Here is a 288,358-nt window from a genome sequence, read left to right as displayed (position 1 = left end):
TGGGGCCTTGTAAAGCATATGTAGCTCACACCTTTCTTCACTGTGGGAGCCGAGAGAACTACTTTTCAAGTTGCATATAATTCACACACAGAAAACAATGAAAAGTAAAAAATTTTTCGTTAAATTAGAAAGGTTCATTTTGTTTTTGAAGTTTTGATTCTATTTTCATAATAAAACACTGTGGCTCCAAGAAAAACATTATTTTCTAGTGTGGCAGTCAATGTGTTAAAGTTAGAATCACAGTATTTGTAGGGGGTGGGGAAGGCCCCAAGAAAATATTAATCTAACTCACATGTGTTACAGATTGGATACAAAGCCTTGAGAAGGTAGGTGACTACCATGCCACTATCCTTGTGGAGATCTAGAGCAGGAGTTGGGTCACATTTTTATAAGTAAAATTTTATTAAAAAGTAGCTATGCCCATTCATTTATGTACTGTCTATGGCTGTTTTTGAGCTACTCAGCAGAGGTGAGTAGTTGCAACAAACACCATATGACCTGCGATGTCGAAAATGCTGACTTTCTGGCTCTCTGCAGGAAAGCTTTGCTGACTACAGCTCTGTAGGGTAAACTGAGTACATGGTGGGGATCCAAGGCATGCCAGCAGCCACACGAGCAAGCTCGGGAGTGGATCTTCTCCGCCCTGCCAACTGCCCCCTGAGTAATCCTGAAAGCAGATTCTCCGCCCCTCACCCCGTCCTGCCTGGAGGTGGCTGTAGCCCGGCTGACAGCTTGACTAAGAGACCGTGAACCAGAGACGCCGGGTAATGTGATGCCTAAGTTCCTGGCCTACAGAAACTGTACGATTCCAAATGTTTGTTGTTTTAAGCTGCTATATTTTGGGGAGTGATTTGTTACACAGCAATGGATAACTAATACATTGCATCTCTTTAGCTGGGCTTGCCTTTTCAAGGTGAGTGAAATTCTACCTCCGGGATCAAAGTCCTACTAGGATCCCAAACGGAACCATCACAGCGCGGTGCCAAGCGCTTGCTCAGAGTCTGCCCCTGGCCAGGTGGTCAGGTCTATAGGTGTCTGTCTCTCAGCTTCGTACTCAGTTTTACAACCACAGAGTCTGGGTTAGTGCCTATTATTCATAATGAAAAGTAGGACAATAATAAATATTTACTGAGTGCTTACTATGTGTCAGGCAATTTATGTGCGTTATCTCGTTGAATCCTCACAACTCCAGGAGGCAGGTACTATTTTAAAGCCCACTTAACAGGTGAGGGAGCAAAGGTTAAAGGGGTGAAGGAACTTGCCTCACGTCCTCCCGCTAGCAAGCGGCGGAGCCAAGCTCTGCGCTGGGCCTGCAGCAGAGTCCACGCGCCCCACTGCCTGGGAGCCGAGGCCGGGCCTGCCCTGCCGAGCAGTGGACTCGGCCACACGGCTCTCACTGAGGAAGCTAATGTCCTCACCCCCGCAGTGGTGACGATGATGCCCCTCTCTTATCTCTCAGGTTACCACGAGGACAAGCACAGGTCCTAAAATTGTGATTTTTAGTTTTCCGTAAATATGGAATCAAAATGAAATGACTGATCTTCTGACCAGACACCTCTTAGCTGTGGCAGACCTGAAAGGAGATTAGAAGTCCAGGTAAAGGTAGACAGAGGGGGACCCTGGCCCCGCCTGCCTAGACCCCTTCCCCACGCCCTTCCTCTCTGGCTCTTGGCATCACTGTGGACCTCGCCTCATCTGCAAAATATCCCCAAATAATGGTGGGGGTTGGGATGACAAGGTGTTGGGATAGAGGAGAAATCCTCGATTCCTTCAAAAATACATCCCACTGTCACACTCGTCGAGTGTTTACTGGGACTGTCATCATACTCTCCTCCCTAGAAGCCCGCTTTACAGTTCTGGCAACTCTGACTTCTTAGTCTTGGCCTTTTCCAGAAAGTGTCCCGATGCCTCCAGGCTGAACTAGTTGTCTGGGTTCTGAACTCCCACAGTGCCCTCTTACAACTCTCAGACAAAGAGCTGAAGTTTTCACAGCTGGATCCTCGGTATGTAGAGGACCAGCTAGTGTGGGCCAGGTATTCGATCAACTCTGGTTGAATAAAGGAAAGAATCTTCACTTACTTGTAGGCTGTTCTATGCTAGACTGTTGCTATGGTCTGAATGTTGGTGTCACCCGAAATTCATATGTTGGAACTTAAACCCCGATGTGAAAATATTAAGAGGTGAGGTTTTAAGTCATGAGGGCTCTGCCCCCACTACTGGGATCAGTGCCCTCATAAAAAGATGGGAGGGAGCTGCTCTCACCCTCTGCCACGTGGGACACAGCACCAAGGCACTGTCTGCGCAGCAGACACCAGACCTGCTGCTGGGTCTGGGACATCCCAGCCTCTGGAACTGTTAATATAATAAATTTCTATTATTCATAAATTATCCAGTCTAACTTTTCTGATATGGCAACTTGAACAGATTAAGACAAATATAAATTCCATGGGGAAGCTGCCCAGTGTTAAACCCCAAATCATACACATGGTGGGCACTCAGTAAGCATCTAACTTACTGGCCCTAAACATACGGCCTCCGATTATTAGATCAGGACCATCTGGTCAGATTAAAGGAAGGAGAGTCTGAGGAATGGCTTTAAGGTTAAGAAGATACTTGACTCTACTTGAGGTCCAGCTGGGGCCAAGCCAGAATGGATGTGCATGACCTTCCTGGACATGGTTTCTTGTGACGGAAATTCCAAGGCTTCATGATTCCATAATGTCATGGTTGTGAGTTCATCTTTTAGGAAAAGTATTATCTATCTATTCTGATCAATGACTTTGGATTTAAATTGTATCTTTCTTAGAGCAGTGATTTTTCAAAAGTAAACCAAAAACTAAAGACTCCTATTTCTGTATGGATTACTATTTCATCTTGCTTCCTTAAACATTACTGAAAAATCCAAACAAAAAAATAGCATTGCTTTCCCCCAAGCAACAGCAAAATTCCAAGAAGCCAAAAACTTTATCAGGGTTTCCTTTTAGCAGCATTTATGATGAACTAGGTAAAATGGGCATCCTAAGAAAATAAAGAACCAGGCATATAACAAATATCAAAAGTAGAAAAAAGTTCTGCCTGATAATCACTAGGAAAATGTTCACTGTAAATATTTCCCACTATTATTTGGCAATCCATCTACTTTCCTAAGGGAATCAACTTTGCAGACATGATTTGTCTCCATTAGATGACTATTCAAATCTGAGTCAACAGAACTTGCCCAGGTATTATTTTTGTCCTTTCCACTTAAGCATTCCAACTCCTATAAATGGAAAATATTGGAAAGATCCCTAGTTGTTTTTTTATTCATTTTTTCTTTTAACCAAAAAATATTAGATATCTAGAAGGATCAGGTGAGAAGGAGGGCAGTGAGAAAATTTTGCAGGTCAAAGAATGTTTGCTTATTTGTAAGCTAAAATCAACAGAACAGCCCTACCTTCCGCAGTGTGGAATGTAATGAGGAAGTAATCCAAACCAATTAAAGTAAGTTTAAGTAACTGAGCATATAGAGATATTCGTGACAATTCATAGGTCACAGGGTCTCTATTTCTAGAGAATAGTACAGGGTAGAAAGTAAAACAAAACCAGAAACTGATAAGCTCTTAACCTACTTTTAATTCACTCAACTAAGGAAATATGAGACTGGATTAAATTTTTAATTTTCAATCCGTAATATTTTCTTAGCTGGATATCCTAACATGTAAAGTACATTAACTTACTGTTCTTTGGGGAAAAAATCCCGCTGCTTAAGTCAGAAATAGCTGGAAATGGATTCTACAATATTCATTAGCAAAACATGGTACATGTACACACTGCACAAAATGCATGATGTTTTATAGATGTTTATCCATAACCTGCTTTTGGGTAGTTTGAAGGCTTCTTGACAATATTCACTCTTGCTAGTGGGCAAATATGGAAATTTCAATCCCCGAAGTAGTCAGTGTAGTTTTTAGCTTCTCTTTATTAACAATGAGATGAAAGCTACGCTCCTTATTTCAACAATGTTCAAAATGGTGCCACTGTTTTGGGGAAGGTGTCATTGTTCCTGTGCGCTCTGGCAGGCGCAGTTTGCAGACCAGTCACCTATGTGTAGTGTTGCTGGCAAATGTTTAACAGCTAGTTCTGCAGGGGAAAAGTGCTCATTGCAAATAAACGATGTGCAGCACACAGTTTACAAATAATAAACAAAACTTTTAAAAAATAATAAATTCAATATAGACAATTGATTTTCACATTAACTTGTTTAATGCATTAAACGACTTTTGCTGGACTCTTCTATCCATAGTCAACGTATGGTTTTAACTGATGAATATGTATAGTTTGAATATGAACGTTGGTTGATATGTTTAACCACTTCGGTACGAGCGTCGACTATAGTCGACAGCCTCAGGTGAACGCGCACAGCAGCTGTAGCCGACAGCCGTGATATGACTTTTCTAATTATTAATTTATCAAAATACAATTGTGAATATTTGAAAATAACATAATGAAAACATACATGTATATGATACCTATTTGGATTTACATGACAAGTAAAGCCACCTGTGAAGTAAAACAAGCTGTCGCTGCTTTCCTGCTTCCCGCATCACACGAAAGCAGACGGCCTGGTGGTGCATGCGCAGCGCAGAGCGCTGGGCGGGGGCGCGGCTGGGGCCGCGGCTGGGGGCGGGGCTGGGGGTGCGGCTTGGGGCGCGGCTGGGGGCGGGGCTGGGGGCGCGGCTGTGGGCGGGGCTGCGGGCGCGGCTGTGGGCGCGGCTGGGGGCGGGGCTGGGGGCGGGGCTGTGGGCAGGGCTGGGGGCGCGGCTGTGGGCGGGGCTGTGGGCGGGGCTGGGGGTGCGGCTGTGGGCGGGGCTGGGGGCCCGGCTGGGGGCGGGGCTGGGGGCGCGGCTGGGGGCGCGGCTGTGGGCGCGGCTGTGGGCGCGGCTGTGGGCCCGGCTGTGGGCGGGGCTGGGGGCGCGGCTGTGGGCGCGGCTGTGGGCACGGCTGGGGGCCCGGCTGGGGGCGGGGCTGGGGGCGCGGCTGGGGGCGAGGCTGTGGGCGCGGCGGGGGTGCGGCTGTGGGCGCGGCGGGGGCGCGGCTGGGGGCGGGCTGGGGGCGGGCGGGGGCAGGCTGGGGGCGGGGCTGGGGGTGCGGCTGGGGGCGGGCTGGGGGCGCGGCTGGGGGCGGGGCTGGGGACGGGGCTGGGGGCATGGCTGGGGGCGAGGCTGGGGGCGGGCTGGGGGCAGGCTGGGGGCGAGGCTGGGGGCGGGCTGGGGGCGCGGCTGGGGGCGAGGCTGGGGGCATGGCTGGGGGCGAGGCTGGGGGCGGGCTGGGGGCGGCTGGGGGCGCGGCTGGGGGCGGGCTGGGGGCAGGCTGGGGGCGGGCTGGGGGCGGGGCTGGGGGCGGGCTGGGGGCGGGCTGGGGGCGCGGCTGGGGGCGGGCTGGGGGCGGCTGGGGGCGGGCTGGGGGCGCGGCTGGGGGCGGGCTGGGGGCAGGCTGGGGGCGGGCTGGGGGCGGCTGGGGGCGCGGCTGGGGGCGGGCTGGGGGCGCGGCTGGGGGCGCGGCTGGGGGCGGGCTGGGGGCGGCTGGGGGCAGGCTGGGGGCGCGGCTGGGGGCGAGGCTGGGGCGAGGCTGGGGGCGGGCTGGGGGCGGCTGGGGGCGCGGCTGGGGGCGCGGCTGGGGGCGAGGCTGGGGGCGGCTGGGGGCGGGAGGGCTGGAGGGCTGGGTGCGGCCGGTGAGCGCCGCACCGAAGTGGTTAAGTGAACAAATGTAGAAGAGAGTGAAACAAAGAACGTAGATGTTGGAATTTCACTTATTTGTTAATGACATGAACAAATTCTTTGTGAATCTGATAATAGTTTTTGAATGTTGGAAGAAAAATTTCTTCAAGCGATTTTCTGTGTTATTCTCAGGTAACAGCTATAGACTCAACACACTCTTTAGTGTAATTTGCATTAATTTTCTTCATCACATTCTTAATCATAGACAAGCAATAGAACAATAAATCAGGCCCTGATTTATAGGTGTTGCCAATTTCCATGGTGTAAATGCTCCAGTCATGGTTGACTTCAAGCTAGTAATGTTAAGTCATTGAACACAAAGTTGTAAAGAGATGTATGGTAGCACATCATTATATAGTATTTCTACCACACAAATACAGTGATGTAAATGATCTCGAGAGCATAGATAACAATAAAATATTTAGGCAGTGATGAACTTTGAGTCTTTATTTAGCTTTTTATATACTGTTTTTAATATAATTTGTTTAATTATCCTTTAGTATCATTTGATCTTTAATATTACTAAAATCTCACAAAATTTCTGAAAGTCTGAAATCTCGCAGCCAGTGCTGGCTGGCTCTGGACCAAGCTTTCTGGGTTTTGAGCTTGAAGGGCAAATGTGTCTCCCAGACAAATTTCCCTCAGTCACACATCACTAACTTTCCATTAACGCTGACCCCAAGGCCCAACTTGCCCTGCTGAGTTAATCAGTCTAAAGGGGTGGGTTGTCTGGTAGTTTCCAATAGGGTATTAACATTTGGTAAAAAGCAGGTGGGAGAAAATGACTTTAGCATAGTCATTTGACTTTGAGGCAATACTCAATTTCCTCAACTGTAGAATGGGGAGAATGCAGTTCCTAGGGCTGCTATCAGGGTTAGAGACAATGCATGCAAAGCTCCTGGATTAATGCTTTGAATACAGCAGATGCTCAATAATTAAATGTCTATCATTAAGACGATAACAGAATCATGTGAAAGACTCCATGTCTGGACACATGCGGGTCAGGTGGGAGAGCTATTTCCCTCCTCCAGCGAGAAGCAGCTTTCAAGTGTGACTGACTGGGGAGGGTTTGAGCAAAGCCCAGCTGCAATCAGTTTTCCTGACTATGTGGAAGACTGTTCCCTGGCTCCTGAGGATCGCTATTTTCATCTCTTCTCAGCAAATAACAAAAAAAGCCAAGAAACATCTGTCACTGGAGAACTTTAGCACAGACTCAAAGGCTAAATTCTAACAGTAAAGGTTTTTAGATTGGAACCCTGGGTTGTCTATTAGGTGCTAGAAGTTAGGAAGACTCAGTTGCCTCCTGTGTTCTCTACATAGACGATAGGAAGATCCTATTTAGATGGAAGATAAAATCTTTTAAGGAGTTTTTAGAATATTTATTATTACTTTTGGGATTCAGGCCTTTTTAGATGTTTTATCTCCTTTTGTTTAAAGCAGACATTTAAAGAACAAAACAAAACTATACAAATACAAGAAGGTTTTCATTATTTTTTAGTATCCATTTGGAGTAATAATACCTATCTACAGGTTTGTTGTATTAAATGAACTACTAGATTTAGCCATGGAATGTGTCTAGCTCACTGCCTGGGCCGACCACCTGCAGAAAGCTGTTGTAGTGGCACATTGCATTCTTCCCTCCTTGCAAATCAACTCAAGGCTACAGATCAACTCAAGGCAAATCAACTCAAGGATACAAACCAGGAGGCTACAGATAGACAGTGGATGAAGAGGCCAGCTTCTACTTGTCTTCTAAATGGGCAGGTAGCAGGCTGAATGATTCCATTTTTCCCCTCCAAGAATATAGTATATTCTTCCAAGCTTAAAAAGGACAGCCCACTTGTGATAGTTATTAACCAGATCAAATTTCAAGGAAGTAAGGATCCTAAAGTCCTCACTTGTCCTTTATAAACCCTATTCTTTATTTTGGACTGCAGGGACACTGGGGACTAATTGATAAGCCACCGACAATTACAGCAAACACTGAGAGTTCTCATGCACAGAAAGAATAATAGAGTCAAAAGGAGTCAGCCTAACTTTAAAATATAAGGTATTTATAGAATCAATAGTACACAATCATATGGTTGGGGAGGAAATACAAAGGAATAAATACATATGATTCTTAAAGCTAGAAGTATTAAAAGAATTAATGGCTGTAACTTAAAGTATCTAGATCTAGAATAAATATATTTATGTTACACAGTATTGAAGACAATTCGATATGTGTTTCTGAGGAAATCACATAATTTAGCCTAGAAACATTTTAAGGCATAAGGACTTCAGGTAATATATTATTAAATTTAGCATCACTCAATTCAGAGATTTGAGTACTAGCTGCCATATCATCATGTTTTATAAAAATTTAAACTGGATTTCTGGGTAGAAAACATTCTAAATTGAAAAAAAAGCACAAATTATGATAAACCAAATATTGTTAAGTTGTTGAAGTTAAAATCTCTAACCATGAGCACTGAACAAGATTACCTGAATAGAATTCTTTAAAATAATAATAATAAAATATGTGTGGGTCTGTGTGTATGTGCCAAGCTTAAGCTGGAACGAAGCAGGAATTTTTTCTCTGGTGGCAGAGTTTATACAATGTATAGTACGACTAGAACTGTTCATGAGAACAGTTCCTTAAACTATAGTATTTTTAAATTTGAATGCCTACTGCTATACTCCTATGCGAATTTGGAAGAAATACAAAGTAAATTTATAGGACTAGTCTTTCCACATTAACCCTTGAATCACTGAAACTCCAGACTACAGGGGAAAGATTCTTGCCTACGAGAACACTGCAGTGAATCAATGTGGGCTTCTTCCTCTCTCTGGGTAACAGTAAAAGGAACTGGTTTTTTGGTTTTGGAGGTTTTGTTTGTTTTTTTGTTTGTTTTCCAAGGCATTCCCTACTTCTCCAGATGTTCACTTCATCAGACACACACTGGAGCTGTTCTGTTGGTTCTTCTCTCTTATTTGCCCCAAAGAAAGATTTGCACCCCAAGGCTAGAATCCAAACAAGTTCTTAGAACGTCACACAGTTGTGCAATGGTTAAAAACAGAACCAAAAACCCAGCCCTGGGCCCTCTTGGATGGGGTGTGGCTGCAGGTTTCTGTGTGGCTGCTGCTATTGCACAACAGAACCAAACACTCAGATAGCTCTAACTGCTGCGAGGTGCAAGAGGTGCAGTGATGACATATTAAATACTAGGAGCTGTATTCCTTGCTGAGGATGTGAATGACAACATGAAATCCCTGTAGTCAAAGCTCTTCAGGGTCAAACATTACAGTGCTTTTAAGCTATTAGTATTCAAGCAATACCTGGAATAAAAACAAACCCAGTACTAACTTCCGTCTCCTGGAGTTGGTGCTCAAAATAATTAAATTTGGTGGAAATGGACAAACTCAATTTAGAAAATTCTGAAACAAAGCCAGATGTTGCCATTTATATTTGTACAGTCATGTGTTGCTTAACAACAGAAATACATTCTGAGACTTGCATCGTCAGGTGATTATGTTGTGCAAACATCATAGAGTAAACTCACACAAACCAAATGGTACCGGCCACTACGCCCCTAGCCTAGATGGGACAGCCTACTGCTCCCAGGCTGCAGGCCTGTACAGCATGTCATTGTCCTGAGTACCGTAGGCATCTGTAACACAACGGTAAGTTTCTGTGTGTCTAAACATATCTAAATAGAAAAGACTAGGAGAGGAACCTGTGTGTAGGACACTCACCATCAGCGGAGCTCGCAGCACAGGAAGCGGCTGTGCGAGCCGTGCGGGAGTGCAGAGGGAGGCGCGGGCGGGCGCGCTGCGCACGGCTGCAGCCTCTGCACACGCTGTGACTCAGGCCGCAGAGAGCTCTTAGAAAGATTGTTCTTTCTTCAATAATAAAGTTGGCTTACTGTAACTTTTTTGCTTTATAAACTTTTATATTTTTTGAACTTTTTGATTCTTTTGTATAACACAGCTTAAAACACAAACATACAGCTGTATAAAATTTTTTCCTTATATCTTTATAATTGTTTCTCTATTTTTAATTAAACATTTTGAAAGATTTCTTAAACTTTTTTTGTTAAAAGCTAAGACACAAACACACGTTAGTCTAGGCCTGTACAGGGTCAGGATCACAATATCACGGGTGTCCACCTCCAATCTTGTCCCACGGAAGGTCTCCAGGGGCCATGACTCACAGGGAGCTGTCATCGCCTGTGGGAACAGTGCCTTCTTCTGGATGCCCCGGAGGGACACACCTGGTTTGACAGTTAACTTTTTTTAAAAATAGATTGAAGGAGCACTACTCCAAAATGATATAAAGCATCGTACAGTAAACACACAAACCTATAACATGCCTGTTTATTATAATTGTCTGTGCTGTGCTTTTACACAGCTAGAAGCACAGTAGGTGTGTCCACACCAGCACCATCGCAAACGTGTGAGCAATGCATGTTTTACCCAGTCACTAGGTGATAGGAATTTTTCAGCTTCATGATAATCTTACAAGACCACCGTCATGTGTTTGGCTGTAGACTGAAATGTTACGTAGTGTGTGACTCTGTATTATGATTCATACTTTATGCTTATCTGTCTTCCATGAAACCAGTCCCTGATGCCCAAAAGGTTGGGGACTGCTGGATTACATGATCCAAGCACTTTGGAAAACAATGATTTTGATCAATATTATGTAAACTTGCATATGCTCATGAATCTCCTGGGGCATCTTGTTAAAATGCAGATTCTGACTTGGCAAGTTTAGGGTTGGCACCAAATTCTATCTTTTCAACAAGCTCTCTAGTGATATCCATTCCTTTGGTCCACAGATCCTACTAGAGGAGCAAGGATTTGGATCACGCTTCCTTTGGTCTCCATAGTACCAGGAGCTTATCTAGACCTCGTCATAAGGACCTTCAAGTCTATATAGACTCAAAGCACTTCTTTGTGTGAACAAGTGCAGAATGAATGAAAATTAAAGGATTGTGTTACAATCACTTGATTATGTATATTGCTAACAATAAGTTTAGAGACACTTTGTGTAAAAAAAATTATAGCAGCATAATGGGGTGTCATAATAACTAGAGATTTTATTTTAGTCTGAGCCACTGATATATGTTAAGATTTTTTTACAAAATAAACTCAGCTGAGATTTCCAAATCTTGCTCTGATGAATAAATATTAAAAAGAAAAAATAGCAAACTTCATTTTGCTCCAATATTTTAATTTTAATATTTCTGTTATTATATATTTCAATAAGCCCTATATTTATTTTTCTTAAATGACTTTACCAGTATAGACTAGCATTTTTTTGACTACTGTCCCCATTTTATAATTGTACAGGACAGTGTTTTTCAAATTAAGGATGGTGAGCTATTACTAGATTGTTAACACGATTTAGCAGTGTTTGCATCAACATTGCAAAAAGTGGACTATGATGTATCAGAACATGCTGCTTGTACTACAGCACAGCACAAGTGTTGTATAATACAATACAGTACAAGGTAAGTATAGGGCGGCAAACTGTATTTTCTACAGACACCCAAAATAATTTCTCCCATTCCATGTATTTTTCTTGCAATGTGACCTTGACACTCTGTCCATTGAGTGGTGAGGTCTTTGCCTCTTCCCCACAAACCTGGTTGGAACCTTATACTGCTTCAAACAGTAAAATATGTTTTGAGCTGCTATAACAAAGTACATAGACTTGGGTGGATTATAAACACAGGAATTTATTTTTTATAGTTCTGGAGGTGGAAGTCCGAGATCAGGTTTGGGTTCTGGAAAGGATCCTCGACCAGGTTTCAAACTGCCATCTTCTTCTTGTATCCTCATATAGCAGACAGAGAGTGAGAGAGCTCTCTGGGATCTTTTTTATAAGGGCGTGAATGCCATTCATGAGGACTCTACCCTCATGACTTAATGACCTCTCAAAGATCCTCCCTTGTAATACCATCACATGGAGGGTTAGGATTTCAACCTACAAATTTTAGAAGGACACATATGGTCCCAAACAATGGCAAAAGTGACATAAAGTCTTTTCTGAGGTTAGCTCATAAAGATTCCCTGTACTTCCACCTTCTCCTCTTAGGACATTTGTTCTTGAAACCCAGAAGTCCCAGGAGAGGATGCTGCCACACAGCCCTGGCTGAGCTAACAACTGAGAGCCAGCATCAAACTGCCGGCAATGTGGGTGAGTTTTGAGGCTGGATCCTTCAGTCCCTCTTGAGCGGCCTCAACTAACACCATGTGGTGCAGTGGAGATCATGAGTCCTTCCTGAATTGCAGATTTGTGAGCAATTTTTATTTAGTTTTTTCAAGTTTTTAAAATAACCTTTATTTTTTTAAAAGTTAATATATACAATATAAGAAACTGAAAAACACAAGAAGCAAAGAACAAAGTCATCCACAATCACGAGCAGTTCATAGTTGGACATGTCCTTCTAGATCCTGACACATACACTACATCCAATTTTATGGGATTGAGATAGTATGGTATGCATCATGCTTTTAATACATTATGAATATTTACCAATCAAAAATCCCAAAGCTATGTGAGTATTTTGATAACCAAGAATACACTACACCAACTCAATCTGTTAGGAAACCAAATTTGGGGCTGGTTTAATATGTACCAATAGAAATCAGAACATATAATTTTATACATTTTGTTTCAGGTGTACTTACGTGTGTGTGTGTGTATACTTACAGTGTTTATGTAAAATGTATTTTTTGTGGATCTTAGTCCAAGGTATGAAATTAGGAGGATAACAGAGTGAGATTTCAAAAGTGCCCTTATATCCAGATCCAGTGAATGCTACTTTACTACTAGATATACTCTTAAAATAAATCCTGATATCTTGACTTAGGAAGTGCTGTGGTTTGAATGCTTGGCCTCTCCAAAACTCATGTTGAAATGTAATTGCCATTATAATGGTATTAAGAGGTTGGACCTCTCTTGGTGGGATTGGTACCATTATAAAAGGGTGAGTTTGGCCCCCTCTTGCCCTTCTACCTTCTGAAGACCCTCACCAAATGCTGGCCCTATGATCTTGAACTTCCCAGCCTATAGAAACATAAACCAATAAACTTCTGTTCATTGTAAGTAACCCAGTCTCAAGTGTTCTGTCATAGCAGCATAAAACAAACTAAGACATTCTACTTAATAGGATGACTATTATCTGCTCAGTATATCACTTTTTGGTTACCAGGTTCTCAACTCTGAAGGGTTGCTCAAGGGGCTCCACCATCATTCTCCATCCTTTACCGCCCCTAGATAAAGATCATCACATTTTCTAATCAGTCTCATATAATTTCTGGCCTTACCACTGTACTAAAACTGTTTGCACAAAGTTAATCTGTGATCTCAATCACCAAATCTAGTGACTTGTTCTTAGTCATCAACCCATCAACCCCTGTTATGGACTGTTTGTGTTCCCCCCAAGTTACAGCCCTACCTCTAGTGTGGCTGAATTTGGAGATGGGCTTTTATGGAGGTAATTACAGTTAAATGAGATCCTAAGGATGGGGCTGTGATCTGATGGGATGAGTATCCTCATACAATGAAACACTAGAGAGCTTGTTTTATCCTCATGCATGCACCAACTAAAGGCCATGTGAGGACACAGTGAGAAGGTGCCATCTATGAGCTAGGAAGAGAACCCTCACCAGAAGCCAAACCCTACCAGAACCTTGTCTTGGATTTCCCAGCCTTCAGAGCTGTAAAAAAATAAATTTCTGCTGTTTATGTCACCCAGTCTGTGGTATTCTGTTATGGCAGCCAGAGCTGACTAATACAACCTCTTTGAATTATTTCAGCAATTAAGCAGCTAAGCAGAGCAGGCTTTGGGATTTGACTTAATTTTGAAATCAGGTGCTGGCACTGACCAGCTCATGGTGACCCCAATGAACTTATTTAATCTCTCAGAGTCTATGTGATCTTGGTTGTATTAATAAAATGGAAATGAAATCTATTTCAAAGTTTTGTATTAGAAATTAGTGCTTTTCTGGAGAGGCCGCAACTGCCCTATAGGGGATACCTGGCAATGTGGGAAGGGACTTGCTTTTTTGTTTCTTAATGACAGGACCCTAATGGTGTTTGATGCTTATGTGCTAATCAAACTGTAATGCTTGTACTTGTCCAGAACAAAGAAGAATCCCTTGCTCAAAATACCAGTTGCACACCACTGAGAAAACACTAGAAACAATTATAAAGTGTTTGTCTTGCAGATACAATAGATGGCAATATTTACTTTCCTGATACTGTCAGTGGTTTAAAGAATAGTTTCTTTCACCTGTAGAAATTCATAAGGCATTTTATAAATGAAATACAGTCTTATATTTTAATCATTCATGTCATGATATCTGCCTCTCAGTAGAGTGGCAGGGAAAGAGAGGATTATAAGCTCTATGTCGTCTGCTTTGGTGCCAGGGACAAAGCTGATACTAATAAATGTTTGTGGGGTAAGCCTAAAATGATCATTAAACCAAGAGGCTAAGAAGTGTGAATTAAGGAAAATTTATGTTCACAAGTGAGTTTTTCTGATCAACAATTTTTAAAATATGTTGGAATCCTATAATTTGTCACTAGTTAGAATAAATAATCACAAGTTTTTGTACCTCTGTGTGGATATTGGTAAATGCATCTTTGTATAAACATGTATTGGCAGAACATCAGGTAAAGACAGTGAATTGAGCATATTGATTTTGGCCACACCCTGAATCTTACTAAAACTAGAATATATATATATATATATATATATATATATATATATATATATATATATACATATATATATATATACACACACACACATATATATTTTTTATAGTAGTTCTGGGAGAGGTGATATAACAGAATTCTGGAAGCTAGAAAGCAATTAGTCAGGTGGCCACTAACTCAGTGGACCTGAGAAAGCTGACCCTTGGGTGGCAGTGGCCTCGGTTTCCAGAGAAGGGACCTGCAGCAGCAGGTGCTTCACACAGAGCGGGAGACTGAGACCAACATGGGGGAGTGGATGGAGTATTTTAAGAAGCAGCTGACACATCCATGTCCCTTACTGCACGCACCTGGGTGAATACCCCTCCTCCACCTCAGCGGGACCCCAAGATGTCTCTCTTGTGTTGGCGGCCAACCCAGAGGGTCTCTGAATTGAGGAAAATGCCAGGAAAAATTGAAGGTAGGATACTATTAACATATAAAGATAGCATGATTAAGTACATACACACATAGCACAGTGAAATTCCTCCAGTCTGCTTCCTACCTTCCATCTCCCAAATCCTGGCAATACAGTCCTCACCCTCCCGGCAAGAGTTTGGAATAGCTTTCTTAGTACATCAAACCAACTCATAAGGAAATCCCTAAAGAAAGTGACATTGGAAGTTCCATAACAACTAGACCGTTCCAGTGAGAGTCACCATCTGTGAGGACGAGAGCCTCCCCTAACCAGACCCTGTGCTCCTGGCTCAGAAAATGTTCACAACTTTGGTTTTTAGTCCCAGACTCTTACATGTGAGCAGATGCCAACGATTATCAAATAGCCAAGGAAAACAAGAAACCATCTGGAGGGACCAAACACTATGGAAGAAAAATAAAATTTTAAATATTATTATTGAAAAGCTCTAAGATAAAAGAAATAGAGACCTTGGATCTATATTTGCTTCATAAAGCAGGAAAAAAATGCTGTGAAAAAAGGGCATTCAGGCCGGGCATGGTGGCTCATGCCTGTAACCCTAACACTCTGGGAGGCCGAATGAGCTCAGGCAGATCGTTTGAGCTCAGGAGTTTGAGACCAGCTTGAGCAAGAGCGAGACCCCCATCTCTACTAAAAAAAAATAGAAAGAAATTAGCTGGACAACTAAAATATATATATATATATATATATATATATATATATATATATATATATAAATAAATTAGCCGGGCACAGTGGCACATGCCTGTAATACCAGCTACTTGGGATGCTGAGCAGGAGGATTGCTTGAGCCCAGGAGTTGGAGGTTGCTGTGAGCTAGACTGATGCCATGGTACTCTAGCTTGGGCAACAGGGTGAGACTCTCTGTCTCAAAAAAAAAAAAAAAAAAGGGAATTCAGAGAACAAAAAAGGACCTCTTAGAAATTAAAAATATAACAGCATAAATAAAAACCTCCATCAAAGGAATGGAGGTTAAAATTGAAGAGAATAGAGTGAAATGACAAATTGGTAAGAGGAAAGATAAGAAAAGGAGATAAACAATCCGGGAATTCCAGGAGATCTAGAAAGTGAAATAAAACAAAGGGAAAAACCCACAGGAGAAGAAAACATTCACAAAATAATTCAAGAAAATCCCCAAAACTAGAGGGTAGATTTTCTAGATTTAAAAGTGTAGGGGACTGACATATATTTTCCTAGTTTAATAATTAAATTTAGTGAGTAATGTATGTGCTCTGCCCAGAGCATTTGAAAGTAATGTGGTCCGGACAAGGCCCTTGTGTCAAACATGGTTGCTGCCTAGAGGCATAACAATAGACCTGAGTTTCTGCATTGAGGCAAGAGCTGCCTAGCCCCACAGTAAGTGGAGGCCTGGAGGCCACACAATAAGCACATTGTTTTTTTGATTGCTGCTTAATCCCATGAGATGGCTGGTTAGTCAGTGATGGGTAAGACCCCTCAAGGGAGGGGCGACCTAAGCCATGCACAGCCGCAGGGGATCAGCCTAAGAGGAACTGGAGACAAAAAATGCCCCCGGTGGCGGCCTTGCCCAATCTTGCTAATCTCGGTCTGTGATCTATGCCTGGCGCCTCGAGCAACTGCCTGGAAACCTTGAGTCAGGAGACATCTGTGTCCTTAGGCCATGTGGTCCGGAATTTATGGCTATTGCTGCCATGCCTGGGTGGGCATTTACAAGGAACTAACTTTGATATTTGGGGTATAAAAATAAAACGACTAGTGCATTCTACTCTACAGTCTTGTAACCGTCTTTGTGTGTGTCTGTGTGTCTTTTTGTGTTCTGTGTTCATCCTCTGTCCTGCAATGGGCCACGACAAAAAGACCACTGAGTACTCAGTACAGTGTATTAAGAAAAACCCACACCAAGGGGTATCATTGTGAAATTTCACAGCGTAAGATAGAGAATATTCATTCAGCTTCCAGAGAAGAAAATAAGGCTACATATAAAGGGCCTGGGAATTGTAATGGTGTTATATTAATACTTCTCAATAGCCATACTGTGAACAAGGAGATGATGGAGAAATGTCTGCAAAGTTCTAAAGGAGAAAAAAATTCTGTATGACAACAATTTCCAACACAGACCTCTCTATGCAACCAACCGCTCCATCAATCAAACAGGAAGGTGGAGACATTTTTAGACAGCCAAGTTCTTAAAATTTTTCCCTTCATATACTTTTTCTGAGGAAGCTACTGGAGAATGTAGTCAATGAAAATGAGAGAATAAAGCAAGAAAAAGGAAGACATAAGGTTTAGGAAATAGGAGCTCCCACATAAGAGGGAAATGAAGATGACAAGAGGTACCAGGATAAAGCCAGAGAAGATACACAGTCCAGATCAGCATCTTTGGGAGAGACTTCTTTAGAACCACGACATTGATAGAATCAATAAAAAACCTGTTATGAAACTGACAGACTCACTGGATATCTTGAGAGAATATTTAGACAACTGGTAAATATTTCAGTATTGAATGAAAGGAAAGTACATTTATAAAACAACAGCCGCAGTCAGGCACAGTGGCACGTGCCTGTAGTCCCAGCTACTTGAGAGGCTGAGGTGGGAGGATCACTTGAGCCCCAGAGTTCAAGGTTGCAGTGAGCTGTGATCGCACCTGTAAATAGAGACTGCGCTCCAACCTGGTGACACAGCACAACCCCATCTCACACATACACACACACACACACACACACACACACACACACACACACACACAGAAATCAAACAGACAGAAATAATCAAGTTAAAAGATAATTATTAACTCCAGGGATATTAAGTTGTGAAAAGACAAAAAAACAAATAATTTAGCATATGCCCCATTTTTGAATATCATATATAGCCATAATATTGTGAATAATATAAACTGAATATTTTTCTAATCAAAATTAAGATAGAATTGCATCATGAGGATGGGAATTGGCTGCAAGTGATGTGGACAGAGAGAAGAAAGAGCTGAGTCATTGTCTTCCATAGCCAACGCCCCACACCCAAACTGACGACACCGGAGGTGGCAGTACACACTCGACGCGAAGGTTTCGGAGGTGAACCCCAGGCAGAGCTGAAGGTGGCTTCTCTGGGGAAGGAGAACGGGAAGCAGGGCAGCTGGGGACTGCCCTTTCCTTGCGAAGCCTTGTGACATATGCAGGCTCCTATCAGTATATGACTTTGAGAAAATTATAAAAAATGATTTAAAACGTAACAGGAATACATAGAGCTAAAAAGTAAAGGCTTTATTAAAATAGAATCCCTGTGATTTGGGTAATTAATTTTTGGGGTGTTCCCTTTCCTTTTTTATAAATGGAGAGACTTGGACTAGATAATTCCTGATGTCCCCAGACCTCCATATGTCTGTTCCTTGTATTTCTTCCTGCATGTGTCCGTAGTTTTGAATGCAAACGCACAGAAATCTGAAAACTGGGAGTAGAATTCCCTGATTATTTGGATTACTGAAATATAAAATCCCACCAAATGAAGGCAGCGCAGCTGCCTGCCAGTTTGTAGAGAAACACCTGAGGCTGTATTTCTGTCCTTCTCGGTCCATGTGAGAGGAGATGAGATGCAGGAAGAGACCAAAGTTCCCTGCTGTTTAGACGTTGGCCTGTGATGTACAGTGGTGCTGACCTAAAAGTTAATATTTATCCATCTCACTGAGTTAAGCTCTGCTGAGAACTTGGTGGGAGGACAAAGAAGAAAATACTATAGACGCTGGTGGGAGTTGGTACTGAAGTCAATGTTCACCTTGGTTGCGTGAGCCAAGTCACGCATACGAGTCTCTGGCACACGCCAAGGAGGGACACAATGAGTCCTTAAGGGCACCAACACTAAAGTGGGGGAGGGGCGGCTCTAAATTAAGGAGAAAATTGATGCTTGCCCAGTTCAAGCCTTCCATCACTAACTCTATGATTTTGGGTAAATCACTTAATCTCTCTATGCTTAGGTTTCTTCATCCACAAATTGAGGATAATAACACCTGTTCCATGTGGCTGTTATGGGAATCGTGTGTGCTAACACCTCGGAGCACTAACACCGAGCTGACACAATTCTCTAAAAACAGATGCAAGACCTAATGAGGCTCACAGGGGCCTTGGATTGATTTATGATACTCTTTTTCTACCTTATTTTAGTTCTTTTTTTAAGTTACGTAACCTGGTGTTAAGAATGATAGAAGGTCGAAGAGGAATTTCCTGTGACACATTTGGCCCGCTCAGTCTTAAAAGGCCCAGAACACGGCCGGGCGCTGTGGCTCACGCCTGTAATCCTAGCTCTTGGGAGGCCGAGGCGGGCGGATTGCTCAAGGTCAGGAGTTCAAAACCAGCCTGAGCAAGAGCGAGACCCCGTCTCTACTATAAATAGAAAGAAATTAATTGGCCAACTGATATATATATAAAAAATTAGCCGGGCATGGTGGCGCATGCCTGTAGTCCCAGCTACTCGGGAGGCTGAGGCAGAAGGATCACTCAAGCCCAGGAGTTTGAGGTTGCTGTGAGCTAGGCTGACGCCACGGCACTCACTCTAGCCTGGACAACAAAGTGAGACTCTGTCTCAAAAAAAAAAAAAAAAAAAAAAAAAAAAAAAGGCCCAGAACACACTGCGCACTGACGATGGCAATCCTGTGTGGGGCAATCCCACGTCGCGTCCATTTCACACCTGCCATCACTAATGCGTGGGGCTGGCGTGAAGCTGCCCTTGCTTGCCAGGTTTATTTGGCACTTCGGGTGTGCAAGAAAACTCTGGGCTGGTGCCAAGTCGAGGAGTGCAGCTGTTGGTTTAGGGGCACTTTTTCATTCTTTTTTGTTATCCCGAGTCTCGACAATACCTGAAGGTGCAATACGCAAAGAAGGTGCTCAATAAACGTTTGTTGAATTAAAAACAGAAAATACATTGGTATGCCGCTTCACAAGTTACATAACCATACTTCATCATCACCCATAATTCTCGCATCCAGGAATGTAGCCTTATTTTCCTCATTTTCCCATTTAAATTAAAACTTTTATAGTCAAACCACAATGTTACATGAAATGTTACCATATCATATTATAGTATGTGTAATTTACATTTGAAAAAATTAATAAAGAAGACTATCATCCTAGGAATGGGATAGGTTTGCCTTAAAGCTACCTTGCCCTAAAGCTCCCAAAAAGCTAAGGCAAAAAACCCAAAAATAAAAACAAAGATATAACAATGATTTAAAATAAACATCTGTCCCCTCCCCCCTAAAGAGATCACAGCATACATAAGAATTTAGTGTATGAAAAAATATAGAATTTCTAATACATGGATTTTATTTATTTTAATGTAGTCTCACTTAATATGAGATCTACCCTCTTAACAAATTTTAAATACACAATAAAGTATTGTTAACTAAAGGCACTACTGTTGTACAGCAGATCTTTAGAACTTACTCATCTTGCATAACTGAAACTTTATACCCATTGAACAACAATTCCCCATTTCTCCCTACCCCTGGCCCCTGAAAACCACCATTCTACTCTCTGTTTCCAATAGTTTGACTACCTTAGATACCTCAGATAGGTGGAATCATGCAGTATTTGTTGTTCTGTGATGGGTTTATTTCACTTAGCATAATGTTCTCCAGGTTCATCCATGTTAACACATATAGCAAAATTTCCTTCTTTTTAAATGCTAACTTCATTGTAAAGAAAGTACCATATTTTCTTTATCCGTTTGATGGACATTTAGGTTCTTTACATATCTTGGCTACTGGGAATAATATTGCAATGAAATGGAAGTGCAGAAATCCCTTTGAGATCCTGATTTTAATTCTTTTGGATAAATACCTTGAAGTGGGATTGCTGGATCATATGGTGATTCTATTTTTAATGTTTTAAAGAACCTCCATACTGTTTACCATACAGGCTGCCCCATTTTACATCCCACCAACAGTGTTTGAGGGCTCCGATTCCTCCACACCCTTATCAACTTGTTAGCACTTGTCTCTTGATAATTGCCATCTTAATAGGTAATATATCACTGTAGTTTTGATTTGCATTTCCCTAATTATGATGTTGAGCACATTTTCATATACCTGTTGGCCATTTGTATGTCTTCTTTGGAGAAATGTCTACTCAAGTATTTTGCCTACTTTTTAATTGTGTTTATTTGTTATTGAGTTGCAGACGTTTCTTGTATATTTTAGATATTAACCCATGATCAGATATATGGTTTGTAAATATTTTTCCCCTTCCATTAGTTGTCTTTTCATTTTGTTTACTGTTTCCTTTATTGTGCAGAAGGTTTTTAGTTTGACGTACTCCCACTTGTCAGTTTTTGCTTTTGTTGTTTGTTGTGTCGTATCTAAGAAATCATTGCTAAGCAATGATTCAATGTAGTGAAAATTTTCTCCTGTTTTCTTCCAGAAGTTTTATAGTTTCAGCTATTATATTTAAATGTGTAGTCCATTTTGTTTTTGTGTATGGCGTAAAATAAGGGTCCAATTTCATTCTATTACATATGGGTATCCAGTTTTGTCAACACCATTTTTTGAAAAGACTATTCTTTCCCCATTGGGTGTTTTTGGCACCTTCATCAAAAATCAGTTGACAGCATATGGGTGGATTAATTTCTGGGCTCCTAGTTTTTCCCTTTGGCCTATTTGTCTGTTCTCATGCTAGTACCATACTGTTTTAATTTTTTTTTTTTTTTTTTTTTTTTTTGAGACAGAGTCTCGCTTTGTTGCCCAGGCTAGAGGGAGTGCCGTGGTGTCAGCCTAGCTCACAGCAACCTCAAACTCCTGGGCTCAAGCAATCCTGCTGCCTCAGCCTCCCGAGTAGCTGGGACTACAAGCATATGCCACCATGCCCGGCTAATTTTTTCTAAATATATTAGTTGGCAAATTAATTTTTTTCTATTTATAGTAAAGACGGGGTCTCAGTCTTGCTCAGGCTGGTTTCGAACTCCTGACCTCGAGCAATCCGCCCACCTGGGCCTCCCAGAGTGCTAGGATTACAGGCGAGAGCCACCGCACCTGGCCCGTTGGGAGATTTTTGATTACTGATTTGATCTCCTTACTCATCACTTATCTGTTCATATTTTCTGTTACTTTATAATTCAGTCATGGTAAATGCTGTGGCTTGAATATTTGTGTCCTCCCTGAAAATTCATATGTTAAACCCCAAGGTGATGGTGGTGAGAGGTGGGGCCTTTGGGAAGTGATTAGGTCATGAGGGTTCTGTCCTCACGAGTGGGGTGAGAGCCTGTTTCCCACTTCTGCCACATGAGGACACAGTAGGTGCCATCTATGTAGCAGAGAGCACTCCCCAGACACTGAATTTGCTGACACCTTAGTCTGGGACTTTCAGCCTCCAGTATGGCAAACAATAAATTTCTGTTGTTTATAAATTACCTACTCTAAGGTATTTTGTTATAGCAGCTTAAATAGACTAAAACAGAAAGATGTATGTTTCTAAAAATCCGTCCATTTCTCCTAGGTCTTCAAATTTGTTGACATACAATTGCTCATGGTAGTCTGTTATGATCCTGTGATTTTTGGATATAACACCAAAAGCATAGGCAACAAAAGCAAAAATAGACAAGTAGGACTATATTACACTAAAAAATTTCTGTTGAGCAAAGGAAGCAATCAATAAATTAAAAAGCAACCTATGAAAAGGGAGAAAAATATTTGCAAACCATGTATCTGATCAGCTTAATATCCAAAACATACAAAGAACTGCTACAACTCAATAGCAAAACAAAACAAAACAACAAAACAAAAAATGATTAATAAATGGGTAAAGGACTTCTATAGACATTTATCCAAAGAAGACATACAAATGGCCAACAGGTATATAAAAAGGTGCTCAACATCACTAATCAATAGGAAAATGCAAATCAAAACTGCAGTGAGATTTCACCTCTGATGGCGATCATCAAAAAGACAAGCAATAGCCGGGCGCGGTGGCTCACGCCTGTAATCCTAGCTCTTTGGGAGGCCGAGGCGGGCGGATTGCTCGAGGTCAGGAGTTCGAAACCAGCCTGAGCAAGAGCGAGACCCCGTCTCTAATATAAATAGAAAGAAATTAATTGGCCAACTAATATATATATACAAAAAATTAGCCGGGCATGGTGGTGCATGCCTGTAGTCCCAGCTACTTGGGAGGCTGAGGCAGCAGGATTGCTTGAGCCAGGAGTTTGAGGTTGCTGTGAGCTAGGCTGACGCCACGGCACTCACTCTAGCCTGGGCAACAAAGCGAGACTCTGTCTCAAAAAAAAAAAAAAAAAAAAAAAAAAAAGACAAGCAATAACAAGTGCTGGTAAAGATGGACGGAAGAGGAACCTGTGCACACGGCTGCTGGAGATGTAAATTGGTACAGCCATCATGGAAAACAGTGTGGAGCTTCCTTAAAAAATTAAAAATAGAACTACCGTCTGATCCAGCAACCCCACTTCTGGGTACATATCCAAATGTAATAAAATCATACGTCAAAGAGATTCCAGCACTCCGACGTTTACTGTAGCATTATTCGTAATAGTCAAGATATGAAAACACCTAAGTGTCAAATGGATGCAGAAGTTGTGGTGTGTATATATACACACACATACACACATATATGTATACACACACACTAGAATGTTGTGTGTGTGAATGTGTATATTTAGGCTTAAAACCAAGGAAATCCTGTCATTTGTGACAACATGGATGAGCCTGGAGGACATTACGCTAAATGAAATAAGCCAGACACAGAAAGACAAATATTTCATGATATCACCTACACGTGGGATCCAAAAAAGTCAAACTTAGAGAAACAGAGAGTAGAAAGGTCATTGTCAGGGGCTGGCAGAATGGGGAAGTGGAGAGATGTTGGTCAAAGGGTATGAACTTGCAGTTATATGAACAAGTTCTAGAGATCTAATGTACAGTATGGTGACTATAGTTAATAATACTGCATTTTTTAACCTAATTTTGCTATAGATTTTTTTTTATTTTTTTTATTTTGGCATATTATGGGGGTACAGATTTTAAGGTTTCAATAAATGCCCATTCCCCCCCTCCCTATAGATTTTTTTTTTTTTTTACCATTTTTTGCTAACAGATCTTAAGTGTTCTCATCACACAAAAAACATGGTAACTACATGGGGTGATGGATATTTTAATTATCTTGGTTATAAGAATCATTTTACAATGTAAATTGTATCATTTTATGATGTTTGATAAGTATATCAAAACAACATGTTGTAGACCTTAAATACACTTTTAAGTCTGTCAATGATACCTTAATAAAGTTGGGAAAACAAAGTTGATGTGAACCATAATTAGTGATATCTTAGGGTGGAAGAAATACAATGTATATTGTCTTTAATGACAAATACAAAAAAAGAAAATAGAGGCAGTAAGTACAGTGTTAAAGATAAGACCGGATCCTGAAGAATGCTGCTCAGTGTCAAAAACAAAAAAATCCCCCAAAACAATCACCCCCCCCCCACCCAAGACTACAAAGAAGACTCACACGGAGCAGCGGAGGTAAGGAAAGAGAAGTGTGCTTGGTGGGGAGGCAGGGAACCGTCCGGGGTAGGAGGAGGCCTGCACGTGCCCGTTAGATTCAGCTCGCCGAGGCTGAGGGCAGCTCGCCACAGGCGGTTTTGCTGGGCAGCGGATCGGGAAGCCGGATGCCGCGGATAACCAGTGGGATGGGGGAGCCGGGTGCCGCGGATAACCAGTGGGATGGGGGAGCCGGGTGCCGCGGATAACCAGTGGGATGGGGGAGCCGGGTGCCGCGGATAACCGGCAGGATGGGGAAGCCGGGTGCCGCGGATAACCGGCGGGATGGGGAAGCCGGGTGCCGCGGATAACGAGTGGGATGGGGGAGCTGGATGCCGCGGATAACCGGCAGGATGGGGAAGCCGGATGCCGCGGATAACCAGCAGGATGGGGGAGCCGGATGCCGCGGATAACCAGCAGGATGGGGGAGCCGGATGCCGCGGATAACCAGTGGGATGGGGAAGCCGGATGCCGCGGATAACGAGCGGGATGGGGGAGCCGGGTGCCGCAGATAACCGGCGGGATGGGGGAGCCGGGTGCCGCAGATAACCGGCGGGATGGGGGAGCCGGGTGCCGCGGATAACCAGCAGGATGGGGGAGCCGGATGCCGCGGATAACCAGCAGGATGGGGGAGCCGGATGCCGCGGATAACCAGTGGGATGGGGGAGCCGGGTGCCGCGGAACCAGCGGGATGGGGGAGCCGGATGCCGCGGATAACCTGCAGGATGGGGAAGCCGGATGCCGCGGATAACGAGCGGGATGGGGGAGCCGGATGCCGCAGATAACCGGCGGGATGGGGGAGCCGGGTGCCGCGGATAACGAGCGGGATTGGGAAGCCGGATGCCGCGGATAACCAGCAGTCGTCGGCGGGAAGTGGCAACGCTGGCACAGACAGCCCTGCTTCGGCTCGGGCACCCGCGCCGCGTCCGCCCCCGGCCAGCCCTGGGGAGGTCGCGTCTTTGATCCACACCTGCCGCGCGGCTCAGAGCCGCCCTGTTAGGGCAACCGCAGGAGCAAAGGGAGGCCGGCCCGCCGCACAGGCAGGCGGGCGGCGGCGCGGGACACTGCGAGAAAGGGCGAGGGCAGACGGACGGACAGGCGGGCCAGCCGCCCGGCGCGGGAGGGCGCGGGAGGGCGCGGGAGGGCGCGGGGCGGCGCGGGACACTGCGAGAAAGGGCGAGGGCAGACGGACGGACAGGCGGGCCAGCCGCCCGGCGCGGGAGGGCGCGGGACACTGCGAGAAAGGGCGAGGGCAGACGGACGGACAGGCGGGAGGGCGCGGGGCGCGCGCCAGGCCGGGCAGTGGCACCAGGGGACAGGAGGAGGAGCAGGTGGCACCAGGGGACAGGAGGAGGAGCAGGCTGCGCCTGTGCGTGGCTGTTTCTGCGGCTCCGCTGGGAGCCCGGCGGGCCGGCGGGGGCTCTCGCTGGCAGCGTCCGAATCCAGACGCTCTGTGGACATCAAAAGGCAGGATGCAGGGCGCCCGGTTGCTGATTTGCTTGCCGATGCGGACCCATCGGGCGTGGCGACACTCGGGCCGCCAGCTCTCCGGAGATAAGCTGGAGTTGCCCACAGCGTGCATCGTGTTGTTTCTCTCCCAGATGCATTTGCCAACAGGTATTAACACACAGGATGGGGAATGGCCTTTAGGAAACATGCTGCCTTCGAGCATAAGAAAAACAAGAACTCTCATTGCCCCTTGTTCTGCTATTGTATGTGAAAAAAATATTATGAACGAAATGGATTTGGTTGTTGCTGTTCCAAGAAAATCTGCACCCAGCGGGCCTGGACGTGAAGGACGTGGAGCAGCTCTTTGATCCAGCAATGCGACACCTAGGTATTGGCCCAAAAGAAATACATGCACGTAAAACTTTGTACAGGAGTCTTGATATTAGCTTTATTCATAATAGCCAAGAGCTGGAAATAAAGCAAGTGTCCACCCACAGTATAAATCACTGTGGTACAGTCATACAATGAGATACCACTGAGCAATAAACAAGAATGAACTACCAATACATGCAACAACATGGATGAAACTCAAAAGCATGTCGAGTAAAAAAGCCTTATACAAAAACAAGAGAGAACATACTTACTGTATGATTCATGTATATGAAATTGGAAGCAGGTTAGATTAATTTATGGTGATCAAAAAAAAATATCAGAATAGTGACTCCATGGAGCTGGGGACGAGGACTGATCAGGAAGGGCATGACGGATTCTCCAGGGGTGACGATAATGTTCTTTATATGCCTTGACAGAGACCTGGTTTGCACAATAGTGTGCACTTGTCAAGCCTCACCAAATGCTACACTTGGACTTGCGTATTTCACTGTATGTAAATTATACCAGCAGAGGGTGGGGAGAGGGATAGAAGGGAAAGAAGAAGATAACCATAAATAAAAACTGAACTCAGTGTAATCCATGTTGAAGAGTTTGGGGGTGAAATGAACTGATGTCTAATACAGTTTTAAAAAAGATGGATTGGGCCAGGTGTGGTGGCTCACGCCTGTAATCCTAGCACTCTGGGAGGCCGAGGTGGGAGGATCACTTGAGATTAGGAGTTTGAGACCAACCTGAGCAAGAGTGAGACCCCTGTCTCTACTAAAATAGAAAAAATTAGCCAGGCAACTAAAAATAGAAACAAAAAATTAGCGAGGCATGGTGGCGCATGCCTGTAGTTCCAGCTACTGGGGAGACTGAGGCAGGGGAATCCCAGGAGTTTGAGGTTTCTGTGAGCTAGGCTGATGCCACAGCACTCTAGCTTAGGCAATGGAGTGAGACTCTTTCTCAAAAAAAAAAAAAGATGGATTGATGGACAGAGGGATGGTTAGATAGATTATGTGATCAGGCAAATATGCAAAATGTTAATTATAGATTCTAGACGGTGTTTGTGGTTTGTGTAGAAGTCTTTCAACAACTTGAAAATGTGCATACTGAGAAAAGGAGAGTGGGCGTGTGGGGGGATCTCTTTTTGCCATTTTGAAGTATTTCATTAACCTCTGGGCAAAGAAAAGCTACTTTGAAACAGGCAAAGCATTTCATATAGTTCTTGCCCCTTTTTAATAATGGATCTTAAAATGTCACACATACCATCTTCATCCCAGTAATAACCACCATTGGTCACTCCTACTACAGATGCCACCATTTCTGGACCACTCGGGCTGTGCCAGTCACTGCACTGATTACACGCTGTCCTTGCGTAGAGAAATTAACAGCTTTCGTTATTGTTTAACAAAATGCTCTGGGTTGAGTCGCATCTTCAGGGCTTCCAGGCAGCCAGCAAGTAGAACAAACAGATGTCCAAGAGGAAGACAATGTCTTTGATGGCATTTTAGCAGAACGTATTGTTCAAATGCACTCTACGAAGGTGTGGGACGGTGCGTGTGCACGCGCGTGCGCATGATGCGCTGAAGCGGGAAGAAGGAAAATATATTTTAGAAAAATGATACGCACTAAAAGTCACGAAAAGGAACAGTAACTTTAATCCAATTTCTATACAGAGAGAAACCGTGTTCCTTTCCCTTTTTCTCTTTTTTCAGCTCACGTCTGATACTCTCACCTGGCAAAGGAGAGTGACAGAGGCTGCCTGCGTTTGGCACCTCCAGCTCTTTTGTGTCTTTTCTTTCTCAATAAACCTTTGACAAAGGTGCAGTGTTGGAAGGGTTAGGCTATTCCTTGTTTGGCCTAAGTATTTCTTGCTCAGTAGAACAATTAAACATCTCTTAATGTCAATAAATAAGTGGTTTCAGTTAAGCTTTTTGGAATATATTTCCTTAAAGGCTGCTTGGTGGTGTGTCTAGGATTGGTTTGGTTTTGTGTGAAACTAGGAAGTAAACGGCGTAATTAGCAGGCTGCCTAGTCCTCATGGCTCACGGTGCCCGCAGAGCCACACACGTGAGGAGAGAGCAGGGAAAACATACCTTCACCTAAAAGAAGGACAGAGGCTTTGAACTTAGACTGACAAAATGACAAGGTGCTAAAGCAGCAGAAGCTGGATTGGAACTCGAGAGATGCCCGGAACACTGGCGCAGACGTGGCTGCACTAGAAATGTGTGAGTTCTGGAAATATCTCCTAGGAAATAAAAGCCCATAAGCCTGCCCTGAACAAAGACACGTCAGTCTCTGATGAACTTGACTCTAGGTTGTGCACACAGGCCATAATTCCAGCCTGATTCACGAAACGGTACCTGATTACTGGCCATGTGCGGGGCAATCTGCCGTAACCAGACTAGCTGTAATGACCCCGTGTTGACAAGTTCAGGGTCATCTGCTCAGTTCCTTTTATTTTCATGGATCCCTGTGCTGTTATTAGGACAGGATAGTGGAGTTCTTAAAAGTCAGGTCAAACAAGCTCTTCTTGGAATTAGTTAAGTGACATACAAACTAAGCATCTTTTGCCTGTCATCTTGGAATAAGACAGTGAACATATTTCATTAAATGACTCAACCAGGTCCCCAAAAGCAGTAAACAGGCTCTGAGACTTAGGGATTTAGAAGAACAAAAACATCCTGGGTCCTTTTGTCTTAGTCTTTTTTGTGCTGCTATAACAGAATATCTGAGACTGGGTAATTTATAAAGAACAGATTTATTTCCTCCAGTTCTGGAGGCTGGGAAGTCCAAGGTTGTAGGGCCCACATCTGCAAGGGCCTCCTGTTGCGTCATGCCTTGGGGGGAGGCAGAAGGGCAAGAGAGTGCCCAGGAGGGAGAGATGTGGGGAAGGGGCTGAACTCATCCTTTTATCAGGAACCTCTCCCTTGATAACTAACCCACACCCATGATAACAACATTAATTCATTCATAAGGGCAGAGCCCCCATGACCTGATCACCTTCCAAAAGCACCACCTTGCAGTCTGCTGCACTGGGGATCAAGTTTCTGACACATGGACTTTGGGGGACACGTTCAAACCACAGCACCTTCCTTAACATCAATAGTATCTAATCAGCAAATAAGCAGACAGCTTTCATTGGTGTGTGATTCATTTGAAACTTAATTCCAATAAAGATGATGTGATGACATTTAAAAGCTTGGCTGAAACTAGAAACACAGGAAACCTGACGGTGGCTTTGGGGCTGGTGGAGAATATAGAACATAAAGCAGCATGCAGCGTAATAAAACATTCATTTCTTAGGTCAGTTTATGAGTTGCTGATACAGTACATACCTACTGTTTGATTACCTGACTACTTGTCTTAATCTGTTGGGGCTGCTGTAACAAAATACTGTGAACTGGGCGGCTTTGAACAGAAGAAATGTATTCCTTGCAGGTCTGGATGTTGAGAAGTCTAGAATCGGTGTGCCAGCAGGTTTGGTGTCTGGTAGGGTCTGGCAGGGTCCTGCTCTCTGGTTCATGGACGGTGCCTTCTCACTGTGTCTTCACACGGGGTGTGGGGAGAAGCTGGCTCGCTCTCTGGCATCTCTTAAAATCCAATTCATGAGGGCACCACCTTTATGACCTAATCACCTCCCAAAGGCCTCACCTCCTAATACCATCACGTTGAGAATTAGGATTTCAACATAGGAATTTTAGAGAGACACAAACATTCAGACCATACCATTACTTTACCAGTCAGATGTGCTGGGATGAGTGATGGTCTTACTTTTACATGAGCAGAGTGTTTTGTTTTTGTTTTTAAAGATAGAAAGATCTACCAATGTAATCCCCTCCACCATTCTCCCAGGATAAGAAACAGACAAGTGGAATTGACTTTCTTTCTGAGCAGACAGTGGAGTAAGGATTCCAACTTTAGTTCCCATTCATCTCACAAACTGCTCACCCCCCACCCCACACAAGACCTACAGCCGTAGCTGCTGGAAGCCTGGGCTGCTGGCACAGGGCAGCAAGCAGACTGGTGTTCGTGGGGCTCAGGTGGCTTCTGCTCCAAGGTGGAAGAAAAATCTAGAAGTACTCTCTCTTTTTACTAACAGCCCTATCTTTGAAATCTGAGTATAGGGTTGATCAGGAATACTGTTATTTCCGTTTTTCTTATTCTTGTTGGTATATTGCAGGCTTACTGATAAGAAACCTGAGTAAATAAGAGAAATCTTGCCGTAGCACATATTGGGGCTTGCCACGAAGAGCGCTGAAGATGGAGGCATTTAGGGTGACTCTTCATGACGCAGGGCCTTGCGTGTGCTGTAGGGTGTGGATGGCCCATGGTGGCACCAGGTCTGGAAAAGAACCTCATTCCTCTGTGGCTGTGATGGGCTGAATTTTGTGCCTGCAAAATGCCTATGTTGCAGCCCTAACTCCAGTTCCTTAGAAAGTGGCTGTATTAGGAGATAGGGCCGTTAAAGAAGCAATGAAGGTAAAACAAGGTTGTTCGGGTGGGTCCTAATCCAATCTGTATTCTTATAAAAAGAGGCGATCGGGACACACAGACGACGCCCAGCCCCACGCGTGTTGATCATCACATGAGGCGGCAGTGAGAGGGCAGCTGTCTGCAAGCCAAAGAGAGAGGGCTCAGGAGAAACCAACCTGCTGACACCTGGTCTTGGACTTCTAGCCTCCAGAAGTGTCAGAAAACAAGTCACTGTTGCTTTAGCCCCCCATTCTGTGGTGTTTTATTATGGCAGCCCCAGTATGCTAACACAGAGGCTTCAAGACATGTGAAAAAATGTTGAAATTGTTCCAAATAAAAGAGCCCACTTAGGCTAACTCAGACTTGCCGGATGTATGTTGCCAGGAAGTTAGTAACTGTTACCAGAAAAAGAAAACAATAATCTGGGTTCAAATAATTTGAGGAAAAGATGAATTAGATAGCCAGGTTTCTTTGCTACAGGACTTCTCAGAGCCTTTAATGTGCCAATATACATATTATTAGTACCACGTTTCCCCGAAAATAAGCCCTAGCAGGATTTCTAAGCATTTGTGCAATATAAGCCCTACCCCGAAAATAAGACCGAGCAACAGGTGTGGCTACGCGGCGGATCTGCACAACCCATGCATTTCCTCTTGGAGTGGCAAAGAAGATGAGCAGCCCTTCTCATCTGCTCCATTGTGACAGCTGCTATCCCAGAGGTGACCGGAAAGGTGCGGGCTCCCCGTCAGGCCCCAGACATCCTGCGCGTGCTGCGAGCTGAGGCGTTGAGGGGACAGTCTCCTCAGTGCAGTGAGGAGCGGGACGCTCCGCTTTAGGTATTGTGTGTCCCCAGGGGGGAGAAGGAAAGCTGTGGCTGCCATTTTACTCAGCCCTGTGGGCCTCGCTCACCCCCACAGACACCAGGGGACAGGGGAAAAGCGTCAGCAAGCAGTCTCCTACTGAGCCCGGAGAGATGGTTTCTGCTCCACTGTGCAGATGGACCCTGCACTCCACGCAGGCTGCGTGGATAAGAGCCGCTCCTGTAATGAGAGCGCCTCTGCTGGACATGAGAGATGGGGCCAGTGGTTCTAAAGAAAATAGAGTCGCGAGAAATTCAGGATGGAATTTGGGGTTTGGAGAGTTACGATGATGTTCCAGAAGATGACGACTTAACTATATTTGAATAAATGTAGATTGTTGTACCGAACTTAAAAAAAAAAATAAAACATCCCCTGAAAATAAGCCCTAGGGTGTCTTCTTGAGGAAAAATACATATAAGATCCTGTCTTATTTTCAGGGAAACACGGTATGATTTGTATGAACTGGTGTCATCCTTGACACCTCCTTTCCCCTTACTTTTCATTTCCAATCCATTGCTAATTACTGATGACTTTATCTTCTAAATATTCCTTGAATTAGGTCACTTCTATCTGAACCCCCACTGAAACCTGGACTATATACTAACATTGCCTGACACTTTTATTTTCTAAATATTTTGTGAATTAGTTCACTTCTCTCTACAGAACTGCCATAAAAACCTGTACTAAATTCCTTACATCTCTTGCCTAGTCCACTGCAAAACCTTTCTGGCTGCTTTGCCCACACCTAGCGGTACTCTCAGTCAGCTCCCACGGCAAGACGGACAGTTTTCCTAAGCACGGGTCTGACTATGACAGCTCTCTGTTTCTAAAGATAGTTCAGTAGGTTCCCATTGTCCCTAAAATGAGAAGAAAAAATTCCTACTCATTTCTTCAAGCTTATCTTGAGCCATCTTCTCTCTGGGTTGTAGCTTCACGGGTCTTATTTTAACCAGTCTCACCTTGTTTTGCTCCCACTCGCCACAGGGCCTTTGCCTGTGCCATGCCTCCTTCCTGGCTAACTCCCACTGTCTTCTTCAGAGAAGCTTCCTTTGCTTCCATTACTGGGTCAAATCCTATTATTGATTCATATTGTACTTGTCACTACTAACAATTTACAATTGTGTGATGATTTGATTAATTGCTGGATCTAACTCTTCAAGACTGAAAACTCCCAGGTTTGTAGAGCATTTTTTGTAAAACATTCAGTTATTTTATTAAGATTTGGGGAGGACACATTTGAAACACAATGTGAAAAATTTTTACAAAGAAAGGAAAAGAGTAAGATTAAAGAAGAAAGATTTGGGGTTCTTAGAAACATGTAATTTTTTTTTCTATAATTTAGCATCCTTTGAACTAAATAACCCATCTGAGAAGTTGAACATGGAATGGATATGATATTGGGTCTAAGTTCTGGAGATACAATTAGATGTTTAACTTTTTTTTTAAACTTCTGATTTTGAAAGTTTTCAAACATACAGAAGACTCAAAAAAAGACTAGTACAATGAACAGCCACATACCTTTCATCAGCCTGATTAAACAGGCTGTTTATGTTTTAATTGTGCTCTGGAAAAGCTGCCCTGTTGCCATGGCCTGTTCTGCTTTGCTGTAGATAGTATGATTGTGACTGTACCTTCAAAAGACACAGGGCCAAGCTCGTGGATCATAAATGCCCGTACTTCAGGAAGAAAAGCTAGCGATGCCTATTGGCAAATAATTAACCAAGATATATTTAGGATTTGACCTTAAATAAAGCACTGTGGGGGATAAAGAGACGTTCATGGGTCATACTTTAGGGAAAATTATCGCCATTTGAGAAAATAAGACCCTTTCGCACGAAAGAACAGCCAGTGTTGAGAATAAGTAGCACGAGTTGAGGGAAGGGGCGCAGACGGAACCGGGAGTTAAGACGAGGAGTTGGCTTCTAGTTATGTTTCTTCATAGAGATGGGTTCCTCATGAACAACAGCACATCATGTCATCACTTAATTTCCTTGACAAAAAGACCAATGCAGGAAAATAATTTTATAAGGCAAACTATACATAAGTGTTTACACTGTGAACAAACAGAAGTGTGACAAGTCTGATTCCTTATCGGAGTTATATTTACCATTATTTTAGTTCCTTACTGGAAGGAAAATCTAAAGCCACTGGAAGTATTTGTTCCTTTACGGGCCAACCATTTTTAGTGGACTTAAGCCAAATAATTAATCCATTTTTTTCCTGACAAAGAATAGGCCACTATATTCCCCTGACACCTCAAGTCAGACCCGAACTAAGACCCCGCCTTGGGCAGTGTGGTTCGCAGTGAGCTGGCTCTGGGCCTGGGGCTCTGGGCAGCATTTCCCTCAGAATCCAGTATTTTCGGAGGGCTGCATTCAGGATAGAGAAATCAGAACTAGGTGAGCAATGTGTGAGATCACAACCTGGTATGAATGTTAATAACACGGGAAGAAAAAGACCCATGTGAATGGCGGGGGAGGGGGGAGACCACCAATGGTGGCACAGAGTAAGTGAGGGGTGTTTGGGGCATTATTCAACCCATAGAAGACTGGAAATTGCGTTCAGAAAGTGAGATCTTTAGGTTCAAGGTTCTGTAAAGATGCAGTTCATATATGTACTTGCCGTGAGAACTTGGTTCTCTAAAACCTAAGTTCCAAATCAGATTTTCCAACCTGGAAAGGAGCCAGGGAAGAATATTGCTCTCAGATCACTGGATTACTTGTGTTCTTTAATTTATGCTTCGAATGCATACTTTTCTGGTTTTTTTCCCCAAAGTGTATATATTAATTTTATAATTAGGAAAAAACTCTCCCATAAAACTATTAAAGATCAGAGTTAAAGTCCCTCATTTTTACGCATGGGAAACATGCCGCCATAAGCAAAGAAAATTCTCAAACAAAAGCTATTGGGAGGTCACAGCCTGGAGATTTGGGGGCACATCTGTGATGGGGAATTAACAGATGTCTGTTGACCTCTTGTCTAACAACTTTTCAGCTTAGAAACTCACTGAAATTACTTAGAAGTCTGCCTCTTTATTAATTCATATAATTCATTTACCTTACAATTCACCCATTTAAACTATTTAATATTTTTTGCATTTGAAAGTTGTACAACTATCGTCACAATCAATTTTAGTGCATTCTCATCACTGCCAAAAGAAATACAATACCCGTCAACTTTATTCATCAACTCCCAATCCTCCTGTTCTCCCAGTCCTAGGCCATCACCAACCTACTTTCTGTCTCTATATTTGTCTAATCTGGACCTTTCATATCTATGGAATCATACAATATGTGGCTTTTGTGTCTGGTTTCTTTCACTTAGCACCATGCTCCCACAGTTCATCCATGCTGTAGCATGTGTCAGTACTTTGTTGTTTTTTAAGGCTGTATAATGATCTACTGTATGGATGTATCACATGTTATTTATCCATTCATCAGTCAGTGAACATTTCACTTGTTTCCACTTTTGGTTAGTATGAATAATCCTGTTAGAAACATTTGTGTATAAGTTTTGTGTGGCCATGTGTTTTTATTTTTCTTGGGTATATACCTAGGAGTAGAACTGCTGGGTGATATTATAATTCTATGTTTTTAACCTGCCAGACTGTTTTCCAAAGTGTATGCACCATTTCACATTCCCACCAGAAGCGTAGGAGGGGTGCAATTTCTCCACTTCCTTGTCAACACTTGTTATTTATTGCCCATCTGTTTGATTACAGCTATCCTAGTAGGTGACTATTATGAAGTGGTACACTTCATTATTTTTAACATGTGTTATTAAAACTGTTCCAGAAACCACAGAAGTTAACATACAAAATTCTTCACATGTATTTAGTGATTTGACTCTTTGATTCTAGTCCAACAACAATCCCATCTATATGTGAGCACAATTATTGCCCCCATTTTACAGACAAAGAAATGAAGGCTCATAGAAGTTAGGATGGATGCTCTAGAGCTGAGATTTCAACACAGGGGTTTCTAAAAGCTTGCACTTCTAGTCACAGTGCTATTCCTGTTCTAATGGCTACCATGTGCATGGAAGGTAACTGAACTTTATGAATTTTTTTTTTTTGGACAGAGTCTCGCTCTGTTGCCTGGGCTAGAGTGCCTTGCCTCAGCCTAGCTTACAGCAACTCAAACTCTTGGGCTCAAGGGACCCTCCTGCCTTGCTTCCCAAGTAGGTGGGACTATAGGCATGTGCCACCATGCCCGGCTATTTTTTTCTATTTTTAGTAGAAACGGGGTCTCGCTCTTGCTTAGGCTGGTCTCTGAACTCCTGACCTCAAGGGATCCTCCCACCTCAGCCTCCCACAGTGCTAGGATTACAGGCATGAGCCATCACGCCTGGCCTGAACTTTATGAATTTAAAGCATCTAGTAATGATGATTAGGATGCTGAAGGGATATGGCGTTTGATTATAGCAATGAGCAACGTGTTACCTGTTGAGAGATTAAGGAACAGAGCAGTAATCTTCACGATAACAGAGCAATTTAAAGGAAGACCTGAGATTACCATATCTGCTTTACCACTTTGAGCACATTATTGTCTTTATCATTTCATTTGGAAAATGAGAACATTAATTGTCCTAGGGTTATGATGACAAGCAGAATAAAAATATGTGCTAAATGTATCTGCTTTTTGTTTCTTACACTTACAAGAAAAAGGCCAATTTCTTGTGAACAACTGACTGCATTCTCTCAATGCAGCCAGGCACAATATTTTAATTTTTGTGTTAATTTTCCACCCTTATATAAAATAGTTGCTTTCTTTTCCTCTTTGTACTTGAGGAAAAATTATTTCATAATAATAAAAATTGTTAATATTTTGAACTTTGGCCACAAAACAAGCAATTCTAGAAATTAAAATTCTTCATGTTCTAATTAAATATTATTAGTAAAAATCTCCCACTCACTGGAACACCTTTATAGAGATCTATTCTGTGGCACTATCTTTATAAACATATAAATTCTTATCTAGGATCTAATTTTGAAATTTGTATATGTGACCCAATTAGACAGAAGAGCTCAATGTGAACTGATCTTCTAAATAACTGATTCATAAACATTGCTAAAAGTGGTATGCTTTTATGCATAATTTCCCGAAGAGAAACTAGACAAAGGTTCCTATGACATTAAGACTCTTAAAAGAAACAGGCTAGCTTTAAGTGGGACAGAGTTAATTCAGAAATGAGAAATATCGACTAGAATGCTCATTATTTCTAAAATGTTTGCTTTGAGCAAAGGATCCTTGTCCTCTCAATCTTTAACATGCGCTTGGCTGCCTGTGTTTAGAGGGTTTGTTCTCCACTGTGGTGGGGTAGGGTGTGGCTAAGATAGCAGTTCCAGTTTTACCACTCTTATTGATTTTGTACTGGCTTGAAGTGCTCAGAAGAGAAAAAGGAGCATTGTTTCTATGTGTCATGTAAAGGAGAGGGAAGGAGGAAATGTTAGAAGGATGATTTCTCAACTTTATTTCTTAAAAGGCACTCTTGTCGTTGCATTTCCTCCAAACCCAACCTTCTGTGTCCAGTCTGACTGAAACACATCCTTGTTGGTCTAAGAGTATATGGAAAGATCGAGAAGGATTTTTCCGAACCACGGGTAGGTCAGGCAGGAGTCAGGAGACTCTGTTGATGGACCTTCAATACCTCACAATACTCATATTTGAACTGATGAACCTTGGCATTTTGATCTGCCTGAAAATGTAAAATGAGGTCTTTTATAAGGAAATGAAAAAAATCTAAATTTTTACAAACATGCTAATTTCTGAGTTTCTGATTTTTATAGTCCCATCACTAATACCACTGCATAAAAATCAGTCAGGAAATCTGATGTGATGTGAGAGTGGCCACTCTGAGGGAAGTGGGAACACCGAAGAGGCTAAAGGGTGATTCTGAAGTCACCCAGACCTTCCCTGAGTTCCGCCTCTGTCATGTGGTAAGTTTGTCATCTTGAAAAACTTTCTTAACCTGAGCCCAGCCCTTTCAGTTAATGTATATATACCACCTAGAAGACCCGGCACATACTAGGTGCACAGTAAATGTTAGTTATTCCTGCTCTCCTGACACAAAGAACTTTAGCTCATACTAACATGATATGGCACATCCTAAAACATGTATTCATGTCATCCCCTATTTTATTTGGGTTTCATGTTCATCTACTGAGTTTCTGAGTGCCTACTGTTGCCAGGTTGTGAGCACTGAGGAGTTAAACTAGGCATCTGTGACTGGGGTCTTTGCTCATTTTGTGCTGCTGTAACAGAACACCTGAGACTGGGTTCATTTGTTATTTATTTATTTATTTACTTATTCATTCATTCATTCATTTATTGACAGAGTCTCACTCTTGTTGCTTGGGCTAGAGTGCCGTGGCATCAGCCTAGCAACTCCTGGGCTCAAGTGATCCTCCTGGCTCAGCCTCCTGAGTTGCTGGTAGTACAGGTGTGTGGTACCAAGCCTGACTAATTTTTTCTATTTTTAGTTGCCTGGCTAATTTCTTTCCATGTTTTTTTAGTAGAGACAGGGTCTCACTCTTGCTGAGGCTGGTCTCGAACTCCTGACCTCAAGTGATCCTCCTGCCTCAGTTTCCCAGGGGACTGGGTAATTTTATAAACAACAGAAATTTATTCCTCATAGTTCTGGAGGCTGGGAAGTCCAAAGTCAAGGGGCCTGCATCTTGTGTGTGTGTGTGTGTGTGTGTGTGTGTGTGTGTGTGTGTGTGTGTATGAGAGAGAGAGGGAGGGAGGGAGGGAGAGAGAGAAGGGAAGGGGCCAATTCATCCTTTGATCCTTTTGTCAGGAATCTGCTGACATGATAATGGCATTAATCCATACATGGGTGCAGAGCTCTCATGACCTAATCCCCTCTTAAAGTTCCCACCTCCCAACACTGTTGCATTGGGGATTTGTTTCCAACACATGAACTTTGGGGGACACATTCAAACCATAGTCATGTCCAAGCCACAGTCCTTGCCTTAGAGGCAAGGAGAAGATGATGATGTCACCAGCAGAGACAGTACCAGGAAGAAGAGCACATCAGTGGGTTGGAGGTGGGGCATGACGGATTCCATTTCAGGTGATTTGAGTGTGATGGGAGCCAGGATATGCAAGTGGATCAGCCCTGCAGGCAGCCATTTTCAATGGATGTGCAGCTGTGTAAGCTGGAGGGCGGGGCTGGACACAGCCATTTGGTGCCATGTGCAAGAGAGTTCGGACTGGTGCATATACCCTGACACTGCCAGAGGTTGTTTAAGGAGCCGCAGAGTGGGAAGAACTGTAGGGTGAGCAGCAATTCTACTGCTGTGTATATATCCAAAGGAAGGGAAATCACTGTATTGAAAGGATATCTGCATTCCCATGTTTATTGCAGCATTATTCACAATAGTCAAGATTTGGAATCAACTCAAGTGTCCATAAACAGATGAATAAGGAAATTGTGGCACATACACAAAGTGGAATGTTACATAGCCACAAAATAGAATGGAATCCTGCCATTTGCAACAACATGGATGGAACTGGAGAGCATTATGTTAAACGAAAAAAGCCAAACACACAAAGACAGATCTTGCATGTTCTCACTCATATGTGGGAACTAAATGTTAAAACAATTGATCTCGTGGAGACAGAGGATGGGACAGGTAGCAGGGAGGGGGGAATAAAGTTGAGATGGTTAATGGGTGTAAAAATGTAGTTGCATAGTTAGATAGAATGAACAATATTTGATAGCACAACAAAGTGACTATAATCAACAATAAGTTATTTAAAAACTAAAAGAGTAGAATAGGAATGTTGCTAACACAAAGAAATGATAAATGCCTGACTCGATGGATACCCTAATTATCCTGATGTGATTAATTCACATTGTACACCTGTATCGAAATATCACATGTACTCTATAAAGATATACAATTGTTATATACCCGTAATAATTTTAAAAAGTATTAAAAATTTTTAAAAAGTATAGGGTGAGGAAGGAGGCTAGGGAACACCACTGCTTGGGAGCAGGAGCAGCAGCGAAAGTTCCGGGTGTTCTGTAGGGACTCAAAAGGCATTATTTATGGCTATTTGGCTTTTAAAAATTAATATTTAGTTTATTAATGTAAGTCCAAAAATGTCATTTTTCTCTTGAGATCAACTACAAATCTTATAGTTATTCAAAATTCTCTAACTCTGTCAATCCTTTTAAGAGTGATCTTTCAACTTGGTTAATTAAAGTAACAAACATTTCAATAATGTATTAAACACAAAAAATTATTTAAAATTTTCAACTTAAAAATTCAAAGCCCAAATCACTTAATGACATATAGTTTAAATTAAAAATCACAAGGCTAATCATGTTAATTAGCATATTATCTTAAAAAATGAATGCCTAAAATATTAAAGACTTTTCCCTCAATTTATCTAAAAGTATAAATACTTTGGGTTTTATTCAGTCCATCATATTTATGCTTAATTGTCAGTTTTCCCAGGGTTAAAGCAGTATCTTGTAAGGAAACAATTTTGCCTTCCAAAAAATATTTGGGGTTACTTTCCTATTGCATTTTTGCCAGAGAGTTGGCCTGGATTCAGGATCTAATTTTCCCTATGTATACTTGCTTTAACAGGGACTCAATACCTTACAAACAGTTCAGTTTTCTCACCTATGTCCCCAAGATTCAAATTACTTGTCACCTAATTCTCAACTCTTCGATTCAGCAACCTCCCACCGAATCAATGGATCTGGTCACTGTTTAACCCTGTTCTGAACTCTTTGTACCTGCTTCCCTGTGGACTGACTCACAGACACGTATAGGGCCTGGGATTGGATTCTGTTCATGAAAACCTCAGGGTCAAACTTGACAACAGGTGGTGGAGGAAGAGGGACTGGTCACAGAAGTAGGAGAAGAACCAGGTGTGAGAAATGTAATAGTGTAACAGAAGTCAAAGGAAAAGAGGGTTTCAGAAAGGCAGGCTCCACCAACATCAGTAGTTTGCAGTGTAGCAAGGAGGTTTATAAGGCGAGGGGGTGAAATATGGCCATTAAATTTGGTCAGTGTGGACAAAACAAATAGCCACATATTAGGAGTGAACTACAAGTGAGGAATTGGGAGTTGCAAGTAAAGACAACAATGACTCAAGAAGTCTTTAAGACTTTCTAATTTTAATTTAATTTTTGAGTAAGGGAAACAGAGAGAGAGGAGGTGGCAGACAAAGGACTCAAAGGAAGAGATATTTTTTATTTTTACTTAAAAAAAAGATTTGAGTATGTTTACTGTGAGTTGACTCTCCCCAATCCCCTCCTCCCCCACTTTTGTTGGTTAGAGTTTATAGATCCAGGACAAAGAATTAATTAGTGAAGCAATGTCCCAGGGGATGGGAGATAAAAGTTAAAAAGTCCACAAGAAAAGGCTGACCTTGAACGCGAAAGGTATGCCTTATCCGAGAACGCAGGGAGGGAGGAAAGGACCGACACAGGTGCAGCTAGAGCTGTGGCCGTGGGCGGGGCAGGAGGCTGGGTCGGGCAGGCCCAACTGCCTGGACCTGGCACGGGCAGCCAGCGCCTGGCAGGGACGCATGCGGCTTCCACCAACAGTCAGACTCCGGGCTGCGACGATGGCACACCCGAAATGGCCCAAAGGGAGCCAGGGGAGAGCTTCCCAGTAAGGTAGCAGCTGACACTAATCACAGATCAGAGACGCTAAGAAACCCTACATGCTTTTATTCAAATCTGCTTTCTCGGTGAAAGAAAACGAGACCAGAGGATCAGACAGGCTCAAGTGCAGTTACGAGCATCTCTTAAGCTAGAAAGCAGGTTTCTTGGCCCCCCAGAGTCATGACCTTTTAAAAATTAAATGCATGTAGCCAATATTCTCCACCTCTTTTCCTGGCCAACTTTCTCTCATTTATCTGCTTTCCGCACTCCATTTTCTCTGAAAGGCACTCCCTGCTTTTTCGCTGCCTCCCCATTTAAATGGGATCCCATAAAGCTATTATCCCTTTGATCTTTCCTATGTTGCACCACAATTTAAATTCTATTTTCATGTAAGGATTATTTACTGTTCGTCTTTCCCAGTAGATACCATGAGCTGCATGAGGACAGGACCTCTGCAATCTGCTCAGCAGAGAGCACAAAGCCTCGCCTGTTTGTTCAGGCTCCACAAACACAAAGAGTGCGTGTCCCTACTGTGAAAGCAAAGTGAGCAGCAGCCCAGAGGCTGTCTCCAGACTTTGAGTTCCTATATAATGAACTGCAACATAACAACGTAATACATAAACAAACCAAAACTGAACCTAGGAGTATATGTATATTTTTGTAACAAATAGCTAAGTTTCAGCCAATCACAGGCAGCTGATCAGACCAGGCCTACATAAGGCAGACGCCTGCCGTAACCAATTAAGTTATCTCTGCGCTTTACTTCTGAGTTCAGCTTATGAAAGCTCATTGCTCATGCTGTGGAGGGGAGCTCTCTGAACCTCTTGTGGTTCTGAGTGCTGCTTGATTCATGAATTGTTCTTTGTACAAAAAAAATGTGAAATTTACTTTGTCCAAAATTTTTCTTTTAAAAAATATCCAATGCATGATGTGGGAGTATAGTATTCAGAAATTTTATTTGCAAATTAAAGTTCTCCATTTAGGGGAAAAATACTGTGTGGTTTCAGGAAGGCTGACATTCTTTCTCCATAGTATATGAAAAATATGGGAAATGTCCAATACATATCTGTTGAGTGAATAATAATTTCTGAACTATTGGAATCTTAATTCCTTTAAAGAAAAAAAAAACATTGCCACATAGCCAGTCAAAATAATTTAAAGATATTTTCCAAACATTAAAAAATATATTTAGATAAGCAAATTGATTCTCCAAACAATGTTATTTAGAATAAACATTAAGGTTCATCAAAACTTAGATAATAACTGACTTATAATGGCAATACTGATCATATAAGGTAGCTCTTTGGATAATATATAACTAGAATGCCCAATTTTTAATTCCTAAAGTGTCACACTTTTTAAGTATCTCGGAGATATCTTCTCTTATACCTGACTCTCAGATATAAAATGAACTTACTAATTTTTGGTGTAGAAATTCATGCATTTACAAACATCTAATAAGAAAAGGTATCACCAATGAATTGCCTACAGTCTTTTCACAGGGAAAGTAATTTGCAACACATGCACGAAGACTAGTACTATAGAGTAGGCAAATATTTTTCCATGTCCCACCCAAAGCAAACAAATGAAAATAGAAACTTCAAGAACAATTATAAAATATCTTTGAATTTAAAGGCACAGCACCCTTTCACCCTTTGGCTCCCTCTGTCCTTTCATCAGAAATACACATTTCTTAATCAGTCCCAACTGAGAATTTCTAGCAGGAAAGCATTTCTGTTTGTGAGGTAATTCATGTTTGTTTTTTTTTTACATTTCTTTACTCTCAAAACTTTATGAAGAAAAAAATGGATAGAAAGTACTAGTTTGTTGATTATGTATATTAAGAAACCTAAGTGAGTCTTTTGGTCTAGTCCTTAATTATACCTACGGACACTTACATTCTAACTCTTTCATGGAAATTTTAAATTCCCAAATTAGTTATTTTCCCTAATGTTTATGCATGCAAACTATATCTCCCAAGTGGCACAAAAATTTTTTCCATATCTGTTTGGGAGGGAATATGATCACTGTTCTTGTGGTAAAGCAGATAACTGGTCTATGCCCAGGTATGCATGGGTCCAGTTATGAGGAACATCGATCCTGGAGTTTCAGGTCAGTCTGATTCAAATGGTCTGCCATGTTGTCCATCTACAATGTTCTGCATTTTACTGGAAAATTCAGTAACTATATCTCATATCAAGGATACTATCAGTCTGATAGATTATTGCTCAATCTGGGTATATAGCTAAAAAGAACAATGAGAAACATAACCTCTTCCAGGTACTTCTGAAGGTGCACATACACACAGTCCAGGTCTGGGTTACACACAGACAGTACCAACTCTCTTAACACCCCCTCCAGGACCCTTACACGCGGGTCATCTTCTACTGATGTCTTTGAATTTTCTGACTCTGTTTGGGCTGTGGTTCAGTAACATCCCTTCCTGTTTCACTTGCAATGAAGGTCTATTCACCTATGCATTCTCCCTTTGACTACGACACTCAGCCACTATGTGAGGTTAGTTTTCAAGAAGCTGATTGAGAATCAAATTTCTGTATTTTTCAATAAAACAAGGCAAGCTTATTGAAAGGGAGAATTATAGCTGACTGAGGTGAAAATAATTACAAGAAGTCCCAAAAGTTGCCATATATAGGGATAATGGGAAATTGTAGCTAAATTTAATGTATGGGAAACTGTAACTAAATCAATGAAATTGTAGTTAAATTTAGCTACAATTTCCCATTTTCCCTATGTATGGTGACTTTTGGGACACCCTGTATTAGTACATTAAATTATCTTTTTTTCATTACAGTTATGCATCGCTTAATGACAGGAATATATTCTGAGAAATGCATCATTAGGTGATTTTGTCATTCTGCAAACATTATAGATGGTCCTTTTTGTGAACTGATATAGCCTACTACACACCTAGGTTATATGGTATATCCTATTGTTCCCAGGCTACAAACTTGTACAGCACATCACCGTCCTGAATACTGTAGGCATTTGTAACACAATGGTAAGTACTTGTGTATCGAAACATAGAAAAGACAATTATAACACAATGGTAAGTACTTGTGTATTTAAAACATAGATACACAAGTTACAGTAAAAAGTTACAAAAGTTACAAAAAAAGTTACAGTAAAAATAAGGCATTACAAAATCATGGGACCACTGTCATCGTATATGGTCTGTTGTTGACCAAATGTCTTATGAGGTGCATGACTGTGTATCAAAATACTGTTAATTATAGTTTGCTGATACAATTTAAAAGCATATCATAGTTATGAGACAACTGGTTTTGTTTTTCCCATATTGTAAGATAAAACATATAAAATGCATTATACGGATACCTTAAATACTTAGAGCATTGCAAACCCACACAAGATTATCAACAGGAGAAAGAAAAACTGGTTTGAAAGAGTTTAAACTGAACTTTTTATACAAACATACCTAGGTGTGTGGGTATACAGAGTCTAAAAAACTCAAGCAGATGGTAACTTAAAAATGGAAATGCTTAGGATATGGAATATGTTTAGTTAAAATAAATTAATAAAATACTGGAAACAAGCTCACCAAATTTGCAAAAGGGGAGGCGGAGAGCAGAATAGTTTCTGAAAGACAGTGGCTCATTTAGGTGATGAACGCCAGATGCTAAGTGGAACTGGCAGAGATAAAAGTGTTCTGATTAGCTTCTAGGGAGGAGGAGGAAAGAATCACACCTCAGAGGTGAAGAGCCGGACACAGCCCTTAACAGATGGGGCGACTCCCTCTTCACCTGGGGAGCTGCCTTTGGGAGGAGGTTTATGGTAGTGAGTAGGACTCGGAAGTGCCCATGGGGCTGAGCCCCCAAACACGAGGGGGACAATCTGAAACACTGCTCTGGGCCCACAATCAGGCCAGGGTTGGCTGTGCTTCTGTGACGTAAGAAACAGTCCCTGAAACACATTCTGTGGAAAGGGTCTATGAGAGTCGTAGGATGAGAGTTCCCACATCTGTGGGAAATCAATGAAATTGTCAATGAATTAAAAGCATGCCTTGAACAGCCATGCCATTTCCTGTAGGAAGTTCAGGATATTGGTATATTGTTGCAGTGAGAAGATGTCCACTGACATTCCCTTCAAGCCAAAGTCTAATTCTCCAGTGTAACCTAGAGAATTAATACTAGGTTAATATTAGGCAACTAGTTTATTGTTACTGTGTGTGTGTGTGGTGAGAGAGAGCATGCATGTGCACACAAGCTAGAGAACACTATGTGAGTACAAGCCAAGAGTAAGAATCTTTCTCTTTCCTGAATTTTAGTCTCATCTCTTAAATCTGAAGTCTAACTGAAGTTCGTCAATTGTTTTAATGAGTGCTCTGCAGTGTGTGGGCACAATACTGGACACTGACTCTGAGTTTGAGCACATGATTTACTGAAGGGCAAAGACAAATGTATTTAGTTGGCAGTCCAAGGAAAGCCAAGTTTTTCACAGATACAGTGAGTACTATGGGAGACTTAGCTTGTTGTAGAAAGAATTGTCAGCATAGCCCTGGCTCTAGTCTTGGCTCTGCTATTAATTTTGGGTTGTGTGATTTTGGCTAAACCATTAGTCTCTTTTGACTTCAGCTTCCTCATATGTGAAATGGGGACGTTGAACTAAATGATCTGTAAAGCCCCTTTTGGATTAACATGCTGGGATGTATGTGGTTTGTGTGTTTGGAAGAGAGCAATCATTTTAAGATAGAACAATGAGAAGCATTCACGAGAGAAGCGGCGTGGTTCCCTCTTTTTCTGCAGAGTCTGCTTTCTCTGATTACAGAAGTTAGCATGGGAGTTGCAAACAATCCAGAGTATAGAAATACCAAATGTAGATGGTATCTCCAGGTATCAGTTTAAAATTTATTCTTCCACATATTTTCTGTTAAGTGCTAATTAAAATTATGACTATTTTATTAAAATGAAACACTAGTGCATTTTTATTCAACAAATTTTTAAAAACTTAAGACTATATCCTGAATATCTTCCCATAATGTCACTTCATTAATTAATATATCTCATTTTTCAATCAGTACAGAGTACTGCATTATATCTATAATTTGTGCTTTATTTAACCAATGTATATTAATGACTTATGAAAAAATTTTTTTGATCACAAATAACACCGCAGCACCTTTGTATACCAGGGTCCTAAACTCCAATCTTGACATGTCCTCCTTTATTTCCCATTTCCAATCCATCACTAGATCCTGGTGCTCTCACATAATATGTAAGGAATCTATCTACTTCTCATTAATTGCCTCTATTTTGCTCAAGTGGAGAGGGAACAACCTCTTCTCAGGCAATAGTCCCTTTATTGATCCTCTCTCCCCAAGACCTGCCTTCATGCTTCCTACACTGCAGCCGGAGATGCAAATCTTACTACTTCCCAGTTTAAGACCTTCTCGCCCAGTGGCTCACGCTTGTAATCCTCGCACTCTGGGAGGCCAAGGCAGGATTGCTCAAGGTCAGGAGTTCGAAACCAGCCTGAGCAAGAGCGAGACCCCATCTCTACTAAAAATAGAAAGAAATTAATTGGTCAACTAAAAAATATATACAAAAAATTAGCCAGGCATGGTGGCACATGCCTGTTGTCCCACCTGCCCGGGAAGCTGAGGCAGGAGTATAGCTTGAGCCCAGGAGTTTGAGGTTGCTGTAAGCTAGGCTGATACCACTGCACTCTAGCCCAGGCAAGAGAGTAAGACTCTGTCAAAAAAAAAAAAAAAAAAAAAAAAAAAAGACCTCATTGTTCTCCAGATAAAGACCACTGACTATAATTGGTTGTATTGTCCATAATTTGCTTTCAGATATGTCAGCATAGACAGTTTGGGACTTATGAGTATGCTTTTAATCTGTACCCTAGGATGTTGATTAGTTATTATAATTCCTAGCATGCGCTTCAGAGATGGTTAGTTAGAATTAAGCAGAAGGCAAGGGTGGCTTGCACAGGTATGCTAGTTTCTTTATCCCTAGTTAACACAAAGGACTTTATGAATCAGCAAAATGGATGTAAGAAGTTACTTTTCCTTGGTGAAATCAGTTTTGTATAAGAGCGTGGACTGGCTAGCAACAGTATGGTCAGAGGCATTCCCACTCTGTCATCCACAGGGTAGATTACAGCAATCCAGTAGCCTGTACCCTTCCCAAGGGTTCCCAGTGCTTGTTTATGAAAAATGCTTTGTCCAGTGGCTAGTTCAAAGAATTCTTGCTGCTTAAATTAAGCTGTTAAGTGAGCTCAACCCTTCTTCTAGAAGAGTGTCACATTTGCTTCTAATGAACTTTCCATGAAAGATACAGTTGGAGAAACTAAAAGAATAGAAGGAGGGACTTCACCAAGCTTCCAGAACAGGACGTATGGATGTTTCCATTCCTACTTACTAATCAATGTTGCATTGTGAGACTGAGTCAAACCCGAGACCAAGTGTTGGGGCTGCGAGGAAGGAGACCTTTATCCTCACCTACCTCTAAACCTTGGAGGCTACAACACCCACAAGAGGGCCCTTACATATAGGAAGACCCAGATTAGCTGAGGTCAGTGTGCAGCATGGGGCCTGCAAGGCCCTGCGGGGTCTAGCTACTGCCTACCTCTCCTGATACTCCTGTGCTTGAGACATTCTCGGGACCCCATCCACCTGGGGCCCTGCCCTCCCACCTCTGTGACTCCCTCTGCCAGTGAGGCCTCTCTCATCTTTTGGATCCCAGCTGACATTGTCCTCAGGGAAGCCTTCTGCCCCTCGGCCAGGACAGTGAGCCACAGCCCCACTCCGGCCCCGGCCCAGTCCTCCCTCCCGCACTAGGACGCGGGTGGGGGTGTGTGGTTGTGTGGTGTGCTTCACTCCTGTGAGGCAGTGTCTGGGTCTGTTTCGTTCACCTTTGTAGCCCCACCACCTGGTGCAGTGTTTGACCTCCACAGACACTAGCTCAATAAGAGGGCATTTTGATTTTATTCTACAAATTAATAGAAAAAAAAAAGGGCTTTTTATGGCACTAGGTTCACTAACCAGAATGGGCCCTCCACAGGGAGAACATATCACAGTAATATTTTTTTTTAAGTCCAACTTTTAAACTCACAAAATGAAGGATGAATACATTACATTCTAAAAGCAAAGCTATGGCTGTAGGGGACTGACATGATATTTTCTTAGTTTAAGAATTAAATTTAGTGAGTAACGTACATGTTCTGCCCAGAGCGTTTGAAAGTAATGTGTTCCGGACAGGCTCCCTGTGATAAACAAGGCTGTTGCCTAGAGGCATAACAAAGGACCTGAGCTGCAAGTAAGCAAGAGCTGCCCAGCCCACGGCATTGGGGGTCTGGAGGCCACATGATAAACACATTGTTCCTGTGATTGCTGCTTAAGCCCCATAAGATGGCTGGTTAGTCAATGACTGGTAAGACCCCTCAAGGGAGGGGCGACCTAAGCCAGGCACAGCCACAGGGGTTCAGCCTAAGAGAAATTGGGGGTGAGAAATGCCCCCTGTGGCTACCTTGCCCATCCTTGCTAATCTTGGTCTGGCGCCTAGAGCAACCATTTGGAAACTTTGAGTCAGGGGATATCTGTGTCCCTAAGGCTACGTGTTCTGGAATTTATGGCCATTGCTGCAATGCCTGGGTGGTTACGTATAAGGAACTAACTTTAATTTTTTAAAGTATGAAAATAAAACTGACCTGGTGTTATGACTCGAATCAACCATCTGTATGTGTGTCCGCATTTTTGTGTTCCGCGTCTTTGTTTTGTGTTCTGTGTTCATCCTCCATCCTGTAAATGGGCCACGACACATAGCTCTCTCTTTTAAATATTATACACGCTAATTTAGTCATTTTGAAATTCCTTCACGGAGAGGAAAACCAGAAGGGGTCACCTTCCTCAGTTCCCGTCTCCACATTTAGTCTTCTTAGTCTCCCCACAAACCACATCCCTCCAGCATGACACAGGCCTTGCTGTCTCAGAGGCTCCGCAGTGTCCTCGCCTGCCCGCTTGGCCAACATAAACGTGGAACCACCGTGTTCTCCTGGCCCTGCCTAGGGACAGCACAGCCATACTTAGGAAGCCCGGCCATACTTAGGAAGCCCGGCCATACTTACTTAGGAAGCGCGGCCATACTTACTTAGGGAGCCCGGCCATACTTACTTAGGGAGCCCCGCCATACTTACTTAGGGAGCCCCGCCATACTTACTTAGGGAGCCCCGCCATACTTACTTAGGGAGCCCGGCCATGCTTACTTAGGGAGCCCGGCCATACTTACTTAGGGAGCCCGGCCATACTTACTTAGGAAGCGCGGCCATACTTAGGAAGCGTTCAAAGCTACCCGCACAGACGTGGGAGCAGACACTTGGAAATTCGGGGCGCCCCTGCGCCCTGCCTGGCGGGGCTCTGGCCAGGCGAGGGCGGAGCTGCGGGAGGGCGGGAGCTCGAGGCCGCCTGTCCTCTCCGCCCGTGCCTGGGTGCTGCTCTGGCCTCCACTTCTCACTTTACATTCGAGAAACCGGGAGGCCGCAGAGGCCAGACTCAGATTTACGAACGTCTGCGTTTGCCAAGTGTGGACTCCGCTGGGCATACGGCCGCAGGGGAGTAGCTGGCATCCGGTTTTACAGAGAAGCAGCCGAGAGCCAGGGAGACCAGTGAAGTTGGGAGGTCCCACAACACGTGGCAGAGCAGGATCCTCCACACCTGGCCGAGCCCACGCTCGTCCCAGGCTCCTGGGGACGGCGGGCCTGACTGCAGGGCCAGGCCTTTCCTCCGGGCCGCTCAAGGAGCAGCGCCGGCGCAGCCTGAGCGAGGGAGGCGGCCGGAGCAGCCCTGACGGAGGGACGCGGCCCGGGCAGCCGTGATGGGAGCAGGGATGCGGCCAGGGCAGCCAATATGGGGGAGGCCGCGGCCCACGCAGTCCTGACAGGGGTGGGGGACGCGGCCCGGGGAAGCCCTGACGGGGGAGGGGACGCGGCCCGGGGAAGCCCTGACGGGGGAGGGGACGAGGCCCGGGCAGCCCTGACGGGGGAGGGGACGCGGCCCGGGCAGCCCTGACGGGGGAGGGGATGCGGCCCGGGCAGCCCTGACGGGGGAGGGGACGAGGCCCGGGCAGCCCTGACGGGGGAGGGGATGCGGCCCGGGGAAGCCCTGACGGGGGTGGGGAGGCCACGGCCCACGCAGTCCTGACAGGGGTGGGGGACGCGGCCCAGGGAAGCCCTGACAGGGGAGGGGACACGGCCCGGGGAAGCCCTGACGGGGGAGGGGACGAGGCCCGGGCAGCCCTGACGGGGGAGGGGACGCGGCCCGGGCAGCCCTGACGGGGGAGGGGATGCGGCCCGGGGAAGCCCTGACGGGGGTGGGGGACGCGGCCCGGGCAGCCGTGATTGGGGGGACGCGGCCCGGGCAGCCGTGATTGGGGGGACGCGGCCCGGGCAGCCCTGACGGGGGAGGGGGATGCGGCCCACGCAGCCGTGATGGGGGAGGGAGGCGTGGCCCACGCAGCCGTGATGGGGGAGGGAGGCGTGGCCCACGCAGCCGTGATGGGGGAGGGGACGCGGCCCGTGCAGCCGTGACGGGGGAGGGGGGCACGGCCGGCACGCACGGATAGAGGCGCACCTGCCAACAACAGAGGTGTGGGACCCGAGGCCGAGGCGGGTTCCGCCCGCGGCCTGGTGTGCTGCGCCTGGCCCAGTCCCGCCGTGGTGAATGCCTGTTTCCGTTGGCCTGTTTTGATTTGGGTGTGTCTAGGTGACTCTTAAAAGGGGACTCCCCATTAAGGGTTGCAGTTTCGGTAATGTCACTCTTACCTTTGTTGTTACATAAAAGTAACACTGCTTTTGCCCCGTTTAATCCTCACAAGTAGGCAGGGTGTTACAAAGCCAGCCCTCTGGCTCTCCACACCAGTAAGCTGTGACTTCTCTCCCCGCCTCTGTGTTCAGGCTCAGCCCCCAGCCTGCCCCAGCCTCGCTGCAGCTCCAGGGACCGCCGCCTTCCGCGGCGAGTCTCTGCCGGGCGTTCACGGCCACCCCTCGAACACGTGGCTTCCTTCAGCAAAGCCAAATCCTAGTGATGATCATAAAACTTATCTCGTCAGCTTTAAGACAGAATATGGAAAAATATAAACCAAATCTTGACTGTCCAATTAACTTTGTTTTATGATTCCCTTTAGAAATGACTATATATCAAACGTATTTGGTTACATGCCAGGTAGCTATTTAGCAAACCAGAATTCAAACTCAGGTCGTTGTGACTTTAAAATGTGAGCTCTTTCTACTTCCCCACACTGCTTGTCAGTGGCTGGGAAATGCCACCGCAGGGAAAAGAATTGCCTTGAAGTAGCTTAGTCAAAAAGTGCAGGACTAGGGTGGGGGGAGGTTGGCTTGGGGGAGAGGGTCCCAAACCTAGGGTTATCTCCGACTTGTGTGGCTTTCCTTGAACAGGTCCCTTCCTCTCTCCAGGCCTTGGTTTTCTTATCCATAAAAAGGGATGTCAGGCCGGGCGCGGTGGCTCACGCCTGTAATCCTAGCACTCTGGGAGGCCGAGGCGGGCGGATTTCTCGAGTTCAGGAGTTCGAAACCAGCCTGAGCAAGAGCGAGACCCCGTCTCTACTATAAATAGAAAGAAATTAATTGGCCAACTAATATACATAGAAAAAATTAGCCGGGCATGGTGGCACATGCCTATAGTCCCAGCTACTCGGGAGGCTGAGGCAGGAGGATCGCTTGAGCCCAGGAGATTGAGGTTGCTGTGAGCCAGGCTGACGCCACGGCACTCACTCTAGCCTGGGCAACAAAAGCGAGACTCTGTCTCAAAAAAAAAAAAAAAAAAAAAAGGGATGTCATCTACGAACATTTTTAGTGTCACCTTAGCTGCTTAAGAAATATGCTTGAAAATTGACTAAAAAAATGAAAATCTTTTCATCACGCAGAGTCAAAGGGAAAGGCTACAAAATAGCTCACATCGTTTTAAATATAAAGTGTAGTTTGCTGCCACTGGAATCAATATGTGGATTCCATGAAATAAGAAAACCAAGTGTGAGAGAAAACCAGTTTTTAATGAGACATTTTCAAGTTTCCATGAAATAATTACTTCAAAATCATAAATATAACTTTTCAAGCATCTTTCTAAGTTTTGCTGAGTATATATGAGAACACAAAACAAAATAAAAAAGATGATCAGTTTGATAATCTCCTCCAAATACCAAACAGAAAACCTACAGGGTGCTTTAGTGGACAAATACAGGATTGGGCTTGGGGCCAGCAGACCTGGTTCAAATCTTGCCTGAGTCAAATCTCCAAGTCTCAGTGTCCTTAATTGTGAAAAGGGTCATAATAATCCTATCTGTACATATGTCCCAGGGTAGTTGGGAAGGCCTAATAAACTACATGAAGAACTGTTTCATTATAAATAATTGCCTGCCAAAAATATTTTACCACTATTTACATGGGCATGTAGATTTGGAATTTTAATGTTTGAACCACCTCTTAGCAAAAACTGGAAAACTGCTATATTTCCAAGGAATGGGGGCAGCTGCATTAAAACAAACAAATAAACAAACAAAAACTCAAACAACTACCACCAAGAAGTATCCTTCTGTTTCAGCAGTAAAGAATGCAAAGATAACATCCCAACCTGAAGGTTAGGAAGCACAACTGGGAACTCAGCAGTCCAGAACAGTCTCCACCTTTGCCCTTTCTTCCCTCAGAATCCAAGCTGGCATCATGTCCCATGGGAGGTGCCTTGAAATATCTCCCAGAGTGGCCCTTTCTCCTCCATCCCTACCTCAGTCTCAGCTATCCTCTCCGTGCGCCTAGATGACAGCAGAACATATCTGATAGCCAGGCTCACTGCTGCCCGAGGAACCTTCCTAGGAAGCAGATTTCGTCAGGATCTGCGGTGATTCCACCAGTCTCACACCACTTGCCTCTAATGCAAAAATCAGGCCTCTCCTCTAGACTAGGAATCCCTCAGCTTGCCTCAGAGCTGCGGAGCTGAGTGCAGCCTCAGGCCTTGGTCTTGCTGTTCCCTCTGACTAGGAAGCTCTTCCAGCCTCTGCTGCTGATCTTAATACAGTCTGTTCCCCAAGCTCCCTTTGGTGCAGGGCCTCTCCGACTTCACTGTGATCATGAACCATCGGGGCTCTTGCTAAGATGCAGATTCTGATCCAGTAGACTGGCGGTTGCAGTCAAGACTCTGCATTTCCAACAAGCTAACAACCTTCCAGGTGACCATGACACTGCTGGTCCTTGGACTCCACTTTGAGGAGCAAAGCCAATTGGCTTATTGGACAAAATGCGGGGGAGGAGTAATTTTTTGAGATACATAGACATGGGTTTGAATGCCATCTTTATCAGGGGTTAGCTGTGTGATCTGGGGCAAATAACTCCTGTGTACAGCAGGAATATTACCTATTTTATATAAATGATGTGAGGATCTTTTAAGCTATTAATAGATATCATTCTTTTCAAATGTGTCTTTTCTGTGGCTGCCCTGAACTCATCATCTTCATCCTCTACTAAATTTCTCTGATGATCCAGTCTGCTTGTTTCTCTTTACTCTGAACCCTATTGTTAAATAGCATGTGTGTACTTGCACACACACATAAATGAGAACATATGTTCTTTAAATCCATATGTTGGATTTTATCTCTTTTAGCATATAAATCAAGAAAAAGTATTACTAAAGTTAGATATTTTTCATGCAAAACTCTGAGCTGTGGGTATTGAGTAATAATCCACCCTTCACTGCGGCATGGCGCAGAGGGGCGGGGCTGCACTGCGTTCTGAGCATGGCTGGTGTCAGACAGACCCCAGTGCCAGTGCTGGACCCTCCCTCACCAGCTGCTCTCCCTGCCAGTCCCGATGAACACGTCTGGTTCTCAGTTTCTTCGCCTGTAAAAGAGGAATTCTGCCTTAGCCTCTAGCATTGTGGTGAGAATTGAATTAGATAAGTCATGCAAGGTACAGGGCCCACCCAGCAGAGTGTGAAAATGGCCACAATTCTCCATCCCTCCCTGAATTCCCTGCCATCCTCTAAGGTGACTTGGCAGCCCCTCCCATCAAAAGGTGGAGTCTATTTCTCCACCCCTTACATCTGGGCTGGCCTCTTGACATGATTTTAAAGTAGACTGGAGTACAAGTGAATGAATTGTGTCAGCTTGAGCCTAGGCCTCACGGGGCGTGTTTCCCTTACAGCCACGCTGCGCCGGCACATGCACAAGCGCAGGCCAGCCTGCTGAACGCTGACAGACGTGAGGCTCTGCTGATCCCCGGTGACCCAGCTGACGGTTGGCTAACACGTAGAAGCAGAGGCACCTTAGTGACCACACACACGACGGAGCCTATACGAGACCAAGAGATGTGCCCAGACGAGCCCAGCACAAACTGCTGATTCACAGAATCATAAGGTAAATAAATGGTGATTGTTTCGAGCCATTATGTTTGGGGTGGTTTGTTACACAGCTGCATGTAACTGATACTGTATATATGAGTAATTTCTAAATGAACAGTGCCCTATTATATTTTGGGAAAATATAATATTATGCTTAATAGAAAATGAGTTTTCCATAGTATTAAAATTTGTACTTCTTAGCAGTAGTAGGAAGATGACTGAACCAGAAATTAGGACTCTTAGATTCTGGTCCCAGTAGCTTTTCCGATGGCAGACATATGACCTTGGACAAATCATTTAACCTGTTTGTGACTCAGTTTCCTCATCTGTAAATTAAGGTAGTTAGATCAAGTAACCTCTAGGGTTCTTTGCCAGCTCTAGAAAGGACTGAAAGTACATTTTTCTAAAATGCAGTCAAGTACTTACTTTCTTGCTAACAGATAGTTCTGAACGCAATTTAAGTTTTCTTGTATTTTAGGGTTTAACCAAAGATAACCTTCACTGTATTGTCTTCACGGTCTGGCAGTTGGTTGTGACCACATTTCATAGTTATCTTAAGAGCCATACATTGAACCTACAAGGTGGCTCTACTTGCTGTGGACCAGGAACCCAGGTAGCCAAGGTCATCAGGAATCAGAAGTGAAATGCCATGTAAGTTCTCACAGTTATCTAAGTATGTGGCTCTTAACAATTTGCAGGTGCAAGTAAATTTCTTTTATTCATTTCTAGGTTACAATAAATATTATGGAGGACTGAGGTTGTTAGCAATCTGACCATCAAATAAAAGAGATACTGCTGTTTACAGCAATAAAGAATCAAATCTTTGCATTTGTCCCACTACATGACCAAAATACATATTATATTCAATTACCAAATGTTGGGAAAAAAATTAACACGAGGATCAAATTTCAAAACTCTTGTATGTAGAGATGCACTCTAGAACCAATGATCAAGTGAATTAATAAATTAAAAATGTAACCAAATACTCATTGATTAAAAAGCTATGCAGGTGGCAGCGAGTCAATAACCAAGGTGACTTTTCTTCTTTCAAAGGCATATGCACTTCTCACACACCACTAACACTCCTACGATATAATAGCCCTCTCTGTGACATGCAGTAAGCTATGTTTTTTCCTTTTTTCTTTCTTTCTTCATTTTTGTTCAGTTGTTAAGATCCAAATAGTAATCCATGTTGTGGCCTACTGAAACAAAAAAAAAAAAAAATCCAAAAAGCAAAACAAAACAAAAACAGGCTATTCTACCGTCCACTTCCATTAGTGTTAAACAATCAAAAGTCAGGACATTTTTACTTGCGGAAGAGGTAAGCTACGTCAGAGACTGTGTATATAATATGAGGGCAATAGTTCACCTTAACTTTGCTTTCAGATGTATATATTTAAGTCTACAGAAAGAAGCATTAGGTTGTTGAAAATATGAAATATAATTGCCTCATTCTTTATCCGAAGCTTTTTTCTGTGATGGAAACAAACTTTGGGGGCCCTAGAGGCGTTCAAGTCCACATGAAGAACACTGCAGTGAAATGTGTCCTATTTTTATCTACCTGGAAAAATGTATTTTGAAATGATGTTAGAGATTCAAGTCATCTAATAGTTTCTTACAGTTAAAATCTGTAATACCACTGCTTCCCTAAATATCTTTGAATTGATTGATTTTCCTCGCTATTCTCATGTGGACTTTTGCAGCAGCTGCTTTTGGTCTTGTTTGAATCTTCCCTGTTTCATTCTTCTGATTGCAGCCTGAGTGAACTTTCTAAAATACAGATCTGCTCTGCTTAAAATCCTTCAGTGGCTTCTCCCAATACTGTAAGATCCCTCAAGACAAGGACTGTGTCCTCAGAACCTCACCAACTATCTGGTGTTTCTGGGTCTACACACATGATATCTCCAAGGCAGGTCAGGGTTTCCTTTAACTGTGGAGAACCACAGTGCCCAGAATAAGACAGAGTTCCCTGCTTGTGATAAAACTTGAGACAATGATATTGTGTGTTAATAATATTTTCTGCAACTCAGGAGCATCTTTTCTAAGATGCCTGACAACTCTCTGAGTCAGTGTTTTGAGTTCTTTTAATTATCTGCTGCAGGACACATTGGTGTTTTAAGGATGTTTTAGGATAGGATCGTTGGATGATCTATAGTCCTTCTGAAGATTCCAACCTTGGTGGGACCATGATATTCTCAAGTGAAAAGAGTGCAAGTAGATGAATAATTTCAGTTTATTCTCTTAAATAACATTCAGAGAATAACTAGTAGGAAAGACTACAACTGGGGTGGCAGGATGGCTCAGTGGTTAAGAGCAGACACTCTAGAAAGGCTACAACTGGGTGACCATCTGACCTGCAAATGGGTAAAGACTCTAAGTTTGCCCTCCCCTAGGACAGGCCTACCAACTCTTCCCAACTCTTCTAGATACCTAGAAAGTCTCTCTGTAACCAGATAATCAGTCTAATGACCAACACATTTTTTGAAAAGAAAAAAAACCAAGCAGGAGGTAGGTATTATTAAACCAAGATCCCCAAAGAGCCCAAGATTCAGGGTTATTAGAGAAATTGTATAACTAGGGGAATGTGAAACAGTCTAGAGAGAGGAAACCCAGCTACCGGGAGGTTGGTATTCAAGTGTTGGGAAACTGGAGTTTCCCAACAACTTCCCAGCTTCCAAGAAGAATAGCCAGTGGGCTTCTGGGTACCAAGGGCAGGGTGGTTCCAGAAGGAAAGAGGGCTGTACCTGCACTCTGCCCTTGGGATGCCACTGGTTCTGCCCAGAGCTTAGCTAGGTTGAGTTTCCAGGTTTAGAGAGGCTCTAGGTGGGAAGTCAAGGGAATCATTCCATGTTTAGGATAATGGAACATGTTTAACTGATGTGCAAAATTTTGTTTAGTTTTAAATTCTAGATATGCAAAAAAGCTCTTTGAAACATAGATAAGATTAGTCCTATTTATCTTTGGATATCATTCAATATCTAAATCTTTAGAACCAATGAGGACCAGACCATGGGGCCAAGTGCCATGAAAAAGGCACCTGTCACATTCCCACTGAATGAATGAAGGAGCAGGGTCAAAGGGTGGACACAGAGTAGGCGAAGAGGAGAAATAAGCCACACCTCTCCTTCCTGTACCAGTGGCTACTCTATTCTTCCTCAGTGACCAAAACAATTGACACATCACACTTTAGGGAAATACAAATAGCCCAAGAATTTGACTTCACCTTCGGAGCTTCAAATTATTATTTCAATTATCTGCCTCATGGCTGTGGCTTTACAAAAGGGACCATAAGGTGTTCTATAGGCACTGGTGTTTAGATTTAGAAGCTTTACTATCTGTCTCGTCCTTAAAATAGTACTCACTGAAGGATGAAATGGGGGGAAACCCAGCAAATATAGACTCTATTATCTTTTTTTTAAATGAAAAATAGAGACATTTACTGAAGAAGATACAAGAAACATTATAAATATGACAGTGAAGCCTCAGTGCCTTCAAAGTAGGCATATTGGGACCTCACACAGTTCTCCCAGCATCTCTTCCATTGTTCAAAACATTCTGCAAAATCCTTTGTTGGAATCGCCATTAGCTGCCTTGTTGTATTGTCCTAAAACTCATCAATGGTCTGAAATCTCTTCTCTTTCAAAGGTGATTTTAGTTTGGGGAAAAGCCAGAAGTCTCAGGGCACCAAATCTGGGCTGTAGGGGGGCTGAGTCACCTGTGTGATTTGATGTTCGCCAAAAAACTCTGCTTGAGACGCGATGCATGTGCAGGTGCTTTGCCATGACGAAGTTGCCAATAACTAGTTGCCTACGGCTGCAGCCATTTTTGTCAGATTGCATCTCTCAACACACGAAGAACATTGAGGTAGTACTCCTTATTGTTTGGCCTGGAGGAGCATACTCATGATGGACAACACCTTCCCAATCAAAAAACAGTTAACATGGTCTTGATCTTGCTGCGACTTTGCCACACCTTCTTTGGCCATGGAGAATTAGGCGACTTCTATTGGGACTACTGGGCCTTTGTTTCCAGATCATAACTGGAGACCCATGATTCACCTCTGGTTGTGACCTTCTGGAGGAAATCTGGTTCATTGGTAGTGGTTTGAAGCAAGTCATTAGCAAATGCAGCACAATGTTCCTTCTGTTCTGGAAGCAGATGCCATGGAACGCTTTTTGCCACACGTTTTATGCCAAGATCCTGTGGCAAAATCTTGGATAAAAGTAGTTTTTGGAATTCCCAAATCAGCTTCTAGTTCTTGCACTGTTGGTCCCTGATCTTTGTTGACTGCAGCCATACTCGTTCAACATTCTCAGGTGTTCTGCTTGTTGCAGGCCTTCAGAATGCGCATCACTTTCAACAGGTTCTGTACCATCTTTGAAGAGTTTGTGCCACACTTTTATTTGTGTTGCACTCATTGCGTCATCCCTGAAAGCCTTCTGATTTCATCCAAATAGTCTTCTTGGAGGAATGTTCAAGCTTAATGCAAAATTTGATGTGGATTTGTTGTTCTACTCAGCTCAGTCATATTGAATGCGACTGCACACAGTACGCATGCTCACTCTATGTAGTCTAGCGCCTCACCAACTAGTACAGTGAAGTCATCGTTGTTCATGCATGGGCATCCCAGTCCACTCTCCTTGGCCACCAGGTTCCATCGATGTCACACAAACCATTCTTGTTATATTAACAATGGCTGGATACTTTCAGGACAGACCTTGCATATCTGGGCAGGAGCAGAGAGAAGTGGAGTGGGGCACAGGGTCCTGTTGCACAGCTTCAGGCTGAGGATTCGCTGCCCCAGGACCCCCGACGGCCCCGCTGTTGCTACTAATCCTCCTGTGCTTCATCCCACCGCCCATTCACCACAGGGACATGAGGGACAAGTGCCCCAACTGTTGCTGAAGCCTGCTCCCACGCCCCAGCTCTAGACTCTATTATCTTTAAAAACAGCAACCACTTTCCATTTCTTTTCATTCAACTCCAAATGCTTCTTTGCTTTTCTCCAGACTTTAGTCCTCACAAGACCTTGGCTACAACCATCCAGGACATCCACCACCCACGGTGAGAAGTGCCATCAGTAATGCTCTCCTATACACAGAGGCAGGAAGAAAATAAACACCCTGTTCTTTAAAGTTTTGCATCTCCTCCTGGAACACTGACTTCCTCTAAATTCACTGGGCAAACTTTTATACCGAGATGGAAAAGAAAATGTACTAAGTCATTCAAGGGAGTTGTTATTTTGCTTTGTTTTTACGGTTAATTACAGTGCTGGGGGAAAACATTGATTTCTGCCTTATATGCTCAGGAAAATCCTTCAGTGGTGGTCTGTGAAAATCTCCGCTCAGCAGGGCTGCCAAGGTCAATGCAGCCCAAGTAATCGACCTGGGAGATACTTGCCTAATTATTAAATATTTAGCAAGCATTTCCGACCATTCATCTGTTTGCACCTGGCGCCCTCTTCCCTGCGCGCGGCCTCCGGGCCCGACCTCTTCCTCCCCGCCGGCGCCGGCGGGGCAAATCCCCGGACCAAGGGCATTTCAGAGAAACGGCGCGGTCACACTCCATTTCCGTTTTATTAAAAAACAGATGCTTAAAAATGGGGGAGGGCGCATAGAAATAAGGGGAAATCTCTTGCAGTCTTTCCAACTCAAGTCCTCAGGCGCTGTTGGAAGTTCATTAATTAGGGATTTAAATGCAAAAGTGTCCCACACAGCCAATTAGATGCCAAGCCTGCCAAACGTCTAGGCCCTTAATTTGGGACTTGCCAAAGCGCCCTCTCGGGCCAGGCCTTGCGTCCTGCAGCGCCTTTGTTGAACGACAAGAATTTTCTGGAGCTATCAAACTGCGAAGTGCCTCCCCGACTTCTCCCAGGGCAGAAGCAAATCAGAACGCGAAAAACGACCTGCGAGAGAAGCGGGGAACCGCGCTCACGGCCGAGTCGCGGGCGCAGCCCCCTCCCTCGGCGGCACGGTCCTGCCCGCGGCGGCACGGTCCTACCCGCGGTGGGACGGTCCTACCCGCGGCGGCACGGTCCTACCCGCGGTGGGACGGTCCTGCCCGCGACGGCACGTTCCTACCTGCGGCGGGCGCGGGCGGCGGCACGGTCCTACCTGCGGCGGGACGGTCCTACCTGCGGCGGGCGCGGGCGGGGGCACGGTCCTACCTGCGGCGGGCGCGGGCGGCGGCACGGTCCTACCTGCGGCGGGCGCGGGCGGCGGCACTGTCCTACCTGCGGCGGCACGGTCCTACCTGCGGCGGGCGCGGGCGGGGGCACGGTCCTACCCGCGGCGGGCGCGGGCGGGGGCACGGTCCTACCCGCGGCGGGACGGTCCTACCTGCGGCGGGCGCGGGCGGGGGCACGGTCCTACCCGCGGCGGGACGGTCCTACCTGCGGCGGGCGCGGGCGGGGCACGGTCCTACCCGCGGCGGGACGGTCCTGCCTGCGGCGGGCGCGGGCGGGGCACGGTCCTACCCGCGGCGGGACGGTCCTGCCTGCGGCGGGCGCGGGCGGGGCACGGTCCTACCCGCGGCGGGACGGTCCTACCTGCGGCGGGCGCGGGCGGGGGCACGGTCCTACCCGCGGCGGGACGGTCCTACCCGCGGCGGGACGGTCCTACCTGCGGCGGGCGCGGGCGGGGCACGGTCCTACCCGCGGCGGGACGGTCCTGCCTGCGGCGGGCGCGGGCGGCGGGAGGCGAGCGGCCCCGCGCCCAGGGCCGCCCGCGCGGACATTGGGCCGGCGCGTCACGTGGCCGCGGGCGGGCTCCCGGCGCCCGGCCCGCACCGTCCGACCTACCCGGCCCCGGCCTTCTGGGACAGTTTTCGCGCCTGCTCTCTGTCGTGCTGCAGAGAAGGCAGACTTCTGTGAGTCGGGACGGGAGCGGGGATACGTAGATGCGCCCGGGCAACCGGGCTGTGCCCGCACCGCGAGTGCCCGGCGCTCCGGCGTCCTCCGCTCTGGCGCTGGCTCACGCCCGCCCGCGCCCTGAGGGCCACCGCGGGGTTCCATGAACCCGGTTCCCTTCTTCTCCCCGCTCCCTTTCTTTCCCTGAGGTTGGGACGTTGGCTGCTACACCCCGCTCAACCTGCTGAGCTCCACGCGCAGCTGTCGCCAGCCACGTACGTGAGGTGGGGGAGCCGGTTGCTTTGCCCTAAAATACTGTTTAAGGATTGGACATTTTTTTCACCTGCGCTCCAGAGCAAATGCTGGGCTTGCCAGGAAAATGTGTCAAGCGACTGCGCCACCTAGCTCACCCTCTTCTCTTTTTCCTTTTCAACTCTGGAGAGTTGGGTAAAAGTCGACGTTGGAGAGGCAACTGGACCAAGTACTATTTAAAGATGGACATACTGTCCTTAATTTTTCAGTGTGTCTACTTTCGTGATTCCAGCTGCATTCACGCATCTTCCACCCTTTATGGACAGAGACTCAATGTTTTGGATCCTCCTAGTTTTGTAGTAGCTGCCCACTGCAGAGGGGTAGGTTTCTGAGGGAAGTTACATGTTTTATGTCATTTTCGGATAAAAACACTTTGTCATAATAAACGTCCCTCATGTTCACCTTCTAGTCCACACTTTAGTAATGTCCACAGGATATTCGTACATTTATTAGTTAAGTTATTCTGTCCAAAGAGACTTTGGTATTTGTCTTGAGTTTTAAAGTGAGGTTCCCAGACTAGCAGAATCAGCCTCATCTGGGAGAATTTAGTAAAAATGCAAATTCTTGGGCCCCACCCAGACATTGATTCAGAAATAGTGAGGATCAGGGAAGATGAAGAAATTTGTTTTCACAGGTGGTACACACTCCAGTTTGAGAACTGCTGCTCTGGGTATGCTCAGGCAGCCGGCTAAGTTCCCCTCATCTGTTAAAGGCCGAGATTCTATGAAGCCAGAGGTGCTGTTGTGATTTGTAATGCCAAATTGCCAGCGTTGCATACTTTGTCATGTTGACACGCTGAAGCAGCTGTCGATGTGTCTGTGCCAAGTGTAATCTGTACTTTGTGCAGATCACTTAGAATGCCACATGGAGACCTGAGAGGGTCCTCGTAAAAATATGGAAGAAAAACCTGTGTTGTCTTGATGCCAGCTAGGATGAAAGCACCATGATTCACTTAGTTTTTTAGGTGTGCTCATGTTTTCATTGCTGTTTTCATTGTTCCCAACCAATGAGTCATGAAAGATATAGGAAAGCTAATTTGAGTGGATTTGTCAATATGGTTCCAAATAGTTCCAAATAGAACTTGTCAAATAGTGCTAAAAAGAGAAACACATTTTCTAAAAATGTATGGTATCTACTTACATTATAACTCCCCCCCCCACACACACACCATTATTAGGCATTGTAGTAAAGGCTCAAGAGAAAGAAATAACTGATAGGATCCTTTATCTCAGATTCTCCATGAGATGGATAGCATATTTCCAATTGCTTGCATGGATGCCTTATCTTTAAACTCTCTAGGTCTATGTTTATTTTATGATTTCCCCCACTTTGATCTCCTATTCACTTTATATTGTACTATCTACCCAATTTCAATTGGAACTGGACTTATTTGAGTTTTCTCTCCCCTTCATCACCTGCCTCTACCAGCTGAATCACTCTAGAACTGCCCCTCTTCTTAGCATTTTCACTGCTGTAGTCCCAAGATCAAGCTCTTACACTTTCTATCTCAGATCACTGGAATAGTATTTACTGGTCTCCCAGTTTCTGGTCACTTCCATCCCATCTCTAATTCATCCGACAAAGTACTGCCGGACTCATTCTATAATACCATTCCAACCAGGGCATCTCCCTTCTCAAAAAGTTTTCATAGCTCCCTACTGACCCCTGAATAAAGTCTACAATCCCAGCACCGTGTTGGAAGTCATCCAGAATGTGCTTCTACCCTCTCTTTTCGCTCATGCAGCTCCCTTCAGATGATACGTTTTCTGATGTTGACAGCTAAGTCCTGCTTAGGAGTCAAGACTCAGCTCTGTCTCCTCCTCTTGGTCAACCTTTTGATTCCCAGGTAGAGAATTGTTCCTCTGCAGTGTGCCCTCAGCACCTGGCCTTCACTGTTATTAACAGCTTTTTATCAGCCTCATGTCTGGTTTATTTGTGTCTGTTTTAGATTGCAGGATTCTAGAGAGCAGGAGCCATGTGTGACTAGTTTTCGAATCATCCCGGGGCATAACATAATGCCTCAGACATAGCAAGCATGCAATATTTGTTATACTCTTGACTCTAAGAAAGAAGATATTTAAACAACAAACTCCATTTGTATGAAATGCTTTTATGCAAATATTGATCAACTTCTCTATGTTTTCTCTGAGAACCAAAAAAGAAGAGAGTTTAACCTTCAACCTAAAGGACACAGATTAGAATCTAAGAAGAAATTCCCCAGCATGGGAAATGGGGTAGTTTTCTCTGGGGATAGATTTTAAATATTAGTCTCAGCCTTGTGAAGATGTGGGCAATAAACAATTTCTTAGATTTTTTCTTAACACCTTGATTTTAAGTTTCTCTCAGAACAATTGTTTTATGACAACTAGATACCAGGTTTCATCTGATTATTTCCTATGTATCATCACTTGTTTGCCAATGGTGCTTTTTTTTTTTAATATATATATATTTTTGGTGTATGTGAGGATTCTGAGATCCAAGAGGAAAGAGATGAACAAAAGGGTGTCTGAGCAGGTTCCCTTTGGTCCTGCTGTCTCACCTGGAGGGAATTTAAGAACAGGATTACTCCTTGGTTATCCTTCCGGCTCCATCCCATCCCCAGAGGGAAGCACACTGCCCTTGCACTTACACACAGAGAACTTGTTTCTTACCTGTTTTCCCATTAAGATTGAAATCCTATAAGGCATGAACTATTTTATTTACCTTTGTGTTCCTGGAAAAAGGCATGACCAAATAAATATTTTCTTAATGAATTCATCAACTATTTCTCTATACCTAAAACACCTGGGAGTTTGCATCAACCTTCAGTGACCTTCAGAGCCTAGCCTGATCTCCCATCAGTAAGTCAGAAAATAAGTCATGGGTCATTATCTATCTCTAAATGCCTACTAGATACTAAATGCTAGCTGTATTTTGATGTGATTTGAGGAAGTTAACAAAAAACACATTGAGCATGCACTGAAGTCTTGTTCAGCTATTCTCCCTGGACCTCTGTTTCTAGGTTTCCTCCTCTGTAGATTTGGAATAGAAACAGTCTCTACCTCTGTAAGTTGTTGTGAGTACTACATGGCTTAGTATACACAAAGCTCCAAGAACAGTGCCTGGTGCCCCATAAGCACTTATTGAGCATGAACAATTATTATTATTATTGAAGGTCTCTGACTATATCTGCTAAAGATGGGGGAGAAAAACCAACAGCATACAAATCTAAGTGGCTTATCTTTTATTCATACAAACAATACATACACAAGACTGTATATTGTTTGAAGACTGAAATAATTTTCTAGTGTAACAACTCTGTAACAAAATTTAACTAAATGTAACATTTATGAAAATATAAATCTCTGATTGGGTAATTCTTCCCAACAATACAAAGTTTACATAAAAACATTCAATATGAGCTATCAGTTGCAAACAAGTTAGGAAAAATCATTCAAGTCACTTATACTGTGTTGGCTTTTATACAGAACAGTCACATACTACATTTAATCCATCTAGGCATTTAATTCTTAGAAGTGTGTGGTATGGAGTTCCAACTGATAATGAAAGGAACAAGAACGTGTTGTCTAAAGAGCTCAAAAGCACTGACTCACACAAACAACTCCATGTGCTCTGTACGTGGGTAACCTTCTCTGGGCTACCGCCTCCCTGGCTGGTAGCTAAACCAGGAGGAGCCATACTGCAAAAAGTTTTACACCATGGAGTGGGGTATTTATAACTGAATCACATCTTTGAAGGCTTATATGTTAAACTGCTTTCCAAAGTGAAATACAATGAACTGGGATTCTCTATGGGTTAGATCACTTTATTTTTCCCATTAGCATCAATAATCAAGATGCCACAGTATTTTTCCTCACGTTGCTCCCCAACTTCCCTAGGGGGGGTACAGCAGAAGTTATCACTACCTTTATTCTGAAATTTACAAGAACAGTACACTGGTGAGGTCCAAAGATCTGTCTAGGGACACACAATGCGTTCATGGCAGAGCTGGGCTGAACGCAAGTCAGTTCCTGGTTCGTCATCCTGACTACGAAAGTCGGTAACTGCCACTTTCAAAGAAAACCAAACTATCACCCTGACACCCTCTGAGAAGTTTTGTCCAAGGACATGCCATGTGGAAGATATAGAAGAAAGAACAATCACTTTCACCTTTCGAGATGTAATGTTTTCTTTTAAATAGGTGAAGTAGTTTTTAAAAAATATTTAATACCATTTCACAGCTTCTGCTCTGAAATGGGTAAGACTATAAAAGGCTCAGAGGAGTCCTCAATCAGGGAGTAACAGATAAAGAAGCATACATACAGTGTGCAGAAGTAAGAAAGGTCTTACAAACAGGGACAATAAAGAACCTTTGGACACCCTTAAGATTTATGGAATATTTTAGCACATAAGACAGGCATATTCACTTTGTCCCAGAGTATTTGGTCATCTATCTGCGTTGCACACAGGAAAGAGGAGGAACGAGAGTAAGGCAAATGTCATCAGTATCTCAGAGAGGGCGTGATGAGAAAGCTTGCTTTCTATTAAGATTGCCTGCAGGGATTTAGAAAATAATTTATGCTTCCATACAACTGACTGAGTAGTACAGACTTTTGTTGGTAAAATGATAGAAATGAGCAAGTGTTTTGACCAGATTTGTAATGCCCTTCCTGTAACTTTTTACAGCTGGCACAAATATACATTTCAAAAAGATGTGAAAAGATTGTGGCTTCTTATTAAATGTGTTCTTTTGCAGCCCAGGAAATGAATAGTTTAAAAACCATATAGTCCGTTGTATAGAAACCCTTGCATGCAATTGTTGCAACTGTATTTTAATAAAGACAGACTCGCCATGTTCAGTAGCCCTGTGATCGTGGTGGTGAGTTCTTGTCCCAGTCTAGTTCATAGTCACACATTTCACGTCGTGTCTCTGGGGAAACTGGGAATACACTGGGCATTTTTGTTATATTATTTTGCACCTTTAGACCTTTTGTATGCAGACTAGTTACACAGTTGTCAGGACTGGAACATGGAAAGAGAGATTAAGGCTATGTTTACTCATCACACAATCATTTGAAGTCAAAAGCTTATTGTCTTCATAATTTTGACAGATTTTGTATAACTAATTCCAGTCCCAGTGGTCTGCGTATAACTCTAGCCTCTCTCATCTGAACCAAATGGGATGAATTATGCTGCTGCTTACCACAGTGTTAATTTAAAAACTTTTATGCTCTCTCTTCTAGGTGAAGTAGGCATTTAAATACTACTTATAAAAATTCTATCATTCCTTCAGTCCTGGATACACTTTGACAAAAAAAAAAAAAAAAGAAAGAAAAGAAAAGAAAAGAAAAGAAAAAAGAAAAAAAGAAAAAAAATCACCTAAAGTCAATCTCACATTTCTGTATGTTTCATGAGCATCTTAATAAAACAGTGGAATTCCAGCATCTTTCCTGTCTTTTAAGAAATGAATAGTTTATCATTTGGGACATATTCTTTTCTCCTTCTGCACGTGGATCGTGTATTTCCTCTGAGCAGGACAAACAGTTTGTCAGTTGTCAGGGGTGCAGCTGTGGCCCCTGGGCTCTAGGGCAGAGCACACTCGGTCATAGCAAGAGTTGTATTTCTTGGACGGAGTTGCTTCACTGGGCTCGGTCGAGTCGCTCACTGTGATGGGGCTGTCTCTAGCAAAGACCTCCGTGGACTCTCTCCACAAGCAATCCACAGACACTTTAAAACAATAACTGTTGGACTTTGGCCTGGATGTCTGCGTTGCATTGTTGAAAATTTGTCTGCTATTTGAAGTGGCGATTTTAATTTTCAGTGCAGCATCTACGCGGTCTACTACTGTGTATATTCCTATACTCCCGTCATCAAAGCCCACAATGATGTTCAGGTGCCTCTGAGAGAGTGCAAGAAAAGTTGGTGTTTTGTAAAGGGAACAAGCACCGATATTTTTGCCATCTGCGAGTCTCATTACAATTAAACTGGATATTGCACCGTTTTCATCCTCCTCCTCCCCGTTTCGGAAACAAATGTAGACCAGGTAGCGACCATCTCGAGACAGCCTCTGCCGCCAGATGATCCCGGAGGCGTGAACCACCCGTAATTTACCGCTGTGTAAATCCAGCACGTTGATATTTTCATCTCCCCTGGATATGATGCCTAGCTTTCCATTGGGAGAAATTTCAAAATCCTCCAGGTTTTTCAGGAAGTTGTTTGGAAGTTGCACACGTCGACAGATCACTTCATCTGTCAGACTCCAGAGGTTCACAGTCTCGGCCGACGTGATAAACACGACGATGTCAGGACAGTCAGGGATTAATTTAAAACTCACAATCGTGGTCCCATCTTCACAGCAAAATTTCTTGGTGATACTTCCTGTCCAAAGACTAACCGCCAACACTTTGCTTTTAGTCATGCCCACCACGAAGGTGTTTGCAGAGGTAATAAAGGCATTCTGCAAAGTGGTCAGGATGTTGCAGACCCTGTGGCCTGTGGCGAGTCTCCAAACCCTGGAGGCGTTTTCCTCGCAGAGAGAGACCACAAACTGGTCGTTGTGTGTAATCAGCAGCTGGGATATTCTCTGCCCATTGATTCTAAAGAGGTTTTCACCGCTGCTGGTGTGCCAGACATACTGGCTGCTTTTGTCATCTGATGTCACCATTATGTCCCCAGTGGATGTTAACACACAGTGCTCAACTATTCCTTCGTGCTTAAATACCGCTTCAATGAACCCGCTACTGAAGTTCCACTTATGAACACAGTCGGAGCCGTCCAGGGAGTAAATGATTTCGCCTCTAGCGGGCAACACCAGACTTTGGATGGGTTTTCCAGTCTTATCTATGTTGGACATGGCTGTGATTATATCTACGTCCCAGATGGAAAGAACGCCACTGGTTGATAAAGATAGGAGCATGTTGTGGTGACTAGATTTCACCAATTTAACAATAGAACCTGAGATTTCCTGTAAGCTCGCCATACACTGTCCTGTGTCTCGCCTCCAAAAAAACACAGCTGAGGTATTTTCCATGGTCGCAATGATGCAGTCTCCATTTTTGGACAGCACGGCAGATATAAAGCGTTCATTGTGCTTGGCTCTGAACTTTTCAGCCACCTTCCACATGCCAGTATCTAAGAGCTCAATGCTGAGAGCTTTACAGATCAGAATCGCACTCTGGTCCTCCGAAAGTTCAATGCTGACCACCTCGCCGTCTTCTCTTCGGCAGTCGAAGTCATCGGTCAGCTGGGGTCTGGAAATATCCTCAGTGTTCCAAACAGAAAGGCTTCCCTCACTGTCCACCATGACCATTTCTTGAGCCGTGTCCAAGATAAGAAGAAACTTCACAAACCCACCTGAGAATTCCGACGCCACCGTACATAGCTTTTCTCCACTCCCTAAATGAAATACGGTGGTAGTGTTCAGGTGCTGTCCACAGAAAGCATAGGCACCGTCCAGAGAGCACTGCACACACGTTACTTCGTACCAGCAGTGGAACTGGTAAAGGGGCCATCCGTAGAGCAGATCGATGACAGTGACATCTTTGCTGGCCTCGAGCCATGCAAGGGCGTGGTGGACGGACAGAGTGAATCCATTGATGTAGGTGGAGCTGCTGCCGTGTTTGGTCCCTTTGATTTCCACTTCAGACAGGAGACAAGAATTGACGTTGTCATAAATCAGCAAGGTGTTATTTGTTGTAGCCACCACAAGGTACTTTTCGTCACTGGTGAGTTTCATGCCCAGGATGACAGACTGGGCTGTGGTGATTTGCCTGAGCAGCTGGCGAGTCTCCACGTCCCACGTGCTGATGGAACCGTTTTCTAAAGCTGTGAGGACAGTACTGGGGTTACAGGTGGGCAGAATCTCCGTGACATGCAGGTGACTGGACGACAGGGGAAGACGCTCAGGGCTGTATGTCACATCCATGGACGAATGCAACGGCACAATGGAGCAATATTTCGGCCCATCTTTGTCACATTCTAAAAGAAGGTGTCTAAGTTTGGGGAGGGAACTTATGACAGGCAGCAGTCTTTGCTGCAGCTCTGCCGAAAGGGAGCCAGGAAAGGCGATGACCTTGTTTTTGATGCCTCGGAGGGTGCTGGCCAGGAACTTCAGCTCTTTCTCTTGCGAGTAGTTGTAAGCCAGCTCGATGTCTGAGAGCACTTTGTCAAACTGGCCAATTTTGATCATGGTATAAAGCCAGCTGAAGTTCATGATGATGCCATAGAGCAGGTCATCGGTTTTTCCACACCTCGTCAGGTGGTGCAAAAGCTCACACATTTTCCGATGATTGACGAAAAAGATGTCGGGCTCCAGTGGATTGCACTGGAACACCCAGGGCTGGTCCGGGGCCTGCCTGTCGAAGGAAGCCTGCTCCATGAAGTGCTTTTCTTCCTCAAGCAGGCTTCTGCTCTCCACGTCAAGGCAGCCGTTCAAGTAGGCGTCTTCAAGGCAGAAAGCTTTCCTCCTGCCCCCTGACCAGACCCCCAGAAAATAATCCGCCAGGATGGTGTGCATTTCACGCAGACCACTGTCGTCCTGCAGATACAGCTTTTGGGCTATGAGCTGCAGGTGTCTGTTGGCCCAGACCAGGAGTGTGACGTTCTTCACATGTCTTTCTATTAAGTATCCACTGAGCCCCTCCTTGAGCCTGGCGATGTACAAATACGGCACTCTCAGGGGATTGGTGGGCCTGGTGTTCTCATTGAGCTCGCTCATGACGCTGTTGTCCAGGGCTAACACATCCTCCAGTTCCATTTCACTCAAACCCATTTTGGCCATGGTGATGTAACCAAGAGACCTGGAGACCAGTTTCTGACCACACTTCTTCTCCAAGGACCAGAACAACTGCTCTATGCTTTCATGAACAGTGACGCAGAGGGAGGATTCATCGACGTCTTTGTGAGATCTCCAATGTCTCACCTCCCGGAAGGTCAGGTTCACGAACATTGGCAGTGTGCACTTGGAGAAGGCATTGTTCACGTAAATCTGCTGGCCTGAAGTGACTTTTCTTTTGACTCGCAGCAGCTGGTGTTTGAGGACCTGGCTGCACATCTTCCTGTCCCGGGGAATCAGCTCAATGTAGTTGTCTTCCTCATGGATAAGGCACCTGAGTTTCTGCAGGATCCCATGTTTGTTGGGCAGTGTGGACAGAACTATCCGTACAAAGCGGGGAAGGTGAGCTGGGAGCCACCAAAGCTTCCTGGCGTCGTCATTCTCTGAGAGCTGCTCTAGTGCATCAAATATTATGACCAGAGGTCTCTGCATTGAAGACTCATTCAAAAGGTTTATAAATAAATCACAGAGGTCATGAATCTTCTTAGGGTAGCTTTGAACTAGACAGCGATAGTTAATCGCCAATTGTTCACAAACACTTAGAAGGAGAGTCCTAAGGTCAGTACTCATGTCTGTTGTTCCTAGAAATCTCACGACTACTACTGGGTCAGATTCTGGTCCTGTGTCTTCTTGTAGCCAGCCATAAGCCTGAAACATAAATGAGGAGTTTAGAATGGTAAGATGTGTTTTCATGGGCATATATAATAACGTTTCCTCTCTCCAAAACTCGGACTTCTGGTAACCCTTACCATGCAGAAAGTAACCTAGTACCAAGAAATGGAAAATATTTTGAGAAGGTGACAACACTGCCACAAAGTTCGTGCACTAAGGTCTATAGGTGAGACGTTCAGGATTACTCTTACTGAAGGTAGTAAAATAGTGGTAATAGTGTCATTCAATCATAAGGCAACATTTAGCTTGCATTCTAAAAGACACAAAAGATTTCATGAACTGTAAATCTGACTATCTATTATGGTCAGTTTGGTATCACTGAATGAATGCCATTTCCTGGCACAGTAGGAACTTAGTAAGGTTTTTTTTTTTAATGAATGGGTTGAGTAATGATTTACACTTTATATTGAGTTAAATATTTTCATTAATTGAGAGCACATAATGCCATATGTAGCTGACCAAATTTCCAATTAATTAGAATGCAATAAAAATATGCAGTACTAAAAGTATACTGAATATAATCTTTTATGATTTAGAGACATTTTTGTAGTGTTAGAGGGTCGTAATTATGATTGTTTATCATTTATTTATTTATTTATTTATTATTTATTTGTCATATATTTATTATTTGTCATAAAAATATATATACATAATGCTAGTTCAAAGAGTTTTGTTAAATGCTGTGCTTTATAACAGATGGTTCATTATATAAACATGTCATCATCAGTGCTCACGTTATCTTTCTTAAGATGAGGTTACAGTATCATTTGATAGAAGAAGAAACTGAGGCCCAGGCTAGATAAATGACTTGCTCAGAGATCAATGGTCACCAAGAGATGAAGTTGGAAGAGAGGACATACCTGACTTTCATTTTAAATGCTTTCATTTTTTTTTTTTAATTGTGGTGTTAAAGAGAGAAAATATATAAGGGGACTACTAAGTTTAGTTACAGGCATCCTCAAACTATGGCCCATGGGCCACATGCGGGTGTTTTTGCCTGTTTGTTTCTTTACTTCAAAATAAGATATATGCAGTGTGCATAGGAATTTGTTCAGTTTTTTTTTTTTTAAACTATAGTCAGGCCCTCCAAAGGTCTGAGGGACAATGAACTGGCGCCCTGTTTAAAAAGTTTGAGGACCCCTGGTTTAGTATCTGTCTGGAAAGGCAAGGATGAGAAGGGATATAGTCAAAGTATAAAACAAAACAAAGAGTGTTTTTAGGGAGAGAGTCTTTCAGTAATCCTTGGAATCTACCAAGGATACTCCTTAGAAAAGAAAGTGTTATTTTACACATTAGGAAGTAAGTTTATAAAATTTGTTTCTTCAAGAGATAGTTTAGGTTAAGGCATGAATAAGATTAGAAAAGATTTATGGATATCTTAAGGAAAGTATTTAAGTTTAAGGAAAGCTCTTAAGGAAAGTATTTTGTTGTTGTTCTTTAGCTCCAATCTTTGAGCTGATTTCAAGGAAGATAATGTCATTGGAGGCAAATCAGAAAGCAGTTTGTCTGTTTGCACATTGTGGCCTACGATGATTATGTGTACACTCCTCTCTCCTCCTAACCACGTGCTGCTGGTGTGCGCTGTCTGCAGAGAGCAGGCCTGTACTCACGACCTCACGTCCATGGACGCGCTGGGTAACACAGTGTGTGAGATGTCTGTCCACAGAGGGACGTGAAGTCACAGGAAAGCACAGGTTGTTATGTGACCGTGAGTCAGACATTCCCCAGGAGAGAGGCAAGTGAAGTGCAGGCAAGGGACCCCAGAATAGGTATGCCTTCTTGGGGGCCCAGAATCCTGGACTGTGAATAAACAGACTCAGGTGACTGGTCAAAATACCCAGAACAGTGAGAGCTCGGAAAGCCATTTCTAATGTGGATCTACTCTGGACCGCCACCACACTCTGCCTCTCTGGGACTGGCCATCTGTACAGGCGTATCAGCACAACCTCTTGTGCTAGAGCATGTGCAGATGCATCCCTCGAACCTCTGACTCGGTCAGATGCAACAGTATTTGTTTCCTCCAACTGCCTTTACCCTCCCCTCCTCCACAAGGAAGAAAGCCCTAGCGTGGGTGTGAATGGCATACAAGAGTGTTTCCTCATTTGATCTCAGTTCTCATGTGGCCCGTACAGTGTTATTATCTTCCTTACTTGGAATAATTCTAAAGTTTGAAGGCACATATACAGATTTGTGCATGTGAAGGACACATGCACACACAATTTTTCTGACGCAATGTGGACTCTAAGTGCAAGCCAGCTACTTCATCTGTGCTCAATTAAAGAAAGAGCTATATCTTCTAACACAACAATAAAAACCAGCTGGGCTTGACATATTAAGAAATGGTAGATTAGCATTTCTAAGGACTTTTCAAGGCAAGTGGGATATACCTGATTTTCTCCTGTGGGCTTACTTTGGAACATAATCCCCACATATGGTACAACGCAGCGGTCTCTGTTCTTGACCTCAAAATGGCCAATTTGAGATTAGATAGCATGCGATGGATTATAAGAATATTCATGGAGTTAAGACAGCCCTGTTCTTAAGACAGTAACCGGGGGAAGAACACTCAACCTGCGCATTTCCCAGACGGCGCTGGCCCGCACATGCCGGGGCGCCCCACGCTCAGGGGCGCTCTGTAAGCAGTCCACTGAAGCTTGTCCCTGTCGGCTAAAAATGAAGATTCTGAATTAACACTGGAAGAAACCAGCGTTCTTTAACACCAAGGAAACGGTAGGTTAAAAACTGGAACTAGTTTCATCTGGCTTCAGCTAAGGAACCAAGACAATAGACACCACATTCCAAAGAGAGGTTCTAGACCACGAGGCAGGACCTGAATGGGAGGTTCTGGAAACTAGCTCTGCTAGGGTAGCTGCCCACCTCTCCTGGGAAGGGAGATTAGAGAGGCTGAGATAAAACGTGGGGATTCAGGTGCTGTGAGTTGTACCTCTCATCACCTGGTCCCCAAAGGGGGGTCAGGGAGATGCCAAACCTTCATTTCCAGCGGAGGGGAAGGAGCTTCCGTGGACCGCTTGCCCAGCCGGCACAGCGTGGGGGCTCGGGCATCTGATGTCTGAAGACATCTGGGCAATGTGCGGTTGGGCGACTGAGGCCGGCTGGCTCTCCGCGGAGGAGTGAGGCGGGGCTGCTGTGCCGGGTCGGGCCTGGAGGTCCAGCGTTTCTCAGGGCAAAATGATACCGGAGCGTTTCCCAGCAGGCAGAGTAGCTGACAAGGGTTTCTGTTTGTTTTGTTTTTCTCAGGCCCTAAGCAGTGTGCTGGGGTGTGGAGAGGGTCTTAGCAGAAAGACAGATACTGGAAGTGTATTTCTGGGTGTCTAGGAGCCGAGGAAGTAACCAGCAAGAAGAAAGATGCCTTCCCGTGTCCAGGGAGCTCCAGATGACAGTGCTCGGGAGGCGAGGGCAGGGGTGCGGGGGAAAGGACTCCAGGAAACCATGAAAAGCCTCAGAAGAGACGGGAGGAGCCGTAAGTGCTCACTAAGAACAGAAAGTTCATAGCCCAGTTAAGGACAGTCTGGTCATGTAAGATTTCTCTGGCCCCCTGACCTTTCCTATATCCACTAACCCACAACGCCACTGGGGTCAGGAATGTGGCTGGGCTAGGAACGGAGGGAAGGGGGTGCTATGAGGAACAAGGAAGAAGATGGCCATGCCCTCACTTCCTCTTCCTTATGGCAGGTCTCGGCTGAGGAAGAAAAAGGTAAACTGAAGTTTCTAGTTATTACCTTAGGTCAGACATAGTAATTATTGAAGTGAGACTGATTTAGTGACCAGACGTGACCGGGGGCTTGTGTCTGAGAGAGAGAGGAGGGTTGTCGGGATCTGCCCCAGTACTCATGCAAATGGCATAGCGGTGGTCCCACAGCACGAACTGCAACAGCGAGAGGGAGAATGAAGTTGCTTTATAGTCTCATCCCCAGAGTCCTGTCCTCTCATTCTAACCACTGTATATATAGAAAAGAAGCAGCGAAGTAACCATTTCCAAAGACTAACTATAATTCGATAGTAAACAAAGAAAATGGAAGTGATTTGATCAATTTAGCATTTTCCCAAAGGAAAAGTTTTTACAAATATACATGGGAAAGAATAGGCTTTTACCTTCTTTGCTACTTCTGCTAGCAGAAGCGTCTTCCCAGTGCATGGTCCGCCATATACAATAAGAGGGTTGATGTGCCCAGTTTTGCTTGGAAGAATGTAGTTATGCACTATGTTTAGAGATTCACATTTGTACTCGTAGAAGGAGGCGTATGTTTTACATAATGACGAATGTTGAAGGATTTCATCATAGAGTGTATCAGTTTCAGTGTCAAAATTCTGTTGCACTGTTGCCTGGATTATATCAATCATATCCTCATAAAATTGTTTACCAAGTCCTTCAATGTAGTGATTTTCTATTTCTTGGGAATAGCCTAGCTTCATGTCACAATGAGTAACAGACGTGTACACTCTCAGATTAGATGATGCAACGATAGTAGGAATAAATTCATCCCTGAGTTTTATCAGCTTCTCTTGGGCTTCTGGGTCCCGCATAATCCTTGGCTCTGTTCCAGTTATATCCATGTATTTCCCCATCTCTGGAATTTTCACGAAGCGCTCAATGTTAGCAATTTTCCTAATGTAGCAAACACACTTCTTTAGGAATGCTGGTGTTTGCTTTCCTAGAGCAAAGTCAAACTCATCCTCTAATGCTGTAAGAAAATAAGATTAAAAGTTTATTGCTTGGCACAAAGGAGCAATGTACCCACATTCTAAACACTCAACTTTTAGTTGCTAGTGGTCCATTATTTTGCGTATGGTTTGGAGCAAAGTAGTCTTTAGAATAATTTCCTAACTCCTTAATTTCTTGTCTTTTCCTAAGCAGCCTGGAATCCAGAATCATGGGTTTTAAGTAAAATTATTTAGTTTTCTCCCCAATCCAAGGGAGAGGTTGGACGTGAGTATAATAAAGAGAGCATACCACAGTTACAGTGGATACTTCTAGGTTGCTGCTGAAATCCCTCTCAGACTTCAACAATTTTGACAGCAGGGACCAATTTGGTCTGGGAAAGAAAGAGGACGTGGCTGAATGATGTAGCTGGTTTATTTGTTCCTTCTCAGACTGTCCTTGGAAATGTGGTTTCATCATTTTATTTGAGATGTACTGAACTCCAGACAGCTATGTTCAAATTAAATACAAAGGCACATTTTAAGCAGAATATAATCATGTTCAGATTACTGATCCATCTGGATGACCCATGCCTCTGTTAACCACTTCGGTACGGCGCTCACCGGCCGCACAATAGTCTGTGCTGCGCATTGACCACGAGTCCGTTTCGCTCTTGTGTGATGAAGAAAGCTTGAAAGCCCTGACAGCTTGTTTTACTTTATAGGCAGCTTTACTTGTCATGTAAATCAGAATAGGTAACATGCACATATATGTTTTCATTACGTTATTTTTAAATGTTCACAATTTCATTTTGATAAATGAAAAATTAGAAAAGTCATATTACGGTTGTTGGCTACAGTCGCTGTGCGTGTTCATCTGTGGCTGTCGACTATAGCTGACGCTCGTACCGAAGTGGTTAAATTCCATTATATCCATCACAACAGGCACAGAAAATGACTTAATATATAACTTTATTCGTCTAAAATGAACCATAGTATGAGTTGTAATACATATGCTTGCATATATATATGCTTGCATGAGACCCTATAAGAACATTTGAAACGGGATCAGTAGAAATAAAAATATCATTATGCAAGGAAAAAATTAAAAATAAATGAAATAAGTAAACAAAAGGAAATACATTTTAAGGCAAGCAGTCTTTTCAAATTGGCTGCCTATCCTCCCACTGTTCCTCCCTCCCTCTCTTCCTCCCTCCTTCCTTTCCTTCATCTACTTGGGTATTCATTGAGCACTTACTATGTGCCAGGCATGCTGATAGTTGCTTAGGATACAATGGTGAGAAAAAACAGACAGCACTGAGAGAAAAAGCCATTATGGAGTGCTACAGACTGAATGTTTTGTGTCCCCCAAATTCCTATGTTGAAACCTAATCACCAATGTGATGGTATTAGGAGGTGGAATGGTTGGGAGGCGATTAGGTCATGAGGCTGGAGCCTTGTGACTGGAAGCACCCTCATAAAAGAGACCAGAGAGCGCCCTCGCCCTTCTGCCATGAGACACAGCAAGAAGCAGCCATCTATGAACAAGAAGCCGGCCCTCACTAGACACCAAATCTACAGGTGCCTTGATCTCAGATTGTAAATTTCTGTGGGGGAGGCTCTGAACTCACAGGGCTGGTCTGGCCATAAAATGAGCACATTTATATGCTGGCCACAACTCCAACATGGAGCCAAACCTAGAACACACATACATATGCTCCATAACGTAACTATTAAGGAAAGTGAGAATTTTACTAAAAAATAGTATCTTTCAGTAGAACTCTTGTGATAATATATATTTTTTCAGTAATGATAGCCATTGATCGAAATTTTTGACTCAAGTGAAGAAGATACGTTTATAGCTGCCAGTGTTCAGTAAGCTGTGTCATACGGGTCAGTACATTTTACAAAGGGTATTAATCAGGCAAGTTGGTTAAGGAAGCCAGTTAAAGGAGTTTATATAACACATGTCTACTCTTCTTCTTAAAGAAGGGTAAGAACTTGTTACAATGTAGACAAGAGAAGATGCAAGAAATCAGAACATCATGAGCTATTGCAGATGATGTCTGTGGGCCCATCTCTTTTCTAGCCATCTGTGTAAAATTCTAGGGCACATTCTGGATTCTGAGAGTATGATGAAGAAAAAATGGTCAAACTGTAGTATCTACACAAAATGCATGATAATCAGAGATATGTGCTGCCACATTTGGCTCCCAGAAAACAACTCAAGTATTATATAAACTGACATTGTTATCACACCTATGGGAAACAGTGTGTCAATCGGGAATGTTGATAAAGAAAAGAAATACAGGTAAATCAAGTTGCAGAGCCCATCTAAGTTTGGCTGAGGGGGAAAAAGGCTGTACACAGAATGCCTGGTATAGACTTTAAATATACCTGAATAAATGAGTGATGTCATACAAAGTCAAGTCTATAGAGTTATTTTTTGAGGCAAAGTGCACTGTGATGATTTTGGTAAACTTTTATTCATAATTTCTGATATTGCCTATAAATATTATAAGCTTTCCCCTCTCCTTACTAGAATACTATATTGTTTTCTGTCTTTGCTTGTTAATATCCCGAAATCTAACCAGTCACAGCACCCAGTGACGGTGACATTAGGAACAGATTCCCAGCCCTGGCATCTGTCATCCGTAAGACATTAATCTCTCTAATATCCTCAAGACAACCAATTTTGACATTCACAGAAAGGCACCATTTTAGGGGTCTAATTTATTTCTGTTTCTCTCCTGTTGTTTTAAAAAAAGGTGAAACCATAAGTGTGAAAAATTACATTGAAATACAAATAATACACCTTTACAGGTTCTATCTAGTATTCCTACTTTTGAGATTTCTAAAAATATTAATTTGCTATATCCATTGAAAGAGCTGGCACTTCAGCAATTTTGATTGTTCAGGCATGATCTTAAAATGAGTTTGAAATGTAAAATAAACTGTCATGAGCATGTACATCTATAGGAGACGTTATCCCAAGCAGAAAATAGTCCACTTGCAGCAGTTCATATGAAATTACTACTGTTCACATGGCTACCCATATGGATGGAGTTCTTTAGTATGGAGAAAGTTAGGGAAAGTGTTTACCAGTGAAATACTTGAATACTTGAGCTATATGATTGCAAATAAGAGGATGATGCATTCCCCAAACTAGTGTTTTTTACATAAAGAATAGGAGAGCTTTGCTCTGGGCATTTTTTCTAAGACAGCATTTTTTAAAGAATGGAGTTGTTTTGTCCTTGATAAAATATGAAGAGCCAGAGCCCCCAAATGGATCTAAAGTTCCCAGAGGAACAAGGATATATGTTAATTTACATATTCTAGAGAAAGTACTTATTGATGACAATTTTAGTATTTTCAGGGAGACTTAAAATAAGACCTATTTTTTTGATAGCTTCCTTCTGAAATTTGTCAGAATGATTTATAACTTCTCTGTGCTTGACAAACATGTATCCAGTGAGAATAGTTATCAAGCACCTTTTAAGTTTTCAAAAGTGCTTTGCCATGCCATTCAAAAAACCAATCTAAGGACACTACTACCATCGCTTTTTCCTCAATAATTCTTTTTTTTTTTTTTTTTGAGACAGAGTCTCACTCTGTTGCCTGGGCTAGAGTGCCGTGGCGTCAGCCTAGCTCACAGCAACCTCAAACTCCTGGGCTCAAGGAATCCTTCTGCCTGAGCCTCCCAAGTGGCTAGAGCTACAGGCATGCGCCATGATGCCCAGCTAATGTTTTATATATTTTTTTAGTTGTTCAGCTAATTTCTTTCTATTTTTGGTAGAGACAGGTCTCGCTCTTGCTCAGGCTGGTCTCGAACTCCTGAGCTCAAATGATCCACCTGCCTTGGCCTCCCAGAGTGCTAGGATTATAGGCGTGAGCCACCGCGCCTGGCCAATATCTTTACTATCAACTTTCAAAAATAAATGCTACCTATTTTCTTACTTTTACCCAGCAGCATGTGTTCAGATCTGTGTTTTCCTGTGCAAATAAGAAAGCTTCCTTCCACTGGCGGAGAAAGGCTAAGTGAGTCTCTGTTTAGTAGCTGGGGAGATTTTTATTTTAATGTTAAATTAGATCTTACCAATTCCTTGCTTCCTACCCTCCTATGGCTTTCTATCTCACCCAGAATAAAACATGAGGTTCTTACTATGGCCTGAGCTCACCTTTTAACCTCATCTATCCTTCCCAGTAAAAGTTAAAAAAAAAAAGAGTAAAACCATCTTTCCTTTCTTCCTGCTCCTGGAATTTGCTAAGCATGTTCCTGTCTCAGAGATCTTGAACCTGCTGATCCTTCTGCCTGGAATTCTCTACCTTAGATACATATGGCACTGCCGGCTCTGAGTCCTTTTGTCATTCAGGTCAGAAGTCACGTCCTTATTGCCTACCCCATCTATATCTGGACCCCGACATCCTACATCAGTCACTATTATCCTATTGCTATGTTTTATTCATGTGACTTATCATTTCTGAAATGATCTTGCTCATTTATTTGATTACTTGCTTATCATTTAGTTACCACCACCACCCTCCCCCTGTCCATTAAAAATAAGGAGAATAGCAACTTTGTTTTATTATTCATTTTTGTCCCTGCAGTGGCTGGCACATAGTAGGCCAATAAGGTCAATAAATGTTTGCTGGATGAGTGAGTGACTGAATGAACAGCTCACCTGAGAAACAACGGCACAGTCTGGTCTGTTACATCCAGCCACCTCTGACTTTTTGTAAAAATCACATTTTCTGGAGAAGCCCTCAAGTTAAGTAAAGGCATTTCTATGAGTTAAAACAAAAGAATACTTGCTTCTCCAGGACATGGAAACATTTAGAAAAATTAAATTTCACCAGGCAGTAAATGTGATTAAATTTGTGGAACCCAAAGGGATGCAGCAGGGGCGCATCTATTATTTATCTATTCCTTAGTTTCCTGAGGATGTATTAAAAGTACCTGAGAACAGGTATCTCTTAGCTTGGCTGTATTTCATTTTACCCTTTTCATGCAATAGTTTTACAGCAGCCTTAAATATCTTCTTGATCTCATCTGATATCTCTTGCCATGTCTTCTCGTTTTCAGCATTGGCAGAAGGCTGCATCTATGGAAATGTAAAAGTAAGAAATTAGTCTTAAAATCATTAATATTTAGCAAACTTTAAAGAAAAGCAATATTTAAGAACAAAAGAATTTCTATTATTTGAAGGCCTCCTATGTGTCAAAATTGTGATAAGTGCTTTATAGACAGTGTCTCATTTAATCCCCCCAATAACCCTGAAAGTTAGAAGTTGTCTCCACGTTACATGTGAACTTGATCAAGTTACACAAGGGTGTGGTCAGACAGGGCTGGTTTGTTGAGCTTTCTTATTGTATCTTGTTTTCCCCTCATGAGCTTTGATACAAGTGTCATAACCAAATAATCTCGCAATATCCTCCAAAGGGGAGAGAACGTTTAAGGCAGGTGTTCACACATTACATTTAATTGTGTTTATTTGTTTCTGCTTCATTTGTTTCAATGATGCACTAGGAAACAGAATGGAGGATTGCCTATCAAGGAAGTAACATTTATATAATCTTGTCCAGACATGCATTTATTCAGCAGCAGTTTATGCAGAAATATCACATGGGATTTTAAGAATAATTTGAATTTCCCTAGAGGATCACAGAAACAAATGAAGTAACAATGAAAGCCTGTTAAATAGTAACATATGAGCAAGTGCCCCCAAACCACTATGTAAACATGGTTTCCTGAGCAATCATGTGTGTTGCTATCTTCATGTACTCCTAGCATGTTTAACTAGGGAATGGTTTGGATTTACCTTAATATTCTCATCCAGAGAAGCATTATTCAAAGATAATTACTTTGAACAATGCACGTGAGGGGGGTGAATAGAATCAAGGATTCTGACATGATTTTTTATTGCACAGAGAAAATGCTTTATCTTGGATATCAGAATGACAAACACACAGATCCTGAAATGAACTGTGGCTAACCCACACTGTCTTCATTTTGGAGCTGCCTGAATCGAGGACGTTCTGTTTGGAAGAGGGATTGGTATCTATGCCTTATTTGCCATCTCTTGCAGTATTCTATGCAATGATTAGGCCCACCCCTTCCCTCTGCCTCTTGCATTCAGTTTTAAGGGACACATAGTGGATCCACTTGGGAATCAAGCTGGAGAGGAGTAAGAATAAAGTTTCTATCACGCCCAGGCATGACCCAACCTCACTCCATGATTCTACATAAGATACAAGAATTTAAATGAACTGTTTGAAATGTTAAAGGAAAAATATGAAATCAACAACCTACAAAAGAGACTATAAAAATAGCTAGGCAGATTTTAGAAAGGACCACCCCCCCAATCTCCCACCTCAACACCTTTCACAAAATAAAAAATATAACTACTGAACTTGAAAACTTAATGTATGGACAGAGCTAACACAGCTGAAGAAAAATAAAATCAATGAGCTAGAAAAATGATCTGAAGTAATCTTCTGAAAAGCAGCCCAGAGACATAAATAAATGGATAATGTGAAAGAGAGATAAGAGACATGGAGGACAGACTAAGATGATCTAATGCACATGTAATTAAAGAGCAAAAAGAAAAGAATGGAAGGAATAGAGGAGAGATATTATTTGATAAAATGATGGCTGACGATTTTCCAGAACTGACAGAATATATGAATTCATGGAATTAGGAAGCATGACACATATCAATCTGAGTAACTAAATCGACATATTATAGAAAAGTGGAGAAAACAGGAATATTTTCAGATGAACACTGAGAGGGCTTCATTAATAGAATTTTATTTAATCAATTAATTTAATTAATTAATCTTTAATTTAATTAAATTCTATTATTTAACCAAACACCAATTATTTGATATTACTAAACATCAATATTAATTAATGATCAAAATATAATTAGTTAATATCACTAGTAAACCTGCATTAATGGAACTTCCAAAAGATATACTTCAGGAAGAGGAAAACTACCCCAGAAGGTAAGTCAGAGATGCTAAAAGGAGAGGTGAGTCAACATTTGGAAAGTTTCTTAGCTTTGGATTTAGTTTTCTTCATTAAATTTTTCAAGGCTCACAATGTGATGTTTTGATATATGTATACATTGTGAAATGATTACCATGATCAAACTAACATACCCATCACCTTGCATAGTTACCATTTTTTTTTGTGTGTGGAGAGAACACTTGATACCTACTCTCTTAGCAAATTTCGAGTACACAACACAATATTATTAAGTATATCCACAATGCTGTACATTAGGTCTACAGAACTTATTTATTTATAACAGGAAGTGTGTACACTTTGACCAACATCTCTCCATTTCCTCCACATTCCAGACTCTGGTAACCACCCTTGGACTGTTGCCATGCGTTTGACGTTTTTAGGTTCCACATATAAGCGAGCTCATTCAGTATGTACAGCTTCCTGTGTCTGGCTCATTTCACTTAGCATAGCGTCCTCCACGTTCATCCATGTTGCTGCGGATGGCAGGATCTCCTTTTTTAAAGAAAAGGCTGAATAGTATTCCGTTGTGTATTGTATGTGATGCCTGTGTACGGGCCACATTTTCTTTACTCATTCATCTGTTGGTGGCACTTAGACTCCACATATTGGCTATCGGGAACAATGGTGCAGTGTCCACGGGAGTGGAGGTGTCTCTTCAAGATGGTGATGGTCTTTGGATATACACCCAGGAGTGGGGTTGCTGGATCACATGATAGCTGTGTTCTTTATTGTTCTGAGGAATGCTACACTGTTTCCACAGTGGCTGCACCGATCTACAGTCCCCGCTGCAGGGTCCCAGTGTCCCCCTCCACTCCCTCCCGAGCATTGTGATCTTTTGACTTTTTTTTTTTTTTGAGACAGAGTCTCACTTTGTTACCCAGGCTAGAGTGAGTGCCGTGGCGTCAGCCTAGCTCACAGCAACCTCAAACTCCTGGGCTCAAGCAATCCTCCTGCCTCAGCCTCCCGAGTAGCTGGGACTACAGGCATGCGCCACCATGCCCGGCTAATTTTTTCTATATATATTAGTTGGCCAATTAATTTCTTTCTGTTTATAGTAGAGACGGGGTCTCACTCTTGCTCAGGCTGGTTTTGAACTCCTGACCTTGAGCAATCCGCCCGCCTCGGCCTCCCAGAGAGCTAGGATTACAGGCGTGAATCTTTTGACTTTTTGATAGCCGTCCTAACAGGTGTGAGATGGTATCTCATGGTGTTTTGATTGGCATTTCCCTGACAACCAGTGTGGATTTAGCTGTTAAAAGGAAATTTAGGGCCGAGGGCAGAGCAACTTTCTGTCCACTCTGCCTTTCCTGTGGAGAAAAACACCCTCAGATGCCACGGACAGGCTAAAGTAACGGACAGACGTGTACCCTGAGACAAAGGCCACTCACCGCGTCCTTGTTGCGTCTCAGCATGTCCGACTTGGGCCTGAGGTAATACGCGGCCGGCACGGAGTTCTCGTCCCGGCAGTACCACTCCTCCAGCAGCTTGGTCTCCAGCTTCGCCTCTATGGCAGCGTCCAAAATCATCTCGAACTCCGAGGCTTCGACTTCTCCAGGGATTCGGATGTTCCCATATTTTTCACCTAACAGTCCCTGTGTTTCCACAGGAAAGTTCAGTTTAGTGTATCACCAAAAAAGTTCATTTTAGTCATCATCTTATGTGGTCACTCAATAAATACAGATAAGCAGATAACAAGATACATTGCTCTATCAGCTTTCTCTTTTAATCACTGTAAATATTTGATTTCTTATGTAAAATTAGATCAATTATAATTATAATAAATTATTACATGCTGAAAAATGAGATTGCATATCGCATTAGACAAATTCAAAATACAAAATTTTTGTGGCAAATTTACTCTCTCAAAGTTTACATAAAACAACAAAAGCTCTTCTACTTAGATTTGTTTGTGCTAAAGAAAATGTGACACGCTGGCCCTGAGGAAATGCCAGACATGTTAAGTCTCGAACGAGAGAATTGCTCTGGCAATTCTGATAGTGTAATTCTAAGTTCCATATTCAACAATGTCACTGAACGTGATGCCACTAGTGACCCCACTGGTAAATGAAAAAAATTCAAAATATTAATATAAGAAAGCATTTTCTCCCTATTAAATTGGCAAAGAAACCTCCCACAGAGCAACAACAAACAAACGTATTCAGCATCATTTGAAGCTGTAAGAAAATAACCACACAGCGCTGATGGGCATGTGACATGATCCAGCATTTCTCTGAAAGGCATTTATTCAATATGTATTAAAAGGCTTACAAATCTATATAACTTATGATGTGGCATTTTTTTCTTCTGAAAATTTTAAAAATAAAACTTAAGGATGTACATAAAGACTTGCCAGAATATTTTTGCAGAACCTATTTTTTTGAACAGAAAAGAATTCTACAATAACCTAAATATCCATTCAAAGGATGTACCAAATTGTCTTATAAAACTGTATTGACTTAGAAAGATGTTTACGATATATTACATGAATGGGGTCAGTACAAAACAGTATGTACGATTCCAATGTTTTACATGTATACATAAAGAGAGAATACTGCATAGAGAGAGAATACCATGCATACATGCATACACAACATACAGATACATAATAGAGATTTTATAACAGTACACAGAAAAGTTATTGATGGCTATCTTTGAGGGGGTAATTTTAAGTTTACTGAAGTATTTTATGAATTTATTGCTTTTCTACTAAAAGCATTTTTTTTTTGCAGGACATGTGTATTATCTTGTAGTGAGAAAAACATCAGGTATTTAAAAGTTTTAAACCTAGTGATGCTGCCTATATCCCTTTGTGGAGCAACACTTTCAAGTTGCTGGATATGTTTGCTTAAGCCAATGGTTCTCAAAGTGTGGTCCTGGGATCTTGTTAGACATGCAAACTCTCTGGCCCCATCCCAGACCTACAAAAAAGAAAGTCTCATTATATAGCTGAGCAATCTGTGTTTTGGCAAGCCCTGCAGGTGGCTGAACTTCTGGTTTAAGCTAATAGAACTGTTATTAGCTTATACAGCACCTGGTATTTCAGTTAATCTTCAACATCTAGCAGAAACGGGAGGTAACACAAAGGCGGTCTTACATAGATCTACTGCATCCAACACAATTTTGCCTGCTGTACAGAATCCACGGGAAGCTTTCTGTTTAACCTGTGGGCAACTTCATTCTTCCTCCTGTTGATTAGCCCCTTAGCATAAACATCAAGCCTTGTTTCTCTACTGGAATGAAGATTGCTGGTTTGGCTTCTCTAGGGGCACTTCTTACTACCTCTCCCGCCTAGCACTGCAGTGCTCACAGGCTCTTTTCCTCTGATGCAGGCAGGTGAGAGAACAGGAGACGTCCTCGGTAGATCAGTGTCCAGCACAAATTCACGACCTAAACTCTACAACAGGAGGGGAAGTTCCAGGAGGGCAGAGGCCAGGGCTGTTTATTCCTGGCACATAGAAAGTATTAAAAAACACATTTGTTGAATAAATGAATGAACCAAGACAGAGAAAGAAATCATTCAAGTCTGTTCTACTCTTGTCTGAAGCTGCTGCTTGTATTTAAATCTAATAGTTTGGGTTGCAGCAGCTAGAATAATAATCTGAGAAGATACCAGCTGCTCAGCAGCACTCATTCCAGCCATGTCCTTTTAAGCAGGTATTGTATAAACACACCTCTGGTTGGACAGGAGTCCCTTTCTGTTAGCACGTGAGCCGTCTCGCACACCTGTCCAATCTCTTTGGCTCTTTACCCTTTGGAGGGGGCTTGAACGGAGGAACTCCACGTTACTGGCATCCATTAGTTCAGTGTGGTTCATGACGGTTCTAGAGAGGTTCCTTAGAGATAAGGGTGTTTTAATTCCAACTCAAGGTATTAGCCTGAAGGCCAATTAAAAACACTTTTATTTTAATCTACATAGGTTTTGGGCCATTCTTGAGAACAGGCTGTATGTAACAAAAATGATGTATTTCAGGTTGTTTCTCAATTTCGAACGATCCCATTTCTAAAATCTTTCATGCAGGCCTGGCCTCTCATTTTATCACAGATACAGAGGGGAGATGATCTTTTTGGGGGCAACCAACATGGTGATTATCCTATTTCTCTTGGCTACTTCTGTGTAAGGACTGTCAGCATCCACAGTCAGGGCTGTGTGTCATAAGGAGTGAAGTTTTACTGCCCGATGAGCCATCCAGCAAACCCACATGGGCAAAAGAGGGAACAGGAGTATGTCTAAGCAGTGAGAATACAGGTGGAGCTTGGTCATGGGTGGAGGACCAGGTGGATAGGCAGGCTATTAAATACGGTATTTAGTAACTGAAAACTCTCCATCTAGCAGCCAATGAAATCTTGGAATACCACGGACCCAGCTACTACAGCCCAAGGCATGACCAGCTGGATTTGGGAGATAAAGCAGGGAAGAGGACAAAATAGTGACTAGTGAACCAAAATCTTGTCCCAGGACAGGACCTAGTAATATACTAACTGTTGGTTCTTCATCTTCTCTCTGCTCTAAATAAGGCTTGTCCCAGAGACAGGGCAAGGTCAAATCTATGGATCAGTTTCTAAAATGTGCTCCACAGACCACCTTCACTTCAATCACCCAGGGTGCTTGTTAAAATGTGGGTTCCTAGGTCCCTTCTCAGAGCTAAAGAACATTGTAGGTGAAGAATCCCAGGGATCTACATTTTAAAACGAGGTTCCAAATGGATATAGAATTTGAGAAGCACTGCTGTGGACAATATACGTGTGGTCTCAAGGTCTTGTGAGTAATGGTTAGCAAGCATTGAAGAGGTAGGGCCAGGACCACAGCAGATTATACAAAAGCTGAAGGCTTTGTATTATTAAAAATAATAATTTCTCTGAGTTGAGCTTCTGGCACCAAATACTATAATTGTTTGATCTATATAGTAAGGCAAAATGTTTCTTAAAGATTACTAAAAAAGAAAAAAATATCCTCATTCAATTCAAATAACAAATATATATTGAGTGCCTACTATATATAAAGTGGTAACATAGAACTTCAGAAAAGAATAATGTGCTTAAAGTTACTTATTGGATTGTTCTTCCCTAGTGCTTTTCTTTTCTTTATTGATTCTTCCTTTAGGTGGAATGCTCATAAATCATAAATCAGTTATTCTTTAGTAGGCCAAGAAAGGATTCTGTCTGTAGTCTCATCTTGCTATTTGAAAAACAGCAAAAGAGAATTTTGCTACCACATTTTTCAGGAAGACTTTTTGGGCTTCTTTGTGGTTATAGTTCTAAGGTAACACATAAATTGTTTATAAAACACAAATATTTTACTAATAAGGTAGCATACAAATATTTACCAGGGTTGGAGAGAGTCAATTTAGAGAAAGAGTCAGTCCAACTCAGTTGCAAAGTCCTGCTCATCTGGTCCTGGATCACAGGAGGGGTGGAGATGTGGGTCCAACCCAGAGGCCAGCAGGGAGACTGCAGGTGGCAGGATGGAGTCCACTGTTTGTTCCTAGTCAGATTCTTCCTTAGCTCTGCAGCCATGGGAGTATTCATGAATGAGCTTAGGGCAGCCACAGAAGCTATGAGCAAAAGGACATCCTTCTCTGTTCACTGGCAGTAGAATATTCTCTCCTTCCACTGAAGGCAAAACCGATTTTCCACATCCTTTCCCATCCCTAATACTCGAGAAGCTTGCTTTTTGTTAATTTGGTGGGGAGTTAAGGAACTACATTCAATTGTGCACTGAAGCTCATTTTTATTAGTTTGACCAGTTTGATGTATTATTAGATCACCATTGATCAATCTGTCTGTGATACTGGACAGAATGGATACATATGACTGAAATAATTTTCTACTTTTCATTTAATTGTATAAACACTTTTGTCAATACATATATGAACACATGGGATTGTGCCTGTCTACTACTCCCACCCACTTTATCAAATGTGGAAACGAATTTAAATTGGCTCATTCTTAATCACTGAGGATATGAAATATCAGTTAGGTGGAGGCAACATTACAATTGAATGCTCAAATACAATCTGAGGAGTTAAGTCCAAAGGGCTGAGAAGCCTAGGAAAATTTTCTAATACTTTTACAACTGTCATTTCTTTTTTTTTTTTTAAATTGGAAAAGAGGTTATAAATCTATCATTTATTTATAAATGTCAGTAGGTAAGTAAAAAATCCTATGGAATCTTTATAAATCTAATACAATTAACAAGTAAATTTAGCAAGATTACAAGAGACTTGAAAGCTAAAAAGTATTTAATTTAAAAAGTAAACTTAACAAGTATATTTAGCAAGATCAGAATTTACTTGAAAGCTAAAAAGTCCCGTGTTTCCCTGAAAATAAGACAGGGTCTTATATTTATTTTTCCTCAAGAAGACACCCTAGGGCTTATTTTCAGGGGATGTGTTATTTTTTTTAAGTACAGTACAACAATCTACATTTATTCAAATACAGTTAAGTCGTCGTCTTCTGGAACATCATCCTAACTCTCCAAACCCTGAATTCCATCCTGAATTTCTTGCGACTCTATTTCCTTTAGAACCATTGACCCCAATCTCTCATGCCGAGCAATATAGCTCTCATGGGGCAGATGAGAAGGGCCGCTGGTCTTCTTTACCGCTCCACAACGAAATGCATGGGATGTGCAGATACACTGCATAGCCACACCCATTACTAGGTCTTATTTTTGGGGAAGGGTTTTTTTTTTTTTGGGACTTCAATGGTATCTATAATGTTTTATTTTGCTAGAAAAAAACCTCTGGCAAACATGAAGCAAATATTAACATTTGTTCATTTGGGGTGGAGGGTACATGGGCATTTGCCATGTTATCTTCTGACTTTTTTCCTTTGTGCTTTTTTTTTTTATTTCGGCATATTATGGGGGTACAGATTTTAAGGTTTCAATAAATGCCCTTCCCCGCCCCACAAGTCTGAGTTTCCAGCATGACCATCCCCCAGATGGTGCACATCTCACTCATTATGTATGTATATACCCGCCCCACTCCCCCCTTCCCCCTGCCCAATACCCTATTACTGCAGTATCTATGTGTCCACTTAGGTGCTGCTTAGTTAATACCAGTTTGCTGGTGAGTATATGTGGTGCTTGTTTTTCCATTCTTGGGATACTTCACTTAGTAGTATGAGTTCCAGCTCTAACCAGGAAAATATAAGATGTGCTATATCACCATTGTTTCTTAGAGCTGAATAGTACTCCATGGTATACATATACCACATTTTATTAATCCATTCTTGGATTGATGGGCACTTGGGCTGTTTCCACAGCGTTGCAATTATGAATTGTGCTGCTATAAACATTCGAGTGCAGGTGTCTTTTTTGTAGAGTGTCATTGGATCTTTTGGGTAGATGCCCAGCAATGGGATTGCTGGATCAAATGGTAGATTCACTTGTATCGCTTTAAGGTATCTCCATATTGCTTTCCACAGAGGTTGAACTAGTTTGCAGTCCCACCAGCAGTGTAGGAGTGTTCCTCTCTCTCCGCATCCATGCCAGCATTTGTTATTTGGAGACTTTTTGATAAAGGCCATTCTCACTGGAGTTAAGTGATATCTCATTGTAGTTTTGATTTGCATTTCCCTGATGGTTAGAGATGATGAGCATTTTTTCATAGGTTTGTTGGCCATTCTTCTGTCTTCTTTAGAAAAGTTTCTGTTCAAGTCCTTTGCCCACTTTATAATAGGGTTATTTGATTTTTTCTTGCTGATTTTTGTGAGTTTTAAGTATATTCTAGTTATCAGACCTTTATCGGATCGTAGGATGCAAAAATTTTCTCCCGTTCTGTAGGTTGTCTGTTTATTTTCATGACTGTTTCTTTGGCTGTGCAGAAGCTTTGTAGTTTGATCATGCCCCATTTATTTATTTTTGTTGCTGCTGTGATTGCCTTTGGGAACTTCTTCATAAACTCTTTGCCTAGGCCGATGTCTAGGAGAGGGTTTCCAACATTTTCCTCTAGAATTCTAATAGTTTCATACCTTAGGTTTAAGTCTGCTATCCAGCGTGAGTTGATTTTTGTGAGAGGTGAAAGGTGTGGGTCCTGTTTTAGCCTTCTACAGGTGGCTATCCAGTTTTCCCAGCACCATTTATTGAAAAGGGATTCTTTTCCCCAGCGTATGTTTTTGTCTGCTTTGTCAAAGATTAGATGGCTATATGAGGATGGTTTTATATCAGGATTCTTAGATCTGTTCCACTGGTCAATATTCCTATTTTTGTGCCAATACCAGATTGTTTTAATTACTACAGCTTTGTAGTATAGTTTGATATCTGGCATATTAATACCTCCCATTTTGTTTTTGTTGCCTAGAATTGCTCTTGATATTTGGGGTCTTCTTTGGTTTTATACAAAGCGTAAAATTATTTTTTCTATATCTGTGAAGAATGGTGATGGGATTTTAATAGGTATTGCATTGAATCTGTAGATCAGTTTGGGTAGTATAGACGTTTTAATGATGTTGAGTCTGCCGATCCACCAGCATGGAATGGATTTCCATCTGTTTACATCCTCTGCTATTTCCTTCCTCAGTGTTTCATAGTTCTCCCTGTAAAGGTCTTTTACCTCCTTGGTTAAGTATACTCCTAGGTACTTTAATTTCTTTGTTGCTATTGTGAAGGGTATTGCGTCTTTAATTTGGTTCTCAATTTGATTGTTGTTGGCGTATAAGAATGCCTCTGATTTCTGTGTATTGATTTTGTATCCTGAGACTTTACTAAATTCATTTATCAGTTCCAGGAGTTTCTTGGTTGAGTCTTTGGGGTTTTCTAAATATAATATCATATCATCAGCAAACAGTGAAAGTTTGATCCCTTCTGCCCCTATTTGGATACCTTTAATTCCACTTTCCTGTCTGATTGCTGTAGCCAGGACTTCCAGCACTATGTTGAATAGAAGTGGAGATAGTGGGCAGCCTTGTCTGGTTCCAGTTCTAATTGGGAATGCTTTCAGATTTTCCCCATTCAATATGATGTTGGCTATGGGTCTGTCATATATGGCTTGTATTATTTTTAGGTATGTCCCTTCTATGCCTATTTTCTTAAGTGTTCGTATCATGAAAGGGTGTTGAATTTTGTCAAAAGCTTTTTCTGCATCTATTGAAAGAATCATGTGGTCTTTGTTTTTGCTTCTGTTTATGTGGTGAATTGCATTTATAGATTTATGTATGTTGAACCATCCCTGCATCCCTGGGATGAAGCCCACTTGGTCGTGATGGATTATTTTTTTGATAAGCGTCTGGATTCGGTTAGCTAAGATTTTGTTGAAAATGTTTGCATTTATATTCATTAGGGATATTGGTCTGTAGTTTTCTTTTTTTGTTGCATCCTTTTCTGGTTTTGGTATCAGAGTAATATTCGCTTCATAAAAGGTGTCGGGGAGGTTTCCATTCTTCTCGATGTTGTGGAATAGTTTCTGCAAGATAGGTACTAGTTCTTCTTTGTAAGTGTGGTAAAATTCGGGTGTGAAGCCATCTGGACTGGGACTTTTCTTTTTAGGGAGATTTTTAATTGTTGTTTCTATTTCAGCTGTTGAGATTGGCCTGTTCAGGGAATCTATTTCTTCCTGTTTGAGCCTAGGGAGGCCGTGTGTGTCTAGAAATTTGTCCATTTCCTCCACATTTTCCAATTTGTGTGAATAAATTTTGGTAGTACTCATAAATTATATCTTATATCTCTTTGAGATCAGTTGTGATATCTCCTTTTTTGTTCCTGATGGAGCTTATTAGAGATTTCTCTTTTCTGCTTTTTGTTAGCTTAGCCAGTGGTGTGTCAATTTTATTTATTTTTTCAAAGAACAAACTTTTTGTTTTATTAATCTCCTGAGTAGCTTCCCTGTTTTCAATTTCGTTTAGTTCTGATTTGATCTTGTTGATTTCACTTCTTCTGCTGGGTTTTGGGTTGGTCTGTTCTTCTTTTTCCAGCTCTTTGAGTCATTTCATTAGATTGTCTATTTGTGATCTTTTTGACTTTTGGTTATAGGCATTTATGGAGATAAACTTTCCTCTCAGAAGTGCTTTAGCTGTGTCCCAGAGGATTTGATAACTTGTCTCTCCATTGTCATTTTCTTCATAGAATTTATTTCCATCTTGATTTCTTCATTTATGAAGTAATCATTTAGTAGGAGGTTGTTTAATTTCCCCGTTTTTGTGTAGAAATGTGAGTTTCTGTTAGGGTTGATTTCTAGTTTTATTCCACTGTGATCTGAGAAGGTACATGGTATGATTTCTATTTTTTTAAATTTCTTGAGGTTTACTTTGTGTCCTAGGATATGGTCAATCTTAGAGAATGTCCCGTGTACTGATGAGAAGAACGTATATTCAGTGTATTTTGGGTAGAATGTTCTGTAAATGTCAGTCAGACCCAATTGTTCTAGAGTTTTGTTTAAGTCCATTATTTCTTTATTAATTTTCTGTTTGGAGGATCTGTCTGGTGCCATCAGTGGGATGCTGAAATCTCCGGTGATTATGGATTTGCTATTAATCCATTTGTTTAACTCCAGTAAGGTTTGCTTTATGAATCTGGGTGCACCTAAATTGGGTGCATATATATTTAAAATTGTTATCTCTTCTTGTTGAGCTGTGTTCTTCACCATTATATAATGACCCTCTTTGTCTTTCACTACTTTTGTTGCTTTAAAAACAAAATCGTCTGAAATTAGAACTGCCATGTCAGCCTTCTTTTGGCTTCCATTTGGTTGGAATACTGATCTCCACCCTTTTATTTTTAGTCTATATGCATCCTTGCAGGTTAGATGTGTTTCCTGAAGACAGCTTATACTTGGCCTGTATTATCTTATCCATTCAGCCAGCCTATGTCTCTTGAGTGGAGAGTTTAAGCCATTCACATTTATTGAGAGAACTGACAGGTAAGGTAGATTACTGTTCATTCTGTTGGGATGGATGTTGTTGCTATGATTTCTGTCTTGAGCCATTGTAATATCTGGCCTTTAATCTTTGGGATTTGGCTGTTTTATATTCGTGGGTTATTATTATGATGTTCCGTGTGTAATGCTGTTTTGAGTACTTCTTGTAGGGCTGGTCTTGTCTTGGTCAATTCTCTGAGAGTTTGCTTGTCTGAGAATGTCTTTATTTCTCCTTCATATATGAAACTTAGTTTTGCAGGGAATAAGACTCTAGGCTGGCCATTGTTTTGTTTCAAAAGAGGGAAAATGGGGCCCCAGTCTCTCCTTGCTTGTAAAGTCTCATTAGAGAAGTCTGGTGTTATTCAAATTGGCTTTCCCTTGTATGTTACTTGCTTCTTTCGTCTTACAGCTCTTAGAAGGGACTCTTTAGTTGATATTTTGGTCAGTCTGATGACTGCATGATGTGACGTCTTCCTGTTTGCATTGAATCTCCCAGGGGTCTTCTGAGCTTCTTGAACTTGTATATCGAGATTTTTAGCAAGGCCTGGGAAATTTTCCTCTATTATATCTTCAAATAGCTTGTCCAACCCGTGAGTGTTGTCTTCTTCGCCTTCTGGTAACCCTATGACCTTCACATTAGGTTTCTTCACATAATCCCACATCTCTTGTAGGCTTTGCTCTTTTCTCTTGTTTCTCTGCTCTATTTCTGTGACTGATTTATTTAATTGGAGGGTGTTATCTTCAATCTCTGAGATTCTTTCTTCTGTTTGATCTACCCTGTTCTTGAGACTTTCTACTGTATTTTGTAGTTCCCTGAATTGATCCTTCATTTCCAGGAGTTCGGTTAAACTTTTCTTCATTGTGTCCATTTCTTTAGTGAACTTTTTTTCCAGACCCTGGAGGCTTTTTGTGGTTTTTTTGTGTTGGTTATTGAGTTTTTCTTGCAGGTCGGTGAGTGTTCTTATAATCCACATATGAAATTCCTCTTCTGTCATTTTGGTTGCCTGATTTTGGTTGGTGCCTGTTTCTAGGTGGCTGGGGCTCCTCTTTGGGGGGTGTGTTTTCAATTTGGTTCTTAATATTTCCTGAGTTCCTTCGCTGATTTCTTCCCATGTCGATCAATTGTTTCTTTTCTTTAGGTTTTTGTTTGGGTATTCACAGGCCTTGTTTATTTTCTGAGCTGTTAGGTGGTGTCTGTGTGTGAGATTCGACCACTCCCTGTATAATGAGTCAGTAAGTGTTGTGAAAAGGGTGTGCAGGATGCTCTCCCTGTCAGTAGGTGGTGCTTGCTTGGAGGAACAGGCTACACTGTTGTTTTTGTGTCCTGTTATCAGCTCTTGTTCCTTTAGAGAGAACTCTAGTGCCTCAGGTGTTGGGTGGGGCCCTGGGACTTCCAGGTGTGTCCTTTTCTCCCCTTCAGTTAGGGCTAGTCTAGGAGAGAGTCTGGGCGGAGCTGGGTTGGGTAAGCCTGCCCTCAGGCACCACCAATGTGGTTAGCAGGGATCAAAGTTCTGTTCTCTGCTTCCAGGAAAAGCGGTCAGGGAGGGTCTGGAATGGCCCCACTCAGTCAGAAAGTCCGTATGTGGGGTTGGGCTATCTGAGACCTGCAGTCTGGAGCATGCCTTGCTTCTTTCCACCCTCCCCAATTTTGTGGCTTCTCTTGGGCCTCTCCCAGCAGGCCAGACCTCATGCCACTGGGCCTCCCCTGGCTGTGATGCCAGCTGGGAGGTTCCCTGTGCAGGAACGCCACCTGGGCTGGGCGCACGGCCTCCCTTTGGGAGGAGGGTTGCCCTCTAGGAGGCTGATCTGCCCCCGAAGGCACACACACCTCAGTAGGCTGTTCACAAATATCGCTTCTGTGCCCCGGGCAATGCTAGACCTCGTTGCACGGGATGTGGTCTGCAGGTCTGACCTCTGGGTCCCAGAGTTCAAACTGTATCCCCACCAGGGAGAGGAGTGCCAGTCCCAATTCACCCACAGGGATCCCACGCTGGGTCTATGCTTCTCAACCTCAGGGTGTGCCCTGTTCTCCTGGGATCACAGAGCCAGTAGCACCTGGGAGGGCTGGTGGGTAGGGAGCTCACAGTCTGAGTTCCCTTTAGTCAGCTGTAGGGCCCCCAAAAGGGAAGGTCCCGTTCCCTGGAGGTGTCTCCGGCTGGTGGGTATATTGTCTCTCTGGGCAGCCGGGTCAGGTCGGGGTAGGGGAGGAGGAGGCAATATGGTGCCTGCCGCGTGGCTCGGGGTTGTGCACACGGAGGTGCCCCGAGGGAGTCGGGAGTCTGGTGCCGTGTCCGCTACTGGCTCACCGCTCGCTGGCAGCGGCCTTCTCTGGGCTGGTGTCCGCAGGTCTCTCCACCCGCTAGGGAGCCCACCAACAGTCCGGGATGCATTGGAGGAAAAACGACTGACCCACCTACCCATCCCGCTGGTCTCCGTGCTGCTCCAGCGGTCCCAGCGTCCAGTTCCTCCGTGACCTCCTCCCGTGGAGTCTGCCGTGGTCTCAGGTACCCTCCTTCCGACCCTCATCTGATGTCGGCTCATCTTCTTGCTTCTTCTAATCTCTGCTAGAATCTGTCTTTTCTGCAGAGACACTGTCTGCCTGCGTTTCTCGTCGGCAATCTTCTCTCCGAATCCCCTACAACTGTCATTTGTGCATGCATAATTCTAGAATAACAAATACCTCCTAATGTTTTGGTACTGGATGAAAATACATTTTATTAAATGCCACTGAGTTGTTTGCTTTAAAATGGTTCATTTTCTGCTTATGTGAATTCCATCACAATTAAAAAAAAAAGAAATACTTCCTGAACTATTGAGCTCTTTGTAGCTAGGAACTTAGATATAAAAAGAGTCTCCACGTTTTCTATCTTCTTTACATGCCGATATAGATGATATCCAAGCCACTGCTTTCAAAGGCGTAGAGGTAACATTTTCCTTTCCCTTGTCAATTTTTCTCTTCCTCTGTGCAGAACTTGATTTCTCCCCTCTGCCCTTCATGTGCCATAGCTCTGCCCAGGCTCCCGCTGAGGATCTTTGGGGTCTGAGCCTGATGGCGTGCAGCTCTGACTGGGCAAACACACGGAGGAATTGGCGTTTTCTAGAAGGTGATGGCGGGCTCAGTGCGAACTTGCCCTTGCTCTGCCCTGAGAGGTGAGGAAAGACGGCGGCGCGGGGCTGTGGCCCGGTGCAGGGCTGCGGGCGGGCGCGGGGCTGTGGGCGGGCTCAGGGCTGCGGGCGGGCGCGGGGCTGTGGCTCGGTGTGGGGCTGCGGGCGGGCGCGGGGCTGGGGCGCGGTGCGGGGCTGGGGCGCGGTGCGGGGCGGGCGCGCGGGGCCGTGGGCACGGTGCGGGGCTGTGGGCCGGCGCGGGGCGGGCGCGCGGGGCCGTGGGCACGGTGCGGGGCTGTGGTCGGGCGCGGGGCGGCGCGCGGGGCTGTGTGCGTGGCCGCAGGCTTGCTGGAGCGGAAGGCGGGCTCTCGCCCCGCCGCCCTGGCGCCGCCACAAGCCGGGCGCGCCAGGCGAAGCAAGGCGGGGGCTGCCGCCTGGCCCCCTTCCTGTTGTGTACTGAAGCCCACGTTCTATGTGCAGTTCCCGCACCTGTGGCCTCGCTGAGCACTCAAGGGGCTGCGGGTGCGGAAGACGCAGGGCTCACCGCCTCCACAGGGTCGCCGACCGCTTCTCTGAGAAGACGGGTAGCGCCCGCACTCTGACGTGCGACTTGCAGTTCAACGACTTCATTCTACTTCATCAAGTTACTGTGACCTGTCTCTTTCAGGGAGTGCCTCTAGCTGTCCTGGCTGCTCGGGACGGCTCTAGCCAGTGCCCTTGGCAGGGCCAGCCGCTCGTCCGGCTGTGCAGGCTGCGCGCTGCAGCCCCGGGGGCGCCGCCACGAGCACTGCGCCAGTCCCAGGCTCTGGCCGGGTGTTAGCATTCCTCTCACCCGATTGGCTGCTGAGTGGGCGGACACAGGTGGCTCACGCAGCCCCTGGAGCTCACAGTGCTCGCATTCGGAGCTCTGCCCCGCGGTGAGACCCGCCGCCCCGCGGTGAGAGGGACCCGCCGGCCCCCGCGGTGAGAGGGACCCGCCGGCCCCCGCGGTGAGAGGGACCCGCCGGCCCCCGCGGTGAGAGGGACCCGCCGCCCCCGCGGTGAGAGGGACCCGCCGGCCCCCGCGGTGAGAGGGACCCGCCGGCCCCCGCGGTGAGAGGGACCCGCCGGCCCCCGCGGTGAGAGGGACCCGCCGGCCCCCGTGGTGAGAGGGACCCGCCGGCCCCCGCGGTGAGAGGGACCCGCCGCCCCGCGGTGAGGCGAGAGGGACCCGCCGGCCCCCGCGGTGAGAGGGACCCGCCGCCCCCGCGGTGAGAGGGACCCGCCGCCCTCGCGGTGAGAGGGACCCGCCGCCCCCCGCGGTGAGGCGAGAGGGACCTGCCGCCCCCCGCGGTGAGGTGAGAGGGACTCGCAGACCCCGCGGTGAGAGGGACCCGCAGACCCCGCGGTGAGGCGAGAGGGACCCGCCGCCCCGCGGTGAGGCGAGAGGGACCCGCCGCCCCGCGGTGAGGCGAGAGGGACCCGCAGACCCCGTGGTGAGGCGAGAGGGACCCGCAGACCCCGCGGTGAGGCGAGAGGGACCCGCCGCCCCTGAGTCACACAGGTAATGCTGTTTTCTCAATGTTGTGGAAGTCAAGAAGCACGTACACACCTATTTAACATTTTAATACAAATATACTTTATTTAAAAGTAAATTATAACTCAAGTACTCAAACTTTAAGTTTCATGTGCCATAAGAGGAAAGAGTAAATGGAGAACAGGGGATGCGCTGGTTAATTTTACGTCAGTCTGATTGGATGACAGGGTGCTCAGACATGGCTAGGCACTGCTCCTGGCTGCCCGAGTGAGGGCGCTCCTGGATGAGAGCAGCTGGGCTGGCGACGCAGTGCAGCGGACTGTCCCCGCGGTGGGTAGTGCCGCCCAGGCTCTGCGGGCTCCAGCAGAACTCGAGGGCGCAGTGAAGGAGAACGGTTCTCCCTGCCTGGCTGTGGAGCCGAGACGTCGCCCTCCCGTTCTCAGGCCGGGACTTCCTCAGTGGCACTCCTGGTTCTCAGGCCTCGCTCTTGGCCTGGAGCGCATACAGCCGCTCTCCTGGGTCTCTGCAGCTTGCAGATGGCAGATGGTGGGACTCGCAGACGCCATGATCACAGGAGTGAGGAGAAGGTAAGGCATTAGGAGGGAACTTAGGAAGTTGCTTCACCTCTCTGAGTCTCAGCTTTTACATTTGTTTAATGGAGATAAAACTGTATACTTTTGCATACTACTCACATGGTCACACACGTGCTTGGTTTATTGTAGGAATCAAATAGTTACTACAGGTGAAACGCTCTGTGGCATAAAAAGCACTTGGCTATATATAGGTTCCTCTACTTAAACGTAGTTTATGGAGAAACACGCACATTCTGCTTACTGTACATACATACGTATAAATAGAGATAAATACTGAGAGGAACAGCTGGATAGACAAAAGGAATGGAATAGTTCTTTATGGGAAAGACTGAAGATAGAAAGGAGGAAAAAAATACATAGGTAAATGCTCAGAAATGGTAGGAAGGTACAAAAATGTGCGGTCAGATAAGGACAAACTCAACTAGTCTCCAGGGGTGGAAAAAAAGAGGTTTAGAAGAATGATGCTGACTTAACTGTGTTAGCTAGTGGGAACCACAGCAACAGATGTTTGGGGTCACCTTTATAGAGAACACAGGCAGTATAACCACACAGGACAACACACAGGTAAATGAAGTAAAAAAAGTAATCTGTATTATAATCAGTGTGCTAATAGCTACATTTGCAGGAATTGAATAACTTAAACTTAACTGCTCTATATAGGAAGACCAGTATTGCTATGGACTAAATTGTGTCCTCCCAAAACAGATTGGTGAAACCCTAACCCCTGCATGTGACTGTATTGAAGATGGGGCTTTTAAGGAGGTAATTAACATTAAATGAAGTCATGAGAATGGAGCCCTGATCTGACAGAAATGGTGTCGTTACAAGAAGAGGAAGGGACACCAGAGTTCTCTCTGCCTCGTGAGGACACGGAGAGAAAGTGGCCACCTACAAGCCTGGCAGAGAGTCCCCACTGGAACCGACCATGCTGGCACCCTGATCTCGAACTCGCAGACTTCAGAAATGTGAGAAAATCAATTTCTGTTGTTTAAGCTACCCATTCTATAGTATTTTGTTACAGCAGCCCACACTGACTAATACAGGCATAAAGATGAACAAAGATCTGGTGTGTCTGGCAATCGTAATATATATGAGGGAGTAGTTATAAATCCAATGACTCACCATGATCATTTAAATGTATCAGAATAACCAAATTGATTCTTCTATCAAGTTTCCTTGAGAGCTAACAATTTTTAGCTTTCTTATAGTCAAATTATAGTTGTACCTTCTTTCTTGAAACTGACATTTATGCTTTAATTATGGGTATTAAATTTACATACTTAATCCTACTGCTGAACTACTTATGTCAATCATCATTCTGCTACTTTTTACTCATTGCAAAGTGCTTTTGTCTGTAAGGAAGTATCATTACCTGGAAAATACTGAACACAGCCATTATTCCTTAGAAACGCTGGAACACAGGGAGCAGCAGTGAGGGCGAAAGCACTGGGTGACAGAGCCACCCGACATGGAGCCATTCCAGAGCTTGCAGTCGTTGCACATCAGTTCTGAAGTACAAATTACACCCCAACCCTGGCCAGGTGCCTTACAAAACTGAGAAGTGTGAAATGTGTGAGGATTACTAGAATTCTAAAATCCTACAGAAAGAATGAATTGAGAAAGTGAATACAAAAGAGGAGAAGTTTTCTGAGGGGCCGTGGGGAGAGAGTTTTGGACATATTAGAATGTCTGTGTGTGCTCAAGTGGTGCTGTCCACGAAGCAATTGGAAACATGGATCTTGGGCCAATAGAATAATCTGGCTGGGAATCGTCTTGGAAGTCATTCAAACATTCATTCAACACATACGTACTGAGCACCTAACTTGGCTTGCAGGGTGTCAACCTCTTTGGTTTGCTCAGGATTGTCCACGTTTGAGCACTGAAAGACCCAGGACCCTCCGTGGTCCCTGGCAAGCCAGGATGTTGGTCACACCAACAAGGCGGTCACAATCCCTCTCCTTTTGTGCTTTCATTCTAGAAAAGCCATTAGATATCTGTATGGATTAGATAGTTCAAGGGCAAATTACAGAATGGAAAGAGAGCCGAGCCGAGGACCATGAACCTATAGCATGGCCATGGCCGCAGGGGAAGGAAGAGCGGAGAGGTGTCACAGAAGGCAAGAGAGAAGAGAATGATAATATTCAACACGTTTATACAGAGCTGATATAGAGCAATGGGAAAATGGACAAAACATGCACAGGTAATCCACATAAATAAAAAAAGCAAATGCCAGTGAGCATTAGAAATAATTCTCAACACTATTAACAATCATAGAACTACAAATGAAAACACAAATGTGATAAAATCTTTTTGCTTATGAAACTGATTGAGGAAAATAATGAGCATACCTAATGGTTTCTAGGCAACACGGAAATGGGCACTTTCACACACAGATATGCCAATAAAAAATGGGTGTAACTTTTCTGAGAATGTAATTTGGCAATAGGTATAAAATTCCACTTTTAGAAATTCATCCTACTATTTGCATGAAGATTTTTGTACAAAGAAGTTCAGCAAAGCTTAGCTTCTGTCCCAGCCTTATCCTATAAAATATTTTTGATTTACCAGTATTAATATAAACAAGAAAATTGACAGTAAAATTGCCCAGCATGATCACTAATTCCTATAATGTCTGGGACAGAATTCTGCTCTCAGTTTCCATTTTTTTAAAATCTGAGAAATTAAAACATAGAGACCCTTACAAAAAATAAAATAAAAAACTATGTTCCCATAGCCCAGTTTGACAGCTCAACATTTTGTCATATTTTCAAGTGATCTTTTTTATTTTTTTAATTAGTAGACTAATTTTTTAGAATAGCTTTAGACTTACTGAAAAATTAAGCAGATATTACAGGATTACCATATAGCATTCCCTCCTCTAGTTTTCCCTTTTTATTTTTTCTTTTGAGGTAGAGTCTCACTCTCTTGCCTGGGCTAGAGTGCCATGGCGTCAGCCTAGCTCACAGCAACCTCAAACTCCTGGGCTTAAGCCATGGGTCCTCAAACTTTTTAAACAGGGGGCCAGTTCACTGTCCCTCAGACCATTGGAGGGCTGGACTATAGTTTGAAAAAACTATGAACAAATTCCTATGCACACTGCACATATCTTATTTTGAAGTAAAAAAACAAATGGGCAAAAACACCCACATGTGGCCTGTGGGCCATAGTCTGAGGACTCCTGGTTAACCAATCCTTTTGCCTCAGTCTCCTGAGTAGCTGGGATAACAGGCATGCACCACCACGCCTAGCTAATTTTTTCTATATATTTGTAGTTGTCAGGCTAATTTCTTTCTATTTTTAGTAGAGACAGGGTCTTGCTCTTGCTTAGGCTGGTCTCAAACTCCTGACCTTAAGCGATCCTCCTGCCTCGGCCTCCCAGAGTACTAGGATTACAGGTGTAAAACACTGTGCCAGGCCTAGTTTAACCTATTTTTAACAGCTTGCATTATTAGTATGGCCTATTTGTTATAATTAATGAATCAATATTGGTACAATTTTATGAACTAAAGCCCATAGTTTATTTGGATTTCCTTAATTTTTACTTAGTGTCCTTTTACTGTTTTAGGATCCCCTTCAGGAGATCATATTACATTTACTTGTCATTTCTTCTTAGGCTCCTATTTGTTGTGACATTTTCTTAGGCTTTCTTTGTTCTTTTTTTTAAAATTTTATTTAAAGAAAATATGAAAGTACAAACATTTTGGTTGCATTTTATATCTTTGCCTCTCCCTAGCAAGGGTTAGAGGTATGCCCTTCCCCTCCACAATGCTCACCACATTCCTAAGATGTGGGTCTACTCCCCCAATCCCCGAATCCCTGGTGAGCACCATAGTGTTAATCAGTCAGTAGCAATGTGACGATGAGTACATGCGGAGTCCATTTTTCTGATCTTGTGTCACCTCACTTTGGATAATGAGCTTAAGCTTAATCCAGGATAATGTAAGCAGTGCTAGCTCACTGTCATTTCTTAGACTTGAGTAATAATCCATTGTAAACATATACCAAATTTTAATAATCCACTCATGAATTGACGGGCACTTGGGTTGTTTCCATGTTCTTGCAATAGTGAATTGTGCTGCCATAAACATTCGGGTGCAGATGTCTTTGTAATAGAATGTCTTATGCTCTTTTGGGTAGATGCCTAATAATGCTATTGGTAGGTCGAATGGTATTTCTATATTTAGTTCTTTGAGGTATCTCCAAATTCTTTTCCACAAAGGTTGCACTACTTTGCAGTCCCATCAGCAGTGTAAGAGTGTTCCTATCTCTACATCCTCGCCAGAATTTGTTGTTTTACGATTTTTTGATACAGGCCAATCTCACTGGGGTTAGGTGATATCTCATTGTGGTTTTGATTTGCATATCTCTAATAATTAGAGATATTGAGGTTTTTTTTTATATATGTTTTCTGGCCATTTTTCTGTCTTCTTTGGAAAAGTTTCTATTCATTTCTGTTGTCCATTTCTTGATGGGGTTGTTTGCTTTTTTCTTGTTAATTCTTTTGAGTTCTAGATAGATTCTTTTTATCAGACATTTATTAGAATTGTAGAGAACAAATATTTTCTTCCATTCTGTAGGTTGTCTATTTGCTCTAATGATAGTTACCTTGGCTGTGCAGAGCTTTTTAATTTGATCAGATCTCATTTGTTTATTTTTGTTGCTGCAGTGATTGCTTTGGGGGTCTTATTCAAGAATGCTTTGCCTAGGCCAGTGTCTGAAAGGATTTTCCCAACCTCTTCTTCTAGGATTCTTAAGATTTCATGCCTTAGGATTAAGTCTTTTATCCATGTTGAGTGGATTTTTGTGAGAGGTAGGGATCCTGATGCGTTCTTCTGCATGTAGCTATTCAGTTTTCCCATCACCATGTATTGAAAAGAGATTCTTTTCCCCAATGTATATTTTTGTCTGCCTTATCAAAGATTAGGTTACCATATGCAGATGGTTTCATCTGTGGAATCTCATTCCTATTCCAAAGATCGATGCCTCTGTTCTTGTGCCAATCCCAGGCTGATTTAATTATTATTGCTTTAAAGTACAGCTTGAAGTCAGGAAGACTGATGCCCCCCAGTTTTTTCTTTTTACTTAAGATTGCTTTGGCTATATGAGTTTTTCTCTGGTTCCATACAAAGTGAACAATTATTCTTTCTAGATCTGTAAAGAATGATGGTGGTACTTTGATCGGGATTGCATTTATTCTGTAGATCACTTTAGGTACTATTGACATTTTAATGATATTGATTCTACCAATCCATGAACAAGGTAGATTTTTCCATCTGTTTACATCTTCTACAATTTCTTTTTTTAGCGTTTCGTAGTTCTCCTTGTATAATTCTTTCATATCTTTCATTAAATATATTCCTAGATATTTAATTTTCTTTGAGGCTATAGTAAAAGATATTGTGTTTTTGATTTGAGTTTTGGCTTAACAGTTCTTGGTGTATATGAATGCCTTTGATTTGTGGATATTGATTTTGTAACTCAAGACTTTACTGAATTCATTTATCATAACTAGGAGTCTCTTGGACAAATCCATGGGGTTTTCTAGAAATAATATCATATCATCAGCAAAGAGCAAGAGTTTGATCTCATCTGTCCCTGCTTGGATGCCCTTAATACCCCTCTTTTGACTGATTGCTATAGCTAGGACTCCGAGCACTATGTTGAACAGAAGAGGAGATAGTGGGCATCCTTGTCTAGTTCCAGTTCAAAGTGGGAATGGTTTCAATTTTTCCACATTCAGTATGATATTGGCCGTGGGTTTGTCATAAATAGACTTGATAATTTTAAGGTATAAGCCACCTATGACTATTTTGTTAAGAGTTTTTATCATAAAGGTGTGTTGGAGTTTGTCAAATGCTTTTTCTGCATCTATTGAGAGAATCATATGGTCTTTGTTCTTGTTTTTATTTATGAGATAATTGCATTTATAGACTTGCGTATGTTGAACCAGCCTTGCATCCCTGGAATAAAGCCCACCTGGTCATGGTGAATTATTTTTTTGATGTGCTGATGAATTCTATTTGCTAAAATTTTGTTGAGGATTTTTGCATCTATATTCATGAGGGATATTGGTCTGTAATTTTCTTTTTCTGTTGCGCCCTTTCCTGGCTTTGGCATCAAGGTGATATTGACTTCATAAAATGAGTTAGGAAGGATATTATCCTTCTCAATGCTGTGGAATAATCTCTGTAGTATAGGTATGAGCTCATCTTTGTATGTTTGGTAAAACTCTGAAGTGTAGCCATCTGGTCTGGGACTTTTCCATTTGGGGAGGTTATTAATTACTGCTCCAATTTCTGAGCTTGAGATTGGTCTGTTCAGAGATTCTGTTACCTCCTGGGTGAACTTAGGAATGTTGTTTATTTCCAGAAATTTGCCCATTTCCTCCTCATTATATAGTTTTGGGGCATATAGTTTTTCATAGTAGTCAAAAATAATGTTTTATATTTCTGTGGTGTCTGTTGTGGCCTCTCCTTTTTCATTTCTTATTGAGTTTATAAAAGTCCTTTCCCTTTGAGTTCTTGTCAATCTAGCAAGAGGGCTATCAATTTTGTTTGTCTTTTCAAAAAACCAGCTTCTGGTTTTGTTGATCTTCTGTATAATTCTCTTGTTCTCCATTTCATTTAGATCTGCTTTGATCTTAGTTATTTCTTTTCTTCTACTAGGATTGGAATTGGTATACTCTTCTTTTTCCAATTCTTTGAGTCTATTCATTAGGTTGTCAGTATCTAAGCTTTCTGTTTTTTGGATGTGAGCATTTATTGCTATTAGTTTTCCTCTCAGGTATGCTTTTGCTGTATCCAACAGGTTTTGGTAACGTGTGTCTTCGTTATCATTTTGTTTGAAGAAACTCTTGAATTCCCTCTGAATTTCCTCCTTGACCCAATAATTCTTCAATAATAGATTGTTTAGTTTCCATGACTTTGTGAAGTGTTGAGTGTTTCTATAGGAATTGAACTCTAATTTTATACCACCATGGTCAGAGGAAACACATGGTATAATTTCTGGTTTTTTGAATTTTTTGAGATCTGATTTGAGGCCTAGTATATCATCAATGTTGGAGAAGGATCCATGGGCTGCTGAGAAGAATATAAATTCAACTTTATTTGGGTAGAATGTTCTGTAGAGATCTGTCAGACCTTTTTGATCAAGAGCTCTGTTTAAGCCCATTATTTCTTTGCTTATTTTCTCTTTGGGGGATCTATCCAGTTCATTCAGTGGAATGTTGAAATCCCCTGCTACTATGGCAGTATTGTTTAACATTATATTTAGATCAGACAAGGTTTGCTTTATGTAATTGGGTACTCCTGCATTGGGTGCATAAATATTAAGAATTGTTAAATTTTGTTGTTGGATCTTCCCTCTCACCATTATAAAGTGGCCATATTTTTCTTTTTTTACTTTTGCTATTTTAAAACTTATGTTATCTGCAAATAGTATAGCTACCCCTGCTTTCTTTTGACTTCTGTTTGCCTGGATGATAGTTTTCCATCCCTTGACCTTCAGCTGGAAGGCATCTTTGTGGGTTAGATGTGTTTCCTGTAGACAGCAGATACTAGGCTTGTGGATTTTTATCCACTCTGCCAGTCTATGCCTCTTCAGAGGGCAGTTTAAGTCATTTACATTTATTTAGAGGATTGAAATTAGAGGATGATTTCAATTCAAATTGTTGGGTGAAGTCCTGTTGCTTTGTCTTACTCCTTGAGCCATCATGCAATTCAAGTTCTAGCCTTTAACTCTTTAAAGATTTTACTTTGAGGAGTGTCTGTTGCCTGTTTGGTGTGTAAGGCATGTCTGAGAACTTCCTGTAGGGCTGGTCTGGTCTTTGCAAATTCCTTCAGTAATTGCTTATCTGAGAAGGACTTTATTTCTCCTTCATAGATGAAACTTAATTTTGCCAGTTAACGAATTCTAGGTTGGGCTTTATTCTGTTTTAGAAAATTAAGGATAGGTACCCAGTCGTTCCTGGCTTGGAAGGTTTCAGATGAGAATTCTGCTATTAGGCTGATAGGCTTTCCTTTATAGGTTATTTGTTGTTTTCGTCTTGCTGTATGGAAGATAGCTTCTTTCACATTTACTTTCGTCAGCCTAATAACCAAATGATGACGTGATTGCCGTTTCACATTGAGTCTTCCAGGAGTTCTGTGTGCTTCTTGTATCTGAATATAAAGATGTCTGGCTAGGCCCGGCATATTTTCCTCCAGTATTCCATGAAATAAGTGTTTCAGCCCTTGTGAATGTTCCTCTTCCCTTCTGGGATCCTACTCAATCTGATATTTGGATTTTTTTTACATAATCCCACACTTCTTGTAAACTTTGGTCTTGTCTCTTGTTTCTGTGTTCCGTTTCTTACTCTGTTTTGTTTAGCACATAGGCATAATCTTCAAACTCTGAGATTCTTTGCTCTGCATGATCCATCCTTTTCTTGAGGCTTCCCACTGTATTATGGAGTTCCTTGAAAGTTTCCTTCATTGCCAGGATTTCTGTTTGGTTTCTTTGTATTATTTCAATTTCTTTGGAGAATTTTTCATTCATTTCCTAAATTGTTCTTGTGGTTTCTCTATGTTGGGATTTCATTTTCTCTTCAATTCCTATGAGTTTTCTAACAATCCATATTTGGAATTCTTCCTCCATCAGCTTAATCATATCATGTAAGTTGGTGTCAGTTGGTGGAGATCAAGTATTTTCTTTTGGAGGTCACTTTTCTTTCTGATCCTTAATGTTTCCTGTGATCTTTTGCTGGTTCTTTCTCATATGGATGCTTTGTCGAGGACCGGAGGGCCTGGGACTAGATTATGAGCTGAATTCTGGGATTCCAAAGGAATGATCCCTGGCAGAGCTGGGAATATGTGCTCTGGTCCTGTATTGTCTTAGAGGAGTTTAAGCCTGTAGAGTTATCTTTGACCTGATGTCTTCACCTTCTGTCTACAGAGTTTAGTGTGTTTGGGCCCCTTGCTTAGACACCCAGGGGATAGATCAATCTTGTGTGAGTCTGCTATCAACCACTAGGTTGAAGTGGGAGGCACTATGTTAGGCTCTGAGTTTACTGTCTCTTTTGTTACCTGTGGTTTGTAGTAGTTATCAAGGTATTCCAAGTCCTTTGTATGGCACTCTAAGCCTCCAAATAGGATATACAGGTATATCAGTCTTTAGGGAATATCCTACCACTTGCAAAGGTTCCTAGAGTCCTGTTACAACTTTAGGAGGGGTGAGAGGAGCATCAGGTATCAGTGAGCCTAAGAGAGAATACTTCAGAGGTTGTTTGATCTGTAGGTAGGGGAGATGTTAATATGTTACTCAGAGATCTTTCCTCACACTTTTGGAGGAGCTCCTGGTGGGGGGAGTCAATTGGTTTAAATGCTAAGGACTATGGTCAAAATTTGCTTTCCTGAAACACAGGCCTGTAAGTTGGCAACAATCTGGGTTCCAAAGGCAAGCCCTTGTGTTCTGAATTTATCAGATGATCAAAACCAACCAGCTGTATGTAGACATCACTCTGCCCCCTTTTGCTTAATTCCAAGGTCCCACATATTCAAGCTAGTCATGCAGGGAAAGCGACTTTTCTCCCTTCTCTCGACCTTTCAGGGCTGAGTCTGATTTGGTGGGCTGGGGGGAGGCAATGGGTGAGACTGCCGCAAGTCCCTGACTGGGAAACGTCTTTTCTCGTTTTTCCCCTCTTCCAAGGGAGGAATCTGCCCTGTCAGAGGGGAAGGTAACCCACCAGCCTGAGGGAAAGCCACTTCCTAGGGCTACCTGACCAAGAAGTGGTGACTCTTTTTCCCAGACAGCAGATTCCCTCATCCCTCTGCAATTCCCGGGAATGGGGCTTCCCCTTTGGCTGGAGGCACTGGCTATCAGGCCACAGTAAAGAGATGAACATGAGTCTCAGCTTGACAGACTGTCCTGATAAGCTACTAGAACCACCTTTCAGCTGCTGGTGGGGAGGTGGAAGCGAAGAGGAGGTAACAGTCTTGCGACAAGCATTTCGGGTAGAACAGCCTCTTTCTCAACTCTGCCCAGGGGCGGAGTCAGACCCTTTGGCAGGAAGCACCTGGGCCCAAGTCACAGGATAGCATGGGTGGTAATGTCTCTCCAGGTCACATCTGAAAAACCAGCCTCCTTCACAACTCTGCCTTGCCAAGGTGGGCTCTGCTCTCTGGGGACAGAGCGCAGGCGGCTGGGTGCAGCGGGAGACTGCCAAAGTCCAGTCTGGCGAGACAGCTGTATAAACCACCACTCTCCCCTTTCCACCACTTTAAACACAGAGTGAGCCCAAGCTGCCATAATGTGAAGACCTGGGGCTGGGTTGGAGGAATAGACGGATTTCTCTCCTTATTTCCCTCTTCCAAAAGCCCCACCCATTTAGCCAGGCTACATCGGGGGAGGGAGGGCAGGGGGAGGTCTGAGACCCCTTCCACATCAGTGTTCCCCAGCGATTCCAAGCTACGAAGTGGCGGTGGCCCGCCCTTCCAGCAGCAGCTGGGAAGGCACCTGCAGGGCCAAGGTGGAAAGCTGGGCCTGGTTTGGCGGCTGTCTCCACACCGCTGCCGAGCCCACTGCTTCCCCAGCTCACTGAGTCACAACCACTTATGTGCGGTGATCGGCGCGCTCTGTCTACCCTGCACCAGCCAAAACCTAAGCGGTATGCAAGGGCAGAGCCTCCTTTAGGGTATTCACCCTGACCTGGTCCTGGAAGCATCCTGAAGTGAGACGCCAGTCCCCGCGCTCACTCCTGCGGGTCAGGGAAGCATCGCTGGGTTCGTACCCTCGCCCACCTGAACCGACTGGGCAGAGCGCTCAGGAGAGTTCAAAATGTTCCCTGCTCGTCCCTACTCCACACAGCCCGTCTGCCCCGGCTGCCACTTCCCACCGACTTCAGGCACTTCCCTGCCTGCGAGGGTGTGGACTGGGTGGGGAGGGAGCCTCTCCCTGCGCAAGCAGAGCCAGTGCCTCAGCCGCTGGCTGGTCTACGCAGCACGCTCCCTCCCTGTTGTATATTTCCGACTCCCTGGGTTTTGCGGAATATTATTTGATTCACCTTTGATTTTCACCACTGTTTTATTTCGTTTCCTGGTGCCTCTCTGCAGGCTTGCGAAGCTGATCCTGTGAAAGTGCAGTTCACTTGCGTGTGGTTGTCTGCTTTCTTCCCTTCCCACTCTGAGAGCAGAGAGCCAGGAGGTCACCCCTAATCCGCCATTTTTTCTTCAAAAATTTTCTTTCTTCGTTTTTGATGAACTTGACTGTTTTTGAAGAATAGTGGTCACATATTTTGTAGGATGTCCCTCTGCTGGAATTTGCTTGATCTACGTTTTTTGGGAGGAAAGTCAGAAAGTGCCATTTTTCTCATATCAAGGGTGTATATCCTCAACACACTTTGTGAGTGTTGGCACTGACCTTGATCTCCTGCATGACACAGTGTGTGTTGGGTTGCTCCACCGCCAAGGGATCCCCCTCCCCCCACTTCCACACCGTGCTCATTGGAAGGAAGTCATTAAGTGCAGCCCACATTCAGTGGCGAGAGTTATGCCTCCCTCCTTTAGGGGGGAATAGTTATCTAATTATATAATCTACATAATTTGGAATTATTCTGCACAAGAGATTTGTCTATTCTCTTCCATTTATTGATTTATTCAAGAGTTTTATTTATATTAGTATGGACTTTATGTTTATTATATATTTTGGATTATAACCCAATACTACTTTATTTTCTTGCTCTAATTATTCCAGCTTTGGCCATTGGGAGCTCTTTTATTTGGCTCCTCAGTCCTTTTGATGTACCCCATTTTTTTAGAACTCCTTATTTCCTGGCACTACAAGATACTCCAGTTCCGGAATCACCCATTTCCCCAAGGAGTTCTTATTTTCTTTATTGGAGAATGCTGTAAGAAACCAGGACCTGATTGCTAGATGTTGTTACTATGGTGTCATTTCTTTTAAGCCCTCCCTAATGACAGAGCAAAAAATTATATGTGTGTATATTAATCTTGTATATATGTACATCTATAAATATTTCCTTCTGTGCTTTGTATTAAGTTATTCACCTTAAACTTAATATGTATTCAGTTGAACATGAGTTCTCCATCAACTCCATAACCTGTCGTCTCCAACTCTGGCCCATTACCACATGGATCGCTAGCCTCCTCCTCTGTACATTTCGCTCCCAGGGAGAGAAGCCTGCAATCCACCAATGCCTTTACTTGACTGTTCAATTTCAGTGCCTGTGTACAGCAGTATGAGAACTGTAAGTCCCCACCCCTGCAGGAATGATTTTATCAATAACAGTACAGTACTTATGTGTAGTGCCTTTTGCCCTTAGTCTTCCAGACTACCTTCATTTCCAATAGATATTTATAAAACAAAAGAAGTAAAACGTAACAGATAAAGTTGAATTCCCTTTTGACTTGCAAATCCAGACTGATTCTCCCTTTCCTTTCCCAAGATGCAACTGTTATTATATATCTGTTATAAACTCCTTTAGTCTTATCTGTATATTACATATATACAAACATACATCTGTATGTTTCCTATTTTAAAATCTACATAAATTAATAAGGGACATATTCTGGACCATTTCTACATTCATATCTTTTTTTGCAATCGCTCTATATTGATAAATTTAGATCTGGCCTATTCTTTTGTATAGCTATGATATTCCATCATAAGAATATTCCACATTTTCTTTCATTTTCTTTCTGATAATTATCAATTCCTCTAAATTCTTTTTTGCTTTTATAAATAATAACAGAATATTAATAACTGTCCCATCATGAAGTCAGCAAATATTAAGGGCATTATGTCAGTGGAGAGACACCAATTTATATTTGTTATTTTAGTAAGTATTTTATATATTATATATAAATATAATATTTTTATAAAACATATTTGTATAACATATATGTATGTGTGTATAGTCTTTCTGGAAAATATGTAGCAATGTAATAGGAAAAATAGAGACATTTATTGAAAATTATACAAGACACATGAAACATTGTACATAAGACAATGATGCCTCAGGCCCCTTCCAAGTAGGCATCTTGGGACCTCACAGTTTTCCCAGCATGTCTTAACCTATCCTGTACACGTTCAGCATTCTCAGGTGTTGTTGTTGCAGGCCTTCTGGAAGTGGATCACTTTCAACAGATTCTAGACCATCTTTGAAGTGTCTGTGCCACACTTTTATTTGCGGTGCACTCATTGCATCATCTCTGAAAGCCTTCTGAATCATTGGAATAGTTTCTGTGGAGAAATCTTAAAGCTTAATGCAAAATTTGATGCAAATTCGATGCTCTACTCGCTCAGTCATTCTGAATGAAATGGCCACAGTACACAAACTCACTCAACGGCGTCTAGACCCCACTGACAGATACAGTGAAGGTGTCACTGTTCATGTGTGCACATTACAGTCCACTCTCCTTGGTTGCCAGGTTACCTCGATGTCATGCAAACCGTTCTTTTTTATTTATTTTTATTTTAGCGTATTATGGGGGTACAAGTGTTAAGGTTACATATACTGCCCATGCCCCCCTCCCACCTTGAGTACGAGCTTCAAGCATGTCCATCCCCTAAACGTTGCACATCTTACTCGTTGTGGTTGTATACACCCATCCCTTCCACCCCCTCCCACCCTGCCGACACTCGATAAATGTTACTCCTATATGTCCACTTAGGTGTTGATCTGTTAATACCAATTTTCTGGTGAGTACACGTGGTGCTTGTTTTTCCATTCTTGAGATACTTCACTTAGTAGAATGGGTTCCAGCTGTATCCAGGAATATACAAGAGGTGCTATATCATCATTGTTTCTTTCTTTTTTTTTTTGGAAAAGGTAGGCTTTTAATAACTGCTTTTATCACCAGGTTAAGTCATGCAGTTACAAAGTAGTTAGAAATTTCTGAAAGAGTATTATAGTTAAAAAAAAAAAACACAAAAAAACAAGCTCATTCTTACACATATATTATCTAGCACTTCATTGGGACACTACTGTTCAAAAGGCCCTGGCCAAACAGCTCCCAAACAGAACACTCAACCCAAGGTTGTGTTCAGCCCCATGTTAACACAGCTGGGTGCAGAATGCAAAGCCTCTAGAAGGAGAGACTCAAGGTCAGGTGAGAAGGGGCCACTGCCAACACTCAGAGCCAGCCAGACTCCAAACTGGGAGCCCAAGTGGTTTTTGTTTTCCTGGAACATTATACTTGAATTACTGTTCAATTAGTCAACACAACAGATCTTCAAAAGAGAACAATCAATTAACATGATGAGGAGGTTACTGCATTCTTTGGACTACGTGTCATAATTATAGTTAGCAAATTCTGACAGTCTTAACAAAAATAGCTTGCATCACTTGCAGGTATGAAGATAACTTAATTCTTCATAGGGCTTTTTGTTTTTGTCGGATGGCAATACATGGCTGACAACTATAAATGATAGTGTTTTATGATATAAAAATACTAGCTTTTTTCATTTATTATGTTTATAGGCATTCACTGCTTGAGTCAAGGTTAGACTTGTTAAGTGATTAAAGGCAATTTTATTACAGCAGCATGTACTTATTTTATTATAAAAGAATAAAATGCATAAACAGAAATAGCTTTTATTTTTGTTTGCAATCTATAAATCTGAGTTATTCTGCTGATGTAAAATATCAATAACTCACTTGAGGACCATGCCAACTTCTGCAAATACCACACACCAACTTCTTAAATGTGTTAAAGTTACAGCATGACCCAGACTTGTCTAGAGCAAAAGAAGTGACTGCTCTTGACTATGTCTTCCCCAGCGACAGCACTATATTGGGAAAAGCCAGAATGAGAATTTTTATTTAAAGGCAAAACACCTAAAATGGCTCTCTGTAGGTGCAATCTACTTTCATGCGTATCAGACTATACATGATTCCCTACCTTTAATTTCTTTCTTCTAAGGGGCTGATTTGGTTTGACCTGTTGAGAATGGTGTCTGTTATCTAATGAGTCAGGAAAGAAAGGGATTTTGTGGTTACATGTAAACTTGTGATAGGTCTGCAGAAGTTACAGGGGAAGAGGGTAGTGAGAAGTCAGCCATGATCCACCTATGTGAAGGTCACACCAGCTTCATTGTACACTTTGAAGACTTTCTCAATGGCATTGGCATATGCAGCTGTTCTCAGGTCCAATCCCAGATTATACTTCATGGCTGTGCGCATAATTTGCCTGGCAGAATGCTCCATCGTGTACGCCAAGCCAGAGTGCACGATATCTTTCTCAGAGGCAACTGATATCCGGTCTTGGAACTTTGCTGTGGGTACAATGGGAATAGTTCCACCGGGCTTTCCAAATTTTCTTTCTAAACTCTCTTGAACAGACATCAGCAAGTGGTCATTAGAATCCATTTCATATTTGAAGGTCAAACAGCCATAGCTGACATGATTTAGATTCTTCAGCCACTCAAAATAAGATACTGTCACTCCTCCAGCATTCAAGTAGAGATCTGGAATAACCATAATGCTCCTCTCCAAGAAGATCTTATCAGCTTCTGGAGTTGTTGGCCCATTGGCACATTCAGCAATGGTCTTGGCTTTCACTCTGGGTGCACTGGATTTGGTCAACTGCTTCTTGCTGGCAGCAGGGATGAGTATGTCGCAGTTAGCTTCCAAGATGCTTCCTTCATAGGGCTTTGCCTTGGGGAAGCCCATAATGGGTCCATGTTGCAATTGAAGTCTTCCAGTTCCTTTGGGTCAATACCATCTGGATTCCATATACTCCCCTCAGATTCACCAACACCAACACATTTAGCACCAAAACGATGTAAATATCTCATAGAGTGCAGGCCCACGTTACCAAATCCCTGAACAACAAATGTTTTATCTCCAAATCCTGGTGTCATTCCTAAAATTCTCACGTAACAAGCTTCATTGATGAAGTTTTCAATCCCATGGAAAACACCACTGGCCAGTAGCAGAGATGCGTCCATGGATACCTCCTTGACTGATAGGTTTGCCAGTAACACAGGTATGTGCATTAATGTTATAGTGCCCTATGGTGCCAGCGTAGGTGTCAGCGATCCAGGACATCTCCCGCTTGCCTGTGCTTATGTCCAGCGCAGGCACATCAATGCCAGGACCAATGAAACCCTTCTTTGCTAGCTCCATGGTGAACCTCCTTGTGATCTTTTCTAATTCACTGTCGGTATAGTTCTTGGGATTGATCTTAACACCAGCTTTAGCGCCGCCAAATGGCACATCACCCACTGCACACTTCTATGTCACCAGAGAAGCCAAAGCTTTTACTTCATCTACACTCGCATCAGTGCTGTACCGGATACCTCCCTTGCAGGGCGTGCGGTGCTGGCTGTGCTGGGCCGGGGGGCCCTCGATGACCTCCCAGGAGCCGGCGTCGCGCCGGGTGGAGAAGGAGAGGCTCAGCACATGGTTGCAGGGCTTGAGATCCGCAGGATGCGGCGCACCCGGTTCCCCTTCTGCTCCTCGCTCTCGCGGGTCCTCAGGGCCTCCACCAGCTTGTCCTCCACCATGCTGGCGCCGCGGTCGGAGAAGCCCAACACCATCTTGAAGAAGTTGGGGTCGTCCTTGCGCTCGGCCGCCGCACCGCTGTAGAGGCGCCAAGCCCAGGGCGCCGCGGGACCGCAGCAGCGCTTCGCCCGGTAGCGGTACACGGGGGCGGGCGGAGCGGGTGCGTGAGGCGGCAGGGGACATGCTCGGAGTCCCCGCGACGAGGGAGACTATTGTTTCTTAAAGCTGAGGAGTACTCCATGCTATACATATACCACATTTTATTAATCTACTCACGAATTGATGGGCACTTGGGTTGTTTCCACAGCTTTGCAATTGTGAATTGTGCTGCTATAAACATTTGAGTGCAGGTATCTTTTTCATAAAGTGACTTTTGATCTTTTGGGTAGATGCCCAGTAGTGGAATTGCTGGATCCAATGGTAGATCCACTTGCATCGCTTTAAGGTATCTCCATATTGCTTTCCACAGAGGTTGAACTAGTTTGCAGTCCCACCAGCAGTGTAGGAGTGTTCCTCTCTCTCCGCAACCACGCCAGCATTTGTTGTTTGGGGACTTTTTGATAAAGGCCATTCGCACTGGAGATAAGTGATATCTCATTGTGGTTTTGATTTGCATTTCCCTGATGATTAGAGATGTTGAGCATTTGTTCATATGTTTGTTGGCCTTTATTCTGTCTTCTTTTGAGAAGTTGCTGTTCAAGTCCTTTGCCCATTTTTTGATAGGGCTGTTTGATTTTTTTCTTGCTGAATTTCCTGAGTTGTAAATAGATTCTAGTTATCAACCCTTTTTCAGATGTGTAGGATGCAAAAATTTTCTCCCATTCTGTAGGTTGTCTGTTTACTTTCATGACTGTTTCTTTGGCTGTGCAGAAGTTTTTTAGTTTGATCATGTCCCATTTATTTATTTTTGTTGCTGCTGTGATTGCTTTTGGGGACTTCTTCATAAACTCTTTGCCCAGGCCAATGTCTAGGAGAGTGTTTCCAACTTTTTCCTCGAGAATTCTAATAGTTTCATACCTTAGGTTTAAGTCTGTTATCCAGCGTGAGTTGATTTTTGTGAGAGGTGAAAGGTGTGGGTCCTGCTTTAGCCCTCTACAAGTGGCTATCCAGTTTTCCCAGCACTATTTATTGAAAAGGGATTCTTTTCCCCAGCGTATGTTTTTGTCTGCTCTGTCAAAGGTTAGATGGCTATATGAGGATGGTTTTATATCAGGATTCTCAGATCTGTTCCATTGGTCAATATTCCTATTTTTGTGCCAATACCAGATTGCTTTAATTAATACAGCTTTGTTGTATAGTTTGATATCTGGCATATTAATACCTCCCATTTTGTTTTTGTTGGCTAGAATTGCTCTTGATATTTGGGGTCTTCTTTGGTTCCATACGAAGCATAAAATTATTTTCTCTATATCTGTGAAGAATGCTGATGGGATTTTAATAGGTATTGTGTTGAATCTGTAGATCTGTTTGGGTAGTATAGACATTTTAACAATGTTGATGTTGCCTACCCATAAGCATGGTATATTCTTCCATCTGTTTACGTCCTCTGCTATTTCCTTCTTCAGTGTTTCATAGTTCTCCCTGTAGAGGTCTTTTACCTCCTTAGTTATATATATTCCAAGGTACTTTATTTTCTTTGTTGCTATCTTGAAAGGAATTGAGTCTTTGATTTGGTTCTCACTTTTACTGTTGTTGGCGTATATGAATGCCTCTGATTTCTGTGTATTGATTTTGTATCCTGAGACTTTACCATTCATTTATCAGATCAAGGAGTCTCGTGGTTGAATCCTTGGGGTTTTCTAGGTATAATATCATGTCATCAGCAAAGAGTGAGAGTTTGATCTCTTCTGCTCCCTTTTGGATGCCCTTAATTCTGCTCTCTTGTCTGATTGCTGTAGCGAGGACTTCTAGCACTATGCTGAACAGAAGTGGAGATAGTGGGAAACCTTGCCTGGTTCCAGTTCTAAGTGGGAATGCTTTCAATTTTTCCCCATTCAGTATGATATTGGCTGTGGGTTTGTAATATATGGCTTGTATCATTTTTTGGTAAGCCCCGTCTATGCCTATTTTGTTGAGTGTTCTTCTCATAAAAGGGTGTTGAATTTTGTCAAATGCTTTCTCTGCATCTATTGAGAGGATCATATGGTCTTTGTTTTTGCTTCTGTTTATATGGTGAATTACATTTATAGATTTGCATATGTTGAACCATCTCTGCATCCCTGGGATGAATCCCACTTGGTTGTGATGAATTATTTTCTTGACAAGCACCTGGATTCGATTGGCTAGGATTTTGTTGAGAAATTTTGCATCTATATTCATAAGGAATATTGGTCTGTAGTTTTCTTTTTTTGTTGCATCCTTTCCTGGTTTTGGTATCAGGGTTATGTTCGCTTCATAAAATGTGTTGGGGAGAATTCCCTTCTTCTCGATGTTGTGGAATAATTTCTGCAGGATAGAAAGCAGTTCTTTGTAGGTGTGGTAAAATTTGGGTGTGAAACTATCTGGTCCAGGACCTTTCTTTTTAGGAAGGTTTTTTATTGCTGTTTCAATTTCAGTACTTGCTATTGGTCTGTTCAGGAATTCTATTTCTTCCTGGTTGAGCCTAGAGAGGCTGTGTGTTTCTAAGAAATTGTTCATTTCCTCCACATTTTCCAGTTTGTGTGCATAGAGGTTTCTGTAGTATTCATACATTATGTCTTGTATCTCCGTGGCATCAGTTGTAATTTATTCTTTATTGTTCCTGATGGAGCTTATTTGAGATTTTTGTTTTCTTCTTTTCGTTAGTCTAGCCAATGGTGTGTCAATTTTATTTTCTCTAAGAACCAATTTTTTGTTTTATTAATCTTCTGTGTAGTTTCTGTTGTCAATTTATTTAGTTCTGATTTGATCTTAATGATTTCACTTCTTTTGCTGGGTTTGGGGTTGGTCTGTTCTTCTTTTTCCAGCTCTTTTAAGATGATTCATTAGGTTGTCTATTTGTGATCTTTTCAACTTTTGGATATAGGCATTTATGGAAATAAACTTTCCTCTCAGGACTGCTTTAGCTGTGTCCCACAGGTTTTGGTAACTTGTGTCACCTTTGTCATTTAGTTCAAAGAATCTTTTGATTTCCATCTTGATTTCCTCATTTATGAAGTGATCATTCAGAAGAAGGTTGTTTAGTTTCCATGACCTTGTGTAGAAATGAGGACTCCTGTTAGGATCGATTTCTACATTTATTCCATTGTGGTGTTAAAAGGTACATGGTATTATTTCTATTTTTAAAAATTGTTTGAGACGTGCTTTGTTTCCAAGGGTATGGTCAACCTTAGAGAATGACCCATGGGCTGGTGAGAAGAAAGTATATTCAGTGGTTTTGGGTTAAAATGTCCTGTAAATGTCAGTCAGGCCCATTTCTTCTAGGGTTCTGTTTAAGTCCGTTATTTCTTTGTTGATTTTCTGTTTGGAGGATCTGTCCTGTGCTTTCAGGGGGGAGAAGTCTCCAACTATTAAGGTGTTGTTGTTTATCCCTTTGTTTAGATTAAGTAGAGTTTGATTTATGAATCTGGGTGCACCAAGGTTGGGTCCAAATATATTTAGAATTGTTATGTTTTCTTGTTGAACTGTACCTTTCACCATTATATAGTGACCTTTGTTTTTTATTACTTTTTTTGATTTAAAAACTAAGATATCTTTAATCAGCTCCACCACATCAGCTTTCTTTTGGCTTCCATTTGCTTGAAATATTGTTCTCCACCCCTTTACTTTTAGTCTATATGCATCCTTGCAGGTTAGATGAGTTTCCTGAAGGCAGAAGATACTTGGCTTATATTTTTTTATCCATTTGGCCAGCCTATGTCTCTTGAGTGGGGAGTTCAAGCCATTCACATTTATTGAGATAACTGATAGGTGGGGCAGATTTCTGTTCATTATGTTGGGTTGAACTTTGTTGCTTTGTTTTCTCTCTTGAGCCATTGTAGTATCTGGGCTTTGATCTTTAGCTTTGAGTAGATTTATATTCGTGAGTGTTTATTGTGCTGATCCATGGGTAATACTGTTTTGAGTACTTCTTGAAGGGCTGGTCTTGTCTTGGTGAATTCCCTCAGTCTTTGCTTATCTGAGAATGTCTTGATTTCTCCTTCATATACAAAACTTAGTTTTGCAGGGAATCAGATTCTAGGCTGGCCATTGTTCTGTTTCAGAAGAGTGAGAGTCTCTCCTTGCTTGTAGTCTCAGTAGAGAAGTCTGGTGTTATTCAGATTAGCTTTCCTTTGTATGTTACTTGCTTCTTTCGTCTTTCAGCTCTTAGAATGGCCGCTTTAGCTGATATTTTGGTCAGTCTGATGACTGCATGTCGTGACATCTTCCTGTTTGCATTGAATCTCCCAGGGGTCCTCTGAGCTTCTTAACTTGTATATCAAGGTTTTTAGCAAGGCCTGGGAAATTTTCCTCTATTATATCTTCAAACAGCTTGTCCAAGCCTTGAGCGTTTTCTTTTTCCCCTTTTGGTAACCCTATGATCCTCACATTAGGTTTCTTCACATAATCCCACATCTCTTGTAGGCTTTGCTCTTTTCTCTTGTTACTCTGCTCTATTTCTGTGACTGATTTATTTAATTGGAAGGTGTTATCTTTAATCTCTGGGATTCTTTCTTCTGTTTGATCTACCCTGTTCTTGAGGTTTTCCACTGTATTTTATAGTTCCCTGAATTGATTCTTCATTTCTAGGAGTTCGGTTAAACTTTTCTTCTTTGTATCGATTTCTTTAGTGAATTTTTGTTCCAGGTTCGGGTGCTTTTTGTGGTTTCTTTGTGTTACTTATCGAGTTGTTCTTGCAGGTCATTGAATTTTCTTATGATCCACATTCAGAATTCCTCTTCTGTCATTTTGGTTGCCTGATTTTGATTGGTGTCTGTTTCTATGGGGCTGGTGCTTCTCTTTGTGGGTGTGGTTTCCGTTTGGTTCTTCATTTTTCTGGAGTTCCTTCACCGATTTCTTCCCATGTCGATCAGTTGTTTCTTTCCTTTAGGTTTTCGTTTCAGTATTCATCTGCCTTGTTTAGTCTCTGAGCCGGTAGGTGGTATCTGTGGGTGAGATTCAACCACTCCCTGTATGATGAGTCAGTAGGTGCTGTGAAAAGGGTGTGGAGAATGTCCTCCCTGTCAGTAGGTGGCGCTTGCTTGGAGGAACAGGCTACACTTTTTTTGTGTCCTGTAACCAACTCTTGTTCCTCTGGGGAGGCACTGTAGAGCCTGAGGTAGTGGGTGGGGCCCTGGGACTTCCAGGTGTTTCCTTTTCTCCCCCTCAGTGAGGGCTGGTCTGGGAGTGAGTCTGGGCGGAGGTGGGTTGGGTAAGCCTGCCCTCAGGCACCACCAGCCGTTAGCAGGGGTCAAAGTTCTGTTTTCTGCTTCCAGGGAAAGCTGTCAGGGAGGGGCTGGAATGGTCCCGCTCAGCCAGAAAGTCCGTATGTGGGGTTGGGCTGTCTGAGACCTGCAGTCTGGAGTGTGCCTTGCTTCTTTCCACCCTCCCCAATTCTGCGGCTTCTCCTGGGCCTCTCCCAGCAGGCCAGACCTCACACCACCAGGCCTGCCCTGGCTGTGATGCCAGCTGGGAGGTTCCCTGCGCAGGAATGCCACCTGGGCTGGGCGCATGGCCTCCCTTTGGGAGTAGGGTTGCCTTCAAGGACGGTGATCTGCCCCTGAAGGCACACACACCTCAGTAGGCTGTTCAAGAATATCCCTTCTGTGCCTTGGGCAATGCAAGAGCTTGGTGTACAGGATCTGGTCGGGATCTAGTCTGCAGGTCTGACCTCTGGGCCTCAGAGTTCAAACTATATCCCCACCAGGGAGAGGAGTAACAGTTCCAATTCACCCACGGGGAGCCCAAGCTGGGTCTATATGTCTCTCAGCCTCAGGGTCTTCCCCGTTCTCTTGGGATCACCGTGCCAGCAACACGTGGGAGGGCTGGCGGGTAGGGAGCTCACAGTCTGAGTTCCCCTTAGTCAGCTATAGGGCCCAAAAAGGGAAGGTTCCATTCCCTGGAGGTGCCTTTGGCTGGTGTCTATATCGTCTCTCTCTGCCGCCACAGATACTGTCGGGGGAGGGGAGAATGAGAAAATATGGTGCCTGCCGCATGGCTTGGGTCAATGCACAGGGAGGTGCCCTGCGGGAGTTGGGCTGCTTCCAGTTCTCCTCCGCAACCTCCGTGGTCTCAGGTACCCCTCCTTCCGACCCTCATCCGATGTATGATCATTCTTGCTTCTTTCTTCTGATTTCTGCTAGAATCTGTCTTTTCTGCAGAGACACTCTGGTGGTGTTTCTCGTCTGCCATCTTGATTCTACTCCTCATGCAAACCGTTCTTGTTACATTAACAATGGTTGGATACTTTCCAGACCTCGTGTGGGTGTGTGAGTAAATAGTGTGTGAGTAAATGCTTAACATATCTCATGCTCACACTTGATTTTTCACTCCATACTTACAAACAGAAATTCTAGTTCCGTTTCGGTGCCTGTGGAGCCTGGTCCTTACCCTAACCCGGCTACCCTGCACCACGCTGGCACTGCAGGCTGTGACTCACTGTTCCACTGTCCTGCGGGGCTCTGCCGGGTGGGTGAATCTAGAGCACGCCCAGAACTGCCCGCGCATGCGCGGCCCCGCGGCACCCCTTCAGCCGCGCCTGCGCAGTCCTGCCCACGCGCAGCGCCGCCCACGCGGCCCAGGAAAGTTCCTTCCTTTCCTAGGCCGGGCAGACGGGCTGGGCGGAAGCCTGGCGGGCGGCACTGGCCTGAGACGGAGCGAGGGAAGCCGGCTGGGCGCACTAACCGCTGAGTGACGCCAACAGCACTAGAGTGAGCACCCGCGGGCCGCCCAAGGCCTGGGCTCCGGAGGGCCCGCCGCGACTTACAGCGGGCCCTTCTGCGCATGCCTCGTCTTTAATTGGGGTTTCGCGTTCATGAATCCCGCCTGTGACGAGCAACTGCCCGTGTGTGGCACCTCCCGCTCTCCCCCGGCGGGTGGGAGCTCGTTCTGTGACGCTGCCTCACTTGATGCTTGCAGCGGCGCCGGGCGTTTCCGCGTCCGCCTTGAGGCTGAGAGCTCTGAGGGTTAGAGAGCAGTGGCTCGCCCAGGACGGGCAGCTGGTCAAAGATGGAGCCCGCCTCTGAACCCCGCTCTGCCTCGCTCCGAACCCCGCTCTGCCTCGCTCCGACGGCCACGCTCTTCCTCCCACTCTGTGCTTTCTTCAGAGAGAGTTCCCAATAGCCAGTTTATCCCTTGATTAAAAAATGCCTAAACTGCCTTTTAAGCTGTTATTTTACCAGATACATGTCTTAAACAAAAAACACTGGCTGTAGTTTAACTTTTAGTAATCAGGCAGAACTGATAGTGGTTAAGAGCACAAGCTCTCTGCTGTGTGACCTCAGACAAGTTACTTAACCTCTCTGTGCTCCAGTGCCTTTATCTGTTAAGATACAGATTACAACAGTGGCAATTTCAGTGGATTGCCATTTGAATTAACAGCATTAATATTAGTAAGGGAATTACAATAGTAACTGATACATACTAAATGGTCTATAAAGGCTAACACTGTTATTAATGAATCAATAATCTATCACTGTATAATGTGTTGGCCCAATTCTTTTATATATTTTTTTTCTGTAAATGTCAGGCTGTGAGTTGTCATTTTTCATGCTTCCAGTAGACTTCCTTTACTACATCGAATATGGAATGAGAAACTAGACAAGCCAACTTTTATACAATTGCATGTTAAATAAGACTGAATGATACCCAAAAAGGTGAGATTCATGGGTTCAGTAAAGTTTTCTTATAGCTATTTCTGGAGCATAAAGGCAAATTATCTTTGTTTATTTCTTAGTTTCAGGTTTTTATTTTTTGGACAGCTGGCTGAGGCCACTAAAAGGCTGATCCTTAGACGAGGAGGATGCTGCTCTCTATAATGTGAAGAAGTCTTGCACAGGCAGTGGTCATTAAAAAAAAATGTTACCATGGAAACTTTCAGACATACCCCAAAGTAGACAACTAGCATAACAGACTCCCTAATACCTATTACTATCAGTTTCAACAATTAGCAATATTTTGATAATCATATTTCATCCATCTTTAGGAATCCTATCATTTAATAAAATAATTCCTTCAGTGTGAATCTTTGATTTTGAAAAGTTTTTTAAATGTAATCATCATGATATTATTACACTCAACACAAGTGTAAATTCTTAATTCAATCCCACACTCAGTCCGTATTTTAGGTTTCCCCAGATGTTTGCAGTTGCTTTAAATTAAGGTCCAGATAAAGTGCATATATTGCATTAAGTTTGTGTGCTTGATACAATTATTTTACTCTGTAATATCCACACTCCCTCTTGTGTCATTGATGGGCTGTTCGTCCCGCAGACCAGTCAGTTCAAACTGTGGTCCCGGAACCAGCCCCAGCGGTGTTTCTTGGGAACTTGTTAGAAATGCAAATTCTCTTCTCAGGCCCCATCCAGTCCCACTGAAGCAGAAACTTCAGGAGTGCGGCCCAGAGATTTGCTTAAATGAGCCCTACAGGATCCCCTGCCTGGGCACTCATGTCAGTGAATATCCCACAACACAGACCTGGCCGGTGCCACCTCCTGTTCCCATTTACCTTCTTCAGTTAGCCTCTGTACTTCCTATCAACTGCAGTTCGGTTTAAAGTCCTGACTATGTTCAGGTTGTTTTGTTTAGCCAAGACTACTTCACAGATGGTGCTGTCTTTCCCACTGCATCAACGGCGAGGCGCGTGAGATCTGTCTGATCCACTCTTAGTGATGCTGACACAAGACCAGAGCTCGGGGGTGTCAGTCTGATTGGTGCCCGTTTCACCTAATGGTTTATCATCCACTGAGGATTGTTGCTTAGTCCCATTCTTTTCTCTGGGATTGCAAGATGATGCTTTTCTAATAACATTCAATATTCACTTATTAATCATTTTCAACCTTTTTGCACCTGCTGTTGCTTATTTTGGTACCATGACAACTTCCATGGCATGTTTACAGTTAAAAGCAGCATGAATAAATGTGACTTTTTGTTTACAAATTAAAAACAAATCTTCAGAGAATTTTTTGATAATCCTTATGATAAATCCTGAGTGGTTTAGAAGCCACTCATTTAATTAGTGAAAAAAATGACAATTTAACAGTTTAGAATCTGGGTTCTGGTCTGAATCAATTACTGTCTACCTGTATGCCCATGTTAAGCCAAAAAGCCTGCTCAACAAAGATCTGTTCATTAGATCTGTCTCTAAATCCTGTGGCCCCCTTTATTCTATGATGACAATAATATCACATACCTGACAAAGATGTTAAAATGTTCTGAGAAAACATATGTCAGACCACTTTGGGTGAAATTATAAAAATGTGTCCCTTAGCCCTGACTCTTTATGTGGTATAGCAATGTTTCTCAAACTCAGACTGTGTCCTATGGCAAGAAACATTTTATACTGTGACCCTGTTCAAACACACACACAGACACGAAGGCTCACCCATGTTAGAAATGGAAAGACTTGGTCTCCACTCAGAAATGCTAAGAGTGGATCCTGTAATTTCTTTCACCAAATACTTGTTAATTGTAGCACATGGAATTCATCCTGATGTTTTCTATTTTATTCTATTCTTTTCTACTCCACTAAAAATTGCTGGTGGCAACCAAGTCGACTAGAATGATTTCTTGATCCACTCTTGGGCTGAACCCACATTTCAAAGATGTTTAATTCTCCAAAGAAAATCTCCTCTCTTACGTGGTTCTAGAGTCCCTCTCTACAAGATTGATTCATTCTTATAATTTGGTCCTCTGCAGGAAAGTGTCCCTGATCTCAGGCACACATGACTGCAATGCAAGGCGGTGCTGTAATAAAAGTACAAAATGGGGTCGCAGAGGTGGGTGCCATTAATTTGAACAACAGGAAAGTATTTACACTGAGGATATTTATTTATTCATTTATTCATCATTTTGGTGAAGAGGAAAGTACAATAAATGGAAGCTAAGTTTCCTACCCTTTCTGTGGTTACAGGCTGAATCAGAAAGAAAAGAGGGACATGGACAGGCAAGTAGCCGTGCAGGGACACAGGGCATGGCAGTGTCTGCCAGGGCCTGCAGACCTCAGAGAGGTGGAACTACTGAGACCATCCAGGTTGACTGGATGGTGAAGGAAGGAAAACTTCAAGTGGCCTCTGCTGGAGAAAAAGGATTTAACTGGACATAGTGGGAAAGGACCTTCTAGATGAGGCCAGTAGCCAAGAAAATGCTCCCAGTTATAAATATGGAGGGGTGCTTTTAGGAGGCAACTAGAAGCCTGGCAATAATAGCAACAACAAAGCTTTTTATTTTTATCAATAATCATAGCAGTTACTGGTCACTTCCTATGATGCTATGAGCTAGGTACTATTATTCCCAAGGTTGAGAAGGTCTAATTAACTTGGTCACACAGCAAGCATACGGCAGAATGGGCATGCTAGCTCAGGCGTGTGCAATTTTGAAGTTCATAGTCTTGCCCGTTGTGCTCTGTAGCATGACTGGGACATAGCACACATCAAGAGCCAGCACACAGTGGCATGTGATGGTCTTTAAGGGATGAGCGGGGACTGGCTGAGGAGTGTGGACCTGTTATAATTCTCTGGTTACTATGACTTGATCAACTGTGAGATGTCAATTCCTACTGAAAAGGAAGTATTAAAATCTGTGAATGAAACTTTGACTAGCGCTACTAACAGTGTCATTGCTACTAGCTTCTATTTTGATGTATGTTCTTGGATGGGATTAAAAGGGGTCCAAGATCCACAAATTGTACATGACCAGAAGCCTATCTCTTTTATGCCTCAGGTCATAAGAATAGCTGGGTCTGGCCATAGGAATGTTTCACAAATGTGAACACCATCTTGAGTAGTATGTATTGGATAAACAAGTAGAGTTGCTGCTCTCCACTCTCAAAGATAATCTTTGCATTCTAGATTTGCTCTAGAGAGGCTTTGAGCTTTAAGTTGGATCTAAAGTTTCTTCACTGGGGAAACTGGATCTGGCTCTAGGAGTTTGTTTCTTCCTTTAATAGGGCCACCAAAATCATGACTTGGGTGGGCAGCTTGCCTGGTACTCTTATATTTTTGCATGTGTGGTTGATCTAATTATTCTGGTCCCTCCTGTCCACCTGAATTACATTAGCCATTCAAACACCTGTTATAATGTCCTCCTTCTTTGTTTTCCTGAATCATATTGCCAGCTAAAAATGACCTTTTAAACATTTGTTTTCTTGTTCATTTGTTGCCTATTTCTTCTCTATCAAGAATGATGTGGGTGAAGTACATTGCATTTAAATAATATTGCAGAAGAAAATGTCTGATGAAAATGAGCTAACATTATTTTCTTTATTATAATGCCTCTGTGATTATCCATTTGGTTAGCAGCACACAATTTAATTCAGGGCTTCAACATCTAATTTTTGTAAATCACCATGTTTGACAGTGGGAAAGATTTTTAAAAATGAAAAAGACATTATCTCTGATCTCAGGCACATACAACTAATCATAATAGAAGGCGCTGCTACAATAAATGTGAAATGGTACAGTTTTAGCCTGTTTTGTGCTGCTATAACAGACTATCTGAGACTGGGTAATTTATAAAGAAACAAAATATATTTCTCACAGTTCTGAAGGCTGGGAAGTCCAAGGGCATGGCAGCAGCATCTGCTCGGCATCTGGTGAAGGCCTTTTTGCTGTGTTACAGCACGGTGTAGGGGCAAGTGAGCATTCGAGGTAGAGAAATTCTGGCAGAACTCACCTTTTTTATCAGGATCCCACTTTTGAGATAACTAACCCATTCCTGAGATAGTGGCATTAACCCATTGATGATTAATTAATAATGACCTAATCACCTCTTACAAGTATGACCTCTTAATATTGTCATAATGGCAATTAAATTTCAACATGAGTTTTGGAGGGGACATTCAAACCATAGCAGGTACACAGAGGCGGGTGCCATTGATTTGAACTGGAACATAGGGGAAGGTTTCTCACTGAGGGCAAGAATTTCAAGAAGCAGAGAAAAGACATTTCAGATGGAGAAATAGCAATAGCAGAAGTTTGGAGTTCTGAAGATGGGTAAAGATGCTCAAAGAATCAGAGAAGTGTGCAGAGGATAGTCATTCTGGAAAAGGAAGCAGAGCCCTCAAGGTGGATGGTGGAGGACCTTCAGATTCATATTAAGAATTATTTTTTCCCATTCTTTTTGGATACTACTGAGTTTTTTAAGTAGGGGACTAACATAATCAGACATGTCTTTTAACGAGATGAATCTGGCATTAAATTCTGGGAAGAAAGAAGCGCAGTTGGAGGGACCAGTGAAGATCCCAGATGAGAGAAGATGCGGTGTGAACCTGGGCTGCACCACTGAGGCAATGGAATGAGGGTGCTCAACGGGAGAGGCGGCGCAAGTTTGCAAACCACGTAGTGCCGCTAATAGACAGGGAGAAGTAACTGGCAGAAGATCCTGGGTCAGTTGACGCTGAGGTGGCATCTCTGGAGAGTAGTTTTTCTTGCTGAGACAGTGAGAAAATTGCGCCAAATGGAGGTGAGATTTCCCAGGGTGGAGAGGAGTGGGCACAAGCAGGTGCTCGTGTCCTCTGTTTCTCAGTAAAGAGGGAAATGAGCTCTCTGGCCAAGGAGGAGAGAAAGAGCAGATAAATTTAGGGATTGCATAAGTGGAAAAAAGCTACACTAAATAGATATAATGAGCTGTCTCAGGAGACATAGCCCCTGATTTAAGGAACAGTTTATTGACACATCATCTCTATCTGTTTTTAAAGACGAGTGTCATTATCACGTATTCTGTTTGGCAAACGTCAGTGCCTTGTAGAGAATGATTACGCGTCAGTTAAGGACAGCACGGGGCACCGCGTCTCCTTGTAGAGAATGATTACGCATCAGTTAAGGACAGCACGGGGCACCGCGTCTTTAACGCTCCTGCTCTGCAGGTAAAGTCTGTCCAGGCCCATTTTAAGCATAACTGTAACAGTCACAACAAAAGCAGTATAACTGTTGTTCTTTAGCGAAAGGCTATCTGGCTTTTCCAATCTTCATTTCAAGAAATGCAAATTGACTGAGATTGAAACACGAGCACTTTCCATTTTGTTTCTAATGCATTAATGGTCACAATAAAAGCAAAGCGCTCATCAGGCATCTATAAAACACCCATTTGTTGGCCACTCCTCAAGGGCAGGTACAGAAGGAAATTAGTCACAAAGCTGAAATGAAGTGTCTGAGAATTCTTAGCTGGCTTTCTAAACCTTGGCATGAATGAGGTACATTTTTATATTAAAATGGTCCTTTGAAGTGAATTGATGATGACTGGGAGCTCTGCATCATTCAAGGAAGAAAATACATGTCATCATTCCAATTTTCTGACTACACATCTGAAACATGCAAGTTGGTTAACAGCCACAGGCAAATGGAAAAATCTGTGTCTATGAGCTGGGTGCCCTAAAACACAACTCAGAAAGGTAATTTCTCTTTATTTTCCCACTGGAAGGATTGCCGGGGAAATTGAGCTGTTAGCTCTGGGCTTTTTCATTACTTAAGATATATAGGACAGATAGCAACACACTTGGAGACCAATACCAGGAATAGTGGAGTGGATGGGAAGGCAAACTAATGATAAAGGATTTTAAAAGAAGCAATTTACTCAGGTCTATCTGTTTAGATTCAGTCGATTTTCAAGGTTGTGGAAGTTTTGAGATGGTTGGGGACACAGTCTCCAAGCTGTGAGCTTATTTCCTGCTACTTACTGATTTGGAAAATATGGTAGGCAGAAAAGAAGTGCCTGAAAGCTTGAGAAAGGAAAACCTGGTGCAGTCGTGCTCAAACTTCAGCACGCATCAGAATCGCCTGGAAAGCTTGTGAAAACATAGATCTCTGGGCCCCTCCCCCGAGAGTCTGATTCTGTGGGTCTGGGGTGGGGGCAGGGAATCTGCATATCTAAGCAACTCCCAGGGGGCTACAGACACCGCTGGTATGGACTCTACCTGAAGAAAGCATAGAGTTACAACCCTGAGTAAAAGCATGGACTCTAGGCCCCAGTGAAACACTTTAAGCTTATTCTGGAGGAAGAGGATGAAGAGGCAAATCATGTTATCACCCTGGCTGGGACTGGGCTCAGAAGTCACTTCCTATCAGTGATAGGCAGAATTGGAGAATGTGGCCTTAAGTGGCCAGGAGAGCCATGTTAAGGTTAGAAATAAGGGAAATATTTGGCCACCAAGTTAAATGAGGGATTTGTCAAATGTGTGATCTAAAAGGGAAATTCTTCATCATTTTAATTCGAATGTAGTAACTTTAAGATTTATAGCTAATAAGTGCATTGAAAGAAGCAAAACTTATCAATTATTTTAAAAGTACTCATGCTAACCAAGATGTTCACAATAAAAAATAACAGATTCTGAGATTAAAGCATTCACGTCGGCTGCATCCAGCCTCTTCCTGCTGTGTTTCGGGGCCGAAAGGCTTCATCGGTGAGTCCCACACCACCCATGAAATGGAAATGTGATGGGCCATGCTGGTGTGACAAACTCTTTCTCTGAATTTTTCTAGAGGGCCTTGAGAAATTCAGATAAAGACATAAACGTTGCCCTGTATATGTGGGGTCGCCTGCACTGTCTCTGAAAGTGCAGCTACAGACACAAGCCATCATCTTTCAAAATAACATAAGTTCCTTTCACAAGTCAGTGTTAAAAATCTGTGCCTTTCTCAATGAACTGCCATGCTTCCTTTTTATCATATGAAGAAAGATTCGAAACTTTCTATGTTCCTCTTTTCGTCATGGCAGCCAGGAAACCCCAAGTTGAGCTTTCCCTGTTCAAGCCTGAAAGCTTCCCTTGAATGTGTTTCTGGATGTAGTTGTTTCCCCCAAGCTCCTTGTTTCTTAGCCAGTAATTTTTTGTCCCTTTTATTGTAACGAAAGCAAAAGCAAAACTAAAACCTTACTGTTTCTTTTAATATAAGTTCCTGTCAAATCCTTTTTGATGTAAATATTGGTACATATAGTGAATTTTTAAAAAATCCCTAATTAGGCACAAATAAATATTTGGAAAATATACAAGAGTCTGTTTATGAAGATAAAGCTGACTCTTAGGCAGAATATTCTTTTTGGGAGCCAAAGGGTTGTGGTAAAGAACATGAGCTTTGAACCCAGACTTCTGGGATTGGAAATCTCTCTCTGCCGTGTTACCTGTGTGACCCTGAATAAATTATTTAACCTCTCTGGGCCTCAGTTCTTATCTATAAGACGGCCTTAATTACAGTACTAACTTCCAAAGATTCTCGTGAAGAATAATTAATGCTTGGAATACAGTGCTTTGAACAATGCATGGCCCACCATGAGCTTTAGTAAACGCTATTTTAATCAAAACCAGTGGAGATGAAATTGCGCAGCTCACTCAACTGCAGAGTGAATGACGCCAGTACAATCACAGCTCCACAGTTCTGGGCAACGAGAGATCTGTTCTCAGTTCAGCGTTAATTTGGGAGATAGGCTTCCACCAAATGAGTGTTCATGAGGAGACCCTTCCGTGGCCATAGTGTGGCCTTTGCAGAACCAGAGGCAGTGGACAAAGAACAGCAGAAAGGTGTGGTGCAGCAGAGGGGAGGGGGTGGGGGAGAGAGACACTGTTCCCAGGGTAACAAGTTGCTAGGGACAAGCATTTGGCAAAAGGCGCTGGCTGGAGAAATGACATTTCCTTGAACAACATCTAATGAAAGCGCTGTGCGTACAGGGACCCGGAGAGTGCTGTGGAATTGGCGATGCGGCTCTGACGCCCCCACCCCGCACAGGGCACCTGCTGGGCGCTGGCGAGTCCACCGCAGGGCAGCTGGCGGGCTGGGGCAGAATTCACTCTTCCTTGGGGACCTCAGTCTTTTTCTCTTAAGGCCCTCAGCTGACTGGACAAGGCCCACCACACTATGCTTTCTTCAAAGTCTATTGATTAAAATGTCAATCTCATCTAAAAAATACCTTTATAGTGACATCTAGACTTGTTTGACAGACATTTAGGTATTCTGTCCTGGCCAATTTGACACTGAAAATTAACCATCACAGGGCTTTTCCTGAAACCTCAGAATGTTCGCTGAAACCCTAAGACAGCATACCAGGCTACCGGAGCACTGTGAAGAAGAACTTCTAGACACACCTGCTGGGTCACTAAAAGGTGGCCACCCTATTCCTGAGAGCCTCCTCCCCATCACCCACGTCCACACTATGCGACAAGGACTGGACATGGGCAGGGATTCATGGGAGCAAACTGGAGACGTCGCTTGCCTTTCCTTTCCCAGACTGAGTGCTGCCTCGCCCATCCTATCCCCGCCAAGGGGGGGTTCCCTCTGCAGAGACTGAGGAAACCACACTTTACTCCCCGGAGACTGTGGAGCTGAGGAAGCTCATGGAATCCTCTCCAGGGAGCACTGAGAGGGACACACTTGGCGATTTCTAGAGAGAACCCAAGATGTGGCCTCAGGAGCTTTGGAGGATTTGCAAATACGGAGACGGGTTCCTTCTCTCCTTCTAGGGAACTGTGAAGGCGACAACCTGGTGAGAGGGTCCCGTGAAAGAAGGGCAGCACAGGGCAGCCTGTGCCTCCAGAGCCTGGCGTGAGGATGTGGGAGCTTCCCATGGACTAACACGAAGCTGGGACAAGGAGCTGTGACAAGAAGGCTCCAGCTATCTTGAAGGGACTTCGTCTAAGAGGGCCATGAGCCAGGGTGGGGACCCCACCAGTACGAGGAAAGGTGGCCTGCTGGGGCAGAATGGAACGGGGAGGATGTCTCCAGAAAATAGCCAGATAGTATCACCCACGTCACGGTGGAGACCCCCACTGAGCCTCCGTGGAAGAGCCTGTATTTGTACAGCAGACATGAATGCAAGACGACAGGCAGGGTTGGCCAAGTTTCTCTTACTTTTTGCTCTTTTTCTTATAATCTCCCTCTCTTTGACCTGAAAGTAGTATTTTGAAGGCCAGAAGTCTGGGAGTAGGGTGAATGAAGAATGGAGATGAAGGGTGCTGGAACTGACCAGCCCGCACTGCTACAGACCTGAGAGCCTGTCCGGGGAGAGGCAGGCTCCGTAAACCAACACTTTGATTTAGACTCGCTTGGGCTTCTCAATTCTTGAACGCGGGTCTTGCTCGTGTCTGTCCGAGACCGCTGCCCGCTGGGGAAGGGCTCCAGAGCGGTTCACAGGCACCGACGCAGACACTCTAAGCTCTCTCCCCTGTGTGTCCTCGGCCCCTTCAGCATGCTGGTTATGGGAACTTAAAAAGACTTGGTACCATGTGAGCTCCGTGTGTGTCACCACTGCCCTCATTTATCACGCACTGTGCAACGCTGTGGCCTCCACACGTCTGGGCGCCGTGTCTCTATCAACTGGAGATTGGGAGGAGGGTGAGGTCTTGGTCAAGATTTAACGTAAGCCCCCCACAGAGGAACACAGGCCAGTCTGCATAACGTTCTGAGTAAATGAGCCAATCAGGGACAGGCAGAAAGTCCCCATATACACGGTGGTGTCTCTACTGCAAACACTAGTTAATAAGCTTGCTGCTCCTCTCGGGTTAGACTAGCTTTCAGGTAAATGAGATAGAAAAATGAACTCATGATGACTATAGAACACATCTAATATTAGTGCTATGACCTCATGTAGCCTCTCTTTAAATTAAATTTGGGGGAATCTACCCTCTCACTTTATCATCCTAATTTATGAGTATTGCCAGTAAGTACTTACATGCTGATTTTGGGGGATCGCTGTCATTTGCTGTGCTAGACACTATACAAAGCAATAGAGGTGGTTTTTCAGCTTGCATGAATCAACACCTCTGTTGTTTCTGTCTAGCATCTGCTCTGAGCCATCCTGGTGTTAGCTAAGTTTACTATCTCCCTCGCAAAATCTTGGTCTCTATCAAGACTTGTTTAATCATGTGAAAACAGCACAGAGGAATATATATAGAAAATACTGACAAGGAAGGGTCTCAGAATGAGAACAGATGCTATACAGATAACAATGAGGTAAGATTATACAATTACTTGTGTGCTTACTGTGGTTATGTTAAGGAATAGAAAATATGAGGCAGATTAGAGCCACAAAGGCATCCACAATTCCACCACAGGTTTCTCTTCCCAGTTTCACTCTTTGTCTTTCTTAGAGGATGTCTGGAAAAAACGACACTCAGTGTTTGGAGGAGTTGCCACTGGAGGACCATGCTTGTTGCAATTCTTTATAAAAGTAAAGAATTACTTTTCAAGGTCAGCCTTGTACTCCCAGCCTGTGGAATAAAGGAATCAGAACAACTCGAGTGGCCCAGTGGATGTGAGTCTTAAGGAGCAGGACGTTCGGAGAGGAGAGAGGAATGCCAGCTAAGAGGAAAACCACAGGAGCAGCAGCGGATAAAGTCCACATGGCACAGGAGCTGCAGAGTGTAGGCAGAGGGCAAGTTAAGAAGCCAGTGACCCCCCATTCAAGCCCCAGAGTGCCGGCCGATGCAGAGTCACAACGCATTTTGAAAGAAAGACTCAAACGGTGTCCTGACTAAGATATGCAAGGGTCCATTAAGGTGTATTTGCACACATTTCGCATTTTTAAAAATCCATCTGGACTATCGTCTGTGGAAAATTTCAAGTTATATGGAATAATTATGAATTTTCTTACTTTTTGTCACATTCTGACATTTCTTCTCCTGACAACACAGAGCCAACGAAATAACAAAGGTCCGCGATTATAAAAATAAAATCAACTAAAATTCCTGGAGAACCTTTTCCAAAAATTTGCTTTGACAGTCAGTTGTTTCTCTTATGTAATTTCTGACAGAGAAATGATATGACAAAAAGCCCAACAAAATGTGGATTATTCATAGCATGAGTGACAGTTTTCTCTGAATCCCATCGTTTATTTGATTATAATCAAGGTCAGAGTTTTTTCCGGATGTTTCCTGCTAGCCTGAAGCAGACCCTTTGTTTTCTAAGAAAAGGGCCCAACATTCTTGGCGTGGCCTGGCTGCCCGCTCCTAGCTTCCTGCGGCTCAGTGGGTCAGAGCTGGAGCACTGAGAGGGGACCGCGTGACAGCCTGCTCCCAGGGGCTGTTCACTTGCAGACGGCTGGAAATGATTTTATGTCAGACCAAGATAGGGGTCTAGTATTTGGATCATCCACAAAATTCACGGACTGGGGAGACTTCCTTGCTACCTGGAAATTCCTCTGAGGGAGACCAGCTCATCTAGTTTTAAGAAGACTTGAGAAGGGTCAGACTACTAGGGCTGGTGGAGACAATGTTAAGGCGGCTAAATTGCCAGCTGCCGAAGCCAGTCTGCACTCGGACGTGGACACTGAGTGCTCTGCTGAGTGCAGGGCTCTGCAGGAGCCATCAGCAACAGGTAAGCTCAGGCTGAATAAAACTGAGCTGTCCCGTGTGAACTAAAATGCTCAACCCCCCACCGGCTGACTGAATGGGGACCCCCTCCTGGCCAAAGGAATATCCTAGGGCAAAGTTGTCTGCCAGGAGGAGGGAGGTCAGACAAGCCTTATCATGCCCCCTTCCCTTCTTGGAGACTTCCTTTGCAACCCATTAACAGGCCTAGGGGTATGCAAGATACACCTGCAGGTCCTCAATTTATGCAACAAATGGTGGCTTATCTCTGGTAAATGGTTTATCTTGAAACATTCCAAGCCTTTAGACAAAGCTTCATGTCTTTAGCCAATTACAATCTGAAGAATCTTTAAACCCACCTAGAACTTGTAAGCCCTGGCTTAGAGATGGCCCTCCTTTTTGGGCCAAACCAATGTATGCCTCCCACGTATTGATTGATGGCTTTACCTGGAACCCTTGTCTCTGAAATGCATAAAAACCAAACTGTAACCCAGCCGCAACAAGTCCACTTGCCCAGGGCCTCTTGGCAGTGGCTCCGGGTCATGGTCCTCAAATTTGGCTCAGAATAAATTTCTTTAAAATTATTTTGCAGAGTTTGGCTTTTTTCCGTTGACACCCAGTTCAGGGAAGTCCACTGCCAGCTGCTCCCTGCCCACTTTTACTCATTTAATCCTAGTTTAACCATCCGTACTCCAAAACATTCTTACATCCTCTGCATCAGTGGCTCTCAATGCTGGCTGGGGGATTCTCCCCAGAGGACGTTTCTGTTGTCACGATCTGGAGTGGTTGCAGAGGAGTGCGGGTGGTGTCTGGTGGGTGGAGATCAAGGTGGTGTCTGGTGGGTGGAGATCAAGAGACGTTGCTAAATATCCTACAAGGTAGGAACAGCCTCCTCAACAAAGAACTATCCACCTAAAATGTCAGCAGGACAGAGCCCGGAAAACCCAGGTCTGCGTCAGGCTATTGAATGATGACGTTTTATCATCCATGCTCTTGTCTTTAGTTTTCATGGGAACTTCCCAGGCTCAAGCCTCTGTAATATACTGTTAGGCATATGAATTTATGAGGCTGTTTACATATATTCAGTGTGTTCACTGTTTTAATTTATTAAATGAACATTTCTAAGCTGATGAAGGTATGTACAGAGTATAGTGATTCTTAATTATTTCTCAAATTCACTGACAATGTTTCTAGCTGAGGGAAGACATTGGGACAGCAGGAGGAAGAACTTGAGGGAACTGATGGTGCCACCGTGGTGAGATCTCCATGTCTCAGCTTCCTCATCTGGATGATGAAGGGGATGGCTTTATCTGCAAGGTCTTTTGGGACTCCAGCATTTTATCATTAAAAACTTGTAATGGAAACCCACACACTTGTTTTACCCATCCATACCAAATTTCATCCATGTCTTCACCAAATATTTCTCTCTTTCTCCACTAACCTAAACACCTTCTCGAAGATTCTCATTTTCCATTATAAAAGGTTTTTTACTCTAATTTAAATGCTTATTAACTTTGTTATTTCAAGCCTTTACTTTTATCTAAACTCCTCCCTTTCTCCCCACTCAAAAATCATCTTCTTGAAGACTCTCCTGACCCCAAACACCCCCACTGCTTCCTTTAGCACATGCACAGCACCCTACCAGCCGCTGTGGGCGCTTTACATATAATGAATATGGTATATTCTGGCCGCTTTTTTTTTTAAAAAATGTGCTTTGCATCCTAAAAATCTATGTGTGTCTTTTCTCTCAGTAGATAATAGAGTTCTTGAGAATGGGGACCATGTCATTTAATAAATCATCATACTTTATAAGGTGTGGAGTTTTTGACGGACAATCACAGTGCATTTCTAGTTATTAGCAAAAGACAAGGCACCACCAACCCACAAACACAGTTTCTGAGTGAAAATTAAACAGGTAGGTAAGATATCTTATTGTACTAAGAGATGCAGGTGGTAAATGCACCCAAACTTGATGTTTGAAAACAAAAAAATCAGCAATGTAGATTGTGTAGACACATAGAATCTAATTTTAATTAACTCTGTAAATGAAAATTTAACAGATAAATTACACAACATTATTTTATTAAAATATAAAAAGCAATTTGTAACTTGATTTGGGAAATAGATTAGATAGACATTATGTATTACCCATTTTGTCTCCTCTTCCACCTTTAAAAGCCCTCCAAAAATGAAACAAAACATTTACTAAACTTCTGACAAGCCCTAAAATACTCACCAATGTCCTTCCTGAGACTTCCCTATTAATTACCGGTATGACTTTTGGCAAGTCATTTAAACCCAGTGGATCTTAGCTCTCTCATGCACAAAACTAAGAGAATTGATCATCATCTCAAAGGTCTTTCCTGGCTCTAACTTTTGATGGATTTAAGCCAGTAAGTCTCAACCTCTACTACAGAGAGAATCACTTGAGTCAGTTTTAAAAATCATGATGCCCAAGTGACATCACAGACCAAATAGATCAGAATCCCTGGAGATGGACAACGCAGTAGTATTTTTTTTAAATAACTCCCCAGATTTCAGCCCCAGTTAAACCCAATGTTCACCCTTGAGTTACCATAAACCAAATTTCTTAAACCAGTGACTTTCTGAACGTTTTAAAAATGGCTCACTGTCAAAAAGAACATTTCATATTGTGCCCAAGTACACACACATAAATATAGTTTAATATTTCATAAAATCATTTTGTAATTTTGTGAAATGTAGCTGTCAAATTTTGTAAAACAATGTGCATGCACTGATTTTTCGATTCCAATTTATTCACATATATATATATACGTAATTTCATGACCCACAGATCGAAAGACTGCCCTAGCCGCAGGTTGTGTCCTACAATTTGGCCACTAGATGGAACCGTCACATTTAAAGTGTGGAAAGTGCAATTTCAGATTCTGAACTCCACAGAGCAAAGTAAACATATGCCTGTGATTTAATATTAATTTTACATTCAGACAAAAGTTATTTTATGAGAGAACGAGCATGGCTGCTGGAAAAATGAAAGTCACATTTACAGCAGCTGACGATGAGGGTGAGACACTGTCTGTGCTGGGTGTCTGCTCCGACCCACCCTGCCACCACCTCCTGATGAGGTAGGCATTAGACCCCCTCTGCAGCTCAGGAAACTGAGCGTTGGAAAGGCTGAGTAACATGAACAGCACTCAGTCAATGGCAGCCATTGTCACTGTGGAGCCAGCAGAGGGGAAGGATGGGTTTGAAATCTAATCACAAAGTTTCAAAGAGGTGGAGGCAGAATTTAAGTCCAAATATGTAGGGCTCTTGCTGCTAGCTATGATAAAATGTAAAAGATTTAGAGTTTGTAATATCAGTACACATTAAATCCACACAAAATAGAAGCATCCTGGATATTTTTTTTTTCTTTCCTTTAAATCCAGGATTTAAAGTGCAAACATTCAAAGAAATGGAGAATCACAGCGTGGTGGGGACAACCAGAGCAGCCTGCAGCGGGGCTCTGGCGAGGTCTGCCGGGCCAAGGGACAAGCTTTGGTTTTATTCGAAGCACAGGGAATCCCACTGAGGGGCTTTTTGTAGATAGGATGTGGTGGGGCTTTTGCACGGCTCATTCCTTCACTTCATTCCCCTCTTTGGACAAGTGTCTTTTCCTCAGGCCTTTCTTGATCATCTGTCATCACAGCCCTGTCCTCCATCCCATTACATGGTCTTACTCTTTCACCAGCATTATTAGAGATATTATCTTAAGTTATGTTGTCATTCACTGACTCTCTGTCTCTCCTCAGCTAGACACAGACACCATAATAGAAATTAAATGCCAGTAACACGTACCAGGGCTGGGGTAGGGGTGCACGGGAAGGTATTGCTTAATGTGTACAGAGTTTCTGTTTGGGGTGATGGCAAAGGTTTTCAAATAGCTATTTTGGAGGTGGTGGTAGTATAACATTGTGAATGTAATTATTACCACGGAATTGTACAACCTGTTAAAATAACGGATTTTATGTCATATATATCTTACCACAATGAAGAAGTCAAAATCATTAAAAGAAGTCAATGACCCCAAATTCAAACCTCCAGAGTGACTTTAAAAATACAGCTGTCACTTACTATAATAAGTACTTTACATCTAGTAACTAAGTGAATCCTCACCGTAGGCCCAGCAGGTAGACACTATTATTATTCCCATTTTACAGATGAGGAAACTAAAGCACAGACTGATTTAGCAACTTTCCCAAGGCCATTCAGCTCTTAAGGAGCAGAGGCAGGATTTGAATCCAGCACATACTTAGAAAATAGTTGTTACAAGAATATTTCAAAATGGTTACTCTGGCTGCTGGGTGGATGAGAGGAGCTGTGTGGATCAGCAGGAAGTCCGCAGTGGAAGGTGAAAGACAGTAAAGACAGTGGAAGTACAGACAAGAAGATGGGGTACACATATTTCAGAGACAATGACAACAGGACATGCTGATAGAGCTGATTTGAGAAATGAAAGAAGCAGCTTAGATCTAAGACTGCAATGTCCAATATGGTAGCCATTAGCCCCACATGGCTACTGAGCACTTGAAATTTGGCTAGTTAAGAAATGAGATTGTAGGCCGGGCGCGGTGGCTCACGCCTGTAATCCTAGCTCTCTGGGAGGCCGAGGCGGGCGGATTGCTCAAGGTCAGGAGTTCGAAACCAGCCTGAGCAAGAGCGAGACCCCGTCTCTACTATAAATAGAAAGAAATTAATTGGCCAACTAATATATACAAAAAATTAGCCGGGCATGGTGGCGAATGCCTGTAGTCCCAGCTACTCAGGAGGCTGAGGCAGGAGGATTGCTTGAGCCCAGGAGTTTGAGGTTGCTGTGAGCTAGGCTGACGCCACGGCACTCACTCTAGCCTGGGCAACAAAGCGAGACTCTGTCTCAAAAAAAATAAATAAATAAAAAAAAAAAATAAAAAAAAAAAAAGAAATGAGATTGTACAGATGGGTATAAGATACATTCTGGATTTCAAAGACTTAGCAAACAAAAAGACTTAGACATTTCATTTTTTAATTGATGTAGAAATGGCAATATTTTGGATATATTGGGTTAAATACAACATATAAGTAAATTAATTCCATCTCTTTTTAATTTTTAACAATGTGACTACTAGAAAATGTTAAGATGACATGTGGCTCATATTGTTTGTATTGGATGACACTCACCTAGGATAATGTCCTGGTTCATTGTTTGAATAACATAGTTAATGGTAGTGCATTTATCAAACTGGAAAAGATGGGATGGGCAGGAAAAAAGCAGGTTTAAGAACAAATACAAAAACTTCTATTCTGCAAAATGGACAAATGGGATTAAATCAAGCTAAAAAGCTCTGCATGATCAACACAGTAAAGAGTCAACCTACAGGACTGGAGAAAATACTTTCAAACTACCCACCTGACAAGGGATTAATAACCAGAATATACAAAGAGCTCCAATTAAATAGGAAAAAAATCCAATTAAAAATGGGCAAAAGATCTAAACACACATTTCTTAGAAAAAGACATACAAATGGCCAACAAGCATATGAAAAAATGCTCAACATCACTATTCATCAAAGAAAGGCAAATCAAAATTATAATGAGATATCATCTCACTTCAGTTAAGATGGCTTTTATCCAAAAGAGGCAATAACAAAGGCTGGCAAGGATGTGTAGAAAGGAGAACCCTCATACACTGTTGGTGGGAATATAAATTACTACAACCACAATGGAGGACAGTATGGAGGTTCCTCAAAAAACTAAAAATAGAACTACCATGTGATCCAGCAATTCCACTGCTAAAATAAATATATCAAAGAGATTTCTGCACTCCCATGTTTATTGCAACACTATTCACAATAGCCAGGATTTAGAATCAACCTAAGTGTCCATAAAAAGATGAATGAATAAAGAAATTGTGGTACATATATAGAATGGAATACTGTTCAGCCATGAAAAGAATGAAATCCTGTCATTTGCAACAATATGGACAGGAAAGGAGGCCATTATGTTAAGTGACATAAGCCAGGCACAGAAAGACAAATTTTGCATGTTCTTGCCCCTATGTGGGTGCTAAAAATTAAAACATTGAACTCATGGAGGTAGATTGTAGAATGATGGTTACCAGGGGCTGGGAAGCGGGGTGTGGAGGGGGAATAAAGTGAGGATGGTTAATTGGTATAAAAATACACAGAGATAGAATGAATAAGATCTAATATTTGATAGAACCACAGGGAGACCATAGTCAACAACAATTTATTGTATATTTTAAAATAACTAAAAGAGTAGAATTGGAACACAAAGAAATAAATGCTTGAGGCGATGGCTGCCCTAATTACTGTGACTTATCATTACACATCATAGGCCTGTATCAAAACATATGTACCTCATAAATATACACACTTATTATAAACCTCTAGCAATAAAAAATGAAAAAGAAAAACGTTTCCTCTGGACATGCAAACTTTGAGACACTGTGAGGCACACAGGAGAAGGCGGCAGCCCAGCGCTCCGGGCGCAGGCGCGCGGCACTGCGCAGGTAGGCGGTGTCGGCGGCGGACGCACTGCGCGCTGCGGCGGGCGGAGCCCTCTGGGAGCATGCGCTGATACTGAGGGGGAGGCCAGGCAGCCGCGACTACCGCGGGACACCCGACATTCAGGGGGTGGGCACAAACAGGAGGCCAGACAGGTCAGAAACCACGCTACGTTTCTATGTTCAATATTCTAGCTAGTAAAATATCTATAAATTCGTTATGCTTTCATGGCAGTATACTCTTGTTTGGAATTCATGTTGTGTGTGTGTGAACTGCAGTTTATTTCAATACATACTTAGGATTGCTTTTTTGTTCTTCTAGACAACATGGGCACACTTAGCTGCAGACATCCCTGGAAACCTTTCTTTACAAATAACAAAACTCAGTATGATGAACAAGTACCAGAGATAAATCCCACAGAGTCCCTAAATATCTAATATCAGGGAAGGAATAAAGCCTTGAGTCCTCCTGTGATGACATCTCTGTGTCTGCTGCCTTGGTAGGGCCATGTGCCGAGAGGGGTGTGCGTTCTCAGAGATTTACAAAAACTTCACTTAATCCCCAAATTAAGTATCTCTTTACAGAACTCTGGGACAACAACGAACGGTAGGTAGTTACCAGCTCCAGCTCTGTGGCCAGGCGCACCTGTGTTAATGGACACACTTAGGACTGGCACGTGGTGAGCACTTGGTAAACACCACTGTTGTTATTGTTAATGACACTGGAAATCCTCCCTCCCTCCCAGCTAATTTCTATACTACTAGTAGGGATGTAAACATCATCAATAACATCTTGTGAGACCAGTTTCCATTTCCCCTCCCTTGTTCTCAAGATGCAGCACATGCTTTCCTGGTGGGTGTGTCCTTCAGCTTGATGTTACGTGGAACTTACTTTGTGCTCCTGATGTTTCCATATGGAGGGATCCTCATTAGAGCAACACTTCCTGTTTCTGCCTTCTTCAAGCCCTCCTTCCCCACGCCAGGATGATACTGGAGGCTTTGGCAGACGGAGCTGGGCATCTTTTTTTGGTATCTACCTGTTTGTGGGCGCAACACGGCTCTGCCCCTCTGAGCAGCAAGTTTTGGAGGGACAGGACCCTTTGCAGGAGGCCTGAGGCTGTCCAGCTGTGGGTGGGTAAGTCAGGGTTCTGGAATTTTAGCAAACCCACTTACTTGGAGACTTCCAACCGCTAGATTCATAGAAAAGATAAGTTTTAAATTTGTCACCTGTCTCCTGTGACAATTTAAAAGCCAACACTCCTATGTTTCTCAGTCAGTTCAGAGTTTAAGCAGGGGAAAGAGGGGTGTTATTTACTGCTCCCCCTAAATTCCCAATGTGAACTAAAATAAAATTTTAAGGCTTACCCCCCACTGGCTGACTAAATGGACCACCTTGTGGCCAAAGGAATATCCTAAAACTATATTGCCTGCCAGGAGGAAGGAGGTCAGACAAGCCTTATGATAACCCCCTCCCTTCTTGGAGACTTCCTTTGTAACCGTTAACAGGCCTAAAGGCCTAAGGGTATGCAAGACACACCTGCAGGGCCTCAATTCACACAACAAATCTATATCAGGTGGCTTATCTCTGATAACAGCTCCTTATGTTAAAACATTCCAAGCCTTCAGACAAAGCTTCATGTCTTTAAGGAATTACATGCCAAAAAAAATCTTTAAACCCACCTATAACTCCTAAGCCCCCCCCCTTCTAGATGGCCCACCTTTTTTTGCCAAACCAATGTATGCCTCTCATGTATTGATTGATGACTTTACCTGTAACCCCTGTCTCCCTGAAATGTATAAATCCAAACTGTAACCCAGCCACACCGAGTCCACTTGCTCCAGGCTTCTTGGGAGTGGCTCCGGGTCATGGTCCTCAAATTTGACTTAGAACAAATCTCTTTAAAATTATTTTACAGAGTTTGTTTTTTTTCCGTTGACACCAACATCTGGTACATTCAGCTGGAAACTGAGAAACAGATGAAGAGAGGCTTTTAGCAGGGCCAAGTGCATGACTAGGGCCTTCGGGGTCAGCTGGGATTGGTCATGGGCTTTAATCTTGGTGGTTGGCAGGTGCCTACAACGTCCCATGCAGCTGGGTTGGATTGTTGACTTTTTTTCCTTAAGTTTTATTTTAAATTGGCATATAATAATTGTATATATTTATGGGGTACAATGTGATGTCTTGATACATGTATAATTGTGTAATGATCAAATAAGGGTGATTAGCAATATATGCTGATTATCATTGGCTATTGGCATTTAACTAGTGTGGCTGAGCAAAAGCCTTCAGGCTTTAGGCTTTGGCAAGTGTGGGCCCTTTGAGATTCCAACCTTGACTCAGGGTGGCTTTACTGGCAGGGGAATGGCTGCTTTAAACAGGCAAGAAGATAGATATTTGTTTATATGTAGGGCTGTAGTTGCCAGCCTTAGAAAGCAGTCAGAATGGAGACAAAGATGTGGAAAATATTCTTTTGAGTAAAGGCCTTTTAGATATTAGGGAGCTGAATGGCTTTTGCCACTGCTTCTCAGCTCTGCCTGTTGGCAGGACGCTCAAGAGCAGGCGCAGCTGGGCTCCAAGCGCACTGTGGAACACCGTGGTGCTAACTTTAAATCGCTTGCGCCAGGACGAGGGAGGCAGCATTATTTTGGCTGCCTCAGAATCTGTGAACTTCCTTCAAGGCCAAAAGAAGGAATTAATATGGCCCACCTCTTGTAACTGTGTGGCCTGGGGAAGGCTCGTAAGAGTCACTGTGAAAAGGAGTACTGTGTATTCAAATAAACAAACAGCATTGCCCATCTTCTTGGGCTGAGGTGAGAACAGCCTAATTATTGCAAACCCAAAGACCTATCACTAGGAATCAGGAAATGAAGGATAAACTTGAGGGCTCTGAAAAATGTGCTTCAGTTTGACAACTGTTATCAGGAACAGTAAAAGACTGAAAATAAAGGAGGTAAACTGATTACAAGCTAAAGGAAAGACAGATTTCCTTCAGGGGGTGGCTGACATCTTAGAAGATAGGCTAGACAGATACGAACCCTTTGAAGGCTAGAAGAGACAGCAAAGAAACCAAAGGAGACGTGCCTAGTCTGTCTGCTCTTAGAAAGGGTATCGGAAAAGTGGAGACACTTAAGCTGTTCTTACAAAGTGTGACTTGGGCCCAGTGAGATCCGACAGGAGACAGAAGAGGGGCCTCAGGAAAACAACGTGCAGTTATTCCTCTAGAGGGCACTGGAGCTCAGAAAACTTTTGCAAACTCTTAAAAGCTTTCGGAGTCTACAGAAAGAGCCATGGGGACTCTCGTTCTGACTGACTGGGTCAGTGCACAGAGCAGTTCCCTGTGTGGACAGACGTGACGAGAGAAGGCGGCGGAAGAAGCATAAAATACTCCTAGGTCAGTTTTAAGGTGACAGAGCTGTTGTAGTCATGCAGGTGTTTTCCACGCCTTGTGGGACCTGCCTGAGAAATTTACGGGGTTAGAACTCTACGAGGAGGCAGAGACAAGATGAAACTTCTGAGAAAAGGCAGGAGAATATTGGGCACGCTCAGGGCCAGGTCCTGCGCTGACCTGATGGGGGATTTTCACCTATGGGGGACTCTCCAATTTAGAGATAGGCATAATTTGTTAAAAGTAAAAATCTTTGGCATATCAAGAACTCATAATTTCATATTTTTCACCAAGGGAGACCCCACATGATGAAATCTAAAGAGCTGTCTTCGAAAATCAATTGTTTGGCCATAAATCAAAGGAGGGAAAAAGGCCCTCAAATTCAGTAAACAGGGCTAGTCAAAGAAGAAACCGAGTTAAGGTTAAAGTGTCAAAAATTCCCCCCAGTTGTCCAAAAGACTGTAGTTGTAGAGAAAGATCACACAGAGACATGGGCCTTGGGCTTTGAGCCGAGAGCTGGGGCGGAGCGGCAGAAGGCCCCGGGGAGGCGTCTCGGCACGCTCCCAGACCCCACGCGCAGCGGCTCCTTCAGTTCAGAAATCTTCGGGCGCTTCTCCAGCTGGAACAGATTTGTGGATTCAATGAAAACCTTTTCTGGATGCGGCACCAGGGTGCCAGAAACACGGGCTGGAGGGCGAAGGGGCAGAGGTGTGGGACACTGCCACCGGGAAGAGGAGCAACACTCAGAGGAACAGGATGCCAAGGCTGCGCCAGGCCGCACGGGCAAGTGTGCGAGGCGTCATGCCCTGTGACGGAGACACCACACCGGGAAAACGTCCTCTCTCACCTGGTAAACAGAGTCCCCAAATGCGTCTCTTGATGGCACAGTTCTCTTAAGGGGGCCTGGGTTCACAGGTCACAGTGGAGACGGGCACAGACCCACGGCCTCCTGGCAAGGCGGAATCCAGATTCACCCTGTCAGCTCTCGCCTGCTGCTGCTGAAATCTCTGCTACGGTTTTTGGCAACATGGAGTGTGGATTTGGGGAATGTAAGAGTGCCCGACTAACTTCTTAGTGCCCGGGGCTGGCTGGTTTTCTAAATTTCATGGGTATGTGGCCAGCGCTACAATAGCTGTGTTTTGTTATCTCTTTAGAAACCTCTAGTTCATTTGTGAGAGGCCGCAGCAGTGATGCCGCCCATCCTGAGAGGGCAGCCCAAGCTCGTCCAAGGCATCAAAAAGGTCTATGCGACTGAGCAGAATAAGATTGAGGAAGATCAATTTTGAAATTAAATTTTTAAAATGTTACCTCACAAAAGCAAGAGAATTTTCTTTCAACATCACTTCTTTTGCAATTTGACTTAACTACTTTTACTTTCATTCTTTGGAACATTAAGTTTTAAACTTTAATTTCTCCCTGTGTAATTCACAACGATATGAGATTATGTTCAAATATAGAACTGTTTATAGTGTTAGCATTTCATTATTCCAACAGATATGCTGTCATTTAATCTCACCACAGAACCTCTGAAGGGCTATGCTGGATGACGTGGCTACATGTAATTTGGGATGGGAAACAGAATACAGACTGACTTCAGGTACAGCGTAGTCTTGGTATTAATTTAATAACTGTGTATTTCTGTTCTGCTTGGAGCTTTCTGGGGACAAAATAAATGCTGCCTAGCTATGGCCCAGGGAGTATACCCAGAGAGGCAGCAGTGGCCACTGAAGGAGTGGCCTCATGAAGTTGGCCACAGTCCTGCCCTGAAAGATGTTAATCTCCTCCACAGAAGGGCACAGCCACATGCCTGGATAATTCCGAGTCTTAATGGTTGGACCCAGTGAAGTTGAGAGGACACAAATCCAGGGATGTTAAACGGGGCTCCCCCATCCCACTGCAGGTGTTCGTTTGGAGGGGCTGCATAAGAGTGACACCCCAGCCTTTCTCCACCTTCACTCACTCCACCCAGGTGAGAGAGCATCACTTATGCGACTGGTGATGTGGGAGAAGGGATGGGACATGGGTGACTCAGCCTCTCTCCCTCTTTCAGGGCTCCTCTGCCTGCAGAAAAGACTCTCTCGGCTCAAATCCTCCATGGGGCACACTGCAGGTTTCTTGGAGTTGGGGTAGGGACAGGGCTGAGGTATTGGGACTACCAGTGGTGGGTCATTTTGTCTCTTGAAAGATTTAATAATTTTGCTTGGCATTGGACACAAGCCATTTTCTTCAATAGCTTTATCATAAAAAGGTGACATTTTAATCTCCATCTACCTGATTCCTGCTATCACCTCTCAACTGGTTCTGAATTTAAACAGGGAAAAGAAGGGTATTTCCTGATCTGCTAACTCCCTAGCTCTTGGGCTCCATTGAGACTGGAGAAGCCATTTATCTGAACTGGCTCGTCAGCATCAGAGCAGAATGTCTACGAAGGCTCTGAACCCCGCCTGCCTGCTCACACTCCAGCTCCCTCACTTACTGGCTACAAATACTTAAGAATGTTTTTAAAAACTTTCAAAATATCATTTGTAAAATGGGAATAATATAGTCACTTTATAAAAGTTTTGGTGAAACAAAATGAGATCAACACAGACTACTTACAAAATGCACATTTTGGTCCATGGTGCCTTAGCATATAGTTCCTAATAATCATAGCTAGCATTTTTTAAGGCATACTGTGGGTAATGACCGGTGCTAAGCAAGCACACAGTATATCATTAGATCTTTACAAAAACTGTGTAGTAAGCTCTAATATTATTCCAATTTTATAAACGATGCAGTTGAAGCTTAAAGAAATTAAAACATTGTCCGAGGTCACATAATATATGAACAGTGCAACAGATATTTGAACAATAATAGTCTGATTTCAGAGTCTGTACTTAAATAGTATGCTAAAATAGTATGCTAAAATAGTATGCTATCTCCCCAAAAGAACATATGCCATTTCTTGTCTGCCTTCTATAGCACATATTAGGAGCTTTATCTTATATGATTTCCTCAGTCCTGTGTAGGTTAAGAGCAAGGACATTATAATCAAACAGATGTGGTTTTGAATTCCAACTGCAATTTTCTAGTCTAGTAACCTTAGGGAAGTTAATCTCTCTGAGCTTCCAGTTTTCATCTGTAAGTTGGGATAACGATACCTACACCTACAGATTTGCTGCAAGGATTAAGTGAGAAATGCCTAGTACTTGGCCCATTAGAAGCACTCAATGAAATGCATCGATTCTTATTTTACAGATAACAGAATTGAAGCTCACATAGCTCACAAGTGGCAGAGCCAAGTTCAAATCTTGCTTTATCAAACTAGAAAAGTTTTCTTTTTTCTTTATGGTATTCCTGTTTCCAATAATTCTGGTCTCTCCAAGGCTAATTCCCCTTGTACAACTCAGTTCTTCTCGAGGAGAACAAAACTATTCCTTACCTCTTTGAAAAATACCACAGGGCAAAGAAGTGGATTTCCAGCTGTGTTCCATGTAGCCATTCTCAGGCGTCTGGGAGTGGAATGGAAACAGGTGCAGGTAGGGAAAGAAGTCCAAGTGCTCCACCCACCCTGCTGCAACTAGGACAGTTCTGCTTTCACTTGTATCACAAAGAGATAGTCTAAGTCTTTACTTAATGAAAGTCTTCCTTGGCAAAACCTCCCTGAGAGCTATGGGTTGCAGTCAGGGGGCCCAGGTTGGGGCCACTTCATCACCTACTAGTTCATGGCCTTGGCCATGGCCATCACAAGGCGATGTCTCAATTTACTCAAGTGAACAAAAAGAATAAAATGTCTATATCTCCTAGGGATTGTTAAGACGATTAAATAATAAAACATATGAAGCATGCTTTGTGAAAGACAAAAGCATGGTGCAAAAGTGAATGTACCCAAGAAGTTATATGATCAGGATTTGAATGCCAGCTCCCCACTCACTGTGTGACTCTGGGCAAGTTATTCAACCTCTCTGTGTCTTGTTGCGCTGTGAAATGCATGCAACAGTACTCTGCATCATGCTGTTGGAAAAACTAGATGGTTTAACTATGTAAATATGGCTCTGTCTGTTTATTTATCCTTATTCTTAGGTTGACCGACTCTACTGGCTCTTTCCATCACAATTCTTCCTGTGAAAAGCCCACAAAACGAACCAAAAAGTGCTGCCCTTTTGGAACTTTAGGTAAAACAAAACACTGGGTAAATTCATGAATGCTGTCACCTGGTTTTCCATTGAATAACCCAGGCAACCAGAATAAAAGAGATTACTTTGGGTGGGGGGGCTTGCTGGGGGAGGGGGGTGTGGAGGAGTCCAAATTATTAAGCATTTGCCAAACTTCAGCTTCTCTTTAAACAATTAGCCTGAAAGTTGAGTTCTAAAATGTGAACTGAAATTGCAGGTAGCTTTTTAACTTCAACACAAATGAAATCAAATTATTCCATTAGTTTTATAGTTTCTAATTGTAAAACTATAAAAACAAATGTTTGTTCCCAAAGCAGCTTTAAAACAACAAATAAGCCCTTGTGAAATTCAACAAAATGCCCAGTCCTTTAAACTTCTAAATTTTAAAAGAAATCAGTTGTTGAGCCCAGCCTTACAGAGAAATCACAGTTTTATTTTAATGATTTACAAAATTACATTTAGAGAGGACACCTAGGGGGTATATTGAAAGAAACACTTTTACAAGAGTCACCAAATTATAAGTCCCTCTGACTCAAAGGTCACTAAAAAAATATTCTGGGAAATAAGACAAAACACAAGAGCCAGCAGAAAGGCAATTACATAACAGGCCAAGGAAGCGTCCTCAGAGCCTTGCAAAATTAGGTTAGAATTGGTTGGCATCAGCCATTGCTGCAAGGGAAAATGGAGTTCCCTCTTAACTTTCTTGAAATTGTGGACTATCATCCAAAATGAATAACTGCATGACACCCTGTCACACTGCTCACTGCTTGACCAAGAGCCTGGTTAGTATGATGATTTATTTTTGGCCCATGTTTCAGTTTTCTCTTTGAGAAAGCTTAGGTAATAAAACTGAACTTATCCTGTCCATAAAAATGACTACTGTATACATCCCTTATTTCAATTCACACATCAGGATGGAAAAGCATAACAACAGAACATGTAAAGTTCTCCAAACCGAAGTTGCTGTTCTATTCTGTGAAGTGGTTGTTGGCAGAGATGTGGAGCAAACCCAGGCCCACAATTTGGGGAGGATGGGCTGGGGGGAGGAAGGGCATAGAGAAACACACAATATTTATTTTATTAATCATCATAACCAAAATCAGGCTTAGAAATCTATTTTTATCATAAGAAAAGGTGTTTTAACCTAAAATTGTTTTAAATGATTAATTTTATTTTTCATCTAATAATAATTGTATGTAATTATGGGGTACAATGTAATGTTTTAGATCTGAAATGTAGATTGATTAAATCAGGCTAGTCAACAAATCTATCACCTCACATTCTTATTTTTTGTCATGAAAACATTTTTAAAACTGTATTTTGGCTAGATGTGGTGGTTCACACCTATAATCCTAGCACTCTGGGTGGCCTAGGTGGGAGGATAGCTTGAGGTCAGGAGTTCAAGACCAGCCTGAGCAAGAGAGAGAGACCCCCCTCCCTACTTCTATAAAAAATAAAAAAAAAAATAGCCATGTGTGGTGGGGCATTCCTGTAGCCCCAGCTACTTGGTAGGCTGAGGCAGGAGGATCTCTTGAACCTAGGAGTTTGAGGCTGCAGTGTGCTATGATGATTCCACTATACTCTAGCTGGGGCAACAGAGTGAGATCCTGTCTTCAAAAAAAAAAAAAAATGAGGAAGGAAATAGCAGAGGACATAAACAGGTGGACGACTATACCATGTGTGTTGGTAGAATCAACATTGTTAAAATGTCTATACTACACAAAGTAATCTACAGAGCCAATGCAATACCTATTAAAATCCCATCATCATTTTTCACAGATATAGGAAAAATAATTTTATGCTTCGTATGGAACCAGAAAAGAACCTGTATAGCAAAACCAATCCTAGGCAATAAAAACAAAATGGGAGGTATCAATTTACCAGACTTCAAACTATACTACAAGGCTACAGTTATTAAAACAGCTTTACATTGGCACAAGAACAGGGAGGGACATTGACCAGTGGAACAGAACAGAGAACCCAGATACAAAACCATCCTCATATAGCCATCTAATCTTTGACAAAGCAGAAAAAAACATATACTGGGGAAAAGAATCCTTATTCAATAAATGGTGCTGGGAAAACTGGATAGCCACATGTAGAAGACTGAAACAGGATCCACACCTTTCACATCTCACAAAAATCAATGCATGGTGGGTAACAGACCTAAACGTAAGGTGTGAAACTATTAGAATTTTAGAGCAAAATATTGGAAATACTCTAGACATTGGCCTAGGCAAACAATTTATGAAGAAGACCCCAAAGGCAATCACAGCTTGGGCAAAAATAAATAAATGGGACCTGATCAAATTAAAAAACTTCTGCACAGCCAAAGAAACTGTCATAAAAGCAAACAGACAACCTATAGAATGGGAGAAAATTTTCACAAGCTACACATCTGATAAAGGGTTGATAACTAGAATCTATTTAGAACTTGGGAAAATCAGCAAAGAAAAATCAAATAACCCTATCAAAAAGAGGGCAAAGGACATGAACAGAAACTTTTCAAAAGAAGCCAGAATAATGGTCAACAAACATGAAAAAATGCTCAACATCTCTAATCATCAGGGAAATACAAATAAAAACTGCAATGAGATATCACTTATCTCCAGTAAAAATGGCCTTTATGATAAAGTCTCAAAACAATAAATGCTGGCGTGGATGCAGAAGATAGGAACACTCTTACACTGCTGGTGGGACTGCAAACTGGTTCAACCTCTGTGGAATGCAATATGGAGCTATCTTAAAGCGATACAAGTAGATCTATCATTTGATCCAGCAATCCCTTTACTGGCATCTCCCCATAAGAACGAAAGACACTCTATAAAAAAGCCACCTGCACTCCAATGTTTATACCAGCACAATTCAAAATTGCAAAGATGTGGAAACAACCCAAGTGCCCATCAATACACGAGTAGATTAATAAAATGTGGTGTATGTATACCATGGAGTACTATTCAGCCATAAGAAACAATGATGATATAGCACCTCTTGTATTTTCCTTGATAGAGCTGGAACCTATTCCACTAAATGAAGTATCCCAAGAATGGAAAAACCAGCACCACATGTACTCAACAGCAAATTGGCATTAACTGATCAACACCTAAGTGGACATATAGGAATAACATTTACTGGGTGTCGGGCAGGTGGGAGGGGGAACGAGGGGATGGGTATATACATACATAATGAATGTGATGCGCACCATCTGGGGGATGGACACGCTTGAAGCTCTGACTCTGGGGGGGAGGGAGGAAGGCAACACACGTAACCTAAACATTTTTATCCCTATAATATGCTGAAATAATAAAAAGAGAGTGTGTGTGTATATATATATAATATATATATATATTATATATATGTTATTTTACTCTGAAGAATTTTTTCTCTTGAACTTTTATAATAACTTTGGTCTTACAACAGTGAAAATAATTTTAAAATTCAAGTTGACATTTGCAGGTATTTATAAAACCTTATAATTTCATTTTTTCTGTTTTACTAAACAAACACTGTGATATATTTTGAAAAAATTCCTATTCTCTTTCAATGGAAAGAGAAAGAAGGGTAGATAAGCACTTTTCCACATTCCAAGGTCCATGGTGTGGCTGTTACATCTTCGTTTATCAAATCAGACTGTAATTGGGGTGGTTACTACTCTTGCTTCTGGCCTTGAGTTTGGCCTGTATGGCACTGGCTTGCAATTGAGTCTGTCCTAAAGTTAGCAAACAGTTAAAACTCTAAAAGCTACCTTTGAGAACCTAAATGTGAGTATAACAGCAGAATTTTTAAAAATTCTGTAGTAGGAAAATGGTAAAATGTTTCAGAGCCTAGTTGGATGGAATCATGACATCTCATATTACAAAATGTCCTTTGGAAGTTGAGTAATTTTACATTCAGCCCAATACAGTATATATGTATTCCTAACACATCTCAGGCTTTAGACGAAGGACAAAGGACAAAGATAAAAATTCCTCCTGAGAACTCACAATCTATTGTGGGAGAATGATAAGCACATACAAAACTCTAGTGTAAGTCTAAACAGAGGTACAAGTGAGTGACATTAAAGCATGGAGCAATATTTAAAAGCAGTGCCCATTTGGAGGCTATTTGTATACTAAACAGTTTGCATATGTTATTTTAATATTGACAATAAACCAAGGAAGAAGTATTATTATTAATAAAGATTAGGAAACTGAAGTTGAATGAGATTAAGGCTTGTGGGATCAGGATTAACCTAGATGTCTGGGAATAACTAGATAAACTTTACATGTCAGCCTTCATCTGAGAGCTCTATAGAGTATAGTGATGTTTCACTTCTCAAAAGTTGCAAGTGTTCATCTTGCTCCAGAGCTTCTGACAAAAACACGACCGTGTTCTCAACCATTAGCTATGTTGCTTTCTCTGAGGCAGGAATTAATAGGTAAATCACAAAACCATTATGGCTAATAAACAGATAAAAATATTTTTTTCAGCATATCATGGGGGTACAAATGTTAAGGTTATGTATATTGCCCATGCCCCCACTCCCCCCTCGAGTCAGAGCTTCAAGCATGACCATCCCCCAAATGTTGCACATCTCACTCATTGTGTCTGTATATACCCATACCCTCCTCCTCCCTCCCACCTGCCCGACACCCGATAAATATTTTTCCTATATGTCCACTTAGGAGTTGATCCATTAATACCAATTTTCTGGTGAGTACATGTGGTGCTTGTTTTAAATGTTACTGATAGTCAAAAATGTGAAATAAATATGATATCCATTTTTTTTATCTATCAAATATACAAGTTTTAAACAGTGATGCTATTCAGAGCTGATGAGGTTGCTACGAGATGGGCATTCTTATTTTCTCTGAGCAGGAAAACATACTGCAAAATCTTTCCAGAAAACCAGGAGAAAATGAAGATGTTTTACAAGTATTCATAACCTTTGACCTAATAACCCTACATTTTGGAGTTTATCCTCAAAAAATTAAGCAGTTTGGTTTATATGAAAGTGTTAAATGCATTAATATTTATAACAACTAGCAATGACCTACATATTGAAAAATTAAAGAATGTTTAAATACATAACAGTTCATTCATTTGCTAGAATATAATACAATTATTAAAATCATGATTTCAAATCATATTAACATATCACTGAAAAATGCTTATGATAAAATAGCAGACAGAATAATGCAATGATTTAAGGGAATGCATTCTGGAGTAAGATCTCGGGAGTTTATACCTCACCTATGTCACTGCTTGCTTGGCAACCTGGGGCAAGTTACTTCATCTTTCTATGCGTCACTCTCCTCACCAGGAAAAAGGGGATTATGACATAGGATTAAGACTCTCCTATGGCAGGAGAGTCTTAACAAAATTATGCAAACATACAGACACACACTTAGCCTAGGGCCTGGCACATATTTAAAATATTTGTTGAAATATTAATGGTGATGATTGCTAGATGGTGAGATTATGGGTGATTTTTATATATCCTTTATAATCACCTGCAACTTCCAGATTCCTTTCAATAAACATTAATTGTTTAATAGGTATGCCCATAGTAAGCACAACATTGGTTATATCAGGTTTGGGAGTCAGGGGTTATGCTAGCTTAAAAAATGAACAGAATAGCTTTTATATCTTCTCTTGTCTTCACAATGGAATAATTTATTAGGCATGGGAATGTGTTCTTCGAAAACTTGGAAGATTACACAGGTAAAATCACTTTGCCTACTTTTGGGAAGCAAAAGGAAGCTAATGTTTGGAAGTTACACTATGAACTTTTGTTTTCTTAATTTTAAAATATTAAGGGGGTACAAATGTTTTTGATATGTGGCTTGAGTCAGGGTTATAAACATGCTCATCAACTGAATAGTGTTCATTGTATCCATTAGGTGGGTTTTAACCCATCTCCTCCTCCCCCCCTGCTTGATTTCAGTGACTTCTTCTTTCCTCTGTGCACTGTGCCCATCGGTTAGTTCCATTTAATAGAGAGTACATATGGTGTTTGGTTTTCAATTCTTGAGATACTTCGCTTATGATAATGGTCTCCAATTCCTTCCACATTGCTGCAAAAGGCATTAATTCATCCTTTTTAGGGCTGAGTAGTACTCTACGTTATACATATACCACATTTTCTTAATTCACTCATCAACTGATAGGCACTTGGAAAGATATTCCACATCTTTGCAGTTGTGAATTGTGTTGCTATAAACATTCAAGTGCAGGTGTTGTTTTGATAAAAAGACTTCATTTGAGTAGATACCCAGTAGTGGGATTGCTGGATCAGATGGTAGGTCTATTTTTAGTTCTTTGAGAAATCTCCATAGGGGTTGTATTAATTTGCAGTTCCACCAATGGTATATAAGCATTCCTTTTTCTCTGCATCCATAGCAGAATCTATTGTTTCTGGACTTTTTAATAAAAGCCATCCTAACTGGAGTAAGGTGATATCTCATTGTGGTTTATAATTTGCTTTTTCCTGGTGATCACACATTTACTGGCCATTAGTCTTCATTTGGAAAACTTCTGTTTATGTCTTTTGCCCACTTTTTAATGAGGTTGTTTGTTTTTTCTTGCTGATTTGTTTTAGTTCTTTGTAGATTCTGGATATTAGGCCTTTATTGGATATGTAGATTGCAAACATTTTCGCCCATTCTGTAGATTGTCTATTTGCTCTGTTGATTATTTCTTTACCTGTGCAGAAGGCTTTTTAATTTAATCAAGTCCCATTTATTTATTTTTATTGCTGTTATAATTGCCATTGTGGTCTTAGTCATCAATTCTTTGCCTAGACTGATGTCTAGAAGAGTTTTTCCTACATTTTCTTCTAGAATTCTTACGGTTTCATGCCTTAAAGTCTTTTATACATCTTAAATTAATTTTTGTGAGTGGTGAGAGATAGGGGTCCTGTTTCATTGTTCTGCATGTGACTATCCAATTTTCCAAGCACCATTTATTGAATAGGGCTTCTTTTCTCCAGTGTGCATTGTTGTCTGCTTTGTTAAACACTTCGGTTTGGCGTTCACCAGCCGTGAAACCTTGCCCACAGCCAGCACTCATGGTACGCATGATAGTTTGTGCTGTGCATTGACGACGGGTCTGTTTTGCTCTTGTGTGATGAGGAAAGCTTGAAAGCACTGAAAGCTTGTTTTACTTTACAGGTAGCTTTACTTGTAATGTAAATCAGAATAGGTAACATATACATATATGTTTTCATTATGTTATTTTTAAATGTTCACAATTTTATTTTGATAAATGAAGAATTAGAAAAGTCATATCACGGCTGTAGGCTCGGTTCATCTGTGGTTATTGACTATAGCCCATGCTTGTACCGAAGTGGTTAAAGATCAGTTGGCTATAGTTAGATGGTTTTTTATCTGTTAAACTTTGTTTCTTTTACAGCTACTAATTTATCCAAATCATCTTGAATCTACTTTGATAATTACCATTTCTCCAAAAGGAATTCATATTATTCAGCTTAGAAGCTTTCTCAGCATAGAATTTTACATAGTATTTTCTCCTAATTCTTAAAGTTTTCTTACTTATGATATGTTTTAAAAGCTTCATATATGTTACTCTTACGTATCTGGCACCTAGTCAAGTGCTATGTATTAGTATTGTTGCTGTTATTATTTCTATTCTATATCTGTGGCTAAATAACCTTTATCATTCCTAATTTTGCTTCTATGTATTTCTCTTACTTTGTTAGATTCATCAAAGACTTGTTTTTATTGCTAGTAAAATTCACTTGTCTAGAGTTTTGTCTCCAATTATTGCTTCTGATCCTAGTATTTTCCTGTCCTCCCTGAAATACCTGTAATTTCAGGGCTGGATTTCTATTCTCTGTCTTCTGTTGTCTGATTTTTTCTTTTTTATCTCTTTCTTCATACCATGAAACCATCTCGTGTTCTCCATATCACTGACTTGATTTTTACTGTGTTAATTCTATTCTTGGTCTTCCTGCAACCCACCCATGCCTACCATTTAGGTGTCTTTGCATGTTAGTCTGTTCTCTCCATGTGGTTTCAGTCTCAAAAGAGTCTTCTGCATGCTATTGAGATACCACTATATTTTCTAAAGTCCTTTATTTCCAAATCATTTTCAGATCTATTACCTTCTTGGTTCACCTTTCTTAATCTGTAAAATGTTTTTCAAAAGTCTTTAAAAAATATACACTTGATGTTCGTAACATACAGGATGTTTGGCTTGCTCCTTTGTCCTGATCTCTGTCCATTTAGATGCTGGTCAGCTCCTATTCTCCATCTGTTGCTGAAGGACAAATTGATACCTTTCTCCTAATTCAGAAACTAGTTTCTGATAGGTATTTAGTAGATTGAGCAAGGTCTTCTGCCTACCATTGTTGCTGATCCTCTAAATGTCTTTAGTGATGGAGCATATTCAGAATTCTCAGAATGCAGTGCTATTAAAGTATCCCAACCAGCAACTGGTTTATTAGGAATATTCAAACCAAATTAAAATAAGCCATGAAAGCTCTCTTATGTTCCTTGTTTATGATGATCTGCATCCTTTGAATTTGTACTGATTAGCTTTGACAACCCTAGTAGAAAACTGCACATGTACAGCAATGAACAGCTGCCTGGTATACTTCATGATACTGACCTGGATGTTCAGACAAAGGGTGAGTAATGAGGCCAGAACGAAGCATATCATATCAGGTGGCAGGGGAAATGTTTACAGAGTGGTTATGACTAGGAACCTTAGAGTCAGTCTTCTGGCTTCAAATCCCAGCTGGGTGCCTGTTTCCTTATCTATAAAATGGAGATAATAGCAGCACCTACCTCATTAGTGCTGTTGTGAGGTTATACAAATTACTACATGTGAAATGCAGGACAGTGCCCAGCATATAAATAATAACAAGCAAATGTTTGCTATTACCTATTGTCCAGTTTGTGAATCTTAATTTAACTCTACATGTCTTATAATTAGTTGAATTTCCTCCTTGATTTAGTCTTGATTTTTAGCATTGTGAGTTTTCTTCATCTTGTATCTTCACAGTTCAGTATGAAGCTGGGAGAGGGTACATGCATATTGGACAGTCAGAGGGCATTTTCAATATAAGTCTGTATCCTTTAATTCACTTTCTCTCCAAGGATCAGAGGGAGTACAGCTTTTATGGGAGACAAAGAAAGATGAACTAATCACTCCTAGAAATGAACAGAGCTTTCTGTGCTGCATGAGCACACTGGCACATGGGTGTGCCTTAAGATGGGTGGTACTTTTGGAACCAAAGGGAAAGAATGAAAAACATGAATTGGAACTGGGGGAAGAGTGGAAATTAGGAAGCCTATTCTTTGACCTTAATATATATGAGATGAAGACATATTGAAATGATGAGTTACTAGTAGATGCCCATGCTCCAAAGGGAATTTGAGACCCATTGATTAAGAGGACCTTGTAGGATGAAAAGAACACATTATTCAGGGAAAACAAGAGCTGAGTGAAGACGTATTGAGAAGCAACAGTGTGAGGCGGTTGATACGTAAACAAATCCCAGCATCAGACTACTGGGTTCGTATTTTACACGTGTTATATTGTGTGTATCGCCCCTCACTAGCTGTGTGTCCTGGCAAGTCAGGGTCCCTCTTTGTTCCTCAGTCACATCTTCTGCACAGTGTTTACAACCACAGCAACTTCCTCATAAATTACCGGGAAGAGTAAACAAATTCACCCACACAAAGCTCTCAGTATACAGCCTGAGTATTTCTTTAATGTTTCATGTGTTTATATGGATCCTTGAATCCCCAAATATAAGAAGTTAGACATTCCTTTTTAATGATGAGTAAGAGTCAAAAAACACAGTATTATATATAGTGTTGAGGTAGAGATAATAAAGGTTATAAGTAAAATGAGATAAAAATAAAAAACATTTAAATGTATAGTTATTCAGACAAAATGTAATTTCATCTGACAATGATTTAAACATTCCATAGTAGCATATTTTCAATATACTATGTGTAAGAATTGCCTTATTAAGGCAATTGCCTTATTAAAATATACTATACTAATTGCCTTATTAAAATATACTATATTTCAAGAAACAGAAATGACTTCTCAATCACCTTAAAATTTACTTGCATTCCTTTTTTCCACACTTTACGAATGTTGTTACCATGAATATAGCTCTGCTTTGCTCTAGAAGGAAATTGTTCAAATATGAAAAGTTTGCCATTTAAAAGTCATTTATTCACATCAGAAAAATTTTATGGAAAAATTATTCTGCATTGCAGGTCAAAATTAGATAGAATCTACATAAATTTAACATTTTCTCCCGAAGAATAAAAAAAAAGAAGACATGAAGTTCAGTTGATTAGTTTGTGATATCAAAAAAGAAAATTGGGTGAGACACTTGGTACTCTCAAGTAAACATGAGCCAATTTGTGTCAGCCATAATTATTGATTATACATGATAAAGAAAAGGAAAGCCTTTGCCTTCTTAATTTCCTGAGAAATTTCAACAGATTTAATTAGAATAAGAGCAGAAGTCATTTTAATATCATTGATAAAAATTAACAGGAGTAACTTTCTGTTTTCTGAATTTTATATTAAAGAAACTGTTTCATAGTCTATTTTAGCCCTCTAGTAAGAGAAAATTAGAAAATTTATTCTGATTAATAAAGATATACATACTGATTAAAATATTAAACATTTTTGGGGGCAAATAATTTGCCTTCTATAAAGTTAAGCTTCTGGGTTGCTCCAGAGTGGTTTTATGTGTGGGTGTGTGCATGCAAGTGTGGTGGCACCAAGACCTTAGGTGTGGCTTAGACACTGTAGGGTCCCCCTTTAAGACAGGTAGACTAGAAAGCAAACGCCACCTGAATTCAGTGTGTCGGCTTGTTCATTCCAGACAACAGTCACATAATAAGGCTGGCCTGAACATTGTAATAATCAAGTTTTAGCCTCATCATTCTTCCTATCTTGAAGAACTTAGTTACAGAGATATAACAGCTAATCTAGATTCTTTTAAAGTATATCTCATCTGCTACATTTTGAAAAAAACTGAGTTCAGTACTTCATTGAGACTACTATAGGCAATTAAGATATAATTACTTCCCTGCTGTTAGTTAATCAAGGTCACCTTTATATTTATAACTGATTCAAGCTGGAGACCAATTAATATTCATTTTCACAGGAACATAACTCAAGCCTCTTCCAAATGCTTACTCAGCTGCTTATTCCAAGTCTGGGTACAAATCCACAAGCCTGCTCCCATTTTGGGGCAAGAAAATAATTTTATAGTTAAGGGAAATCACTATGGTCAATCCACTTTCATAAAGGGGTACATTTTGAGTTATGTATAATATTGCTGCTGGTATACAAATACTCAATTCTAGTACAGAAACACTAACCTTAAGTATAGGTTTGGTGGGATGAAAGGAAGAATACTGGGTGTTAGTACAATCATCTTCAACTCATCCTTCTCCCTCAAACTCCATACTTCAACAACTTCTCATCGGTTCTCTCTCCGAAATGTCTCTAACCCGTGTCCACCTCTTCACACGCCAGAGTCTTCCCCGCGTCATGACATTAACTGCGACCCTAGTTGTTTCTCTCCTCCAGCCTCCTGACTGCACTGCCTTCAGAGGTACAAATCTGAACAGAACATCATCCTCACGGCTGAGTTCAGGCTGAAACTTGTACGCCCTCAAAGTCCATTTCTTGCCTCACGGCCCACAGTGACCTGGCACTAGACATGTTTTCCACCTACGTTCAGGAACTGCTGGTCTCTGGACGTTCGGGGAACCCCCACTTTCCCTGCCCCAGATTTACAGATGGAGAGCTCTTAGTCTTTCTAGCCTGAGTGCAAATGTCACTTCCTCAGGAGGTCTCTTCTGACACACAGGATCAGAACGGATCACTTTCTCTACTGGCATCCATAACACTTGTCTATACTATGTGATCCCATTACTACACTGTCATATTTAACTGCACACATACACCTCTCTCTCTGTTTAGGTCAGTGCTTAAGAGGACAGGTAGTATGTTACCTGCCATTGGCTCAGAGAACTTAGCACAATTTCATATATGATAGACACTATACACATTTGCTTGTTGTGTTTTACTGGACAACAATGTGAAATATGCATTGCTAGGACCGTATCAACACTTTAGGTTCATTGGGTACAGGACACCTGGACCTTATATTGTGAGAAAATACTAGGGAAGTGTGAAGGGGAAAAATTAAGAAATCTTTGTTGTTTTTATGATTTGCAATTATGGCATTTTCAAGTACAGGTTTTGGTAGCTTCGAGTTTCTTAGTTTAGAGAAATCAGATGAAAAAGTCCAAGTTTATTATAGAATTTAATAGTTGGCTGAAGCAATGTTAATAAAGCCTTGGGCAACACAGCTTTCTCCCCCACCAGAGCAAAGTCAATTACACACTAACTAGACCAGTAATTATTTCATCTGACGCATTTGATTGTACGTGAGAGAATGCCACAAAGAAAACTGGAACAGGACATTACAGCACAATTCCTGTACGTTTTTAGATGAAGAATAAACTGGGAGAAAGGGACTTGGGTTCCAGTCCTTACTACAGTGTCTAACGAAACCATTCAGGGTCTGGTAGTACCGTGTTTCCCCGAAAATAAGACAGCCCTAGGGCTTATTTTCAGAGGATGTGTTATTTTTTTTAAGTACGGTACAACAATCTACATTTATTCAAATATAGTAATGTCGTCTTCTTCTGGAACATCATCATAACTCTCCAAACCCCAAATTCCATCCTGAATTTCTTGCAACTCTATTTCCTTTAGAACCATTGGTCCCAATCTCTCATGTCAAGCCATAGAGCTCTCATGGGGCAGACGAAAAGGGCTGCTCGATGTCTTTACCACTCTGCGACAAAATGCACGGGTTGTGCAGATGCGCTGCATAGCCACGCCCATCGCTAGGTCTTATTTTCAGGGTAGGAGTTATATTGTGCAAATGCTTAGAAATCCTGCTAGGGCTTATTTTATGAGTAGGTCTTATTTTCGAGGAAACACAGTAGGAAGAATGTGGGCTTTGGAATTAATAAGACTTAGGTTAGAATCGTGGCTCTTGTCCCTTATTAGTTAGACTTCAGGCAAATCACAGAAATTACTAAGTCTCGGTATTCTCACTTGTAGAGATGGAAAAAGAAGTGCCTCAATGGGCTGGGATGAGAAATAATATATTAATATGAGGAGTGTTCGCCACAGTACCTAGCATATCTCAGCACTCAGGAAATAAACATTTCCTTGAGGGGGCGGAGCAAGATGGCGGACAAATAACACCGCTAGACAGAGTGTCTCTGCAGACAAGACAGATTCTAGCAGAAATTAGAGGAAAGAAGAAAGAAGACGAGCATACAGCGGACAAGGGCCGGAAGGAGGGGTACCTGAGACCCCGGGAGACTCCACGGGAGGAGGCTGCGGAGGAGTACTGGAGGCTGAGACCACCGGAGCATCCCGGAGACCAGCGGCAAGGGTAGGTGGATTTGCTGTTTCCCCTCCCCTGCATTCGGGACTGCTGGTGGGCTCCCCAGCGGGTGGAGAGACCTGCGGACACCAGCCCAGAGACCGCCGCCGCCTGCCAATGGTGAGCCTGTAGCAGACGTGGCACCAGGTTCCCAACTTCCTCCGGGCACCTCCGTGTGCACAGACCCGAGCCGCGCGGCAGGAGCCATATTGCCTCCTCATCCCCTCCGCCAACCCTACGCACGGCTGCCCAGAGAGACAATACAGCCACCAGCCGGAGGAACCTCCAGGGAACGGGACTTTCCCGTTTGGGACCCTACACCTGACTCAGGGGAACTCAGACTGTGAGCTCCCTACCCGCCCGCCGTCCCAGGTGCTACTGGCACTGTGTTCCCAGGAGAACGGTGCCGACTCAGAGGCTGAGAGACATAGACCCAGCTTGGGCTCCCTGTGGGTGAATTGGGACCGGAAATCCTCTCCCTGGTGGGGATACAGTTTGAACTCTGGGACCCAGAGGTCGGACCTGCAGACCAGATCCCCTGCACCGAGGGCTAGCATTGCCCGGGGCACAGAAGGGTTATACGTGAACAGCCTACTGAGGTGTGTGTGCCTCCAGTGGCGGATCGGTGTCCTAGAGGGCAACCCTCCTCCCAGGAGGAGGCCGTGCGCCCAACCCAGGTGGCGTTCCTGTGCAGGGAACCTCCCCGCTGGCATCACAGTCCGGGGAGGCCTGGTGGCTTGTGGTCTGCCCTGCTGGCAGAGGCCCAGGAGTAGCTGCGGAGTTGGGGAGGGTGGAAAGAAGCGAGGCCCGCTCCAGACTGCGAGTCTCAGACAGCCCCACCCCCGAACACAGACTTTCTGGCTGAGCAGGACCATTCCAGCCCCGCCCTGACAGCTTTCCCTGGAAGCAGAGAACAGAACTTTGACCCCTGCTAATGGCCTGAGGGCAGGCTTACCCAACCCAGCTCTGCCCAGAACAAGAGCTGATAACAGGACACAAAATCAACAGTATAGCCTGTTCCTCCAAGCAAACGCCACCTACTGACAGGGACGGCATCTTGCACAGCCTTTCCACGGCACCCACTGACTCAATATACAGGGAGTGGTCCAATTTCACCCACAGACACTACCTAACGCCTCAGAAACTAAACAAGGTGTGTGAATACCCAAACAATAACCTAAGGAAAGCAACAACAACTGATCGACATGGGAAGAAATCAGCGAAAGAACTCAGGAAAAATGAAGAACCAAACGGAAAACACACCCCCAAAGAGGAGCACCAACCGCCTAGAAACGGACACCAACCAAAATCAGGCAACCAATATGACAGAAGAGGAATTTCGTATGTGGATCATAAGAACACTCACCCAGCTGCAACAACAACTCAATAACCAACACAAAGAAACCACAAAAAGCCTCCAGGATATGGGAAAAGAAATAGACACAAGGAAGAAAAGTGTAACCGAACGCCTGGAAATGAAGAATCAATTCAAGGAACTACAAAATACAGTGGAAAGTCTCAAAAACAGGGTAGATCAAACGGAAGAAAGAATCTCAGAGCTTGAAGATAACACCCTCCAATTAAATAAATCAGTCACAGAAATAGAGCAGAGAAACAAGAGAAAAGAGCAAAGCCTACAAGAGCTGTGGGATTATGTGAAGAAACCTAATGTGAGGGTCATAGGCTTACCAGAAGGGGAAGAAGACAACATTCAAGGGTTGGACAAGCTGTTTGAAGATATAATAGAGGAAAATTTCCCAGGCCTTGCTCAAAATCTTGATATACAAGTTCAAGAAGCTCAGAGGACCCCTGGGAGATTCAACGCAAACAGGAAGACGTCACGACATGCAGTCATCAGACTGACCAAAGTATCAACTAAAGAGGCCCTTCTAAGAGCTGTAAGACAAAAGAAGCAAGTAACATACAAGGGAAAGCCAATTCGAATAACATCAGACTTCTCTAATGAGACTTTACAAGCAAGGAGAGACTGGGGCCCCATTCTCACTCTTTTGAAAAAAACAATGCCCAGCCTAGAATATTATTCCCTGCAAAACTAAGCTTCGTATATGAAGGAGAAATAAAAACATTCTCAGACAAGCAAAGGCTCAGAGAATTCACCAAGACAACACCAGCCCTACAAGAAGTACTTAAAACAGCGTTATGCACGGAACATCATAATAATAACCCACGAATATAAAAACAACCAAAACCCAAAGATATTAAAGGCCAGATATTACAATGGCTCAAGACAGAAATCATAGCAACAACATCCAACCCAACAGAATGATCACTAATCTACCTTACCTATCAGATCTCTCAATAAATGTGAATGGCTTAAACTCTCCACTCAAGAGACATAGGCTGGCTGAATGGATAAGAAAATACAGGCCAAGTATATGCTGTCTTCAGGAAACACATCTAACCTGCAAGGATGCATACAGACTAAAAATAAAAGGGTGGAGATCAATATTCCAAGCAAATAGAAGCCAAAAGAAGGCTGGTGTGGCAGTTCTAATTTCAGACGATTTAGTTTTTAAACCAACAAAAGTAGTGAAAGACAAAGAGGGTCATTATATAATGGTGAAGGGCACAGTCCAACAAGAAGAGATAACAATTTTAAATATATATGCACCCAACTTAGGTGCACCCAGATTCATAAAGCAAACCTTACTGGAGCTAAGCAAATGGATTAATAGCAACTCCATAATCACCGGAGATTTCTGCACCCCACTGACGGCACGAGACAGATCCTCCAAACAGAAAATTAATAAAGAAATAATGGACTTAAACAAAACTCTAGAACAATTGGGTCTGACTGACATCTACAGAACATTCTACCCAAAATCCACTGAATATACGTTCTTCTCATCATCTCACGGGACATTCTCTAAGATTGACCATATCCTAGGACACAAAGAAAATCTCAAGAAATTTAAAAAAATAGAAATCATACCATGTACCTTCTCAGATCACAGTGGAATAAAACTAGAAATCAACCCTAACAGAAACTCACATTTCTACACAAAAACGTGGAAATTAAACAACCTCCTACTAAATGATGACTTCATAAATGAAGAAATCAAGACGGAAATAAAAAAGTTCTATGAAGAAAACGACAATGGAGAGACAAGTTATCAACTCCTCTGGGACACAGCTAAAGCAGTTCTGAGAGGAAAGTTTATCTCCATAAATGCCTATAACCAAAAGACAAGAAGATCACAAATAGACAATCTAATGAAACGACTCAAAGAGCTGGAAAAAGAAGAACAGACCAACCCCAAACCCAGCAGAAGAAGTGAAATCAACAAGATCAAATCAGAACTAAACGAAATTGAAAACAGGGAAGCTATTCAGGAGATTAATAAAACAAAAAGTTGGTTCTTTGAAAAAATAAACAAAACTGACACACCATTGGCTAAGCTAACGAAAAGCAGAAAAGAGAAATCTCTAATAAGCTCCATCAGGAATAAAAAAGGAGATATCACAACTGATCCCAAAGAGATACAAGATACAATTTATGAATACTACAAAAATCTTTATGCACACAAACTAGAAAATGTGGAGGAAATGGACAAATTTCTAGAAACACACAGCCTCCCTAGGCTCAACCAGGAAGAAATAGATTCCCTGAACAGACCAATCTCAACAGCTGAAATAGAAACAGCAATTAAAAATCTCCCTAAAAAGAAAAGTCCCGGTCCAGATGGCTTCACACCTGAATTTTACCATCCTTACAAAGAAGAACTAGTACCTATCTTGCAGAAACTATTCCACAACATCGAGAAGAACGGAAACCTCCCCGACACCTTTTATGAAGCGAATATTACTCTGATACCAAAACCAGGAAAGGATTCAACAATAAAAGAAAACTACAGACCAATATCCCTAATGAATATAGATGCAAAAATTTTCAACAAAATCTTAGCTAACCGAATCCAGACACTTATCAAAAAAATAATCCACCACGACCAAGTGGGCTTCATCCCAGGGATGCAGGGATGGTTCAACATACGTAAATCTATAAATGCAATTCACCACATAAACAGAAGCAAAAACAAAGACCACATGATTCTTTCAATAGATGCAGAAAACGCTTTTGACAAAATTCAACACCCTTTCATGATATGAACACTGAAGAAAATAGGCATAGAAGGGACATACCTAAAAATGATACAAGCCATATATGACAGACCCATAGCCAACATCATACTGAATGGGGAAAAATTGAAATCATTCCCACTTAGAACTGGAACCAGACAAGGCTGCCCACTATCTCCACTTCTGTTCAACGTAGTGCTGGAAGTCTTGGCTACAGCAATCAGACAGGAAAATGGAATCAAAGGTATCCAAATAGGGGCAGAAGAGATCAAACTTTCACTGTTTGCTGATGATATGATATTGTATCTAGAAAACCCCAAAGATTCAACCAAGAAACTCCTGGAACTGATCAATGAATTTAATAAAGTATTAGGATACAAAATCAATACACAGAAATCAGAGGCATTCATATACGCCAACAACAATCTAATTGAGAACCAAATCAAAGACTCAATTCCCTTCAAAATAGCAACAATGAAATTAAAGTACCTAGGAATATACTTAACCAAGGACATAAAAGATCTCTACAGGGAGAACTATGAAACACTGAAGAAGGAAATAGCAGAGGATGTAAACAGATGGAAATCCATACCATGCTCGTGGATCGGCAGACTCAACATCATTAAAACGTCTATACTACCCAAACTGATCTACAGATTCAATGCAATACCTATTAAAATCCCATCAGCATTCTTCACAGATATAGAAAAAATAATTTTACGCTTTGTATAAAACCAAAGAAGACCCCAAATATCAAAAGCAATTCTAGGCAACAAAAACAAAATGGGAGGCATTAATATGCCAGATATCAAACTATACTACAAAGCTGTAGTAATTAAATCAATATGGTATTGGCACAAAAATAGGAATATTGATCAGTGGAACAGATGTGAGAATCCTGATATAAAACCATCCTCATATAGCCATCTAATCTTTGACAAAGCAGACAAAAACATATGATGGGGAAAAGAATCCCTCTTCAATAAATGGTGCTGGGAAAACTGGATAGCCACCTGTAGAAGGCTAAAACAGGACCCACACCTTTCACCTCTCACAAAAACTAACTCACGCTGGATAACAGACTTAAACCTAAGGTATGAAACTATTAGAACTGTAGAGGAAAAAGTTGGAAACACTCTTCTAGACATTGGCCTGGGCAAAGAGTTTATGAAGAAGTCCCCAAAGGCAATCACAGCAGCAACAAAAATAAATAAATGGGACATGATCAAACTACAAAGCTTCTGCACAGCCAAAGAAATAGTCATGAAAGTAAACAGACAACCTACAGAATGGGAGAAAATTTTTGCATCCTATGCATCCGATATGGGACTGATAACTAGAATATACTTAGAACTCACGAAAATCAGGAAGAAAAAATCAAATAACCCCTTTAAAAAGTGGGCAAAGGACTTGAACAGAAACTTTTCTAAAGAAGACAGAAGAATGGCCAACAAACATATGAAGAAATGCTCAACATCTCTAATCATCAGGGAATGCAAATCAAAACCATAATGAGATATCACTTAACCCCAGTGAGAATGGCCTTTATCAAAAAATCTCCAAAGAATTAATGCTGGCGTGGTTGCGGAGAGAGAGGAACACTCCTACACTGCTGGTGGGACTGCAAACTAGTTCAACCTCTGTGGAAAGCAATATGGAGATACCTTAAAGCGATACAAGTGAATCTCCCATTTGATCCAGCAATCCCATTGCTGGGCATCTACCCAAATGATCCAATGACACTCTACAAAAAAGACACCTGCACTCGAATGTTTATAGCAGCACAATTCATAATTGCAAGGCTGTGGAACCAGCCCAAGTGCCCATCAATCCAAGAATGGGTTAATAAAATGTGGTATATGTATACCATGGAGTACTATTCAGCTCTAAGAAACAATGGTGATATAGCACATCTTATATTTTCCTAGTTAGAGCTGGAACCCATACTACTAAGTGAAGTATCCCAAGAATGGAAAAACAAGCACCAGATATATTCTCCAGCAAACTGCTATGAACTGAGTAGCACCTAAGTGGACACATAGGTACTACAGTAATAGGGTATTGGGCAGGTGGGAGGGGGGCGGGTATATACATACATAATGAGTGAGATGTACACCATCTGGGAGATGGTCATGATGGAGACTCAGATTTTTGTGGGGAGGGGGGAAAATGAGCATTTATTGAAACCTTAAAATCTGTACCCCCATAATATGCCGAAATAAAAAAAAACATAAATACCAAAAAAATAAACATTTCCTTCAATTCTGGGGATTTCAGTTTTTACCTGGGTAAAATCAGGGTTTTCAACCACTTAGTTACTAGATGATCTTACGGCTCTTTCCACCTCTAAAAATACTACATCCTTCTATCTTTTGAGGAATAAATAGTACTGAGAATTTTTGGAAGTATTTTAAAAGCTGATGCATTCTGAGGTATATGCTTTTTTCTCCTAATCTCCTTGTGTTTAGTTTTCTCTTTTTTTTTCTAGCCTCTTCAGATGGACACTTAAATAATTGACTTCCAAATTCTCTTCTAAAACATAAATTTAATATTATGCATTTCTTTCTATTTTTTTCCTAAGCACTGCTTTAACTTATCTACAAGTTCTGATATTTTCATTTTAGTGGAGTTCAAAATATTTTTAAATTCCCCTCATGATTTTTTACTTTGACCCATAGTTTATTTATAACTGTGTTGTTCAGCTTTCATATATCTGGAGAATTTATAGTTATTTTTTCAGGGGTTTTACTTTAGTTTTTAATTCCACCGAGGTCAGAACACAAATTTAGTATGATTTCAACCCTTTGAAATTTGTTGAGATTTATATTATTACCCATGATGTGAACAGATCATATTCTAGCAAATGTTCTATGTGTAATTGAAAAAAAGATATATTCTGCAGTTATTGGATGTAACATTCTGTAAGTGTCAATTAGGTCAGTGTCAATAAATCATGCTATTCAAATCTTCTACATGCTGATTTTTGTTTTCTGCTTGTTCTTCCAGATACTGAAAGACATTTGTAAAAATCTCCAATTATGGCTGTAGGCTTGTCTTTTTCTCCTTTTAGTTTGTTGAGTTTTGCGTTATATATGTTTTACATAGTTTGAAGCCATGTTATGGTGCATATAAACATAGCAATAGTACATTTTATTGTTGAAGTGAACCTTTTATCATTATGAAATATCCTACTTTATATTCTTAACATAAAACCCACTGTCTGACACTGACATAACTTTCTTTTGGCTAGTCTTTCCATGCATATTTTACTAACATTTTACTGTCAGCATATCTATGTTCTTTCCTTTTAAGGGAACTCAGGTAAGCAGCATTTGGCTGAATCTGTATTTCAATTGGAAAGTTTAGTCTATTTACATTGAATAAAATGTAGTTGGGTTTAAGCTATCATCTATTTGTTCCATCTATTCTTAATTGCTCCTTATAAATTAGTCCCGTTTTCTTGATTCTTTGCATGTCTTGTAACTTTAATTGTATTCTGAACTTTGTGTTTAAAAAAATTATTTAGAGATTCCTTTCCTGTGTTAGACTGACAGGGTGTGCGGCCGGTCACTGCAATCCCATCAGTAATTGCACTTCACTGGGGCTAGACTGCAGTTTTAGTTAGATTCATCTTACATTGAATTAAAATGCCTCAGAGGCAAGACATGTTGAATGTTTGTGTTTGGTTCTAACAGATTTTGTCTCCTCAACACCGAGATCTCCTTGGAGACTTTATTCTGCCTTTCCATCCCAGCTTCCTGTGCTCCCGCTGCCCAGTGCTCAGCAAACACTTCATGGAGAAACCTCTCAATGCTTTTGGGGCTCCTCTATCTGTAAAGCAGCTCACAAAGACAGGACTCTTTTCTTTCTGGAAATTAAGTGTGTCTCATCCTCTTTGCCTCCACAGCTCTACTAACTCTTTAAAAATAGGATGTTTATATTTTACCTCTTTTTTTTTTTTAAGATTGTAGCTGTTTTACTCAGAAGCAGAAGTCCCTTGAACTGCAGCTGTAAGTGAATATTCTCTTACCAATCACATTATAAAGAGATTGAGTGCTTTCCTGTTCACTTTTTTCCCCATATTTCTTCTCATCATATAAAAATATGTTATTTTGCATCAACTGTGAAACAGTGGCTTAAACTATGGAAGCAGCTTATATATTAGTAAAAGTTTACTGTGGAAGTATTTAATATATTAATAATAGTTAATTAAATGGCTCTCTTAGTGTCTATCAGAAAGAGTTATAATAAATATTTCTAAGAAAGCTAGTTTTCAATTTTTGCCCATTCTAAAATTCCTTTGGTGATAGTCAAGTAACTTATTACTGGAACCTATATTACAACTAATTTATTATTGGACTTAATTGGAACCTATTGCAAAACTATAGTAACTAGTTGACAAGCTTAATTTTATATATAACGAAATCTTTGTTTCTCTTGATTATATAAGCAAAATATACCTATTAAAGTATATTTAAATTTTATAAAAAAGGACTTTTTAAAAACCAGATTGTTTAATTTAGGTAACTTTCCAGTTTAAATCAATGACTATTTTCCCATTTTTAAATACATTTTAGTTAGTAAAATTATATTTATAAAAGTGAGAACCTAAATTACACAAAAACCTTATACTTTTAGTTAAATATGCACCGAGATTAAGCACTTGTTTTAATTTTTCATGTGTATATTTTGTTTAGTATACCTACAATAATAAAGCAATCATGGAATGTGGATAAAATGAAATATTTTCCAAAGCTAAATAGTTTTAAAAACACTGTAATTCTTTCTTGCCAAGGATTTAAGAACTCTCACTGTCTAGTTTTCTTTAACTGAGAATTATGTAAAGTAAGAACCTGAACTGTCAAGGAGACAGAATGTGACTCTCAGTGACTGAGGGGTGAGACAGGGGAAGAAGAGGCTGTCCCTCGTGCGGTAAGTCCGAGTGGGTCACTCGGATGAGAGACAAAAGCGGAATGGTTTGTCTTCACCAGTATCAGCTACGAACTTGGCTTGTTTTGTCTTTACTCTTCTGCTTAGTGGAGAAACTTAAACTTGCTCAATAATAACAGATTTCCCAGGCCAATCCCTTAAGCTGTCATATTTCTGGTTTAAAATATAGCCCCGTTAAAGTGTAGTGCTCTAGGCTTCTTTCTTCCCACTTTGTACATGTTGGTCTTAAGGGCTGCTGGCGAGAGCTGTCTGTGGTGGGCACGGGCGTGGCCCGCCCTTTGCACCCTGTCAGCCATGGCAGCGTGTGTGTGATTGTCCGGGGGTAGGGGCAGAGGCAGAAGTCTCCTTTGCCGTCTGCTTACACGCAGGTAAGAATAATGGTGCTCCCATTCTTTTGGTCTCTGCTGTTGCTTTAGCCAATGCTGGCAGATCATGTCTGCTCGTATGCATGTGATCTGGCAGTCTCTATGAGCACGCTGTACGGACGTTGGCTCCTGGAGAGCTCAGGGAGCTGACAACACATTCACAGGCAGCATTTCCTTTGTCCTGACCCTAAGGCACGGGAACACCCCTCTAAACATGAAGTCATGGAATCTCCTCTCGCCTGCCCCCATCAGCAGTCAGTGGCAGTCTCCTCACTGAGTGCACGGTGCCTGGCGCGGCTCTCCTAGGCTGGCCTGCCAATGCTTCTCCATACATTTCCATGTCATCCACGATAAGGACTCTGGGCTCTAGTGAGATGTCTATATCCCCAAGGCTGCTACACACTTAGGGGCAGATCCCCAATGCTACAGCTAAGCTTTGCAAACTCTAGTTCTTCAAGACAGCAGAGCATAGTAAGTCCCTGCTTTTATCAACTTCTACCAATAGGCAAGCCCTTACTCAGAGTCCAGAGTCAATGCTCAAACTCTACAAGTAATTCTTTGGGGTACTCCAAATTTTGAGGGATGACAAGAAGAAAACTTTCTCTCCCCATAAACATGTACTACGAAGAAGGATGAGGATGAGATAATTAGGATTACATGGACTCTGCTCTCTCCAAAAAGATTTTTTATGGACTAGGGGCAGAATAGGTGGATGGGGAACTTTTTTCTGAACTTTCCATCCTTTCCAAAGACTGAAGCAGTTCTCTACTCTTAAAAGGTGAGAAAGATGGTGACTTTGGACTTGACTGTGAGCTATGTCCCTGTTAACTGCAGCTCTGGTCAAAATCCCTCCTTGGTAATAGGTAAACGTTTTACTCAGTAAATTTCAGCAAATTCATATACAGCAAAGTAATATATACTGTATACATTTTACAAAGCTTATTCATGTAGACATCAGAATGAATTAAAGCCCTTTAATATTTGACTATCTGAATCACGTCTTAATACTTTTTATATTTTTAAAGGGAAAAAAATTCCAAAAGCACATAAATGCCCAATATAAATGAAAACTTTCAATTCTCATTTGGAAATAACTTAAATCACAGTTTAATAATAACAACTGGTTGTGTAGCCCTTACAGTTTACAAAGAACTCATACGTACATCATCACATTTGGTCCCAACAAACCTATTGAAGCTGATTCAAGATTTACTTTTAGTTGATTGTCATCATCTCCCCATCTCTAGAGGTGTGACAATCAAAGCACAACGAAATTGTGACTTGCTTCTGTCTGAACCACAGCTCTCATGTGGCCGTCAAAGGAAAACTCAGGCTTCCCCACCGCGTGCGCCTCCCTCTGCACATGCGCACAGGCGCTGCGCCTCCGCGCGGGGGTCGCGGCTTCTTTACGCTGTGTCTCCTGAGCTGGTCCTCGGAGAGCAGGACCAGACATATGCCCAGGTTCCCTCTCTCCAGACCCTCTTCTCTTTGTGACCAAACACGTGTGCAAAACAGCCGTCCAGGATTAGCAGCACAGCCTGCACGTCAGTAGGACCTCAAGCCATATCCAAATGACAACTTTTAGGGAATGGAGATGTAAAGAGCTGAGCACATATACTATTTAAGTCCAAGTTCCCTTGGAGCCTCACTTTCCTTGGTATTTAAAAATGAAAGCTTTGTCTGGTCCCGAATTTATTTGTATCTAAGATAGGGGCTAATATCTATGAAGGTTTTAAAGATATAAACACTTTTTTTTTTTTTTTTAAATTCAGCAATGGTAAATTTTCTTGCCAAAGACTTCAGTATTAGGGGAAGTAACATGCGAGGCTTTGCATCCCACAGGGTCACCATAAGTTTTAGCATTATCACAAGGGAGCACTGTGCAAGGGAAATGGAACTCAAAAGTGATACCCCAGCCCCACACTTCCTCACCCACCCACCCATCATTACCATAGTTACAACAGGAAAGGCCATAAGAGATGTACTACAAGCCTTGTGTGATTTAGGATCACTGGGGTGAATATTCCTAGCTTTATCTGCAGGGTTTTATCATGATTTAAACATGTAACAGGAGAACAGAAGGAGGGATAAATAATTTGTTTACACTCAATAAATATGTTGCTGCTGTTTTATTAGTTAACCTTTACTCTCAGAACCTGTGCAAAGTCTTGCAATTATTCTCCTACCAGCAAATTATTGGAATTGACAGTCATGACTAATTTCAGTTAGTTTAGTTAAGACATGCTACAGGGCTTATTTTAGGGGAGAATGTCTCTCTCATTCCCGAGTTTCTGAGGCTGGAGCAGGACACATCTATGGAGATCACGCAGCTGAGACTCCCAGGGTGTTCCCAAAGTGCCGTGGCTTCCAAATCTGTCTTTCCCAGCGAGGTGGGATCTGGCCTAACCTGTCTTCCAGGATTGCAATCTCTTCTATGGCACCCTTGCCAGAATGGTTTGTGTTCTTTGATTGCAATTTTGTTGGTGACGTACTCATTATGATTTGAACCTGGTGATTTCAACTTAGATGGTTTTGGTAGATAATAATGATGCCAACAGAAACAATAAAAAACAACTAACACTTACTGTGGGTTACTATATTCATGACACTATAGAAGTACCCCATCATTTCATTTAATTCTCAGAAGAAAGACCCATAAGGTAGATAAATATTATCACCTCCATTTTACAAATAATGAAACTAAGGCTTCGAATAGTGAAGGAGACCGTTCAGTGCCACACAGCTATGAAACTTCAGAGTCAGAACCCAGGGGCCAAACCGGAAGAAAGCCACTTCCTCCACCTCCTACACCCAGAGCTGTAATCTGCCTCCTAGTTCTCCCTTCTGAGGACCCAGGGAAAAGTCTTAATTCTTTTCCTACTGTTCACTCTTCAGATATTTAATGTGGCTCTCAAGCCTTTTTTTTTGCATTATTTTCAGACTGCAGGACGCTGTTTTTAGATGTTTATCCCCCAAACCCGCCACATCACGTATTTTTCTCATCCGGCTCGTCACAGCAGCTCTTAAGGATCTGCTCGCTCTGTCTCCCGTCCTGCACCCACCAGACAAGGTAGTCCCTAAAATATAAGTTTGCTTGAAACACTCTGTGGCTTCTCCTGTCACTCAGAGTAAAAGTGAAATCTATCTTTACAGTCAACTTGAAGATTATAAAATTATCTTAAATGAAATTATCTTTTTAAAATTGATGGTTCCCAATTATGGTGAGCCACAACAATATTCTTCTTTCTCCTAAAAACAGTAAGATTACAAGTGCCCCATGATATGGTCTGCACTCCCCTATCCTCCTACTTACTCTGGGCACGTTGGCCTGCTTGCTGTTCTCTGAACATGCCCAACCCCTCTTTCTGGAATGTTCTGACCTGGAATATTCACCTGGTTCTTTCCCAGCCATCTTCTCATCTCTCCTCCAAAGCCATCCTATCAGTGGGACCTTCTCTAGCTTCTCCATTTAAAAACCAGTCTCTCCCTTGTTGATATTCCCTCTCCTCTTCCTTTCTGTATTTTTCTCCGTAGCACTTATCACCAACTAACTTATTTTTATTTTACTTGGTTCTTTGGTGTTTTGCTTGCCCCCTCCTTCTTCCACCTACAGAATAATGCAAGCTCCACGAGGACAAAGAATTTTATCTTCTTGGTTCAATTCTAAGGTTGAAGTGTAAGAAACTGGTCCACGAAATGACAAGTTCATATGAGTCAACCTATCATACCCCCATCACTAAGAACCGTTTGTGGCACAGAGTAGCACAATCAGTAGTTGGTGAATAACATAATTTATCCATATATGGAATACTAAAAATATTATAGAGCCCTTATACACTTAATATTTTCTTTGGTCAGAACTTTACTATCACCTGGTCAGATTTCTGGTATCATCTCTATAGGTCTGCATAATCCTATGTGGAGTATAATATAGATAGATATGCAAATAAATATTAAAAACCTTTTTATCAATATATTGAGCCTAGCTTTTAATGGTATGATATGATATTTTCTTCATAGCACTTACCAGTGATTTTAACAGTCATCTGTCAGCCTGAGAGCATCTTGTGTTCAAAGTGGCAACTTCCCTACCAATTGGTAGGTTCTCTTTGGATTGAAGCTAAGTCTATTTAATTTAAACTAAATGAAGGCAGTGATTTTGCACAATTGCCTGCCACAGAATGACCTACTTATCTTCCTACCACTGTGCTTACACAGAGGAGTGGGTATTTTTTAGAAAAGAATGACAAACTAATAATAATGTTTCACTTGAAAAATATCTGTTGATTTGTAGCATATAATGAGCCTCTAGCTAAAAATCACTGAAGAAATAAACTTTTTCACAGGGCACCATTTTCTACAGGCAGATTTGACATAGCATATTTGGTTTACTTTAACAATGTTTCAGCCACTGTCTTAAAAAATGTAAGAAATTCTCATGTTGAGAAATAGAAATACTATGATGGAATACATTACACGATAGGATAAGAAAAACTAGGATAATTACTATAGGACTGAAACAGGAATGCGTATTAAATCAGAAGATATTGTAGAGATTATCGTCAAACCCAAGTCATCTCTTCCATTACCATTTCAAATTATTCACTGCTAATTTGCAGCACTTCTTATGGAAAGCTGAGGATGTTTTTGTTCTCACATATCGAGGGCACGGAGACAGCTTAAAATTTTTAAATATATATAGGAAGTCTCTTTCCCCCCATTTTAAAAGCCCCTTAAGAACCACAAATTAGCAAGAATTCTCACATTCATGTACAATTTAATATAAAGCATTAGTTTTTTTATACCCACAACAAAACATGGACCTGCAGAAGTTTTCAAGCAATCCTCCAGCAGCTTCATGCGGGTCTTCTGGAGCTCTGGGTTGTCCCAGTCATCTTCTTCAATTCCCCAGTACAGATCGATAACCTGGGGACAAATGGATAAGGCAGGATTAATTTACCTGTAGGAAAATTAAATTTACTTGTGTGCTTTGTTGTTATTCTTTTTTTTTTTTTTTTGAGACAGCGTCTCGCTGTGTTGCCTGGGCTAGAGTGCCGTGGCATCAGCCTAGCTCACAGCAACCTCAAACTCCTGGGCTCAAGCCATCCTCCTGCCTCAGCCTCCCAAGTAGCTGGGGCTACAGGCATGTGCCACCATGCCCGGCTATATATATATATATATATATATATATATATATATATTCTTTAGTTGTCGAGCTAATTTCTTTGTATTTTTTTTTTTTTAGTAGAGATGGGGTCTTGCTCTTGCTCAGGCTGGTCTCGAACTCCTGAGCTCAAACGTACTTCCTGCCTCAGCCTCCCAGAGTGCGAAGATTACAAACGTGAGCCACCGTGCCCGGCCTTGTTGTTATTCTTGATGTTAAGCTAATGTGACTTAACTTTTCTCTTTGTAGCATGTTTTCCCTTAAGAGGAAAAATTATTATATTTTTTTTGTAGTACAGTGGCATCATCATAGCTCACTGAAGCCTTGAACTCCTAGGCTCAAGTGATCCTCCTGCTTTAGCCTCCTGAGTAGCTAGGACTATAGGCATATGCTGCCACACCTGGCTAATTTTATCTTTTGTAGAGACAGAGTCTCACTATTGCCCTGGTCTCAAGCAGTCCTCCTGCCTTGGCCTCCCAAAGTGCTGGGATTACAGGTGTAAGCCACCGCACCTAGCTCAGAAAATGATTTTTAAGATCCATAAAAAGATACTTTTTATTCCATGATGGGTCAGGAATGAACATTATAATTTCTTATTTTGTTTCTGATTATACTGTTGACATAGGCCCAGAGATAATGAAATGCTAAATGTCAAAGGCTTTGGAGCATAGGCTTTCATTATACTCAAATGATAATAAAAATTTTTTAAAGTTGGAAAGCAGCTTGGATAAGGTTACTGCATTATTTGAGACAATTAAATAACAATATACAATGTTATAAATTATATGTTTTAATATGAGCAGGGAAAACCATAATGAGAATTAACATATACTGGTCTGAAGTTAAACAGCTACATTTCTTAAAAAAAATAAAACCTGCAAACCCTGTTATTACCATGTTTTATCCCATGGGAATAGATATTTTGTTTATGTCTGTTTTATCTGTAAGCAGTCTGGCTTTTATCAATATACAGATATATATGAAAAGCATGTACTGAGACACAATAAAGGTATGCCTTACTGAGAAGTGAGGATAATAGGATCCTCTATATTCCTACTTCAAAGACTACTAGGGAAGATTCTGCAAGTCTGTAAAAATTTTTCCAAGTACTCTCTTTGAAAAGTGCTATGGAGAGCAGCATGGGTTTCATTTCCTCCACTCAACTGCTATCTGCATAAAGTAAATGTAACCAATTGCAGGCTTGAAGATTTCTTTTCCTTTCCTTATTTCTACTAGCAGAAACAAGAACCACCTCCTCACTCGCTGCTTGCCTGACATTCAGGGAGACAGAAGCTCAGAGAATGGGTCCTCTCTTGTGGCCCAAGCAGATCCCAGGGACTCTGAACGCTTCTTGTTTCTTGGGGGTGGCTCCCACATGAGTTTGTTTGTACCATATCTTTCTCTACCTGCATTTGAGTTTTTAGAAGGCTGATAGATCTATGACAGCTTTTTAAAAAAAATCCCCATGTTATGTTTTATCATTTCAAATTATTCACTATTAATTTGCAGCATTTCTTATGGAAAGCTGATGAAATTCTTGTTCTCACACATTCAGGGCAAGGAGATCATTTAAAATTTTATGGAATTTTAGTTTTATGAAAATTATGAAAATTTTATGAGAAGATCAGCATTGATTTTAGGAGAGCTAGAAGAAGAGCTAGAATCAGGGAAAGTTCTTCTCCCTGACCTCTGTCTGGTTTGTCCATGGAGGAGGTCATATAGCAATTTTTCTGGGAAAACTAGATGGCCAAAGCCAACTGATTGTTAAAAATACCTCGGCTTAGGCTGGGTGCAGTGGCTCACACCTGTAACCCTAGCACTCTGGGAGGCCAAGGCAGGAGGATCGCTCAAGGTCAGGAGTTTGAAACCAGCCTGAGCAAGAGCAAGACCCCATCTCTACTAAAAATAGAAAGAAATTAGCTGGCCAACTAAAAATATATAGAAAAAAATTAGCCGGGCATGGTGGCACATGCCTGTAGTCCCAGCTACTCGGTAGGCTGAGGCAGAAGGATTGCTTGAACCCAGGAGTTTGAGGTTGCTGTGAGCTAGGCTGATGCCATGGCACTCTAGCCTGGACAACAGAGTGAGATGCTGTCTCAAAAAAAAAAAAAAGAAAAAAGAAAATACCTCGGCTTGTTTAGAGGTAGGCACTGGAATCCAACTTACTCTTATTTGCTGGTTCTATTTTGACTGGGCTGAGGCCAGAGCATCACATAGCCTCTTAGTCCCAGACCCTTATGGGGCTACCAACAGGGATCACATTCCACTTCCACTTTTTCGTATGATTTAGAAAAGGGCCTCTCTCTTTTTCCAGTTACCAGAAAACTGTTATAACATACTGAAATCATTGGAACCAGACATTTTTGGTCATCTGCCCAAATAACCGTCGAAATAAACATTCAAATTCACTGCAATATGCATGGTACCCCTTAGTTGTCCCAGGCATAATCTAAAAACTGTGAATACAGCCTTGTCTTCATTTTTTTTTATTTCCACATATTATGGGAGTACAAATGTTTAGGTTATGTGTGTTGCCTCCCCCCCACCCCCGCAGAGTCAGAGCTTCAAGCTCTGACCATCCCCCAGACGTGCACATCGCACTCATTATGTATGTATATAACCATTCCCTCCTCCCCCCTCCCACCTGCCCGACACCCAATAAATGTTACTCCTATATGTCCACTTAGGTGTTGATCAGTTAATGCCAATTTGCTGGTGAGTACATGTGGTGCTGGTTTTTCCATTCTTGGTATACTTCACTTAGTAGAATGGGTTCCAGCTGTATCCAGAAATATACAAGAGGTGCTATATCACCATTGTTTCTTATAGCTGAATAGTACTCCATGGTATACATATACCACATTTTATTAATCCACTCATATATTGATGGGCACTTAGGTTGTTTCCATAGCTTTGCAATTGTGAATTATGCTGCTATAAACATTCCAGTGCAGATGTGTTTTTTCTAGAATGTCTTTTATTCTTTTGAGTAGATGCCCAGTAATGGGATTGCTGGATCAAATGGTAGATCTGCTTGTATCGCTTTAAGGTATCTCCGTATTGCTTTCCACAGAGGGTGCACTAGTTTGCAGTCCCACCAGCAGTGTAGGAGTGTTCCTCTCTCTCTGCATCCATGCCAACATTTATTGTTAAGAAAACAAAGTACTTAGGAATATACATAACTAAGGAGGTGAAAGACCTCTACAGGGAGAACTATGAAACATTGAAGAAGGAAATAGCAGAGGACATAAACAGGTGGAAAAACCATACCATGCTTATTGGTCAGCAGAATCAACATTGTTAAAATGTCTATACTACCCAAAGTGATCTACAGGGTCAATTCAATCCCTATTAAAATACCATCATCATTTTTCACAGATATAGGAAAAATAATTTTATGCTTCATATGTCTTCATTTTTTGACTGACATTGTTTGGATATAGTTGAGGAAGGTCTTATTTAGAACAAATAAAAAAATAGTAAAAGTGAAGGTTAAGATAACAAAAGCTATAAATATATACTTGCTCTTCTCTTATGTTCTTTAAAAGACATACAATTATATAAAGTAATATTAGTATGCCATGGGATTTATAAAATATATAGATGCAACATGTATAACAATAATGGCACAACAGGGGAGAAGAGAATAGAGCTATAGAGGAGTAATCTTTCTAGAGCTCACTAAATTAAGTTAGCATAAATTATAGATTCTGATAAGTAAGATGTATATGCCTTAAAATAATGACTAAGAAAATAACTAAAAAATATAGTGAAAAAGTCATTAAAGGAAATAAAATGTTACATAGAAATTATTCCCTTAATGAAGAAACAAGTAGAAGAAGAGGAATAGAGGAATACAAAAGACAGTAGAATTGCTGGATCGAATGGTAGATCTACTTGTATCACTTTGAGGTATCTCCATATTGCAATTCCACTACTGGGCATCTGCCCAAAAGATCGAAAGTCACTTTATGAAAAAGACACATGCACTCGAATGTTTATAGCAGCACAATTCACAATTGCAAAGCTGTGGAAACAACCCAAATGCCCATCAATTCATGAGTGGATTAATAAAATGTCGTATATGCGTACCATGGAGTACTACTCAGCTTTAAGAAACAACAGTGATATAGCACCTCTTGTACATTCCTGGATACAGCTGTAACCCGTTCTACTAAGTGAAGTATCTCAAGAATGGAAAAACCAGCACCACATGTACTCACCAGCAAATTGGTATTAACGGATCAACACCTAAGTGGACATATAAGAGTAACATTTATCGGGTGTCGGGAGGGTGGGAGGGGGAAGGAGGGGATGGGGGAGGGGTTTATACAACCACAACGAGTAAGATGTGCAACGTTTGGGGGATGGACATGCTTGAAGCTCTTACTCGAGGGGGGAGGGGGGCATGGGCAATATATGTAACCTTAACACTTGTACCCCCATAATACGCTAAAAGAATAAAAAAAACCCAACAAAAGACAGTAGATATAGGCAAAAAAGTAAAATGTCAGATGTAAATCCAACTATATCAAAACCACCATTAAATGTGAATGAATTAAACAATCAAGGGTAGAGGTTGTCAGATTGACTAAAAACAATATCCAAGTATATGCTGTCTATAGGAGACCATTTTAGATTGAAATTTATAAATGTTGAGAGAGAAAGGTATATCATGCAAACAGCAACCATATTGTGCAAACAGCAAGCTGGAGTGGCTATCCTATGATCAGACAAAATAGATTATAAAACATAAAATCTAACTAGAAATAAAGGATATTTTATAATGATAAAAAGGTCAATCTATCAGGAACATATAATAATTATAAATGTATATCTATTTAACAACAAAGTTCCAAAATATATGAAGCACAAACTGGGAGAAATAGACAAATCAACAACAATAGTTGGAAACTTAAATAGTCTACCTTCAGTAAAGGGAAGAACTACCAGGAAGAAGATAAATTAAAAGAGTTTGACAATACTATAAACAGCTAGAACATATATCTATGAAATAATCTACCCAGACACAGCAGAAATTATATTTTACTGAAGTACACATAGAATACTCTTCAGGATGGAATATATATTAGTTCATAAAACAACCCTCAATAAATTTAAATGGATTTAAATAATATAAAGTATGTTCTTTGAACACAATGGAATGAAATCAGAAATCAATAATACAAAGAAATTTGAGAAATTCACAAATTTGTGGAAACTAACACACACCCAAATTAACAATAGATCAAAAAAGTAATAACAAGGTAAATAAAAAAGCTATTTTGGAATGAATGAAAATAAAGACACAACATAACAAACTTATGGGATGCAGCTAAAGCAGTACTGAGAGGAAAATTATAGCTGTAATCTATAATTAGCTGTAAAAGCTATATTAAAAAGGAAAAAAGATCTGAAATCCATAACATAACTGTCTACCTTAAGACACTAAAAGCAGAAGAGCAAGCAAGGCCAAAGGAGGGAAATAAGAGAGTATAGTAGAAATTAATAAAACTTGTTACTTAAGAGATAAGAATGTATTTCAAAGAGATGATTTAATTGACACAAACTAAGAAATCTAGAAATAATGCTGTCCTGGTCAATTAGGAATGTCTGGCTTATTCAATTAAAAACATTTTCTCACCTCTGCTTCAAAAAATACTAATAAAACAGAATGCAAAAGCAATAAAGAAAATCAATAAAACAAAGAAATTGTTCCTTTGAAAAGATCAACAGAAAAGGAAGTGACGTCAACCCCGCGAGCAGAGGTCCGCGTGGTGGCGCCGAGGTCTAGGCACGCTTTTCCAACGTGTCTCATCTGCCCACGAAACTCCTGCGCAAGAAGATGGAGAAGCGGAACCTCAAGTTGCGGCAGCGAAACCTAAAGCTGCAGGGGGCCTTGAATGTGAGCCTGTCAGAAATTCAAAATGGAGATATATCTGAAGAAACAACGGGAGGTGGAAAAGTTAAAAAATCTCTGAAACAGTCTATGAAGGCGAGCTTATCAAAAGCTCAAAATGGACACCTGTCTGAAGAAACAGTGGAAAATGTAAAAGTGAAAAAATCCCCCCAGAAATCTACTATCTTAACCAATGGACAAGCAACAATGCAATCTCCCAATTCAGAATCAAAAAAGAAAAGAAAGAAGAAGAAGAGAAAAATGGCAAATGATTCTGGGCCTGATGCAAAAAAAGCAAAAACTGAAAACAAAGGGCAGTCTGAAGAAACAAGCGCTGAGGCACAAGAAGAAACAGAAAACAAGGTGGAAAGCCAGATACTGAGGAGGATGACAATGAAGTGCTGAGCCTGCCCCTGGAACTGACAGGAGCTTTTGAGGATACTTCATTCACTTCTCTAACTAATCTTGTCAATGCAAACACTCTGAAGGCAATAAAAGAAATGGGCTTTATAAACAAGACTGAAATTCAACATAAAAGTATCACGCCACTTCTGGAAGGCAGGGATCTTCTAGCAGCTGCAAAAACAGGCAGTGGCAGGACCCTGGCTTTTCTTATTTCTGCTGTTGAACTCATTGTTAAGTTAAAGTTCATGCCCAGAAATGGAACAGGAGTCCTTATTCTCTCACCAACTAGAGAACTGGCCATGCAGACTTTCAGAGTTCTTAAGGAGCTGATGACTCACCATGTGCATACATACGGGTTAATAATGGGTGGCAGTAACAGATCTGCTGAAGCACAGAAACTTGCTCATGGGATCAACATCACTGTGGCCATACCAGGCCATCTCCTAGACCACATGCAGAATACCCCAGGGTTTATGTATAAAAATCTACAGTGTCTGGTTATTGATGAGGCTGATCGTATCTTGGATGTTGGGTTTGAAGAGGAATTAAAGCAAATTATTAAACTTCTGCCAATACGCAGACAAACTATGCTCTTCTCTGCCACACAAACTCGAAAAGTTGAAGACTTGGCAAGGATTTCTCTGAAAAAGGAGCCATTGTATGTTGGTGTTGATGATGATAAAACTAATGCAACAGTGGATGGTCTTGAGCAGGGATATGTTGTTTGTCCCTCTGAAAAGAGATTCCTGCTGCTCTTTACATTCCTTAAGAAGAACCGAAAGAAGAAACTGATGGTCTTCTTTTCATCTTGTATGTCTGTGAAATACCACTATGAGTTGCTGAACTACATTGATTTGCCTGTCTTGGCCATTCATGGAAGGCAGAAGCACAATAAGCGTACAACCACATTCTTCCAGTTCTATTGTTATGTACGGACGTGGCAGCAAGAGGGCTGGGTATTCCTGAAGTTGACTGGATTGTTCAGTATGACCCTCCAGATGACCCTAAGGAATATATTCATCGTGTGGGTAGAACAGCCAGAGGCCTAAATGGAAGAGGGCATGCCTTGCTCATTTTGCGCCCAGAAGAATTGGGTTCCCTTCGTTACTTGAAGCAATCCAAGGTTCCATTAAGTGAATTTGACTTTTCCTGGTCTAAAATTTCTCCAATCTCAGCTTGAACAATTGATTGAAAAGAACTACTTTCTTCATAAGTCAGCCCAGGAAGCATATAAGTCGTACATCCGAGCCTATGATTCCCATTCTCTGAAACAGATCTTTAATGTTAATAACTTAAATTTGCCTCAAGTTGCCCTGTCATTTGGTTTCAAGGTGCCTCCATTTGTTGATCTGAATGTGAACAGCAATGAAGGCAAGCATAAAAAGAGAGGGGGTGGTGGTGGATTTGGCTACCAGAAATCCAAGAAAGTTGAGAAGTCCAAAATCTTTAAAAATATTAGCAAGAAATCATCAGACAGAAGACAGTTCTCTCACTGAAGACACAACCAATAGCTTTGTCCTGAAATGGATTTTTCCCCTTGTTCTAACAAAGGAAATTTTGTAGCCTTTAGAATTTGGACTGATCTGACAAGAGTATGAATTGACCTGGGTTGTAAAGACTGAATACTGTTATTTTCAGCAAGTATCTTTTTATTTGGGGTATATAAAACAAATTAATTATCTTGGTTGCCTGAGGGCAAAGCAAGGAATCTTTCTAGACTTTTTTGTGATGGTACAGTATTTTAATTTTAAGTACATAATACACAAATTTCTATCATTGTTTTAATATAATTTTTTATACTTTTCCTTCCTGGCTTGTGAAGATTTCTTTGACGTGGATTGCTGTACTAACTTATTGCGGGACCTAGTGTACTGGACAGGTGGTAATGCACAAATAAGTCTCACTTTATTTTTTGCTTTTAGTTGCTTCTTGGACTTATTGATATCCGTTGACCCCTGAAGTACCTAAGAAGCACCTTAGGATGAAGATTTCATCACTTTTTATATATTCTTGATTTCAAAACAATGAACCTTGCTCACTTTTTTAAGAGCAAGAAATACGGGTTATTTGTCCTTGTTATTTGAATAGTGTCCCTGGCAGTCATAACATGGGGGAGAGGGGTGAGATTTATGAGCTTCAATTATACCAATATTGGTATAATACACTGCTGCCCTTCATTTGGTAACCTAGCAAAGACTTCAAAAAAGAAAAAAAAATAGTGATACTCCAGATTTGTTTATTCCAAGGTGGTTTGGGTTTCGAGAAGCCCTTCCAACTCTGCCGAGAACTTAGAAGCCAATGCCAGCTATCAGTAGACTTAAAGCCAAGCAATCATGGTGCTCAGCATACATGAATGTTAGTTTCTTTATGAGAAAAATTACCTCTTCCAGACCATGAAACAAAAAATACATCTGCACTGGAAATTGAAAACCAATAGGTCAGAAAAAAACAGCTAAGTCAGTGATTTAGTCAGATGCATTTTTTTGTTGCAGGAGCACATCCTTTCTCATGTCTTTGATGTAGTAGGTCTGCAGTTCCAGGCCATGGGCCAGTAGGGTCTGTGGCCTGTTAGGAACCGTGGGGCACAGCAGGAGGTGAGCGCCCAGCAAGGGAACAAAGCATCATCTGTATTGACAGCCGCTTCCCATCACTTGTATCGCCGCATAAGCTCTGCCTCCTGCCATTAGATTTTCGGGCCACACACCCTACTGTAAACTGCGCATGTGAGGGATCTAGGTAGTGCTCATGAGAATCTACTGCCTGAACATCTGGGGGAGAGCTGAGGCGGTGATGCTAGTGCTGGGGAGCAGCTACAAATACAAAGTATCATTAGCATAGAGGTTTGACTGCACAGTTAATGTAATGTGCTTGAATCATCCTGAAACCAACCCCCCTGCCCCCGGTCTGTGGAAAAAGTTGTCTTCCGTGACACTGATCCCTGATGCCAAAAAGGTTGGGGACTGCTGTTACATAACTACAAAATAGTTCGCATTTCAGACTTAGAACAAAAGTTGCTAGCATTTTGCTTTTGTGCCAATTATTATTCATAGGGTCCCATTAAATAAGAGTATACTGAGAACATCAAATATAGAGGAAACAGTCTGATAATTAACATTCCAGTAGGAAAAAGAACAGTGCTCCCGATCTGGGCTTGACTGCTGTCACCTTGGCTGTCCTGGGTTTCAAGCCTTGACTGCTGGGCTCCCGGCTTCTTGGATTCCTAACTCATGAATGTTTCCAGTATCTTGTTTTTCTTTTCTGTTTCAGAAATAATCATGTTTTAAAAAATATACAAATGGAAGAATATTTAATCACTGAACAGAAGTAAAATACTGTTGATATTGTGGTATATAAACTTCCAATTTTTTTCTGTGCATATTCATATGCATTTTTATTTTTTTTATCAAAAGTGAAATCATCCTCTGCCTACTGGTAACTAGCTTGTTTCATAACATGTTATTTTCCTGTGTCATTAAGTAATTACATCAAAAAAAAAAAGAAAAGATCAACACAATGAACAAAACTTTATCTGCATTGACAATAAAAATAAAGGGAGAAGACTTAAGTCACAAAAATCAGGAGTGAAAGAAATGATATTATTATCAGTCTTATAGAAATAATGATTCTGAGAGTATATATTATGAACAACTGTGTGTCAATGAATTAGATAACTTAGATGAAATGGACAAACTCCTAGAGACACAAATCAGCAAAACTGACTGAAGACAAAATAGACAACGTAAAGATAACTTTAACAACTGAAGAGATTAAATGAAAAACCCAAAACTATGCTTGTAATTTTTAAGAAACATTAAAAAAGAATTAATGCCAATCTCTTAATAAACTTTTTCAAAAATTAGAAGAGAAGGGAATACTTCCCAACTTACTTATGAGACCAGTATGACTCTGGCAGTGAAACCAAACAAAACAACTCAAAACTATACATCAATATTTCTTATGAATATAAGGCAAACATCCTCAACAAAATACTAGGAAACCTAATCCAGGAGCATATAAAAAAGATTATACAACACAACCAAGTGGGATTTATATGGAATGCAAGATTGCCTAGGCATCAGAACATCAACTAAGGTAATACACTATATTAATAGAATAAGAGACAAAAACCACACGATCATCTCAATAGACAAAAATTTTTACAAAATTCAACACCCTTTCAACCCTCTTTAACATTGTGATAAAAACACTCAACAAATTATGAATAGAAACAAAATTCCTCAACCCAATAAAGGAAACTTATGAAAAACCCACAGTTAACTAACAACATTCTTAATGGAGAAAAACTGAAGGCTTTCCCCTTAGGATTAGGAACAAGAAAAAGATGTCCACTTTCATCACTTCTATTCAATACTGTACTGGAGGTTCTATCTAGGGAAATGAGTCAAGAAAAACAAAATGCATCCATATGCCATGATCTGGTACACTAAAATCCTAAGGAATTCAATAAAGAAACAGAACTAATCAATGAATTGAGCAAGGCTGTAGGATACAGGATCCATATACCAAAAATAGAAAGAAAAAACACTGTATTTTTCTATACTAGCAATGAACAATCTATGATAAAATTAAAGAAACAATTACATTTAAAAAGAGCATCAGAAAGAAGAAATAGAAATTAGGAATACATTTAAGAAAAGATATGCAACATTTATGCTATGAAATCCACAAAAAAATTATTGAAATAAATTAAAGAAGATCTAAATAAGTGTAAAGACAATCCATATTTGCGGATTGGGAGACTTAATATTGTTAAGATGGCAATATTCTCCAAATTAATCTACAGATTAAATGCCATCACTATAAAATTCCCAGCTGGTTTATTTGCAGAAATTGACAAACTAATCCTAAATTTCATATAGAAATTCAAGCAACACAAGATATCCAAAACAATCTTGTAAAAGAAGAACAAAGTTAGAAAACTTACACTTCCAGATTTCAAACTTACTACAAAGCTACAAAAATTAAGACAGTATGGTACTGGCATAAGGACAGACATACCAATCAATAGGATAAAATAGAGAATACAAAAATAAATCCTCACACTTAAGGTCAACTGATTTTCAACAAGGGTGCCAAGACAATTCAATGAAGAATGCATAGCCTTTTCAACAAATGGTGTTCAACAACTGGATATTCACATGAAAAAGAATGAAACTTAACCCCTACCTCACACCATATAAACAGTTAAAAGTAAACCACAGACATAAATTCAAGAGCTAAAACTATTAAATGCTTAAGAGAAAACACAGGAATAAATATTTGTGACCTTGGATTTGACCATAGTTTCTTAGATATGACACTAAAAATACAAATCACCAAAGAAAACATATATTAGACTTCCTCAGAATAAAAAAAAAATGTGCTTTAAAGGACACTATCAAGACAATGAAAACTGTAAACACAGAATGGAAGAAAATACTTGCAAATCATTTATTTGTATAGATTTTTGTCTAGCATATATAAGTAACTCCTACAACTCTATAGTAAAAGGACAAATAACTAATTAAAAATGGGCACAAGGGCTGAGGAGATACTTCTCCACAGAATATAAATTTTCAACATATGAAAAGATGGTCAAAATTATTATCAGGAAAATAAAAATCAAAACTACAATGAGATAACACTTCACACAGTGGCTATAATAAAAAACATTGATAATAAGTGTTGTCACAAATGTAGAGAATGTAGAGAAATTGAAACACTCATTCATTGCTAATGGAAATATAAAATGGATCAGCCACGCTGGAAACAGTCCGGTAGTTTCACAAATGGTTAGACAGAGTTACCACATGACCTGGCAATTCTACCCTAGGTATATATCCAAGAGAAATGAAAATGTCCACACAAAAACTTGCACATGAATGCTCACAGTAGCATTATTCATAACAGCCAAAAAGTAGAAACAATCCAAAAGTCTATCAGGTGACCAATGGACCAATATAAATATGATATATGCATGTAATATTAATGGAATACTCCTGAGCAATAACAAGTAATGCAATGAAATACTGGTACATGCTACAACATGGATGAACCATGAAAGCATTATGCTAAATGAAAGAATGGTCACAATATGTGGTCACAAAAGACCACATATTGTATGATTCCATTTATATGAAATGTCTAGAATAGGCAAATATATGGAGACAAAAAATAGGTTGCTTAGGGGTAGCAGGGAGGGAAATGGGGTGATGGGGGAGGGACGGTTAAAGGGCACAGGGTTTCTTTTTGGGGTGATAAAAATGTTCTAAAATTTATTTTCTGAATTGTTACATAACTGTGAATATACTAAAAACCACTGCATCATACACTTTAAATGGGCGAGTTTTATAGTATGCAAATTGAATAAAGCAGTTTACAAAATAACACACATCTATTTGCACTGCAGTTTTCTACAGGTCTTATACCCCCTGCTTGAGTGCAAGAATGGTGTATGTTTAAGTCAAGTACGAAATGTCACTGAGTATGGAGCAAATGACCAGAATAAAAATGTCAAAACAGGGCTTTCATTTATTTATTTTTACTATTTTATTCACTTCAGAAGCCAAAGTGTCATGATATATTTGCCACTTAAGAGGGTCTTTTCTAATAGCTTTTGCATCTGCTATGTCCTCCCAATTTGGCCACCAATGCCCTCGCCCAGCCTTCATAGCTCCGTGCCTTCGTACTTCAGTAGCTTTGTTAAATATTCTCCTGCCTCCAGCTTTCCTCCCTTAAGTTGTTCCTTCACATATGTATTTATGGGTAGAAAATGATAAAGATAAAACCAAGCAACCATGAAGACAGAGAGGAAATAAATAAATGAAACACCCACCTTGTGCAATAAAAAACATTTTGGGCAAACAGATACACCACATATCTGCATGATCAATAACTGGTGACAAACTCTTGGAACTTAAAATGCTCAACAAGACAAGACTTATCATATACTTTAAAAAATTAAGTTTAGCCTTTAGCCTAATGTCCAGGCACTGCCGCTGCTAGACTCTAATTACTACTTATTGGAATACTAACTTGTTGACAGCACATTTTATGTGCCTTTATTTATTTCATCATTTCAGCATAAAAGCTCAGGGAAGTAATTTGATTATATCTTTTTTTTACTTAAAACCATCTCACTTGTTTTAAAAAATTCTTACAGAAGCTAATTTATCATGCTTATTATAATGTACTAAAGGGTCTAAAAACAAAAAGTCAGCAAGTAAGCCCTAATAAAGCTTATACCTTAAAATCAGATGTTGTCACTTAAATATCAAGATTACCTAACAATAAAGCAACCTGTAAGAAACAAAGAATGGCCTAATGCTTTATTTTAAAAAAAGAGTCCAATCTGAATTTATGATGGCCTCATACTACCCTTTCTATAGAAAGAGCCTTAGAACTTAAATATTCTCTGAAATATTTTCTTTCTCAATTTTTTCATACTATAGCATAGGAAACTCTCTGAATGCAAAACAGAATTGTAACTGCAGAGATAATACGACTAATTTTTTTTAAACAAACCCAGTAATGAAATGAAGGCTGTTCTTCAAAGTTATTATGGCGGGAGGCTGCACACCCATTCCGGCGATTCTGCCATTGCTCAGGGCATCCCTTTAGGAATAATCGCATTTTGTAGGGAAAACAACTTGTCATTTTATAGTTGAAGTTTTGATTAAAAATGGTATTTTTCCAGCCTTACTGGCCTTTACACATATAGGATGTGGCTTTTAAAAGACCTTTACCTCTTTCAAGCAAATAAAATCTATTTTTATCTGCTGCCACTAAAAATATTAAAGGAACACAGAGCATATTCAGACAGTCCTGAACAGGGACAGCATCACTGTGCTAAGGACACAGCTCTCTAAGGCCAACACAGCACTCATCTGACCTTGTTTTAGTATTTGTCTCCCATTTCTAAAATGTTCACCTCGCTGAACAAGGTTAGCAAAGAAGAGTCTTCAAACTCGGACTAGCTTTATTAGATACCGTCTGCCACAGATGAGCTGCAGTCTACACACGCGGGAGGTGGTGCTCTTTCCTGTTAGCATGCCTTGCTGCAGAGGCACTCGTCACAAGAAAACGCCAGCTCCACAACACCGATGGCTACACTGTTGCTAGAACCGATACGAATACTGATGTAGGTCTCCAGCCATTATCCTCTTGGTCATGAAATATATGACAGAGATATATGGGAGCACGACTAAAACAGGAAACTCTGGGAAAAGCAGGTCCTAAAATCAAGCCCAGGAAGGAAGGACTGGCCGCAGGAGTCTGTCCAATCACCAGGAAGAGATCCCAGCCATCTGAGCCTGGACGCTGGGTCACCCAGCGCTTCATGAAGACAACTACCTGCCTAGACCTGCTGCCTTGTTCTTGAGAGATTTAGCCTCTGGGCAGTCCTAACAGTTATGATGTGATGTAAGGAAGAGCTCAGTGCTCACCCATGAGCTAAGGCAGGACCTTGACTATTAAGGCTTAACGCACATAGAGACAGAGAAGGACCAGGAATTCTGAGGGGCAGCGGAAAAGAGACAAGGTGAAAGCTGCTGGGCATCCGGGCTGGAAAAGTTCCCTGCATAAGGGAACCAGGCTGCAGGGTGGGGGGACAAGCTCCTTCAGTGGCAGGACATGTGACCACAAACAAAGAATGTCTTTGAGTGAAAAACCCAAAGTTGCCTCTCTTCCTGCGTGTCACTGGGATTTTGGCAACCACTGTATCCGAGTGACCCTGTGAGTGGACAAGCACCTGCATTACCACTGCAGCTCCCTGAACTATCTCCCTGCTTACCTTCTTCCCCCTCTAACCCATTACCCGCTCTGCAGGCAGAAACACCCTTTTAAAAATGTAAATCTGATCACCAGAGCTAAGATTTTGTTTTTACTCAGACAGACACGACATAAAGCAACTTGTTTACTCCTTAAACAAACTTATGAAGTAGAAAGAACTATTATCCCTGTTTTATAGATGAAAATTGGAGGCACAGAGAAGTTATCCACTTCGGTGGGCGCTCACCAGCGGACGCCTCGCCCACAGCCGCACCCGGCGGCCCAGCGCTGTGTGCCGCGCATGCGCCACCAGGCCGTCTGCTCTCTGTGCTGCGGAAGCGGGAAAGCACTGAAGCTTGTTTTACTTTACAGGCAGCTTTACTTGTCATGTAAATCAGAACAGGTAACATATACATACATGTTTTCATCACGTTACTTTTAAATGTTCACAATTTTATTTTGATAAATGAAAAATTAGAAAAGTCGTATGACGGGCGTCGGTTACAGTCGCTGCGCGTTGTCTGTGGCTGGGCTACAGTCAGGCTCGCACTGACGCGGTTGAGAGCATGGATGCTGGGGCTAAACTGCCTTAGTCCACGTCCCGACCCTGCCGCTTACTCACGTAGGGATCTTCAGCAGTTACTTACTTTTGTATTTCTAAGTTTCCTTACTTCATAAAAAGAGGAAGAAGAAATTTGTTCCTAGGCTGATAGCAAGGATTAAACAAGTTAATGTGTACATAGCACTAAGAAAAAGTGCCTAGAAGGTAGTAAGGTTCTCTACCAAATTTGCCTATAAAATATGTTCCCTCTGCCTGGAATATTCCTTCTAACCTGGTCGCCTCCCTCCACCCATCCTCCAGGGCTCAGCGTGGCCCTCAGTCTCCCCACAGGCCTCCCCCGCCCCACTGTGCGCCCGCAGCACGCTGCACTTGCCGGGCGGTAGCAGCGCTGGGCACTGTCGTTTATGGCCACGTGCTCTGTGAGACTGCAAACTCCATGAGGGCCACGGCTGTGTTTTCAGCCCCGTGGTGCCCACTGCACTCACAGCTCTGCCTGGGGAAGAGTACATGCTCAAGAAATGTCTGTGAATGATGAATGAAGCTCAGGGGACCGAGCACCTAAATCTTCCCCTGGGGATGTGGGGTAAGTGTCAATGAGGAGGTAACATGTGAGTCTGGACTTGAAGGATAGGCACATAGCAGGCTGTTCTTCAGAGAGGGTAGGAGGCCTTTTTGAATACACAGAACAGCTCTGCAAAGACAGAAATGCGACATGGCCTGCCCATGTAGAAATGCTGAGGTCAGAGCATCATAAATTTTGGAAGCTAAAAGGAGCCGTAAAGATCAGGTACAAGAAACCCTTTATAGGTGAGAAAACGGAAGTTAAGCTACTTTTTCAAGGGGCTATATCTAATTATTGACAAAGCAGACCTCTTAAATGAGTGCTCTTTTTACTGTACAAAGACTTGTTGAATGGTCCCCCTCCCAGCTAAAAGAAATAAAAGATGAGTATAGAAAGAAATAGTTGCTGTGTGTTCAGAATTTGAAAAAGGCTTCATGGTGACTGTACTCAACTGGGACACTTAAATGTCACGTGCAAATGGGGAACAATCTCTCTCATTCTGTTCATTAAAGGACTAATCCTCTTGGGTGATTTTCACTGTTGGTGTAATCAGACGGCCACAATTTAGCAGAAATAAACGCTCAGCAAAGTTAGCTCCTCCAGTAAATTCTGAAGCTTCCCACAATGTCACTGCTCTATATTTAGAAGAAACATTAGGTAGAAGATTGTCTATGAGTACAAATAAAAGAGGAGCAAGAACACTGCCCCTGGAAATCAGGCATGAGCATTCCGAAGAGCCATTCCGAGCTGCTGAAATGGTCAGCCAATATTTACAATTAAACGGGAGTCATGAAGGTCAACCGTGACGTAATACTTTCCTTTCCTTCTGTCTCTGATCATCTTTGTTTATCTGGCCCCTCCCCTTTTTATGAACTGGCTCACTCACTGGGATGGGAGGAGGACGATGCAACATGTTTATAATACTCGTAGGGAGTGTCAACTTGGGAAGACCTGTCCAGGCTTTGATGGACAGGACAGGAATGTGAAGAGACCTGGACAGGACGGAGCTCTGTCCTTCCCGTGAAATGACGTGCGATTCCACAGCGAGAGGCTTCCCTGCAGAGAGAAGCATCCACTTGATTCCGAGAAAACAGAAAAGGGGCGATTCATTAGACAGCGTGGAGAAAAGACCAAAGGCGGCACAGCAAATCTCGTCAACTACAAAGCCAGTGACAGATTTTGATAACTCAGGGGGGTGAGATACTTTTTGAGATTCCCGACCAGGCAGACAGTTGGGAGAGAAAAAAGCATCCAGAGAAGGCGACTGGGCCTGGCAGAACGGGACGGCGGTGCTGCGAGATGAAACTGTGGAAGGAGAGCAGGGAGGCACGGCTGGTGATGGAGCGCGGTGTGGGAGCAAGGAATTGCTCAATTCAGAAACTGTCGGTAAGGCCAAGCTCGTATGAGACCCACAAAATTTAAGTTAACCTACAACTTTGATGTGCACAGAGAACGTAGCTTCTTCATTTTGTCGAAACTAGTCTGGGCTTCCTGCCCAAGTCTCCATCCTGTGGTTAGTGGGATAAAGTGAACTTTCAGTTCTGTCCCATTTAAACCACAGTTCAAAAACTGGTGTTTTCAAGAAGCCTCTATTTTGTGCTCATCGCTCTTGTATCAAGATGCCGAGGCTCCAAAGGCTTGGCTTCCCCATTCCCTACTCCCCGGGAGATGCCTGCTGGCCACCTGGCTGCTGGAAGTCACACTGGGTTTGGGGCAGGTGGAACCCAGGGACCAGCCTTTGCCTCGCAGCTTGGTCAGAGACTGCTATTGCTCTGCAGCCACCACAGGCCTTTGTGTGGTCCCTTCTGCCTGCCATGGGGTCTGGCAGTGGCTCCCAACCGAGTGTATGTGGCACACGATAACAAAGTTAGACCTCATGGTCTCTTCCTGCCATGACTATGATGGGCTCATGCATGCCCAGGTTGCAGGGAGACTGCAGGGGTGTTGGAGGGCAGTCTATTTCCAGAGTCCTGCGTAGAGAGCAGAGACAGGCTCTGCTCAGAAAAAGGGAATGGAGAGACAAGTCTGCTGAACTCTGCCTCCCCCACCACTCACCTAGAGACAGCACAGGGTGGGCCTGGCTCTGCCGTGTCGACAGACTGGACCCTTTCCCCTACAGAGTAGATCTCCACTGGCAGAGTCCTACAGGATTGGTTAATGCGCCAAAGACACAAAAGAATTTGGGGAAATCTTCTCTCAAGCCAATAGCCTCACTGCCAGGTTTTTGTCTTGCTGCATAATCCCTTTTCATATATGAGGCAATCAATGCCTATTTCCTGAGTATTTTTTCCCATTCACACTCCTTCTGTACCATACACTAAGCACCCATCAGACCACTCATTTCAACATGCCTTGAAAGGACCAGAACAAAGAGCCTTTACTATCCTTAGAAAGCAAAAAAAAAAAAAAAATATATATATATATATATATAAATATAAATATAAATATATATATATAAAAATGAATAATTTTATTATGCTAGGTTCTTGATCAGGAGAAAAAATTATTAAGGTGAAGACAGAAAGTAACATTGGTTGAATGTTTTCACGTGCCAGGCATCTTGTGTTATCGCACTTAATTCCTACGGCATTCCTGGAAGACCATCACTACGCCTTCCACTCTACACAGGAGTCATCTTTGTCAAAGAGGTCAAGCAATGTGCCCAGAGTCACAGCACTTGGTTATCTTCAGACTCAGGATTTGAACCCTAGTCTTTTCAGAAGAAAAAATTCTTTCCATTACTCTATTTCCCATAAATGACATAATGTGCTGCAATTTACTGAATCTAAAATACTGTCAGTTGCAGGCTGCTCCAATATGATACACACCACTAAAAAATAAATGCACTGCCAATTACATGATGAGACATGATTTATTTGTAAGATGAATCCTGATTTCTGAGACATAAAAAAATGCCAAAACTCATGCATATCTTAGAATCAATAGAATCTGGTAAATACTGCTCAAGGAAGATTGTTTAAACAGCTGTATACAGTCTGGACCCAAGCACAAAAACATCAAGGGTAGGGAAAAGTTAGGAAAAGGCTGCCATAGTCATTCAGCTATTAAGAAGTGAAAGCCTGAGCAAAGACAGAGACCTGTGAAACAGAAAGAGAAGGCGAGCTTCTAAGAAACACTGCGGCAGATGAATCAGAACAGCGGCAGCTTGGATCTAGGTTGTAAAGGGTGGAAGAGTGGACTGCAAACCAAGAGTTTAAAGTCTCGAAGACTGGGAAGTAGTAGCAATTGAGAAACTAGGAAAGGGGGAGGAAGGATGAGTTCGGATTTAAACATATTAACATTCAAAGAAAGAGTATCGTGGAGGTGAGAGAACTGCAGGGATGTATGGATCACCCACACACAGGCAGCAGCTTAAGGGAAAGACAATGCTTTCACTGGGGTCTAGGGGGAAAGAAAACCAGGTGGACGGGTCTGGACTGTCCTGTCCCGCCCCGTCAAAGGAAACACGGAGAGATGGAACCTCAGCAAGTTAAGAGCAGGCAAGTCCCAGAACAAAAATGTCTCAGGAGGTGCCTTTGCCCAGTGATGTGTTTGGATGTTTGGCCCCTCCAAATCTCATGTTGAGATTTGATTCTCAGTGTTCAAGGCAGGGCGTGGTGGGAGGTGTTTGGGTCATGAGGGTGGATCCCTCATGAATGGTTTGGTGCCCTGCTGTGATAATGAGTGAGTTCTCACGGCATTTGTTCATGAGAAAGCTGGCTGTTTAAAAGAGCCTGGCACTTTTTCATGTTTGCTGGCCATTATTCTGTCTTCTTTTGCAAAGTTTCTGTTCATGTCCTTTGCCCACTTTTTAATTGGGTTGTTTGATTTTTTCTTCTTACTTTCCTTTTCTTTTTTAAACATTTCAACAAAATTTAATAGGTGCAGGTTAAAAACCCCTGATTTACAACATGATATATAAATATTTTTAATTTCAGGATATTATGGGGTACAAACATTTTGGTTACATGTTATGACTTTGCCTCACCCAAGCCAGGATTAGAGGCGCGCCCTCCTCTCCACAGTGCTCACAGCATCCGTTAGTTATGAGGCGGCCCACTCCCACCCTCCCGACTCCCAATGCCGAGAGATAGGACACTGCTGGTGGGACTGCAAATTAATACGATCTCTGTGGAATGTAATTTGGAGATATCTCAAAGAACTAAAAATAGGAATACCATTTGATCCAGCAATCCCATTACTGGGTATCTACTCAAAGGAAAAAATACACTTTATAATGAAGACATCTGCACTCAAATGTTTATGGCAGCACAATTCACAATTGCAAAGATGTGGGAACAACTCAAGTGCCCTTCAGTCTATGAGTGCATTAATAAAAATGTGGTGTATGTATAGCATGGAGTACTACTCAACTATAAAAAACAATGGTGAACTGGCACCTCTTATATCATCCTGGGTGGAGCTAGAACCCATTCTTCGAAGTGAGGTATCACAGGAAAGGAAAAACAAGCACCACGTGTCCTCGCCATCAAATTGGTACTAACTGACCAGCACTTAGGTGCTCACATGGAAGCACTGCTCACCGGGCAGGTGGGAGGGCTGGGGAAGCTCGTAACTGATGGGTGCGGAGGGCTCTGTATGGCCGATGGGCACACTCGTAGCCCCGGCTCGGGTGATGCAAAGGCAATACATGTAACCAAAATGTTTGTACTCCCATAATATTCTGAAATTTTAAAAAAGAAAATAAATACATTGACTAAATTGCTGCCTCCTCCCTCTCTTGCTCCTTCTCTCGCCACGTGACACGCCTGCCCCCCTTTGCCCCCGCCCTAGCTGGAAGCTCCCTGCAGCCCTCACGGGAAGCAGATGCTGGCGTGACGCTTCCTGTACCGCCTGCAGAACTGCGAGTTGAATGACCTCCTTGCTCTATCAGTTACCCAGCCGCGGGCATCCCTTTGCCGAAGCAAAATGGACGAGCACATCCAGGATGAGCGTCCACCTCTTTGGTGCCTTCAGGTGACATCATATTGTTATCCTCGGACACAAGTAGGTACAGTCAGGATCTTCCTGCTGGGAGGAGCTGCAGGTTTCACCCTCAGGTTTCACCCTCACACTTCCCTATGCAACCGGGAACCCAACACATACCCGTCGGAGCCAAGGAAAAGGGCTGAGGCCCGCACGTGGGGGAGAGTTCCAGCTCCGAGACCGAGTTGTCACTTAACTGCAAAGGCATGTGGAGGAAATTACTTTTAAAAGCTATATTCGGAAAAGGCAACACACGGCACCCCTTAAGGCAAGGACTGTTAATTTAAGATTGGATTAAATAAAAGCAGTTAGTTTCCATCACCTGCCTCCCTTAATTTCAAATCAAGTTTCAAGTATTAATACAGCAGGCAAATGAATGACTGACTGTAAGTTTTAGTCTGTTGTCTCATATATTATAGACACTCAGTCCTGATTCCATAGCAGCTTTGCAAGTGGCCTTAACAATTTCAGTTTATGCTCCCTACTAATGCAATGCCCAAACGTGATAAAGAAAAGAAAAACTTACTCATTTGACAAGTGAAAGAATTATTTTCTTAATCATGTTCTGGATTTGCTGTCTTACATGTGCAGATGAATTCCCATTCCCACCGTGGCTCTCAGCTCGACTCCCGTCACTGGGCAGTCAGGACCTTCTCCCGGTGAGACGATCCCACGCAGACCCCGCTCCCATCTAGAGCTCTGCAGCCCAGCCAGGGCACTGCTGGCCGCATGCGGCTGTCAAGCATTTGAAACGTGGCTGGCCCAAATGCAATGAGTTGTGAGTGTAAGATACACTGGACTTTGAAAACTTAGGATAAAAACAAGAATGTAAAATGCCTCATTAATAATTTTTAAACTGATTACACGTTGCAATGATAATGTTTGGGATATACTGGCTTAAAAATAATTAAAATAAATTTTACTTGTTCTTTTTGCTTTCTTTTTTTTTCCCCAAGGAACCTATTTTATTTTATTTATTTATTTTTTTTTATTTCGGCATATTATGGGGGTACAGATTGTAAGGTTTCAATAAATGCCCATTTCCCCCCCTCCCCCCAAAAGTCTGAGTCTCCATCATGACCATCCCCCAGATGGTGCACATCTCACTCATTATGTATGTATAAACTCGCCCCCCTCCCTCCTCCCACCTGCCCAATACCCTATTACTGTAGTACCTATGTGTCCACTTAGGTGCTGCTCAGTTAATACCAGTTTGCTGGAGAATATATCTGGTGCTTTTTTTCCATTCTTGGGATACTTCACTTAGTAGTATGGGTTCCAGCTCTAACCAGGAAAATATAAGATGTGCTATGTCACCATTGTTTCTTAGAGCTGAATAGTACTCCATGATATACATATACCACATTTTATTAATCCATTCTTGGATTGATGGGCACTTGGGCTGGTTCCACAGCCTTGCAATTATGAATTGTGTTGCTATAAACATTTAAGTACAGGTGTCTTTTTTGTAGAGTGTCATTGGATCATTTGGGCCCAGCAATGGGATTGCTGGATCAAATGGGAGATTCACTTGTATCGCTTTAAGGTATCTCCATATTGCTTTCCACAGAGGTTGAACTAGTTTGCAGTCCCACCAGCAGTGTAGGAGTGTTCCTCTCTCTCCGCAACCACGCCAGCATTTATTGTTTGGAGATTTTTTGATAAAGGCCATTCTCACTGGGGTTAAGTGATATCTCATTGTGGTTTTGATTTGCATTCCCTGATGATTAGAGATGTTGAGCATTTCTTCATATGATTGTTGGCCATTCTTCTGTCTTCTTTAGAAAAGTTTCTGTTCAACTCCTTTGCCCACTTTTTAATGGGGTTATTTGATTTTTTCTTCCTGATTTTCGTGAGTTCTAAGTATATTCTAGTTATCAGTCCCTTATCGGATGCATAGGATGCAAAAATTTTCTCCCATTCTGTAGGTTGTCTGTTTACTTTCATGACTATTTCTTTGGCTGTGCAGAAGCTTTGTAGTTTGATCATGTCCCATTTATTTATTTTTGTTGCTGCTGTGATTGCCTTTGGGGACTTCTTCATAAACTCTTTGCCCAGGCCAATGTCTAGGAGATTGTTTCCAACTTTTTCCTCTAGAGTTCTAATAGTTTCATACCTTAGGTTTAAGTCTGTTATCCAGCGTGAGTTGGTTTTTGTGAGAGGTGAAAGGTGTGGGTCCTGTTTTAGCCTTCTACAGGTGGCTATCCAGTTTTCCCAGCACCATTTATTGAAAAGGGATTCTGTTCCCCAGTGTATGTTTTTGTCTGCTTTGTCAAAGATGAGATGGCTATATGAGGATGGTTTTATATCAGGATTCTCACATCTGTTCCACTGGTCAATATTCCTGTTTTTGTGCCAATACCATATTGTTTTAATTACTACAGCTTTGTAGTATAGTTTGATATCTGGCATATTAATGCCTCCCATTTTGTTTTTGTTGCCTAGAATTGCTCTTGATATTCGGGGTCTTCTTTGGTTCCATACGAAGCGTAAAATTATTTTTTATATATCTGTGAAGAATGCTGATGGGATTTTAATAGGTATTGCATTGAATCTGTAGATCAGTTTGGGTAGTATAGACATTTTGATGATATTGAGTCTGCCGATCCACGGGCATGGTATGGATTTCCATCTGTTTACATCCTCTGCTATTTCCTTCCTCAGTGTTTCATAGTTCTCCCTGTAGAGGTCTTTTACCTCTTTGGTTAAATATATTCCTAGGTACTTTAATTTCTTTGTTGCTACTGTGAAGGGAATTGAGTCTTTGATTTGGTTCTCAATTAGATTGTTGTTGGCGTATATGAATGCCTCTGATTTCTGTGTATTGATTTTGTATCCTGAGACTTTACTAAATTCATTGATCAGTTCCAGGAGTTTCTTGGTTGAATCTTTGGGGTTTTCTAGATACAATATCATATCATCAGCAAACAGTGAAAGTTTGATCTCTTCTGCCCCTATTTGGATACCTTTGATTCCATTTTCCTGTCTGATTGCTGTAGCCAAGACTTCCAGCACTACGTTGAACAGAAGTGGAGATAGTGGGCAGCCTTGTCTGGTTCCAGTTCTAAGTGGGAATGATTTCAATTTTTCCCCATTCAGTATGATGTTGGCTATGGGTCTGTCATATATGGCTTGTATCATTTTTAGGTATGTCCCTCCTATTTTCTTCAGTGTTCGTATCATGAAAGGATGTTGAATTTTGTCAAAAGCGTTTTCTGCATCTATTGAAAGAATCATGTGGTCTTTGTTTTTGCTTCTGTTTATGTGGTGAATTGCATTTATAGATTTACGTATGTTGAACCATCCCTGCATCCCTGGGATGAAGCCCACTTGGTCGTGGTGGATTATTTTTTTGATAAGTGTCTGGATTCTGTTAGCTAAGATTTTGTTGAAAATTTTTGCATCTATATTCATTAGGGATATTGGTCTGTAGTTTTCTTTTATTGTTGAATCCTTTCCTGGTTTTGGTATCAGAGTAATATTCGCTTCATAAAAGGTGTCGGGGAGGTTTCCGTTCTTCTCGATGTTGTGGAATAGTTTCTGCAAGATAGGTACTAGTTCTTCTTTGTAAGGATGGTAAAATTCAGGTGTGAAGCCATCTGGACCGGGACTTTTCTTTTTAGGGAGATTTTTAATTGCTGTTTCTATTTCAGCTGTTGAGATTGGTCTGTTCAGGGAATCTATTTCTTCCTGGTTGAGCCTAGGGAGGCTGTGTGTTTCTAGAAATTTGTCCATTTCCTCCACATTTTCTAGTTTGTGTGCATAAAGATTTTTGTAGTATTCATAAATTGTATCTTGTATCTCTTTGGGATCAGTTGTGATATCTCCCTTTTTATTCCTGATGGAGCTTATTAGAGATTTCTCTTTTCTGCTTTTTGTTAGCTTAGCCAATGGTGTGTCAGTTTTGTTTATTTTTTCAAAGAACCAACTTTTTGTTTTATTAATCTCCTGAATAGCTTCCCTGTTTTCAATTTCGTTTAGTTCTGATTTGATCTTGTTGATTTCACTTCTTCTGCTGGGTTTGGTGTTGGTCTGTTCTTCTTTTTCCAGCTCTTTGAGTCGTTTCATTAGATTGTCTATTTGTGATCTTCTTGTCTTTTGGTTATAGGCATTTATGGAGATAAACTTTCCTCTCAGAACTGCTTTAGCTGTGTCCCAGAGGAGTTGATAACTTGTCTCTCCATTGTCGTTTTCTTCATAGAACTTTTTTATTTCCGTCTTGATTTCTTCATTTATGAAGTCATCATTTAGTAGGAGGTTGTTTAATTTCCACGTTTTTGTGTAGAAATGTGAGTTTCTGTTAGGGTTGATTTCTAGTTTTATTCCACTGTGATCTGAGAAGGTACATGGTATGATTTCTATTTTTTTAAATTTCTTGAGATTTTCTTTGTGTCCTAGGATATGGTCAATCTTAGAGAATGTCCCGTGAGATGATGAGAAGAACATATAATCAGTGGATTTTGGGTAGAATGTTCTGTAGATGTCAGTCAGACCCAATTGTTCTAGAGTTTTGTTTAAGTCCATTATTTCTTTATTAATTTTCTATTTGGAGGATCTGTCTTGTGGCGTCAGGGGGTGTTGAAATCTCCGGCGATTATGGAGTTGCTATTAATCCATTTGCTTAGCTCCAGTAAGGTTTGCTTTATGAATCTGGGTGCACCTAAGTTGGGTGCATATATATTTAAAATTGTTATCTCTTCTTGTTGGACTGTGCCCTTCACCATTATATAATGACCCTCTTTGTCTTTCACTATTTTTGTTGGTTTAAAAACTAAATCGTCTGAAATTAGAACTGCCACACCAGCCTTCTTTTGGCTTCTATTTGCTTGGAATATTGATCTCCACCCTTTTATTTTTAGTCTGTATGCATCCTTGCAGGTTAGATGTGTTTCCTGAAGACAGCATATACTTGGCCTATATTTTCTTATCCATTCAGCCAGCCTATGTCTCTTGAGTGGAGAGTTTAAGCCATTCACATTTATTGAGAGAACTGATAGGTAAGGTAGATTAGTGATCATTCTGTTGGGTTGGATGTTGTTGCTATGATTTCTGTCTTGAGCCATTGTAATATCTGGCCTTTAATATCTTTGGGTTTTGGTTGTTTTTATATTCGTGGGTTATTATTATGATGTTCCGTGCGTAACGCTGTTTTAAGTACTTCTTGTAGGGCTTGTCTTGTCTTGGTGAATTCTCTGAGCCTTTGCTTGTCTGAGAATGTTTTTATTTCTCCTTCATATACGAAGCTTAGTTTTGCAGGGAATAATATTCTAGGCTGGGCATTGTTTTGTTTCAAAAGAGTGAGAATGGGGCCCCAGTCTCTCCTTGCTTGTAAAGTCTCATTAGAGAAGTCTGGTGTTATTCGAATTGGCTTTCCCTTGTATGTTACTTGCTTCTTTTGTCTTACAGCTCTTAGAAGGGCCTCTTTAGTTGATACTTTGGTCAGTCTGATGACTGCATGTCGTGACGTCTTCCTGTTTGCGTTGAATCTCCCAGGGGTCCTCTGAGCTTCTTGAACTTGTATATCAAGATTTTGAGCAAGGCCTGGGAAATTTTCCTCTATTATATCTTCAAACAGCTTGTCCAACCCTTGAGTGTTGTCTTCTTCCCCTTCTGGTAAGCCTATGACCCTCACATTAGGTTTCTTCACATAATCCCACAGCTCTTGTAGCCTTTGCTCTTTTCTCTTGTTTCTCTGCTCTATTTCTGTGACTGAGTTATTTAATTGGAGGGTGTTATCTTCAAGCTCTGAGATTCTTTCTTCCGTTTTACCTACCCTGTTCTTGACACTTTCCACTGTATTTTGTAGTTCCTTGAATTGATTCTTCATTTCCAGGAGTTCGGTTACACGTTTCTTCATTGTGTCTATTTCTTTTCCCATATCCTGGAGGCTTTTTGTGGTTTCTTTGTGTTGGTTATTGAGTTGTTGTTGCAGCTGAGTGAGTGTTCTTATGATCCACATACGAAATTCCTCTTCTGTCATATTGGTTGCCTGATTTTGGTCGGTGTCCGTTTCTAGGGGGCTGGTGCTCCTCTTTGGGGGTGTGTTTTCCGTTTGGTTCTTCATATTTCCTGAGTTCTTTCGCTTATTTTTTCCCATGTCGATCAGTTGTTGTGTCTTTCCTTAAGTTATTGTTTGGGTATTCACACACCTTGTTTAGTTTCTGAGGCGTTAGGTGGTGTCTGTGGGTGAAATTGGACCACTTCCTGTATTTTGAGTCAGTGGGTGCCGTGGAAAGGCTGTGCAAGATGCCGTCCCTGTCAGTAGGTGGCGTTTGCTTGGAGGAACAAGCTATGCTGTTGATTTTGTGTCCTGTTATCAGCTCTTGTTCTGGGCGGAGCTGGGTTGGGTAAGCCTGCCCTCAGGCCATTAGCAGGGGTCAAAGTTCTGTTCTCTGCTTCCAGGGAAAGCTGTCAGGGCGGGGCTGGAATGGTCCCGCTCAGCCAGAAAGTCTGGGTGTGGTGGTGGGGCTGTCTGAGACCCGCAGTCTGGAGCGGGCCTCGCTTCTTTCCACCCTCCCCAACTCCGCAGCTACTCCTGGGCCTCTGCCAGCAGGCCAGACCACAAGCCACCAGGCCTCCCCGGACTGTGATGTCGGCAGGAAGGTTCCCTGCATAGGAACGCCACCTGGGTTGGGCGCAAGGCCTCCTCCTGGGAGGAGGGTTGCCCTCTAGGACACCGATCTGCCACTGGAGGCACACACACCTCAGTAGGCTGTTCATGTATAACCCTTCTGTGCCCCGGGCAATGCTAGCCCTCGGTGCAGGGGATCTGGTCTGCAGGTCCGACCTCTGGGTCCCAGAGTTCAAACTGTATCCCCACCAGGGAGAGGATTTCCGGTCCCAATTCACCCACAGGGAGCCCAAGCTGGGTCTATGTCTGTCAGCCTCTGAGTCGGCACTGTTCTCCTGGGAACACCGTGCCAGCAGCACCTGGGAGGGCGGGCGGGTAGGGAGCTCACAGTCTGAGTTCCCCTGAGTCAGCTGTAGGGTCCCAAAAGGGAAGGTCCCGTTCCCTGGAGGTGCCTCTGGCTGGTGGCTGTATTGTCTCTCTGGGCAGCCGCGGGTAGGGTCGGTGGAGGGGAGGAGAAGGCAATATGGTGCCTGCCGCGTGGCTCGGGTCTGTGCACACAGTGATGCCCGGTGGAAGTTGGGCACCTGGTGCCACATCTGCTATAGGCTCACTGTTGGCTGGCGGCGGCGGTCTCTGGGCTGGTGTTCGCAGGTCTTTCCACCCGCTGGGGAGCCCACCAGCAGTCCCAGATGCAGGGGAGGGGAAACAGCAAATCCAGCTACCCTTGCTGCTGGTCTCTGGGCTGCTCCGGTGGTCTCAGCCTCCAATTCTCCTCCGTAGCCTCCTCCCGTGGTGTCTCCTGGGGTCTTAGGTACCCCTCCTTCCGGCCCTTGTCTGCTGTATGCTTGTCTTCTTTCTTCTTTCCTCTAATTTCTGCTAGAATCTGTCTTTTCTGCAGAGACACTCTGTCTGGCAGTGTTATTCATCCGCCATCTTGCTCCGCCTCCCAAGGAACCTGTTTTTCTCTTTTTGCTTTTTAAGGCATGGTCAGTAGAAAATCTAACATTATGTATGAGGCTTGCATCTGCAACTCCCAGTATGCTTCTTTTGCATGGTGTTGGCGAAGGCATCCGGCTTCTGGGTCTTAGTCATATAGCCAGTAAACTGAACTTAGTCAGCCAACACTCATGATATATCTAGTACGAGCCGGGTGATATAAAAGATTGTGGTAATATGAAGATGTAAATAATACAATTGCTACTTTCTACGAGGGCCCAGTTAGTGAGGGAGGGGCATTTAAAATATAATTAAAACAATATAATATGCTAGTAAAGATTAGGAATAAAGACTCTGGAATCTCAAAGAAGGACATGCACTGTTTCTCAAAGAATGAGTTGAAAATTATCTACTCATTTGCCTGGGGGGTGCGACTGAAGGGCCCCCAGCCGGAGGGCACAGTGGGTGTAAAGACTCAGGGAAAGAAAGAACATGTCTGGGGAACAAATGCAGTTCAGCAAGGCTAGAACAGGGTGCCTGTGGGAGAGAGTGGGAGATAGGCCTCAGGAGTAGGCAGGAGTGACAAGGAGAGCTCGCATGCGATGTGATGTGAAGTCAGACTGTGTCTTGTAGATGAAAGAGTCAGATCTGTATCTCAGACGTAGCAGGACAGCAACACTGGGGGATGGACCTGGGGTAAAAGGTGGGCAGAGGGCTTGGTGTCAGGATGCAGAAGGAAGAGATGAAGACACATAGACCATTTTGGGTATCCATGGCAATAGTCAAGATGACAATAATGGATTTGAACAAAGGGGAAAGGTGGGAGAAGTATTTAGGGAGGTGGAACTGGCAGGTCTTGGGGATTTACTGGATGTTAGAGGTGAAGAAAGAGGAGGTTTATGAACTCTGTGGCTGAGTTATAGGTGTCTACTAAAGACGCTGGCTGTCAGAAGGTATTCTTAAGGAGTGATACCAAACTGAGTAGCCGGACTCAGACGAAAATTGCTTTTAAAATGGAGGTGTCGTAGGTACCTAGACCAGCTAAACATCCCCTTAGCGGTCCCTGACCTAACTAGCCTATTCTTGGCTCAGTGTAGCAGCAGGCCTCTGTGGGAAGATTTGTGAGTGGGGCGGGGGTATTCAGGAATCTGAAAAGACAACTTGGGAAAGCTAGGTCTTAAGTTGGATTCCGAAGGGCGGGCTGTGGGATGGCTGGGGATGAAGAAAGGGCGTTTCCGATAGGAAGCAGGAACGGAAACAGACACAGTGAACGGGAATCCAGAGCCGGCAATGGGCAATGGCAAGAAGCGCTCCGCGGTCAGGCCGAGAACGGCTAGGGCGCACGGGCCGCTAATGTTGGGAGGAGTGGGAGACGAAGCTCAACAAACACCCGCGGTCACTCTGAAGAGAGACCTTACCGGCGGCGGGGAGCCATGAAAACCTTTTAGGCAAAGGGAGTGACAGGGTGACATTCAAACAAGGTGGCTCGGGCGGTGGCGCGCAGGAACCCTGCGCGGGGCGATGGCGCGGGCAGCCCTGCCGCCGTTCTGCCCGAGCCACCAAAGGCCAAATGCTCCAGGCCTGGGCGCTTAAGCGGGAACCAGCCTCTTCCTCAAGGACGCGCAGCCTACTGAGGGCAAGCAAGAAGAGAGGCAGTTGAGCCGCTTTTCGTCCCTCTGGTTTCTGGAGCAGTGAGGGCTGGCCCAGGGCCTGGGCGGTGGAGAGGCGGCGCGCAACCCGTGTGCCGCACACTGCTTGTGGCTCCTGCACCAGGCGCGTTCACCCGTCTGTCTGTATTTCCCAATTCCTTCGCCTTGTTCTTACTTTTCAGTGTAGCTGGAGGCACCTAATGAATGCTAGCAAATCAAATAACATGTTATTTAAACACCATGTCTTCCTGAAGCCATGGGTGTTCTTTGCTCTAAGTGGGCTTGATGTGCTTTCCACTGAGCTGTTTCCATCTCTGAGCAATCAGCCTACCTACGTATATAGCACATACAGTATTAACTGAAGTTCATATAAATCGGAGTCTAGTATCTTTTATGAAATATGTTAGTTTAAATGAAAAAATAAAGGAAGTACTACAAAATCACCTGTCAAACAGGCACATAGATAAAAGATATATGGGCTTGGTTAAAATGTAACTCTGTATTCTATCCATTAAATTTAATTAAGAGTTAGCTAAAGGGCTTACTATGTGCCAGCTACTTGACTGGCCATTAGGGTAAGATGAACAATACACAATCTCAGTCCTGAGAACTTTTTTCAATAGACTTTATGGGCAGGTGATGAAAAGTTTCCCTAACCAGATGTCTCCTTTTCTCCACTGCTCACTTTAGTTCCTACTACAGTCACTTCTTACTTGCACTATCCCCGTGTTTTGACCAGTCCTTCCCTCTCATTCTATTCTACTCATAGCACCTGAGCAAACCTCTGAAAGGTGGGTCATATCACATTATGCTTTCCCTTCTATCTCTGTGAAATTCTAAGTTCTTAATCTTGGCCCATAAGGTCTCCTATGATCTGACTTGGATGTTCTCTATAATCATTTCCCTTACTCCACTCACATTTGGCTTGTTTACTGTTCCCAGAATATTCTAAACATACTCCCACCTCAGACTCTTGTCCTTGTTCCCTGTGCCTGGACTCCTCCCCACCTCCAGACAGCTCACGGCGTGGTCTCCGCATCACTCTCCACAGGTCTCTGCTCAGAGGGCATATTAACAACGAAGCCTTCTCTGACCATCTGGCACTTCCTAACCTCCCTTTCCCTGCTTTATTTTTCATAAAAGCACTTATTCAATGAAATGCATTTATTATTACTGCCACTTATCTGTGTATTCTCTGCCTCCCCCAGCAATAATGGAAGCTCCACAGAAGAGGGTCTGTTTGGTTTGCTCCTATGTTCCCATTACTTAGAACGCTGACTGCTGAGTGCTCAGTGCTCAACAAATACTTCTTAAATGAACTGAGTGGATGATTGGGAATGACACTTTGGATTTTAGGGGCACAAAGAGGAGGGTAATGGCTCATCCTGAGAGGGATGAGGGGATCAGAGAAGGCTTTCTTCTACAAGTGATATTTTGGCTGAGTCTTTGATCATATTTTCATGCATTCACATTCATTTATTCAGCACATTCTCATGATGTTTCCTCTGTGCCAGGGACTCTTCCAGGACATGAATGCAGCTGTCATGAAGACAGACAATCCTCTGTCCTTTGGAACTCACAATCTGGTGGGAGAAAGATGATAAGCAAGATGATACACAAGTAAACAAAAATATCTGATGCAATGCAAATAACTAAAATAGTGTAAGATAAAAGAGGCGGTTACTTTGGATGGGTCCTTAGGGAAGCATCTCTAGGAAGTGACCTTTCAGTGGGGACTGAGGGACACGAAGAAAGCAGCCACGGGAAGATGAAGGGGGTAAGTATTCCAGCACAGAGAATAGCCAGGGCAAATGTTTTAAGTGGGAATGGGCTTAGGGTGTTTTTGGGACCAAGAGAAGCACATGGAGCCACAGGGCAGCAGGCAGATGGGGAGAGGCACAGCCTGAGACCCGACGGGAGGCGTGGTAAGGAGGAGGACCCAGGAGGCGAAGCAGGGAGGAGCCGGGCTGGAAAGCGCGCCAGGCAGACAGCACAGCGCCAGCAAAGGCAAGCAGGCGCGAAGCAGATTTGGTACGTTTGAGCTACTCTAGGAAACTCACTTTTCCGAGTTCCATGCACAATGGAATCAGGAACACTAAGGGGGTAAACAGTCTTTTCATGAAACTTCTGGCACCATATTTTGCTGCAGTTGACAGAAGAGAACTCTTTCTCTAAAAAACATCCCCAGGGTGGGCTATAATGAATCTACCATAAAAGACTGTACTAAAAGTATATTCTCAGATTCTTAGAAGATTCAGATATTATGTCTTTGACCTCCTGCTAAGTCTAGAGCTGAGAAGCAAAAGTAATCTCACATATTTTATTTTACTCTAAACACAGCCTCAGACAGGCTAGCTGTTGCGCCCATTCGAGACACCGCACTGAAGGACGTGTAGAGAGCTGGCCCGGCCACGTGCTCCCTGCCTGCGCTGCCTCCTCTGCTGCCCCGCGCCTCCTGCCTAGAACAAACCTGCCCCCAGGGTATTCTACGGCCTTGCCCTCTACAGTTTTCCCTTTGCTGTATCTGTCTTCTCCCGTGCCTGCCTCTAATTCAGAAAATATACTTTTCTTTTTCCTCCCGCCCTCAGCTAATCCTAGTCAACACCATGTGTTATGGAGGCTGTTCTATAGCTCAACAACTTCTTTCCTCTGCTGACAAAAGTGATGCAAAACAAAACAAACTCAAAGATGGGATTAATATGCTTGGACGCCTTTCTCCCTCTACGGTAATTGAGTCCCTGAGGAGTGACTAAGTCTTTGGGAATTTTGACAGATGGAAGTTTTGTAACAATTGGGATCCTGTTATCAGCAGAACCACAGTCCTCAGAGAAGGTAGTGATGAATTTATGACAAGGAATTTAATTTAGGTTCACAATTTATCAAGTAAATGGTGACTTATGGGTGACTACTCAATATGTGTGTCTGCTATTGGCTGACATTGTGCGTTGAGCTTGAAACCATTTTGAGACTATTACTTTACACATTATATTAGAAGGCATCACGTGGTATTAGAAGGCATCACGTGGTATTAGAAGGCATCACAAGATATATATTTATCCAGGAGGAAACGAACTAAGGATGAAATTTTATTCCATGAACAACAGTGTGTTTTGCACCACAAAACTCTATTACATATTCATCATTTAACAATGTAAATGTGTAGTTTATATAGCACCAGAGAGTTAAGATTTCCATTGTACACGAGGTTGAAAAATTCCAACTAAATAATGTTATCTGTTGCAGGAGCCATTTACTCTTTCAGTTTTTGGATATCCAAGATCTGTCCAAAGTTTTCAAGTACTTTTTCATTAGGTGGCAAAATCAATGCAGTATAAAAATGTTAGAATGTTCATGAACTTTAGCAATGAAGTTTGCAGTTACTCTCTCTCAAAAGGCTAATTTTTTTTTTTTTTTGTAAATGGTAAAGAATGCTCAGGAGAAATGATATTCTACAATGTGAATAAAAACTAAAAGGCAAGATAGCAGGCAAGGACTGACCAGGCTGCTGAAAGGAAATAATTTTTAAAAGTTGGTCTTGATTTTACTTGCAATACCTTTCTAGAAACCATAGCTTAAACTCCAGTCCTCAGCAACTTTTATTTTTTGATAATAGTGGAGACTGTCAAAAAAGCAAAGAAAAAGATGAGCCAATAGCAGGCAGGGTCCAAGAATCACAGCATAAAAGCACAAAACATGAAAAATGACTAAATATTTTACTTCCATTTGCCAATGTTTCTTTTTACTCATACTTAAAGACATGAAAATTTTCAGGGCTTAAAAGTTGTCTTTTATACTACCCAAGCAGGACAAGAAACAAACATCAGTTATTTGGCTGACATAACTGAAAACAAAATTAGTACTAGAGTTACCTGAAATTCCAATCCATAGTTTTCTCTGCAGAATTCTCTCAGTTTAGGGTACACATTTTCTCTTAGTGCCTGTCTTTCTGCTCCCGTGTCTACAGTAGAAAAACAAACACATAGAAAGTGAATATTCCATAGATATATTTCTAGAAAAAAATGAAAACTTAAAATGTTAACATTGATACAATTAAGCTGGGGTGCTGAGTTGTAAAGTAACAGGACATCTGGCTGCTGGTATAGATCTGCTCTTAATTGCACAGAGATCCACCCACTGGCATGGTTAGGAAGTCTGTAGGATGGCCCTCCGGTCAGTTCTGTGTGTGCGGGCAGGTCTGAGAATTCACAGTTGATTCTTATGCTCACACAGGCCTTCACATGGAGCTCTTAAATAGCTATGACCACACTGTCTTTGGAAGAGGCATGAAAAAATATTCTAGGGCTATGTGGTGTTTTAGCTCCACAAAATATAAAAGTTTCAAAGCACACATACACACACATTAATTTTGTTACTGATTTCCAAAAAAACTCAGACACTATCATTGTTACCTACAGCATTTAGAAATAATACAACTTTTACAAAATTCAGCACGGTGTGGAAGCAAATGTCAAAAACTAGCAGATCCCACCCACTGTAGATTCGACTGTCCAGTGGAATTTAACATCTCCCACCCGGGGCTGAGGGACTTACTGTTATATCAGAGACAAGAACTATTTTACATGTGTCACACCATTTAAAAGTTCTGAAATAAAGTATTTTTGTTATCTCCTGTTATTAAAAAAATACAAGAAGCAGAGAACCTGAAACCGGAAGAATTGCAGAACATGCACGTATTTAATGTTGAATGTTTGCACAGAAAGGGATTCTAAAGCCACCTGTGTCGAACAATTCTGCTGTATCAATGATGATAGTGTAAGATTCTTACAGCAAAGAGAAGCTGCTCCTTGCCCAACTATCGTTAGTGAAACACACGAAGCACAGCTTTAAAAAAAAAGGTTAATGTGTTATCCTGTGAAAAGTACCATTTGCTAAATGTACCTCGATCCCAGCCATAACTATAAAACACTTGCACACCACATAATTTTTAACAAAGATGCCATTTTAAAAGAGTTTCCTTACTATTCTCAAGCAAATCTCTCCATGAAAATTCAGCCATATGCTGTGTTGCCCTATTCTATTTTCCTACTGTTCTCGAGCCTATTTAGAGAAGGAAATAACTAACCAGGAGAGTCTGAAATGCAGCTGCAGGCTGCAGAGTGACAGGAACCAGTGTTTATGTGGAAATCAAAGATCCAGAGGAATACAAGGTCTTCTAGATTATCCTGCGATCTAAACAAACAGGGTGTTTTCCGGCTTTAGGTCCAGTGAGGCTCTAAGCCCAAAGGCAGAGCAGAGCGCCGCCGGCCGGACCCGCGGCAGTGTGTCACGTGCTCGCATAACTTCTGTGATCTTGATGCCAGGTGCCCGTCCCTCCTGGCCCATTTTAAGAGCTGAAAATGATAGCTTCACAATAAAGCTGATGATATTCAATAAATCTCTCTAAAAGCCTTTAGCAGAACTTTAAAACCCAAATAACAAAGAAGTCACTTTAAAAAATTAATACAACTAGATGCAGAAGGTGAGAATGTATCAAGTAAGAGTTATTGTTAAGAAATTCTGGGGCCGGGCGCTGTGGCTCACGCCTGTAATCCTAGCTCTTGGGAGGCCGAGGCGGGCGGATTGCTCCAGGTCAGGAGTTCAAAACCAGCCTGAGCAAGAGCGAGACCCCGTCTCTACTATAAATAGAAAGAAATTAATTGGCCAACTGATATATATATAAAAAATTAGCCGGGCATAGTGGCGCATGCCTGTAGTCCCAGCTACTCGGGAGGCTGAGGCAGAAGGATCGCTCGAGCCCAGGAGTTTGAGGTTGCTGTGAGCTAGGCTGACGCCACGGCACTCACTCTAGCCTGGACAACAAAGCGAGACTCTGTCTCAAAATAAAAAATAAAAAAAAAAAAAGAAATTCTGAAAAATAGTACACGAATTATGGAATAATTTAAGGAACAGAAATGTCTTGTTCCTTAAAAAATGTTATTATAAGTCTTATTACTAGGTACTGAGAGCTGAAAGTACAATGACAAGGAGGATAAGACAGGAACATGGCACTCAGCACTAACAGTTACTGAGTGCTTACTGTAATCCAGTAGCGCGCTAAGTGCTTTTACTTGTATTTTCTTAGTCACTTCAGACAACGACCCTATGAAACAGGTAAAATTATTATTCTAGGTTTTTTTAGACAAGGGTATCACAGGATAGAGTAGTCAAGAAACTTGCCCAAGATCATATGGCCACTAAGCTGGAAAACCCAGATTTGAATCCAGGAAGCCATACACCACAGTTTGCTCTAATCATGGAAATATGCAACTGTGAAAAAAGAATCAATTATTAAAAATGACCAATGTAATAAACAAAACAACCAAGGGATGGTGAAGTCCTAAAACTTATGAAATAAAAAAAATTTGAGTTATCATTGATGGATTCTTCACTTTCTATAATCCACCCTTCCAACACATCTGTAAGTTCTCTCTCTACCTCTAAACAAATCCTGAATTAGTCTACTTCTGTCGTCTCTGTGACTAGATGGGTGCCACATTCATCTTCATCTGGACTCCATCTCCCTGTTTTCATACTTGCCCCTTTAATCCACTCTCCACAGAGCAGCTGGACTATAAAAATGTAAATCAGAACACATCACTACCTTGTTTATAACTCTCCAGTGGCTTTTCGTGGAACCTGGAATGAAATCCACACTCCTTATGTTGAATGTTCTCTCTCTCCCTAAGCTCACTTCTTACCACACTCCCTGTTTACGTCCCGCCAGCAGACCTAGTCTTCGTTTGGTTCCCGGATCACACTCCCACTGGTGAGCCCCTGTTGTAGCTGTGACTTCCTCTTGGAATGCTTTGTCCTGCGCTCATCTCGTGGCATCTCCTATCATTCAAACGTCAGCTTTAATGCCACATCCTCAGAGAGGCCCTCTCTGAGCACTCCTGCTACAGAAGCCACTGAACCACTCTGTACCACCTTATTTTAATTTTGTTCAATACTCATACCTATTGTTGTTTATTTTCACTGTTTGTCTTCCCTACTAAAATGTGAGCTCAAAGGAGGTTGGGACCTGCTTTTGTCTCCTTCACTGCTGAAACCTCAGTTAGAGTCGCACTCAGTTAATGAACAAGGGGATAAAGAAGCCACACACGCACCAGCGACACAAATGGGCTGGCAGGCACTGCCGCCCTGCAATTATGTCCAGAAACAGAAAGGCTTCCTCTGTTACAGCTGGTCATTGGATGGATTTAAAAGCAAGACTATGTGAAAATTTGGAAACTAAACAGTGGGATTTAGAAAGTTGGTGTATGAGGTAAATGAATGAACTGATTTCTGGGTTCTGTGTTTGTGGCAGAATATAAACCAAATTATTTAAAACTTTTCTAAATATGTGAAGGAAGTGAACGCACATATCTGATGGGCATTCTGTTCTCTTATATTACAAAAATAACTCAGATTTTCCTATATTTGTATTAATATATGATGACTGGCTCTGGAAATGTAAAACTAAGATAGAATGGATTAATTACTATGGGTGACAGATAAGCTGGCTTAATTAAATAAAAAAACCTGATTCATAAAACAGCAAATCCTGATGGTTGGCAATTAAAAACATGAGAATGTCACGAGCAGGAAAAATTAGCCCACAGACTCTCACACATCAAAAGGGACCTCTTTAAAAAGTGTTGATCAGAGACAAGGTACGTCATCATTTTTTTATACATAGTCATCACATCCATTTGTATCTGCCCAGCTCCTTAATGCTTTCAAAAGGTGCATTAATACTTTGGCAGCACTATTAGGCTTTTAAGAATTTTCTTCCCAAATGATTGTTTGGTGATTTCAAAGTTAATGAAGGTCTCTGTGCAGTGTCTGAGTTACTCACAGGAAGTACATTAGTTGGGGGGAGAATTATTAATCAATACCATTATCCTTGAAACATCTTGATTTGACTTCAATAACGGTTTAGATTAATTTCAAATTTTTATTAAAGGTAGAAAGAAGAGTGCTGAAAGGGCCACACTGGATTGGGACCTCACATAGCTCCAGCCTTGCCCAAACTTAAGGCATGGATATTAGATTGAGTCACTTTTCCTATACTCTTGGCAGCTCAGAAGATCTGTTTAGGGTCTAACACATGTCCTCTGATAAAACTGTCACTGTAGCCTGGTCTCCCAGGTCTCCGGACCTTGGCTTTTGCCTGGATTGTCTCTCTTACCTCACCTCTTACCGGTGATTCATTTGGACAGCCTCTCTGGCTTTCTGGGTGGTTGTTGAGGTCAATTTCTTGTTTGGCAGCTTCCCAAGGTGCTGTCTCTTCTCTATGTCCCTCTGATACATCTTCCATACCTAACTAGCCACACCCACCCTTCCTTATTTCAATGTCAGCAAACCTTGTCAATTTTATGTCACAAATCTCTTTTTAATTTGGCCACTATTTTCACACTCACCCTCTATCTCAGCCAAAAGAAGTGAAAACTCTATTTGATTGACCTATTTTGTGTCCCTCCCTCAGCAGTCTGATGCTCCCCTAGAGCTGCCGGCAATAATTCCAAGACAAAACAAAGCCTTGCTGACATCTGGCGGTCAGAGGATGAAGACTAGAATGCTCAGCAGGTGTAAATACATTCTTTAGCAAAGTTCCATCTTCCATGGCTGGTCCCCAAGTACCCTCTAAAGTCTGAGTTTTCAGATATTACTTGATCTTGAGCCTTGTTCTCATACAAACTGCTTCCATGCTCAGAAGCTCCCATCTACTGCATCACCCTTGTTTGGTTGACTCTGCCCTTCTGAGACCCAGTCAAATGCAGCAAGGTGTGTGAACTCTTGCTAGGGACAGGCATGTCCGCTCCAGGTCACCCCAAGCACTCTGCTCACTGCCATGTAACATCACATATTGGGATGTATTGTGAATTACTATAATTATTATTTTTTGTTTGGATCCTCCATTAGACTATGAATTCATGGAAGGCAGGAACTTTCTCATACATCTTTACATCTTAGAAATTAGAGCAGGATCTCAATGGGAGAAAAAATGGCGGAGTAAAGGTAACTTCCCGGTTCCTGCTCCCAGAGAAAGAGGCATAGATCTCAGTCTCCTACACATGAGTGAATCTCTCCCCCACAAGAACAGCATTGTGAATCAGCAGAGAAAAAGCTTAAGACACACAAAACAGGAAGATAAAAAGGTGAATGGGAGATAGGATCGTGATCTTTGGAGAGTGCAAAACAAACAACAGAGCATAGAGCCATAGAACATGGGAGGTCTCTGGCCCACTGAACCAGCAAGTGAAGTGGGATCAGACCCACAGGAGAACTTCCTGCTTCCCCACTGACTTCCACACCCACTGAGACAGGGACCTGCCTGAAGTCGGTGCAAAATCGCAGTGGGAGGCGTGGGGCTCTGTGGAGAGGAGAGAATAGCGGGAAGCACCTTGAACTCCCCCCCGGAGCTCTGTGCCAGGTCTGCACTAAGTGGGGAGCAATCTGGTCTGAGCTACTGTGGGAGGGAGTTAGAAAACAGGTAACTTGCCTCTGACACCCAGAAGATCCAGACTGATGGAGGTGTTAGCACTAAGTTGGGCACTCTAATCTGAAACCACTTCAGGCGAACAGGCCCACTCAGGATGGGTCAGTAAGAGCGAGCTCCAGCTGGACAGGCGTGAGACTGTGGGAGGGTGACATAAGAGGCAACAGGACGTCCTGATGACCCAGCTTCCCAATCCGGCACCTGCCATCTCCTGAACAGTTGCCCCCAGTGCTGGCACTCTGCAGGTGGGCAGTTGCCATTGTTGGGGTCTGTAGCCCAGCCACTGTGGTGTGATATGGTATGTCGGGCAGATCCCTTCCCCAGCCCAGGAACTCTCACAACAAGCTCCACCCTTATACAATCTATGATCAACTAGCCAGGCCTGTCTTGATGGATGAACTCTGAACACCTCCCTAGTCATGAGGAGTCTAACACCTGTGGGACTTACAGGCACTGGGGCGCGGAGTGGACTGGGGCACAACCTCCCCCTAGCCAGCATCTTTTGCACCCCTAAGTGGTAGGCTCCACCCCTGGAGGTAGGGTGAGATAAGAAAAGCCACTATCCCTCTGTGACTAGGGTGAATCCACCGGGCCTTGGCACAGATCAACAGTTGACAGACCAGTGACTGCTCTTCAGACCGGTTTAGGTCATCCAGAAGGATCAAAATGCTGGGGCTGGATCTCCACCCCCAGTCAGCTGCCAACAGTGAGGTCTGTGGTCAAGGAACAAGAAACCCCACAAGGGACCACAGTAGGCTCTCCAAGTAACCCCTCCCATCAGGAGTAGCCTTCCAACTGTGGTGGAAGAGCTCTGAACAACACAATAGCGGCTCCTCCCAGTGGTAGAGCAAGCACCCATAGAAGTGCACACATCCAGGCTGCCTCGCTCCTATAGGACCTATAGGAACAGAGACTACACAAGGTCTGTTACTTCCCAAACAAAAAAGCAATGGCTGATCAAGATGGCGAGGGCTTAGTGAAAGAATTTTGGAAGTATGAAGAATCAAATGCAAATTCTCCCCCCAAAGAGGAACACCAGCTCTCAAGCAATGGACACTAACCAAAATCTGAACACTAAAATGACAGAAGAAGAATTTCAAACATGGATTGTAAGAAACCTCAATGATATGCAAGAAAAAATGGATAACCAACACAAAGAAACCACAAAAAAAAAATCTAGGATTTGGAAGGAAAATTCACTAAAGAAATTGAAATATTAAAGGAAAATCAAACTGAACTCCTTGAAATGAAGAATATACTCAGGGAACAACATAACACAGTGGAAAACATCAAGAACAGGGTGGATCAAACAGAAGAAAGAATCTCAGAGATTGAAGATAACACCTTCCAATTAAATAAGTTAGTCACAGATACAGAGCAGAGAAATAAGAGCAAAGAGCAAAGCTTGCAAGAATTGTGGGATTATATGAAGAAACCTAACTTGAGGTTGTTGTGGATTCCATAAGGGGAAGGAGAAAACACTCAAGGGTTGGATAAGCTATTTGAAGATGTGTTCAAGGAAAATTTCCCGGGCCTTGCTAAAAATCTAGATATCCAAGTACAAGAAGCTCAAAGAACCCCTGGGAGATTCAACGCAAACTGGAAGACACCATGACATGTAGTCATCAGACTGACCAAAATAAAAACTGAACAGGCCCTTCTACGAGATGTAAGGCAAAAGAAGCAAGTTACATACAAAAGAAAGCCAATCTGAGTAATGCCAGACTTCTCAACTGAAACCTTACAAGCAAGGAGAGAGTAGGGCCCCATTCTCACTCTTCTGAAACAGAATAATGCCCAGCCTAGAATCTTGTGCCCTGAAAATCTAAGTTTTATATATGAAAGAGAAATAGAGACATTCTCAGATAAGCAAAGACTGAGGGAATTCACCAAGACAAGACTAGCCCTCCAAGAAGTACTCAAAACAGTGTAACACACAGATCAGCATAATAAATGCTCATGAATGTAAAACCAGTCAAAAGCTAAAGATTAAAGGCCAGATACCACAATGGCTCAAGAGGAAAAACAAAGCAACAAAGTCCAACCCAGAAGGATGAACACAAATTTTCCCCACCTATCAGTTCTCTCAATAAATGTGAAAGGCTTAAACTCCCCACTCAAGAGACATAGGCTGGCTGAATGGATAAAAAAATACAATTCAAGTATCTGCTGTCTTCAGGAAACCCACCTAACCTGTAAATATGCATATAGACTAAAAGTAAAGGGTGGAGATCAGTATTTCAAGCAAATGGAAGCCAAAAGAAGGCTGGCATGGCAGTTTTGATTTCAGATAACTTGGTTTTTAAATGAACAAAAGTAAGGAAAGATAAAGAGGGTCATTATATAATGGTGAAGGGTACAGTTCAACAAGACATAACAATTTTAAATTTATATGCACCCAACTTAGATGCACCCAGATTCATAAAGCAAACCCTACTTGATCTAAGCAGATGGATAAACAGCAACTCCATAATAGCTGGAGATTTCAACAACACCCTGCTGACTGCACAGGACAGATCCTCCAAACAGAAAATTAATCAAGAAATGATGGACTTAAACAAAATGCTAGAACATTTGGGCCTGAATAACATTTACAGGACATTCTACCCCAAAGCCACTAAATATAAATTCTTTTCATCAGCTCATGGGATATTCTCTAAGACTGACCATATCCTAGGATACAAAGCAAGTCTCAAAAAATTTTAAAAAAATAGAAATTATACCATGTATCTTCTCAGATCACAGTGGAATAAAAGTAGAAATCAACTCTAAGAGAAACTCAATTTCTACACAAAGTCATGGAAACTAAACAACCTTCTGCTGAATGATCACTTCATAAATGAGGAAATTAAGATAGAAATCAAAAGATTATTAGAACTAAATGACAAAGGAGACACAAGTTATCAAAACTTGTGAGACACAGCTAAAGCAGTGAGATACTGCTTTAGCTGTGTCTGAGAGGAAAGTTTATTTCCATAAATGCCTATAACCAATAGTTGAAAAGATCACAAATAGACAATCTAATGAAATGACTCAAAGATCTGGAAAAAGAAGAACAGTACAACCCCAAACCCTGCAGAAGAAGTGAAATCATTAAGATCAAATCGAACTAAACGAAATTGACACAGGGGAACTATATGGAAGATTAATAAAACAAAAAGTTGGTTCTTTGAAAAAGTGAACAAAATTGACACACATTTGGCTAGACTAATGAAAAGCAGAAAAGAGAAATCTCTAATAACCTCAATCAGGAACAATAAAGGAGAAATTATAATGGATGCCACGGAGATACAAGATATAATTTATGAATACTACAAAAACCTTTATGCACACAAACTGGAAAATGGGGCAGAAATGGACAAATTTCTAGACACACAACCTCCCTAGGCTCAACCAGGAAAAAACAGAATTCCTGAACAGACCAGTATCAAGTGCCAAAATAGAAACAGCAATCAACAACCTTCCTAAAAAGAAAAGTCCGGGACCAGATGTTTTCACAGCCGAATTTTACCACACCTACAAAGAAGAACTGGTGCCTATCCTGCAGAAATTATTCCACAACATTGAGAAGGATGGAATCCTACCTGATTCATTTTATGAAGCCAACATCACTTTGATACCAAAACCAGGAAAGGACACAACAAAGAAAGAAACTACAGACCAATATTACTCATGAATATAGATGCAAAAATTCTCAAAAAAATCCTAGCAAACCAAATCCAGGTGCTTATCAAGAAAATAATCCATCGCCACCAAGTGGGCTTCATCCCAAGGATGCAAGGATGGTTCAACGTACACAAATCTATAAATGTAATTCACCACATAAACAGAAGCTAAAACAAAGACCACATCATCCTTTTAACAGATGCAGAAAAAGCATTTGACAAAATTCAACACCCTTTTATGATAAGAACACTTAGCAAAAGAGGCATAGAAGGGGCTTTCCTAAAAATGATATAAACCATATATGACAAACCCACAGCCAATATCATACTGAATGGGGAAAAACTGAAAGCATTCCCAGATAGAACGGGAACCAGGCAAGGTTGCCCACTATCTCCACTTCTATTCAACATAGTGCTGGAAGTCCTTGCTATAGCAGTCAGACATGAGAGTGGAATTAAAGTCATCCAAACGGGGGCAGAAGAGATCAAACTCTCATGCTTTGCTGATGATATGATATTATATTTAGAAAATCCCAAGGATTCACCAAGAGACCCTTGGAATTGATAAATGAATTTAGTAAAGCCTCAGGACACAAAATCAATACACGCAAATCAGAGGCATTCATATACACCAATAACAGTCAAATTGAGAACCAAATCAAACACTCAATACCCTTCACAATAGCAACAAAGAAAATAAAGTACCTAGGAATATACCTAACTAAGGAGGTAAAAGACCTCTACATGGAGAACTATAAAACACTGAGGAAGGAAACAGCAGAGGATGTAAACAAATGGAAATCCATACTGTGCTTGTGGGTCGGCAGAATCAATTATTAACATGTCTAAACTACCCATAGTGATCTACAGAGTCAATGTAATCCCTATTAAAATACCGACATCATTTTTCACAGATATAGAAAAAATAATTTTATGCTTCGCATGGAACCAGAGAAGACCCCGTATAGCAAAAGCAATCCTCGGCAATAAAAACAAAATGGGAGGTATCAATTTGCCAGATTTCAAACTATACTACAAAGCTTTAGTAATCAAATTAGATTGGTCTAGTCACAAAAATAGGGACATTGACCAGTGGAACATAACAGAGAACCAGATATAAAACCATCCTCATATAGCCATCTAATCTTTGACAAAGCAGACAAAAACATACGCTGGGGAAAAGAATCCCTTTTCAATAAATGGTGCTGGGAAAACTGGATAGCCACCTGTAGAAGGCTAAAACAGGATCCACACCTTTCACCTCTCACAAAAACCAACTCACGCTGGATAACAGACTTAAACCTAAGGTATGAAACTATTAGAACTCTAGAGGAAAAAGTTGGAAACACTCTCCTAGACATTGGCCTAGGCAAAGAGTTTATGAAGAAGTCCCCAAAGGCAATCACAGCAGCAACAAAAATAAATAAATGGGACATGATCAAACTACAAAGCTTCTGCACAGCCAAAGAAATAGTCATGAAAGTAAACAGACAACCTACAGAATGGGAGAAAAGTTTTGCATCCTATGCATCCGATAAGAGACTGATAACTAGAATATACTTACAACTCACGAAAATCAGGAAGAAAAAAATCAAATAACCCCATTAAAAGGTGGGCAAAGGACTTGAACAGAAACTTTTCTAAAGAAGACAGAAGAATGGCCAACAAATATATGAAAAAATGCTCAACATCTCTAATCATCAGGGAAATGCAAATCATAACCACAATGAGATATCACTTAACCCCAGTGAGAATGGCCTTTATCAAAAAATCTCCAAACAATAAATGCTGGCGTAGTTGCGGAGAGAGAGGAACACTCCTACACTGCTGGTGGGACTGCAAACTAGTTCAACCTCTGTGGAAAGCAATATGGAGATACCTTAAAGCGATACAAGTGAATCTACCATTGATCCAGCAATCCCATTGCTGGGCATCTACCCAAATGATCCAATGACACTCTACAAAAAAGACACCTGCACTTGAATGTTTATAGCAGCACAATTCATAATTGCAAGGCTGTGGAAACAGCCCAAGTGCCCATCAATCCAAGAATGGATTAATAAAATGTGGTATATGTATACCATGGAGTACTATTCAGCTCTAAGAAACAATGGTGACATAGCACATCTTATATTTTCCTGGTTAGAGCTGGAACCCATACTACTAAGTGAAGTATCCCAAGAATGGAAAAACAAGCACCAGATATATTCTCCAGCAAACTGGTATTAACTGAGTAGCACCTAAGTGGACACATAGGTGCTACAGTAATAGGGTATTGGGCAGGTGGGAGGGGAGAGGGGGGTGAGTTTATACATACATAATGAGTGAGATGTGCACCATCTGGGGGATGGTCATGATGGAGACTCAGACTTTTGGGGGGAGGGTGGGAAATGGGCATTTATTGAAACCTTAATATCTGTACCCCCATAATATGCTGAAATAAAAAAAAATCATGATGGGTGGAAATGGGGATAGTAGAAAGGTAATTCAAAAATAAAAGAAGATGAAAAAAAAGAAAAAAAGAAAAAAATAGAAAAAAAAAAAAGAAAAAAATAGTCAAACCTATTCCGTGTCTGGTGAAGCCTCACTTCTGCTTCATATGGGGCTTCTCTTGCTGTGACCTCACGTGGCAGAAGGGGCCTGAGGGACTAGGTGCTCCCTTTGAGCTCTTTGACTGATGTAAGCTCAGTAATCCCATTGATGAAGGCTCTGCTCTATGACTTAACCACCCTCAAGGCCACACCTCTGAGTATTATCACATTGACAATTAAGTTTCAACATATAAATTTCGGGAAGATATACTCAGACCATAACAGACTCACTGGCCCCTAGTCCTTGCACAGGTCTTTGGAGCACCTGGGAATTTGCCTACGCTATGTCTCTCCTAAGGGACTGCAGCTCACAGGTGTGGCTGGGTGGGGAGCTCATCAAATGCACCAGGGCTGGGCCCTTCAAAATACGTGAGAGTCATTATGTCTGGTTTTGTCAAAATTTAAAAAAAAAATCTAGTACTTTGTGATCCCATTCAGATAATTAACCCAAAGTGATCTTTACTTAGAGGGGCCTCCATATTGGAGTCAGCTCACATTTGGACGTTTCTCATATTTTCAAGAAATGATGTAAATTGTAATAAAGAGTTTAAGTTGTGACCTGTATCAAATGTGCATGATGGATGGGGCTTAATTTTAATGTTTTGGGGTAAGTTTAAATACTTTAATTCCATATTTACAGATGCGTATACCTGGCTTTGTCATTGAAAAGATGAGTTATCTCAGTCATAGCACACCATATGGAGAACAGTGATACAATTTTATACAAAAACAGCAAAGGAAAACAAGTTTAGTAAAGCTATCCTCTAATGCATTTATGAATAATATATTAATATTATTATTAGTGTGAACTTGTAAATACTACTCATACTACTCACAGCTAAAGGTTGTAAAGGTTTCCTTTTAATCCATTAAAAGATATTTTCAGTTTACTTTTTCCCAAAGTATCAATATTGAATGTTATAAAAATACTTTTAGCATTTGCTCTCAACTAAAATATTCAATGCTCAATGCTTTTTCCCTTCAAAATCCAGTATGCTAAAAGTAAATATCTGTATGGAACCCACTAGACTGATGTAATTAAAATTAAATTTACAAAAAGGTAATGGAGATTATATTAGCAATAGCATGCAATTCAATGCAGCAGCTGAATCACTGTGGATTTTTTTCTATATAATCTTATCTGGAATGAATGAAATGTTGCATTTAAGGTATTTTTTTTTTATGTCTCACAGCCATCCTTGCATTGGACTATTATTTTTGAATGGTTAATCCATTAATTACAAAGTATTAAGTAATGTAAGAAAATCAAAGAGATACAAAGGCAAGAAAGAATTGGCCACCTTTATTTTTAAACTGTTGAACTAACTACTCAGGGATGGCCTGCTAGTAAGTGTGGTCATTACTGCATGTCGTGGGCTGATTTCAGGCCTCCCAAGGCAAAGGCTAAATTCAGACCTTTGGTCAAAGGATCCCTACAAGTCCTTTTAGGTTTGCTCTCAGGGGTTCCAGACCCAGACAGAGCTGCATATTTTAAGAAGTCCCATTAAACCAAAATCTTCTCATATCATTGCTTCATTCTAAGACTCCTTAACTCTACCTCTTAGAACTGCCTCTTTCTGAAACAACAGTACAATCCACTTCAGGCGAAACTCAGAAGCTAATCCAGAAAGTCAATAATTTATCTGGGAAGCAAAAAGTGAAAATAATGATGGCTCATCCTGAAAAGTACCCTTAACCTCTCACAGGAACTGTCACGAGACCTACCTGCCTGAGCTCATCTCCTTCCACAGCTTTCCCTTCCTGTCACTTCCTTCCTTCTGCGCACTCCATCTCCATCGCTCCAACACGCCGACCTTTTCCTCATGCTGCCTCCACATGCCTGTGCTCTAGCTCCTCCAAGCCCCTCTTACCCTGGGGTACTCCTGCTTGTCCTATAGAAGCTGCTTACAGGCAGTTTCTTCCGGAAGCCCTTCTTGATCCCTACAACCTCCTGAAGGGCCTAAGGTACACCTACCCACCCACACTCCAGAAACACCCCACTTCCGACCTGGGCGCTCGGCACACCTACGATCACTGAGGACGGCCTTCACCTCCACACAGGCTGTGAGGGCAGGAGCCACGTCTGTCTTTGTCAGGGCTGTGTCCCGCTGCCTGACACAGGTCTAGCCACATAGCAGCAGCTCAATAAATATTTGTTTGACATATGGATGATTAAGAGCTATTGATTTATGAGTTAATGTCCCTGAGAGTTCAACATGTTTTCTATACCTTGGTATCCTCTGTGTTTCACCTAGTGATTGATACAAAGTAGGCCCTTTAGTAAATGTTGGCTAAGTTTATTCTGAAATGGCGTACATAACTGACTCCCTGAAACAGTTCCATGTGAGGGCACCTGAGGCCCTCCTTTGCCCTTTGCTTACCTGAAACTATAAGAAAGGACTCAGAAGATGCCTGGATTACTGGGTGGGCAAGCGAGTGACCAGAAGAGAACTAGAAACAGCCTCAGAAAGTCATACCGATGTAAAAAATGGAAAATGGATTGCTTATTTGACCTTCAGGCAGGGTACCTAGGCAAGTGGTCAAATACAACCAACAACTATGGGGATAAAAGCATTTACTGATAACTGGTTGCCTAAAACTAATCTCTTGGAGAAAAATGAACAGCAGATGCTTCTGGCCTGAAGAGTGAGACTCACAAAGAAGGAAGGAGGGAAATCTGTGGGTGATGAAAAAGTCCTATATTTAGCTGAAAGTCTGGGATATAGTGATGTAGGCATTTGGCAAAACTCATCACCTGGTACACTTAGGATTTGCACATTTCACGGTATGTAAGTTTTACCTCAAAAGACAAATGAAAAGAGCTGTAAACAAATATTAACCAGTCATTCATGGAACAGAGCAGAAAAAAGGTGTTTTCAGATATCCAGAGTCAAGAGGCATACTAACCACAGTCATTCTGTGAGATACCCCAGGGGCCTCTTGCAAAACTCAGCAGAATCAGTGAAAGAAGGAAACATGACGTGTGGAAATCATGGTGAAAAGATAGAAGAACACGAACTGTTATTGATAAGGGTACGTTGGCAAAGTGTTTACATTTTTTAAACAAAGTTGCATATTGTGGGCAAGAAGCCCGATAATTCCTGAAACTTGGGAAGGGAGCTGCCACAGCAACTGATGGTGCCGCTGGAGCAGGCCACGCCTGCTCACCACTAAGCCATCTGGAATGAAGAATAAAACCAGCCACTGAAGATGAAGAACATTTGGTCCTCCGAATAAGTGGTCCTCCCAAGTGAGCAGAGGGCACCTTAAACCCTCCTTCTAGATTCAGTAAATAAAAATATAAGGTACCCAGTTAAATTTGAACTTCAGATAAACAATGAGTAAGTTTTAGTATAATTACATCCCTTTCAAGATATGCTTTGTTTTTGTATGTGTCTTATCTGGCAACCTTGTACCTATGAGATCTCCCATTCCAAGTTCTTGGACAGGCTGAAACACAAGAAGAAGATAACTTACTCCCAAAGGTGGGCAGAAAACTTGCAGTGGACTTGGATTCCAACGTCTCCATCCGGACAAACATCGAATGATATAACCTTTGAACTATTTCAGCTATATGCCTTTGAAAAGTTACTTAAATCTTTGTAGCACTCAATGAAAAGGAAATAATAAAAGTACCTACTTCATAATGATGTTGTCAAAATTACATGAGCTAATCTAGCGAAGGAATTTAATAGTGCTGGAACATAATATGCAGACTTACATTGTAGATAATTTTAATTGAATAGCTGACCAACTATTATAGTTTTGTCACTTTATCTTCAAACTTGGGACAATAAAAATAACCATAAAGTGTATATTCAAATATAATTTATTATTGTTCCAGTGGCCAGGTGCTATACAATTGTTAGCAAAGTACTCCAAAGATAATATTTATCATATAAAAGGAAAAAAGAAAAAAATATTGAACTCCATTCAATGCCATGCATGCTGAAGTGTGAAGGCTGGAGGGCCCTGATGACTGCAATTCACTTTGAAATGCAGATAATAAACACAAAGGATGGATATAGAGCAAACACAGGATAAAGCAAATATGTAAAATGTTAACTGTGGAATCTAGGTAGTAGGTATATGTTTACTGTACAATTCTTTCAACATTTCTGTATTTTTAAAAATTTCCATTATAATATGTTACAAAAAAGGGATTAGCCTCATCAAATGCAGGCACATTAATTCCCAAAATCTAAGTACTAAGTTTTCCCAAGGGAGTCCTTCAGGCTATCAAAAAGTCAGAAATTACATGGAAATTTCCAATTTATATCACTTCAAATGAGATTATCATTTGGGGTAGTAAAATTTGAATACTGTAACAATATTTAGGCACCAGATTAAATTCTAGGTTAAGAGATTCATCATGAGAAGTCACTGGCAACTCAGAGATTAAAAAGAAATAAGATAAAACCAAAATACTAGATATAAACTATTTGTGGAATTAACATAAATATAATATGTAAAATTTAAATATTAAAAATATTTTAAAAATCTCTAATAATTCAGCATAAATTTATAATGATTTTTTCTCTAGAGTTCAGTTTTATTCAAATAACTAACTGATTCATCTAATACAATCATGACTTTTCCTTTAAGTTCCTAAAATGACTTGAGTTCAATTAATCTGGTGAAAACGAACTACCACTAACTCAGTTCTATTGTTGAGCATTATGTATTAATGCAAATGGGAAACTCACAACTTCTACAGATCCTGCCGCTGTGCATATGGACACTGCCAGAGGAGGCAGAAGAGATTCTGAGGCTTGACGTCTATCCCAGAATGTAACCACTAAACCTCCATGGAAATAATGGTTAGCTGATTAAATTTCTGTACTTGCTGTCCCAAAATATTACTACATAAATTAGGTTGACAATTAGAAACACTATAAATAACATGTTTAATTTGACAGTTTGACTATTGTAATAAATTTAACAACTGTTTCTCCCTCTTGCTATATTCATTTTCACCCTGGGTTAAGTGATACTGGCTAACGTGATGCTGGAACAAGAGGCATTTGCAGAAGGCTAAAGTGTGAAATTAATTTTCCTTGCACTGGCTTTATTCCTATTGACATAAAAGATCCACATAAAACACTTCCCACTAAAAAAAAAAAAAAACAAACCTATCTTCTTTATACTCAGTTTTTCTTTCAATGCCATTAAACTAAATTAAGCTTTGTGAGACTATAAGCAGTAAAGATTCATATTCAGTACTTATTAAGACCTCCTCAGGAGCTGCTCCTGGTACCTTCACATATACTGGTTCACTAAATCTCACAACAATCACGTGTAGGAGGTACCATGGTCTCTATTTTACACATGAGGAAACTCCAAGCTGCTGAGTAACTTGAGCAAGTGCACACAGGTCACTACTGGTCAGTCACAGCTTGATCTAGGATATACACTCCACCGTCCCTGTTCTTTCTACTGCCTGACAACACGGATTCTCATTCTTTACCCTTACTGCTTCATGCAATGGTCTTTGCACACACATACTTCAACACGAATTGGCCCTTTGTCTGATTAACATTTAAGTTAGTGTCTATGAGGGTACTTTCATGTTCAGGGCTACAAGGGCTCCATTCACTGGAACGTAGCATGGGAAGAAAGGGTTAATGTACTTCTCCAAGCCAACTCAGGCCTAGGGGGAAACCTGACCCAATAAACACGAGTGTAATTTGGGTGACATTTTAACTCTAGGATTTCTTGGGAATTTCATCATCATTTCTGTTATGTTAACAAAAAGGCTAAGTAAAGAAGAGTCTCGAAAGCTGATCCTAGATAAAACATCACTATATAAAAATGATTACCTTGGCCAGGCGCTGTGGCTCACGCCTGTAATCCTAGCACTCAGGGAGGCCAAGGCGCGAGGACTGCTCAAGGTCAGGAGTTCGAAACCAGCCTGAGCAAGAGTGAGACCATGTTTCTACTAAAAATAGAAAGAAATTAATTGGCCAACTAAAAATATATAGAACAAATTAGCCTGGCATGGTGGTACATGCCTGTAGTCCCAGATACTCGGGAGGCTGAGGCAGGAGGATCGCTTGCGCCCAGGAGTTTGAGGTTGCTGTGAGCTAGGCTGACACCATGGCACTCACTCTAGCCTGGGCAACAAAGTGAGACTCTGTCTCAAAAAAAAAAAAAAAAGATTACCTTAGCCAATAATGTTAGAAAGGTAAATATGTTTACATATGGTAATAAAAGTTTATTTGAAAATAACCATCATACATGTTTGAGTGATACTCTGTGATGCTATTTGTTCAGTGTACTAAATACAGAAAATAGTTCTTTTTAGATTCTATTGACAATACCCTTAAATGACTTGCCTCCACACATATGGCCTAAAGCTGCTTCAAAATTCTCACATGGACCTGATGAGTCTTCAAAAGATCTAAGTGAAATTTTTTTTCAGGATAAGTGACACTAAAGTAATTTAAAAATTTTCAACTATGTGAATGGTGTAAGTAGTGAAACTATTAAACAGTAACCCTATATTACGAGCGTGACAGGGGGGATAATTTTCTGCATACATAATTTCTGATGGAAAAATACTGTAGACTTCTTCAAAAAAATTTTAACATCATGCTGTGAAAATGTACATATATTAGAACCGCAAATAAAGTCAAAATATATTTACCAAAAAATAATTTATAATTTAGCTACTATTATAATTTATAATTTAGCTACTATCTAGTTCAAATAAAACAAAAATATATATACATTCACAAAGGAAATTGTTTAAATGTTAGGGAATAGTATCCTTCATGTGGCCAGCAATCAGTAATATATTAAAAATAAAATTTGTGAAAATAATCGCTAATTATTTTTTCAGTTGATTTCTAGGTACTTATAAAACTTATAAATCAGGCTGATATCTATAAGGGGTTTTCTAACCCCTTCTTCTAGAATTCTTATATTTTCATGCTTTAAGTTTAAGTCTGTTATCCATCGTGAATTAATTTTTGTGAGTGGTGAGAGGTGTGGATCCTGTTTTAGTCTTCTACATGTGGCTATCCAGTTTTCCCAGCACTATTTATTGAGTAGGGATTCTTTCCCCCATTGTATGTTTTTGTATGCTTTGTCAAAGATCAGATGGCAGTATGAGCATTGTTTTATAACTGGGTTCTGATCCATCAGTCTATGTCTCAGTTCTTGTAAGAAGACCCCAAAGGTGATCACAGCAACAACAAAAATAAATAAATGGGACCTGATTAAATTAAAACACTCCTGCACGGCTAAGGAAACAATCAACAGAGTTCATGAACAGACAACCTACATAATGGGAGAAAATGTTTGCATGCTATACATCCAATAAAGGGTTAATAACCAGAATCTACAAAGAACTCAAGCAAATCAGCAACAAAACTTCAAACAACCCCATTAAAAAATGGGCAAAAGACATCAACAGAAGCTTTTCAAAAGAAGATAGATTAATAAACATATGAAAAAATGCTCAACATCTCTAATCATCAGGGAAATGCAAATCAAAACTACAATGAGATATCACTTAACCCCAGTGAGAATGGCTTTTATAAAAAAGTCCCAAAACAACAGATGGCATGAATGCAGAGAGATAGGAACACTCCTACATTGCTGGTGGGACTGCAAACTAGTAAAACCTCTATGGAAAGTAGTATGGAGATACCTCAAAGAACAAGAAGTAGACCTATTATTTGATCCAGCAATCCCACTACTGGGTATTTACCCAAAGGAAAAAAAGACACTTTATAAAAAAGACTCTTGCACTCAAACGTTTGTAGCAGTACAATTGACAATTGCAAAGATATGTAAACAACACAGTGCCCATCAATACATAAGTGGATTAATAAAATGTGGTATATGTATATCATAGAGTACTACTCAGCCATAAGAAACATGGTGAACTAATACCTTTTGGAACAACATAAATAGAACTGGAGACCATCCTCCCAAGTGAAGTATCACAAGAATGTAAAAACAAATACCACAGGTAGTCACTATTAAATTGGAATTAAATGATCAACACCCATGTGTTTATATGGTAGTAAAATTCAACAGAAATCAAGCAGGTGGGAGTGGAAAGGAGAGGCTGGGTAAATTCACACCTAAAGGGAACAATACACAGTATCAGGATGATGGACATACTTATAACTTTGACTCAAACTGTACAAAAGTAATTCATGTAACCAAAATGTCTGTACCCCTGTAATACTCTGAAAGAAAAAATGCCACTCCCAAGCTCAAAAAATTATAAACCAGGATTGCCTTATTGTTATTTTCTATGTTACTATAAATACATTACATACTGTACATTACCAGAAGGTCTTAAAGATCAGCCAATTTTAAAAAACAGGAGAAAGTTTTAGGATAATTATTTACAGATATGTTTTGGCAACTCCAGTATTTTTTCTAACAAATCTAGAGCTATGGAAAAATAACCAAATGTTACTGAATTATAGGGAACACATATCATAGATAATTTACGAAAAACAACGTGAAAGAAAGAGATTATTTCCTTAAAAGTTACATAGTGTGCTGGAAAGTTCCCTAGAATGGGAGTCATACAAGCCATATATGAGTTCTGCCAGTAATCACTGTGGCTTGATGTAGACTTCAGTTCCTCGCTGGTAAAATGAGAATGGGGAGGGGAGCGGAGAAAGAATGGAGGCAGAAATGTTAAAATTATATGGTATCCAAGGTCCACTTCCGTTTCAAGATTGTTTTTTAATCAGTCCTACCTATGCCTAAACATGGAAGTCAATGTCCACCTGACGTGGGACTGGGAGAGGCACTCCACTGGTGAAACGACTCCTGAGGGTGTCATCCCCAAAGATAAACAGGCTATGTGCTCTAGGGGTTCATCCTGGCATTTCTACCTAGAACCTTCTTTGATATCCCTCACCACAAGGCTCTCGCCATTGAAGACACGTAAGGAAAGTCCACAGCTAGAAGGGCACAAATGTGCAGCCTTGGTTCAAGAGGACAGTCAGCCACAACGGCTACTGCAGCATCACGAGAACCAGATCTCCGCCGAGGTCGGGCAGAGAGAAGAAGAACATGTGCCTTATCTACATTCCGCTCTTCCAATGAACAATGAACGATGTCTTCTTCCACTCTCTAGTTTCAAGTGATTCATGCTAAAGCAGAAGTTTCCAGCAAATGGGCTGTGGGGACTGAGCCATCACACATATGGGGGTCACACTAGACTGAAGGAGAAACTGGATGTCCAGGGCCCTGTGACGGTGTCCAATGGGCACTGGTGGAGCCAGGGAATGAAGGCCCCTCCCATCAGGGCCGTGAGGTCCTGAGGCTCCGGAAGTATTTTGGGCCCTATGATCTGAATGTTTGTGTCCCCCAAATTCTTATGTTGAGATCCTAACCTCCAAGGTGATGATACTAGAGGAGGTGGGCCTTTGGAGGTGATCAGCTTGTGAAAGTAGAGTTCTCCTGAATGGGATTGGTGCTCTTAGAAAAGACACAGCTCTGCTGCCCCTCCCACCACGTGAGGATGCAACGGGAAGGCACCACCTGTGGAGTAGAGAGTGGGCTCTCATCAGACACTGAATTTTCTGGGGCCTTGATCTTGGCCTTCCCAGCCCCCAGAGCTGTGAGGGATGAATTTCTGTTGCTTATAAGCTACCCAGTGTATGGCATTTTGTTATAATAGACCAAACACACTAAGACAAATGGGCTATACTGACTTATTACAACTCAGTGCTAATGACCTTCCATAGGACACTGACAAAATATCTTCTAAAAGAATTTACATGAAATGTTTTCAGCATTTCAATTCCATAGAACGTATGTAGTGAACAGATCAAGGGTCACCCTCAATGTAAAATGATGAGCAAAGTGAAGCCACAAGACTTGTGGGGACATTCCTAGAATCCTTACCTCACTCCAGGGAACGTACTGCCACAGCACACAGAACAGCCCTACACGTACTCCCCGGCAATAACAGTTTTCCTCATTACTTGGTACTCCTAAGATAGCACTGAGATACCAAGAAAATTATCAGTCAATTATCTGAGCTCCTACCACTACGTATACATTTGTATATGATTTGCATTAATAAAAGGTAACTTCTAATTTTTCAGAACTACTACACAAGTCATAAGACTTAAACATTGTTGAGTCTTATCCTGTTATGTGTCAAATCACTCTAATACACAGGTTTTTAGAAAGGTATAAAACTCCTATGCTCAGGAGACTTGGGATTTCAATAAACTGTGATAATATAATTGTACTTTTATAATTTATTAAAAAGTTGACCATTATTATAAGATAGAACTAAAGTCTTCCAGTGTAATCAAGAAATATTAAATGGAATATACAAACACACTGAATTACAAAATTTAAAAACACCTTAAAGGGAATATAAGTGCTATCTTTTAGAAATTGTGTCTGTCTCAAAAAAAGTCGGTTGGTCCTCAGAGTAAATTTTTCCTAAAGCTGTATGTATTGAGTCTAATATCCCCCTGGAGTTGGATGAAACAGATTGCTGCATATTAAAATATTGCTAACATGAATTCTGATAATTTACACATTTTGGGAGGGGGAAGGCTTTGAGTGCAGCAGGCTGGATTCGCAGGGAGTTCAGTAGAGAGGTGGCTACAACGACTGCAGTGCAGCACAGCTGGTGGCTCAGCTGTGGGGTGTGGCAGGACAGATGAGGTGTCCTGGCGCCACAACTTACCAGCTCTGTACCTCTGCACAAGGTACTAAACTTTTTTGAGCTTTGGTTCCTCATTAGTAAAGCAGGGACAATAATTGTACCTTCCTAATAATCTGTAAATAACTTAGTAGTCACGAAGGTCCTGGGTGAGTATTAAACAGTCCCTAGTATGGTCACATTATCCCCGCCTTTTTGTTTTGCACAGCAACCCTAAAAGAAAAAACTATGATACAACTTTGACAGTTGTGGAAGTGAGAACATTAAGAGGTGAAGTAACTTCTCCAAGGATACTCATAATGTAATACCCACAATCTTCAGTAAATTTATGTAAGCAGAACCCAGGGAAGGAGAGGCTAACACCTCAAAACCTAAAATAGAGATATGTTCTATGAATATGCCTCGCATACTAGCTGGAGCTAAATACCAACCCAATAAATAGTAATATGAATGATGAAACTGCACATGAAATACAACTCAAATTGTGCAAGGATTCAGATTGACTAGAAGGTCAATGGGTCTGACTTACTGAATTACTGATGTTTATTTAATAGGGAGAGAAGGTTTACTATTTTTATAGCCACAAACTGTATTCACTGTGCAAAAACAGTATTAGAGAATACCTATAGTCTTAACTTTCCTTTCTAAGCACTTAAATTACTTTAAGGCTAGAAAGTAAAGCAGGGGAAGAAAAAATATTGTTATTCTGTAATTTTTTTGCCACCTCAAAAAGAAAAATACAGCTATAATGTAATCAGTTTATGAGATTTTTTTTTTAAATCTAAGTAGCAGAATATACTCCATGCTTAAGGTCTTGGGCTGTTTGATGTTTTGTTTTGTTTTTCTCTTGCTTTAACAAGAAGTATGCTAGTGATTTAAAGTTGAGGGGCCATTAAGTTATATTATTAAAACAATCAAAGTCTATGCATAGTTGTTCTAAAATATTTGCTGAGACAAGTAAAATTATACTCACAGTAAAGAGAAATTCTGAAGATAAGGTACATATGGAGAGATAGATCTTTCTACCTCTTCGTTGGAAATCATAAATGTTGTGAAGGATTTATAAAGCTATATTTAGCCAGACTACTTTGATTTACACATTAAAGTGTTACTGTTTTTGTGTATAGGATAGAATTTAAATTATTTATAATTTCATATCCATAAATGAGTTTAATATAAAAATAATTTCATAATAACAATGATAATTAAAATGTTAGATAATAGAATAAAATATATAAAGAAATTAAAGTTCTTTATACTGGTCTTGTTATATTCTTACTATTACTTATTTTTGTTTTTAAACAGTGATGAATTTCACTGTATTATCATGTATGATGATATAAGGTGCCCAGTTCAAAATATTCGTAAAGATTTGGCATAAGCCTTGAACAAATAAATCTGTGCTTTTAACCTCTTTATAGTACAGGTGGTTTAAGATGAATGAATAAACATTAACTGATTATTTTGCACTGGAAGGTCCTTTTGAGCTAAAGAGTACCTGTAAGTGGTTAATACAATGCTGGGATATAGTAGCTCCTCCTTAAATGACTGTTACTCATTAAGTGATAATTTAATAATTATCACCATTAAAAATACTTCCTCCTACCACAGGTACTCCTTTTCTTTGTTACCTGGCAGAAGTGAGTGGGAGGGCACCGCGGTGGGACTAGAGCCACACTACCCAGCTCCAATACCTGCACGTCTCACTTAGGGCATGGTAGTGAGCATGACATTTAAACTTTGTGTCTCATTTTTCTCATCCATCAAAGGGGAAAGACAACAGAATAAAACTCGCAGGGTTATTAAGAGGAGGAATGGTTTAATACAGTTACTACATTTAGTACTTAAGAGGAGGGATGGGTGCCAGTCTTTCTTCTCCTCCCTCTTGTCTGTGTGCTCTACTCATCCTTAACAGGTCCATTCAGACACAGTTTAAGGATCTCTTTCTTTCCTCTCATCCTGTAAGACCCTTCAGGGCTGGAAGTGAGTTACCAACTCAAGGTTACCAACTTTATATTACCTTTTTCAACAAAACATATGGCACATAAGCAGCTTTTCAAAAAATGCAGAATTCTACTAAACTCCCCAACTGGTCCCAGAAACACTTTGAATGGTTCAAAACAGAGAGGGCCACAGACTGTTCCGTAAGGGCACCACTGGGCAGTTTGCTGGAGAGGGGAGGGAGACCCTTCATAAAACACCTGGATCGGAGTCCTGTAATTCTGCATCTCTCTTTGGTGTTCACATTTAGTTTTGTTGTGGTTGTTTTTAGCCACGTCCCTCTCTTGGACTGTGAGTCCCACAAGAGCAGCATTCTAAAGCAGCACAAGCGTCAGCCTTCTTCCATTTGTCCCTCCGGACCCCCTTCCCACTCTGGCCACCTGCTCTCAGTTGGCTGCTCTGTACAAACTGTACCAACGGGTCTCCTGGTCCTCTGGCTCCCCGTGGCGTGTGGACCCTGTGAGCCACAGCATGAGGCTAGACAGAGAAAGCAGAGAGGAATCATGACCTTTATTCCCCAGGGTCGTGCCCTGTGAGGTCACCTCAGGCTTGCTATGCTGTGTCTCCTTAAAGGGGCCTTCCCTTTCTGATTCTGTAAACTGCTTTGTTCTGGGGTCCCTTGGACTGAGGCGGTAACAGCTCTATGAGCCCCTGGCTGCTGCACTATCCCTTGTAATTTCTTTCCATTCTTTCACAGCTTTGCTGACAGTCCTCTTTCTTAAACCCTCTGGAATTAACCTAGTTTGAGTGTGCCATCTGTTTCCTGCTGGAACCCTGACTGATATGGCAGGGCAGGTTCCCAGACAACATTGCTGCGATGAACATCATTTTGTTACAACACTGATGAGAAAAGAAAACTGACTCCCAGCCAGGGGCACTGTCTATGTGGAGCTGGCACGTTCTCCCCAAGTCTGCATGGGTTTCCTCTGGGTCCCCTGGTTTCCTCCCACATCCCAGAAATGTGCCGTGTCTGCAGGGGCCCTGTCTGAGTGAGGGTGGGTGTGCGTGTGAGTCACCTGCCACGGTGGTGCTCCGTCCCGGCTCATGCTCACCTGCAACGCCAAGCGGCTGGGGTGGGTTCCAGCCACTTGAGACCCTGAACCGTGATAAGTGGGCAAATAATTATCTTACTTGTTTTTATTAATATTTCTTAAATATATGAATAACTGTAATAGCTCATAGTTATTTCAATGCTTAATATTAGAAGTAGTTTGGTTGTTTGGGCTTTAATTAGAAGTTGGGTGATGTTTTTGTGACCAGAAACTTAACTCTTGTTTTTATCAATTAGCCTAAGGTAAATCTGGTTTTGTCCCATGTCATTTCACTTAAAGGTCCAGTGCCCAAGAGCCTATGGATGATGTTATGTGAGGACTCTGGACACATAAAGGGACAACCATAAAAACACTGTTGCATTTCCTCTGGCTCAGTGGCCACTTGGCAGCCACTTGTCCTCTTTTATGGCAGGTGGGGGATGTTTTCCCTTCACTCTTACAAATCTCTCTGTGAATTCTGAAGTGACAAAGGCTTCTCTTTTTATTCTTCTCCTCCAGGGAAATCTTTTAAGAGAAAAGATCTCTGCTATAACCTAGGGATAATTTTCTATTTTTTGTTTTGTATTTTTTAGTGACATCATTTCATTTGATTATATTCTGATGGTGTCCACGTTTAAATTTAGCTACAGGTGATAATAGAATCTGCATGCAAAGTGGCCTATTTTTCAAAAGAAATTTTGCTCTGTAATCCTGTAACTGATTTTTTTGAGTGAATAAGAATAAACTTATAAGCATGCAACTGACAAGATACATATGGTAAAATATTATTTTCAAGACAATACAGATATAACAGAGATGCTTCTACTTTTGAGTACCTTTCACTATATACTTCCTGCCATTTAGTCCAGATGTTATTGTAACTTCAAAACACATTTGGGAATAAGCAACGGATATTCATTTGCAATGAAATTCTGTCTCTACAGATGATTTCTGGAGCTTTCACTATGAATTTATGACAATGAACAAGCAAATTACTGTTATTTTTTTTTCTTCTGCAGATCTAATATTATTGTTATACAACTCCTTTCTGTTGTTCCCAAATGAACCATTCCATTTGGTGAGGGGATTTTCCATCAAAGGTTTGGCTCTATTATCTGTGTATTTTGGCTTCCAAATCAACTAATATTTAAAAGGAAGGCAAACAATAGAAATATGGAGCTAGAAATCTATTAAACAAAGAGATTAAATAAAAGTCCTTGCTCCAAATGGACCTAAAATCAGAAAAGCCTAGCAGCAAATTCTGCATCTTCTCCATTTAAAAGTATGTTTTGTTATCAACCATGCGTATTTCTGCATTTTAAACTTATCTGCATCTCCCGTTGCATTCTGTCTTCTTGTAGCTATTATTCCTGATAATAAGATCTGATTGTCAGTTCTGGAGGAACTCCATGTCAGTTCATGGAGGTTCTGCCATGGGGCAGAACCATGGGGCTAGCATTCAGGGTAGGCCATGGGGCTGGCATTCTATCTGTTGCAGGTAAAGGGGCTCACCTGACTTGGAGAGGTGGGTGAGGCTCATTCCTAGTGGCATGTTTAGTGGAAATTATAATGTCAACAGTGTATAGTAGGCATGTGGGAAAGGCCAGTCATACAAAACAGTAAAATGTAATGGGGGGTGTCTGAATACCTATACTAAGTCAGTCAGTTTTGCCTTGTCTTGCCCTAGCATTTGACAGAACTGACAATCAGATCTTCTTCAGGAGGCTGAGTAAGCTGGATTTAACAAATTTGTATTAACTGACCAACACTTATGTGCACATACAGTAGTAACATTCACTGGGTGTCAGGCAGGTGGGAGAGGGAGGGAGTGGGTATATTTATCCCTAGTGGGAGTGAGGCGCACCATCTGGGGGATGGACATGCTTGAAGCTCTGACTCGGGTGGGGCAAAGGCAATATATGTAACCTAAACATTTGTACCCCCATAATATTCTGGGGAAAAAGTGATCATATGCCCTCCTCTTTTGAGTGAGGGAGCTATAAAGCCAATTATACATGGGATGGGTGAAGATGGTAGTAAAGTCAGAAAATAAGCTAAGTGTTTACCTTGTCAGTATGTGCATTTTGAGAAATAGCCCATTTCTCCCTTACCATGGTCTGGTCCAGTTCATCACACTGATAAAGGATCAATGAAGTGAATGCTGGCTTCCATGAAGGTCCGGGTCTGGCAGAGAGATTCTGAAAACTCTCACAAAGGCAGCAATGCATATCAAGATTCATTTCCATGCTGGTTCCGCAATATACTACTTTTCATCAATTTCTAGCTGCACATTTGAAGAAAAATGCCACTTACAATTAATGGTGCCTTATAATTGCTGTTAGCCAGCACAGCTGACATGGAGGTTCTGCCAGGTCAGGGTAGGCCATGGGCTGGCATTCTATCTGTTGCAGGTAAAGGGGCTCACCTGACTTGGAGAGGTGGGTGAGGCTCATTCCTAGTGGCATGTTTAGTGGAAATTATAATGTCAACAGTGTATAGTAGGCAAGTGGGAAAGGCCAGTGGTTCCTCTGGCTTCACACTGCAGTCATGGTCAGAGAAAACATCATTATGGCTGAGCGCATGTGCAGACAGCACGGGAATGCAGGCTCAAGCTATTCACACTCTCCTAACTAAAACTAAGGTTATGAAAATGTACATAAAGAGACCTTAAAGGGCCAGATAAAGTAAATGTTAGAGCAGAATTTAAAACAGTCCTAGCTTGAATGCATTACCCATCCCATATACAGAGTAATTGACAGAGGACTTACTGGCAAGGTGGTTGAGAATAACCTATCACTACCAAGCTACACAGACATATGAGATGACTCCTAGGAAACCAGGTATAAAAATTAAAACAAAATATCTATGTCTCTGTCTATATACACACTGACCAGAAATATTTGTGAAATCATACTACAGGGAGATTGATTTCACAGAATTAGCTTAGGCAAATTACTAAACAATGAAACAAATGAAAAATAGATCTTTAGGTAAATTATCAAAATACATAATTGTTACAATATATTATCTAGAATGACCAATTTGAAACAAAAAAATTATGAGATATGTAAAAAGACAGAAAAGTATGATACACACTCAGGGAAAAAGTAGTCATTAGAAATTGTCTCTACTGTCAGTGATATTAAAGACTTGGAATATGTTATTATAAATATATTCAAAGAAATAAAGGAAACTATATTTAAAGAGCCACAGAAAAGTATGACTACAATGAATAAACATATAGAGATCATTGAGAAAGAGATAAAAATTATATTTAAAAATATGGAGTTAAAAATTACAATAACTGAGATTAAAATTAAATAGAAAGTATAACAGCAGATTTGAGATGGCAGAAGAAAGAATCAGTATAATTGAAGATAGATCAATAGAAATTATTCAATCTGAAGAGCCAAGAACAAAGACAAATAAACAGAGCCTCAGAGACTGTGGGACATCAAGCATAGAAACATGTAGAAGTCTCAGAACACGAGGAAAGAGAAAGGCAGGAACTAAACATTTTTGGAGGAAATAATGGTTGAAATTTCCTAAATTTGATGAAAAATAATAATTTAGGCATCCAAGAAGCTCAACAAGGCAAAAGTTAAATACAAAGAGATTCATATCCAGACACAAAATAGTATAATAAAACGACAGAAAACCAAAGACAGAAAATTCTAAACACACAAAGAGAAAAACACATGATCCTATACTGCAGAGGACCAATACAATTAGGGCTGACTTCTCATCAGAAACAATGGATGCTAGTAGACAGTGGAGTAACGTAATCAAAATGTTGAACACATTTTTTTTTTATTTCAGCATATTCTGGAGATACAAATTTTAAGGATTCAAAATATGCCCTTTCCCCCTCCCCCCATAAGTTTGAGTTTCCAGCGTGACCATCCCCTAGATGGTGCACATATCACTCATTATGTATGTATATACCCACCCCCTCCCCCCTGCCCAAAACCCTATTGCTATATTTCCTATGTGTCCACTTAGGTGATTAGTTAATACCAGTTTACTGGTGAGTATATGTGGTGCTTTTCTTCTATTCGTGGGATACTTCACTTAGTGGTATGGGTTCCAGCTCTAACCAGGAAAATATGAGCTGTGCTATATCGCCATTGTTTCTTAGAGCTGAATAGTACTCCATGGTATACATATACCACATTTTATTAATCCACTCTTGGATTGAGGGGCACTTGGGATGTTTCCACAGCCTTGCAATTATGAATTGTGCTGCTATAAACATTCAAGTGCAGGTGTCTTTTTTGTAGAGTGTCCTTGGATCTTTTGGGTGGATGCCCAGCAATGGGATTGCTGGATCAAATGGGAGATTCACTTGTATCGCTTTAAGGTATCTCCATATTGCTTTCCACAGAGGTGGAATTAGTTTGCAGTCCCACCAGCAGTGAAGGAGTGTTCCTCTCTCTCTACATCCACGCCAGCATTTATTGTTTGCAGACTTTTTGATAAAGGCCATTCTCACTGGAGTGATATCTCATTGTGGTTTTGATTTGCATTGCCCTGATGATTAGAGATGTTGAGCATTTTTTCATATGTTTGTTGGCCAATCTTCTGTCTTCTTTAGAAAAGTTTCTGTTCAAGTCCTTTGCCCACTTTTTGATAGGGTTATTTGATTTTTTTCTTGCTGATTTTTGTGAGTTCTAAGTATATTCTAGTTATCAGCCCCTTATCAGATGCGTAGGACGCAAAAATTTTCTCCCATTCTGTAGGTTGTCTGTTTACTTTCATGACTGTTTCTTTGGCTGTGCAAAGGGTTTTAGTTTGATCATGTCCCATTTATTTATTTTTGTTGCTGCTGTGATTGCCTTTGGGGACTTCTTCATAAAGTCTTTGCCAAGGCCGATGTCTAGGAGAGTGTTTCCAACATTTTCCTCTAGAATTCTAATATTTTCATACCTTAGGTTTAAGTCTTTTATCCAGCATGAGTTGATTTTTGTGGGAGGTGAAATGTGTGGGTCCTGCTTTAGCCTTCTACAAGTGGCTATCCAGTTTTCCCAGCACCATTTATTGAAAAGGGATTCTTTTCCCCAGTGTATGTTTTTGTCTGCTTTGTCAAAGATTAGATGGCTATATGAGGATGGTTTTATATCAGGATTCTCACATCTGTTCCACTGATCAATATTCCTATTTTTGTGCCAATACCATATTGATTTAATTACTACAGCTTTGTAGTATAGTTTGATATCTGGCATATTAATACCTCCCATTTTGTTTTTGTTGCCTAGAATTGCTTTTGATATTTGGGGTCTTCTGTGGTTCCATACGAAGCGTAAAATTATTTTTTATATATCTGTGAAGAATGCTGATGGGATTTTAATAGGTATTGCATTGAATCTGTAGATCAGTTTGGGTAGTATAGACATTTTAATGATGTTGAGTCTGCCAATCCACGAGCATGGTATGGATTTCCATCTGATTACATCCTCTGCTATTTCCTTCCTCAGTGTTTCAGAGTTCTCCCTGTAGACATCTTTTACCTCCTTGGTTAAGTATATTCCTAGGTATTTTAATTTGTTTGTTGCTATTGTGAAGGGAATTGAGCCTTTGATTTTGTTCTCAATTTGACTGTTGTTGGCGTATATGAATGCCTCTGATATCTGTGTATTGATTTTGTATCCTGAGACTTTACTAAATTCATTGATCAGTTCCAGGAGTTTCTTGGTTGAGTCTTTGGGGTTTTCTAAATATAATATCATAGCATCAGCAAACAGTGAAAGTTTGATCTCTTCTGCCCCTATTTGAATACCTTTAATTCCAATTTCCTGTATGATTACTGTAGCCAGGAGTTCCAGCACTATGTTGAATAGAAGTGGAGATAGTGGGCAGCCTTGTCTGGTTCCAGTTCTAAGTGGGAATGCTTTCAATTTTTCCCCATTCAGTATGATGTTGGCTATGGGTCTGTCATATATGGCTTGTATCATTTTTAGGTATGTCCCTTCTATGCCTATATTCTTAAGTGTCCGTATCATGAAAGGGTGTTGAATTTTGTCAAAAGCTTTTTCTGCATCTATTGAAAGAATTATGTGGTCTTTGTTTTTGCTTCTGTTTATGTGGTGAATTGCATTTATAGATTTACGTATGTTGAACCATCCCTGCATCCCTAGGATGAAGCCCACTTGGTCGTGATGGATTATTTTTTAGATAAGCATCTCCATTCAGTTAGCTAGGATTTTGTTGAAAATTATTGCATCTATATTCATTAGGGATATTGGTCTGTAGTTTTATTTTTTTGTTGCTTCCTTTCTGGTTTTGGTATCAGAGTAATATTCACTTCATAAAAGGTGTTGGGGAGGTTTCCATTCTTCTCAATGTTGTGGAATAATTTCTGCAAGATAGGCACTAGTTCTTCTTTGTAAGTGTGGTAAAATTTGGTTGTGAAACCATTTGGACCGGGTCTTTGATTTTTAGGGAGATTTTTAATTGCTGTTTCTATTTCAGCTCTTGAGATTGGTCTGTTCAGGAAATCTATTTCTTCCTGGTTGAGCCTAGGGAGGCTGTGTGTTTCTAGAAATTTGTCCATTTCCTGCACATTTTCCAGTTTGTGTGCATAAAGATTTTTGTAGTATTCATAAATTGTATCTTGTATCTTCTTGGAATCAGTTGTGATATCTCCTTTTTTATTCCTGATGGAGCTTAGTAGAGATTTCTCTTTTCTGCTTTTCGTTGGCCTAACCAAGGGTGTGTCAATTTTGTTTATTTTTTCAAAGAACAAACTTTTTGTTTTATTAATCTCCTGAATAGCCTCCCTGTTTTTAATTTTGTTTAGTTCTGATTTTATTTTGTTGATTTCACTTCTTCTGCTGGGTTTTGGGTTGGTCTGTTCTTCTTTTTCCAGCTCTTTGAGTCGTTTCATTAGATTGTCTATTTGTGATCTTCTTGTCTTTTGGTTATAGGCATTTATGGAGATAAACTTTCCTCTAAGAATTGCTTTAGCTGTGTCCCAGAAGAGTTGATAACTTGTCTCTCCATTGTCATTTTTTTCATAGAATTTTTTATTTCCATCTTGATTTCTTCATTTATGAAGTAATCATTTAGTAGGAGGTTGTTTAATTTCCACGTTTTTGTGTATAAATGTTAGTTTCTGTTAGGGTTGATTTCTACTTTTATTCCACTGTGATCTGAGAAGATACATGGTATGATTTTTATTTTTTTAAATTTCTTGAGGCTTACTTTGTGTCCTAGGATATGATCAATCTTAGAGAATGTCCCATGAGCTGATGAGAAGAACATATATTCCATGGATTTGGGGTAGAATGTCCTGTAAATGTCAGTCAGACTCAATTGTTCTAGAGTTTTGTTTAAGTCCTTTATTTATTTATTAATTTTCTGTTTGGAGCATCTGTCTTGTGCCATCAGTGGGGTGTTGAAATCTCCGGTGATTATAGAGTTGTTATTAATCAATTTGGTTAGATCCAGTAAGGTTTGCTTTATGAATCTGGGTGCACCTAAGTTGGGTGCATATATATTTAAAATTGTTATCTCTTCTTGTTGAAGTGTGCCCTTCACCATCACATAATGACCATCTTTGTCTTTCACTACTTTTCTTGGTTTAAAAACTAAATCATCTGAAATTAGAACTGCCACATCAGCCTTCTCTTGGCTTCCACTTGCTTGGAATACTGATCACCACGCTTCTGCTTTTAGTCTATATGCATCATTGCAGGTTAAATGTGTTTCCTAAAGACAGTATATGCTTGGCCTGTATTTTCTTATCCATTCAGCCAGCCTATGTCTCTTGAGTGGAGAGTTTAAGCCATTCACATTTATTGAGAGAACTGATAGGTAAGGTACTGTTCATTCTGTTGGGCTGAATGTTGTAGCTTTGCTTTCTCTCTTGAGCCATTGTAATATCTGGCCTTTAATCTTTGGGTTTTGATTGTTTTAAATTCGTGAGTTTTTATTATGGTGTTCTGTACGTAACACTGTTTTGAGTACTTCTTGTAGGGCTGGTGTTGTCTTGGTCAATTCTCTGAGACTTTGCTTATCTGAGAATGTCTGAATTTCTCCTTCATATATAAAGCTTAATTTTGCAGGGTACAAGATTCTAGGCTGGGCGGTATTTTGTTTCAAAAGAGTGAGAATGGGGCCATAGTCTCTCCTTGCTTATATTGTCTCAGTTGAGAAATCTGGCGTTATTCGGATCAGTTTTCCTTTGTATGTAACTTGCTTCTTTCACCTTACAGCTTGTAGGAGGGTCTTTTGTTGATATTTTGGTCAGTCTGATGACTACATGGCGTGGTGTTTTCCTGTTTGCATTGTATCTCCCAGGAGTCCTTTTGGCCTCTTGTATTTCTAATTCTAGCTTACTGGTTAGACCTGGGGAGTTTTCCTCAATTATTTCTTCAAAAAGCTTATCCAACCCTTGGGTTTTTTCTTCCTCCTTCTCTGGAATCCAGTGGACCTAAAGGTTATTTTTCTTCATGTAATCCCACAATTTTTGTAAGCTTTGCTCATGTCTCTTATTTTTCTGCTCTAACTCTGTGATTAACTTATTTGATTTGAATGAGTTGTCTTCAACCTCTGGGATTCTTTCTTCTGTTTGGTCCACCCTATTTTTGAGGCTTTCCACTGTGTTTTGAATTTCCCTGAATAAATTCTTCATTTCAAGGATATCTGATTGATTCTTCTTCAAGATCTCGATCTCCTTAGTGAATCTTTGTTCCAATTTTTGTATCTTCTTTGTAGTTTCTTTGTGTTGGTTATCTATTTTTTCTTGCATATCATTCATATCATTGAGCTTTCTTACAATCCAATTTTGGATTTCTTCTTCTGTCATTTTAGTGTTTTGGGTTTGTTCAGACTCCGTTTCTTGAGAGTTGGTGTATCTCCTGGGGGGGTGGTATTTTCGGTCTGATTTTTTGAATTGCGTTAGGCCCTCTCCATCTGGGTCAATTGCTAAAGCTCAGTGGTCTACATTTTTGTAGTTTCCTTATGAACCACTGGGGGAAGCTCTTCCACCACACTTGGAAGGTTCCCCTGACAGAGGCAGTTTCAGCAGTTTCTCCCTAGATTTGGGGGAGAATGGGTTTTCTTGTTTCGCCCAGCCCCAGGGGTGGAGTCTACCACTTTCAGCAAGAGAGATGCAGGCTGAGGGTAGGAAGTATCTCCCCAGTCTGCCCTGCATCCTGACGCCCCAGTGGCTGTAACTCCCCTCGACTGTTAGACTTCTCAGTAGTTTGTTGATGGCCTGGCCAGGCCTGGCGAGCCAATTGCAGATTGTGTAGGGGCGGGATTTGCCAGGAGAGACTCCAGGCTGGGTGGGGAAGGGGTCTTGCCCACTGACGGCTGGGCTGTGGACCCCCTCAATGGTGATCGCTAGCCCACTCGCAGGGCACCAATACTGGGGGTGACTGATTAGGGTTTGGCAGGTGCTGGGTTGGGGGCCTGGGTCAATAGGACACCCAGTAGCCTTCTCCACAATGCCTGCCCGACCGCCTGTTCAGCCAGAGCCCACGCTTTTACTGACCCGCCCTGTGCTGTTTTATTCCCCCAGGCTAGTTCCAGCTTCGAGCCCCCGCTTAGTCTGGCCGGTTACCAGAGGTGAGACCTCTAACCGCCTCCCTTGTCCACACAGTTCAGTTTCCTCCCATCTTGGAGCCACCCTAGCACGGGGCTCAGGGGAGACCACGTTGTTTTCCACCATTGACCGCACCCTCCAGCACCCTCTTCTGCCACGATTTTGCACCAGTGTCAGACAGGTTTCCGGCTGGGTGGGTGTGGAGGTCAACGGGGATGCAAGGAGTTCTCCTGTGGGTCTGATCCCACTCCACCCCCTGACCCTGCGGCCGGCGCCCTCCCACGCGCCCGACTGTTTGCTCTCCACTGTCCAGAGTACAAGATGTTATCTCCCGATCACCTTGTTTTTCCTTTTATGAGAGTCCCACGCTGAACCTCTTCAGATTCTCGATGCTGTACTTGTAGTGGGGAGATCCTATCGCGGGTAAGAGACCAAGATCTGTGTATTCTTCTCTGAGAGCAGGAGTCCGGGGGGTTACCTTTACTCCGCTATTTTTGGGGGGAATGTTGAATGCAATTTTAAAAACCCTTTAAGCGAAGAATTCTATATCCAGCAGAACTATCCTACAAAAGAAATTAGAGCAAAATTCAAAGATAAAGACTGAGAGAATTTGCTGGTAGTAGACATGTCTTTTAACAAATACTAAAAAGAGTCCTTCAGGCCAAAATGAACTGAGTTGACAGTGACTCACATTTACTGGGTGAAATTAATAATACTATCAACCATTGCAACGTGCCATTTAGAGAACATGTCACACAATATATGAAGAATATAGTTTCTCTTCAAGTTTACATGCAGCTTTCTTTGTGATAGAACATACGCTATTCCATAAATGCTTATTTTAGAAAAGTAGTTTTAAAAAAATTACCAAAGATCCCAAAGAATGTGTCTTTATTTGGATATTTATCAATATTTTGTTTACCAGTCTATTTGAATATAACAATAAACCTACAACATGTTAACATAAGTAACATTTCTTATGATACTTCTCTAAATCAAACAAATTATAATAAAAGAGTTGTTTATTTAAAAAAGTGGTTTTTGCCCTTCTTTCTCACACTTTTCAAAAACCCTGAAAAAGAAGGGCAAATTAAACCAAACATATGTGGAGTGCAGGAAATAAGAAAGAACAGAAAGCAACAAAATAGAAAGCAAATAATACAGAAAATTAACATAGCCCAAAGATGGTTGTTTGAAAAATTAACTAATAAATACAATATCATTAATATTAGAAAACTTATTAAGAAAAAAGGAGAGACAAATTATCAGTACCTGTATTAGTAATAGAGAGGATACCATTAGATATCCTATAGATATCAATAAAATAGTAAAAGACTATTATGCAATATTTTATGGTAATAAATTTAACAACTTCAATGAAATAGACAAGTTCCTTAAAAATTCTACTATGCCAGACTGATAAAAGATAAAACAGAAAATCTGAATTGTCCTTTATCTATTAAATAAATTGAATTATAAATTCTCAAAGAAAACAGCCCAGATGGCTTCAGTGATATACTTTTGTCAATAATTTAATGAGGAAATAATACCAACCTTAAACTATTTTTCAAAATAGAGGTGGTAGGAACACTTCTCAACTCATGTTATGAAGCCAGCAGTACTCTAATACCAAACTCTGATACACACATTGTAAGAAAATGTCCTTCAAAAGCACAGACACAAAGATCCTTAAAACATTAGAAAATCAAATGCAGCAATATATCACGACTAAGTTAGGTTATCCAAAGAAAGAAAGGTTGGTTTAACACCTGCAAATCAGCAACATAATTTACCACAGTAAATTATGAAGCAAGGAGGAAAAAAACCCTATGATCATTTCAAATCATGCAGAAAAAACCTTTGACAAAATTCAAACCCATTCATTTGCCTTCAAAATTAGGAATAGAAGGGTATTAAAAAAACCTTACAGATAGCATCATTCTTTAGAGTAAAATATTGAACACTTTCTCCCTAGGATTAGAAACAATAAAATATATCTGCTTTTAACACCTCTGTTCAACCACTTATTTTGGAGTACAATAAGCTAGTGCAATAAGGCAAGAAATAGAAATAAAATGTATAAAGACCTAAAATGTAGAAGGATAACCTTTTCATTGCAGATAACATGCTTGTGTATCTAGAAATGCTAAGGAATTTACAAAAAAATTATCATAACTCATAAGTGAATTTAGCAAAATCACAAGGCATAAGATCAATATAAAAATAAATTGTATTTCTATATACTAGCAGTACACATGGAGGAAATGATATGAAACAATTCCACTTAAAATAGCATACAAAACAGCATACTTAGTAATAGTAATTAGTAAATAATTTAACAAAAGATGTGTAAGACCTCTTTAGTGAAATACACTGTTGAGATATCCATGCTCATAGATTAGAAGGCTCAATATTGTTAGGGTGTCAATTATTCCTAAATTCCTTTTCAGATTTAACAGAATACCAATCAAAATTCCAACAGGATATTTTAAAGAATTTGGCAGATTTTAATATTTACATGGAAATTTAAAATATCTTTTAAATTTCCAAAAGAATCAAGATTTTTTTGTCTATGTAAGATAGACAAAAGAATCTTGGAAAAAAACAACAACCCATACTTGGAAGACTTACTCTACCTGAAGCAGTAATAAAAATTCTTGCAACAACAACTACAAAAAAGCCCCCCTGGACCAGATGGATTCACAGCTGAATTTGTCCAGACCTACAAAGAAGAGCTGGTACCCATACTGAAGAAATTATTCCATAACATTGAGAAGGAGGGAATCCTTTCAACTCACTCTACAAAGCCAGTATCACCTTGATATCAAAGCCAGGAAAGGACACAACAACAAAACTACATACAGACTGATCTCAAGGCTTACTACAGAGTAATGAATGAAGGCAGTGTGGTACTGGAGTAAGGATAAAGTAATCAATGGAACAGGACAGAGTCCAGAAATAGATTCACACACTGACAGTGAACTGATTTTCAACAAAGCTGTCAAAGCAATTCAACAGGGGAAAAGACAGTCTTTTCAACAAATGGCACAGGGACAACTGGATAAGTGTGCAGAAAATAAATTCCAACCCCTGTCTTATACCATATACCCAAACCAACTCAAACTGGTTTATAGACCTAAACTTAAAAGCTAAAATTATATTAATATCATTCCTAGAAGAAAACATAAGAAGATAATTACCATTTTAGAATAAGAAAAGATTTCTTTGGACACAAAAGCACTAAAAAATTAGACTAATTAAAAACTTCTTCTTCTCTAAAGACATCATTTAGGAAATAAAAATGGCACAATCTAGACTATGAGTAAATATTAGTATGTATATATGACAAAGGATTTATACCCAGAATATATAATCAATCTTACCAATCATTAATATAATCACAAATGACCCAATTAAAAATGAATCAAAGACTCGAACATACATATACCTTACAAAAAAGGGATGTGAAAGGCCAACAAGCACATGAAAAGATGTTCAATACTGGTATTCCTCAGAGATAAGCAAATTAAAGCCCCAATACCACTTCACACTCACTATAAGACTGACAACACAAAATAGTGCAAAGCCCCATTGCTGATAGGAGTTTCAAACAGTACAACCAATTTTGGAAATTGACAGTTTATAAAGCTAAACACCTAGTTACTCTCCAAGTCAGCAATTGTACTTGTAGGTATTTAATCAACAAATGAAAAAATATATAAACTCTTAAAAATATTCCTTATAGCTTAATTCGTAAGAGCAAAAACTGGAAGCAACCTAATATGGTCCACCAGAAAGACAACATATAAACAAGCTGTGGTGTGTTCATAAAACAGAATAGTATAGTACTCACCAATTAAAAAGAATGAACTATGGATAAAAGTGAACTACTAATACACACACAATGATGAATCTCCAAAACCTTATGCTGAGTAACTGAACCCAAAGAAAAGAGTACCTATTGCATGAATCCATTTGAATGAAATTCAAAACCAAACAAAAAAAATTGATGGTGATGGGAATCAGGAGTGGTGCTTATGTAGGATAGAGACTGACAGGTGGAGAGCACATGGGCAGTTTCTGGGGTGACTGATGAAAGTGATCTATAGCTTCATTAGGGTGTAGTTAAAAAATGACTACATTGTCAAAAATTATCAAATTATACTTAAGATGTATGTATTTCACTGTGTATAAATTTTTATCTCATAAGAAGACTCTTAGTTATTGAAGATTGTGGACTAATCTTAAATTTTTTCCCTTACTATTTTAGACATCAGTTTTTCATTGGTCTCTAATTAAAAGCACACCAACCATTTAGCAGCATGAGAGCAGACAAGCATCTGGATGTCCTGAATCAAACCAAATGGTGACCAGAATCATTTTCTATATGGTTGATTTTTATTTTAAAAATTTATCTGTGATCATAGAACAATTATGTGTTCTTTAATGTAGACAAAGAAACAGGCTATCTTTATATTTAACAGGCTATCATTATATTTACTTCCTACAGAACTACAAATTATATATGTAATTACAAATATAACTACAAATTATATTTAATTCCTATAGAACTATCAATGCAAACATCTATGTAATAACAAAAATATATCTCATAATGACAAAGGAATTCCTCAAAAACTAGGCTTAAAAATCCCTGCTGTGGGAAATCTGAAATTCTCTCTAACTGACCTTATTTGGCTAAAATGGACTTTGATCAATTACTGGAAACAATGCCTGGAGATTTATTTCCATTTCTCAAATGAGCTTCAGCAATATTTAAGTAATTTTGGGTGCTGCTGGGTTATGTTAGGTGTTTTGGAGAGTCCTGGCCCAGATATTCACTTGCCTCACAGGGATTTATTGCACTTAGCCTGCCCACCTGCCTCCAGACCCCTGCCCCCATCAACCCCACCACATTTATGGATCCCAGAACATTTCTTTCTTTTTTTTTTCTTTCTTTTTTTTCTTTTATTTCATCATATTATGGAGGTACAAATATTGTTAGGGTCAGAACATTTCTTTAAAAATTAATTTCCTAATACCAACAGTTTTTTCCTCTAAATATTACAAAATAGATTTGTAAAGGCTTTTAGCATTATAGGATACATCACCAATACTATGAGTGATCTTACTGCATAAAAGTACCATATTTCAATTTACATTTATAATTGTCTTATCAACGTTCAAGCTATGTACTGTAAAACTGCATATTTGCCAGGTGCCTTCTTGCAAGGCACTGTCCATGGTGCTCAGAATCTGTAGAAATAGAATAGAGCCCTGGTTTGTTCTTTATTAGTTAATGAATTTTAAAAAACAAGGCATAGACATTAGATACAGAAAAGAAATAATGTAAAAGGTCTATGATTAAAGATTAATATTTAAGTGGTACCTTCCTCAGAGGTTCATTCAGGATGGCTCTTACAGTAGATAGATATTAAGCTAAAATCTAAAAAAATTCAGATTATGATAAGTAGTAGGCAAAGAGAAAAAAAAACAACATTCCAGGAGAGGGAAAAGAAAATACAAAGACTTCTCTTGGGAGAATGTGTAAAGACAGGGTACAAAGGAGAAATCAGATGGTTGGTAAGGTTTAGCAAATCAGACTCTTGAGTTCAGACTTTACTCCACAGGTGGTGAGGGCAGTTCGATGCTTCTAGGTTGAGAAGGAGCACATGGACACTGCCTTTCAAGTATAAAGCTATCTTGTTTGTACAGAGGATTTCTCCCTATAGGAAATAAGACAGGCCACAGGAACAGGTACAGATAGTAGCAGAATAAAAAATGTGGACAGTATTTGAGAAACCAGTACCAGAGGCAGAACACAATGGTTCCACCACACCAGGGTCAAACAGCTTTCACAATTCTAGTCACACCCAATTTAAATTTTCTGTTTTTGTGTTTGTCTGATCAGACATGAAGTTCCTAGAGGCAGAGCCCATTTATTATTAACTGTTGTAAATTTATTATTTGTTTTAATTATGTTGTAATGATATTAATTCCTGGCACATAAGTATTACATTTAATGGGACACATTAAAGCCAAGAGGTTTTTAGTATTCCTCTGCTCAGAGGATTTTTATTATTTCAAATTTATAGCCCATAACTTCAGTAGTCTATAGATTTTTAGCTAGATGCATCTGTGGGTGAGGTTCTCAATTCAAAGGCCACAGCCTTGTTGTCGCAGGTGTTAGTTACATTTCCTAGAGAAGAGGCAGATCAAAAAGTGTATAGGGCTTTTCAGTGTTTGCATTAGAGATGAAGGAACTCCTCTGCTCTGACTGATAGGTTCTCATAAACCCCTAAAAGCGGTGGGCTGTGACGGAGCTGCCGGGCCGGGCTGGCGCTGCTCTCCTTCAATGCCTCCTCGGCACGGCCTTCCCTCAGCTCTTCATCTCCCTTTTTGAAGCAGTCGCTCCTTAATTATGAGTCACAGCCCTTAATATGCATAAAAAGTCATAGTAACTCTCCAATAAGTAATTAAATGAATAAATGATAATGAATCATTGCAAGATATGGAAAACTGCTATTCTGCAATGATAATTTTTAATTAACATGAACATGAAATATTTATGATTTCTAGTAGTAGATTCAAAGAAAAGGTCCTAGAACCAATTTCTATCTAGGCTACAGTTTTCTGTTTCTCCATATTTCCTTTATGGCCACATGCATTTTGTAACACTCATTCTCTTTGTTGTATGTCCTTCCTTTTCCACCTAAACTCTATTTATCATTCAAGTCTGAGTTTAAGCTGTAACATTTTCTCAAGTCATTAAATTCCATAGTGCACTTAATTTCTCTGAATTTTTAGCACTTATTTTAATTAACCTTGAGCTGTTTCTAGATATCTCTTGAGCTAAAGTATTATTTTCAACCCAGTTCAACATGTTCACTGTACATTCACTATCAGTATTATACAGTATTAGGTGGTAGGTGAGAGGGTTGGGTGAAAGTAAGAAAGACATAAGCACTTTAACAACTCAGTATGTCAGTATAAGGATACAGGCATCATATGATCAATGTCATAAAAGAAAAACAAGATAAAATAAAGATGATGTAATTAACAATGATAGAAATTAAGAATAATATAGGTAAAATATAATAGGGTTTGAGAAGTCACACAAACTTGGTAGCAAATATTTTTTTCTGTCTAATACCTTTTCCCTTCCTGTTAAAAAAAATGATTTTCCCCATTTCCCATCTCTAGCTTCAGTATAAACCCATCTGGCCACAGTAATTGGGCCAAGGGTTTGACATGTGACTCAGTCAAGCCAATCAGAGTACTTCTCTCAGTTGTTTTTTTCAAACTCTAGGTGAGGGAGACAGCCTCTTTCTTTCTGGTTTAAAGCTGTAAGATTGTGAGCGTGAAGTAACCGTGGCTGTAACCACTTCTGCCAAAGTTAGAAGACCAGGTCTGAGAGAATGTGATAGGCAAGCAGAGAGAAGCAGAGACAGACAGGCCTGATCATGTTCAAATTCCTGATCGTATTTGTTTCCGAGGCCAGATTCCCTCCTGCCCTTCCCTTACACGATTCAATTACTTGAGATAAGTGTCTCTAGTTCTTGTTTTTTCATTTCAGCATATTATAGGGATATATGCTGCATATTATAGGGGTATAACCTAAACAAATGTTTAGGTTATGTATATTGCTCTTCCCCCCCACCCCTCAGAGCTTCAAGCATATCCATCCCCCAGATGGTGTGCACCACACCCATTATGCATGTACGTAACCATCCCCTCCCTCTCCCATCTGCCCCACAGCTGATAAATGTTATTCCTGTTTGTCCACTTAGGGGTTAATCAGCGAAACCAATTTGCTGGTGAGTACATGTGGTGCTTGTTTTTCCATTTTTGGGATACTTCACTTAGTAGAATGGGCTCCAGCTCTATCCGGAAAGTACAAGATGTGCTATATCACCATTGTTTCTTATAGCTGAATACTACTCCATGGTATACATATACCACATTTTATTAATCCACTGATGTATTGATGGGCACTTGGGTGTAGTTCTTGCTTAAAGGAGTTTGAGCTGGGTTTCTGTCACTGGCAACCAAAGGGTCTAGGCTAATTTGGGAAAATCAGAAACACTGAATGAAGAACACAGCATTTGAGATTGTCACAAAGTATTCCTTTTTTTCCTTCACCTCCTCCCACTTTTGAGGGGAGATTTACCATGGCATGACAGCACAGGCTGGAGTTGAACTTGAGTTTGTTTTGGTCTGATTTTAATATTGTTGAAAGTTATGTCAATTTAAGCATTTCATGGCTGGGAGATATGTTTCCTGGTTCAGAGTGAGAGGAGGAAATGTAGCCACAAAAGCATAATGAGAGAAAGAGATGAGATAGTGGAAGTAGCGGGGTGAGAGAGAGAGAGAGAGAGAGAGAGAGAGATGGGAAAGATGCTACACTACTGACGCTGAAGATGGAGGAAGGGGCCATGAGCCAAGAAATGCAGGTGGAGTCTAGAAGATGCAGGAGACAAGGAGACAGATTCTCTTCTAACACCTCCAGAAAGAACACAGGCCTCTTAACATCCTGATTTGAGCCCAGCAATCTGAGTTCAGGCTTCTGACCTCCAGAACTGTAAGATAATAACTTTGGGTTATTTCAAGCCACTAAATTTGTGCTAACTTGTTATAGAAGTAATAGGACCAATATACATTTTTTAAATTAATTTGCTTTTTAATTGTTCAGATGTCCATGTCAGTAAGTATATCAAAAGCTCCTGAGTATAAACCCCATGTCTCAAACTTCTGCGTATCTTCATACAGAGATTAGACAGAGGCAGGTCAATTTATTCTTACTAATGCTGTATAATTTTCTAGAGTTCACCCTATTAGAAGTGTATCACTTCACATCTGAACGTGAGGTCGTTACTTTTTTAAAAAAAAGAATGACTCAGTTATTGTCATTACTGTTACAAAGTATTTCTTTTTTCCCTCTACCTCTCCCTATTTTTGAGGGGGCATTTATAATCACATCACAGTATGGGCTGGAGGTGAGCTTTAGATACAACAGTTTGTTTTGATCTGATTTTAACACTGTTGAAAGTTATGTCAATTTAAGCATTTCATGGTCAGGATATATGTTTCCTGGTTCATTCTACCCTGTAGATTCTGTACTAAGCACCCTCCAGCATTTTCTGATAGCATAACTGTTATGGCAGAGAAGTTACGTCCAACGCAAAAGAATACACTGCATTTTTTATCTTGTAATTGTCATTTTGATTGGAAAGTAGTATTGGGTTGCTGAAATATTAAAAAAACATACATACATTATATAAATATAATTATTCCTTTATACAACTTAAATGGGAAATTGAATATTTACAAATGTACATAAAATACAATTGCGTTAATGAAAAAGGGCTAGCTAGATCCTATTTTGCTTCTGATTTTATTTCTTACATAATAAAGCCTCAATTTTACATTTTACTTTGGAAGTTTAAAAATTTCTGGTTATATGTTAAGAGCACCTGTTTTTACTTGATTTTATGGAGCAGGGAATTTCATAGTGCTATAGCCTTAGCAGCTTTCAAATACAGATTGAAATATCTGTTTGACATATGGACACATCCAGATATAAATACATTCAACCTCCTTGGGCAAAAATCTTCAGAACGCTGTGTTTACTGGCTGCATAACAAAATGACCTATTTAGGAAAAAGGTCAGCTGGTTATGAAGAACATCAAAATGATATACAAAACAACTTGAGAAGGAAGAGGGTAGAGAAACATCATTTTACTTAAGGGGAGAAATTACCAAAATCACACATCCACCAAAAGTGAAAGCAACTCTTCTGAAATGCTAGGGTATATATGAGGTTCATGCCAGATACTTAGCCTTCAGCAAGCCCTCAAGTTCTTCATGTCTTCCTATTACGCAGGAAGAGATTGATTAAAAAGAAAATCACCTATCACATCTGAATTCAGCTAGGCACTAAATTAAGCTGACAGTTAGCTGTTCAAATTGGGAGTGGATAGACAGATTGAAGGCATCTGGAGCCCAAATCTCCTTTGAATGGCTTGGTCAATCCAGTCTGAAATTATTAACTGCCTTGTTGCCCCTCTCTGGAATCTCCATCTTAATAGCCTTCCCTATACTCTCCTAGTGCTCTCTTTAGTTACTACCTTGTTTAAGGGATGCCCAGAAAGTATTATTCATTGCCCTGTTCACACACATTCAGTAAATGTTCAGAAACTAAGGCAATCGTCAATAGTTTCCAATGATCATCTAAAATTACTGCAAAACATCATTTCATTTCTTTAAAAATGATTCAGGACCAGTTCCTGAATTAAAAAAAAAATTTTTTATTTCAGCATATTATAGGGGTACAAATGTTTAGGTTATGTATATTGGCTTTGCCCCACTCGAGTCAGAGCTTCAAGCATGTCCATTCCCTAGTTGGCATGCAGTGCACCCATTAGGTGTGAATACCCCCATCCCCTCCTCCTCTCTCCCACCTGCCCAACACCTGATGAATGTTATTCCTATATGTCCAATTAGGTGTTGATCCGTTAATACCAATTTGATGGTAAGTACCTGTGGTGCTTGTTTGTCCATTCTTGGGATACTTCACTTAGTAGAATGGGCTCCAGCTCTATCCAGGGTAGTACAAGAGATGCTATATCACCACTGTTTTTTGTGGCTGAGTAGAACTCCATGGTATACATATACCACATTTTATTAGCCCACTCATGTATTGATGGGCACTTGGGTTGTTTCCACATCTTTGCAATTGTGAATTGTGCTGCTATAAACATTTGAGTGCAGATGTCTTCTTTCTAAAATGTCTTTTGTTCTTTTGGGTAGAGGCCTAGTAATGGGATTGCTGGATCAAATGGTAGTTCTACTTGTAACTCTTTCAGGTATCTCCATATTACTTTCTATAGAGGTTGTACTAGTTTGCAGTCCCACCAGCAGTGTATGAGTGTTCCTATCTCTCCACATCCACACCAGCATTTATTGTTTTGGGACTTCTTGATAAAGGCCATTCTCACTGGAGATAAGTGATATCTCATTGTAGTTTTGATTTGCATTTCCCTGATGATTAGAAATGTTGAGTATTTTTTATTTTATTATTTATTTTATTTTATTTTATTTTGAGACAGAGTCTCACTTTGTTGCTCAGGCTAGAGTGAGTGCCGTGGCATCAGCCTAGCTCACAGCAACCTCAAACTCCTGGGCTCAAGCGATCCTCCGGCCTCAGCCTCCCGAGTAGCTGGGACTACAGGCATGCGCCACCATGCCCGGCTAATTTTTTGTATTTATATTTTTTAGTTGGTCAATTACTTTCTTTCTATTTTAGTAGAGATGGTCTCACTCAGGCTGGTTTTGAACTCCTGACCTTGAGCAATCCACCCACCTTGGCCTCCCAGAGTGCTAGGATTACAGGTGTGAGCCACCACGCCCGGTCAAGAAATGTTGAGTATTTTTTAATATGTTTTTGGTCACTATTCTGTCTTCTTTTGTAAAGTTTCTGTTGATTTCCTTTGCCCACTTTTTGATAGGGTTGATTTTTTTCTTGCTGATTTTGCTGAGTTCTATATAGATTCTAGTTATCAGCCCTTTATCGGGTGTGTAACGTGAATATTTTCTCACATTCTATAGGTTGTCTGCTTGCTCCCGTGACAGTTTCCTTGGCTGTGCAGAAGCTTTTTAATTTGATCAGGTCCCATTTATTTGTTTTTGTTGTTGCACTGACTGCCTTTGGGGTCTTCTTCATAAATTCTTTGCCTAGGCCAGTGTCTATATTCAGTCTCTTGTCTTTAAATAATTTTTCTCTTAAAATTTATAAGGTATGGATATTACTCTCCACCTCTTTTTCTCTCTGTCTCTCGTAGACACACTCACTAATTCTACTTCAGTTTTGAATCATCATAACAACATCTGGCATTAATTCACCTACCATGTGCCAGGCACAATGCTAAATGTTTTCCATACTAATCCTCACTAATCCTCAAAAGAAACTTAAAAGTCTAAGACTATTAATAGCCCTATTTCAAAAACGAGGAAATCAAGGCTCAGAGAAGTTAAGGAAGAAGTCATTCTGCTACAAACTGGTGGATACAGAACCTAGAACTTTCTGATTCAGAGCCGAGACCCACACTACTTCACTGCTGTTAACATGCATGCTTCCTCAGCTGCCAGGCCAGACTGGGGAAGGGAAACTGCTGGACAGCTCCAGCCATGCAATAAATGTTCCTGGAATGGAAGAGGCATGAATAAACGGAAAGTTAACAGCCAGTATAAGACAAATGAATAGATGTATGAATGAATGAAAAATAGAGTATGACTCTTGGTCACCACGTGCTATGGAACACATGGCTCATGTATCCTTCTTGTAGGTCATTACATTTCCTGCTGCAATCATAAGTTCTAACATATACAGAGTGCCCTGGGATCTGGGCAGCTGAGAAAGCTGTACCATGCAGCCCCTGATGGGGGTCACATCACAGCTGCTGCTGGATGTGACCACAGGGGACCACAGGGCTGGAAAGTGCCACAGGGGACATTCACCCAGGACTGTGCTGGTAATCCCATCAATCTCAAAGCTGTTACTGCTGACCTCACTGAGACAGAAGTAGTAGCGCTGGTGGTCCCTGTCCCATCAACTTTGTAATGGGCTCCCAAATGGGTTGTTGCCTTAGTTTCCCTTCTCAAAGCACTTGTAACAGGTTTTCAAGGACCTCAGTTAGAGAATGTGTCAGGGGATCCACCTGGAGCTATAAGCATCTTATGCCATTTTGGGGTACTCAGAGACAGAGATTGACATCACCCTCTGTCACCCCAGAGAGGATTTCCTGTCTACCCAGGCCATGTATGAATAGATTTTTTCTCCTCTCTTATTATGAGTCTGTTCTCAAGGTTTGGGACACTTTGCCAATCACTACCTCTAAAGATCCAACTTCAATGTCTTTTATCCATTTCCATTTTAATTCCCAGGTGCCTGAGTATCAAGGGGAGATGCAGGTTAGATTCCACATCTTACTACCCTACAGGGACACTGAATGAACTTCTGAATTTCCGGATGGGGTGGGGAAACCCAGATCAGACTTAACAAACCTACCAGAACATACATATCCCAGTGAATGTTGTTGTACCTCCTTTTCCAACAATATTGGTTAAATCATCAGGGAAATGCAAATACAAACTGCAATGAGCTATCATCTCACAATTGCCAGGATAGCTACTATCAAAATGACAAAAGATAAGTGTGGAGAGGGTGTAGAAACCGTGTACATTGTTGGTGGGAGTGTAAATTGGTACAGCCACCATGCAATCTTCTTCAAATCACTTTTAAAAATGAGTTGAAGCAATGGATGAAAATACTCCTTAAATGAATAAATAGTGAAAACCACATCCTTTGTGGGCAAAGTTGGCTTCTGGAGCTAAGACTAATAACTATGGTGAGATAACATGCTGGCCCCACATGATCTGGCCCCCACATGTTCCTTGATCTCATTTCCTGCCATGGTTGATGCTCAGCAGACACACTTACTGGATGTTTACAGATGGCTTCTGTTCTGGTCGGCTGATGTTCACCATACAGGGGCATTACATTTTTTGAAAACCACCCTTCTCTCCACCTACCTTCCACTATACTGATCTTGCTGTTTCTTTAATACTTAAGACATGCACTGCCACAGGGCCTTTGCACTTACTGCTCCCTTTGGTACAAACGTTTGTTCTCCATCTATCTGCTTGGCTCCTTCCTTCACTGTTAAATGTCTCTGTTTAAATAGTATCTCATCAGACAGACCCTCTATGACCATCCATTAACTGGGAGAAAGTAACTGCTCATTACTCTTTCTCCTTACCTTGTTTTGTTTTCCTTTACCATATTTATCACTACTTCCACAAACTTTATAAACATTACATTTTAGTTGATTTTATTTATTCATGCATTTACACTGTAGTCCCTCCATCAGAAATGAGCACCATGGGAGTAGAAGCTGTGCATGTTTACATAATGACACAGTTATTTAAACATAGTTTAAGTATATATAATATAAAATAATAAATAATATTTATAAAATTTATAAAATAATATTTATAAAATAAATATATTTATTTAAACATACCTTAAATAAACACAGTTATTTAATATAGTTAAATACTCTATCTTCAGTGCTTAGAATCATTTCTTGCATGTGGAAAGCCCTTAATAAATACTTGCTCACATGTAAGTGAACAGCAAGTAATGCGTGATCCTTGTCAACTGCTGACGACAGGGGTCTGACTGCAAAGCAGGAAGGCAGGCCTGCTTTTGTGGCTTACGACTTACTTCTGATGGTAATTCTTCAAACGCAATTTTTGAAATGTTTATAATAAATATGGCCTTTTAAGATGTCAACCTTGACAGACAGTTAGAAATAAACATTCTGGCTTACTACAAACACACAGAATATAAATGCTTCCTCATTGTGTCACCACGTCACACGTTCCCTCTCCTATTGAGTGGCAACAAGGACACCGTGAGCAGACGAGCGTCTTTGTATTGAGTGCCGGCTGGGGGAGCCAGGCTTGCCATCTCTTCTTCACTCGCTGAGTTCTCAGCAGCGCCTAGATAAGGAGATAATGGAGCTACTAATTGTAATGGCGAGTTGCTCTAGTTAATGTTTAACGGGAGCTCATTGCGCCAAGCATGTGTCAAGCATTCCACAAGCTTTATAACATTTAAGCCTCATGAGAATCCTAGGATATTTAGAGATAAGGCAATCAAAGATTAGAGACATTAAGTTGCTTAAGGTTACCGACTGAGAAAAGGGCACACCGCAAGGTCTCAAACCCACATGTCTCCAACTCCACAGCCTGAACTTCTAACCTCCATTATTCGCTAGTCTTTGTATGTGTGTGCACACACAATGGATTCCATTACACAATTCAGGATAGAAATCTAATCCCCCCTATCCAGGAGTTCATACTCAATTGCCCTACCCCAAGCCTCAATGATATTTTGTCAGCCTAAAAGAAGGGGCCTTTTATGCTTATTTTACCCTACGTATACTTTCCAGTTTGAATAAGGAACAGGTAGAAAGGTGCTCCTAAATCCTGGAACTATTTCCCACTTGCTTTGTTGTATACCTTGTCATACTCTGCATGTTCAAATAATAGTTTACATTTATGTAATACACTGCAGTTTCAAAACACTGAAGTTTTCCCTCTATTATTATGATAAACTGAGGCAGGGAGGACAGGTTATATTATTACTATTTTTCAACAGTATTACTATTTTTCAGACAATGGAGTAGACACATACACAAAGTTAAGAAGAAAGAGCTGGACCCCACACTTCCTCTCCAGAAAAAGAGAGCAAAACGGCACTGCCTGGAGTTTCAGAGAAATGAAATGATGTAAGATGGAGGTTGGAAGAGGCCCAGACACCCTGTTTTTCAACCACCACATTCTACAGACGAGGAAAATGAGTCCCAAAGAGAATGCCCAGTGCCACTGTCCAAACCAGAAGCAGAAGGCAAGAATTCCCAGTCTCTTTCCTGCCTCCTCACCACTCACTGCCATCTCCAGGACAAGAGCGTCACTACGTGCACACATGGTGCCATCAGAAACAAGAACCTTCTCCAGTGAAAATGCTCGACTCTCTCCAACTTCTAAATAGCTGTCACACAAGCCTGATGGAATGTGATTTAAATGAAACACAAAATGCAACTTTTCCCATAAAAACTACGTTACAAAGGGTGGCCAGGTTCCTAAGTGCCCCCCAAGTCATAAGAATGCAGCCAGGCCACAGCGCCCGCAGCAGTGATTTCTCGCTGTTTTGTGAGGAATGCATGGGGATTTAAAACTTCACTGCTGTTGTCTAGTTGCATGCAGGAAACCTCATCTCACCTCATCCCTCCATCCCGCTTCCCTGGGGAGTAGGAAGACATCCTTTTCCTCTCACTCAGCCCTCTCTCCGGGGGCTGCCACAGAGCTTGGGGAGCCACCTCCACGGGACGTGGCTGGATGGGAGCTGTGGCCTCCAGGCGCGGGGGCTCCGGCCTGGGCCTCTCCAGCCATGTCTGTGGGACCACCTGTCCTCCGGGTGAGCCCCCCACGCACGAGGAAGGGACCAGGGGCCACACAGACATGGAGTGTTTGGCATACTGACAGACGGGCAGGTCACTGGGAGACATCAGGGACATGAGAGCATGAGATCTGTGCCCTGGCCTCGGCCCTGGTGTACTAAGATAAGTCAGGTCAGGAGGAAGACCCTCCCGCCGCCCACCCTCAAAAAAAAAAAACACGCCATTACCTCCTCTTCACTTTCTCTTACGGCTGGCTTTTTACACTGCGTCAAGTATTTCTTGACCACATATGTTGTTTGAGTATTCAATGTCAGTTAATTATACTGTGGCATAATTCCTTAAATTGGCTTACGAAGCAGTTTAAGTCTCACATGCTTGGAAGTGTTTTAAGCAGAGTAATGGTTTGCTTTTTTTTTTTTTATTATTTTGGCATATTGTGGGGGTACAGACTTTAAGGTTTCAATAAATGCCCATTGCTCTCCTCCCCCCACAAGTCTGAGTCTACAGCATGACCATTCCCTAGATGGTGCACATCTCACTCATTTTATATGTATATACCCACCCCTCCGCCCCTCCCACCTGCCCAACACCCTATTACTGTAGTACCTATGTGTCCACTTAGGTGCTGCTCAGTTAATACCAATTTGCTGGTGAGTATATGTGGTGCTTGTTTTTCCATTCTTGGGAAACTTCACTTAATAGTATGGGTTCCAGCTCTAACCAGGAAAATATAAGATGTGCTATATCACCGTTGTTTCTTAGAGCTGAATAGTACTCCATGGTATACATATACCACATTTTATTAATCTACTCTTGCATTGATGGGCACTTGGGCTGTTTCCACAGCCTTGCAATTATGAATTGTGCTGCTATAAACATTCAAGTGCAGGTGTCTTTTTTGTAGAGTGTCATTGGATCATTTGGGTAGATGCCCAGCAATGGGATTGCTGGATCAAATGGGAGATTCACTTGTATCGCTTTAAGGTATCTCCATATTGCTTTCCACAGAGGTGGAACTAGTTTGCAGTCCCACCAGCAGTGTAGGAGTGTTCCTCTCTCTCCGCAACCACGCCAGCATTTATTGTTTGGAGATTTTTTGATAAAGGCATTTCTCATTGGAGTGATATCTCATTGTGGTTTTGATTTGTATTTCCCTGATGATTAGAGATGTTGAGCATTTTTTCATATGTTTGTGGGCCATTCTTCTGTCTTCTTTAGAAAAGTTTCTGTTCAAGTCCTTTGCCCACTTTTTGATAGGGTTATTTGATTTTTTCTTGCTGATTTTCGTCAGTTCTAAGTATATTCTAGTTATCAGCCCCTTATCAGATGTGTAGGATGCAAAAATTTTCTCCCATTCTGTAGGTTATCTGTTTACTTTCATGACTGTTTCTTTGGCTATGCAGAAGCTTTGTAGTTTGATCATGTCCCATTTATTTATTTTTGTTGCTGCTGTGATTGCCTTTGGGGTCTTCTTCATAAACTCTTTGCCTAGGCTGATGTCTAGGAGAGTGCTTCCAACATTTTCCTCTAGAATTCTAATAGTTTCATACCTTAGGTTTAAGTCTTTTATCCAGCATGAGCTGATTTTTGTGAGAGGTGAAAGGTGTGGGTCCTGTTTTAGCCTTCTACAGGTGGCTATCCAGTTTTCCCAGCACCATTTATTGAAAAGGGATTCTTTTCCCCAGCGTATGCTTTTGTCTGCTTTGTCAAAGATTAGATGGCTATATGAGGATGGTTTTATATCAGGATTCTCACATCTGTTCCACTGGTCAATATTCCTATTTTTGTGCCAATACCATATTGATTTAATTACTACAGCTTTGTAGTATAGTTTGATATCTGGCATATTAATGCCTCCCATTTTGTTTTTGTTGCCTAGAATTGCTTTTGATATTCGGGGTCTTCTGTGGTTCCATACGAAGCGTAAAATCATTTTTTCTATATCTGTGAAGAATGCTGATGGGATTTTAATAGGTATTGCATTGAATCTGTAGATCAGTTTGGGTAGTATAGACATTTTAATGATGTTGAGTCTGCCAATCCATGAGCATGGAATGGATTTCCAATCTGATTACATCCCCTGCAATTTTTCCTTCCTCAGTGTTTCATAGTTCTCCCTGTAGACATCTTTTACCTCCTTGGTTAAGTATATTCCTAGGTACTTTAATTTCTTTGTTGCTATTGTGAAGGAAATTGAGTCTTTGATTTGGTTCTCAATTAGATTGTTGTTGGTGTATATGAATGCCTCTGATTTCTGTGTATTGATTTTGTATCCTGAGACTTTACTAAATTCATTGATCAGTTCCAGGAAATTCTTGGTTGAATCTTTAGGGTTTTCTAAATATAATATCATAGCATTAGCAAACAGCGAAAGTTTGATCTCTTCTGCCCCTATTTGGATACCTTTGATTCCATTTTCCTGTCTGATTGCTGTAGCCAAGACTTCCAGCACTATGTTGAACAGAAGAGGAGATAGTGGGCAGCCTTGTCTGGTTCCAGTTCTAAGTGGGAATGATTTCAATTTTTCCCCATTCAGTATGATGTTGGCTATGGGTCTGTCATATATGGCTTGTATCATTTTTAGGTATGTCCCTTCTATGCCTATTTTCTTAAGTGTTTGTATCATGAAAGGGTGTTGAATTTTGTCAAAAGCTTTTTCTGCATCTATTGAAAGAATCATGTGGTCTTTGTTTTTGCTTCTGTTTACATGGTGAATTTTGCTTTTATATAGGGTTCACTGTATACCACATCAGAATTTAATCCTCAGAACTCGGTAATATATACAATATAGGGTTGTTATTGACAGGTGGAAAGATTAAAACTCAAGGCTCTAGAACATCCCCCAGGTTACACAGCTGATAAGCCCCGGGGGCAGTACTGGATCTAGAATTCTGGGGTTGGGATTCTAAGATGCTCTGGTATTCAATGAAACTCACGCCCTCGAAACCCGCACAGCCGTCCCTTCACCCGTGCAGGCGCTGGAGAGAGGTTCACACACACCCCGGAAGGCAGCAGAGTCTTAAAAGGGGAACCCCCTGTGCTTACCCCGCACCAAGCAGCCTCCAGAGCATGGGTCTGCTTAGATCCTACTGGTGATACCAGCATATCAGCAAAAATGAAATCCTTTTTTCCCTTGGACACAATTGAGATAGACTAATTTTTCAAAAGGAAAAACGTAAAGAAAACCAAAAAGAAAGGATTATACAATAAGCACAAAGGCCAAAGAATGAGTTTCAGATATTTAAAAATCTCAGTAAAAAAACCAAAGCCTTTAGCTCAGCCCTAAATTTCCTTTTCTTTAGGTAAGCATATTAGCTACATGCAGGAAAGCGGATCCATCACCTTCCACACCTGCTGACCCTCGGCACTCCGCCAGCCTGCTCCCAGAGGAGCTGGACTACCTCAATTTCTAGTTCTTCTCAAGTAGCACCAAACTCTAAACTTAAACACAGAAACTATTTCTGTTTCAGAACTCCTGGATGCCTGGGACTTCTCCCTCATTCCATTCTACTCCTAGATTTGTGAGGCAGAATCAATGAAGAAATCAATGATTAACCCTTTCCAGATTCAAGTCATCACTCACATACCCCCAGCCCATGTGCTGACTCACTCGAGAGACCCCTCTCCCCCGTCCTCCCGCTCCCCAGACACCCAGGTGTCCCCAGACACCCAGGCCTCTAAGGGCATTCACGTCCTTCTCACTGTAACGTGGCGTGCAGAAGCCACTGCAGCAGCCACTGCAGGAGCACAACACAAATGGTCAAGTGACATAAAGAGTTGGCCGGGCCACTCTACAATAGCGACCACCTGGAACTAAATAGTTTTTCAGTCATTCATGAGATTTGTACTGAACGCCTTCCTAGATGACTGTGGCTGCTTAGTTTTATCAAGTGTGGTCTTTCCCACATAAACGTGGGCACCGCAAGCTCTTTGGAACATCTGTGGCAAGCAAACTGTGCATCAGAGTCCAAAAGAGTGACAGAACTGGCAAAATGAGACATGAGCCTTTATGCATATTTAAAGCAGCATTAAAGGCATGCTTTATGTTGAAAGAAATTATGATTTTTAGTATAGGAGTTTGGCATATCTTACAATAAAAGGTGAAGTGCTAACTTTTTATTTTCTTTCAATGATACTTTATTGAATTCTGCTTGCTACCTGTGGTTTCAAGAGTTATGTGTTTTTGCCAAATTTTTTTTCTTGGAAAATTAGTTTCTGCTCTATTATTTAGAGATGTAACTAACCTAATACCTTATAGTTTGGCCTGAATCCATATTTTTGTGTTAAACCAAAATTTTAAAAATGTATTTTTACCTGGTACCCTCTAGCTAAAAGCATACATGACTGAATAGGTGGTGTAATTTGAGAATAATCACCCATTTTGTGCCATAATTGTTTTAAAAAGTTATCCAAGTAATTCTCATTCCCTTGTGACCATCTTAGCTCTTTATTTTCTGGGGTTTTTAAGAAATTCTGACCTATAATTTTTTGAGTCTTTGGCACCTTTCAGGCAGTTTTAGGTGCTTACGTATAGTATTTCATTTCTTTCTCACCACAACCCAATTTTCCCAATTTTCAGAAGAGAAATGTAGTTTGAAGAGACTAAATACCATACCCAAGTTTTTAACAAATCTTGGGATTCAAATCTGGATCTAACCTCCAAATTCTTTATTCTTAGCCGGTACATACTATAATGCACTTACCTTGCTAATCTCATTTATCAATTTCTGCACACCAAACCCAAGTCAGTGGCTGAAAACAACAGCGCCTTCCCCTGGACTCCCGAGTCCTCGCGAGCCGGCGGGAAGGCCCACCCTCCAGGCTGGAAAAGCCCTGCCGGCTGTTGCCCCTCTCTCCTCGGGGGCTCTCCCTGGGGCGGCTGGGTTCTGAGAAAAGTGTTTCAAAGCACGGAAAGTGGAAATGGCCAATTTTTAAAAGCCGGGCCCAGCAACTGGTGCGGCGCCACTTCCGCCTCGCATCGGCCGCGGCCGCAGGCCCGCCCCCGCGGGAGGAGGCCGAAACTCCGAGCGTCGCAAAGCCCTGACACCTACGGCATTTCCGGTTCACTTGGGTTCTTCAAGCCCGAGGTTCCCTAATTTGTGAATGTTCTCATCCCCCATGACTTCGTGGATAACTCCTCCACACGTGCACTCCTCAGCATGGGAGTCATGTGCTCAAGACCATCAAGCTCTGCACCTGTGCAAAGTCCCCCAAGTATAATCTAAGTAAACTCTAGAGCTACTCTTCTGACTCTAAAGCAAACTAAAATTTCAGCATATGCTCTGCTCACTTGCTGGGGAACCTTTAGACATTATCAGGCTCTCTGGTATCAAATGCTTTCTCTTCAAAAACTGTGCCCTCTCTTGGATCTGGACTTGTTCCCTTCAACCTACAGCTGGACCAGCTCCCCACTGGTCACACCTCTACAGTAGGCAGATCATTTTTCAGATCTGAAGTCTCTCCCTTTTGGCCAAATTTGAATAGCTCATGCTTAAGTGGGCTATCAGATACAACAAGTTGATTCCAATTATTCCAATTGACCTTTGCATGCAAATATCCCCTTCACAACTGCAGTATTTGTACTTTTTGATAGTTGTTTTTGTACTGTTTCCTAGATGAATGAGTCTAAAGAATAAAAACAGCAGTATGTTTCTCTTACTTCCTTTGTAACTCTCCACACCACCCATTTAGGAGTTTGGTCATACACAATGGGTATCTATTAATAATAAATATTGTAGCTGATGCTAAGAATAAAATCTGAAGGAAATACATTCAGTGGCAAGAATCTCCTTGAATGGCACTGTATGTAACAGATCAGATTAAGCATTATGAAGGATAGCCTTCAATTTTGTGGTCTCATTTCCGAGTTGAATTCTGTAATCACTCCAGGAGTAAGACATCTGACATCTGTGCTTTGCTCTCTGCTTTGAGTGTGCCCATGTTATAGTCTTTGAGATATTTTGGAATGAAAATGAGATTTCAAGGAAGTATTTCATTAGAAGGGGGTTTTATTCCCTTTGAATTGCATCCAAGCTGCAGTTTTTCATCTTTTCATTAACTTTCTATCACATAGCTCTTTTTTCTAATTATACATTAGCCAACATGCTTTAATTTGCAGAATGAGTCCTGTTTGGTTTCAACAAAAATTGCAATGGAAGCTAACGCTTTGAAGAAGTGACACAAACGTATCTTTAAGTTAATATCACTACATTTCCTTCTAGATTGATTATGTATGCATGATAACTCAGCACCAACATATGCTTTTGAGGCACTGCTACGAGTTTTGTATTTATTTAAATCATATGACCATTAAAAGCAAAAATCAGAATTTTTTTGAGTTAAAAAGAACTTTAAACTACTGGCTTATTACAGTTGTTTTATGTTTGTAAACAGACAACCTTTAATGTCCGAATACTTGTGTTATAGATCTGTAGTTGCCTTAGATTTGAATCCATGCAATGTTTAGAGTACAAAGCTGGTTACTTGTCGATAATTTCTTGCTGTATCAGTGAAATACATATTATCATGTCAGTTATTATCAGCAATTTCTCAAATTGTCAAAGAGCCTTCATCTTTACTGAACCCAATTACTTTCTATTACTCTGTAGGAATTTCATCATTTGCCATTTTAAAAGGTGTTTATGGGTTTTTATGTTATTTTTCAGTTATCTATTACTGCACATCAATCCACCTAAAAATTGTGGTTTAAAACTACTTATGTCTGGAGAGATGAAGTGACTCTTCCCCAAGACCATTCTAAGCACTTACCTTACCCAAGTATTCTGATCCTGATATTTGCGTATGGTTCCTGCCATTATTTTTCATAGCTTATAGATCACTGTCTTCTCTTCTTCATATTAGATGTGTGGCCATGATGCAAGATGCTCCCCTCTGGACTCCTTTACCTCCTCACTTACCCTTCCCAGACCTGGAAAACCTGGGAGTAATGAGCCAGGCAAGCTTGGCCCACCTGCCCCTAGGAACTGACCTGCCCAGGGAGCATGGGTTTGCTCTCTCCTCCAGGCTCGTGTTCATGGGGCAGGCCATAGGATGGAGGGTTTCTGGGGGCCGACCTTTGCCAGTGACTGGATGGGAGAATGTCTAATTCTGCTGTTTGGTGTTAGGAACCATAAAAACATTCTCCATTATTTCCTTTATCAGGAAAAAAATGGTGATTATTTATGATCTCCTATCTGTAAACTCTTGGTCTTTTTTCAACAACTAGTTTCCAGTTAGTTCAGAATGTGGGAGGGGAAGAAAGATGCTATTTACTGAAACATTCTCAACCCTCAACAACACACAATAATGATGAAAACAACTAATTATTAACACTTGTTGAACACCTGCTAGATGCAAGGCCACTGGGTTATGCACCTTTTGTGTGTTATCCCATTTAATTTAATTATGACAAAGGAAGGTCAAAAAAACTACACACTATAACTGGGAGGTTATGGTGGTTTTCAAAGTTGGCCACCATTAATTCTTCCCTTCCCTGTATACACATACCTCTCCTCACATGAAGAAATGGAGTCTATTCCTCTGCACCTTGAATCTGGGCTAGCCTAATGACTTGCATCGATGACAGAATGTAGTAAAAGTGACATTCTGGGACTTTCAAGCTCAGGCCTTAAGAGATCTGGCAGCTTTCATTCCTTTGTCTGAGAAATCCCACCTGCTATAATGAATACTGGGCTAGACTCCTGAAAGATGAGAGAAAAGCTGGAGAGAGGGAGAGATGGGGGTAAGGGGGAGAGAGAGAGAGAGAGGGAGGGAAGGAGGGAGGGAGAGTGCTCCCTCACAGAGAAGCACCTAGGGGCCGACATTGACATAAGAATCAAGCCCTCTTGGACCTTGCAGCCCACCAGCCCAGCCACCCTGGCTTACCTGAAAGCAGTTGAGGGACTGACTCCATTCAACACCCTGTGGAGCAGAAGAACCACCCAGCCAAGCCTTGCCCCAAATACCAAGGACAGGATTGTGAGAATGATAAATGATTGCTGTTTTAAGCCACTAAAGTTTTGGGGTGGGTTGACACACAGGAATAGACAACTGAAACAGAAATAAAATACATACTTACAGAAACCTTTTCAAATGACAAATGGTATCACTGCTATGGTGTAACAAGAATTTTAAGATTTGTAACTGACATTTTAAACCACCAAGTCACAATCTGCTTGTATATAGCATACCTTTATAGTCCAAGTCATGCCTTCTTTCAAATGTCATTCTAAATGAGCCACCTTCAGGGGGCAAATGATAATATCACCTCAAGACAACAGCTACACTCCTATTCAAAAGGAAAAACTCTTGGCTGAATAATAAAGCTATTTCTTTCTATTCCCTGTTGAGAGCTCATTATTGCTCTGCCTCATATTCAATTATCGTGCAGAATAGTTTCTAAACCCTGGCTCTATTCATTTGTCTGGGAAGCCCTCCCAACACTCACTGTGAACCCGCCTCCCAGGTGGTTTACATAACCCTCCTTGGTGCCCCTTTAATGCTTTGCTTATATCATTAGCATAGTACTCATCACCTATATTTATGTAAACTCCATTAAGAGCAGAGACCTGGTTCCTTTTGTTACTTCAGTATTCTAAGCACCTAAAAGCACTCCTTATAGAGTAGGTGCTTCATGAATAATTGCTAGTTGAAAGAGTGAATTTGCCTGCTTCCCCCTGGGCTAGACAGTATTTCTTGGTGTTGAGTATCCATTACCCCTTCCTTCTATTCTCTTGCTTTTAGTGTAGGGGCTGGAAGCCTGGAAGCTCCTAGATTTGCTTGTTGACAGGGTACAAATACAATTCTAGTTCTGCCAAAGAAATGTACCTGCATGAGCTCTGGAGGATGAAGGGAACCACGAAAGTTCCTCTGCTGCCAGTCATGGTGGCTTACATGCGGGTTTCAGCAGATGTGTGTTTCTGTAGATGGTGGCCAGCTAGCCAGTACCCAGGGGTAGTGCTTTCTATAGTTTCCTGCCCTCTGGAAACTAAATACCCAGTGGTGCCCCTCACTTTTACTCCTCCAACCCTTACAATGACTTTTGGAAGCATCTAATTCCATGAAAAAGCTAGAGTAGTTTCTGTTTTACTATAGTCATGCGCCACATATAGATGTCCTTGCTAACAAGGGGCCACATGTATGACTGTGGTCCTGTAAAATTATAATATTATATTTTTATTGTATCTTTTCTATGTTTAGTTATGTTTAGATACACAAATACTTACCATATGTTACAACTGCCTACAGTATTCAGTTCAGTAACATGCTGTGTAGGTTTGTAACCTAGGAGCAAAAGGCCATACACTATGGCCCAGGTATGCAGCAGGCTAACCGTCTAAGGTTAGTGTGAGGACTCCACCATGTTCACACCATGATGAAACTGACTAACAATGCATTTCTTATGTTCTGAGTTCTGAGCATTGCTTATGTTCTGAGTTCTACCTGATATGCCTCTATGGACTGCATTCCTTGCAGGACATGCCTATTTATGTTTGTACAAACATATCTGCATTGTCCGGATCATAGTGGAAAAATAATAATGATAAGAACAGATAACATTTATTTAATACTTATTATGTGCCCAGCACTGTTCTAAGTGGTTTGAATCTATTAGCTTAATCTTCTCAATAACCCTGCGAAGCAGGCACTGTTGCTGTCCTCTTTTACAAATGAGGAAACTGAGAAGAAAAATGTGAAACGACTTGCTCAAGAAATCATACAATTAAAATAGTGGACTGAGGATTCGAATTCAGGAAGACTGGCTCCCAAATCTACCTTGCAGCTAATACTTTCTCCTGCCCTGATTAATGTCTGCCTAAGGACTTAGAAGATACAATCACTAAAATTTTAGAACTCATTTGTTATAAATGTCCTATATGCATTTATCATAAAATATCAACTCAGTACATTTTCCTTGAAGACTCTTAGTTTTTAAAGATGTTCCTGTGGTATCAAAAGGGCTCTGTACACACACACACATATACACACATTTACATTAATATGTATATATGTGGTTTTTGCTGTGTTTTTTCCCATTAGTCGTAAAGACAATGAAAAATAGGGAGCCATGGAAATAATTAGGATACTAGGAAAGGTAAGAAGAGTAATGGTAAATACTGATAGGTTTCATGTGAAATTTCTCCATGCAGATCTTTCTGCCTCTTGCCCAGAACGCAAGTTCAAACAAATGACCTCTGGTTGTAGCAAATGAATCCGTGTACACATAAGAAAGGAGAACATATATATCTCTTAGCTGTGGCTTCCATCAAAATGGAGAACAAGCTTTCCCACCGAGACCCTAAAGGCATGGAGAAGGGCCTAGGAAGATGCAAAGTCATATACACAAAAGAAATCTAAGTGGTAACGATCTGAACATCTGGTCTTCAACACTGCGGGCAAGAGTGCACAGCTCTCAAAGATGACCAGTGCAGAAATGTGAGTGGGCGGAAAAATGCACAGATGTAGGGGTTAGAAGATCTTCTTCTGCATTCCGGATGTCATTTTCTGTGCAGATGGAGACGCACTAGTGCAGTAGCCCTGACAGTGGGTGCTGTCAATCACTCCCCAGGGGAGGAGAAGAGTCTTGATCCAATGGCTGCAGTTGGAAGAAAAATCTGAACAAGATAGCCCAGCCCCTTCTTTCTTTCTTGTAAGTAAAACTGCCATTTTTCTCTGCTCCTCCACATCTTCAGTTTTAAAGGAGTTGGCTCTGCACATGGGTCGGTGAGGATGCTCTGTGTCCCACCCATTGCTGACAGTGACTGGGAGGGCAAGTCTGTGTAATTCTGGGGTTCAATATAGGGAAACTCACTTGCCTGCAGTTAAAACCATATTCCCAATAAAAGTTCATATCTCTTACCTGAAATTCCAGAATCCCCAATGATTTGAAAATAAAAGTTTTCCCCCAATCCATCTGGCAGCAAAACTTGAAGTGACCTAAGTCATTAACAGCCAAACCTGACCTTAACTGACATGAAGATACTTACAATCTTTATCACTCCACTTGGAGCTTTGCTGTCTGATACAATAACCAGTAGCCACACATGTCTATTTAAATTTAAACTCATTGGAATGAAATAAAATTCATATTCAGCTTCTTAGTCATGCTAGCCACATCTCAAGTGCTCCCTAGCCACATGTGCCTAGTGCCACCATATCAGAAAAAACATTTCCAGCATTATAGAAAGTTCTGTACAACATGGAGTGAAGTCATGTTTACTTACAGACATGTTCATATTTGATGTGGAGTATTTACTTAGGCCCCATATATTAAACAGTATATAGATAGTTGTCCCCAAAATCTAAAAAAAAAAAAAAACAACCAAAGATCACATCTGGCCCAGAGGATCAGAGATAAGGGATTGAGGGATTACGGACCTGTGCCAGTTCTTAATCAGTAGTAAAGGGGGTATTTTGGTCTTCCTTTTTTTGCTAAGACTTTACCTTATTCCAAATTGATAAGAATCAAGGCAAGGAAGAGGAGGGCCCTTAAACCCTAATAAGGGAGGGAACCATGCAGGTTCCTCTCTCTCCACATGCACAGGCTATTTAGGCTAATCACAGTGGAGGGTATTATATGTGTTGCAAAATCATTTTTCTGAGGAGGTGTAAGTGCAGTTCTGGCAGAAAGACAGTAGCTAAATGACTAAAAATCTTCCCAGGATTGATACAGATGCCGCAGATGGGATTTCTATGTGGGGTGGGAGGTGGGACTAGATGAAGACCAAGGCCCATCCATTTAAGAAAATCTGGGCTATTGCCTCCTCCAGAGGGGTCCTTCTCCAGCTTCTTCCACATGGTAGGGATTGGTCAGTTGCAGATATACTTCTGGACAGGAACATGTCTATTGGCATCCAGCACTTCCTGAAATTTCCTTCAATGCCTAGGGCTACCTCTTGGTGGGAGCAAAGTGGGTCAGGGCAGCCATGTGCCCTTTCAGCTATTCATACTCTTGAAGCCTGACAGCGAGAAGATGCTGGACAGCTCTTATCTGCCACACCCAGCTTATTCTCTTGTACTGTGGGTGTGAGATATTTCACAGAGATATTCCACAGCAGCCTCGGCCCGCCAGAGTACTAAGAGATGGGTTTTGAGTATCTTATGGGCTCTACTTTGTTTCACTCTGCTATATGATTTCAGGCAAGCAGCTTAACTTGATACAGCCTCAGTTTTCTTATCCGTAAAACAGGCAGAACACCTCCAGGTCCACCACCCTCAGAGGGTTGTATGAGGATGGAAATGAAAATCAAAATATTGAATAAGCTAATATATGGGAAAGTCATCTTTCCTAGTAAATGCATATATTATCTGCATTACTGATGGGAAAATTCCATACAGGCCTTGTAAAGCAACACCTATTAAAACTGTAATCTAAGCAAGAGCCTTGCTGGATTCTCAAAATATTTCTGTGAGTTCAATACAAAACAGCTTTTATTTAGAACATAAATTGGATTTACGCTTGTAAAAGAAAGCATGAGATAATGTTCTTTGTCTTAATTTGACAGCAGACAGACTCTTCAGCACTGGCCAAGAATCTAATACTGGATTGTACCAAAACACAACCATTTGCTTTTTAAATTGCATCCATAAAGATACTACGGTCAAGTGCTGCCTCTGACAGAGCATTTACCAAGATTTGAAGATTCATGTTCAGATCATTAAAAATGCCCATCTCTGTCTTTTTTATTCAGTATTCCACCAGCTCTCCAATCAGGATAAAATTTGAGGACCTGCTCCTATTGAAACTTCCCAGGTAAGCTTCACATTTCTGGAATTTTTTTTTTTTTAAAGATCAGTGTGGAAGCTGTCCAGCTCAAACAGTGCACAAGAGGCATGACTGCCTCCTTTCTCCTGTTTGCTTTCCTCGAATTAATATATGCTAAAGCTTTTATTTCAAGAAACTAAGGATTTTGAAGAATCACATGGAAAGGCTTAAGAAAAACGACATTAATCTTGTATATTAATTCAATATTAACATGACTCAGTATAAACTCATTATTTTTATCCTAGAAATTGCAAATTTAAAGTGAGAAAAAAACAACTACTCATCATATTAACAGAATTTTCATTGTATTTTAGGAGCAGCTTTTTAAAAGGAAAAGAGTGATTTAACTGGCTTCACATCACCAAATTTAAACACTTTTCATAAGATATTTTTATAAACTCAGGAGAATTAAAAATTTCAGAACTAAACATTTTCTAACATAATTCTCTCAAACACTTTAAAAATGCTTTCAGAATATTTTAAAAAGCAACACAAAACTTAACTTGCAGATTTCCTTAAATCCTTAATAGGCTGCATATTTCCATGTTTGTTTGTTTTTTTTAAAATCTAAATTTAGGTAAAAATCCTGGAACATATCTGAGATAGAATGAGTTTTTGAGAGCACAATATATCTTCCTAAAAGGCTCCTTAATTAAGTTCTATGAAAGCGAGCTGTAACAGATAAAAGGACAATCATGCTCTCCCCGAAGAAAAGTGTGTAGTCCTAATACTAATTAGCGCATGGTACCTATTTCCTTCCCTACTTCCCTTCTCATAACGTGATTTTTTACCTAAAACTGTGCTAGTGCCATGTTTTTGAGTGTAAACGATAATTTTCTAGAAAGTTACTTTTATTGGTCCTTCCTGAGTGCTTTCCACAGGCAACCAGAGCCTTGGGCTTTCAAACGAGGATTCTATCCAATGACTGCTGAAGGTAAACTTTCTTTTTTCTTTCACTCTGTGAAAATACGACCCAAGGCTTGTTAGAGTGCAGGGAAAGCTAATTCTCAAATCTCTCACATCTATTCCAGTCTCCTATAAACTCATCTTATGGCCGAACATTTTTTTTTCTTAGAAAAGAGGAATCCCTGCAGTTTTATTCAGCCCCAAACACATTCTTCTTTTCCCCACTCACTGGGAATGAAATCCAACATTTCGGGACCCAGAACGGAAAGGTAGTGATGAACAGGATCTGACCACCCAGCGCTCAGCCGCCGTGACTGCGAACGCAACGCGTCAACAAGTTCTCACCGAGCGTCTGGCAGGTGCCTGGGGAGCGCGGCCAGGCCGGGTTCCGACCCGAGACGGCGGCCCGGGACCCGCGGAGACGCGCCCGCGCCAGCGCCCCAGCGCGGAGCCGGTCCGCCCGCGGAGCGCGTCCCCTCGGCGCCCGCGGGCCTAGGCTCACCAGGGTCCGCTGGGCCCCGAGCCCAAGGGTAGCGTCGCACCTGCCAGAGCGAGTCTCGGGCGCCGCTCACCCCGCCGGCGCAGCAAGCGGCAAGGAGGGAGCCCGCACTCGGGCACCCGCCGCGGAGCTGAGGGCGAAAGGACCTGCCTTTGCGTCCGCGGTAACCTCGCAGAAGAAACCGCTAAAAGAAAGGGAACCGGGGCGGCGGCGGCAGAACGGAGCTGCCGGAAGCTCCTGCTAAGGCTGTGCGCGTTTCTTAGCTTGACGGGGGAGTAACCGGGAAGGTGGGGGCAAGAATGGGTGTCCCAGGTGAAGTCGGCAGGCACAGCGGACGAGCGAGGGGAGAATAAAAGTGACTCAAATGAAATCCCCACGCGCCGCGGGCTGCCGCGGCCGCAGCTGCGGGAAGGGGCGCGGGGCGCACCGGGCACACGCGCCGGCCCCGCAGCCAGGACGGACGGGAGGGCGGACCGGCAAAGCCGAGCGGGACTTACCTTCGGGGTTGGCGCTGATGAAGACCCGGACGCTGCGGCCGGCGGGCACGAGGTGAGAAGGCAGGGCCGTGAGGTTCCCCGAGAAAGCCGCCCGCCGCAGCGCAGAGTCCCGGGGGCAGGGCAGCTTGGTGCCCGCGCCGGCCGGCCACATTGCCCTTCGGGAGGAACCACCGCCGCCGCCTGCTCCTTGTCCCTGCCCGCGGCTCCGCGGGACGCTGGGTCGGTCTCTGCAGGCGGCGCGGCTCAGAGCCGCTCCGAGCCCGACGCGCGGCCGGCGAGCTCCGTGGCGCGCACCGCCCGCCGGCAGGGAGCGGCCATACGGACCCCGTCGCCACCGCTCGGGGCCCTGCGGGCGTCCGGCCTCGCTGGCGGCCGGGCTCGGCGCGGCGGCCGGCTGGAGCGGGAGGTCGGCGCGGCGGCGGCTGCGCGCGCGGCGCCCTTTCGCGCCGGGAGGCGCCCGCGGCCACCTCCCCGCCCGCGCCGCCGTGGGAGGAGGGCCGCCAGGCGGGGACTGTGCGGGCGAAGAGGCCAGACGAAACTTTATCTACAAGACGTCCCGACTGTGCTGGAGACCGACTCCCGCGCGCTCAGAAATAGCCCGCGGCTTGAAGGGCGGCCGGGGCTTGGGCGCGGGGCCTCTGGGCTCCAGGAGCGGCTGGAGCGCTCTGGCTGCCTCCGCGAATGAGGACAAGAAATCAGTCAGCTCTGACTCCACTACTCCCGCTCCGGCTCTCCGAAAGGTCACACGAGCCCGGAGCTTCTGCGCGAGCCACGCGGGCGCGCGCCTGCCCGGCGCGGGCTCCAGCCTCCAAGTTGGACGCGCGCGCCCGACACCGCCGCGGTCTGGCGCGTCCCGTCTCCCGGCCGTCGCGGCCGTCCGAGGGCGGGCGCCGCCTCCCCGGCTCTCGTGGCGCAGGCGGCCGCGCCGGCGGGCTCTGACAGCCTGGCCGCGCCCCTCGCCGCGGGGCCGCGGAGCCTCCGGGCGCGCACCGCGGGGAGCTCTCCCCGGGCCGCTAGGCCTCCCGGGGGCCTGCCTGCTCCCGCAGGCTCATTCCAGGCTGCTCTGCCCGCCGGGCGGCTCCGCCGTCGGCCGCGAGGAAGCGGGAGCCCGGCGTCGCAGCGCGTGCCAGGCGGGGAGTGCGGGCTCCCGGGGGCGCCCCCGCGCGACGCCCCGCAAAGTGCCGGCGGGGTGCGAGAAATCCGAGTCGGCGTGGGCTGCGGCTTTTTGTTTGCGCTTCAGCCGCTTTTCCGAGTCAGCGCAGCGCGTGGGCAGGCTTCGCGTGACGCCACCGGGCGGTCGGGCGGTCGCGGGGCTGAGCCAGTTGCGGTCGGGCGCGGGCGGACGGCGTGGGGCTCCGGTCTGCGTCTAGGCGACGGGAGATGTAGGGGGACGCAGACGCCAAATTGCCGTCTCCTGCCACACTCCACTGCGCCCACGGAAAAACCGGAAACACTGCAGACACCAGGACAAGAAAAAAAGACGCCGTCGAATAAAAAGTGTGATTGTGTTGGGGTGGGGTTCGGGAGTGTTTGGATCCTTAGTTGGAGTTTGGTATCCAAATCTCTCATTCTGGGTTTTTGGGCAGGCACACCTCACCTATGTTGCAGGAAAAATGAACAGTTTTCCAAATCTTTGCGATGGGGAGAGCGTGGGTGAGCTCGAGGTGAGGCAGCTCAGCTGCAAGTGGCACCCTCTTACCTGGGGCCTGCAACTCCCGCAGCTCTGCCCGCCTTTGGGCCTGCACTTCCTCTGGGGCCAGCTGGGGGCAGTGAAGTCCTGGGTACTGCTGATTGTTTTGTCACCCCAGCCCCAACACACATGTTCTGGGGTGACCTCTTTGGAAGAAATGGGTCTCTGGGTCTGTAAGGCTGCCTTCCGCTCCAGAGCCAGGCAGAGGGCAGTTCTTTGTCACAATTGGATGCGACCCAGGAGGAGCCCTGAATATACACCCAGCTATTTGTTCAACTGATTCCGTCTAGCAAATTATCACCTTTCTCTTCCAGACTGATTCTCAGGTGGGAGTGTCTCCAGCAGGAAGCGGGACCCTGAAAGATCTTCTGATGTTCCAAAGGTATGGACTTTGAGCTCTGGAACAGGCCATGAAAATACAGAGTCTATTACAGTATTATCCTTTATGAATCTACAGTATCTATTACCAGAGAAAGGAGCCAAGATCACTTCAGCCTTGATCTCAATTTTGTTTATAAAAGATTAAGAAGTTGCCAGATTGTCAAGAACCTGCCTCCCTGCTTTTTTTCCCCCCGCCACTTGTTTGTTTCTCTCTTAAAAATGGAATTAGTGTTTGTGTCTTCTGACCTTTACTTCAGATCTCAAAGTGAAGTGTTGTATTTCCTTTGGATGACTTTGGGATTTTTGGCAGCCTCTATAACCTAATTAACTGTTCTAGACAGGCCGAAGTTTAGCATCTGCCTGTGCCACTGCAGACCAGCCTGCAGAGAAGAGAATTTCACATTGTCTGTGGGCAGTGTTTAAAGGCTCTGCACAACCAGCCTTGCTTCAGGTAGAGCAGGCTGATGTCTTTGGGGTGTTGTATTAATAATATGGATACTTGGTTGCTCATTGCCCCCACACACGAGCGTGCACACACACACACACACACACACACACACACACACACACACACACACAGTCTTCCTCCATGTTCTTCCACCATAGCTCTTGCTAGCATCTGACATCCTAAAACCATAAATTTATTCCTTAGCATGCAAATGGAATAAGGGAGGGGTCATATGAATTATTATGAATTAATTAGATTTATTTTCCACTCGGAGTAATGACATGCGTACACACACACAGGAGAGGGAGAAGGTATAATTGTGGAAGGCAGACCCCTGTTTAAAAGATTTTGTAAACATTTTATCCTCATCAGTAAATATTGGAAGTGTTATTATTACAATTGTGCACATGAGAAAAACCAAGGCTCAAGAAAGTAAAATGACTTGCCCAAGGTCACGTCCCTGGTGAATGGTAAAGCCAGGATTCAGGCATTGTGGCTCTTGTTGTGCTCTTTGCAACATACAGCTCCATCTTCCAATTTGCTCAGTTCTGACCCTGGCTGACATCTTCAGCAACCTGGACTTGGCTGCTCAGGCCTGTGTTTGTGGGCATGGAAGGCTGGCTATCACCTTTGCTTTCTAAGTAGGAAAGAAAATCAGTGTCCACATGGACATAGGACTAGACTCTTCCAATTTCTAGGCTGATGACCTGGTGATAAGAACTTCCGAATTCCCTGTTTCCTTCAGGTCCTGCTCTTGAGGCCACAGGTAAATCCCTACCACCCCAGAAGTGGGCTGGAGAATTTAAAGCATCTAGAAGTGGGAAGGCAGAAGTACATGCGAAACGGGCCTGGGACCCAGCTTGTGATGAAGAACAGGAATTCCCTGCTAGATCCTTTCACACACCACCAGTTAGCAGCCTAGAGAGGACCACAAAGAGGTTCCCTATTTTTATAAAACAATGGGCCCAGTCCTTTATAAAACAGGGCTATGCAAAGATAAAAATTACTGCTAATTTAATTCTACTTATCAAGCTGGAAGGAGCCTTGTGATCATGTAGTCTCACCTCCCTTGATAAACATGGGGTGCCCTGCTCAAAAATTGTAATTTTATTAAACAGGGGGAAGGAAAACTATTCCCTAATGATGTTGCTGTATGAGCTAGACATTTTAATAGGTATTTCATTTAATCCCACTGCATCCAGGCTCTGGGCCCAGCACCTTCTATTCCCAGTCTGATGTATGTTCTTGGACATTACTGTTTGGGGAGTTATATGCACTTTGCTTGTTCCAAAGTCCATGGTACACACATGTATCTCACCTAATTCTCTTCACTGTGATGGCTAGTGCTTTTTCACCCAGCTGAATGGCTGTGTCACATGCCCAGTTCATCCTGCTTAGCTGCTGGGGGTAGTGACAAAAAGCACACAGCCAGAGCCCTGTGGCTGACTCTGACTCAGCAGAAGGAAGACCTGTGCCCCAATCTGTGTTTGATTGCATGTACACTCACATTTGTATACATCAAGTATCCTGGCCAGGTTACTTCTGGATCACTATTCTATTTAATATATTTGTCCTATTATGGGTAGAAATGAAATAGAGCCCCTAGTGTTTTGAAGAAGACCAAGTTAACACAGCATACCACTCTAACTGTCTCAGGAAATCTAGCCAATGAAGCCAGTGATGGGTTGTTTATGTTTCCCTAACTTGAAGAGTATCAGACTTCATATTACATTCATGCTCATAGTGGCTCTCTGATTTGGGTGATAAATATTTGAATCTGCTTTGCTGATGTGAGAAAAGGATTATACAGAGTCATTTAAGCCAGGACTCCACTTTCCAAAGTTCCAGCTCAGGATGTAAGCTAGACCATCAGGAACCCACTTACTTGTTTACAAAATGGAAATTTTCAGTCTGTGTGAGAATTTGTCAGCATAACAATTTGCCAACAAAGCTTGTTGATTCAGAGGTGCCTGCAGCATGATAGAATTCACAGCAGCTCAGTTACACCTTTCTGAAGCGCTATCTGATGTTTTCATGACTCAGAAATTCTAACTTTATATCCACCCCCTTCCAAATCTGTTTAATATATTTTTTGAGCAGTCTCCCTCTTACAACCTTCTAAACACATTGCTAAGAGAACTATGCATACCACATAAAGCAAAGAAAGTTAAAGTAACTTTTTAGATAAAAATTTATAGATTGTATTTCTAGAGTAAAGGTTATATTTTTATTTTATGATTGCCAAGCTTTTTCTCTTTCATGACAATCTCCAATACAGTACCTTATAAAACCCTCTTCTCTCTTGTTCTGTAATCTGACATTTAACGGAGAATTGCTTTTTACAAAACACTTTCATACATGTAAATTCATTTTGATTCTAATCCTGTGAGGTAGGTTCTGCATCAATGATATTACCCCCTTACCCATTTTTTTTAATATGAAAAAGCAGCTGAAGAGATTTTAGTGGCACGTTCAAGTTCATTTAGTTGCTGGATGGCGGAGTGAATATCAAAACTGGATCTCTGCACACAAAGCCATAGGTCAATTATAACATACCACTTGGCTGCCGGGGTATAACAAGATCCATTTGGCCAAATTGATAAATACCTTTTATAGCTCTCTGTAAAATTTATACTGGTGTTTAGAGAAACCAAATAATATGAGGGTATAAAACACTCTTTTGGATGTCTCTGGTAGCTACATTGCCTATTTTACATTGACTTCTATATTTTTATTAAGCAGAAGCTAAATTCCATATCTTTTAATTCTGACAACTCAGTTTTGTAGACGAGTACAAGAGGCTCAGAGAATTTAAATGACTTGTCCAAATTCAGATAATTAGTGGCAAAGCTAGAATGTGAACCAGATTAATCTCATCATTGTGCTATATGGAGTCTTTTCTCCATGTAACACTAAACCCACATGAATAAGATAAGAAAACCTACCCTTTACAATATTCCAAGTTGGCATGGCCCAAAATCTTAAATATGTTGTCCAAATCAATTATTGTATTTGTTTTCTCATTGTTGAAATGCTTGTATTTAGTTGGAATACTGTTAAGTTTGAATGTATGTTGATTTTGCCTTTATTTCTAAAATACTTTAATAGGACAATGTGTTTTTCTTGGAAATTTTTCCTGTAAAAATTGAATATAAATGATGATCCCATAACAATCTCTGTAAAAATAATTTTAGAGATTCTACTTCTGATAAAATACTAAGGCTTTGCCACCTTCATTTTTCTCCCTACTCTTAACAGTTCTGCTTTATATTTTTTAGTTAATAGGATTTATTTCTTCAAAAACCAGTGGTCTCCATGGCATTCCTTTAGCATGAATTAGTTACACAGCTGCACTGTGCATCTTCTTGGGTCACCCTTCATAAATGTAAATTATTTTCTTCTTGCCTAAATTTAGAAAACCATATGCAGAAATTGACAGGTCATTTACATTCAGTTCAAAGAAAAGAATAGGCAGCCAATTATGATTGGCTTTGAAGTGTTAAGAAACATTTACAAATCAAATGATTCAAAAACCGGTTTTAAATTCCCAACTCCAGTCACTTCTTGGTAAGTGTGGGAAGACCATTTCATTATTATTTGGAGCATTTGGAGTAAATGTAAAATTTAGGAGACTTGGCTTTCCCCCCAAATAAATACAATGTAGCTTTCTATAGTAAAAATGAAATATATATTATGTTAATATATCTTTTCTTTATATATTTATAATATATATTTATTATAAAAGATAATTGTGGATAACATTTTAAAATACACTAAACACAGATCTATTGTTGCATTAGTCAATGTTTTTAGTGGCAAATAACCAAAACCAACAATGAATTTCTTTTAAGAATATAGGATTTTATGCAGAACACAAAGGCAGAAATGGAATTGAGTCTTAAGAAAAACTGGAACCAGTAATAGGAAATATCCTTGGGAAAAAGAACAGTATTGTTTTTCTGTGTCTCCTCTTTGGTTCTCTGTCAGTGTCACGAACAGCTTTCTCTCCCTCACATCACTCTCTCTCTCTCTCTCTCTTAAGTGAACACATGCCCATACACACATGCACACTCTCATTCACATAACCTTTTTGATATTTAATGTTTATGATGAAATATGGCCAACCTGTAGCTCAGGCCATGTGAAAAGACTGACCAAAATTTTTTTTTTTTTTTGAAATCTTTTTTAGGAGTTAGTGGACAGCACTGTAATTGAATAAACACATGTGTTTTAGTTTTCTGAATCTTTCCACTTTTCTGGGAAGTTATCACATCTCCATGCAAATAGTAAGGTCAAATTGTAGTAGTCTGTCTTAGGAAGTAATAGTAGACAATTATCTAGTTTCCTTTTTTCTTGCTGTCAAAAAATAATTGCTGTGTTCCTTGGAAAGACTTCTGTAATTCTTTCCTTTCACTTAAATAAATGACTTTTTGAAAATGATTTAAACATTATTTGCTAGGTTGTAAGATACTCAGGGGAGTAAAACTAAATAGGAAATAGTAAGTCAAAATAGAATTTTTCTACCCTTTCTGAATAATTATATTAATAAGAATATGGCAATAAAACTTACAGAACATAATCCAATTCATATGAAGCACTTGATTTCAAAGGATAGTTTAGCCATGCATTGGATTATGTTCTTCATATATACACATTTATGTGTACATATGTGTGTGTGTGTATATATATATATATATATATATATATATATATATATATAATTTAGGTAGAAAAAGTAAGGAATTACCTATCTGTCCTACACAGGGATCTTGGCTGAAAACAACAGAACTGGTGCTAATTAAGCATACAAACAATTTACTGGAAAATCATTATTGGAAAAGTAATAGTAACGTTGACCGAGCTGGGGAACGAGGCTTAGAAAATGGGAGGGGACCAGAAGAGGTCAGTTGATGGGTTCCACAGCCACAATAAGCACCATGGTGACAGACATTCAGGACAGCCTTGCTACTGTTGCTGTTAAGTTCTGAACATTTTATTGTGCCCTGTCACCATCAGTACCATTTGCCGGATACCACCACTGGCATTATTGCCACTGGACACTAGATGTTGCTATCACGGTTACCTAATTCGGTTCTTCCCTCTGGCTTCTGGGGTCAGGGAGACTGGGAGAGTGATTATCTGTCCTGCACCAAGATTCAAAGCGTGCAGAATTCTCTGAACCCTGGAAGGGGATTTTAGAGTTAAACTGTCAAAGCCCTCGTACCTTTCCCCAGCAAATGTACGGTACACTTCCTCTGCTCTTATGTGATTCAGAACATTTTGATGCCATGAACAAAAGATGACTTGAATGCCTTTGTATTGCTAGTAATAAAATTAGAATAATAATTCCCCACCTCTCCAAGGCTCATATGCCTGGCAAGGCTCACCTCTTCTGAACCACAACCAGGAACAAGAATATGAGCTAAAAAGAATTCTTTAAGCAGCCAGACTATATCTTACAATGTTCACACAATGACACTCACTCCCTTGACTCATGGGAGATCCCCAGAGGCTCTCTGTCAGACTCTCTTTACACTTACTGTACACACAATTCAAACAAGCTGGGTTTTCCTGGTTGGCAAAACCAGAGCAGATTTAGAGACATCAAAACAAAAGAAGAAGGGCTGCTGTTAACAAATAACTGCTGGAAACAAGAAACAATTTCTCACAGCAAAGAGGAGACATATGACAGCAAAAGTGATATGTGTTCATACACACACACACACACACACACACACACACACACACCCCACTCAGTAATCTGCAGATGACTTAATTTCTGAACAATATTATTGCATATATTTCAAAATGGAAAAGATCCAGAATAAATAGACACTGAAGTTAAAACAGATAAATATCAACATATTGTAAGTACTTGGGGACAATTTTCAACAGCAAACAACCCAGAGAGCTGAGACCAAAGGATGAATGGCACTTGCGATATTCACTAGTAGACAGCCAGTAAGAAGGTAGAAATCAACAGCACATAAAGTAGGCAGAGATTCGGGTAGAATCCTACCCCCAGGAAGAACGTGGTAGAGATATTTTACTTAAATGGCTGAAGTAGTGTTGGCAGCAGAACAGGTAGCAGCAGTAGTAATGACATGGCAAACATTTATTGAGTGCTTTCCATGAGGCCAGATATTATTCTATGCACTTTAGAGACATTAACTTGTTTAATTCTAAACTTTCATCCCATGGAGGAAGGTGCTATACCTATCCCCACTTTACAGGTGAGGAGACTGAGGCAGGTGGTATCAGGGCACTTTGCCCAGGTCATACAGTCAGAATGTGCATTTTGACTCCAAAATCTGGGTTTCGACCATTAGCATATACTCCATCCTGGATTCTGGATAGCATAGCAGTACAGTTACCTGGACAAAGGAGAACTAGCTCATGATAAGGAAACCAGAAGGAAATTCAGGTTGTGACGTGTGTCTTAACGACAAGGGAAAGAATGTTCAATGAGTGTTTCGTTTGTGTCACACTCACCATCTCACATGACCTTCCACGCGGCGGTGTGGATCACTCACTTTACGCAGGGACAATCTGAGGTTAAAGAAGCCGAGGAATGTGTCCACACTGACAGAGTCTGTAAGTGATGAGCTAGGACTCAATCTTGTGCCTGACTCCATGCTGTCTCTGCTGCAAGGCAATGTGGTCTCAGAACAGCGCAAACACCACTTGCAAGAAAGAGCTATTAGCAGACTTGTCCATTTATATGTGCACACATTTCATGTCTTTGTTCATTTATTCATCAAACATTTGTTAAGCACTTCTGTGTTCCCAGCGCAAACCCTGTTTCTAGGAAGCCCAGTCTGGTGTGGGACTCCAAAATGAAGGTACCGATGATGTGGGTCACTAACTAATGCAGGTCATTAACGAAATGACTATCAATTGGTTTGGAGGTTTCTTATACAGGGTAAAACCAATCAGACAAATATATACATGAAAGGACATCAGTTCACACTCTAGAGGAAAGTGCTGCATGCAAGTATGGGGTCACAGTGGCCAACAATAGAAGAATAGGGATTTAAAAGGGGTTTGATGAGAGGTCTGCTCACAAAGGCAGTAGGCTATCATGGCAGGATGTGAGTTTTGGAGACAAATTGATAAATGTGGGTTATGATACTGGCTCCAACACTTAATAATTGTGTAAAGAATAAAACTCTTTCCCTAAACCTCAGTGTCTTTCTCTGTAAAATGGACATAAGATGCCTACTTTGCAGTGGTGAATGGTACACGTTAGTATGAGTAAAGGCCCTAGCACAGTGCCTGGTACTCAGTGATGGTAATTATTATTAGATGGGAAGCCCAGTTAGATTCATAGTTATTGATTCAAAAGATCATGGCAGCAAAACTATGTCAGATTTAAAAAACTCTATATAGTTTGTGTTATCTTATTTATATCCCTAGCATCTAATAACAAATCAATCAATCAACAAAAACTCCATTTGAGGAATTTTAACCCTTTGTGTCTTATTTTTGTGTGGTTGTGTGCAAGGGTTGCACAACTATCAGTAGGAATTGAGTTATAGTCCACAGTCAGGGTAGCCAAAATATCAAAATCCAGGTAAGGCATAAGCTAGAGCAACATGAACAAGGTGGGAGAAACATATCGAGTCCCTGGAACTCTGGCAAAGAAGAAAGGGAGATCACGGAATCCTGAAGGCAAACTTGCAATGTGAAAGTAGAAAACCATGTTGTTGACTCTGGGGCCCAAGATCAAAGTGGAGCCAGGAATAAGGCTTACCATTAGATTTGTGCTTAATAGCTAGTAAATATTTTCTGGCTTGGAGTTGGAAGCCTGTAAAAGCCTGGGTAGGTGGGGTGTGGGTACTGTCGAGGCTCTAAATGTGACCACTGGGGGGATCTGGGAACGGTATCACTAATTGCTTCTTAGGTCTGGCACTTACTATTCCTTTCTAGGGTTTTACCAGAGCCTCCTGTCTATCTGCAGTCTTAATTACCCCAGTACAGCTTTTACAAATGTTCTGCTCCTAACTTGTAAATTCCAGTCTTCTCTTCTACTCTTCCTTTGCAAATTTACTGTAAGTCAGAATATAGAACTCAGTATTATATTTTCTTATACTGAATGACTTCACTTTCATCCTTAGAGGCTTATCCTCTCCACGTAACTGCCTAAATCCTCCCCTGAGTTTCCAGTGAAATGGAATCTATCTCTGTCTTAGTCCATTAATATTTGCACTATTGATAAATAGTCCAGGTTATGGACTATAATAACAACTAACCTCAACATCTCAGAGATTCTTCTCTTCAACATTGTACTTTAGGCTTTAGCCAGGGCAATTAGGAAACAAAAAAGAAATAAAAGATGTTGGATTCAAAAGGAAGAAGCAAAACTATCTTTATGTGCAGACAACATGATCTTCTATGTGGAAAATCCCAAGGAATCCACTGCAAAACTACTAGAACTAATAAATGAGTTTAGCAAGGTTGCAGAATAAAAGCTCAATATATAAAAATCAATTGAATTTTTATATATTAACAATGAAAAATACAGCAGAGAAATTAAGAAAACAATTTTATTTACAATAACATCCAAAAGATTAAAATACTTAGAAATAAACTTAACAAAAGAAGGCAAGACATTTATATCAAAAACTACAAAACATTGTTGGAAAAAATTAAAGATCTAAATAAATGAAAATATATGTTATTTTCATGGATCAGAAGACACAATATGTTGTTACAATGGCAATCCATTTTAATCCCTATTAAAATTTCAGCTGAGCTTTTATGTAGAAAGTGGCCATCTAACCCTCAAATTCATATGCAAAAATCTAGAATGACCAAA

At 41.7% G+C, this 288,358-nt stretch overlaps 1 protein-coding gene, 2 long non-coding RNA genes and 2 pseudogenes across 4 annotated transcripts; 2 read left to right on the top strand and 3 right to left on the bottom strand.

Moving 5' to 3' along the window:
* Positions 1 to 54,496: 54,496 nt before the first annotated feature.
* LOC142870086 (uncharacterized) lies at positions 54,497 to 55,437 on the top strand. Its single transcript, XR_012918647.1, has 2 exons — positions 54,497 to 54,633; positions 55,096 to 55,437. It is a non-coding gene; the product is annotated as an uncharacterized LOC142870086 (long non-coding RNA).
* A 5,976-nt stretch (positions 55,438 to 61,413) lies between these two features.
* On the bottom strand, positions 61,414 to 277,828 carry NWD2 (NACHT and WD repeat domain containing 2). Of its 2 annotated transcripts, none has more exons than XM_012770996.2 (7): positions 277,022 to 277,828; positions 211,224 to 211,312; positions 176,661 to 176,777; positions 84,338 to 84,541; positions 80,877 to 81,021; positions 75,374 to 75,963; positions 61,414 to 71,236 (listed from the first exon to the last, which is right to left on the bottom strand). In XM_012770996.2, exons 1-7 carry the CDS (start codon positions 277,170 to 277,172, stop codon positions 67,304 to 67,306), a joined length of 5,229 nt encoding a protein of 1,742 aa, XP_012626450.1. In that variant the 5' UTR covers positions 277,173 to 277,828; the 3' UTR covers positions 61,414 to 67,303. The 2 variants fall into 2 exon arrangements, with proteins under 2 accessions (XP_012626450.1, XP_075857274.1); XM_076001159.1 differs by lacking the exon at positions 277,022 to 277,828 and adding an exon at positions 186,485 to 186,577 and having other exon boundaries at positions 211,224 to 211,309.
* Positions 112,967 to 115,567, bottom strand: LOC105874842 (glutamate dehydrogenase 1, mitochondrial-like; annotated as a pseudogene).
* Positions 182,798 to 185,124, top strand: LOC105874840 (ATP-dependent RNA helicase DDX18 pseudogene; annotated as a pseudogene).
* Positions 266,037 to 275,586, bottom strand: LOC142870085 (uncharacterized). Its single transcript, XR_012918646.1, has 3 exons — positions 271,581 to 275,586; positions 270,241 to 270,405; positions 266,037 to 270,056 (listed from the first exon to the last, which is right to left on the bottom strand). It is a non-coding gene; the product is annotated as an uncharacterized LOC142870085 (long non-coding RNA).
* Positions 277,829 to 288,358: the final 10,530 nt, after the last annotated feature.

This window comes from Microcebus murinus, chromosome 3 (genome assembly GCF_040939455.1).
Source record: "Microcebus murinus isolate Inina chromosome 3, M.murinus_Inina_mat1.0, whole genome shotgun sequence".
Lineage (NCBI taxonomy): Eukaryota > Metazoa > Chordata > Mammalia > Primates > Cheirogaleidae > Microcebus > Microcebus murinus.
This window is presented reverse-complemented; position numbering and strand designations above follow the sequence as displayed.

Excerpts from the sequence above, each read along its gene's own strand:
- NWD2 (XM_012770996.2), bottom strand. The coding sequence starts at position 277,172 with ATGTGGCCGGCCGGCGCGGGCACCAAGCTGCCCTGCCCCCGGGACTCT. Across the intron at positions 176,778-211,223 it reads ACTATGGATTGGAATTTCAG|GTTATCGATCTGTACTGGGG; the intron begins GTAACTCTAGTA and ends ATTTGTCCCCAG. Across the intron at positions 84,542-176,660 it reads CTGCAGGTCCATGTTTTGTT|GGACTGTTAGGTGAAAAATA; the intron begins GTGGGTATAAAA and ends GTGGAAACACAG.